The following is a 263821-nucleotide window of genomic DNA, read 5'->3' on the forward strand; positions in this document are numbered from 1 at the left end:
TCTTCATAAAATTTCATTTTCCATGGAACGTTCTATAGCCAGTCAATTCACCAACCAACTGAAGGGGTTATATAAAGACATTTTTCTTTTCATTTATTTATTTGGTCTTTTTGAGACAGTCTTTATTACGTAGCTCTAGCTGTTCTGGAATTTGCTATATAGACCAGGCTGGCTCCAACTCACAGAGATCTACCTGCCTCTGCCTTCTGAGTGCTGGGACTAAAGGCATGCACCACCACACCTCACACAAAAAGGCATTTTTCTTGACTCTTAATACTTTGTCTCCAAAAGTTGGGAGTGGTGACATGAATCTGTAATCCCAGTCGTTGGGAAGCTGAGGCAGGAGAACAGCAGAGTTCAAGGTGAACCCTGGTTATATAGCCAGACCTTGTCTCAATCCCACTCCAAACACACACCATACACACACACACCATACACACACACACCATACACACACACACCATACACACACACACCATACACACACACACACCATACACACACACACACCATACACACACACACCATACACACACACACACCATACACACACACACCATACACACACACACCATACACACACACACACACCATACACACACACACCATACACACACACACACCATACACACACACACCATACACACACACACCATACACACACACACCATACACACACACACCATACACACACACCATACACACACACACACCATACACACACACACCATACACACACACACCATACACACACACACCATACACACACACACCATACACACACACCCACACACCCTTACCACTTCCATCACCAACTTGGGTCTTTTTTTTTTTGTATCTCTCTCTCTCTCTCTCTCTCTCTCTCTCTCTCTCTCTCTCTCTCTTATGTACCCCAGGAAAGCCAAGGAATTAGTCAAACACAGAACCTTAAGGGAGTACCCTTCACAGAGGACGTTGGTAAATGGAGGCCCAGTGGTGACACTTGTGCAGCAAGGCTGGAGTGACAGCTAAACCGAGGCGAGCAGGCTGGGGGCACCTGGGATGCAGCAGGTCTCCAAGAACACAAGGAGGGAGAAGAGGGAAATGGGTGGAGAGCTTGGAAAAAAGCTTGACACTATACAGATTTAAATTGTGTAATAAAAGCGACCAGCAACTGTCGAAGAAAACCAAATCAGAAGCAAACGTAGTCCTGGAGCAGATGGCTCCCTACACTGAAACAAAAACAAACAGCAAAAAGCCAACACTTGCAGCAGCCCAACAAGGAATGCATTCTTCAGTGAAATTTGAGACATCCTGCAGAGGAAGGGCAGGTGACTCTCCTGTGGTCACAGAACAGCCTTAGGGTGCTGTGGTGGAGTCTGTGACGCACGTTCAGGTGTGAAAGAGCGGGTACCCTCAGGTGTTGAAAGTCCTCTAAGCCTGAGGTTCCCTAGGGAACGGCAGAAAGATCCCTGGTGTGAAACTCTGCTGTTATTTCTGCCCAGTCCTGCTCCTTTCCATCCTGGGCCAGCAACAAACTCACTTTCTGGTCTGTGTTCGGGTCTGCTTCTGGCAGCACCTGCCTCTTGTGCTTGAGTTTTGACATGGGCTCCTCAACACGGAAATAGTTGGGATTTAAGAGCTGGACTATTAGCCTCCTGTACCCTATCTGAATTGTCCTAGGGCAAGCTAACAGTGCAATGTTAAATACCTTCACAGTATTTAACTTAAGTGGTAGTTGGAATGGAAATGGGTTAGCTGAGATGGAGCAGATGTTAGAGGTGCAAAAAAAAAAAAAAAAAAAAAATGGTGACCACAAGACTATTGCCAAGCTTGATAGCACTTTGAGAAAGGATAACAAAGCTAAGTGACCCACCAGCAACTGTAGATAAATATGGAAGCCAAGAGCCCTGCACAGCAGAGATTGCTACAAATAGGAGGATTAGGTAAATAAGGAACTCCATAGATAATAAAAACCAGACTTCTCACTGTTGAGAATAAATTTATAAATATAAAAAAGGATGTATCAGTCAGGGCTGTCTAGAGACCCAAAACCAAGACATTTGCATAGATACAAAAGAAATTTATTACATGCCTTGCCTCATGCAGACAGGAAGCCAAGAAACACCTCAACATGTGGTCTGGAAAATGAGTTTAGTCTGTGTCTGAAAGTCGGTGAATCAGAGAAGCTGGCGGTCTGTTTCCTAGTCCAAGATCAAAGGCAGGAGAGAGAAATAGGAGATAAAGAGGTAGGGGCGGTACAGGTAGGTCTACGACCTAGAACCAGGAGTCCAATGTCTGAGGGTAGAAATAAATGTCACTGCTCAAGGAAAGTGAGAGAAAGTTCTCTTTGTCGCTGCTGCTCTTTTTTTCCCACTTGAAACTGGGATGAACTGGATGGTGCCCACCCATGTTTCTTAGGGCAGATCTTCTTTACTAATCTGAAAAATACCCCAGACTCACCTACAAATGTTTCTGCCAGCATTCTGGGCATCGCTTATGCAAGTTGTCACGTAAATAAATGACACAAAATCCATCCTTATAAGTAGAGGAAAAAACCTCTGGAGTGCTGGATTGGAACCAGAGACATTGCTGTAAGCTTGAATTTTATTTCTTAAAAAACGATTTATGTGTATGCATATATGTCTGCTGATCTTATATGTATATGTGCAGGAACCCAAAGAGGGTGCTGGATCTTCTAGAATTGGAGCTATAGGCAGCTGTGAGCTGCTATATGGATGTGGAGAACTGAACCTGGGTCCTCTGAAAGAGCAGCAAGTGCTCTTAATTGTTGAGGCGTTTTATTTCTTCTTAGTAGTCTATATTAATATAGAAAAACATGGATTTCATCAATCATATTCACCTCCTTCTTTCCCAATCCTCTGAATTCCAATGAAAATTTGTGTTTTAAATGAACCTAAAAGTATAAAATATAAACATGTATTTATATGTGTGTATGGGTTTTATGCATAATTTCCTAGATCCTTTTCTTTGTAGGCTCTAGAAGCAATGATATTTCAGTAGCAATGAGCACACAATAGGCTTTGGATTTTGGTTTCAAAATCCACTCAGCCCTTGGGAGGTAAAGTCAGGATGATCAACATTATTTTCAGCTACATAGTCTGAGGCCAGTCTGTGTTGCAGGAAATCTATGTTGAGAGGAAGGGAGGGAGGAAAAGAAGAAGAAAGAGAAGACATGACCTCAGGATCCCTAAGGTGGTATAAAAACTGATACTTGGTAGTGTGGATATAGAACCCCAGTGCAGTGGAGGTGGAGACAGGAAAATCCTCAGGACTTGTAGTTGTTTTGTTTTTTTTTTAAATCTCTATTGCTCTTTGGAGGGCCTGCCATCCAGCTCCCAAATAAATCACACAATGAGACATCTGAATCACATGTATTTGGTACATGACATGCAAGTGAAGAAAGCACTTGTACACACACATACAACAAATCTGAAAAAAGTGTGGAGTAATAGGGGAAGACTCCTGAAGCCAACCTTTGGTCTGCACTTGCAGATGCACGCTTATACATCTATGCACAGTGCATGCTCAAACGATTACACTGAGTGAAACGCATACATACATATATTTTTGAAACATTGAATATAGTTATCTTTCTCAGTAGTTGGGGAATCAGCTGTGAACATGTTGTGATACAGATATTTAGAAGGATGGTAAACAGTTTACTATGCGACAGATAATTAAGGAACTCTGAGTGTCCTCCCCAAGGCCTGAGGCGCCAAAGCAATTCTGGGAAGATGCTTAGCTAAGTGGGGTGCGGACACTGGCATCAGTGAGCTAAGGTCCTAAGCCTCTTGCTTGCATTGTGGAGTAAAAGGTGACGGCGACAGCAACGCTAAGGAATCTCAAAGAGAGCCGGTGGCAGGCACATACACAGCCAGCCCCGCCGCCGACCTCCCGCCACAGGTGTCGCTGTGCGCTCGTGCGCAAGCCGGGGGAGCTGCGTTGCCCGGGAGCCGGCGCTCGAGCCCAGCGGGGGGGGTTTCAGTTTCTGGCGCGAACTTCCGCCGCTCCGAATTTGCAAGGCAAATTGGCGCGATGTCTGGAGATGGCAGTGGCCGCCGGTCCGAGGGTCGGGGTCGGGGCCGCGACCCGCACCGGGATCGCACCCGCTCCCGTTCCCGCTCGCGGTCTCCGCTGGTCCGCCGCGGCTCCGCGCCCGAGCGCAGGGAGGCAGCGGAGCGCCCGAGCTTGGAGGACACCGAACCGTCTGATTCCGGGGACGAGCTGATGGACCCGGCCTGTTTGGAGGCCGAGTACGATCAGGGCCTATGCCGCCAGATCCGCCATCAGTACCGCGCTCTCATCAACTCCGTCCAACGTAAGGTGGCGCTTTGGGGCTGCGCGGGCCGGCGGCGTTCGTGACTGGGGAGGGTGGCGGGAGAGGCGGGGGCAGGCGAGTGGCGCGGGCTGCTGGCTTCGTTTGTTTACTCAGGGCACCCTACGCGACCTTGGCGGCGGGCGCGCAGGTGGAAAAGCGGGAGGTCAGATCTGGTGGTGACTTAACTTGCTTGAACTCAGCCAGCCAGTAGGGAAGACAAACAAAATAATAAGCACCGGGTGCTTTTTGTTGAATCCAGCGTGGCCGCCTGAGTACAGAGTCCCTCGGGATTGTTAAAATACGCTTTACTTTTTCCATCTCGGATGCACTGCATCAGAAATGCTGGGTAGGCCCATGCGTTTGTTGCGTGGCTCTCCATGTAACCCTGTTGCTTGCTAAATTTGACAACCGCTTCTTAATCTTAGCCTCAGTTGAATTAAGGGCACAGGGAGCGAGTCTTTCCTGTTCAGGTTGCAGGGGCTGAGGATATGGCTGAGTGCTTCTCTTGCAAGGGTGATGACCTGGGTTAGATCCCCAGAACCCACCAAAAAAATGTCGAACTAGTGGTGCACATTAGTGCCCCGGGGAAGCAGAGTCTCTGGGTCCCCCCACAGGTTAGCCCGCCCAGCTTCATTGGCTGGTTCCAGGTTAGTGAGACCTGGTCTAAAAGTTCTGATGAGATGAGGGAAAGACACCTAAGGCTATGTGCCCTGGCCTTGTGAACACACAAAAATTCAAGCGGCTTGAAACAGTAGCATTGCCTCTTTCTGTACAACTTGTTTAAAAAGATAAGACATTGGGGGCTGGAGAGATGGCTCAGTGGTTAAGAGCACTTACTGCTCTTCCAGAAGTCCTGAGTTCAATTCCCGGCAACCACATGGTGGCTCACAGCCATCTATAATGAGACCTGGTGCCCCCTTCTGGCTTGCGGGCACACATGAAAGGAATGCTGTACACATAATAAATTAAAAAAAAAAAAAAGATAAGACATTTCAAATAATTCCCCAGGAAGTGGGAGTGGGACTTGCCGGCAGTGCTGTTAAGTGACAACTGGCAGTTACTTATTAGTGAAGGATGAGCACAATGCCCTAAGTTTGTATTCTCTTACATAGAAAACCGGGAGGACATACTGAATGCTGGTGACAAATTAACAGAGGTCCTTGAAGAGGCCAACACTCTGTTTAGTGAAGGTAATTGATGATTTTTAAAATATGTTGTCATACTGTATACTCACCGAATTACTTTCATACAAACAAATCGTCATTCCACAATTCCCCTTTACTAGGGCACTTACCAGGCCCAGAACCCTTTCCTTGTTAACAACATTACTTTCGCTGTGTGCTTACTACCATTTGGCTCAGCATTTACTTAAGGGTTCTTTATAAGTTTCTGGGAGATGGGGAGGGTCCAGCACTCAGGAGGCAGAGTCAGCTGGATCTCTGAGTTCAAGGCCAGCATGATCTGCAGAGTCAGTTCCAGGACAGCCAGGGCTACACAGAGAAACCCTGCCTCAAAAAACAAAAACAAAAATAAAAAGGTTTCTTCCTGTGAACCTTTTGGTGGTCTGAACTTGAGAGCTTTATGTGTGTGTTTCATTTACTGAATAGATCAGTTAGAGAAGAATGCAGCTAGCCTCAGACATCCTGTTCCTTTTCCTGTCTTTCTCATCTCCTCTCTCTTAGCTGTCCGTCCACCTATAACCCAGTGGAGGTGGCCATGTCTACAAGTGTACTGTCTGTCCATGGTGGGAGGTACTGGAGGAAAGGCATACACTTTAGGGCGTTGCAGTCTGGCTCCTGGGAGTTCTTCAGGTTTTGTTTTAAATTACATGTGTTTGTGCCTCCCGTGCACATGAGTGCAGTGTCTATGGTGGCCAGAGAGGGTAACAGATTCTCTCCCTGCTGGAGCTGGAGTTACAAAGGGGTTTGTGGGGTTGTGAGTTACCTGACACCCGTGTTGGGTATCAAGCTCAGGGCCTCTGGAAGAGCAGTAACTCCGTGTTAGCTGCTGAACCTCCTCTCCAGTCCCATGATGATAGAGTTTTAAACCACAGTCTTGCTTTCAATTAAAAGCAGCAGTGGTGATGGAGGTGGGGGTACTCCCTGATGTGAGCCCCAGGACAACCACACAAACCATGCCCTCTTCAGGCCCCTTGCACTGCTATGGAAACAGAGCGGGGTAACTGCAGTGATAATGATTGTTTTGTTCCCTGCTAACCACAATTCATGTTTTTGAGGACTAGTCACATCTAGTTGACTAGTGTGCTTGTTTTTGTAGAGTTGACTCAGTGCTCCGTGTCTTCTTGCTCTGGCCATGACCTTCGTACAGTCTCCTTTCTTGGTCGAGCATATACACTAAATCACCTCCAGAAGCTGAGGACCTGGGCTTCCTCTTCTGCCTGGAACAGATCCTTTCTCCACTATCAAGCTTCTTCCATCCCTTGCCTTGACTCAGTTCCCCCATTTTAATTGCTTATTTGCTCCCCCACTGTCTACTGTACTTCTTACTGACTTCATCCACATGCGACCTCCCTCAGCTACTGCCCATGTTTAAAGCAGAAGACAAAACCATTCACTCAACTGGGCCTCAAGAGTTTCTCTGCTTGGCATCCATAGTTGTTACACCTGTTGTAATTCTTCAGAGAACTTTCCCTCATCCAGACAGGATATTAGCACTTTTCTTGTGGTGGCCAATGGAGGTGTTGGGCAAGGGCGGTAGAGACTAGAGCCTAGCAGCCAGCATCTGCTTCCTCTTTCCTCACTGTCACTTCTGCTATGACTATTTATTTTTGCTTTTTCAATACCAAGTTTCACAGTGTAGCCCTAGCTATCCTGGGACTTGCTCTGTAGAACCAGGCTGGTCTCGAACTCACAGAGATCCACCTGTCTGTCCCCTGAGAGCTGGGATTAAAGGCCTGCACCACCGCTGCCTGGCTTAAAGCTGCCTGGCTTTGTAGTGACTCTTGATATGATTAGACTCTTTCCTTCTGTGAAGAAAAGTGATGGATAAGAACAGAAGCCAGAGTCAACAAGCTCCCTGACTGTATGTTTGCTACTTGTGTGAGGATTATTCAGGAGCTCAGTGTCTCAAATGAAAGTGACCCTGAGGGGCATGCTGGGCTCGGGCATTCCTGTTTGAATCTGCCAGGGTTGGTTTGTCTTGTTTTATATTAGTTTTCCTGGACTACTATTCCAAATTCTCTGGGACCCATTAGGGGCTGTTAAACCCAGCTCCCTTAGCTCTGCTATGTTCTTCAGTTGAATGATTGTTCTCCTCCGTAGATTTCGTAACATCTCTCCTTACCTGTAGTGGACATTCCATTTGAGTTACATCAAGTCAGGTGAGGATGGTGATTAGAATATGTGAATCGCCATGGTGGTAGTGCGTGCCTTTAATTCCAGCAAAGCTAGGGGATCTCTGAGTCTGAGGCCAGCTTGGGCTGCAGTTCCAGTATAGCCAGGGATATGCAGAGAAACCCTGTCTCACCACACACACACACACACACACACACACACACACACACCCCAAAGGAAGGAAGGAAGGAAGAGTTAGTCAGAGAGAGGTGTTATGCACCACACAAGTTTTTGTTATATTGGAGTTACGAAGAGATGATGGTTCAGTGGGGGCTGGAGAGATGGCTCAGCGGTCAAAAGCACTTACTGCTTTTGCGGAAGACCTGGATGTGATGCCCAGCACCCATGTGTCGGCTCATAACTATCTGTAACTCCAGTTCCAGGGGATAGGTTGACCACTTATGATTTCCATGGGCATCAGGCTCACATAGGCTGCAAATTCAAACATGCAGGCAAAACATTCACACACAAAATAAATCTAGAAGAAAAAAATTAAGAAATTCTGGGGTTGGGCTGGAGAGATGGCTCAGTGGTTAAGAGCACTGCCTGCTCTTCCAAAGGTCCTGAGTTCAATTCCCACATGGTGGCTCACAACCATTTGTAATGAGGTCTGGTGTCCTCTTCTGGCCTGCAGACATACACACAGACAGAATATTCTATACATAATAAAGAAAGAAAGAAAGAAAGAAAGAAATTCTGGGGTTTACCAGGTGTGGCGGCACAGGCCTTTAATCCTAGCACTCTGGAGACAGAGGCAGATGGATCTCTGTGAGTTCGAGGCCAGCCTGGTCTACAGAGTGAGTCCCAGGAGGGCCAGGGGTACACAAAGAAATTCTGGTTTGGTAACGAGGAATCTGAAAAAGAGAGAGTAAGCAAGCTTTAAGGAAGACTGATCAGCTGTGGTTGAGATTTTAGTGAAACGGGGAGGGAACCAGTTTTTAGATGTCCGTGGGTCCATTTCCAGCCTACCGAGGCTTCTTTTGCCCCAGTGGAAAGATACTAATAGGTACTTGGGAATTTGGGAAAATGTCTGTGATTTGTGCATGTTTGTTAACATGTATTTCTTGCTCTACAGTATCAAGAGCAAGAGAAGCAGTTCTAGATGCCCAGTTTCTCGTTCTGGCTTCAGACTTGGGCAAAGAGAAAGCTAAACAGCTGCGCTCTGACCTAAGCTCATTCGACATGTTAAGATACGTTGAAATGCTAGTAAGTTCAGAGTTACAGAATTTTAATTAAATGCCTCTTATAACGTCGTATTATGCGGTTATCTTCTTGCTTGTATCAGTTTGCAGACAGTGTTGACTTTGTTTCCTATTGTTCTGTTTTTTGATCTCTGAGTCCTCCAAGGAGATTTTAGGAAATTAACAGATTAAAGTTGAGCTGTGTGTGGGGTTTGGGGTGGGACTTTGGGCGGTTTGAAACCTCTTAGCTAGCTCTCTCTTCTAAGACTCCAGATGCCCTGGTTGTTTATTAGTGACCATTTCCTCAGGTACTTCATAAGTGTTCCAGGTCATCCGTCCTAGGCTGGACCAGAGCTCACACCACAGAGGTAGGGGTGGGGCGAACTCAGGGTAGATGTAGGCTGGGGATGAGTTAAGCGCTGTTGTATGGTCATTCTGTCTTGGAAAAGATTTTAGAACCATACCAATATGGTGGTTTTGTATTTAATATAGTTTTTAATTCACCTGCCTTTACCTATTAACTAGTTTGACTAGTCAGTACCTTTTCTGATGGATGCGTCCAAAAAAAAAAAAAATTAGAGTTACTATTTTGTTTTGTTTTGAGACAGAGTCTCAGTGTAGTCCTGGCTGTCCTGGAACTCACTATGTAGACCAGACAGACCTGGAATTCACAGAGATCTTCCTGCTTCTGCCTTCGGAGTGCTGGAATTAAAGGCATGTGCTACTACACCCAGCTAAACACCGAATTTTTAACAGTGCTTTTATGCTTAAATGATTATTAGAGTGGGTTAAGCTGTGTGTACTAGGACACACCTGTGATCCTATCTACCTGAGATTACTACCTGCAGGAGGATTGCAGTCTGGAGTCATAGAGAGCCCCTCTTAAAAATTGCAGAAAAAGGGGCGTGGAGGTTCAGTAGTAGAGCACTTGCCTAGCGTGCATAAGACCTTGGTTTAATATCCAATATTAAATCTTAATGTTTTCTTAGAATATTATGAAGTACGGTGTATTTTGAAAATGCTGACTAGTATGCACATGGTATTTTTTTAAAATATTTATTTATTATTTATTATGTATACAATAGTCTATCTGTGTGTAGGCCGAAGGCCAGAAGAGGGCACCAGACCTTATTACAGATGGTTGTGAGCCACCATGTGGTTGCTGGGAATTGAACTCAGGACCTTTGGAAGAGCAGGCAATGCTCTTAACCACTGAGCCATCTCTCCAGCCCTGCACATGGTATTTTTAAAATAAAAATTAGGTTAAGCTTTAACCTTTTCATAACGTCTGGTTAGGGAAGCCTTTGCAAGTGTAACATCACAAGTAAGGCTCTAAGGAAAAGGCTGGGTGTGGTGGTGGTCCATGTCTTAAATTCCAGCACGCCAGTGCCAGAGGCAGGGGGATCTCTGATCTAGTTCCAGGCCAGTCAGGACAGCACAGTAAGGCCCTTTGGAGTGGCTGGCCAAAGAGTGGAGGAGAAGCAATTGCTTCCTCTGACCAGGCCCGGCTGCTTTTTTTTCCTTCACAGTCTGGCTGCTTTGAGGGCTTTCTAATTATTGTTTATAGCCTACTACTACTTTAACTTGAAAACTTGAGCATATTTCAGCCTGCTGTCATGAACGTGCTCTTTCCTGAGAAACAAATTATCTGATACCCACTACGCCTGGCTGTAATACTCCACTTCAGTAAACTAAGAAACAAGAGAATTGCTTGACTCATTGCTAAGTCTCCTCAGGAAGGAAGACTGTTAGAAGTCTCTTCTTGCGCATCCCTGCTCTCTAGATATACCGAGACCCCTTCTAGGAAGTTGGCCGGTCGCTGGGATCTGAGAGCCAGCTAAACTTCCAGTTCCATACTGGAGTGCTTCATTTGGGGGATCTTCAGTTGCCCTGCTAGTTTGCTCCCCATGGAGCTGCCTGTGCTCCAGGAAGCCCCTATGTGCTAATGCCTGCAATTCTCAAGCCACTTAGGCGGGGTGAAAAGGAACAGGGTTTCTTGGCCTCAGCACAAATGACGTTTGGGCTGGGTGTATCTCTGTACTGAATGCTTCTAATGTGCACTATAGGACAGCTTCCCTGGCTTCTGCCCACGAGGTGCCAGAGCATGTCAGCTGTTGACTGTCAAAATGTTTTGTATTGCCAAAAGACCCCTTAGGGGCAAATCACCGGTTGAGAACTGTTAAGCTAAATTGTCTCACTGTCTTCAATATTTCTTCACAAAATAAAAGGGACTTTTGAATGGGAATTTATATGTAGAGTTATCTTTGCAATAAGAAGTTGAGCTAGTCTGAAGAGGCTCTCCCTCTAGCCTCTTTATTGAATTTGGTGAATGGTTGTAGTTTAACTGTTTTTTTTTCCCTTCATTTTTTTCTGTAGCTGACGCATATGGGTGTAAATCCGCTAGAAGCTGAAGAAGTCATCCGTGATGAAGACAGAACTGACATTGAATTAATTGTCTATGACTCCTGGAAAATATCAGGCAAAACAGCAGAAAACACCTTTAATAAAACCCATACATTCCACTTTCTGTAAGATTATTTTCAAAGTCCAACAGACCAGCCATTTGTAAACCTTAAAGTTTTTTTTTTTTTTTTTTTATTGTCGGGACAAAGCTTGTTAAGTAGTAAAGAGGTCACTGTCCTGAGGCCGTTGTTCAGAGACCACCCAAACTTGAACATTCTTCCCTAAATGTAAACATACCCGGAGGCAATGGATCTCTTTCTTCCCTTAGCAGGGAGGATGTGGCCAGGACCCCCCCCAAGAAGCCCTCTCTGCTTCTTTGCTTCCCACCTCAGGGACTTGGGGTCTGTAGCAGGTTTCTGATTCTGTTAGACCCCTGCAGGCTCCCTACTGAGAGTATTTTGAGATTATGGCCGTTTGGGTCTGGGGCTGTTTATTACAGCATCCTTTACATGATCACTTACGGGGTGGCTCATGCTGCTTCTTTGGAGACAGCCTTTAATTGTCCAGCCCTTCTTCCCCAGTAGGTGCTTTCCCTGGGGCAGCTGTCCAAAGTGTTCCCCATCCTTTCTTCCCATAGCTCCAGGCTACTGGTCTCAGATCCCTTTAAGCCTGAGATTGGTAGAGTCTATGCTAGAATGCTTTGGAGCTTGGGTTGTAGCAGGGCTGTGTCCTGGCCCAGCGTCTTTAACATGCCTTCTGGCAACTCAGATGCCCAGAATGATCATAGAAACTGTAAAGACCACTCTTAATTATGTGATAAAATCCAAGTCTGTTTTTGATTCAGTGTTAATCTCTAAGTCATTGTCCAGCTCAGTTTCTAGACACAGGGAGTTTTCACAACTCTCTCCCCATACTTGTGTTTCCCTCTCCCTCTGACGTCCTTTCCCTCATCTTTCTGGTGAGCTTTACTTACCCACTGCTCCCAACCTGGAGGCCTCTAGTAACTTTTCCAGAGGGAATACCAGTAAATGATCAGCTTTCGCAACCAGATCTCGTCTGCGTTTGGGTAGATATTTCTGCCCAAAGGCTCTCATAACAGTATACTGTAGGAGCCATCACATTGAGATGATGTGCACATTAAGCTTGCTCCATCTATATTATATGCTCTATACTGTATCTATCCTACATCTATACTATATCTCAAGTATAACAAGAAAATGGAACTAGATTCCAGGGGCCTTGAGCTCTTCATGATACACTTATTACTGCTGCTTAAGGCTGGATTAGGGTTAGTTTTGTTTTTAGTTGCAGTTTTTTGTTTTTGTTTTTGAGAATAGAGCCTTAAAAGCAAAGACTCCTGTCATGATGGGTGTGTTCAGTAGTCCTTAGCTGTGAACTGCTACCCTGACATACCTAGGCCCACGTGCTCATCTTTCTAACCTTAAAAGTTGCCTTTGAGTGACAGGTAAGAGGCTAGGTGAAAGATTCTGCAGGTGCATTCAGGGGCTTACGGCAGTCCAAGTGGGAGAGAAGGTATCTGACTGACAAAGCTCAAGGCGTTCTGGTAAGAATACAGACGGATATGAGACGTCACAGCCCGCATCTCATCTGATGCCTGGTTTGAATTTGACTGAACTTACACCAACTGCTGTTAGTCCGTGGCATGGGTTCTTTTTTAAAGGAAACAGTGAGGACATGAAAGCATATTTTTCATTAGGTTGGGTTCAATACATGGAGACTTTCCTGTGCCAAAGCCACGAAGTGATCGTCCAAGACAGCCTCGCATGATAGAAGAGCAGCGGGCAATGCCTGCTCAGGTTTGTTTTCCAAACACTGCCTTTTTTTTTTTTTTTTTTTTTTTTTTTTCTCGAGACAGGGTTTCTCTGTAGCTTTGGAGCCTGTCCTGGAACTCCCTTTGTAGACCAGGCTGGCCTCGAACTCACAGAGATCCTCCTGCCTCTGCCTCCCAAGTGCTGGGACCAAACACTGCCTTTGAGACTAACCTATACCTAATATACATGCAGTTGGGTGTGGTGGTATAGAGCTTTAAGGCAGGGGGGGCTCTGGGAGGTGGAGGACTTCCACAGCAAGTTCTAGGCCAGGCTAGCCGGAGCTACATAGTAACACCCTGACTCCATAAAAAAAAGTCATAAATATCTAAGTGTTAGGGTCTAGAGTCAGGTTCTGGTCATTTAAATATTTAAAATGTCTCAAACATTTTGTGGATTGATCATTTTAACTCATTTTCTATGTTTTTAATAAGTTCTCCTAAACCAGAGTTTCTCACCCTAAGTGCCCTCAGCATTTAGGGCTGTAATTCTTACCGTGAGGGGATTGTCCTGGGCACTGTAAGATGTTTAGACTTCATATCTCCAATATTGGCAAGTGACCCCTGTGGGGGCCCCGCTGGGGCAAGATCGGGTCCAGTCAAGAACTACTGTCCTAAACTATCTATTGTGACTTTATGTTTCATCTAAAGACAGGATATAGCGGTTTGGTAACATCCTTCTACTAATAAGAATATAAGAATGGGGGGCTGGAGAGATGGCTCAGAGGTTAAGGACACTGACCGCTCTTCCAGAGGTCCTGAGTTCAATTCCCAGCTACCACATGGTGGCTCACAACCATCTACAATGAGATCTGGTGCCCTCTTCTGACATGGAGGCAGAACACTGTATTGTATATGTAATAAATAAAATCTTAAAAAAAAAAAGAATATAAGAATGTTACTGAGGTGAGAAGACTTTGAACTAAATTTTAAGGCCTGTAAAAAAGCTGGCAAGCCTAAGCGAAGCCTGGAAGCTCGGGTATGCAAACCGAGAAGGGAAGGTCGGTGACACGTGAGGGTGAGCCGGGTTGATGATGCCTTTCTTTTCCAGTTGAAGTGCATGGAGGAATCTCATCAAGAAGCAACTGAGAAAGAAGTAGAAAGGATCTTGGGGTTGTTGCAGACCTACTTCAGAGAAGACCGTAAGTATGGCACCGAGTTAAAGGGTGCGGCCGTTTGTGTTGATCGGGTGTGTACTTTCTGCAAGGTTATTTTGGCTAAAAGGCATTTCAGTTTTATATACTTGATATTATGATTCCCCCACTCCCCCTTCTCTTCTAAGTAGTCTGTTGCCCAGGCTGGCTTCCAACTCATGGTAATCTCCCTGCCTTAGAGTCCTGAGTGCTGGAATTGCAGGTTTACGAAACAACGCCTGTCTCATTTTGATTCTTTTTTCTGTCATATGTATTTATTGAATCTTTTCCCCCCTTAATACCTCACATGAGGATGTTGATAAAATTACTTATTTTAAGTCGACCGATGGTGGCGCACGCCTTTAATCCCAGCACTCAGGAGGCAGAGGCAGGCGGATCTCTGTGAGTTCGAGACCAGCCTGGTCTACAGAGCTGGCTCCAAAGCCACAGAGAAACCCTGTCTCGAAAAACCAAAAAAAAAAAAAAAAAATTACTTATTTTAAAAAAATCATTTTTTTTTAAAAAGATTATTTTATGTGTACTGGTGTTTTGCCTGCTTATGTGCTTTTATTCAACATACATGACTGGTGCCTATGGAGGCCAGAGAGGGTATTGGATCTTCTGGAACCAGAGTTATAGGTAGTTGTGAGCAGCCATGTGGGATGCTGAGAGTCCAACCCTGGTCCTCTGGAAATGCAATAAGGAATGACTTTTAACTGCTAAGCCATCTTTCTAGTTCCTAAATTTTTTTAGACAGGCTTATGTATTTGAGTGTCTGCTGGCATGTATGTATGTGTACCAGGTTCATGCAGTGCCCTAAAAGGCCAGAAGAGGGTGTCAGATCCTTTGGAACTGGAAACTGCCTCTTATGGGTGCTAGGACCAAACTCTGGTTCCTCTGCAAGAGCAGCCAGTGTTCTTAACCTTTGAGCCATGTCTCCAGCCCCGATAAAATCAAAGTATCATCTGCCTTCCTCTTGTTTCCCATGAGGGTCCCTTGTCAAATACAAGATGCCTGTTTTTATAGTGTTTTCTGCTGGTTTTGGGGGTTACTTTCATTTTCCTTTTCTTTTCTTTTTTCTTTTTTTGGTTTTTCGAGACAGGGTTTCTCTGTGGTTTTGGAGCCTGTTCTGGAACTAGCTCTTGTAGACCAGGCTGGTCTCGAACTCACAGAGATCCGCCTGCCTCTGCCTCCCAAGTGCTGGGATTAAAGGCGTGCGCCACCACCCACCACCCGGCTCCTTTTCATTTTTCCAAGCTAATCATGATACACGCTTTCTGCACTGTGACCTTTTCCTATAGAACTTCTCTATCATACAACTTTTCCTGATTTTCAGGGATTCCCATGGTTTGGCTCAATCATAGTGTTAATAATCCTTATCACTAGGGGCTGGAGAGATGGCTCAGAGGTTAAGAGCATTGCCTGCTCTTCCAAAGATCCTGAGTTCAATTCCCAGCAACCACATGGTGGCTCACAAACATCTGTAATGAGGTCTGGTGGCCTCTTCTGGCCTGCACAGGCATACACACAGACAGAATATTGTATACATAATAAACAAAAAAAATAATCCTTATCACTAGAAAGACTCTTTGTTGCATTTTACTATTGTACTAACTGCTGAGGTGAAAATCTTTGTGTAACTTGGTATGTCTGGGCCCTTATTCTTTTTTTTGTGTTTTGATGATTATTATTTCTTTTTCTATAGCTGATACGCCAATGTCCTTTTTTGATTTTGTGGTTGATCCACATTCTTTCCCCCGCACAGTGGAAAACATCTTTCATGTTTCCTTCATTATACGGGTAAGCTTTTAGAGTTTTCTAATATCGTTTTAAATTAAAAAAAAAACCTTCTATTTACCAAAGTACTTTCTTAAACAAGGGCATGTTTGCCAGTGGTCCCAATGATAGACTTATGTGTAATAAAATGTGGGCGGTATATGACAGACTATGAATAAATGGGTTAAGAACAAGGCAGTTGTTCCTAAGAGTCTCTCGGGATTGAGGGCTGATGCGCTGGCACAGCGGGTAAGAGCTCTTGCCAGTTCTGACCTGAGTTTGATCCCCAGGACCTACAAGGTGGAACCAACATTTACGAGTTGTTCTCTGACTTCCACGGGTGCACCATAGTGCCACTCCAGTCCCCCAAAGAATAAATGGAGGAATAGTAATAAAGTCAGTATGGAGTCTCGTAGTGATGAGGGGGCCGGCTTGTTGGGGTTTCTGCCCTGCCCTGTTCCCCACAGCCGGCAAGCCCCAAAGAAAATCACACAGTCTCTACATTAGGTTATAAACTGATTGGCCCATTAGCTCAGGCTACTTATTAGCTCTTGTAACTTATATTAACCCATTATTCTGATCTATGTTAGCCATGTGGCTCAGTACCTTTTCACAGCAGGGGCAGATCACATGTTGCTTTTTCAGAGGGCAGGAGTGGAAGGAATGGGCTTCCTCCTTTCCAGAATTCTCCTGTTCTTATCGCCCGCCTCTACTTCCTATCTGGTGACCCGCCTATACTTCCTGCCTGGCCAATCAGCATTTTATTAAAAATACATGATTGACAGAATACAGATAATTCTCCCACACCAGAATCTGTGTCCAGTAAAAGTTCATTCGGAACCTGAGCAGTAATCTTTTGTGAAGAAAGATGTGAGAAAAGTCTTGTCTGGAAGTTAGGATTCATTGTGGCTGTCTGAAGTATAGATTTTCTGACTGATGAAGCTTTTTCATGCAGTAGATTTTGGTGTTTGTTTCAAACCATGTTTTTATTTTAGGATGGTTTTGCGAGAATAAGACTTGACCAAGACCGACTACCAATAATAGGTAAACTATACTATGTTCATAGAAGTTAGTTTTAGAAAATATTAAGAGTTTATGAGATGTATTTTATATTTTATTTGACTAAATGTAAGGTTTTCATTTGTTTTTGTTTGTGTGTGTGTGTGTGTGTGTGTGTGTCAGTGTGAAATGATCATACTCCATGGCTCAGGCTAGTCTGGAATTTGTTATGTAGTCCAGGCTTGCGTTTGAACTCCCAGTCCTCCTGCCCCAATCAATCATGGTGCTGGAATTACAAGCTTCTGTTTTTTTTTTTTTATTATTATTTTCTTTTTTTGAGACAGGCTCTCTCAGTATAGCTCTGGCTGTCTAGGAACTTGATTTGTAAACCACACTGACCTCGAACTCACAGAAATCTACCTGCCCCTACCTTCCGAGTTTGGGGATTAAAGACTTATGCCACCATGCCTGCTTTTATTATTTTAAACCGCAGAAGTTGTGTGGCTGAGACAGTCTCACCATATAACCCTGGCACCTGGAACTCTCTATGTAGAACATGATGGCTTTGAATTTAGAGAGCCACCCGTCTCTGTCTCCTAGGTACTGGGATTAAAAGCATGTGCTACCATGCCTAATAACTTCCCATTTTATTTTTGGTTGTTAGCCTAGCCTTTTATGGCTGAGCCATCTCTCCAGCCCAAGTTCCCATTTTAAATAAGATTTATACAAACAAAAATTCAGTCTATCCCTCCTGGTTGACTGAAAATATAAGCATGGTTTAAAACTGATGGATTCATCGGTATCATTAATTCACTATCTGATGTAAAGATTGATAACGTGATAAATGCCCCTACATTTCAGTAGTGTTTGTAGTGACAATCATTTGTGTGGCTTCCTTCTTTCTGACCAGCGCTCTCCATTGAGGTTCTGTGCCGTTTCATTCTTACCTACACACGACCTCTCTCTTACTCATGCCCTTGTGAAGTCTTGTGGAGCATGAAGGACTTTGATGGCAGTTACTTATCACATGTTCTCAGTTTCCTGTTGGGCTGAGTTTTAACTGAGTGGAACAGTTGTGCATGGGATTCTAGGAAAGACATACAAGTCTCTTTTCAGTAGAAACTTCACACCTATTATCAGTTGCTCTTCAACTTACCTGTTCCGATTGATGGTGTTGGAAACTGTCTTTCAAACAGAGCCAGTGATTAATGAAGAAAATGAGGGAATTGAACAGAACACGCAAATGAGGAGCCAAGGAATTATAGCCCTGAGTTACCATGACTGGGAGGTAAGGCCTTGCAGGCTGCCCAGTGCAATTCTGTGACTTCGTCTGCTGTAAACCCACTGCCTGAATGTTCCTGTTTCCGACCAGGAGATTGTGAAGACCTTTGAGATTTCTGAGCCTGTGATCTCTATGAGTCAGAGCCAGCAGCGCCTAAGTGCCTGATGCCAGCTGAAGGTAACATTTCCTACACCATAGTCACACAGTTGTGTTAAAATTTTATTAGGCAGCTCAAACCATAGTGTTTTCTCATTCCCATGAAATTTGGGGTTTGCCTCCCTCTAGTGTTATTCCTAGAACTGTGCACCTAGGAAGGAAGGCAGGAGGCAGGAGGCCAATGGCTGTCCCTCAGGATTCCTTACTTTGGTGTGCTTAAAAGATCTGTAGATGAAAGAGCAGGACAACTCTTAATTGGTTTGTTTTCACCTAACGGTGGACGAGTGCTCTGGACGCCTCCCCAGTGTAGCTGACTGTTCTGTTCCGTATATTTAATAGACATAAAGCAGAGATGAGTATAGAATTGTCTTGGAGCAATGCGAGTAAATGGACATTTCTTTTTTTTTTAATTTATTTATTATGTATATAGTGTTCTGGGCACCAGATCTAATTATAGATGGGTGTGAGCCATCATGTGGTTGCTGGGAATTGAACTCAGGACCTTCAGAACAGCAGTCAGTTCTTTTAACCTCTGAGCCATCTCTCCAGCCCAAATGGACATTTCTAAAATGAGTTATGCTATGCAAAATTTGATTTATACAAAGGGAAAGAGCTCTGGAAGGAAACTGTAACAATGATATGGTGATATTCTGTATTGAAGACAGCAGCGGGTGGAAAGGACCAAGTACTGTGTATAAACTCAGTATGTGTTTCTATCAATGGAACTTATTTTGTTTCAAGATAGCTTACCTCTGTCAGACTCTTGAGGGAAAGGGAACTCCATGAGGAGTAGAGTGGCTTACCTGGCCCTGCACTGACAAGGGGCTAGTCACTAGATGTATGTGTGTGTATAACATGTCAACGTGTCAGCTATTAACCAGCTATCTTCCTTTCATTTTTTTTTCTTTTTTTTTTTAGGACTGGAGGCAATAGTGAGATCCTGAAAAGAAAGAAGCATATACTGTATATATGTATGATTAAATGTTTTTTAAAGATGAAGATTGTTTTTTGTAAAATGTAGCTTTTGATAGTTAATAGATTTGTCCTGGTTGTCTTTAATTAAAAGGAAATTCACTGCCATATTCACAAATGATTGTTTTTATTGTCTCTTGGGATATGGTCCCCCTTTTTTCTAGTCCAAAAAAGTTTTAATTAGGTTGTCAGTGTGTAATTATTATAGTTTTTAAAAAATGTTTCTTTAGTTGTAAAATTAGCTGGCCAAGCTAACAGACCGCTTGTGCCAAATGAAACTGGTTTTTTGTAGATTAAAAACAATCAAATAAAGCCGTACGGTGGTGGTGCATACCTTTAATCTCAGCAATCCGGAGGCAGAGGCAGGCAGATCTCTGTGAGTTCGAGGCCAGCCTGGTCTACAAGAGTTAGTCCCAGGAGAGGCTCCAAAGCTATAGAGAAACCGTCTCAAAAAAAAACAAAAAAAACAAAAAAAACAAAAAACCGATCAAATATTTTTTATTTTTTATTTTTTTGGATTTTCGAGACAGGGTTTCTCCGTAGCTTTTTGGTTCCTGTCCTGGAACTAGCTCTTTTTTTTTTTTTTTTTTTTTTTTTGGTTTTTAGAGACAGGGTTTCTCTGTGGCTTTGGAGCCTATCCTAGAACTAGCTCTGTAGACCAGGCTGGTCTCGAACTCACAGAGATCCGCCTGCCTCTGCCTCCCGAGTGCTGGGATTAAAGGCGTGCGCCACCACTGCCCGGCTGGAACTAGCTCTTGTAGTCCAGGCTGGCCTCAAACTCCTTTGTTTTATACTATAATGCATTTAAATATTGAGAATAGTCTCAAAACTTGGGTGCTTACACTTAAAAAGACTAGATCTATGTTAAGTCATTGGTCATTTAAAAACACAATAAAATTATTTCTCAGGTCTTAAAATATCTGTAGCAATATTTTTTTTAACCATATTTCACAGGAAATTTCATTCTGGAAACCCCTCCCCTTCCTCCATCGTTAACCAGTCACTACCTTTTTTTATAGTCTTTCTGTCCGTCTTGCTCAGGCTGCTGCCCAGACACATGTACTAGCTATTATTTTGTCTGCTCAAACCACTTGCTGTTTCCTAGTGATTATCGCTGCCTTCAAGATTTTATTTACGTTTGTGTATGTGTGTATATGATGCATGTGTGTATACACATGCATGTTTGTGTTAAGAGCACGTATGTGCCACAGTGCACATCTGGTGGTTAGAAGGTGGTCTTTGGTCCCGGTCCTCTCCTGCCACCTGTTTAAGGCAGTGTCTTTTTTGTTAGCTGATGCACTGTGTGCTACTTACTGTCTCTGTGTTTCTGGGGACTTTGTTTCCACCTTCCATCTTGCTATAAGAGTACTGGGATTACAGACATGTGCACCCATGTCTGGCTTTACATGAGTTCTGGGGATCTGAACTCAGGTCAACAGGCTTGTGTAACTGCTGAGTCCTCTCCCCTGCCCTGCCTTCAGGCCTTTAAAAGTGTAAACCTTCTAGTGATGTTCAGAACCTTGCAGGACATTCAGCCCTTTGTCTCCATTTTCAGGATTACTTCTGAACACTAGCAACCCTTCCTTTTTGTCGGAACAGCTTTGCCGAGAGTTCACCCACAATCCAGCTCATCCAATTAGGGTATGATTCAGTGCCTTAAAATCAATGGGGCATGCAATCATGACCAAAAAATACTATAGAGCACCCCTTCCCCCATCCTATGCCATCAGGCGCCATTCTGTCCTCATTTAACTTTTCTACTCCTTAGCCCTAACCTCAACACCGTGATTTTTCAAGTACGTATGTCTAGAGCTTCTGTTTTCCCCTTTGATGTCTGTTTTCTATGACCTTATTGTACTAATTACTATAAATTATGCCAATTAGAAAGAAATACAATAATCAAGGAAATAACTTAAGCTTTTTTTTCCTTGCTAGTTGACTTTTCAAAAACGGTGGCACACTCAAGAGCTCTCTTTGGCATGGTTTTTGCACTTTATCCACTTTCGACTTTTCCATCAGAATAGTCACCTCGATAAGTTTTTCCTTGGAAGGCTGGATGATGGGGTATGCTGTGACCTTTTCAAGCTCTTTCTCTTCCTCCTCCTTCACTTGGGGTTTTAAGAGTGGACGGATGCGGCTGATGAATTTTTGAGTCTTTCTTTGCTCGTTCTTCTGCTCTGTGAGTTCCCTTGCCTGCATCATGCGGTCTTTATGTCGCTTCATCTGTTCCTTTGCCCATGCAACTTTGGGCTTTTTGGGTATAGTTTTATGTGTTTTCTGGATAGTTTTATTCTTTTCATCTTCTGGTATTAGTGGTTTTGGGGAAAGGGTTTCACTTGGAATTCTCTGAGGTAGTAGTCTGTATTTGTTGTCCCTGAGGCCTCTTGCCCGTTCGGCTCTCTTTATGTGTTTTTCTATATGATTCATTTCCCTCTTAGACACTAGATAATCCCATTTTTTAGTGTTGTCTGGTATTTTGCTTCTTGACTTCTTCTCTTCCTCTGGGTTAATGACCCATTCTGAATCTGGTATATAATTCCATGCCTCTTTGATCATTTCCTTATGTTGCTGATAGTAGTAGGAATCTGCCTTAGCAAACCGGAAGTCAAAAGACCTGGTCTTAAGTTTATCAACTGTTTCACTCTCCTGTTGGAACTCCTGGACTAACAGTTTTCTCACTCGTGAAGAATGGGTGCCACCTAAACTCTTGTCAGAGGGAGCAATCAGAACTTTTAAGTTGGATGTCCTTTATTCTAGTTCCATAGTAGAGCCCTCAGTGGGCTATTAACCCTGTCTGGCACACCTATACCACACCCAGTTTAGATCTAAGATTCTCCCCCTTTAAGCCTCCTACACTCCTCCCCCAGACCATGATCTGTCCTAGGACTCCCTTGAGAAAATGGAAGCACCCAATAGACACCCCCCACCATCACCACCAGAGCCACCACCCATCTATCCCAGACTCTACCTTCCTGCTTTTATCTTATCAAAACCTAATTCTTCACCTGTGCTTGTTGAACTTCAAGGATTTCACTTCTCTATCATCAAAGCTGCCTGCCGGTTCACTTAAATAGGCATAAAGTACACCTCAGCACAAATGATCTTCAAACAAAAGAGACTCTTCCTTACTTCAGGTCCATGGCTTTTACGCCTCTGCAATCTCATTTGCTGAATACCCCTAGGATTCTCCCCCCCCCCACGCACACACCGTATGGCTACCCTTATATCTGCCATACTAGTCTGTCCTTAAGATACAGAGTGCTCATACTGAGCCCTTCTTATATGGATGCTCATTCAACAGGGTCCTCTTCCTTGGGTTGGTCCATCACTGATGTAGGCTGAACAGGATCTATAAGCCACAGTGATGATGGGCATCAAAGAACCTCCATATGGAGTACTTCCCTGCTCTCACCTCTCAACTTCAGTCCTGGTTTAATTCATTTATTTACTGTTTTTCTTTTCCAAAACAGGGTAGCCCTGGCTGTCCTTGAATAAGGCTGGCCTTAGCTCAAATATCCACTTGCCTCTGCCTCCCAAGTGCTGGGATTAAAGGTGTGCACCACCACTGCCTGGGAGACTTGGTTTACTTGATATCTCTGCTTGCTTCTTTCTCCAGTTTTTACCTTTTCAGTCCTATCACTTCCAGCTTTAGTCATGTTTTCCTTTAATTCTCTTGTCTCTACCACAAGGTGTTCGCCCAGTTATCTCCGTCTACACTGTTGTCCTGTCTTCCCAAGCCCGTCAAACTAATCACTGTAGGCAGAGTTACCTTTGTATTACATAAATCTGAGCATGCCATTTCATAAACCTTCCTGCATAAACCTTGGGAAGGAAGCTCCTACATTTAGGAGAGAATCTCACATTCCAGTATAGTGTGCACAGCCTCTTATTAATCCTCAAACCATGTTTTCCGTTCACTGTATATTCACTAAGCTTCAGCCACACTGAATTCTGTTCCCTAAGACAGTATTCTCTGTCCCATGTGAATACACCTCCCAAATACACATCAGTAACTCTGATAAACATTTTTACAGACTTTAAAATCTTGGCTGGCATACCACTTCCTTCAGCCTTCTCAGAGAAAACCCAGTCCTTTAGTGACATCACAGTTTGTGGGAACTATTTCTGTGTTGTCTCTTACTTGAACAAGTACTGTGAGTACAAGTAGCTGTCTGTTCAATGCTGTCCAGCCAGCACTGCTGAGAACCAAATTCAGAACTAAGCACGGGTCAGGACATTCTCCCCTAAAATGCTGGGGCCCTCTTACCTCCAATAAACTTTATGACCTTATTACAGAATCCAAAGTTCATGGCAAATGCATTTCCTCACCTTAATTTTCTTTTCTAGTGGGGAATAGGAACCTACTGCAATCCGAGGGTCTTGAGAACTCCTAGCCCAGGCCAATCTAGGAGAGAAGAGAAATTACACTGGGACCGGAGAAGGATGTCAGGGAACGAGCTCTGGAATGAACTGCAGAAGGGAGTTGATTGGGGACCTGCTTTTCATAGGTAGCAGAAGGCCCTTCTCTCTGCCAACAGGTGGAACTCTGTGTATGTTTAGCTTCTGTCTTCACCAAAATGAAGGCATGTTTGTACTTTTGATTAAAGTCTACACAAGGAGCCATATTTTGTTGGGGGTTGTAACTGTCAGAAACAACCTTAACGCTGGAAAGACTGAGTTGCTGTTGCTGTTTCAATTACCACAAAGCACTGTACATATATTAAGTGGAAAAAATGTTTTGATATGAAAAATTTCAAATATAACTTTATTTTAATTGAAGCTGTATGTAAATATATAATAGATTTCCCACAATAGTTACCTAACTATAATATTTCGTGATTCTTACCATTTAAAAATAAATTATTTATTTTGGTTGTGAATCTTGCCTTTAATGGCTGAGCCATCTCTCTAGCCCATCTTTCTCTCTGCCTGCCTCCCTCCCTTTCTGCTCTCTTTCTCTCTCTCTCTCTCTCTCTCTCTCTCTCTCTTTCTGTCCCTCCCTCCCTTTTTTCCCTCCCCCCCCCCCCCCCCCCCCCCGTTCCTTCAGACAGGTTTGTAAAGAAATGGCTCCTTTAGAGGCAACTTTCTGGCTTAGTCCTAGTGGCAAACACAGGCACGGGCAGCTCTTTTAAGAGGCCTTGCTACTCAACACTTGAATGGGGTTCATGAGCAATGGGTGGTTTGCTACTTGGTGGCAGTGTGAACCCAACAACTTCTGCTAGCTTGGCGGTAAACATGGCTCCCGTGGTTGATACCTCCATAAGGCTAAGCAAGGTGGGAGGAGCCAGGCCAACCACCACGTGCACCGCCATACACTAAGTTGAGCAGTGCCAGTGACTAACATACCAGTTTAACATTCATTCGTCTCATGCCATCCAAAACCAACACGGATGCTCAGTAAAGATAGATCCCTCTAACTGGGTTACAGTGTGATTAAAAATGTACACAGGCTTGGGAGAGAAAAGAGAAATGGTGTAGACAGTCACAGAAAAAAATAGTTTAAAAATAACAAAGTGTTTAAAGAAAGAATAAAGTAATATAACTTAAAAAAGCCACATAAGGGCTGGAGAGATGGCTCAGAGGTTAAGAGCGTTGCCTGCTCTTCCAAAGGTCCTGAGTTCAATTCCCGGAAACCACATGGTGGCTCACAACCATCTGTAATGGAGTCTTCTGGCTTGCAGGCATACACACAAAGAGAATATTGTATACATAATAAATAATAAAATATTTGGAAAAAAAAGTTTAAAAAAAAGCCACATAAAGATGGAAAATATATGGGGAGTCTGAATCCTGTATGTTCTTGTGTTGTCTTAGGATTTTCTGTTTGCTGATAAAGGAACAATAGCTGCTAAGATACAATGGACTATGAAAACTGTTGGATTAAATCAGTTTATTTCTTTTAAAAATATCTTGACTTCAAAGTGGAAGTCAAATGTGGGTTGCTTTGGGGGAACGTTTATGCTTTTATTTCCACAGAAAACAAAAGACTATGTATTCATTCAAGGTTAAAGATGATCAGGCTTGATCAAGGAAGTTTCCCCCACTGAAAATCCTGACTACAGACATAAAGATATAGAAGAACTACAAGATATGTGATGTATATTTTACCTGCTCAAACAAAATGAAAATCATTTTTGGCTAACTTGTGTACAACACACAGTCTATACCTGTATTAATGCAGACATGTATGTTACCTGTAAAAGTTTATCTATTTTCAGAACAAGGGGACCAGGTACCAGTGAAAATGAATGGCCCAGGTGATTCAGCATCTTGAAATACTTCTGTTACAGTTTCCTCAGAATCCAAAACAGCTTCAAGGCTGCTGGCTGATATGGTCCAGCCTCACAGCCTTCTCCAACCAAGACTTAGTCATTATCCTGATTTTCTCAAGGTTCCCCCAAAGATGCCGGCACCCCCAAACAACAGGAAGCAATCTAGAAAAAACTATGTCCACATTCCCAAAAGATGGATTATGGATGTTTGTTATCATTTAAGGGGGTTGGTTTCAAGTTGTTATTGGTCATAGGAAAAAAAAAACTAGACAAAGAGGTTAAATTCAAAGATCTCTTTCTAAAGGAAAAAAAGGGGGATATGCTATAGGAATGACAGGAAAAGGTAGATTATTGAATCTAATCCAAAAAGGAGCTATTAATTTATTTTACACTGGTATGGATTTTGATTTATTGATACACATTTAAAATTAATTTTGTTATACTATATGTTTCTACTCTTATTTGGGGTATTATGCGCAGATAGATAGTCATTTATAATAGTCAAACTTAATAGTCATGTTAGGTATGTTTTCAAGGTCATACACAGATATGGCAGTGAGACATATCTGCTTCTGACAGCACCTTCAAAAAAAAAAGATGATGGCATCAAAGAACCTCCATATGAGTTTAATTTCTTTATGGCAAAAGCTAGCCATTTGGGCAAAGAAACCGCCCTTGCCTCAAGTGCTGATAGTAAACTGTCAAAACTGGACCAGCAGGATGCAAAAGAAGTGACTGCCAAATTTTGCTATGACAAAATTCTCTGCTTCTCAGAAATGTCTGTGAGATATACTAGGCCTGTTGGCCAAAGTTGGATGCCTCAATGTTATAGAAGAACTTTGGGTGACTGTCCCAGTCATTAGGTAACATTACACCCTTCTGGGATCTTTTGAGGGAATTAGAGACTAAATAAAGTTTTCCTTAATTATGATAAAAAGCAAATTAGGTATAAAACTTTAGACTCACAAAGATAGATAATAGAGTGTTTTCTCTAATTTTGTCATATACAAACAGACTGGATAGTGTAACTAATTCTTACTTGAGAATTGTTTTTGTTATATATAATTTTACTGTGTTAAAGTTAAAACCTTCCTTTTTATTTAGACAAAAAGGGGGAAATTGGCCAATAGCTAGGCAGGGTTTTCAGGGCAGAGAGAATTCTGGGAAGAAGGGCAGAGTCTGAAGAGTCACGAGCCAGACACAGAAGAAACAACATGGAAAAGATGATTCGAAATGGGTTAATTTAACTTGTAAGAGCTGCCTGGAGACAAGCCTAAGCTATCAGTCAGCTTTTTATTAACAATGAGAGGAACGTATTTTCATAGTGTACAGAAGGGGTATTCCACAGCACAGGTTCTCACTAGGTAGTCCTGTAACTCAGAGAGCTGCCTACTTCTGCCTCTACTATGCCTATTAATTTTTAAATAGATTATAAAACAATTGGAAGACAAATTTTAAAACTTAATGAAGGAAAATATAGCAGGAAAAATTGTTCTTTAGGATGGAGTAAAGTCACACTAACCTGATGGGTAAGCAAATTAGTGCTATGTTTGTCAATTTACACATAAATACTGTTGTTTATTAGAGACAGAAAGTTTTTTTTAATTAATTTATTTATTTATGTATACAATATTCTGTCTGTATGCCTGAAGGCCAGAAGAGGCACCAGACCTCTTTACAGATGGTTGTGAGCCACCATGTGGTTGCTGGGAATTGAACTCAGGACCTTGGGAAGAGCAGGCAATGCTCTTAACCACTGAGCCATCTCTCCAGCCCCGACAGAAAGTTTTTATAACAGAATTGTACAAAACCTTCGTATCTGTCTTTAATTTCATTTCCACTACTTCTTTCAGAGTTTGTTTCCATAGCAACATTCCTTGAATTTACACTAGGTATTGTTATAGAAGCCTACATGGAGTTATTTAATCTTCCAAACAATCTTAAGAGATTAGTATTCATTATTCACTGCATGTGGCAAGGAGAATGGAAGCCATGAAAGTTGGTGACTCCTTAGTGGTCCTCGTGTTAGTTTCTTAGGCCTGTGAGTCCCATGGGGCTCCATTTGTAACCATACATAGACATATATTCTTTTGCCTATATCCCAAATGGAGGAAACACTTACTGTTCCTCTGCGCTCATACCGAACCACTCTGAGTCTGTCACCATGGGTGGCTGTGAGGTGACAGCCCTCAGTGCTTCTCCGTTCTGCTGTAGGAGTCTTGTACTGCATGTTCTCCACGAAGCCCTTGTGTTCCCTTGTGCTGACTCTGTGGTTTGGTGCGCTTTCTCTGCAGCGTTCTTGGCTTCAGCCATTGCCCTGCTCTTTGCTAGCTTCATGAACAGCATCTTTGCTCTCCACCTCGCCTCTTACCCTCTTGTCCCCCGAGCTCTTAATTTCTCATTCTCTAGTCTACAAAGAACTGCTTTCTAGCCACTGACTTTCTGCCCTCAGTTCAGATTTTCAGCTGCCCCCTGTTGATCATGGAGGATGCCTTGGGTTGATTTCTAAGGCAACGCAAAGCAATCACAGGTTTCTGTGTCATCACTAACCCAGAAGGAGCCCACTATGAGGTGGTGTATGACAGTATAGTCTGTAGGCAGGAAATGGACCATCCTTTGGGTGAGCTGGTCAGCAACCAGAAGGAACCATTCCTTAAGACAGGGACTCAACTACAGAATATGTGGTCAAAACCAGTCTCTAATAGCACTGAAGGCATCTTTTCACTTTTTGTGCTTTAGAACATAAACCGTACACACTCCATGTGAATGGATCATACCTATCTGTGCTGTTGAAGGCTAGATATGTACGCTGATTGTGCAGTCATGTGGTCTCTTTAGCAGTTATATTACTCAGCTAAATACTGCTTTGATAGTTTGATAGAGTTTTTTTTTTGTTTTAGTTTTATTTTTTGGTTTTTTAAAGATAGGGTTTCTCTGTAGCTTTGGTGCCTGTCCTGGAACTAGCTCTTGTAGACCAGGCTGGCCCTGAACTCACAGAGATCCGCCTGCCTCTGCCTCCCCCGTGTTGGCACTAAAGGTGTGCACCACCACCCCCTGGCTCACAGTATTTAATTTATACTCATAACTGACCAGCTATGAAACCTTGAGAACAATGTATTCACTCTGCTCTCATTGGACGGATAATTTATAGGTGTCAATTAAGTCCAATTGATTGATTATAACATTCAATCCGAGTACATCTTTACTGATTTTCTTCTACCTATTCTCTTCTGGATCTGTCAGCCACTGAGAGGCAAATACATCTCCCACAGAAAAGTGGATTCACGTGTTTCTCCTTGCAGTTCTGTCAGTATATACTTCATGTACTTGGGCATTCCTTTGTTGTGTGCACACACGTTTAAGACTGTTATGCCTTCTTGAAGAATTGGTTATTTTATCATTCTGTAATATTTCTCTTTATCCCTAATTTGTATTACTATTGAGCTTGGTCTATGAAACTGATTTGGTTTAAAGTTTCTCAGAGCAAGATGTTTTTACTCATCGTTTCTATCCACCTATTTTTGTTCGGAGTGAGTCACCTGTGGAGAACATTTGTTATTATTTTGACAAGGTCTCACTATGTAGACCAGACAGGCCTCTTAGCTTGATTTCCTCCTGCTTCCACTTTCCAACGGATGGGATTCCTCGTATGTATCACACCCAGTACTGGGTTTATTTTTGGCGGGGGTGAGTAGTATATCCAGAATCGAATTTAGAGCCTCTTGTACCCTAGATAAGAACTGTCATGAAGCTGTGTCTGCTCAGGGACAGTTTATTTTTTCAATTGGTGTACTGAGGTCACTGACATCTAAAGTAATTATTGGTTGGATTGGTGTCATATTTATTTGTTTTCTATAAGCTTTTTTATTTTTTTAAAGCTAGTTTTTTTCTTATGTAGCACTGACAGGCTTTGACCTCTCAGTGTGGGTCAGGCAGGCCTTGAGCTCACAAACAATGTCTGGACTTCCTGACTACTGGGATTAAAGGCATAAGCCACCATAGAAATATATGTTTATCATCTTTCTTTTCCTGCATTTTTAAGTTTTATTTTATTACTTAATAATTTCATTTTCTTCTTAGCATATCGACTACACTTATTTTTTTAAATAGTTACCCTTGAATTTATAGTATATGTCTACAATTAATACAAGTTCTCTTTCCAATTCAATATACTACTTTGCAGGTTATACAGTACCTCATGATGGAGAATCTGCAGTTCCTGTCTCTCATCCCCATAACCCTACTGCCATTCATTTCCAAAGCTGTAATTATCAGATTACTTATCCATAAACTATAATTACTGAATACAAGTTGCTATTATTTCAAATCAGCCATTGTGTCTGAGCAATTAAGATTTAAAAACAAATTATTTTACATCCATTTTTCTTTGTCTAGGGTTTTTTCTTTCTTTAGAACATCTGAATTACTTGTTTTCCTTTTCCTGAAGAATTTACATTTGATGCAAAACAGGCAGACTAGAAACACACTTCTTTATGGGAAAGTCTCGATTTTTCTTCCAGTTTTGAAGGGTAAATTCTCTGGACAGAATTCTAGGTTTTGTTTTTCTTAGAATACTTAGAATATGTCATTCTTGTTTCCATGGTTTTTGAAGAGAATTTAGATATATAGGATATAGTTTTCTTTTTTCACTTTCTCTCTGTATTATTCCATTATTTTCAGGGATTTTCTGCAGTTTGAGTATGAAAAACCTCTGGGTTGCTTTGAAAACAAATATTTTATGTGTGCTTGTGTACACAAGAGGGTACATTTTTTTTAACCACTGTGCAAGTGTGGAGACCAGGGGATTACTAGTGGGAGTCAGTTCTCTCCTTCTACCATGTGTGTCCAGGGATGGATCTGTGGAAGATGAGACTTTGCAGTAAATGCCTGCCCCTTCTGAGTCATCTCACCAACCCTATGTGTAGCTTTTTGTTTGGCATTTCCCTGCTTGGTATTTGATAACTCTCTTTGGAAAATTCAGGTTTAAATAAAACTAAAAATTTTGTTCCTCAGTGATATAAGCTCTATTTTAGGTGGTCAGTAGCCTCATGTAGCTAGTTAGTACATGCCAGCCTGAAGAGCCAGGTCTTGACAAGATGGAGTTCAGTCTAGGTCTCCTGCGAGTGGTGCACCGAGGAAAGCGTCTTCCAGGAGTCTACTGCTACCAGCCCTCTTCCCTTTCCCACCTTGTTGAGTCCACTTCCCCTGGAGAATGCTTTCCTTCTCCACCCTCAAGTTAGCTGTTTCTGTCTCTGGCTTCCCTTAGGTCGCTTCTACTCACAGAATCATCTAGGGGTCAAGGAGAATGCTTCACTTATGTCCCTTTAATTGCACTGTGGGCCTGCTACTACCATGCAAAAATCCTTCACTGTATCTGCGCAGCGCTTCACAGACCAGATGCCACACCTGTGTGCTGAGCTACTGAAACTGAGAGGCGCAACTTGACTGCTGTGTCCTGTCAAGAAAGAAAGTTAAAAGCAAAGACAACTCTTCCTTACTCCTTTAATAGAGGGAACAAATTGAGCTTTGCTTTTCCCTCCCCTCATTTGGGCCTAGAATAGAAAACAACAACGAAACTGCCTTTGGCTTTTTAGCAAAATATAGCCATCCAGAAACCACTGATTCACACAGGTCTACCTTAGGACCTATTGGGTTTTTTTTTTTTTTGCTTTTTTTTGTTTTGTTTTGTTTTTCTTGATAGCATCTCATTGTGTAACCCTGACTGGCTGGAATTCCTTATGTAGATCAGGCCTCAAATTCAAAACAATCCATCCTGCCTCTGTCTCCTCACTGCTAAGATTAAAGGCATTCACTCTATATGGGGCTTACTGGTTTCTTTTCATTACTGTTACCCCTCTTGTGTGCCCCTTACTAGTTGTATACATTCAGCGAGTTATTCAGCCTCTCTGGCTGCTGTCATTCATCTGGTGATATTGCTGTAATCAAGGTGAATTAACATACACGCCCAGGATTTTGGACATTCTCATTATTATTGCTCAAGGTTGGAATATTCTAGAGCACACTGGCTAAGGCTGAGGCGAAGTGACAGAAGAGTTTAGTAGTTTCCTCTTATCTGCTGTTATATCTATATTTTCATTAACTCAAGACTCCCAGTAGGTATTGGGAACTGTAGATGACAGTAGTTGAAGGGACTCTACCAGCTCGAGCTTGGCAAACATGGCTTTGGCAGGCCTTGCCCTTCTCCCTGGCTCCATCTGCCTTGCTAAAAACTGTTAGATCACACTCCTAAAACTACTCCCTGCCGTCTATTCCCTGTTTGCCCACCCCCTCCTCTTGAGGCTGACTGCTCAGATCCAGCTGTCAAAAGTATTGAAGTCCACTATTTAAAAGTCCTGTCTTGGCTCACCTAATTAACGCGTCCAATTAAAATTAAACACCTCACCCTAATTTCCCCTTTTACCATTATAAACTACCATTTTCCTATAGGCTATGTTTGTCTCCTCTCCATCCAGAGGCAGTTCTTTGTCATGTCCCAGGCCCTCCCCTCGGACAAATAACCCCCCCTTCCTTAAGTCACCAGGTCATGAACTTTCAACCTTAACTAGACACACCGCCAGCACGAACAACCTTAGGTCCTAAGGTCAAAAATATTAAAATTTACTTGTTTATATATCTAATATACATTTAACTGCAGGTGCAGGGGTGCACACCTGCACAGTGGTCCCTGGGGCAGGAGTGTCCAGGGTTCTAGGCCATCTTAGGCCATCTTGAGCTCCATTAACAGTCTAAAAATAGTTTATTCACGGGCAGGAGAGATAGGGCTCAGTGGCAGAAGGCGCAGGGCTTGGCTCCCAGCAGCACTTATGGTAGCTCAGGACAGTCCGCCAGTAGGGTTTCAGCGGGCCCAATGCCTTCTGGCCTCCTCTGCCATGGGATGAAGGGGGGACATATCTCTGCTATTTGCAAACAGGACAGGCGCAAACAATTTTTCAGAGATGTTTCATGATTTTATTTTCTCGACACTGCACAAAGGTATTATTAACGTTATGGTTGCCTAAAGGTATTATTAACGTTATAGTTGCCTATGGAAATTACGGTGCCACGGACTAAAAAAACTGTTGCATCCAGAGGGAAAGGCTCAGGCGCATTCCCTTGGCAGATGTTATCACGCTCTCATTCCCTAAAACATGCTCTTTAAAACTGGTCGCAAATTGGAGACCCATGGGATAAGTTCAGCCTATATAAGTGTTTGGCTTTTTATAGAGTTAGACTCCCTTTCTCAGTGATATTTAAAGATTTTGCGCATAAACCACCACCTGGGTTTCTACCTTCCCTCTAAAAAACAGGTGGCACTTCATCATTAGCCAATTAGCTCCCTCGCTGCCCGGGATGTTGCCCTCTTCTACTTCTACCATTTAAGCCAGCTCGTTTGGAAAAGACTCCGGCGGCTCATGACTTACAGGCGGCCTGGCGCAGCCGTCGTGAGAGGGTAACTGACTTCCAACCGGAGTCCTGCGGGAAGAGGCTGGGTCAATCACAGCCTGGAGCCTCAGTTTCCCTAGCCGTAAAGCCGGCCGGTAACTCAGCGTAAGAGATCAGGAATGTTGATTGAGCAATCAAACGGCTGGGCACGAACACGGGGCCCCGAGGCACACTCCTGCGACGGAGGCCGGCGTCCGGAGGCCCCTCCTGGCATCCGGCGGGGAGTCCCGAACCCGGCACCCGCCGCGGTCTCGGCCCTCCCGTCGGGGGCCCCCACGCCCCGCCGAGGTTGGCCCCTGCCTGGCGCAGAGAGGCGTGGCCGGCCCTCGAGCCCGCGGCGGCGGCCATGGCCTCGGTGGTGGAATACAAGGGCCTGAAGGCCGGCTACCACTGCGGCTACTGCGCGTCCAGGGAGGGCAAGACGTCGTGTGGTGAGTGTCCCGCCGTCCGGGTGGCCGTAACCGCCTCCCGACAGGCCCTCGCCATGTCCGGGCGGGTCCCTGGCGGGGGGTTAAGGCCGTTGGTCACCCGACTCCAGCTTCCCGGGCTCATTCGTCTCTGCCCAGCCTGCCCCCTCCTTCCCGGCTGGGTCTTCCCGCTTCACCCTCACCGTTGATAGCCGCCCCTCACAGAGGAGGAACGGAAATAGCGGAAGGCTGCCCTCAGTCAATATGGCGCGGGCGGCGTCAGTCACGCAGGTTGCCAGGTCTTTCCGGCCCGCGAGCTCCCGAGTGGCTTCGCGCGGTCTTCGGAGGCGCGCGCGCTGCATTGTGGGGTGGTGGAGGCGGCGACGGCGGCGGCTGCGGCGGGCTGGGTGGCGCTGAACCGGCGGGGGCCGTAGCGATGGCTTCCTGGAGCGCGCCTACTTTCAGCCTCGTAGAGTATTTTGAGAGCCAGACCGTGTTCCAGTGCGGCTATTGCAAGAATGTGGCGTGCAGTGTCTCCAACGGTGAGCGAGCCGGGCCGGCGGGCGTGGGAAGCCGGCAGCCGCGGCTTTGGGGTGGGGTGGGGGGTCTGGGTGGTGACGCTTGAGGAACTTGGGCGCCCACTGCCTGTGGAGCAGCGGGAAGAACCCCGGGGGTGCTCCGCCCGCCCTAGCTGCAGTCCACCAACAGCTGCTGGTCTGTGCGAGAGGGAAAGGAGGAAGGAGATTGGGGGCACCTAAGAGCTGACCGCGGTGGGTGCTGGACAGCCGGGGACCCCCGCTGCCGGTGTGGAGGGGCGTGTGCGTGAACACCTGCGCACTGTCAACCTTGAATAAGAGTGTCTGGGAGAACATCCTAGAAAACAGGGTCTCTAGACTGATTGTCCCCATCTGCTTGGTATTCTTTTATCTGGGGTTCGTACCATGCCATTCTGTCAACCCACCTCTAGGACCACAACAAAATCAACACACGGTATTCTGTGTTCTGTCAGGATTCAGGTTTCCTTCCTTCCCTGTTTCCTCTCCCTCCTTCCCTTCGTTTTTCGAGACAGGGTTTCTCTGTGTAGCCCTGGCTGTCCTGGAACTCACTCTGTAGACCAGGCTGGCATCTGCCTCTCAAGTGCTGGGATTAAAGGCATGAGCCACCACCGCTTGGCTAGGATTCAGATATCTTAAGATTTGTTTGTTAACTGAACATCGTACTGTCTGATGTGTCATTGACAAATCCAACAGGTGGGAAACAAGATAACTGTGAAAATATAAATTTAGGTTAGACGTTTGTGCAGTTTCAAAGATTGTTAGTGATTTGGCCGAGTATGATTGTACTGGTTTACAGATTTTCATTAAATGTGTTTGTTAGGTAGCCGGGCATGGTGGCACTTGCCTTTAGTCCTAGCACTTGGGAGGCAGAAGCAGGTGTATCTAAGGCCATCCTGGTCTACAAAGCAAGTTCCAGGACAGCCAGGGCCACACAGAAAAACCCTGTCTTGAAAAACAAACAAAAAAAGTGTTTATTAGGCGAGCTGTGGTCTTAAGTAGACAGTTACACAATCATTAAAAGTACCATTGTGAAGAACCGTTAAGTGGAAAAATGCTTACAGCATAGAGTTAAATAAAATAAACAGGATGCAGATGTTCTATTCCTCCCAGTGACAGCTGGGAGGAATAAGGCCCAAAGAGAAGTATATCAGATAGTGACAGTGGGTGCCTTTGAGTGACAGAGAATTGGATAAGAGAAAATTGCCCACTATAAATGTTTTGTGTTTAAAGATTTGTGGAAGAACAGTCGTTTCATGTAGAGAAATAACTATGAGTTTTTAATGTTTCGGTTTTAATATTCACTGTAGGGCACCCTTCTGTTGGGTGACTGATATTCTACTGCAGGTCTGAGTGGCCACAAACTCAGAGGATTCTTGTGAGCTTCAGATGATTAGCTTGTTGGTATTAGCGAGTGACTACCATTTGAAAGTTGCTGTTCGTTTGTCTTCTATTGCTGTGATGAACACCGCGACCAAATGCAGGTTGGGGAGGACAGGGTTCATTTCTTCTTCCAGTGTACAGTCCCTCATGAAGGGAGGTCAGGACAGGAAGTGGAGGCAGATGCCTCGAGGCAGGAACTTGGGGGCAGGAAGTGGAGGCAGGTACCTTGAGGCAGGAACTTGGGGGCAGGAAGTGGAGGCAGGTACCTTGAGGCAGGAACTTGGGGGCAGGAAGTGGAGGCAGGTACCTTGAGGCAGGAACTTGGGGGCAGGAACTGGAGCAAGGAAGAACTGGTTTCCTCACAATACTATTGAACTCTGACATACAGGGGATCGTGGGGAAGAGCACATACAGTGGGACGTGCCTAAAGGCAGAGCTGGCCGGTGGTGAGGGGCTAACCCTGTCAACTTCAGTATTTGGAGTTCAAATGCCTGTGAGTTTGCTTCAGAGAGGCTACAACAGAAAAATCAGACTCATTCACAGGGCTTGGGGTAAAAGAAAAAAAAAAGAGAGTGAGAAAGAAAGAAAACTAGTCCTTAGGCGATGACTTTGGCCATGTGCAGCTCTGGTCTGTACTGGTGGCTACAAAGCCACGGGCAAGCAGCTTTTTCATGAATTTGTGCCCCAGAGTTAGATGCCAGATGAAGTGCGATCCTAATTAGTCTTAATAATAAAAACCCAGAGTCAGATATTGGGATAAAGCTGAAAGACAGAGAAGTAAAGGACCAGACACAGTCACTTCTTACCTCTCTGACTCAGAGCAGAAAGGGTTGTGATCACGTCTACACCCTGCCTTAATCATTTCCTCTCTCCCCCAGCCATTCCTGTCTGCTGTCTGTACAGACCTCCAGACCTCTATGGTTAGCTAGTGGCTAGGTCCACCCGCTTATCTCCAGGCAAGTTTTATTTGTCAGCACAAATAAAATATCACAACAGTTTTATTGTTGAAGCCTGTGCTGTACATATTATGCATATCAATGATTAGAATTGTTAGTTTTGTAGAATTGTTAGTTTTGTAGAGTTGTTAGTTTTGTCAGCTTGACATATGCTAGAGTCGTCTGGGAAGAAGAAACCTCAACTGAGAAAATGCCTCCATCAGATTGGCCTGTGGGCAAGTGCGTTGTAGCATTTTCTTGATTAGTGATTGATGTAGGAGGGCCAAGCTCTCTGTGGCTGATGCCACTTCTGGGCAGGTGGTACTAGGGTTTACAAGAAAGCAGTCTAAGCAAGCTGTGGAAAGCAAGCCAGTAAGCAGAGTTCTTCCATGCTCTCTGCTTCAGTTCCTGCCTCCAGATTCCTACCTCGAGTTATCTGCCTGTAGGTTCCTGCCTTGAGGTACTGCCTCTGGTTTCCTTCCTCCAGTTCCTGCCAGACCTCCCTTCAGGAGTGTTCTAAACTGTAAGGTGAATAAACCCTTTCTGCCCCAAACTGCATTTGGTCATGGTATTTATCACAGTAACAGAAAGAAAACAAATGGCAACTCTCAAATAGATGAGACCAGTGTGTTCCTCATTGGAGATATTAATGAAAGTTTGTGTCATAATTGTCCAATCCCAATGAAAATCTAGATTTTTGTCATAGATACTATTTATTAATCTTGAATTAGATTTGAATCACTTTTGATGTATTTGATTCTTTAGTTCGAGAAGATTTTGTTGGTTTATTTTGAGACAAGGTTACTCTTATGTATCCCTGGCTAGCCAGGTCATCACCATGTAACCAAGGCTGGCCTTGAACTCAGAGAGATCTCACTGCCTCTGCCTCTTTGAGTGCTGGGTCAAAGACATTGTGCCACTACACCTGACTTGACTTTTTTTGGACAAAAGGTCTTATGTTACCCAGACTCTCTTCAAATTTATTATATAGTTGAGGCTAGTCTCTCTCTTCTCCACCTGCCTTTACTCACTAAGTTCTGGGATTACAGGTTTGTGTCACTACTCTTATCTTAGAATAATATATCTTATTTTCATTTGTGTTGTCTGTATTATGTTCAGAATGAAGTACGTATAAACTTTATTATTCCAGTATGAATGTTTTAGAATTTTAGTCTAAATTTGCCACTTTCATTTTTATTAATTTTTTACATAGGGCCTGGCTGGCTTGGAATGCACAGAGATCCCTCTGCCTCTGGAGTACTGGAATTAAAGGTGTGCATTAGCGCACACCTGGCCTAATTTACCTTTTTTTTTTTTTTTTTTTGAGCACTTAGAATTTTAAAAAGAAGACAATAGGACAATGCAGAGTTCTGGAATTAACGTGTTACTTACTTTTTCAGGCATGTGGGCACACTCTTTGACAGTACAGGATTATCAGGATCTCATAGACCGAGGATGGAGAAGGTAAAGCTCTTTAGCACAGATTCTTTTTGCTATTGTTCAGTTGTGTCTTTTAACTGCACAATGAAATCACCTTCAGAATACCTGAGGTTGTAAGAAAGTTTAAGAAAATGTTTATTATATATTTTTTGTGTACTTTGTTCTCAGAAATTTATTTGGAAAGGTAAAAATGATGCATAAAGCCAAATACATTATAACCAACCTTGTGTGCTTATTAGTAACCTTTGACAGTTACTGGAATTGTTCTAGTCTTTCACTAATTCTCTATGCTGTCTGTCCTCTGCAAAATATTTGACAGCAAATTACATGCTAATTATTGTAGAAAGCATATTGGTAAAGCTAAGGTAAGGAGAAATGGTTTTCCTTTTAACTTATCTACCATACCTTTATCATCTTACAAAATTAATACTAATTTTTCTGCTGAGTGTGGTATGTCATGCCTGTAATTCCAGCACTGGGAAGCAGAGGTAGGTGAATATCTGTAAGTTTGCGACTAGCCTGGTCTACGTAGTGAGCTCTAGGCCAGCCAGGGCTACATGGTGAGACCCTGTTTCAAAGAAATAAAACCAAAACCAAAAATTAATATAATTTTTTGATGGTACTTGGCACTCATTTAAAAAATTGTTTTCAACAGATCTTATTACTTTGTGTGTATGTGTGTGTGTGTGTGTGTGTGTGTGTGAGAGAGAGAGAGAGAGAGAGAGAGAGAGAGAGAGAGAGAATATGCAAAAGCTCGTGAGCTTGTGCGTGGTTGGCAGCAAGAGCCTTTACCTGATGACCTGTTTTGCTGGCTTCTTCCTAAGTTTTGATTGTTTTCTGTTTCTGTGTGTTGTATGGGTGTATCTGTGTAGAGGCTGGACTGAGACATTCCCCTTGATTGCTCATCACCTTATATACTGTAGCAGGGTCTCTCTTTAACTCCAGAGTTAGTGCCATTTTGACTAGTTGGGCTAGCCAGCCTTGTTCCAGGGATTCCCTGTCTGTGCTTCCTGCAAGCCAAGTATTATAGATAGCTGCCTGGTTTGGGGGATCTGTACTCCAACCTTATGCTCACACAGCTAGGGCTTTTATTACTGAGCCATCTTTCCTAGATTGCCTTTTAAAAAAATTCATTTTTTTAAAACATTTACTTGTGTTTGGGTATTGGCTTCTGTGTGCTGCAGTGTCTATGGAGGTCAGAGGACAAGCTGTGGGAGGTTGATCTTTCCTTCTGTGTGGGCTCTGGGGAGCAGAGTAGGTCTTCAGTCTAGGCAGCAAATGCCTTCGTCCACAAAGCTATCTCGCTGACCCAAGATTGACACACACATGCACACAGATACACGTTCACACACATATACACACATGCAGTTGATCAATTGATTCTGTAATTGTTCATACGTTGTGTTTTCTTGGTAGTTTTTGTTGTTTTTTGAGATAGTCTTTGCTATGTACCCCTGACTGGTCTGGAACTCTTTATGTAGGTCTGGGTCTGCTTCTTGAGTACTGGTGTTAAAGGTGACGGGATAACTATTTCTAAGTAACTTTTAGGAAAGTTTCTTATGTAAATGTAAGCAACATGAAGCATTAAGTACTAAATGCCAGTATTTTCTAAAGCGGAAATTGAGCATGCCAATTAAAATGTTAACACCTATTAAATTTAATGAGTCTCAAAATGAAGATGCAAGTCAGATGTATGGTTTTAGATGATGTCATAAGGATCCCCGTTACAGGGGTTTTATATGAGAGCAATGTGAGGAAATTGTTTTAGAAAGGTTCATTTATAAGTCAAAGAGGTATTTGAGAGGGCACTCCTGGAGGCAGGAAGGAGAGGACAAATGTAAGATATATTTAACAAGTAGAAATCTTTCTGGTAGGTTGTGGAGGTGAGTTTGAGACATGATGTCCTCAGTATACAATAAGGTAATATTAGTCTAAACGGACTCTCAGGTTCCTGACCTGAGAAATGAATCCGTGGTTCTACCAATAGGTCTACAGTGCCTATAAATGAGGCTTGTTAAGTGGTACTTTAAGCTCGTATGTGTGTGACCGTGAGGAAAGTCCGTCTGTCCAACAACATCATGGGCATTTTTTTAATGTTAAAAAGAATTTTATTGTTTTTAAAATTATGTGTATGCATATGTGCCTGTATGGTGCCATGTACATGAGTACTGGGGCTTCTGGAGCTGAAGGAATGGGGTTTTGAGTGCTGGGAACTGAACTCAGGTCCCCAGGAAAAGCAGTGCATGCCCATAGCCACTGAGCCAATGCTCCAGCCTCGTCACACACAGGTTTATCACTGTCTCTCGTGCTGATATAGTAGCAGATGGAGACACTGAAGGAGTGGAAGGTACTGATGAGAATGTGGTGCATCTGTTGAGGTTTAGGAAAGGAAAAGTTGGTTTTTTATGCTATTGATTAGATTTTACCCTTAGAGTTTTTCTAATCTATTTTGGTACATGTGAAAGTATATAAGAAACTAACAAACTGTTTTTATAATTTTAGAAGTGGGAAATATCTGTATAAACCTGTCATGAATAAAACATGCTGTCCTCAGTACACAATAAGGTAAGGATCTACAGTACAAAGATTGTGTGTATTTAAAGTAGAATCTTAGGATTTTAAAATACTGTTTCTACTTTAGACAGACATTATAAGGAAAGTAAATAAAATGTCTTTTCTATGTATTGATTTGAAATCCACATATTGATAAGTGGATTCTTATATTGTTTAGTTAGTCCTGGTATAAAAATGATATGAAAGATACTTTGTTAGCTAGTGGAAATTACTTTTTTTTTTTCAAGACAGGATTTCTCTGTGTAGCCCTGGCTATCCTGGAACTGGACTAGGCTGGCCTCAGGATTTGCCTGCCTCTGCCTCCCAAGTGCTGGGTTTAAAGATGCGCACCACCACTGTCTGGCAGAGTCTAGATCTTCTCCCCACCCAAGACAGGGTCCTCTGTAACTTTAAAACTTGTTCCAGAACTCTCGTAGACTAGGCTGGCCTCAAACTTGTAGAGATCCTCCTGTCTCTGCCTCCCCAGTGTGTGCCACCACTGCCTGGCTAGCTTTTTTGTTTGTTTTGTTTTTTAATGAAAAAAGTAAACTAATTTTTTTCTTTGAAAGTAGATGTCAGTTGCACATAGCTTCTTGGTTAGGGGTGGGAGTTCATGTCCACTTTTCCTTCTGGGTGCTGGGACCCTGTTTTAGTAAGTGTTTCTATTGCTACAATGAAAGACCATGACCAAAAGCAAGCTGGGGATAACAGGGTTTATTTGGTTTATACTTACAGATCATAGTTTGTCAGTGGAGGAAGTCAGGACAGGAAATGAAGCAGTGATGGGACCCAGAGGCAGGAGCTGATGCAGAGGTCATGGAGGGGTGCTGCTTATTGGCTTGCTCCTCATGGCTTGTCCAGCCTGCTTTCTTACAGAAACCAGGACTACCAGCCCAGGGATGGTGCCACCTACAATAGGTTGACTCCTCCTCTGTAGTGAGCCGGACAGGATCGCCATTACAAGATGGCGCCGACATCCTGTCTTGTTGGAAATAAACAACTCCATATTTGGCTATGCCTTTGAGAGCTGCATGTCACCCCCTTCCCGCATGTGCGGTGGATGAGGATCCTTGAGCCTATCCCGATGCGGTCTGGTGTCAGCTGTTGGTGGCAGCCAATCACAGGGCGACCCGTGTGCCAATTCCCTATTTAAGCAGCTGCCTGAGAGCCCTTCACCCCTTCGCTTCATGCTGTCTCTCCCCTTAGCTCCCTGCCCCTTCGCTCCCTGTCCCTTCGCTTCATGCTCTCCCTGCCCTTCCCTTCCTGCCCCTCGTTTCCTGCCCCCTCCTTTCCTGCTCCCCATCAATCAAGGGCACTCCAGTAAAGCGTGTTCTGAGTAGAATCCTGATGTGGTGGTTATTCTTTCTCGCCGGTCGAGAGGTCCGCCACACTCCTCCATCAATCACTAATTAAGGCAATGCCCTACAGCTGGATCTAATGGAAGCTTTTTCTCAGTTGAGGCTCTCTCCGTTCAGACAACTCTAGCTTGTGTCAAGTTTACGTAAGACTGCCCGGCACAAGTGATGCCTTGACAGCATGACACACAAACACATTACTGTTAAGCCACAACCTTTCTTTCTTATTCATCCCAAGATTATACATTAAAATCCAAATTCTCTGTAAATACCTGAGGTCTCTCTCTCTCTCTGTCTCTCTCTCTCTCTTTTTTTTTAAGAAAAAAAGTTTAGTCTCTCAACTGTGGGCTCTTGTAAAATAAAAAAAAATAAAGTCCATTCTTTTTTTTTTTTTTTTTTGGTTTTTCAAGTCAGGGTTTCTCTGTGGCTTTGGAGCCTGTCCTGGAACTAGCTCTTGTAGACCAGGCTGGTCTCGAACTCACAGAGATCCGCCTGCCTCTGCCTCCCGAGTGCTGGGATTAAAGGCGTGCGCCACCATCGCCCGGCCTAAGTCCATTCTTGAAGAGGGAAAAACCAGTGCACAGTCACTATCTGAACCAGTCTCCAAGAGTGTAAATGACTCAGTGAGCAGTATCTGTGATTCGCTCACAGCCTTGTGGGCTCCTCTAAAGGGCTTGGGTCACTTTCCAGGGTCTGCTCTCTATAGTACACACGACCTGTCTTCTAGGCTCTGGCTGGCTCTACTCCACTGCTGCTGCTGTTCTTGGTGGTCTTCATGGTACTGGCTTCTCCAAAATGCTGGCGTCTTCTGCTGCAACTAGCCTGCACTTTCTCTAATAGCTTCTGCTAAGCTCTCTTCATGGTGCCAGGCCTCAGCTTTTCTGCATGACCCCTTCAGTCCTGGGTCTTCAGCGGACTCTGAGGCTGTTCCTTCACCCCTTCTGGCCTTTCACGGTGCCAAGCCTCAGCTGTTCTTCATGACCTTTTTGTGCCTTCAACACCAGTACCACTTGGATGACTTTACACTACCAAGTTTGGCTCAGTGTGAGGTACAACCTTGGCTGCCTCTGTAACACAGCTTGTGCATTGACTCCCACGGAACACTTCGGATTTCACCTCAGTCAGTCATCTCTAATATCTCGGCACTGCTGAGCAGCACTGGCTGACCAGCAGAGCAAAGGTTTTACTTTAGCCGTTCTGGTGTCTTGTTAATCACAGCTGATTCTTCAGCCTCAGCGAACCAGAACCACAGAATTTTTTCTCTTCCTCCCTCCTCTTTCTTTGAGACAGGGTTTCTTTGTATAGTCCTGGTTCTGGAGCTTGCTTTGTAGATCAGGCTGGCCTCAAACTCACAGAGATCTGCCTCTCTCTGCCTTCTGAGTGCTGGGACTATAGGCGTGCGATAACTCCGACTGGCAAGAACCACAGAATCTTAATTCAGAATAACAAATGGCCCTGACAGAATCTTTAAACTTCCCTCTGGAACGTCACAAGTCAGGCTTCCATCTTCTGCATTGCCTTCAACATTATTACCTTCCAGGCTCCTACAGAGCAGCTCACCAAGCATTGAACACTCAGTGACTTTCCTTGACCACAGTTCCAAAATTACATGGTCAGGCCTGTCACAGCAATACCCCCACAGACTTTGTGTGGCCTGAACCTGTGCAGGCCTGGCGGGTGCTGCCACAGTCTGTGAATTCATATGTGTATTAGTTCTGTTATATTTAGAAGACACTGTTTCCTTGAAATCATACTTCCCCTTTGACTCTTAAGATTCTTTCTGCCTCCTTTTTGGCATAGTTCCTGAGCCCTCAGGGGAGGGGTTTAATAAAGACTTCCTATTTAGGACTAAGTGTCCCCAAATCCCTCAGTCTCTGCACATTGTCCAGTTGTGGGTTTTATAGAGTGGCCTTCAGGTCACAGTGACTGGAAGTGAGATGCAGAGTTGGTGAGAAAAGCACACCGACTGCTTTCCTGAGGGAGGAAAGCTTCTTGTTTCTTTGTTTTTCACACAGTGTTCTTATATTCCCCACATCAAGTCCATTTCAAAGAGTAGGATTTTTCCCATAATTACAAGTTTCACAGTTACTAATAATCACAGCCAAAACATTTTTCTGGAACAAGTTCACCCTAATACATTTGTTTGTTTGTCTTTTTGATACAGGGTTTCTCTGTGTATCTCTGGCTGTCCTGAAACTCATGCTGTAGACTAGGCTGGCCTTGAACTTGAAGAGATTGACTTGTCTCTGCCTCTCTGAGTGCTGGGATTAAAGGCGTGTGTCACCATCACCCGGCTCCCACTATATTTCTTAATCATATCTTTATACATTTTCTGAGAAACTCCTTTTACACTTCTCACAGACCAGGCAGGACCTTTCCGCCATAACCGTTCATATAGGCAGTAGTTTTATAATTGCCAGGAAAACAGGTTACTTGTTTCATTTTTTATATTTTAGAGTTCTGCCCAATTATCTTAACTAACCATCCAATTCTTTGTTTTCCAGTTACATGAAGTCAATTGTTTAAAGCTTTGTTTCAGCTGTTATGTACACTGAAACCTGTGAACACATTTCCCAACATCAAAAAGAACTTGAGCTAGCCTAATTCTTGAGACTCAGTTGTTTTCCTTAATCATTAACCTAACCCATAGTCTATATAGCTTCTCAAGTGAAACACAGAAGTCCTAGCCCTGTGATACTTCCTTGTTCCTGTTTTCTATCCTCTCCAGTCCCTGCTTTCTACCTTTGCTTATATTAATTTTCCCACTAAACTAATCTCTATCATAATCCCTTACTATATTTGTTAGAAGTTCTTAATTGTTAAAATTCTGATAGAGAGGAAATTGAATACCTTACTGGGTTTTTCATTGTTGAGTTAGTATTCAGTTTTGGTTACCTCAGTCAGTTAACTATTTATAAATCTGTTCCCTACCTTCCAATATTTTTGCCTTCTCTTTTTCCTCTGGTTTATGTGTTTTTCTCTTCCTCATCTTCTTTCTTCTTTTTCTTAAAATCTCTTAACTATAACTGTACTTACAGTGAATTTTAGAGTTTTGGAGTAGGATTAAAGGCTGCTTTAAATCACATCTTACAAAAAAACCCCAGACATGAAATTTGCTGCAGTCTACAATGTACTATCCTAAACTGACCTCATTAAAAGCTTTTAAAATATTTGCTTGCTTTTCTAGGTGTCGCCCTTTACAGTTTCAACCATCAAAATCTCACAAGAAAGTTTTGAAAAAAATGCTGAAGTTTCTGGCTAAAGGGGAAATTTCGAAAGGCAGTTGTGAGGGTAAGAAAAGATCTGGTCTGGAAAGTATTTTCTCTAATGTTTCTCTCCAAGGCTCCCATTTTCACATGCCTCACTCAGGTCAGGTGGGGAAGGAGACTGGTATAACGTAATCCTATAAAGCTAATGACACTGGTGACACTAGCATTTGTCTCACTGGACCCTTCAAATGTAGGAAGTACAGACTAGGAGAGTCTGTCTTTGCGAGAAAATTGAGGATCCATTGGAAAGATGTTGTGACTTTTTAAACTGAAATATTTGTTATTCAGATGCTTTGACAACACATCTGACTTGCTTCTAGTGATGTCCTTGTGACAGATGTAGCATGAATTCTGATTGGTCTTAATAGTAATAAAAATTCAGAGTCAACTATTGGGTGAAAACTGAAGGATCAGAGGAGCAGAGCAGCCAACCACTAGAGAATTCTTACCTCTACCAGTGCTCAGTCTGAAGGGCGATCCTGCCTCTACGAATCCTCAGACTGAATTTTCAGACTGCATCTGTTTCCACAAAACCTCAGAGTGCACTGAGCTCCTGTCTCCTCCTGCCTTATATTTCTCTCTCTGCTCAGCCATATCATTCCTGTCTCTACTTCCCTAGTGCTGGGATCACCTTTGTGTGAGCTGTTTCTCTTTTACACCTCGTATAGCCCAGGGTGGACTTGAATTCCTAGAGGTCTGCCTGCCTCTGTCTCCTGAGTGCTGGGATTAAAGGTGTGTGTGCCCTCACTACCTGGCCTTTATGGCTAACTAGTGGCTTAGGTTTGTACTCTTCAAGCTTTATTTGTTAGAAACCAAACAAAATGTCACTAGAGAAGCTTCTAATCCTGGGAATCTTAGCTATTCATTCATTCTTAGCTTATTCATTCATTCCACAAGTAGGGTTTTTTTTTTAATTTATTTATTATGTATATAGTGTTCTGGGCACTAGATCTCATTATAGATGGGTATGAGCCATCATGTGGTTGCTGGGAATTGAACTCAGTACCTCTGGAACAGCAGTCAGTTCTCTTCACCTCTGAGCCTTCTCTCCAGCCCCACAAGTAGGTTTTGAATGTGTCATGGTCATGATTTTAATCACTGGAGAGACGATGGTTGGCCTAGCAGGTAAATTCTTTGGCGTCATGCATTGTCCTGATTAGACAATTTAGAGTAGAATTGGCTTAGCTGGGGTCAACAAAGAGGCTAGAAGGCTTGGTTTTAGAGGTTAAGAGCTGATTAGAGCCTTGGAAATAGTTTTGGTATATCTCTGGTGGAATATTATGTACATTATTATAAGCAATGTTTTGAAGTTTTTTGGTGTCTAGAAATTACAGTCCATATGTAAATTGATGGTTGCCTATGTTTTCATGTGACCTATACATTTGGCTCTTTGTTTAACTTGTTATGTGCTTCTGACTTGTATCTAAAACTGATTTCATAGGAGGTGACATAATCACCAGGCCAAGGGGAAAGGGTTGAAATTTTAGGTCATAATTTTCTTAAAGACAAAATTAGGTAGCCCAGTTGGATATCCAGCATTGGGAGCTTGACCACAGCTGGCACAATTCCTAGAGGTACATTCTTCTGCTAGAGTAGTTTGTCTCAGGTGTAGCTCCCTTGCTTTGGAAGGCACGACACACTGCAGCAACCCAGTTACTTAACAGTTATACTAATCTAAAATGTGTCAAATATTGTAGCCGATGATGGACTTTGATTTTTTCTCCTTTGTAGATGAACCCATGGATTCTACAACGGAGGATGCTGTTGCTGGTGACTTTGCATTAGTAAACAAGTTGGATATAAAGTGTGATCTTAAAACACTCAGCAGTGACCTCAAAGGAGGCATAGAGAGTGAAGAGAAAAAGAAGGAAAATAGTTTAAAGAAGGAAGGATCTAAGGAATTAATTCATCCACAAGCTATAGAGGAGAAGTTGGGTTCTGGTGAACCATCGCATTCAATCAAAGTTCATATTGGTCCTAAGCCAGGTAGTGTATATTTTGTATAAGTTGGTAGTTATGCCTAGAGACCGATTAGGTTTTCTTATGTTGTTTTGGGGGAGTTGGGCAGGGATTACTTGATCTGGCAGTATATAAGAGTAGTCCTATGAATCTATTAGTGTGAAGATGACATATATGGTCATTCATAAAAACCTGAAAAGAAATACAAAACCCTAAAAATTGGTTTCAGCTTATTCTCTTTTCTTGTTTTTATTCTTTGAGGATTTTTTTACACTGCATTTTGATCATACTCACTCCTCCCCTCCTCTTCCTCAACTCACTCAACTGTGCCTCCCCTCTTTTAAACCCACCCAATCCAATTTGTGCTGCCTATATATTCTTGGATGTGTGCCTTTCACTGGAGGTGATCAACCCAACAGATGCACATACCTTAAAAGCGACTTTCCCACTCCCAGCAGCTATCAGTTGCCAATAGCTCCTTAGCTTAGGATGAGACTTTGTGTCCACCTCCCTTCCCTATGTGGAAATTCTCGTGTGGCCTAAGCTTGGATCGGTCCTGCACATGTTGTCTCATCTGCTGTGCATTCCCCTGTGTAACTGCCCTGCTGTGTCTGGAAAACAGTTTTCTTGTAGTCATCCACAGCCACTGGCTTTTTAATGTTTCCAGCCTCTTCCCAAGGATTTGTGGGCCTTAGGAGAAGAGGGTGTGCTATGGAATTCTCCTTTATGGATCAGCATTCCACTGTCTTTTATTATACCTTGATAGTAGTGGGTTCTTCCTCTACCCCTTTTCAGACATGGTCTGACCATGTAGTCCTGGTTAGAACCTGCCATGAAGAAGGGGCTGGCCTGGAACTAACATATCCACCATGTCAGCCTCCCAGGTGCTGGACTTAAAGGGGTGAACTATACCCAGATAGTTTTAAAGAGCTATCAGTTAATTACATGTTCTTTTAATTAGAACAAAATTCATTAACCTGAACTTGTGAGCACTATTTGGAGTTACAAATATGTTACAATGAGCAAGGACTCTTCTTAATTAAAAGAAACAACATGCCCATCACTCGCCAGAATTTGTTCTAGATTAAAAAATGTCCCTAGAAATGTCCCTGCGAGGCAGAAGATCCTTCACGTAGTGATACCTATTGCAGCAGCAGAAAAATGGGCAGATACTTAAAATATGAAAATAGATGGAGGAGTGAATGAACAAATGCCTTTACTAACAGAGCTGCACTGAGAAGTTTGTAGACTGTTCGCCCTTTTTGACTGCCCCAGTCTCTAGGGTAAAGTTTTAATGATCCTGGGAAACTTCAGTGTGAACTCTGGACCGTGTAGTCTATAAGATGTGAAAAAACATTTCTAGGGTCAAGTGTATTGCCCTAATATTTTGGCATTCTTTTTAGGTAAAGGGGCTGATTTGAGTAAGCCTCCGTGCAGAAAAGCAAAAGAAATGCGGAAAGAAAGGAAAAGGTTAAAACTCATGCAGCAAAACTCAGCTGGAGCCTTTGAGGGTTTCCAGGCTCAAGGTCAGCCAGCATCTTTGTTACCAAAGGCTAAATCCAATCAGCCCAAGTCACTTGAAGATTTAATTTTTGAATCTTTACCAGAGAATGCGTCACACAAGTTAGAGGTACTTGGAGGGGTTTGTGGCTGTTGTGTTGTGTTGAATATTTATTTTCTTTGTACTGATAGTTACCTGTTGAGATTTTATTATTTAGCATTTGTGTTACAGTAAATCAACTGCTATTTGAGAAAAATTCTTTAAGACCTTTAGAAAATATTTTGGGCAACTATTATTAAAATTGTTTAAAAAATTTCAGTTGTAGCATGTTATTAATCAGGGTACTCTGGTCTTTTGTGTTACTTGGTTGCAGTTAAGTAGTTTAAAAATACAAAAGCGTTTTAAAATTAATCTTATTTTAGAAGTTAAAATGGTAAAAGTTTCTATCATAATAAGTAAATGAATTTTATTATAATATTCCAACCTAGGTCTTGATCAAGGTAGCACCAGTGTCACCCCTGTAAACCTGAACCTACTGACACTGCTGTCTTAGTTAGGGTTTCCATTGCTGCGGCAAAACACCATGACCTAAGAGCAAGCTGGGGGGAAAGGGTTTGTGTGGCTTACCCTGTTCATAATCAAAGGAAGTCAAGATAAGAGCTCAAATAGGGCAGGAACCTGGAGGCAGGTGCTGACATGGAGGTAATGGAGGGGTGCGGCTACTGGCTTGCTCCCCATGGCTTACTCAGCCTGCTTTCTTATAGAACTCCAGGGAAGGCACAACCTGCAATGGGCTGTATCCTCCCTCATCAATCACTAATTAGGAAATGCCCTACAGCCACATCTTTAGAAGCATTTTTCTCAATTGGGGTTCCCTCCTTTCAGATAACTTATGTCAAGTTGACATAAAACTAGCCAACACAACTACCAGATCCTTTCTCATTAAGAAATCCCAGCCAGCCTGGCTATAAAGTGAGTTCCAGGACAGCTAGATCTGGTACACAGAGAAACCCTGTCTCAAAAAACCAAGCCAAACCAAACAAACAAAAATCCTAGCTTTAAAAATTTTTTATGCTGTACTCCCATTTTTCCCAGATTGTTTCATATTTCAACAACAAACTGGAACTTTTAATATTAATTATATATAATAGAATTATTTTCTAAGACATTAACCATGATATTAAAATATTATTATTAATATTTTAATTTAAAATACCCTTATACTTGATTGAATTTTTAGCTTAATGTTATCTAAGGATATTGCTAATCTTGATGGGCTGGAGAGATGGCTCAGTGGGGAAGAGTGAAGACCTGAGTTCGAATGTCTAGCACCCTTGTAAAACGCATGGCTGTGTATGCCTATGACCCCAGTTTTGCGGGGTTTAGGCAGGCAGAACCCCAGAGCTTGTTGGCTAGCCAACCTACCTAGCCAAAGTGATGAGCTTCTGGTTTAGTGAGAGGCATTAAGATGTACAGCAATGGAGCTGCATTTGGCCTGCCAAACATAGGCATGCACTGCACACGCACAGATACACAGAAATTTTAAACCGTTCACTGTAGATGTATTTCAGACAAATTTTAACAGCTTTGATTATTACAACTGCTTGCTACTTTGATATAGGTTTTGAATTTCCTCCTCCCTGAATTGTAGAGAATTGATTGTACTACTTAAAATACTTTAAGAAGAGGTTTTAATCATTTGATCATAAGTAGTTTATTCAGGGAGCCAACCACACCTCAAAAATAGTTCTGCAGGTATCAGTATATACATTTTTAACATGGTAGTACCCAGGGTGTGAGGAGTTTGTTATTTGCTGGGTATCACTCTTCCCTTTGCCAACATGAAGTGCCCAGTTATGCCCTTATTGTAGTACATTTAATTTCCTTTTGTTACTGTTTTATTAGTAACAAATTTTCCCAAATTTTGGTTAGTAATTAATAAGATAAATGTCAGCTAGTCTTGTGCACAGTTACCATTTTTAACTTATTTAAGGCCCAGAAAGTTTTGTTTTTGACATCATTACAGCGTAAAGGAAACCTAAGAGAGTCTACGTATACTAACTGTATAGTGAAGTACACACACTTTGTGAAAGTTGCCTCTCATAGTTATAGGGTTAGTTGTAGGTTTATAGTTTATAATGATGAATAAACTTGCCCAAAGGTCTAGTTACAGTTCTTAGTAATTCTGACTGATTGACTTTTATTAAGTTGTGGACAACTAAAATTAAAGAGTGCTTGTGTTGTCAGTGCTAGAAGGACCTGTCAGTTCACAGAAGAGATAGACATATGTAATTAGTCAGAGATGAGACTTAAATATACAGGATATCCCCTGTTGCTTCCTTTAAGTAGACTGGATATTGTAGCAATAACTTTTTCTTCATTTACTAACAGTTGATTTTTAATGTTAAAATATATGTTTATGCTTTAATATTTGTTGAAACATAGTTTTCTGATTGGGAGTTTCTGTTACTGCATATTCTGCAGAAGTGAATCAATGAATGAATTAATAAACATTGTTTTTCAACCCCTTCTGAAGGTGAGGGTGGTGAGATCTTCTCCACCAAGTCCTCAGTTCACAGCCACATTTCAGGAGTCTTACCAGGTCTATAAGCGTTACCAGATGGTTATTCACAAGGACCCACCTGATAAACCAACTGTGAGCCAGGTCAGCGGGCCAAGTGTGAGGTCTTGGTTTAATTATACTTTATTTCTGTTTTTATCCAGTTTGTAGCTCATCTGCACAAAGATAAGACTGAGTGAGTGGACATTCTGTAAATGTGAATTCGCTGTTGTCATGTTAAGTACCAGTTATACATAATTTCAAAGTGGAAAGTCACATGTGAGGTTGCTTTTATTCAAAGCTGCTGTGTATGAACACATTTATCTGTAAATAGTGGTGGAGTTTCAAGTTCAAGACGTAGGAGAAGAAGGTGTACTTGGCCTGGTGTGTTATTATGCTTCATCCATGTTAGAAAGTTCTAGAAAGAGTTCATAGCAGCTCAGTTATTCTTTATTAATGGAATACCTTACATAAAAGATGTGTAGGAAAAGGAAGACGGTAGAGATCTTTAGTAGAATCCTTGTCCACTTTTAATTTTATATAACAGATGATTAAAAAAAGTTTTGGGGATGAAAAAAGCCTAAAGCACTTCATTCAGAAGAGGTGGCAGAAGTACTGGCTAAGACCAGTTGGTAACAGTAGCGACTAATGTATGTGACAGCACAGCTGATTGGTAGAGGAAAACCAAAGCAGAAACAAATTGGCTCTTAGGAGTTTAAGGTTTTCCATGAATGTTGGTCGAAAGTTGGAACTCAGGCCTAGTTCCACTTAGCTCCATTCCTGCTATTTCATGGCAAATCCTGGGCTGAACTTTGGAGGTGGTTTGTGGAGATCTTCCTCTAGCCTCATCTTCAGAAGCGTGTCGACAGGTAGCGTTGGTTCAATAGCATTGGCTTCTATTTCCCTTGCTCTGAAGGTGAGGCTAGTACCCGCCTCCTTTGAGGATCCAGAGTTCAAGTCATCCTTCAACCAGTCCCATTCTTTATATATCAAGTACCAAGTGGCCATTCACAAGGAGACACCTGTTGAATGTGGAAAGTCTGAGGTACTGTCTCTTAACTATTTTCCTTGTATTGACAGATTGTAAAGAAATACAATGTATTTTAGCTGCCAAGTAGAGCTGATAACTCTTAAGTGTCTTTTACTGAGCTTTTGTGGAAAGGATTCAGACCTTGCATTTTAAATCCTTTATAAGAAAAATTGTAAATTCAAGAAGTTTTCTTACACAGTTTTCTCACTAGAAACCTGAAAACAGAGTTATTAGGGGTTTGTTCTCTAGTCTAAGTCAGCAGGCATTTACTGCTTATCCCTTCGAGATTATTGCAGATAGCATCATCTAACAAGCACTTGTGGAGAGAGGCTCCATTTCTCAGGCTGTGGGTATTAAATGAGAGAGAATCTACAGTTGTCACAGTGGAACAGTGACGTGTTGGAATAAAGGCACAAACAGGTGCAGAAGTGACATTGAACCAAGCTTCGGCAGATGAGTAGGAGTGTATCTGGACTGAGAGAGAGAAGGGTGTTCTTGGCAACAGTTCGAGCATGATCAATGGTGTGCAGGCTGAGCTACCAGTGTGCCTGAGGACCCACTACTTAGCTTAGTATGGTCAGAGCATTGGCTGTGTGTCAGGTGACAGAGAACGAATGAGCTGTGTAGATTTAGTTAGGAGCCAGACTTCTTTTAAAAGTTATTTTGGAAGCACTAAACACCCTAATGCCATTCTCCATTTCAGCGGTTCTCAGCGTGCTGCCATCTTTATTTTTGTCTCCCTTTCATGCCTTTGCTGTTTGTTTTGTTTTGGATTATTTTGCTCCAGATCTCAGCCATTGTGCCATTTTGTCTGTCAGTGCTTTACTATGTATGTGTCTTGACTTACTAAAAAGTTTGATAATGAGCTAAGACAATCTAGGAAGAATTAAAAATATGTATGGAGTAATTTAGCTACTTAGAAAAATCAGCTTGGTAGGCAACAGAAAACAAAGCCCAGAAGGCTTGATAGAGTTGACCTGCATTTTTCATCTTTTTCCATCTCCGTCATTTTGTTCCTCTAATTCATTACTGTTTTCTTTTGTAATGCATGATTATTTTCTTGTATAACATTTAATCTTTTTAAGATTTTCAACTTAAATTTCTGAGTCATAAAAATATCTTGAAAGTGCCTAATCTAGAACTTATTCTGTGGATTTTACTTTACAGGGTCTATTTCAGATTTATACTATCTTCGTTCCTTGTAGATACCAAAAAGTATTACCTCTGTGTATCTCTAGTTTCTCTTGTCTATTCCTTTTTTGTGCAGTTACGTTACTGTTAAAACATATTTTATGTATGTTATAAATCAGTCATATTTTATATGATTTTGTGTCTTGGGGCTGAAGGGATAGCTCAGTGGTTAGGAGTAAGTGGTCTTCCAGAGGACCTGAGTTCAGTTCCTAGCACCCATATAAGGTAGTTCAGATGGAGCTGTAGCTAGAGGATCCAATATTCTCTTCTGACCTCCTTAGACAAGCACATGCAGCAAACTTTCATGCAGATAATTACAAATAAGAATAATAAACCTTTAAAAATGTTTATGTCTTTTATAAGCTGAGAGAAAGGATAAGAGTAAATAAATATTGGGGCTTGAGAAATGGCTCAGCCATTAAAAGCCCTGGCTTCTTTTCCATAGGACCTAGGTTTGATTCCCAGCACCTGCATGGCAGTTCACAAACATCTTTACCTCTAGTAGAGGAATTTGATGCCCTCTTCTACTCTCTGTAGGCTCTGCATGCATCTGGTACACAGACACGCATGCAGGCAAAACACCTGTAGACATAAAAACAAATGTTTAAAAAAATAGCTATTTATAATTTGTCTTATTAAACGTACTTGCTTCTTCTGGCTTTTGTTTGTTCCTGCTGATTTATGATCACTTAGACTGGTATCACCTCCTGACTCTAGTACAGTTTTCCCTGTCCACTTCATTACAGCCTCACTGTCACTGCATTCATTTTCTATGCGTTACCGCCCCCCAAAAAAACAAGTATGCACTTGCTGTTTTTACAGTTGCTTTTTTTTTTTTTTTTTTTTGGTTTTTCGAGGCAGGGTTTCTCTGTAGCTTTGGTGCCTGTTCCGGAACTAGCTCTTGTAGACCAGACCAGGCTGGCCTCAAATTCCCAGAGATCTGCCTGCCTCTGCCTCCCGAGTGCTGGGATTAAAGGCGTGTGCCACCACCGCCTGGCTTTACAGTTGCTTTTTAAAATCAGTGGAGCAGGGCTGGAGAGATGGCTCAGTGGTTAAGGGCACTGGCTGCTCTTCCAGAGGTCCTGAGTTCAATTCCCAGCAACCGCATGGTGGCTCACAGCCACCTGTAATGAGATCTGGCGCCCTCCTCTGGCGGGTAGGCATATATGGAGGCAGAATATTGTATACATAATAAATAAATAAATCTTTAAAAAAAAAATCAGTGGAGCAGAGAAAGGCGAGTATGCCCTAGTAGTTGAGAAGCCTCTGTGCCATCTCTTTAGAGGCCCAGCCTTGGAGAATGTGTGTAGCCTCCACCATGATGCTGGCTTCAGTAGATTCTGTCTCTTCCCTCAATCTTCCCAAACGTTGGCTTCACGTGCAGCCTTCTGTGCTCTGCTGGTGGTTTGTTTTCAGCAGCACTTGGATGTTTGTTTCTCTGTAGTCAGATGTAATTAAATCTCGATTTCGTGGGGGGGGGCAGTTTTTGAGGGCAGTCATTGAGATTTGCTCTGATCTGAGAAGATTCTTTCTCCCTTTGTCTCCCTTTCTGCTTTTCTCTGGTACGTACCCTGGCCCACAGTCTAGCTGTTGCTCAGAAGGAACTTCTGTATCCTCTTAATTGCTTACCACCATACTCTCCGCCGTTGTCAAGAGAATTAGAATTCATGCTTGGACTCCCCCATAATTCGTTCCAAATATAGCCAGTTCTTTGGGCAAGTAAAGCATCTCCCTTCTTTTTTTCTCAACATTCATTTGAGTTGTTCTGGGGTTTTGTGTTTTTATTTTTTGTGACTTTCCTGCATAATTTATCCTAAGGGTGCTGTACATAGTTCAAACCTTTGATCTTCTTCTCCTAAGATAAATAAATTGGAACTCCTGACTCCCAGGACCTTCCCACTTACTCCATGATAGTTCTGTGTCAGGAGGTGGTTTCTGCTGTACGGGTGACCTTCGCCTGCTGCGCTCCCATCCTTGTCGTCCCCTGTCTGTGGGGCGTCTGCTCAGAGACAGGGACTTGGGCACGCTGCTTTGTTCTTCCCAGTTGTGAAGTGTGTTTTGTACGAGGGGGTGGGGATTAATTTTGATACGTACTTCAAGAGAAATTCCCCCTATATGATTTTCAGTTTTCTCCATGAAGAAATAGTGTTCCTATGCTTCATGAGACAAAACGAAAAGCCAAAGGTGTTGTTTTTTTGAAAAGCTTCTCTTGCCCTGACTTGGTTTTTGAGACTATAGTAGCACATTGTAGTGTGTACTTTTGTCAGTGTACAAAATTCATTTTGGCTATGTCATTAATCATAAAATAATCCTTTACATTCCTTAAGGTTTTTTTTTTTTGAGAAATTTGAAAAAAAGGATATGTATAGACGCCTTAGACATTCTTGATAGCAAGTCAGTATTTTTTTTTTCAGTAACATTTTGAGGAAATATCGTGTAGTTACACATAAAAAGAGTATATAGGATTTACAGAGTATTCCAGTATGTATTTCCAGTATGATTTTCATTCAGGCAGGTGTCAGATTTTTCAGAAAATATTTATAAATCAATAGGTGATTTGTGAGTTACTTCATGTATAATACAGTGTAAAGGCAACATTTAAAGAGTATTTGCTTTCTAAAAGTCAATAGTTTTATATAAATATAAATGTGATATTTTGCTGAAAATTTGATGTTGAATTCTAGAAAACTGCTATTGTTTAATAAAAATTATCACATGCCAGTTTCTTAAAATAATTGCAAGGACCCTTCTAGCTCTGAATTGTTTAACAAGCTATAGTTGTATCCCTGACAGCCTCAGATTTTGTGCTTGCTGATTGTTTTCAGATTTTGTTAGCATTATCTGACACAAAAGCTGAAAGAATGGTGGCCTCATACCTGTGTGTGCGTGCTCTAAGTTGAACCATGTTAGTTTTTTCCTTGCTTTATCTTTTCAGAGTGAAGCATTCTAACTTACACATCTGACATTGCACTCCTAAATTCTTCAGCATGCATTTTCAAAAAGGGAGATATGTTTCTTTCTTTTCTTTTTTTAAAATTTTATTTATTATATATATAGTGCTCTACCTGCATGACAGAAGAGGGCACCAGATCTCATTACTGATAATTGTGAGCCACCATGTGGGTGCTGGGAATTGAACTCAGGATCTCTGGAAGAGCAGCCAGTTGCTCTTAACCTCTGAGCCGTCTTGCTAGCCCGGGAGATATGTTTCTATGTAACACAATATTATTATAAACCTAAGAAAATTTACTTTCATTTTTAGGAGTCTAGGTGTATGCCTGTAATTCCAGTATTTGTGAGGCAGAGGCAGGAGGATTGTCTTGAGTTTGAGGTTAGTCTGGTCTAGAGCTCTTAACTGAGCCTCTTCATCCTCCTCCGTACTGCAATCTAGGAGACCAGTTCCCAGGTCTGCACCAGGTAGCATAAAGAATGTCTCAGAGCATGTGGGTTAGGAAAGTTTCTTCTTCTGAGGACTAGACTCTATCTGAGGATAAATAAACACATTGTTTCTTTTTTTTTTATAATTATTTATTTATTATGTATACAATATTCTGTCTGTGTGTATGCCTGCAGGCCAGAAGAGGGCACCAGACCCCATTACAGATGGCTGTGAGCCACCATGTGGTTGCTGGGAATTGAACTCAGGACCTTTGGAAGAGCAGGCAATGCTCTTAACCTCTGAGCCATCTCTCCAGCCTAAACACATTGTTTCTGATGGTAACTTAAGAAAAAGAAAAAGCACGCGCTTTCCTAATGGCAACCTTTTATTTTACTTTATCTTGAATAGTCTTCTTTCTTGATAATCTCTCTACACAGTTACATTTCTTTACATACAGTTACATATCTCTCTATGAACAAATCTCTCTCCTGCATAGCCATAACATGCTACATACAGTCACATCTCTGTTCCCAGCTACATCTACTTTTCAGGATACACAAAGTCCTTCTCTCACATTTCTCCCTCTTCTCCTCTTAAAGCAAAGCCTCTGGACAAATATGAATCACATTTTCAGGGTCACAGAGCTCTTCTTGAGTAAGCAGTAAGAAACAGAGCCAAACTGACCATACAGTTTCTCTCAGGCTGGGGGATGTCACACTGATCAGCCAGTGAGTAACGCTTGACCGTCCACATAGCTTTAAGTGGTCAGAGTTCCCAGACAGAAAGAGACATTGAAATTTAGGACTTAAACAAAAAAACAGTTAGTTGGCTGAACCTTGAGGTTGGGAGTATGTGCAGAAAGTCTGTTGCTGAGAAAGTTATGTCTACTCAAGTTGCTTCATGCCTGACCTTGAGTCAGCAATAAACACCTAGGAAATTGTTTTTGTGTATCCATCTCCAGCGGCAACCAGTTTGCTTTGAATTTATTCTGAAGTCTAAAATTAGCTATCTCTGTGACTGAGAATACTATTACTTTATTGTGTCAATCTGAGTAATGAAAAATATCCTAGTATTTCTATTCATCAGAATTATAGAGTGTAATCAGAAGTCATCTTCCTGACCATCCACAGCTGAATGTGTGCCCAGTGGTTGGAATTTATACATGAGATAAACAAGCGGGCAGTGGGGACAATACCATAGCTGTGGCTCATGAGAAAAATTATAGACAGAGACAAAATTATACATAGGCACTGGTCTCAGAAGTCTTGCTTCACAAAACTGTGCTCATCAGCTAGTTGCTTGTCTGCTGGGCTACCTTGTGTATATCAATTGTCATCTGCTGTATATTCTCGGTGGCCTCTGGTAAAGCCATTGGTACCAGCAGCTCTCAGCACCTCCATTATGTTGCTTTTTAAAAATTGTGGGTTTGATGACTTTGACATTTAAAAAAAAAAAACGGTCTGAGTATTAGCTGCTCTTGCAAAGGATCTGGGTTCGATTCCCAGCACCCACACAGTGGCTCACAACTGTCTGTAACTCCAATTCTAGGGGATCTAATGCCCTCTGCTGGCCTCCATAGGCACCAGGCACCCATGTTGTGCATTGACTTAGATGCAGGAAAAAAAAAAAGCTCAAACACATAAAAGTTTGAAAAGTGTCTAAGCCAATTGATCTTTTTTAGAGTTCTGTATTTAGGATTTATTTACGAGTAATTATAGTCTTAATATTAAATGTTCTTATGCATTAAACTGTCATTAGTGAATTTATTTAATTATTTAATTTAATTGAGAAAGGATATCATGTATCCCAGGCTGGCCACAACTTGTAGTGTAGCTAAGGCCAATCTTCAGTTTGTCATTTTCCTGCTGCTGTCTCCTGATTATAAGATTATAGGTGTTAACCCCCCCCCCCCATTCCTCATTTGTGTGGTTTTGGGACTTGAACTCAGAGCTTTGTACATTCTAGACAAGTCCTCTACCAACTGAGCTGCATCTCCAGCCCCTGTAGGTGTCTTGAAAATACTGAAGCATCATGTATATACAGAAAAGTACACATAAGTGCATACACATTGACCTCTTATGAAATTGGTTACTAGGTCTGGGTGTGGTGGCTCACGCCTTTAATCTGAGCACTTAGAGGCAGAGGCAGGCAGATCTCTGCGAGTTTAAGGCCAGCCTGGTCTATATAGTGAGTTCCAGGACATCCATGGCTATATATAGAGTTTCTTTCTCAAAAACATAAAAAAAACTAAACAAAAAACAAAAATATCAGCCAACCAACCAAACAAACAAGAAACTAAAAAGACATGGATTACTTCTGGCTCATCAGCAGCCCTTCTCCTTCCAGTACAGTACTTGTTTTCAGAGATTTGTTTTGTATTTAAGTTATGTGTGTGAAGGGGAGGGGATATGTACTGTAATTTCAGGTGCCTGCAGAGCACAGAGGTATTGGATCTCCCTGGAGCTGTTGTTATAGGCAGTTGTCAGCTGCTTGAAGTTTGTGCTGGGAACTGACTCTGTTCCTTTCTAAGGGCAGCAACAAGTACTCTTAACAATGGATGCTGAGCCATCTCTCCAGCCCTGTGGTGTTCTTTTCTATCATTGCAAGATAAGTTTGTTTTTGCATGAACATAAGCATGATTTTTATTTTGTGTATATAGGTATTTTGCCTACACATACCTACACAGATGTTTGCAATGCATACAGAGGTCAGAAGAGAGGGTATTGGATCCTTTGGAACTGAAGTTCAAACAGCATGAACCTCAATGTAGATGCTGGGAATTGAACCTGGGTTCTTTGGAAGACCCAGTGCTCCTAACTGCTGAGTCATCTCTCCAACCCCCAGGACAGTTTTATTTATTCAGCTACAGATGCATAATTATAATAATTCTTTTTTTTTTTTTTTGGTTTTTCAAGACAGGGTTTCTCTGTGGCTTTGGAGCCTGTCCTGGAACTAGCTCTGTAGACCAGGCTGGTCTCGAACTCCCAGAGATCCGCCTGCCTCTGCCTCCCGAGTGCTGGGATTAAAGGCGTGCGCCACCATCGCCCGGCCAATAATTCTTATTGTTTTTTTTCCCTTCAAAAATTTTGAGACAGTGTCTTCAGTATATAGTCCTGGTTGTCCTGGAACTAGCTTTGAAGTCCAGGCCAGTCTCGAACTCACAGAGATCCACTTGCCTGAGATTAACAGAGTGTTCCACCAACACCTGGTAATTAAGGCATTTTTTTATGTTAAAAATTTATATGTTTTGATGGGAAACCTGAGCATTGAAATTATATCTCTGACTTTAAAAGGTAAATCCGAATAAATGATTTTCACTTCACTTTTTACATCTCTGAAGCCTTCACAGGTGTGTGGTGAATTGCTGCTTACCCAGGGCTATGCTCTGGCACTGTCAGTCTTGGAGTTCCATTTCTTTTGCCACCATTTAAAAACTTGGGTACCTGAAAAGAAGCCCTTGTGTTATGATTCTTGTAAATGTATTTTTGCTGTTGATTCATGAAGCGATCTTGTACAAATGTGAAATTTGTAGTGATGGGGTTATAGGCTGGTATGCTTTTACTAAAAGCTCATTTTAAAAATTAACTTGTAGACCTCCCTATGACAGCCTGAACTAGAAGGACCCCCACTTCTGGGAATACTTTCTTTTTTTGTCTCTCTTTTTTTTCTTTCTCTTTATTATTATTATTATTATTACAAATTTTCACCTCCTCCCCTCCCATTTCTCTCCCCCTTCTCCCATTCCCCCCCCCCCCCCCTCCAGTCCAAAGAGCAGTCAGGGTTCCCTGCCCTGTGGGAAGTAAAGGTCCTCCCTCCTCCATCCAGGTCTAGGAAGGTGAGCATCCAAACAGACTAGGCTCCCACAAAGCCAGTACATGCAGTAGAATCAAAACCCAGTGCCCTTGTCCTTGGCTTCTTAGTCAGCCCTCACTGTCAGTCAGCCACGTTCAGAGAGTCCTGTTTGATCACATGCTCCATCAGTCCCAGTCCAGCTGGCCTTGGTGAGTTCCCATTAGATCAGCCCCACTGTCACAGTGGGTGGGCGCACCCCCACTGTCCTGACTTCCTTGCTCATGTTCTCCCTCCTCTGCTCCTCATTTGGACCTTGGGAGCTCAGTCCAGTGCTCCAGTGTGGGTCTCTGTCTCTATCTCCATCCATCGCCAAATGAAGGTTCTATGGTGTGGGAATACTTTCTTAAGGAAAAGTTATTTATATTCAAGTACACGTGATTGGGCAGCCAGTGTGCTAAAGGGGATCAGTCCCTCTGGTCCCTTTCTAACCATCAGAGACGCTGATGGAGCTGCAAAAGGGCTGGCTGGTGGAGTGTTGATTTGCTGCCTGACTCCGCCACCAGGTGGTGGTCTAGGTCTGAGTCACGTTTGCTCTTCCCTTTGTGCTCAGTGCTCTTTCTGTGTGATGTGCAGCTTGATGTTTGCAGCCCAAGAAGTATGGAAAATGCTGTTCGTGTTTGTTAGAGTTAGACATACTTGCTTTGATTAAAGTGCAAGCACAAGTGGTTCATCACGTGTGAATGATTTAAATGTCTTGATGTTATTTAACTCAGAAGCTTTCAGCTTCCTTTTCTCCTGGTAGTTCTACTTTATCATATTTAGAAAATTACCCAAGGTATCAAAGTAATGCAGAGACAGTCACATGGAGTCACATATTACATTATAGAGACTGTGCTCTACCTTATAATTAGCTGAATTTGAATGATGGAGGATCTGAGAGTTCTGAATTTGGGGGAGGTATTGGGATTGAACCCAGGGTCTGATGCTATGCATGTACCCTACCATTGAATTATACCCATGGCCTCTAGAAAAACACTTAAAACCTGAGTTAGCTTGAATACAGTAGAAGTCTTAGGTAATTTAATTAAACATTGCTTTTTATGAGCAATTTTAGAGTTAGGATTCAATGGTATATTATAGTCGATCATAAACTCTGTAAGAATTTAGAATTTGAAAGTTGTTAAATTGCCAAAGGGTTTAATTCATTTACTGAAATTCTTTAGTGCAAAGGTAGTGTTGAATTTCCATCTTAATGTTATTAGTTATTGGGGGGAGAAACGAGGAAGGGGAGTTCAGGCTAGTTCAGGGGAAATTTTTGCTTACAGTTTGTTTCTGTTGCTTAAAATTTCCTGAACATTGTCTCAGATTACAAGTCAGCATCACATATAACATTAGTGATAAGAGGATCTTTCTATGTAGCTTAACTTTCTCCTTCCTTCCTTCCTTCTTTCCTTCCTTCCTTCCTTCCTTCCTCCCCCCGCCCCCCTTTCTCTCTCTCTTTCCTTTTTTGTTTTTTGAGATAGAGTAACAGCCCTGGCTAGCTTGGAACTCTGTAGACCAGGCTGACCTGGGACTCACAGAGATCCACCTGTCTCTGCCTCCCGAGTGCTGGGAGTAAAGGTGTGCGCCATCACTGCTCAGCCAAACTTTTCTTATATAATAGAGAATTACAGAATTTGTCCAAAGAAACATAAGTGGTTAGTGCAGGGCAACATGTAGAAAAGTTAAGTACTTTTCATATCAGATCATGGGACTACCATATTGGAGGGCTGAAGTTGGCCTAAATAATTAATATAGAATAACTAACATCAGTGAAGGAAGTATTGAAATAAACAGATTTTTCAAAGAAATTTTTTCCACATTCTCAGAAAATTTAAAATGACAACCATTCCACAGTGTATTTTGTTAATGTCTATTCTCAAACAGAACTCTCGGCAGAACTTGTCTGTTGTACTGGCTTTTGTGTGTCCTCGGGAATATTATTTTGTTCTTGCTGTATTTCAGCATCCCCTGTCCTCACCATTGTCTTTCCCACAGAGTTGCTGGTCTCTGTCACCTCTCCTGTTTCTTATTTTTAGTACTTGTATTAGTTTGTCTAGTATTCAAATTTGTTCCCTTTTTAATTTTGTGGTTTATTTGTTAAGACACATAAGGTACTGTTTCAGAGGCCTTAGTACAGTTAGCAACCCAGTGAATAAATGAAAGATCCTTTGGTTTTGTGGAGCTTCCATTGGGGAAATAGGACTGGAAATGGCTAGAGGCAGTCATTAAATAGCAAGCATAATGGAGTAGTAGTTTGCAGGTTAGTAGGTGTTATTATAGAAAAGGCAGATAGAAAGGTGGTTTAGAAATATTGGTCATTACTGGAAAGCCAGGTTACCAGGTTTATTGTAGTAATTTAGAAAATGGAAAAAGACGCTTGAGAGATGCTTTGGTAAAATAATTTAAAATTTTTATTCTCTTTTAAATTATGTGTGTGTGTGCCTTTGTGTGGATATGTGAGCACAGTCCCAGCTGAGGCCAGAGGTTTCAGATCCCCTGGAGCTGGAGGTAGATTCATTTGTGAGCTGTGTAATGTGGGCTTTGAGAATTTGAATTCTGGTCTTCTTCAAGTGCAGTACATGCTCTTAAGCTATGAGCTGTTTCTCTAGCACCCAGGCACTTTTTGTTTCTCATGTTAACCATCATTGTTTTCTTCAGGGATTTTGATTGAGATCCTGAAGTTCTGGAATAGGTTTGTGCCTGAGTTCTATCTAGTTAGGTATAACTTACCTAAGTACAGTAACTATTGCAAGTAGTTGTACACGCTTCTGTTGTTTTCTGAAAGTTGAGGAAAGAAATGAAATGAAAGCTGTGAAATAGCTTGTTTGATAGATGATAATTCTGTTTTTCAAATTTATTACATTTATTCATTTATTAGAGGCAGATGGGAAAGAGGAGAGGATAGATTGTAGTGCATGAACTGTGATGTTTAAGTAGAGTTCAGGGGACAACTTGTGGGAGCCAGTTCTGTTTTCTTTTAGATTTGTTCATTTTATCTTATGTGAGTGTTTTGCAGGCCTGCATGTATGTGTGTGCGTAATTGGTGCTCATGAAGGTCAGAAGAGGGTATCAGATCCTCTGAATTGGAGTTATGCATGGTTGTGAACCACCATGTGGGTACTGGGAATTGAACCTGGGTCCTCTGCAAGAACCTTCCCAGCCCCTGATAGTAATTCTTTTTTTTTAAAAAAAAAAACTTCCTTCCTTCCTTCCTTCCTTCCTTCCTTCCTTCCTTCCTTCCTTTATTATGCCTGCAATATTCTGTCTGTGTGTATACCTGCAGGCCAGAAGAGGGCATCAGACCCCATTACAGATGGTTGTGAGCCACCATGTGGTTGCTGGGAATTGAACTCAGGACCTTTGGAAGAGCAGGCAATGCTCTTAACCTCTGAGCCATCTCTCCAGCCCCTGTTAGTAATTCTTGATGAACCATGTTGTCTGAGAGTAAATGTGTTCAGTGAAAACTTGTTTGGGTTGGTGGTATGAGGTGGTATCAGTTATAATTCCATGTGTTTGGGTTAGCATGTTGATGAGCTGAGGAACACCCAAGGGTAAGGTGTAAACTGCTCAGTTTTTTGACAACACTGACTAAACCATAGCCTCCACTCATTTCCCATGTGGCTCTAAGAGATTTCCCAATCCTTGAGCTGTGTTTACTTTAAGTTCCCTCCTTGTGCAGTGTGGAGGAGGGAGTTTATTGTGAGGGGTAAAATAAGATCATCCCTGTAAAGCTGTGGATGGATGATGACGTACATCTGTACTAGAAGGAGTCATCGGGATGTCACAAATATCAGGAACACTGTTTTCTCCCGGAGTGCTTTACAACTTGGCAACCACCGGTTTTTCCTCTCTCCAGTTGTTTCTTAAAAACGGTCTGCTCTGCTGCTTACTCATTTGACAGGAGCTCACTGGCCTTCTCAGTAAGGTCAGGAGCAAATAAATGAGGCTTCTGGTCAGTTCAGTCAGCATTGGCAAGTAGAATTAATTTCTTGTTGTTTTGTTTTTCCGTTTACATTAATGTATTCATTTGAATTGAAAGGTCACATGTTTTATTTTATTTGATTACTTATTTTGTTGTAGTGTTGAGAATTGAACCCAGGACCTCATGGAATTTAGCTAAACCCTCAGCCCTAGTTTTGAGTTTTAGTATTAATTTATTTGTTCTGGGGGGGGTATGATTCATCACAGGTAATTTTGATCTTTAATTTTTATGCTATTTTGACTCATCCTGTCACATGAAACATGTAAAGCACCATTTGTGAGCTTTATTTGTGTATTATTTTTCTTTCCTTGGTCTGGAGAAGGAGGAAGAATAGGCATCTCTGGGTGTCCACTAGTGGCTGAACCTGCTTAGACTTGTACTAGTTTTTTCCTTTTGATAAATTAGCTCTGTTAGGTTACTAAAGTCTGTCACATACTTTGTGTTTGTTATTCCAGTTTAGAAAATTGTTTTGCCAGTCTGAAGAAAGGCACAGTATTGAAGGCCAGGGAACTTTGGCCAATGAATGAGCCTCAGAGTTTACAGTTTTTAAGAAACACTGGAGAGAGAATTTAGTTGTCAAATTGTAAACTATTCAGGAAGAAAAAGGAAAATTTTAATGATGTCAAAAGCTCTTGACAGTTGTCTTCCTATAATAAATAAACTCTGCTTTTAATTTTCTGAGCCAGCATTACGATATTTACCTATAATGAGTTAAGCACATTTTAGCAAGTGCAAAACTCATGCAATAGGAATACTCACTCTTGTTGCAAGTACCAAAGATAAAATCTTCAGGCTTTCTGTTTAGATCACTTTTCTTATCACATCTGAGGAACTTATCAAGTGAACATTACTACCTACTGATTCCTAGTCTAAACAGGGAATGCTTGTGTTTTTGCTGTTCATTGTGTATGCCAAATAATTTTAGGCAAGTGCTTGCATGATTTATAGTAGTTGATTTTTTATAGTTTTTAATTAAAAAAGTAAAGAAATATCCAGAGAGTAATTTTGCCCTAAGTATGTCCAAATACAGAATATTTATGTTGGTTTATAAATATTTGTGCATATTTTCTGTACTCTTACATAACAGTTGTTCTAGAAACAGCTCAAAAATTTACAGTTAGGATAACTTCCATATTTCTTTTCCTGGCTTGTAGAAGAACGTGATTCCTTTATTTACCAAATCATAGGAACGTTTTAATTTCCTGTGTGTTTCTGTTCTTATGGTATAAGATGCTCAGTGAGTAAGGCAGAGTCTTGCACATTCTAGCTAGGAAATAAGAAAAATGAACTTTAAAATAGTGTTGCAGTAAATGCTGATACCTAAGTGTCTTTGCCATATGTTTCTTTGGAGTCCCTAACATAAATGTGATAGATGTATTTCTTGTGGGTTTGTTGTTGTTGTTTTTCACAGGCAGGGTTTCTCTGTGTAGCCCTGACTGTCCTGAAACTCACTCTGTAGATCAGGCTACCCTTGAACCTAGAGATCTGCCAGCCCCTGCCTCCCAAGTGCTAGGATTAAAGGCATGTGCCACCATGTGTGACTCTTTATTTCTAGTTTTTTTGAGAAATGTCCATACTAATTTCCACAGAAACTGGACTAGTTTTCATTTCTACCAGCATAGAAAGACCACTACAGCTTTAAAATGTTGGTGACAGAAACTGAAGAAGGTACTATGAATCAGAAAGGCCTCCTGTTCATTGGTTGGAAGAATTAAAATAGTGAAAGTATCTGTATTAACCAAAAGCAGCCTACAGATTCAGTGCAATCTCCATCAAAATTCCAGTGCCATTGTTCACAGATATAGGAAAATAAATCTTCAAATTCATTTGGAAGCATAATGATAGCCAAAGCAGTCCTAAGGAAAAAGAATACTGATGATTTCAAATTATATTACAGAGGCATAGTAAGTAAACAGCATGATACTGGCACAAAAATAGGTCAAGTTGATCTGTGGAACAGAACAAAAGGTCTACATACATCAGCACAAGCTCAAATCGTCTGATTTTTGACGAAGATCTGAAAATGCACATTGGAGAAATGATAGCTTTGTTAACAGTGTTGTTGGCAATTGGATATCCCTAATAGAAAAAAGAAATTAGTGTGTTACCTCTCACCCTTCACAACAGTCAACTTCAAATGTCAGAGACTTCAGTGTAAGACTTGGAACTCCAAAAGTGTTATAAGAAAATATAGAGAAAATACTTCCAGATAGAGGCAGAGGTAAGGACTTTCTGAACAGGATCCTAGTTGCCTTGGAAGTAAGGCCATCAATTGACAAATGGGACTTCATGATAAAAAGCTTCTGTACAGGAACGGAAGTAGTTAATTGAGTGAAGAGGCAGCTCATAGAGTTGGAGGAAGTCTTTGTCAGATATCCATCTGACAGAGAATTAATATCTAGAATATACAAAAAAGACCTCTAAACAATATGGAAACAAACAACCTAATCAAAACATGGGCTGAGGAGCTGACAATTTGTGAAAAAAGAAATACAAATGGCCAGTTAACATGAAAAAAATGTTCCAACCTCACTATCCATCAGAGAAATGTAAATAAAAACTATATTGAGATTTCTTACTCCAGTCAGACTGTCAGTCATTAAGAAAATAAATAATAACAAATGCTAATTTTGATTTGTAGGTTTTGTGGTATTTTCTGTTTTTCCTCAATTTATTTTATTCTGATTTTTGGAAGGTATCTCATTTTTCAAGGTTAATTTGAATTTTGTGTGTGATTGTACATGTGTGTAGAGGAGCAGTTGGTGTAGGGCATCCTCATTCACACCAGCAGGTGGTTTGAATTCTCTCTCTGTGTACATGTGTGTTACATGTGTGTGGAGGAGCAGTTGGTGTGTGGTCCTCACACTGCAGCAGGTGGTTTGAATTTGTGTGTGTGTTACATGTATGTGGAGGAGCAGTTGGTGTGGGGTCCTTACATTCCAGCAGGTGGTTCTGAGATAGGATCTCTCGTCTGTGGTTTTCATGATTTATTTGGAGCCTCTCTAGGAGGAATTTAGAAGTAATTTTCCTTGTAAAAATTAACATAAATCTGACAGATGTGGTTGCACAGATCTTTAATCCCAGCACTTAGGAGGCAGAGGCAGGTGGATTTTTGTGAGTCTGAGGCCAGCCTGGCCTAAAGAGTGAGTTCCAGAACAGCCAGGGACAAGACAGGGACAAGAAACCCTGTCTTGAAAAACAAACAAAAGAAACAAAAAAAGAACAAAAACAAAACATAAATTTGAGCTGTATAACATGCTCTGTGCAGTGTTGATAGGGCTTACATGAAATTTAAGCAAATACAAGTTCCTTAAGTAACTTTGCAAACACTATCTTAAATGAAAGTCAACTTTTTGTAAACGTGAGAGTCGGAAGAGTCCTTTGTCTGTACTCCTTGTAGTTCTGGTAAGGCAAAGGGGAGGTTAGGCGGCTGTAGCTTACAGCATTACTAAGCGTATTTGGACCTGAAATCACAGATGTAAGTGTCTTTAGGACTTGGCATTCATGAGGCACAGCTTGGGAAAGTAGTGGGCTGAAGTTGGTTTACAGATTAAAAAGAAAAGAGGCACAATGACTTAAGTGACTCATGAGTATGTAGAGTCAATGAGATCCCAGACTACTCAACTCCCAGCTGACTGAAGTGGAACAAGGCAACTAGCTTCACCTTCACACTGATGGAGAGGAAGCATTTTTGAAATCTTTTTCATGTCCTAGGAATAGTATGTATGTGTCTTGTGGTTTATTATTCAGTTTTTACTGCTTTAAGGTTGAAAACTTAACACATTTCATATTTTGGCAGTTTAACCATGATGAGCATTTCAGGTTTCTTATTTTGAAAACTGGGCATCACTAATGTTAACTGTACTTGTTACAAATACACATGCTAGGGTGTGTGTGTAAATTGTTGGGCCTCAAGAAGACATTAGCTTCCTTAAACAGCCTTTACATAGTTCTTGTTTGTTATTTAAACTGACTGCTATCTTGGTTGATGCATCAGTTGCTACTACACTTGGGTGGGGTTGCTTACAAATCGCCAAAATATGCATATAGCATAGTTCGTATGTACATATAGGAATAAAGAATAGAAACCTTATAATATCAGAGTTCTGTCTTAAAAATAAAAATTTGCTGTTCCCTGTTGCTCTCCATTATTAAAATGATCTAGTATCTCAACTGGCACTTTCTGCTTTGGGGAAGAGGTGTATTTATTTTCTTAGTCTGAGCTATTGCAAAAGACATCAAGACCATAAAATTTGCATTACTATAAAAATAATTGTGCCATACTAGCATTATGAAAACAGCATTTGGTATACCGTGTACTTTCAGAAGAGTTCTAACAATAGAATTGTTTGTTATTAAAGAAAAAACCTCATAGTTTCTGTATTTTAATGAATCTTGCCATCTAGAGCCTAGATTATACTAGTAGCTTTGACATGCCCAGTGTTATTTTAGGATTATATTTTATAGTTCAGGGAGGGTGTAGCTGATACTTTTTAAAAACTGTGTCAAGGGAAGTTTCTTTTAGAAAACTGAACACTGAGTGGTGCTAACCATGTATGAAGGAGTCCTCTGTCTTTATCTCTTACACTCATTGCTGTAATATGAAGTTTGTTTTATTTAATTCTGTTAGTTACCTCTACAGCTTCTTCCAATGATGTAGAAGGAAATCCCAGATATTATATAATTGGACTGATATTTCAGTCCCTTCCTCTCGCAGTTTTGGGGCTCAAACCCGAGACCTCCTCCAGGATGGTCAAGTGTTCTTACTAAATTCCTAGCTCTTCCAGAGAGAATAGAAATGATTTGTATTCCCTGTGTTGATAGGGAGGTAGGAGAAAGGGATATGGGATGAAGAGAGATGATAGAGTATACAAGACAGAAGTGCCAAAATGTGGGGACGCCACTCTCTCTTCTGGGTCTTGAATTGTGCATTTTCACCTTTTCTTGGCGTTAACCAAGCCTTGGTCTACATTTAGGATCAGAAAGATTGTTGATTCCTTTCTTACTGGTTATTTTTGTTTGCTTTATGTTCAGAGGTTGTGAGATAAAACTTAAAAATGAAACCATTTTAGGACTAATTGTCCTGTATTTGCTTTGACACAGATATTTAGGGTTGTTTATGGAAACTAATTCAAATAGTTGAGTACTTTTTATGGACTGAGTTGAACTATCTGTGCTCTGGATGGGTTATACATTATGGAAAATATTACCTTTGTACAGACTTTGGCTTCAAATGCTCTTACTGGGAAATTGTATGATGTTTTTTCTTTTTGTGTTCTTTCTTATTGCCCCTTTCCTGGACGAAATTGATCCTGTTCATACTGGACTCTGCAGTTCACAAGATTCCTTGTTGACTCACCATTGGAGGTAAGAGACTGCTCTCAGATCTGCACGTTAGCATCGTCAGTAGAGTAGCTCTGCTTGGTCTTCCATCAGGCATTTATTTGATAATTTAGGAGTGATTTTCTAAAGCAATACATTTTTTCAGTAATAGTAATGGGATGAGCATAGCCATTTTTTTTGGTAAGAACTATTCACCTTTGTAACTAGTTACTGTCCCTTTAGGTACATTTTCTTTCTCAGTAAATAGAGAGGATTCAGCCCTAGATTCTATTTCTATGATCCCTGTGTTGCTTCATCCCTGCTTAAATCACTATCATGCTTCAGCAGAGGTGAGTATGCAAGAGCTGTCATCAAGGAGGCTTCACCTGGGTAAGAGACCAGAGGAGCAGAGGACCCTCCCTGGCACTGAGCACTCGTTTTGTTGCAGGCATTGTTCTTGGTGCTTTGGAACTCAGACAGGGATAAATTGTGACATTAAAAAAAAAGTTACTAGATGTTCAGAGAACCAGAATCATGTGAGCTGTGGTTGCAAAAAAAGCTTGTAGATGATTGTGGAGACTTAGAAAAGGCAGAACAGAAAAAGCAGAGCACTGTGAGTTGAGGCTGGCCTTGAAGCCAAGCCAGTATTTACTATGTATCTTTACTTACTAGCCACACTATAATTAACAATCAACTTTCCAAAGCCATCCTTTCAGATAAGGCAACAGATTTCTGAAGAGAATTGTGCTGTTCAAATCCTGTAATATTTTTTAAATAGACTTTTCTTTTTGCTCCAATCTTAGTATTTTTTTTTTTTCTTTCTGGTCTTACGCTTGTCTTTCTCTTTGCTTCTGTTGTTTGTTTCACTTTAAGAGCCCCTTCTCAGGTCCCAGTCTCAGATCATACTCTTCCTTTTTTTCAGAGTTGAGCCACTGCCTTAATTTTTTGTTTGTTTGTTTGTTGTTTTTCTAGATAGAGTTTCTCTGTGTAACGCACTGACTGTCAGGGAACTCCCATTGTAGATTAGACCAGGCCGGCCTCGAACTCACAGAGATCCACCTGCCTCTGCCTCCTGAGTGCTGGGATTAAAGGTGTGGGCCATAGCCTTATATTCTTTATGAGACCATCTCTGATCTCCTTATACACTGAGAGTTGTTCTTTTTTTAATGGTTTTATAATAATGATTTCATTTAATTATTGAAATTATTCTTCTTAATGATGAGTGATGGCCTATGACTAGTTTGAATCATCACTAGGGGAAATGAACCAGACCAGAGAAGCCTGTGTTAACCTGGTTTGGCCACGTTTTCTAATCGCTCAGTCTTACAGTGGAAGGGTGCTGTGCTGTGAGTGAGAGGGACATGGGTGGCCCGCGGGCAAGTCATTTAATTCTGGGCTGCAACCGCCAAATCTGAAAATGGCGATAACACTTACAAGGTTATTATAATTAAATGAAGTGATTTGTGGCCAACACTGACAATAGTTCAGGAAATTTTAAATAATAAAGTAGAAATCAAAAATCAATAAGAAACTTAGAGACAATATTCATTTTTTTTATCTGCTGAAGTTGAGGAAGTACCCTTTGGTCATAGAAATGAGAAGTATGAGCCAGAAAAGGCTAGAAAATTTTGTTTGGCTATGTAAAGAGACATAGTTTTGTATATGAAAACGTAGTTAAAGGTAATTCAGGGCCTAGAGAGATAGCTTACTTGCTGCTCTTACAGACAACCTGGGTTTGTTTCCTAGCATTTGCACTGTGCTCCCAAACCTGTAACTCGAATTCCAGGGCATCAAATATCCTTTTCTGTCCTCTTTGGGCCACAGGCATGCATGAAGTACACATACATACATGCACACAAAAGACTCGTACACATAAAAATGAATAAATCTTTGAAAACTAAGGCAGTTTGGAGAAAGTAAAAGATTTATTTAAGAAAATCTCTTTGAATAGATAAACTATCTTTTCTATTTCTTTTGCACAAAATTGTGTTAAGTGCTGTAAGTAGTTGATAAAATAAGTGTAAGTGATACACGATAATGCAGTTGTGTATTAGTAATGTTAGAGATTCAGCTTAAAGCAGTAGCATTAGGTCGAGCTGCTTCCATGTGGAGTGTTAGTAAGGAAGATAGAGTTAGAGGTCCACATCACTAACCAAGTAGCATTTAGAGCAGTGGTTCTCAACCTTCCTAATGCTGTGACCCTTTCACACAGTTCCTCATGTTGTAGGGATCTTCAACCATAAAATTATTTCATTGATACTTTATATTTGCTACTGTTATGAATTGTAATGTAAATATTTGATATATAGGATATCTGATATGAGACCCCTGTGAAAGGGACGGTCAGCCCTCAAAAGGATCATGACCCACATGTTGAAAACCACTGATTTACGAGTAAATTTCTATTTAATTTAAGTTCAGTGAGAAGAGGACCTTATTTTCCTATGTTACTATTTTTAGTGCAATAAATTGTACATACATAGTAGGCACAACTTTAATAAATATTTTTTGGGTAGATGCGTTGGTGGGTGAATGGATGGAGAGATTACTAAATAAACTTGATGGGGCTGAGGTTAGGGGTAGAGGTCTTTTATTCATAATTTGACAGGGCTCAAGCGACAGGAAATAAAGCTTACTGTTTGTGTTTTAATGTGCTCAACAGTCTTCCTAGTTTGACCGAACCCACTTAAGATGGAAAGCTTTGTTTTTGCACCTTTGAATGCTATCAGTTGTAGAAATGGCTTAGAGTTTACTAACTACTCTGGTTTAAATATTGGGGCTGAGTGTATGGAATCTGTCATGTTTGGTGAAAAGTATAAAGGAAGAATATCATGATCAAAACTGAGTGATTGTTATTTTCTGTTAGTTTTTTTCACTCAGTGATTTGAAGTTGTGTTGTATCTTGGCCAACTTGATTTTTAAAACAATTTTATTATTAAGCTTATTGATATAAGGAGATAAAATAATTAAAGATGGTCACTACCCCTTTTTCTGGTAGGAAATACCAGGAGGGTTTCTGTTGATTTTCCTTTAGCTTGGAATACCACAAGTGCTGCCTGATGGTTTGCTGAATGGCAGCCATTCCCAAATCTCCTTCTGTAGGTCAGAGCTCAGCCAGTTTTATTTCACTACACACTGCCTGAGAGGCAAAGCAAAGCCAAGGCAGGAGGGTGCTGGAAGCATCTGCATGTTTAATTTTACTATGAAGCTTATGTTTTAGCCAGAGATAGGTATGTCACCTTCCAAATTTTAGGAACAGAAAAATAATTTTAGTAGAGACAGTAAGATATGGGAGACTTGCAGTTGACAAAGCTGAGTTTAAACTTCACTTTTCCCGTAATAAGTCCCATGAATGAGCCGGGTCCCTTTGTTGTAAGTTTTAGCCATTTAACTGCCACATGAATCTAATGAAATTGTCAGGTTATAGTAATTACGTCAGTAATCTGATATGTTGTCACTGAGTGGACCATGTGTGCAGAGTCGGTTACTTCTCTCTGTGGGGCTGACCCTTTTTCATTCCTGAAGACTAATAGCACTCATTAAGCTTTATGGGAAAAGAACTTTTATCACTTGTCAAGCCAGGCAGCGTATTTCTATTATATTTCTAATTTTGTGTGGCTCTGTGTAGCTGCTGATGTATATATACTTCCCTGCTAGGTTTAGTGCTACTTCTGCCTTAGAGACATTTTTATTGACATTTCTGAGTCTGAGTTACATTTTGTGTGGCACCACTTACAGATGTCTTCAATTAAATGCAGGTAAATAAACGGGATTATGTATCAGAGGTCAAAAGATTCCTGACATTCTCTTTAGAATCAAACTTTGCCAGCCAGTCCAGTAGGCTGTGGTCTCCTTGTCATGTTTGGAGAACAGAGGCAGCTGCAGCACAAGTTAATAGATATCAGATCATGTGTCAGTGTGGGGACTTGGGCTTCTCTTTAGGTGTGTCCTTCTGTGCCTTCATTTTAGATTAAGTCCTCTGTCTTAGGAGTTATAATAATTACCTACTGAGAAGCTAGCATCTCTAATATCCAGGGTTATGCTTATCCCACTTCCTGTATTAATTGTCACAGAATATCTACCTCCTACAATGAAAACTGAGCCCAGAGAGATAGATCTGACTAGGTAGATGCTGGGAACCATAGCCAACAATATGGGACAAGAAAAGCAAGGTAGGAAGGATGAGGTAGGATGGCACTGCTATGAGATGCTCACATTCGAGAATCTTACTTGAAGGAAGCTGGCAATCAGAGGTGGATTTAGTGAAGTTCAGAACGGGATTTATGAACCTTTGCATTGTGGGCATCTTGTGAGGATTGGCGCTAACCATAGTTGGAAGCTCAGCTGCATCTCTAGCCTCTGCCCACTAGATGCCAGTAGCACCCTCTTCACCAACATGGAAAAACAGAGCTTTAGATGAGACTTTGCCAAATGTCCCTAAGAGGCAAAATTGTTCACTCTTGAAAACCATTATGGGATGTGTATAGGGAGAGAAGCGTTAATGAGCCAATGGTGGAGATAAGATATAGTGGTAAAATGTTTTCAGTTCAGTAAAAATAAGAAAAGGTAGGAAAAGTGAAACAAAAAGGTTAACAGGACATATACATAATACTATAAGACCAATGGCAAGATGGGTTTCTTAAATCTTACTAATTATTGCATTAAATATAAAAGTCTAAATCAAACTTGCCTGCATGGGCATTTTTATCTTTGCAATGTTCCAAACTATCCAGTGACTATACATGGCCATGGTATTACATTTGAATTGTTCAGAGTTTTGTTTTCATTAAATACCAATAGCTACACTTGGGCAGTGTTTATACTGCTGTACACTGTAGGGCCACATATTCCTGTTAAAAATTAGAAATTGTCAGACTAGGTAAAAGAATACAAGCAACTTTACCCTTAATGTATGAAGATGTGGTTGACTTAGAGGTAAAAGACTACAGTAAGATGTTCCCATGAATATTTACTGTAAACACATTTGATAGGCTGTCTTTAAATCAGACAAAATAGTCTTCTGGATGGAAACTGAGGACAGAGGATGCTTCATAATGAGAAAAAATGTCAATTATATTCTAAAATGTGATCCACTCACAAATAAAAGCCTCAAAATAAAAACTAATAGAAGTGATGGGAGAAATAGTCAAATTCAGTAACAGTTGAAGATTTTAGAATAATTTCTCGATACTTTGAGAAAACATTTAGACAAAATTAGAAGTAGTCTGAAAGACTTATATGTTGTGGTCACAGTTTTATTTAATGGATGTCTATTGGTTTTATATCCTTCAGTGACAAAAAGTCATGTTTTGAAGTCAACCAAGACATAAACTAGATAGCATAGATAGCATGGTTCATTTGTAAAGCTTTCCCTGCTTTAGCTGGCTTCCCAGCTGCTCCTATTGTTTTTATTTTGCCCAGTACTGAGACTGGACCCAGGGCATGGAATAGCTTAGCCCAGTAGTCCATTACAGAGCTATAGCTCCTTGTTGCTCAGATTTAAAGTTTTAAGATAGCATACAAAGTGATGGGCTTCATTGTAACATTTTAAAATGGTTGTATTTTTCAAGTACATAAGGATATTCACCAAGCCAGAGCATATTTTGGATTATTTTACAAAGTTCACTAAATTGAAAAAGAGTTGAAATTATAATTAAATTGGTATTAAGAACCAGCAGCATGCTTATAGCACTTTAATAATAACAGGAGAGCTGAGTTAAAAGTGGGTAAGTGGCGCTTCTCCAGAGGAGATCTGTCTAGAAAACATAAGGGAAAATGACCATTGATACTCACTTTTGAAATGGAAATTAAAACCACAGTGAGAAATCATTTAATGAACTCATTTAATGGCTGCAGTGAAAAGATCGATGGAGATTGGCATGATGTGGAGAAATCAGAACTCTTTTACTTTGCTGGAGGGAAGGTGAAATGTAGAACCATGGTTTGGCTGTTTTTTCAAAACATTACAGTTACTATATGGACCAGAAACTCACTCTTTATGATTATGCCTAAGTGAAATCAAACTTTTTATCCTCATAAAGAACCATGCATGAATTAACACAGCAGAATTATTCATCATAGCCAGAAACTAGAAAAATTCAAACTCTGTCAGCTGGTGAATAAATACAATGGAATAGTAGTCAGCCATAAAAAGGGACATGGATGAATCTTAAGGAGATTTTAAAGGATGACATAAGTCAGACACAGACTATATTGTGTTCCCTTTATGTGACTTATACAAGGGAAATTATAGTCAGAAAGCAGGTCAGTGGTTGATATTGGTAACACGTGTGGAAGGCTGACTGCAGGTAGGCTTGGGAATTTTGCAGGGTTATAAAAAAGTACTAGGGTGCTGGAGAGAAGGCCCAATGAGGAAGCACTAACTTTAGTTCTCAAACCATTGTTCCAGCGTCAAGGGATACAACACCCTTTTCTGGCTTCTGTGCACAGCTGCCTTCATGTTCACATATCCACGCAGACAGACAGATACATAGACACACACACACACACACACACACACACACACACAATTTAAAAAACAAGTCTTAAAAAGTTCTAAAGTCAGATTATGGTTATTGTTTCAATTTCATAAATTTGCTGCAAGTTCATAGAATTTTGTACTTAAAGTGGCTAGTATGATACACAAAGGTATCAGTAGAAGTAGATGTATCATTTTTGAATTCTCAAAGTATTAAAGAAAGATCATGTCACATGACTGGGCATGGTGGCACACCCCTGTAATCCTAGCAAATTGCAAGTGGAGTTAAGAGGATCAGAAGAAGTTCAAAGTCATCCCCAGGTAAGTAGTGAGTTCAGGTTCAGCCTGAGCTACATGAAAACAGAGAAGAAGAGTAGATTTAACTCAGTTTTGTATCCTCCCTATTATATCCTTCAATGTGGAATGTTATTTACAGTTTTAGTGTTCTTTAATATAGTAGTATTGGCATCAAAATCAGGCACTAAGATAGTGTTTTCTGGCTCTACTATCAGCAAAGGCCTTCCCGGATCAAATAGTTTCATCATGGTTATTACCTAAATAAAAAATTAAAATATAACATAGTAAATACTACAGCTTTAATTTTTAAAGAAAAGAAACCTGTTTTGGAGAATGGTTAGTAGATAATGTCGTGAGGTGTAGTCTACACAGTGAGATTTAGGGGGCTTCAGACATGTATACTTCTTGTGAGGCATTGTACCACTTTTGGAATATGGCAGCTAGAGCACCATCGTCGGGCAAGGCCCATCTATCCTGCACTTCCATAGCTGTGAGCCACAGTAAGTCTTCTTAGAAAACACCTCGTCTGCTGAGCCAGAAACCTCTGTAGGAGCAGGTATGAGGGAGCGACCTCCAAGGGACCAGGACTGAATCAGCGACCTCTGTGGGACTGGACCTGAGCCAGGGACATCTGGTGGAGCTGGCCCAAGAGAGCAACTTCCGCTGCCTCAGACCCAAGCCAGTGACCTCTGCAGGAGCAGGCTCAAGCAAGCAAACCCTGTGGGAGCAGACCTGACTGGCCTCCAGGATTGCAGAGCGACCTCTGGGAGAGCCTAACAACCTCCAAAAACACTTGAGTGACCTTTGGCTTGAGTGGAACTATGGCCCCGACTGCATCACAAGGAACGACCATCTGAGCTTTGGATCCACTGGCACCTGGAAGAGTTATCACCAGAGACATAACCCCAGCTATGCCAATCAAAGGAAAAGATGAATAGACAAGTAAAGAATACACTCAGCACCACAAAGAATAACATGATACCATCAAAGACTAGTGACTCCAACAGCAAGACTTGAACACCTCAATACACATGACACAGAAGAAAATAACCTAAAAAATAACTTTAGGAGAATGTTTTAAGCCCTTAAAGAGGAAATGAAAACTTCTCTCAAAAAAAATGGAGGAAAAGACAAACAAAAAATTGGAAGAAATCAACAAACCCCTTAAAGAAAACCAAGAAAAAGCAAACAGGTGAAAGAAATGATTCAAGACTTGAAAACCAATATAGAAACAATTAAAAAAACCACAAACTGAAGGAATTCTGGAAACAGAAAGTACGGAAAAACAGGAACCACAAGTACAAGCATAAACAGCAAAATACAAGAGATTGAAGAGAGAATCTCAAGTGTTGAAGATACAATAGAGGAATTAGGCTCATCGGTCAGAGGAAATTAAATCTAACAGAAGTTTAATACAAAATATCCAGGAAATAGGGCTGGAGAGATGGCTCAGTGGTTAAGAGCATTGCCTACTCTTCCAAAGCTCCTGAGTTCAATTTCCGGCAACCACATGGTGGCTCACAACCATCTGTAATGAGGTCTGGTGCCCTCTTCTGGCCTGCAGGCATACACGCAGACAGAATATTGTATACATAATTAATAAATATTTAAAAAAATATCCAGGAAATATGGGACACCATGAAAAGACCAAACCTAAGGATAATAGAGATAGAAGAAAAAGAAGTCCAACCCAAAAGCACAGAAAATATATTCAATAAAATCATAGAAAAAGATTTTCCCAACCTAAAGATATGAATATGAAGATATAAGAAGCTTACAGAACACCAAATAAATTAAACCAAAAAAGTCCCCCTGCCACATAATAATCAAATACTAAACATACAGAATAAAGAAACAATATTAAGAGCTGCAAAGGAAAAAGACCAAGTAACATATAAAGGCAGACCTATCAGAATTATACCTGACTTCTCAATGGAGACAGTGAAAGCCGAAGGTCAATCAAATGAGCCTAAGAAACAAGTTGGTGTAGATATCTTAATATCTCATAAAATAGAATTCATACTAAATCAATCAAAAGAAACAAGGATATTTCATATTAGTGGAAAAATCCATGAAGAGGAAGTCTCAATACTGAGCATCTATCTATACCCCAAATAAAAAAGCACCCTCATTTGTGAAAGAAACAGTACTAAAGCTTAAATCACACATTAAACCCCACACACTAATAGTGGGGGACTTCAAAACCCCACTCTCATCACTGGACAGGTCTGCCAGACAGAAACTTAACAGAAATAAGAGAACTAACAGATGGTATGACTCAAATGGACATAACAGACATCTGTAGAATATTCCATCCAAACATAAAAGAATTTCCTTTCTTCTCAGGACCTCATAGAACCTTCTCAACAATTGATCACATACTAGATAACAAAGCAAACCTCAATAGATAAAAAAAGATTAGAATAACCCCATGCATCTTATTGGATCACCATGGCTTAAAACTAGAATTCAACAATACTAATTTCAGAAAGCCCACAAACACATGGAAATTAAACAGTGCTCCCCTGAATCACCAATGGGTCAAGGATGAAATAAAGGAAGAAATTAAAGACTTCCTAAACTTCAACGGAAATTACCATACAACATGCCCAAATTTATGGGAAACAATAAAAGCAGTGTTAAGAGGAAAGTTCATAGCACTACATATGCCTACATAAAGCTGAAAAAATTCCACACTAATGCGTTGACAGAACACCTGAAAAGTCTAGAACAAAAAGAAGCAAACTCATCCAGGAGGACTAGAAGACAGGAAATAATCAAATTGAAAGCTGGTAGCAACAAAATAGGAACAAATAAAATGATACAAAGAATCAGTGAGACAAAGAGTTGGTTCTTTAAAAATGATACAAAGAATCAGTGAGACAAAGAGTTGGTTCTTTGAGACAATCAACAAAATAGACAAACCTTAATCTAAACTAATCAAAAGGCAGAGAGAGGATATCCAAATTAACAAAATCAGAAATGAAAAGGGTGACATCACAACAAACATGGAAGAAATCCAGAGTATCATGAAGTCATACTTCAAAAACCTGTACTCCGCAATATTGGAAAGCTTAAAGGAAATGGACAATTTCCTGGAAAAGTACCATTTGCCAAAATTAAATCAAGACCAGATAAGCAGATTAAATAGACCTAAACTGAATAGAAACTGTTTTCAAACATCTCCCAACCAAAAAAAAGCCCAGGACCAGATGGTTTTAGCAGAATTATACAAGATTTTCAATGAAGAACTAATACCAATACTTCTCAAATTGTTACACTCATTAGAAACAGAAGAAACATTTCCAAACTCTCTTTATGAGGCTACAATTACCCTGATACCCAAACCACACAAAGACATTACTAAGAAAGAGAATTATAGACCAATCTCGCTCATGAACATTGATGCAGAAGTACTCTATAAAATACTGGCAAACTGAATCCAAGAATACATCAGAAAAATCATTCACTATGACCAAGTAGGTAGGCTTCATCCCAGAGATGCAGGAATGATTCAACATACGAACATCTGTCAATGTAATTCACTACATAAACAAACTAAAAAGAGAAACCCATGTGATCATCTCATTAGATGCTGGAAAAGCCTTCAACAAAATACAACATCCATTCATGATAAAGGTCGTGGGGAGAATAGGGATACAGGGAACATACCTAAGCACAATAAAGGTAATATACAGCAAGCTAGCATCAAACTAATTGGAGAGAAACTCAAAGTGATCCCACTGAAATCAGGAACAAGACAAGGTTGTCCACTCTCTCCATATCTATTCAATATTGTACTTGAAGTTCTAGCTAGAGATATAAAACAACAAAAGGAGATCAAGGGGATACAAATGGAAGTTGAATGTTATTGCTCAAAGGCGCCAACTAGAAACCTGGAACAAAATCATCAGGATTGTCATTTATCTACTCTCCCCTTCCCGTGGTTCTAAGGGCTGTTGGACAGTTGTGGCTCAGGCAGAGCTTCTATCAAGGCCAAACGGTTGAACTGAAGGCATCGTTTCTTTTCTTGAGTTCATTTTGCTGAGTACAATGTAAGCAAGTTGCATATGTAGCCAGACAGTACTCCCCAAACTCATTAGTCAGGACAGGAGTATACTTCAGTTAGGTTTCCAACATCACATGATTATTGAGACAGTGTAAATTGAAAATGTGTATTTATAAGTGTAATGACAACTACCGAAGGTCTTAGTCTGGAAAGAACCTCAGGAGACTAAAATGTAAAGGTTGATTGTGAGATTAAAGGAAGCATGGTTTAATGTAGAAATTTAAACACTAAGTAGAAAAATGCCACAAATTTGACTTGTTCAAGTTTTTTTCTGCACAAACTTGAGTTAGTTTAAGGATATTAAATATTCAGGATATTTTCTTGCTGGGCTAGCTAGCTTTCCTTCAGAAGTAAAGTATTCATCATTACTCCCAAGACCTTTTTAAACTGTGTTCAAAATCAGGGTCATCTTCCCTGACAGTTTTCATTGCCCATTAGTTGTGCATGAATGCTTCAGAAAAGCCTTGAATAGTAAATCCTGGGGTGGATTAGTTTCCATGGGGACATCAGTCTTGTTTGATCTTGGCATTCATTGAGTTCTCAGTCTGATGTCACCATGGAATATATTTTCCTGTAAGAAGGACTGGGGAAGCAAGATACCAGTTGTACAGCTTTAACCAAAGTTTACCGTGCAGTCCAAGGTGTGCTGTAGAGCTCAGTAAATACTGTCGAGATAGTCAGGCTTCAGGATCCTGTTACTTTTTGTAAGCCCTTTGGAAGGTGCCTTATTTTGTAAAATCTTTTTATTGGGAAAGTTAGGATTTAATACACAAGAATCAGATTAAGGCAAAGTATTTAGTATTAACAATTTAATTTTTAAAACCTATAAATTCTGTGGTAAAAATGCTTAAGTTTTTCTATCACTTCTGAACACTTACTAAAACCATTTATGGTAAGTCCTTCATCATTTACTAAGCTTTGTACAGTTCAGTTAATTTATGTCTATTGATGTGTTTGATTTTAAGTTGTGGATAAGTAAACCTTTTTTGCTTTTTTTTTTTTTTGGAGCATTTAAATTCCTAAGAAATATATTTGTTTGCTCATCCGTTGGTTTTGCAAATTGCTAAGGTGTCTTAGCTCTTTGTATTACACAGCACACCTGGAGTCTGTTGTGACTTTAGCATGGTGTACCGCAGGAGCTGTGTCCACTCAGAAATACTGACCTGATATGCAAGTCGAGACTTTTGTTCCTTCCCAACTTGTCCCTAAGTTGGCTTAGTGACCTTGGGCAAATCTCTTAGCACCTTGTTTTCCTTAGCCTTGTAAGAGTGTCCAGAGGAACATCTCTCAAGACTGAGCAGGTTAAGCAGTGTTTTAGCAGATCTTATTGCTTGTTTTCAGGCTTGGGCATTATAAACATACATGTAAAGTCCACTCCCTTCTACAGCCTGCTATTCTCCATGCTCAGCTCCATGTTCTGTCTTCTTCACTATTCTTTTATGATCTGGCACAAGTTGCTACTTTACTTTAAACCTACTCAGTTTTTTTCCTACAAAACATGTTATTCCATCTTGCATATTCAGATGTATATATCTTATTTTTAAATATGGCTTTTTTATCTTATATTGATAAGTAACCTTTTTGGGTGAAGTAATTTCTCTTTCATAAAGAGAAATGGGCAGTCAGAAATCTTGAGAACTATTTGTTACATACAGGCAGTGTGGCCAATGGGAGAGTACATAAATACAAATGCCATCACTTCCTTGGACATCCTTTACATTTGTTGAAACGGCAATGATGAACATGCTGGTGTGACCCAATGATGCAAGAATTTTGTAGAGAGTATCAGTAAAAAGGAAAGGAATGTTACATGCTTGCTTGCTTGTTTATTTATTTATTTATTCATTAATTCATTCATTCATTTATTTATTTATTTTACTTGGAGACTATGGATATCTAATGAGGGATCATTATATTTCTTTATCTATATTTAAAATTATTAAAGGGTTTTAGATTTGTTTAAGCTGAAACAAAGTATAACACACAAAATGTCAGTTATTTAACACCAGTAATCATTAGAGAATTGTCTGTCAAAACCACAAAGTATCACTTGGTACCCAGTGGGTTAACTTTGAACAAAAATGGAGAAATAGTGTTACTCTGGCTGTGGAGAAATTGCAGCTTTTGTGTGTATTGGAAGGAATATAAAATGTTGTTGTTACAGGGGAGGAACGTTCCTTTAAAAACTATATTAAGCTCGGTGGGTGGTGTACATTTTTGGTCTCAGCACTCTGGGGGCAAGGGCAGCTATATCTCTTTGAGTTGGGGGCCAGCCTAGTTTTCAGAACAGTCAGGGCCAAATAGTGAGAGGTTATTTTTAAAAATAAACAACAAACCCAAACCAAAAAAAAAAATAGAGAATTGCCTATGATGCAACAGTTATACAGAAAAGAAGGGAACGTGAGCAGTTTAGCAGTGATTGTAGCAGTGATTGTAGCAGCGTGTTCATGGCAGGCAAAAGGGAGATCAGCCCAGGTATTTGTTGATACATGGTGACCAGTAAAGTGTTACAATGACCTGCAGAATACTGTTCACCCTTCAAGAAGAGAGAAATTATTCACATTCGATTGAACTTGAAAACACACAAATCACAAGAGGACAAACACTGTAATGTTCTCCTTCATGAGGCACACATCGTAGCTCACCAGGACATCACTTTACTTAGTTTTCTACTCAATGCATTGAAAGTGGTACACTTTATGTATATTTTACCACAGCTAAAACAATAGTTCAAAACATTTAAACATGCTAAAATGTTCAGTGTAGTTGAATACAAAGTTATGCTTACAAATTGTAAGCATTCTGCATGATTAATGTTAATATATGAGTGTGTGTGCACATGTGTGTATGAATTTATGAAGCTCAGAGGACAACCTCTCAAGTGTTGTTCCTTACGAGCCATCCACCTTACTTTTTGAGACAGTCTCTCATGTGTCCTAGAATGTACAGGTTAGGCTAGCTTGGCTAGCCAGTGAGCCCCAGGGCCTATCTCTATCCCCCAAAGCCTGGGACTATAAGCCTGGGCCACCATGCCTGACTTTTCTCTGTGGGCTCTGGGCATGTAACTCAGGTCCTATGCTTGCATAGCAAGCACTCTTTGTAGCTGCAATTGCTGCCACCCATTGCTAACTACTTTGATGTAAACGAAGGTGTAGTTTTAGAAGTTCAGTTAAATTGTTCTCACTGGGGGGCTGGAGAGATGGCTCAGTGGCTAAGAGCATTGCCTGCTCTTCTAAAGGTCCTGAGTTCAATTTGCAGCAACCACATGTGCTCACAACCATCTGTAATGAGCTTTGGTGCCCTCTTCTAACCTGCAAGGATAACATGCAGGCAGAACACTGAATACATAATAAATCTTTAAAAAAAAATTGTTCTCACTGGAAATACAGCCGTATATTATTTAAAATCTAGTGTCATTGCTTACAAATCTGAGAAGATACTGCTTTTTCCTTGAACTAAGAATTTCATGCTAGTAGATTTATCTAAAGAGTCACCTTAGTTATATATATCTGGATTCTTAAAATTTGTTTCTAAGCTGTTAGTTTCTATAAGGAGCTTTTTTTCCTGTGAATTTGAAGACTTTGATTTATGTACTTGCTTATCTCAGTAAATCAGTTCCACAGAGCTCATACTTGAGTGTAATTTAATATCACCTGTAAATGGAAACTATTTCACATAGAAATAGAAAAAAGAGCTTTTCTGATTATGGACAGACATGTAGAAAACTTTTAGTTCTATAACTAGCCATATGTCAAACACAGGGGTTTCAGGTCACAAGGAACTGTTTTATTGATTGATTGAATTTACAAGTACACAAATAAAACACATACAAAACCAGATTCTCCATTTTCAGTTCATCAACCATCCAATATGACATCAGGTCCAGCTCTTAGTACAGCAGTGGGGGTACAGTCCTGGTCCTGGAAATGGAAACACAGACGCAGGAAAGAAAGACGTGAGGCAAAGAATGGGCAGTGATAGCACTGCATTGGAACCACTTTGGGATGTAAGAACAAGTGCTTCTCATGTATCCTCCATCCAGTGAGGTCACTCGAGCTTCTTGGGGGATGACCTCTAGGCTCCTAACTGATCTTACCTGGACAGCGTAAATACAGGTCTGATTTAATCAACTTGTTATTTGATGCAAAACCAGTCAACATTAAAACTGTTTCAAAGAGCATTTGCAGATATAATTTAATAAAATATAAGATTGAGATTAGATTCCTACATAGATTAAAACAACTACTAATTATCATATAGGTGGTAGACTAACATTTGGGATTATTTGTTCCCTTTTTAAAAATTATTTTTTTACTTTTTAATTAATTTTTTTAAAAAAGAAAACAGACTATCCTATTTTCATTTTACATACCAATCCCAATTTCCACTCTCTCCCCTCCTCCCATTCCCTACACCTATCTCCCCTCCCCACCCACCATCCACTGCTCAGAGAGGGTAAGGCACATTGCTTTGGGGGAGGTCCAAGAGACTGAGCAAGGTATCCATTCGTGGGAGGAGTGAGAATATAGCAAAGAGGTCAAAACCATGATGGGGACACCCACTGAAACAGTTTACCTGAGCTAATGGGAGCTTACCAACTCCAGCTGGACAGGGAAGAAAACAGCATAGGTCCATACTAGTCCCTTTGAATGTGGGTGACAGTTGTATTCATTCCTTTCTAAGAACGCTACAGGTTAACGTCTGTTCCTACAGAGTTGTAAAATAAGGTACAAGAAAACTAACAAGATTTTTGTGTCCTAGAGGAAGCATTTGGGAGAGGTGGTTTGGGTGTTTGTAAGGGAGGGAGCACAGGCTCTGTTCTCTGCAGTCTTTCTCCTGCCCCATCCTTACCCTTTTCTGAAAATCCTCTCAAATGACTTCCTCTCTGCTAGTTACTCTCAGCCTAGCTGAGTTTGGGGCATCACTGAGGCACAGGAAGCCAGGTGGGTGAGGAGACAGGTGTACTTTGTTAGAATAAATAAGCACCCATTTGGGGAACAGTTTGGCTGGAAGTGAGAATTGGCCTATTAATATTCTTGTCATCTCTACATGGCGCTTTGGAAATGGATACTCACTGCATAGCTCATTAATCACCAATGGTAGGCCATCTTTCCCCTGAATTCAAGGTGAATTTTCTTTTGTATAGCAGAGAGGAGCTTTATTATTTTTTCCTTTTATCAGCTAAATCCTTGAAATGGAGGAATTTATGAAAATTTTCTGATTAATTCCTTTACACATCCTAAACTGCAAACTGCAGACTAAGAAAGAAATATTAAGTATTGCTAATCCCATCACTGACTGATTTATGAGGACCTAACTATGTAATTCTGTAAACACTGGCTTTGGGAATGTACCATTCATAGTGAAGAAAAACTGACCTAAGCTTGCTCACTGGTCTCCTTTTATTTGTATCTTATCTCTGTTCCTCACAACTTAGATGGAAAGCACTAGTATGAATCCTGTTATTTTTAATTTTGTTCCTTATAGTTTATAGGTGCCTCTTACTTTGACGATGCAGGATGTTTTCATAGTGCGGGGATGCCATTAGCCCTCCTGACTCTCACTCTCGTGAGCGTGCAGTCTGTTTCCCAGAGGCTCCATGATGGCAGGAGATTAGATGCAGAGGCTGACATGAGAATCAGGTGATCTTCTAATTAGATTTGTAAAAAAATCCACAACACTGCAATTTTCCGTTTGTATTGATTTTTGATTTGGAAAGTGCAGTGCTTTTTGTTTGTTTTTAATCACAGAATGAATGAAATTTATTTAATTTATTGTTATTTTTAAATGATTTATTAGATCTGCTTTTTAAATTTCACTGATTTCTAATTGGTAAGTATCTGTATGTATTCCATTAGACATGAACACTTGGGTGTTCTCTCTCCTTTTCTAAGTATAAAGGAGTTTGAGGCCATGAAGTTTCAGACCTGTCAATTTACATGATGTCTTTCTTTGGCTTTAAGGCAAATAGCCCTTTACTTTCTTTTTTCCCCCAAATAGTGTACTTTTCTACGTAATACACTGTGCTTGTGACAGTTGAGCATCGTTGACAGAAGACCTTAACTAATAAGGTTTAAGGCATGTAATAGCCACACATAAATTAAGTGAAATTCTCAAGTCAGTAAGCACTGGTGACTTGGGGATGCTTCTCAAGCAAGAGTTCCTGAGCTTCTAGGGGAAAAATAAAAGGGCTGTTCTAAGACTTAGCTCTTTCTGACCTAGTTGAAGTGATAGCAGAAGAGGAGAGTAATGTCTAACCTTTTGTTATTGTGACATGATGATGTCACCTATAGAGTTTACAGTAGAGAACCATGCAATTCAATTACCAATAAATAAATAAAAATAAAACCAAAAGAATAATATTCTGGGCCTGCTTTATGCACATCTATGTTCTCTTAACATCAGGGCAGAATACCTATGTAAATTTGATATTTTTCTGCACGGGAGATTTCCCTCTGTCTTTTTATTTTTTCAGTGATATATAGTAGTATGGGTGCATGGATTTTTATACTTGAGATTATAGATCACTGTTATTTTTTTGCTTAACGTGGTCTAATAATGAATTAGGTATTTCAGTTAGCTCCATGCCTCTTTGAGTGTGGACTGGTTCAGTACTACCTCTCTCACACTGAGATCTAGTAAGCTCATATTTCCTGCCCGGTCCTAACGTCAACCACATCTCCCAGCACTGCTTCCTTTGATTGCAGGAAATGTACCAAGATCTTGTCAGCAAGGTGTCTTTGGGTGTTTCTCTTGGGTGTTTCTTTCAGGCCCTCTCAGCTGACAGAAAAAGAAATGTGTGTGTATAGTAACTCACGAGTATGTACATACTTATAGTGTGCACATTTCTGTGTGGAACCATCTGTGTTTGCAGCACACCAAGAATGAGTTCTCACATTTTCAACTGTAATCCATCATCACTTGGATCACGCTAGTCACAGCAGTGAGAACCCCACCATATGCTCTCTGCTTGCTTGTTACACGTACCGCAGTGTCAGAATTGTTGACCTGGCCCCTGTGGGAAGCCACTTTATCAGAGTACAGTGCTTATGTGCACTCTCTTTTGTTTTCATCCGCAAAGACCCCTTTCATTTCTTTTCTTTTCTTTTCTTTCTTTTTTTTTTTTTTGTTTTTTTTCGAGACAGGATTTCTCTGTGGTTTTGGAGCCTGTCCTGGAACTAGCTCTTGTAGACCAGGCTGGTCTCAAACTCCCAGAGATCCGCCTGCCTCTGCCTCCCAAGTGCTGGGATTAAAGGCGTGCGCCACCACCACCCAGTGATCCCTTTCATTTACCCTTGCTTATTTCACCTTTTTTCTCTGTCCACCTCTGTTTTAAGAATGTTCCATACATTTGTGCTGCAGTCATATTTTATTGTTAAAAGTCTGTATATTGTCATAAGACCTAAAGGATTTGCAAAATTTTCATAATTAAGATTTACTTTTTTTGTTTAAAGTGCTGAATTTTAGCTGGGCAGTGGATGCTCACACCTTTAATCCCAGCACTTGGGAGGCAGAGGCAGGTGGATCTCTGTGAGTTTGAGGCTAGGCTGGTCTACAGAGCGAGTTCTAGGACAGCCAGGGCTACCCAGAGAAACCCTGTTTTGGAAAACCAAAATAAATAATAAAGTGCTGAGTTTTGATTAAAAGTCATATAGTATGGTGTCTTTGCTGTTATATAATGTCATAGAGAACAGTCTCAACTCTTAAAGGGCTGGTGTTTCATCTATTAATCCCTTGCCTAGACCTCTCAACCTCCTGATAACATGGAGTAAACTCTGCATACTTTTGCCTTTTACTTAATGTATTTGTAACTATATAGGACACAGAATTTCAGACTGGCATTTTACACTTAGCAATATGCATTTAAAGTGCTCTCTGTCTCTGTTTCTTTGTGTATGTGTGTGTGTGTGAGATAGAATTTTTTTATTAATTAATGATAATACCTTATATATAGGGATGAACCATAGTTTATCCATCTATGTATTGAAAAATGTCTGGGTTGTTCTGGTTTTGGTCCGTTAGGAATGAATGATATAAACAATATGTGAGGTTTTGTCTTTAGGTAAGTTTCCAAACCAAATGAATAAGTACAGAGTATGATTGCATTTTTTTAATGTTCAGAGTATGTTTAGTTTTGTGAGAAGTTCCTAAAGTGCCTGTAACTGTTTTACCTTCCCACCATCAGAGCAGGACTTCCTGTTTCCTTGCATCTCTCCTGGCATATGATGTCCAGCTTGTGGGGATCAATATTCCGATACATAGGACTGCTTCGTGTTGTGTGTGCCGATCTATAGTGATAGCATTGTTGCTATGGTTAGGTGCTGTCTTTCTGCTTTTTCAGTAAAGCTCATATTTAGATTTTTGGTCCATTTTTAATTTGGTTGTTTAGTGTCTTATGGTTGAATCTTAAAGCTTTACATGTTTCATTAAGTATGTCCTATATATATTATATATGTTCTCTGGCTTGACTTTGTTTTTTTTTTTTTTTTTTTTTTTTAGTTTTTTGAGACAGGGTTTCTCTGTGGTTTTGGAGCCTGTCCTGGAACTTGCTCTTGTAGACCAGACTGGCCTCGAACTCACAGAGATCTGCTTGCCTCTGCCTCCCCAGTGCTGGGATTAAAGGCCTGCGCCACCACCACCTGGCAAATATTTATTTATTATGTAAATATTCTGTTTGCGCGTATGCCTGCAGGCCAGAAGAGGGCACCAGACCTCATTACAGATGGCTGTGAGCCACCATGTGGTTGCTGGGAATTGAACTCAGGACCTGAGCCATCTCTCCAGCCCCTGACTTTGTTTTCTTAACAACATTTCTTGTAAAGCAGAAGTTTTAAATTAATTTAATAAGGTACAAACAAGTTTTTTCTTTCATGGATTTTGTTTTTGGTGATGTATCTGAAAACTCATTAACCAAGCCATGATCACCCAGATTTTCTCTTCCAAATGCCAAGTTCTGTAGTATTGATTTTGACATTTGGGTCTGTGATCCATTTTGAGCTCAGTATTATGAAAGGTGTCAGGTTTGTCTTGAGTTTTGGTTTACATGTGGTTGTCCAACTGTTGAGCACTTACCTTTTCCTATTGAATTGCCGTTTTTCTTTGTCAAAGGTTTTGTGTTTGTGTGGATTTGTTTCATCTGATTTGTCCATTTATTGTTCTGTCAAGACAACCACATTGTCTTCATTTCTTAGTAGGGTTAGGTGTCCTGAGCCTTTTGTCTCTCATGTCCAACTTCAGAATGAATTTGTCGATACTCATAAGACAGCTTGTTGCAGTTCTGATTAGGATTCTACTGTCTGTGCAGCAACTTGAAAAGAACTGGCATCGTAACAATTCTAGTCAAGAAAAATGTGGGTCTTCTTTGATTCCCTTCATAGATATGCTTTCCTATGTATCGATTGTATACATGTAAGCTTTAAACTTACCTTTTTTTCATTGTGTTTTAAATTTTTTATTCTAGTCATTATTATAAAGGAAAATCATTTCATATCTTAACCTTTCATTCTAGGCTTACTATAGTTAGAGTTTTTCTTGGTTCTTTTGGATTTCTACTGTGCCATCGATAAAGAAGATGCTGAGTTTTGTGTTCTTTACTCTGAACTAATTTCTCCTCCATCTCTTTTCTCCTCCTCTCCTTTCCTCCCCTTCTTCTTCCTCTCCTTTCTTCCTTCCCTTCTCCACCCCCTCTTCCTCAGGACTTGCGCATGCTAGGCAAGCACCCTATCACTGATCTACTCCCGTAGCTCCCCTTGTTCTGTTCCTCTGTCTTACTATATTAGCTGGGATTTCAAATCTGATACTAAGTAGAGTTGGCTGTGTTCATAATCCTGAGTGGGGAAGGAGAGGGGACCATCCAGTTTATTAATGTTAACTGTGCTTCTAACAATGGTTTTTGTATATGTTACTAATCTGCTCAAGAAGTCTCTCTCTTCCCTGTCACTTGGTAGAAGTGTTGGCCAGCTGTTTTAATGCGTCCTTTATTTCCTGAACTGATTAATATATCACAATGTGTTTTTTTTTGTTATGGATGAGGTGGATCATGTTATTTGCCTTCCTCTCTTGATTTTTCCCCTTCTTTCACTCTTTTCCTCTCCTTCCCTTTCTCTTCATTTTTCCTTTCTTTTCATCTCTTTCATTTCCGTCCTTCTCTTTTAAAAAAATTGAGTTTTTCATGCTAAAGCACTCATTATCTGGAAGGTGGTCACAATGAAGCAAAGTTTTAAAATGTAATAACATGAATAAAATAAGATTATTTAGATTAAGAGATTTTTAATATAAAGAAAATGACTCCCTGTTGATGTTTCTGTGCCTGCTTTTTCATAGGCAGAGTACCCTGCTAATGGACCGGAGTGTGGTTATGGCTCCTTTCACCAGCAGTACTGGCTCGATGGGAAGATTATTGCTGTTGGTGTGATCGACATCCTCCCATACTGTGTGTCTTCTGTGTATCTGTACTATGATCCTGACTACTCATTTCTGTCTTTGGGTGTCTATTCAGCATTAAGGTGAGACTGTAAGACTGCTTTGTACAGTTGCAATGAGTTCATGGAGGTTCAAGTAATTACTCATCTTGTGTATATTTCATTATGTAACAGTAGGAGTCTGTTTTATAGTATAATAATTTGCTGCTGCAGTAGTTCCCTTAGCTGTATATTAATATTTAAAAGTAACAGTTTTAGGAGGCTAGAGAGATGGCTCAGCAGTTAAAAGTACTTCCTGTCTTTTCAGAAGACAGGAATTCAGTTGACAGCACCCACATCTAGCTGCTGACAGCTCCAGGGAATTCTGCTGGTCCTCTTCTGGCTTCTATAGGAATTTGCATGTAACGTGTGCATACACACACACACACACACACACACACACACACACACACACGGTGGGGGGGCAGATAGTTGGGGGATAGAATAAAATAAACCCTTCTCTGTAGCGATATTTTAACAAATAAAACTTGCTCGAAGATGAGAGTATAAAGCTAGCCACACTAGTCAGCCATGCAGGCCAGGCTGTGGTGGCACATACCTTTAATCCCTGCAGCCACTAGTTAGCCATAGAGGTTGGGCAGTGGTGGCGGGCACCTTTAATCCCAGCACTAGAGAGGAATCTAAGGTGGGATGAGACAGGAACTCACTTCCTTTCAGTCTGAAAATTTTGTAGAGGTGTGAGCTCTCTAGTAGTTGTCTGTTTTGCTTCTCTGATCTTTCAGAGAAGATTTCTGTCTCTGAGTTTTTATTAGTCGTGCTACATCTCTCAAAAAAATAGCAGCTTTAGAAATGACACCATAGTTTGATGTTCATTTTCTAGCTTTTAATGTTTCTGTATCCTCTAGAGCGAATATGAGAAATCATTGTGGGCTTCTCTGAGATGGCTTAGGATGTAAAATGCTTTCCGGGTAAGCCCAATGTATGAAGTTTTATCTCCAGGACTCATATGAAGGTGTAGGATAGAAATGACTCTAAAAAGACCATAGTATGTCCATTACCTCCACTTCCACCATACACAAAATATTTTTCAAAAGGAAACCACATGTTTGGAGAAGTTTATTGTTTGATGTATTTATTTTCTAAGCTCCCCTGTCATTTATGCTCTATAAATGTAACATTATCTATATTGTTATCACTAGCATATATGTTCTCTCAGTGTTAAAGATGCAGCTAATGTGGTGTGAATGAATTAAAGGCATGTGCATCTGCTCAAAGAAAAAAAGACTTACACCACTTACATGGTTTTATGAACATATGGATTTGTATATATCCACAAACAAAGGAGGCATGGTATCATTAGGCAATCTTGTGGGACCACTTACATATTTGGTCTGCTACTGATTTGCAAAAGTGTCAAGAAACATGTGGTTATGTAGGCATGCAAATCAGCAATGGGGAGACCTGACTGTCTGCTGGTGACTGTGACCCTCCTCAGAAAATGATTTCCCGTTTGTGGCCATAGCTGCAGATACGTGTCACATAGCACGAATATCTTTAATGGTGAGAAGGTTTGGTTGGGAGTGTCTTCTCTGGAATATTTGTTTCTGTTCTATTTCCTACTTATATGTGTATACAGTACAAAAAAAGAAAGAGGTTTGGAAACTGTTTTGCCTTTGTTTTTCAAGTAGCATAAGTTTCTTTTCCATCTGTGCTTTTCTCATTGTGTTCCCTAGTATTTGTGTCTTTACTCACATTCTTACACCATTATGAAGTATATTGCCAGGTTATCATAGTTTACCTTGTATATTTAGTTTTTTCCTGAATTATCAAAGTAGAAAGAAGCATTGATAGTTTTCTTTAAATTATCAATTTGAGTTTTACAAATTAGGCTGATTTTTTTTTTTTTGCTTATGTCTCAGTGCCCATCTTGACATTTCCTGCCTGACTTTTCTCCTGACATTAATGTGTCAAAAACGAGTTTACAATTATACAGTATTTTTAACTGATCTCTGACAATCCTTTTTTTTGTGTATTGAATTGTACTTTATATAAACTAATTTAAAGACTAGAATATCTTAGATAGAGGTAGTGAGAGGTGGTCAAATTCAGGCTTCATTTTGAAGATAGAGTCCAGGAGCTTGTTGGAGCATTGGACATGAGTGTGGAGGAGTAGTTGAGACTGGCTCACGGACTTGAGTACGTGGTGGTGCGGTGATTCCAAATATGCAGGTCCAAAGTAAGAGGTGCCATCTAGACTAGCTGGGGTGCAGTCAAGAGTTATTGCGTATGGGTGGATGTTGAGGCTTTTGCATTTACTTGATTCTTTCCTCAGTTTGAATCTTTTTTTTTAAAGATTTATTTATTTATTTATTTATTTATATCTTATGTATACAACATTCTGCCTCCATGTATGCCCTCATGCCAGAAGAGGGCACCAGATCTCATTACAGATGGTGGTGAGCCACCATGTGGTTGCTGGGAATTGAACTTAACCACCGAGCCATCTCTTCAGCCCCTCAGTTTGAATCTTGAAAATAGATTAGTCCTAGGAATAGTAACATTTAGTCTGTTATAGAAACATTTTAAATAAGTTTTGGATAACTTTACAAAGATTTTAAATTTGTGCTGGAGAAATGAATAGAGTAGTTCTTTAAACCTGGACTTCCTTTACTGGACAAGGTGGCCTATGCCTGTCATCTCAGCACTCAGGAGGCTGAGATAGGAGTCTGAGGTCAGCATGGGCTATGCAGCAAGTTCTGGGGTAGGCTATACTGCATAAAGCAAGCCTCTCTAACAGAATAAACAGAACCTCTTGAATTTTATATATCCATTGCTGCTACTAAAAAAAAAAATAGAACAAGGAAACTCAAAAGACAAAACCACCATTCTTCTTGCTTTAGAAATTAAAATTTGTTGAAACTCTCATATACAGCCTGCTCATTTAGCTGGACAAGTAGGGGAAATTTTGTACCAAGATTTATCTTAATACAAATTAGAACCACTTTACACATAAGCATTTCATTGAAGATTGAACTTCTTTGTTTCAGCAGCCCTCATCCCTGCTAACAAGGCATGGAGCGAGAATGTGGTAATGTCCCTCTCATTTAGGGAAACGGTGTAGAAACTGTGCTTCTAGTTATACAATAAATTGTGAATCAAATACATTCGAAAGGGTTCTGTGTAAATGCATATATAATTTTTCCTGACATGTATCAGCTATTAAGTTTTTTTAAAAAAATTGTTGTGCTGTTAAAACAGTCTAAATTCCTTGGACATTCTAGAACATACTGAATAATATTATACATATCTTTATTTTCATCTTCTGTTGGTTGTAGATCGGCTCTTTTGCCCAGTAAAGTATAAAATCTGAATTTAGATGTATTTATTCAAAATAATTTTGAGATTTTGACGCTGATTGTTTAGTAATTATAATCTTGTATTTTAAAAATCATTTGTCTTCAAGATCTCCTGAGTAAACTGGGAACATGGGGACCATGGAAGAGGGTAGAAGGGGAGGGGAAAGAAAGCAGGGGAGAGGGGAGAAATATATAGTTCAATAAAAACAATTTAAAAAAAGCATTTGTCTTGCTGGGTGTGGTAGTGCACACACACCTTTGGTACCAGCACTTAGGAGGCAGAAGGAGGCCAGTCTCTGAGTTCAAAGCCGGCCTGGACTATCAAGCAAGTCCCAAGACAGGGCTGCACAGAGAAACCCTGTCTCAAACAAACACACAAAATCATTTTTATTTTAAGAGTTGGGTATTTTGATATTTTCCATTAGATTTTATTGCATAGATTTTTTTTTTTTAAATTGAAACCAGAATTAACTGTACGGTTCCCCCTTTTTTTTTGGCAGAGAAATTGCTTTTACTAAACAACTGCATGAGAGAGCATTGCAACTCAGCTACTACTATATGGGCTTCTACATTCATTCCTGTCCCAAGATGAGATACAAGGTAATGTCAGTTTCATATTACAGAAGATAAATTTTCACTAAGATTTGCATCTCGGGGCAGAGGATTTGAGGTGTGTAGCGGTGGGGATGGGTTATTAAGGAGGCCTTTTGCGCATTCATAAGGAGTTCTTTCTGAAGTGAGAATCCCAGCCTCCCTGTTCTCACAGAGATCTCTTACTAATGTTAGTATTAAGTATATTTTGTTACAATTTCCTTTTTAAAAAAGTTGTCAGAGTCTCTTTAGTGAAGGCCGTTGATTTTTCCTAAGTGCTTTATGGAACTGCAGAGGACCAGACTTCCCTGCCACTGTGACCACCACTTCTGTCTGTTTCACTGTATGGTGCTTAGCTCTGAGATGCGTGGAGATAGAGACAGATCTCCCTCTTAAGATATGTAATGCAAGTGATGCTGGGGGAATCTTAGCATAAAACTGAGTCATAAAGTGGTTGATAGATGGCCTACAAGGATGTGGGGTTTTCTTCCAGAGTGGAGGAGAAAGGAAGGAAGGGCTCAAATAAAGAGTAGATGTGATGGAGATACACAGAGTTCAGGGAGAAATGCTGGTAAGTTAGGGGTCAGAGTGCCAAACCCCTGAGGCTTTCATAGGAGAAAGAACAGACACTCCTGTAGAAGGAGCTGCAGACCGCTTCCCGCTGCCCGGCTCCCGGCCACTGGCAAGCTTTACCCAAAATAATTACACGGAAACTGTATTCATTTAAACACTGCTTGTCCCATTAGCTCTAGCCTCTTACTGGCTAACTCTCACATCTTGGTTAACCTATTTTTATTAATCTGTGTACCACTTACCAAGAAGATTCTAACCTGCGTCCATCTTGGAGAGGAGAGTTATGGCGTCTGCCTCACTGCCTTCTTCCTCCCAGCATTCTGTTCTGTCTTCCCCGCCTACCTATGTTCTGCCCTATCAGGCCAAGCAGTTTCCTTTATTAACTATCCAATGAAAGGAACAGATAGATAGAAGACCCACCTACATCACACTCCTGTCCTGGTTATAAGCAAGATTTATTTATTTATTTTAAAAACAATGTGAAACAGCTTAAAAAACATGCAAAAACAAAAAATGTCCCCCTGGACTCCCTGTGTGTCCTCTGCTCTGCAGTTGTTGACCTGCCTCCTCTTCCCTGTCCCCTGGACTCCCTGTGTGTCCTCTGCTCTGCACTTATTCACCTGTTTCTCTTACCGTGCTTTCACTCCACTCCCACCCTTATTTCCTTTAGAATTATTTTGGAACATAATGAGGATATCCAGTTTTTGGAAGACAGAGTCTAATACAGCCATAGCTGGCCTGGAATTTGATACGTAGACCAGGTTGGCCTCAAACTCTAATTGACCTGCTTCGGCCTCCCAGGTGCTGAGATTAAAGATTTGAGCTACCATGTCAGACAGCTATGATACCTTTTTAACTGAAGAATCCAGGACTGCTTTTTTTTTCTCCCTCTTGTATTTTGAGGTGCTGGGAATCAAACCCAAGAACTTGCAACTAACACTTCCTAGTTTTTATTGCATTTAAGAATATTGCTCTTGGACTTTATTATTTTTAAAAAACTATCCTAGTGGATGGAGATATAGCGGAGTGGTTAAGAGCACAGGCTGCTCTTCCAGAGGACCCAGGTTTGATTCTCAGCACCCACATGGAGGCTCACAACCATCTATAACTCTAGTACCGGAGGATTTAGTATTTTCTTTGTCCTTTCCAGGGACCAGGTGTGCACATGGTGCATGTGTATACATGTAGACAGAACATTTGTACACATGAAATAAAATAAGTCTTTAAAAACCCTTAAATTAATTCTTTCTTTCTTTCTTTCTTTCTTAAATTGAGCAAAGGTAACATTGAAGACTAGTATTTACATATGGGAATTTCTTCCTGGCCTTTTTGGTATGTTTTTGAAGTCATGAATCCTGAGGAAAGTCTTTTGAAAAGTTAGGAAATTGGGGAAAATATGTAATTCTTCCATAAAGTTAAAACTGAAAAATCTACATTAAAATGTTACTATTTTGTGAGTCAGGCATGGTGGTATACATCTTTAATCCTAGCACTCAGGATCTCTGTGAGTTCGAGGCCAGCCTGATATACAGAGTGAATTCCAGGACAATCAGGGATACACAGAGAAACTCTGTCTTGAAAAACCAAAAGAAAAAAAAAAAAAGGAAAAAGACGTTACTGGTTTGAGGTATCCTGTGTCAAATGGAAGGAAGATCTAGTAGAGACATGACTGAGGGAGCTTACAGCTGATATGACATTGGAGGAAGAAGGACAGGATTATGGTAGAGGAAGCTGTTGGGTCTAATCAAAGAGTCTTGCTTATTGTTGCTGCCATTAAAAGTAGGGCATGGAGCTATTTGTTGTTAACAGTGTAGATAGTGTTATAACTATAATAAGAATTTTAAAATGTATACAGTTAGGTATGATGGTGCCCAACTGTAATCCTAGCAACTTGGGAACAGAAGAATACTATCAGTTTGAGGCCAGTGTGGGCTACACATTGAATATGTCCCAGTCCATCTAGGGATAAATGGGAAGACAATGCCTTAAAAGACAAAATGAAAAGAAAAAAGAGGACCAGTGGGAGAGAGTTCAGCAGATAAAGACACTTAACTCTCTCATGCTGTCTTAGAGTTCAGTCCTTAGGACCCACATAGCAGAAGGAAAGAACTCCTGCAAGTAGTACTCTGACCTCTACATACACACACACACACACAGTAGATAAAATATTCTTCAAAAAAGAAAAGTATATATACTAAGTACCTGAGTAATGTTTCAAAAAGTAATAAGTTTTGGAAGCAAGTAACTTTATAAATTGGCAGTTTGAACTTACAGTTTTGTGTAATACTGCTGACCTACTACATTCCAAATGTTAGGTTATCGTAATAGTACCAAATAAGATTTACTGGCAGTTTCCATTATTTCAATACTTGTAAATAGTATTAAACTTAGTATTTCTTATGTGTTAACTGCTTTTAAAGGTATCTGTAATAGTGAGTGAAAATGTAACTTGAAATTCCAGGAATTTTCCATCTCCAGAACCTCCAAGTCAGTATCTTCAGAATTTGGAAACATCATCAAAACTGTAAAATAGAATAGATGACAAGAGAATGATTGGACGTCAAATACACCTTTAACTTTTTGTCCAGTTTATTTGTGTCCTCATTTTACCTTCTAGGGCATGATGTATCATTGACTAACGATACATGTTGTATCATTAGTGACTTTGTAGATCCTCTGTGATGATAATATTAATCTATTTTGTAAAGCCAGCATTTGCCTGGAATCACTGCATTTTAGCACTTGGGTTTTCAAGAACATATTGATTTTAATTTTATGTTGTTAGTTTATATTGTTTCCTAGGAGGGCTGGGGTGATTGCTCAGTGTGTAAAGTTCTTGCCACATGAGCATGAGGACCTGACTTTGGTACCCCAGCACCTATGTAAAGAGATAGGTGTGGTGGCACATGTCTAACCCAGTGCTGGAGCGTAGGGATAGGCAGATAGGGCTTGCTGGCTAACCAGTCTAGCCAGTCTAGCCAAACCAGTGAGCTCCAAATTCAAAGAGAGACTGCGTCTCAAAAAATAAGATAGAGATAGAGGAAAACATCTAAATTTAACCTCTGTCATACACTAAGGAAATTTTGTGCATAAAGCAGTACCAAGTGCCGTATGCTCAAAGATACATTAATGTTTCGTTTGGATTTTCTTGTATGGATTGGTTCAGATTAAGTTAGCAGTCTTTACTATATATATATTTGCTATATAAAATATATTACATGTACAAAAGTAGGTCTGATGTTGACAAAGCAGCTTATTTTACCTGTGTTGTGTTACTAAGAAACTGTTGTAAAGTCATGCTTAAATGATGATTCTTTTTTTTCCATGCAGAGATGACTAGAGGTTTTTATGATCACTGCCTTTCCTTGCCCATCAGAGCTGGTATCCACTTGCCTTTTCTAGGTGGGACTTTTCATGGCTAATGGATACTGTGTATATAACTGTTTAGGATTTCTGGGCTACAGTCTTATAGGACTGTTATTTTTCACTTCCATCTTTGGAGCCAGATGTAATGTAAAAGATTCAACTGTTCTACTGTAGAAAGAGGCCTGAAACCACCTTGAATATTTTAGTGCAGCTGCATGATTGAACCCAAGAGACCAGTGGCAAAACACCAACTGAATAGTCTGCCCAGAGTCCTGAACTACGAATTACTGTTTTAGGCTGCTGAGTGTTGGGATGGTTTGCAAATCAGCAGTGGATGAGGGATATAGAAGTCATACTTCATCCTGTGTTGATTGTGCAGGCTCATGTCTTAGAATAAGCTGATCTGGGCAGTTGTTACTGTGGTTCAAAGTAAGAGGTTTTGCAATGCCATTGAATTTCTCTGTGGTTGTACCAGAAATGCTGTGTGGTTTATGAGAGTTCATCTTACAAGGTTTTTGTTGAATGTTCTTATTTAGCTTGCAAGTTGTCTTCACATGTCACCAAGTTTAATTTTTTCTTGAGTTGCGAATGATGACCCACCACAAGATGAAATCATCTATGATTATCCTCATAGTTATATAAGCAGCATGTGTTACAGTAACTTCTCCTTTCTGCTTATGGTTTCTTCGTTTACAGCATTTAGTTTATCTAAAATGGTTTTGGTTAAAGATTGATGTGTATGGGTGTCTTACCTGTATTTATGCCTGTGCACCACTTGTGTACCTACTGCCTGAGGAGAGACTAGAAGAGGGCATTGGATCCCCTGGAACTGGAGTTACAGGCAGTTGTGAGTTGTCGTGTGGGTGCTGGGAATTGAACCTGGGTCTTCTGGAAGAGCAGCTAGTGCTCTTAACCACTGACCCATTTCTGTAGCCCTTATATTTTATTTTTAATAGTGCCATTGGTATAAATGTGTTCTGTGATCATCGGCTACCTTTGTAACTTCTAGTGATATGGAGTAAGCCTTTACTAAAACCATACCCTTTCAGCTTTTTTTTTTCAGATTTTTGCTTTGTGCATAGTGAACCTATTTTTTCTTTCTTTTTTTCTTTTCATTATTACATCTTTGGTGTGTTATTCTCTCAATTTTCTATATTAACTCACATCTCAATATTTAATCCTTATCAATCAATCAATACACTTTTTCTATATGTGATAAAAAGGATTTTTTACTTAAAATATTTTTTACTTACTTTGCTAAAGCTTAAAAAAGCATTTTTCCAATGCTTTCCAAATGCTCATCATTTACATATAAAGCTTACTTTATTTTCTTTTCACCTGCTTCGATATATTTAAAAACTGCTTGATTACTTTTGAAAGTGGAAGTTGGAGTATCCTGAAGTGTTGTTAGGCGTAATTTAGAATGCTGTGCTCTCTGTGTTATCTCTCAGTGCTGCTAAGAGGCTGTGTTATTCTGAAAGGGGTGTTTTGATGAAGTCCTTTAAGCAGACCTGTATGCAGGCCAGAGTAAACAGTGATTTCAAGCAGCCTGCTTTGGTGTCATGACATGGCCAGACATCAGTGGAAACATCAGGAAGGATTCTGAAATAGCAGAAAAGAAACAAAGACTAATTCATCTTTGAGCAGTCCCTATACTGAGTGCCTCAGCTGGACTGTGGGCAGACAGAACCCTGAAATTCTGTAGGACTTTGTCTACAAAAAGACTTTTGGCATTACTGGTACAAAAACACCTATAAAAATGTTAATTGGCATTAGTAGCGCTGTACTAGCAAAACTGTGTGCTACTGAAACCCCTGAGCTTCAAGGTTTCCTGACCAAACAAACTAGCAAATGTTATTTTTCTACAGTCTAATAGCCCGGGGTCTTGCATGTGGGTCCATATGGTAGTGACTTTACTATTGCTGGGCTGAAAGGAATACAGATGATCTCATCAGTTACTCACAGCACTGAACCAAATACTGAGTTCTTTTGATTCAGCATCTGTTTTTTTGATGTCAACTGTCCAGTGGATTAGACATAGTCAGTAAAACAAACCACCACAGAATAATTTTAGTAAGGGATTTTGATGCCTCCTAGAGGCAGGGGGAAGTAAAAGAATCTGCTACTCATCGCAAAAATCATGTTTCTAAAATTGTCTCAAGCAAAGACATGTGGTACATTGGAACCACAAATAATTTCCTTGAGGGTCATCTGTTCTAAGCTTCTCATTACAATGAGAAAAGTAACGTCAAGGTGGTTGACTTTCCCAGTGTTTGCATTAACTCACATTTACTTTTAGTAACATAAAGGAGCATCTAAACTAAGTAGTTAGAGTCAGGGACTTCAGAGCATTTGTTGCTCTTGTGGAGAATGTGAGTATAGTTCCCCAGTGTCCACACACAACCACCTGCAGCTTCTGGAAGGGATGGGTGCCCTTTCTGGCTTACTCAGCCAGACACACACACACACACACACACACACACACACATACTTACATACATACACACACAAAAATGCGTCATCTTTGAGGATCTATCGTAATTCATTTTTACAGGCCAACATCTAGGTGACTTCTAAAATAAGAAACAGCATGGCTAGTACATAAGGCTCCCACTGAGTACTATGCCACTTCCAGAGATTACCACTGCTTTCTGACCTTGTTCTAGTTTAGCCTGATTTTGTACTTTATGCAAATGGAATATGGAATATGGAATATTTTGAATGGCTTTTACCTAAACATTGTGTCTGTGAGATTTATCCATCTGGTTGTGTGTAATGTAGATTGTCTATTTAATGAATATATTGTATTTCATATTCCCATTCTATGGTGGATAGACTGCTTCTCTTTTTTTGACTAAAGCAAGTGCAGCTGCGAACATTGACTTGCACATTCACATTTCTATGTATTCTAGTGAATATAGACCTAGATTGCCAGATCACAGGATATATGTATATTTGTTTATTTCATACTGCTTTTTTTAAGAGGCTATACAAATTCACAGCCCTCTTCCCAATATCCTTTCAATATATTGACAAATATATAAGAAATGGTGATGTGTTGTCGTTTCATCTTCCATTTTGATTTGTATGATCAATGTTAAACACCTTGTCATAAGATTGTTGGCTTTTTGTCATGTGTCCAGGTTCTATGCCCACTTACCATTTGGGTGACTTGTCTTACTTATTTGTAGGTATTCTTTTTTAAAAATTCTTCTCTCATATAATACATCCTGACCTCAGTGTCCCCTTCTTCTACTGCTGCTCCATTTCCCTTCAGAAAAAAAGCAGGCGTCTTGGTGTTATCAACCAAACCAATATCTTACAGCACAAGATGCAATAAGACAAGGCATAAACCCTCATAACAAGACTGGACAAGGCAACCTAGTAGGGGTAGTCATTGGTTAAACACTCTCACAAGCTCTGATTGCCCCAGCACATCTTGCAGGCCGGACAGGCATGAGTCGAAAGTTTTGAGACTTTTTTGATATCCTAGTCCCACTACTAGGAGCCTTGCCAGATTATCAAAGATGGCCAGTTCAGGCTCTGTATTCTCTGTAGCACAAGTTTTTTTTTTTTTAATTTTTAAAATTTTTTAATTTTTTTTAGATTTATTTATTTATTTCCTTTAGTGTTCTGTCTGCATGTGTGCCTGCAGGCCAGAAGAGGGCGCCAGATTTCTTTACAGATGGTTGTGAGCCACCATGTGGTTGCTGGGAATTGAACTCAGGATCCCTGGAGAACAATCAGTATTCTTAACCTCTGAGCCATCTCTCCAGCCCTGTAGCACAAGTTCTAATGGGTTTTAATAATAAAAGCTTGGAGTCAGATATTGGGGAAAATGCTGAGAGATCAGAGAGATGAAGGAACAAAACCACAGCCACCTTACCTACTCAACTTCCCAGCTAAAAAGAAACTGAGCTCACGTCTCCTTCCACCTCATAATAAACATGACATAACTGTTTCAAATTTTCGTTTTAAAAATTAAAAATAAAATGTAAAACAAAACAAAAATTTAAAAAATACAAGTGTAGAAGGAGGCCACTTGTTCGTTCCGACTGCAAAGAACCAAAATAACCACACAGAAACTGCATTAATTAAATCACTGCTTTGGCCCATTAGCTCTAGCTTCTTATTGGCTAGAACTTATATTAATTTAACCCATTTCTATTAATCTGTATACCACCACAAGGTCATGGCTTACCAGCAACGTTATAACACTTCTATCTTCAGTGGCTCCATGGCTTCTTCCTGACTCTGCCCTCTTCCTCCTATCCTATAGGCCAAGTCAGTTCTTTATTCATTAACCAAAGCAACACATAGATAGAAGGATCTCCCACACCATTTCCCCTTTTCTGTGTGAACAAAAAGGAAGGCTTTAACTTTAACATAGTAAAATTACACATAACAGTTATCAAGCAAGAATTACAGTTACTTTATCTTTTATCATAACTAAGGAAAACTATAACTATAAATTCTTCAATCCATCAAAGACTCCAGGAGGATATAAAATTACCTAAGTAAACAGAAAATGCATTGTAAGTAACTTCCAAAACTCTAGAAATGACAGAGACATCTCGCTGCCTGGACAGTCACCCAAAGTTCTTTCGTACCATTGAGGCATCCATCTTCAGCCTACAGGCCCATGGTATCCAGCAGACTTTTCCATGAAGCAAGAATTTTCAAAGACAGTTCAGTCACTTTCTTCTGTATCCTGAAGAATGTCTTGCAGACTTTTTGATGAAGCAGGAACCCTGAAGGATCATCTCAACTTTAGGCAAGTTTAACAGTCATTTCTCTGTGGGTCCTTCCTGCATGTCCAGTTAAGCAGTTCAGGCAAGAGCAGTTTCTTGCCCAAATGGCTAACCAACTCCATAAGGAGCCTCTTTGATGCCCATCTTCCTCTGGAAGTAGCTTGGTGCTGCCAGGATGTCTCATCATCATGAAAAGTCTTAGGTTTTTAAACATTTTAAATGCTATATTCTGAAAGTCTCTGAAAGATTTGAAGAATACCTATCTAACTGAAATATATCTCTATACATCTAGAAAAATCTAACATGACTACAAACTTGACTATTATATGATTATCTATTAACCTATATTTCTTAATTATATATTACATTTTTAAATGAGCTACACAATCACGATACTTTAATCAAGAGCAGAAATATACATATAACAAGATTGACCTTAAATTTGTACCAATAAACCACAATCTATACCAATGCAAATCTATATAGCATATCCCCCTTTAAATGTAAGCAAACATTTATAAACAATATTTGAGAATATGGGCATAGTTTTTCCAAACTGCTTCCTGCTGTTTATTTGGGTGAAATATTTTCTTTGTGGGGGTGTTCACAGCAACCTTTTAGGGGGTCTTGTTCTATCAAACCATATTGGTCTAATAGCAATCCACAGGTTCTCATCTTCTATGAAATGAAAAGAACCTCTTTTCCAAAGCAAAATATCCTTAGACACAAATTTTGAAGTCAAGATACCTATAATATACATGTTGGTTTAGCTTAGCAGCCTATACAGTGAAATGTCTCTCTGTACCTAGCTCCTTCACAGTCAAAAATTTTAAGAAACACAATAATATACACATTTCAGGCTTTCTTTGTATTGTCCATCTTTACGTGGCTTATTTTTACTCTATTACTTTTTCTATAAGTTTTATTTAATTTATTTAATTTATTTATTTTAATATCTTTACTCTTTAATCTATGACTGTCTGTACTATATCTCTTTAAAGACTGTTTTTTTTAAACATTTACTTTTTTTTCCAACTCTCTTATTCTTTTCCCTCTCAAGCCTATGTACATTTATCCAACACTATGACTCATCTGGATTTGTCTTTATTGCATATCTGTAATTCTTTTTTTTTAAAGATTTATTTATTTATTATGTATACAGCATTCTGTCTGCATGGATATCTGCAGGTCAGAAGAGGGCACCAGATCTCATTACAGATGGTTGTGAGCCACCATGTGGTTGCTAGGAATTGAACTCAGGACCTTAGAAAGAGCAGCCAGTGCTCTTAACCTGTGAGCCATCTCTCCAGCCCCATATCTATAATTCTTTATTGTCCAGGATCACTTTTTAAAATGCTAAGTGCTTCTTAAAGCTTAAGTTGCGTCATTACTGTGGTATATATGGTACTTCCTGCTTGCCTACCCAGTCTGAAACTTAAGCTGCACCATTAGTATGATATATATGGGACTTCCTGCTTGCTCCGCACAGTCCAGCATGGTGGAGCTGTTAGCCGCCTCTGAGAGCCATGCCCACAGCCCCATTCTTAGGCACACAGCCCAGCCCATGCTGCCATTAAGCTAGCCGCAGCATGCTGCTCACAAATCCCATCCAAATGTTCTGTAGCTGGACCTCCTGCCTGAAAGAGTCATAGTTCACGCTGGCATCACAGCCTAGAAAGCCGGCATTTTAAAACTGTGCGGTTTTTCTGCTATTGCTGAGTAAGGAAAACCTCTCTTAAAGGAACTGCTGCATGCTGCCAGCAAACAGCAAGAAGCTGTGTTAAACTCTGTATTTTTGTGTCTAGAATTCCTTTTCAAGCTCTCTCACCTTTTTAAGTGGATTTTAGTTTACCCCACGTTGGGCTCCAATTTGTAGGAGGAGGCTGCTTGTTTGTCTCAGCTGCCAAGAACCAAAATAACCACACAGAAACTGTATTTATTAAATCACTGCTTGGTCCATTAGCTCTAGCTTCTTATTAGCTAACTCTTATATTAATTTAACCCATTTCTATTAATCTGTATATCACCACGAGGTTGTGGCCTACCAGCAAAGTTTCAGCACATCTATATCCAGTGGCTCCATGGCTTCTTCCTGTCTTCGCCCTCCTACCCACATGCTCTAGTCTAAGCCAGTTCTTTATTTCATTAACCAATAAAAGCAGCACATAGACAGAAGGACCTCTCATACCATACAAGTGATTTATTTCTTACATCCCTGGAGTCTGGGAAGTCTGAGATCCAGGCACTGGTAGTTTCTGTCTGGTGAGGGCTGTTCTCTCTGCTCTCAAGATGACACCCTGAACTCTGTCTCATATAGAAGGGACAGAAGTACATAGAGAACCAATGCTTTGCCTAAGGGAAAAACAAAAGGGAGTGAAAGTTTCCTTCCTTTAAAACACCACCACTCCGAGATTCATCAGGATGGAGTCCTTCTGACTCAGTCACTTCTTAAAACTCACCTCTAATGCCATCACCTTGAGGAATGAGTTTCAACATGAATTTTGGAGGGAGACATTTGGACCTCAGCAGCATCTAATTATGACTGTTTGTAAGTAAAACCCTTGAAATAATCAACTAGGATATAGCATAAAGTAACTTTTTGGGGAATATGATAATAAACTATGTATAATTGTATAATATAACCTTAAGTGTAATCATTTTATCAAAGTTGCATTAACTTGTTTCATGCTTTAAAATATTAAGTTAGGGAAGGACAATGAAGTGAACTAAACAGAGACTTACTCTGTATCCCTCTTCCTACTTGGAATAGTGCTTTTCTTTTGGGAGTGCCTTTAATGTCTACAGATATTATTGATGCCACAGCTGAGATGGTCTGAGAAGGCCGTGTACTACTGGCTTCTAATGAAGTGGAAGCCAGTGGTGCTGAGAAACGTTCTGCAGTGCACAGGATAGTCCAAATAACAGGGAATTACCTGACCCAAAATGTCAGAAGTACCAAGGTTGAAGGACCTTGTTTAAAATGTTACTGGCTTGCCATTGAGATCCCTAGGCTGGCCTTAAGCTTGTGATCCTCTCTTCTAGCCTTCCAAGTTGTAACACTAAAAGTTTGTACCCATCACATCTACATCTAACACATTCAAATGCCTTACTAGCAAACTTTGAGACACATCATCATCTTGGCTCTGCAGCAGAAAGTTAGCAGTGAAAGTGCTGAGGAACAAGGTTCCCATTGCTAGGAGGACCTTCACTGATTTCTACTAGTCTCCTGACTCTTGTCATTTGTGTGGGCCTGAGTCATGTGTTATCTAAAAATGTCTTATGTGGTATGTAGAAATCATTTTGCCAGAAATCTGTATTTCACCTGGTTCTCTTACATCTAAGTTTGTTTTCTTGGCCTTCTAGGGTTCTCTTCCAAATTCTTCACTGTTTGCCTTGAGGCATGGCATTGTCATGCAGGTGTGCTTCCTTCTACTCTTTTTCCAGCAGTGCATACAGTTAATCTGTGACCCATTTAATTTACTGTAATCTTTCAGTTTTTTAACCCTGTTTTATTCGCCCTTTCATTCAGATGTTTGCTATGTCCACATGTCTTGTCTGAGGAAAATGCTGCCTTTGACTCTGTACCAGCATATTTAGTGCTGTGTGACCCTGCCATCTTAGTGGGGTGCCTGACCTGAAGGCAACCAGCTCTTCTAGGGTAGATGAGTATGTAAGACTCAGCAGTAAAACTTTGTCTCCTGAAGCAAACCTATCAGATCCTTTTCTTTAAGGGTAAGGCTAGGATTAGACTGTGGAGAGGAGTCATAGTTACAGTGAAGACTTTCATAATAAGACACAGCAAGCAAAAAACAGATAAGGAGAGGCAGACGAATCTCTGTGAGTTTGAGGCCAGCCTGGTCTGCAGAGCTAATTCCAGGACAGCTAGAGCTGTTACACAGTGAAACCCTATCTCGATAAAACCAGAACCAAAACAAAACAAAAACAGATTAGGTTTTCTGACCATGGAGCAGCCAAGTTGGACATTGTAAAAATTTTTATTAGAAAACATATTATCTAGAGAGTAGAGGCCTGGAGTTTTTTTTTTTTATTATTATTTTTTTTAATCTGGTTTTCAAAGGGCTCAGTGGATCAAAAGATAACAAAATGAGAGAACCTGAGATGGCAGGGGAAGAAAAAGCTGAGAGTTAGTAACAGATGAAAACACAGATTGGAGCCTCCTACTGCTGAGGGGACATAAATAACTTCTTGCCAACTTTTGACTATGATCTAGGATCCATGAAGCTTTGTCTAACCTAGTTTCCTCTTGCTAGATAGCCTGGAACTTTCTAGGGGCCTGACTCTATGTAGCTGCCGCTGTCTCTATAAGTACCTATTTTTAATGTTGTGGACCGTTTCACTTCTTGTGAGGATCATGATTGAATTTATGTCCTCAAGCAGAAGGCCACTGTTACAACCTTGTCTACCAGCAGCATGTGTGCATTAAGGAGAATAGCAACTAAGGCAGGTTTCCCAGGATGCTACGTAGGTATTTGTGACCTATAGTCCCACTTAATCTGCCCAAGGTTGAGATGAATAGTGGGAGGAGAGAACTTGGTGAAGCAATGAAAATTCTAATTCCCTCTCCCAGCTACTACATTGCAAAATGGGTAGCACACAGCAAGCACTTCTGGTGTGTTCCAGAGGACAAACGCTGACCCAGGAAAGACATTCTTGGAGTTACACGGCACGCCAATAAAGGGCCCTTTAATTTGCATGCTTTATTTTATTTTGTTTTATTTTAACCAGAAACAGACTTTTTTTTTGACTATTCAGACTTGATTGTTTGATGGATGTTTTCTCAAAGTGAATGATAAGAGCTTGTTATTTCAAAGAGAACTGTTGCTTTTACTTTAATGGAGTAGGAAATGTCCATATCTATGACTGTAGAATATACCTTGTGAATACATTTTAAATAAATGGTAACTTGTGAAACTACTAGTAGAATGTCGGGTATTATCAGCGAAGGATGAATGCCTCTTTTCCAAGGTGGCAAGTAGGCCATGTCCACATCAGTCTTCTCCACACTGCTGCCTTCATTTCTCCTGTTCCACCTTTTTCCACAGCACATGAGCCATTTTACTGCTTTTTCTCTCCCATTCCTTCACCACACATTTGTTCATTATAATGACACCCACCTGCCTGAGCAAAAAGACATCAGGTGGGCCTGTGGTTGTCTTCCTGCCAGCCCAGGCCTTGAGGACCCAGGCTGACCTGTGGGATGACTAGCACCCGCCTGAGCCTAAAGGCATCAGGCAGGCCTTGCCTTTTTTTTAAATAACCTTCCAGACAATTTAAGATTACTAAAATTTTTAAGGATTGCATAGTATATTTTATTAGTATGAATAGTTGTTTGGAATCATTTAAATGCTTTAAAAATGTTTAATTCGACTAATTGTTTACTGCGGTGTGGTGAGTGAAGACCCTGGAATTGATGGCTTGGATATAGGCATTTTATCAGCATACTTTCGGAGAGGAGAAACAGTCAAAAAGTATCTTGCAAGGTCAAATATGTTGAGTTCTGGAAAGGACAGAAATAGGGAGAGAATTGAGGAGGGAAGGAAAGGAGGAGAGGAAGGGAAAACAAACACACCTAGGCAAGGTATAGGTCCAAAGGACACAACTTCCTTCATATAACTAGGTCTTACTTCTGAAAGTATGTATCATCTCCTAGTAATGCTATCAGGCTCTGAGCCCACCAATGGGTTAATCCATTGAGAGTCCTCGAAGTCCCGTCACCTCTCAATAATTGCATCTACTAGCTGGGGACCAAACTTTCAACATATGATCCTTTGTGGGGTATGCTTTATATCCAAACCATGGCAGAAGTTTAGTACTCTGAGAACACACATGCATGTTGGAGATAGAGTAGAAAGAAGTGTGTGTTTGAATTTGCCCCTGCCCATGATGAATCTTTCAGAGCTACAGGAAAGGTGAACACTGAACACATGGCACATGTGTTTTATGAAAGCGAGTTTGAAAGATTGTGTTTTACTCCAAGTACTTGAGCACGGATCACATAAACAAGCATACTTTTCTGTTAACTACAGCACCCACTATTACCCCTTTGAATGAATGTAATATGCTTAGAGTAATACGGGCTGGGCTAATAGCCCAGTCAGACTTCCCAATCGTCATGTTGTCTTTTATTTTTCTTCAATCCTGGATCCAGTCAAGATATGCAGATTTCTCTTCATTTTATGCCCCTCCCAGTGCTGGGGATTAATCTCAGGGCTGTGTATACTCTAGGCAACTAACTGTTCTACCACTGAGCTGCACCCCCAAATCCCTAGCCCATGTTTCATTGTAGCATGTGGGCCTGCAAGTTGGGGGTTTCTGTCCTGCCCAGTTCCCATAGCTGGTAAGCCCCAAAGAAAATCACACAGAGAGTCTACATAAGTTATAAACCGATTGGCCCACTAGTTCAGGCTTCGTATTAGCTCTTATAACGTATATTAGCCCATTATTCTAGTATATGTTAGTCATATGGCTCAGTACCTTTTTCAGCAGGATAGGTCCCATCCTGCTTCTTAAGTGTCTGGACAGGACTGCAGGATGAGCTTCCTTCTTCCCAGAATACTCCTGTTCTCATTGCCCTGCCTCTGCTTCCTGTCTGGTTGTCCCACCTATACCTCCTGCCTGGCTACTGGCCAGTCAGCATTTATTTAAAACATGATTGACAGAATACAGACAATTCTCCTGCACCATTTCATAGATCACTTAAATGGTGTTTTATATGGAATTGTAGCTTTGCTTTTATGTTTCACAGCTTTGGCATTTTTGTCTGTGTCCTGTACTTGAGTTAAATCTCACTTTTTCTGGTTAATCTTATAATGTAGATAGCTACATTTTCATGTAATTATAGACAACATTTTCTATTAAAAATACTTCAACATTTGTGTGCATGTGTATGCATGTTTGTGTGTTCGTGTCCAGGTGTAGGTGTGTGTGTGTGTGTGTGTGTGTGTGTGTGTGTGTGTGTAGCTGGGAATTGGACCAATCCCGATGTGTTCTGGCAAGTATTTAACACTGAACTGTATTCCCAGTCCAATAATCTTACTGAGATTAACCACCTTTGACAATGATTTACTCAAGTGATGCTTTGTCAGACCCAGGCCCTCACGTCTGGAGTCCTTTCCAGGCTGGCTGTTCCAGGATTGGTGATATTGAATTGGCTCTCTTGGTTAAAGTGGCACCTGCTAGAATCTCTACTGGAATGCTGTCTTTTCCCCAAGACACTTATTCATTTGTGGGATCATACTTTGAAACAAAATATTTCTTTACAACCTTTTACCCAGTGGTAAATCCTTTTTGGTTTCCAACCACTAGTCTATAATCCCTGTAATTTGTGGACATTTGACAGGTATTTACGTAGTCTTTTTTTTTTTTCTTTTCTTTTTTGGTTTTTCGAGAGAAGGTTTCTCTGTTGCTTTGGAGCCTGTCCCGGAACTAGCTCTTGTAGACCAGGCTGGCCTCAAACTCACAAAGATCCACCTGCCTCTGCTTCCCAAGTGCTGGGATTAAAGGTGTGCGCCACCACTGCCCAGCCTTTATTGCCATTGAATCTCTAATTTACATTCTTATAAAATTTAAGCATTTTAATTTACCAGAGATATTCAGAGTAAAGATGTAGTTCCCAAAGACATCTTTGTCTCAAGCTTTAGTTTCATGCCTTACTGTATGTACAGCCTTTCTGAGCTCTAGATGATACTTACAAATGAAGACAATAGCCACCTCTGTATAGAGAGTCATTGGGAAGATTAATGCGGTAGCATGTGGGTAGCAGGCTGTATACTGGTCAATTCATCGTAGCTAGTGCTAGTGGATAGTAGCTTTTTATTTTTACTAATATAAAATTAATTATATATGATCACCAAAATTTCATAACTGTTACAGAAAGAAAAATTAAACACTTCTTTATTTAGTGCTTTTGTATTCCATACTTGTACTCCATTGCCTCATTCTGGATTTTAGATTTTTGTTTTTATTTGTCTTCTCTTAAGGCTAGATATTCAGTAGAAGAGCTTTGGAAGGCTTTCTTGATTTTGTCTTGTGTGATTCTTTGTAGCTGTAGTGTAAGTGCTTCCTGCTGTTTCTGCAGAAAGTAGCGACTCCAGTGCTCATAGATCACTCTGTTGGCCAAGATTAAGTAGCTGGGTGCAAGCTTGGCTTATTTGGTGATAGATCTTCAGATCCATAGCTCACAAACACACAGTCAGATCTGAGGATTGCTAAGATGCTTTTAATAAATAGTCTCTGAAGATAAAAAGAAGTCAGCAAGCATGGAAGCTATCATAAACTACTAGGGCTATGTTGGAAACACTCACGAGACAGCTTAAATTGGCTCCCACTGGCCAGAATGTGTACAGATTGAGTATCAAAAAGGGGTAACTGCAGTTAATTCCAACACATTGAGCATCTTCAGATCTGTGAGTTCATGATGATACAAAAAGGGTTGCTGGAGTGTGCTTGGTACCACTTTGAATTACTTAGTTGCTGCATCACCAAAACCAGTAGATAGCAGCTGATGGGTCTTTGACCTGTATTATCAGCAGCTTCCAAACACCTTCAACATCCCAGACTTCTGAGTTCAAAACAGTAATCATCTTTCTGAAAAATAACATGGGTTCAGGCTCTGTAATAGTAACTTGTCAGGAGTACACTTTCTCACATCTGGAAGTTGTAGATTTCACATTCGATTGTGTCCATGCTTTCCCCACAAATTTCCAATGTGATAAAATGATAATTATGCTGTTTTTATTTCTGCAAACTGTCACTGGCTCTTTAAATTTTAGGAAAATGTTTTTGGTATGTGAAGTCCAAGGTGGGTATCATTATAGACAGGCAGTCATTGAAGTTTTACTTTTTTATGCATATATTTGAGATCTAAGCCCTAAATGATAGTTAGAAACCACATATGAAAATATTTAAAATAAAATTTAAAGATTTGTCTTCAATGTGTGTGTGATTCTTCAATGGATTAGTATAATAGATAGGTATAACTCTATCGTTTGTGGAGGTAGTGATTACTAACTCTGCTCTTAAGGGCTTCAAACACTGAATTCTATCTGTGTTGTCGGGTGCTAATTGAGTTTGGATGTATGGATACTAAGTTGTGTGTGTAACACAGTGTATACTGAAATTTACTAAAATCTAAGACTGAAGTTTGTGTCATAGTTCATGCTTTCATATTTATTTAACTAATATTCCATGAAAATGACTTGATTTGTTCATCTTATGAATAAAAGTGACTATAATTAATAGTTAATTGATCACTTGAAGGGTATCATCCATGAGGTATCTTTTGAATATGCTAAATACATTCTACAAAAGCTGTTGCTGTCCCAACCTCACAGAATACTGGTGTCATCCAAAGGGATAGAATGTTAGTGCTTGCTGCCGGGTCCCCTCTCACACCGCACAGTTGAGGGAAAGAAGGCTATCCCAAAACCTGAATTACTTCAGTCATTTGTGATGAATTTTCCCTCAGGTGGGGTTGGGGAATGATTAGCAAAGATCACACCCATGGGATGAATACAGGTTTATAGATAGCCTGCGTCTCGTTTTCCTCAGTTATGTAGTAAACAGACCTTTATAACTTAAGGGCCTATATTTTTATTTTCTGAAAAAATAACAATTACACTTAGAGAGTTGACTGACTTTATTAAAGCTATATATTTGTTGGGAACTTAAAATTTTTTTTTGCTTGACTTGCGACTTGGTGCTTTTTAAAAGAATGTGGAAAAGTAAAACCAGGAATCTGTTCTTATGAAACCAGCTCAGAAGTGTCACTAGCTGGCCAGTTTTCATAAGCACAGACGGCGGGCACTGCTGACATGGTGTAGGTGTTTGTACTTCCACTGGTGTTTCCTGGAGAAGCTGAGTAGAAAAAGAGCATGCTAAGTTTTTAAGTTTGGTTTCACTAATAACTTAATTTTTTTATTCCTACCTCTTCTTTTCCAAAATATTAAAAGGAAACAGAATACTAACTAGGAAGATGAGAGGCTCATTTCTTTTTAAGATTCTCTTTAAGAAATATAATTGGACACAATTTATCTTAATTCAAAAAGTGTTTCATATTTATTGAAAACTTAGTCCATAAAAGCTTTTTTAGGCACAAGAATTATAAAAACTGATATATATTTAGGAAATAGTACATTGGAGGTTGGGGGAGAAAGGGATGATGTTGTAGGCAAAACAGCTTGTAGACGGAGACTCCAACAGACTGTTGAGTTGTGCTACTTTGTAGAAATTCAGTTGATGTTCTCAGAACAGTGGCCCCCACCTTAGGCTTCCCTGTTGTTCTGCTATGGTTTTCCTGGGTAGCATTTACCATACTTCATTTTGTATGGTAATCAGCATCAATTTTGCCCTCCCTCTTGAATTGTAAGATCATTGAGACTCCAAACTGGCAGAGTTCATCATGGCATGCCCAAGGTCTTAGTGTGAAGTCTAGTAGCTGGTAGGCATTTAACAGTGACCCATTTAGTGCAAGAATGGCGAGGCAGAACGTGGTTCAGCTGGGGTTTGTACAGGACTGTCTGCAGAAGCAAACAGTTGCCATCTTGAGGAGTTCGGCTGTGCCTGTTCACAAAAAATAATACGCACTCAGCTTGTTGAGTGTTTACATCCCCTCATTGAAGGGCAGGGACGGTCATGAGACCCTGATCTGAGTGTCCTGCCAACTCTTGTGCACAACTCTGCCTTAATTGCATGTGGCCTCAAGGGGGGGTGTGCTAGGTTTTATGTGAACTTTAACACAAGCTAGAGTCATCTGAAAGGAATGAACCTCAATTGAGGAAGCGTTTTCATAAGTTGGGGAAAGTGTATTTGATATGTAAAATGGAAAGGAAACCTTATAAATAAAAAATTTTTATAACCCCCCCCAAAAAAAAAGAATCTGGCTGTAGGGTGTTATCTTTTCTTCTTTTTTTATCAACTCATTTATTTTTCACCCCACCCTCCTCTCCTCCCAGCCATCCCCCTTCCCACAGCACCTCTGTTCCTACCCCAGTTCACTCTTCCTCTGTTCCTGTTTAGGAAAGGGCATGAATATCAACAAAATACGGTATATCAAGTTGTTGTAAGACTAACCATCTCCCCATGTATTAAGGCTGGGAAGGACCCAGAATGAGGAGTAGGGTTCCAAAAGCCAGTAAAAGAGTTGGAGACAGCCCTTATTCCTGCTATTAGGAGTTCATTAAAGGACTAAGCTACATAACTGTAACATACATGCTTAGTGCCTAGGTCAGTCCCATGCAGGCTCCCTGGTTGTTGGTTCAGTCTCTGTGAGCTCTTATGAGCCCAGGTTAGTTGATTCTGTGAGTTTTCTTGTGATATCCTTGGCCACTCTGGCTCTTACAATTCACCCCCCAACCCCTCCCCCCCCACACACAACCAACAAAAACCACACACGTTTGCAGGATTCTCTGGATCTACCTAATGTTTGGCTGTGGGTCTGCATCTGTTTCCATCAGTTGGTGGATGACGCTACTATAATAATGACAGTTGGGCTAGGCACCAGCCTGGTCACAGGAGACAGTTCAGGCTACATATTGCATATTGTTAGGTGTCTTAGCTAGGGTCATCCTTGTAGATTTCCTTGTGCTAGGTTTTTACCTGTCCCTGAATGCTCCCCCTTTTCAGTAGTCTCTTTTAGTATTCTCTCCCTTTGCGCTGCCCAGCTTGGTTAGGTGTTTTCTTAATTAGTGAAGGATGAGGAGAGCCTTGCTTATGGTACGTGGTGCTCTCTCTGGGCTGGTGGTCCTAGGTTCCGTATGAAAGCAGGCTGAGCAAGCCATGATGACTAAATCAGTAAGCAGCACCCCTTCATGGCCTTTGTGTCAGCTCCTGCCTCCTGGTTCTTGCCTTGTTTGTGTCCTGCTCTAACTTCCTTCAGTGATGGACTGTGTTGTGGAAATATAAACCAGATAAACTCTTTCTTCTCATAACTTGCTTTTGGTCGTGGTGTTTCATTGCAGCAATATAAACCCTTAACTAGGGTAGAGAAGCTAGGGTAAATAAATGAGCAGGGAAAGGCTAGAGAAGACTGGTGGGAGAGCCCATCTGTGCGGATATGGGAAAGGCATCATCTTTACTGGGTAAGGACTTCGTGGTGCTCCCTTTGTGAGGTGGTAGGCTGTGTATGTGAATGAATACTTACTGGAGTATACAGATCCTCCTCACCTATATTCTGAAAGTAACTCAGGGGTTACCTGTAGCAAGCTTTCTTGTTAGACTTCCTTGAACCACTAGCCACCAAATAATGACACGGAGACATATTAATAATTTTGAAAACTTGGCTTTTTAGCTTAGACTTGTTTCCAACTAGTTCTTAAAACTTTTAACCCATTTATATTAATCTATATTCTGCCACATGGGTTTTTACCTCTCCTTCATTCTGTATGTCCAACTTCCTCAGTGTCTTGCTGGTGTCTCCTGTGCTTCTAGATTCCTCTCTAATTCCTCTCTCCCTAGGAAATTCCGCCTATTCTTTCCTGCCTAGCTATTGACCATTTTATTAAACTAATCACAGCTATACATATTCACACAGTGTACAAATATCCCACATTTCCCCTTTTTGTCTAAATGAGAAGAGTTTGACTCTAACACAATAAAACTATATAAAATAGGAACAATTATCAAGTAAGAATTCACAATGTCCAGTCCACTAGTATTTGGCAAATCAAAGAGAATACTCTATTATCTATTCTATCTTGATGAATCCAGTGTTTTTTTTATTTAAACCAGTTTCTATCATAACTTGTATTATTATCCTAAAGATTCTTTTAGACCTTAAAACATTCTTAGATAAACAACTTAAGCTTTTATATTTCTCAACTTTATAAACTTTACATCTCTTATATAAGTGTCCTTTCTGAATTTGGTAGCAAGGTAGACTGTAAAATTATAACTATATTTTTCAACTCCATCAGATACCTGAGAAGGATAAAATATTACCTGAGTAGACAGGAAGTGTAGAGCAAGCAACTTCCAAAAATAAAATGACAGAAACAGTTGACTGCCTAGACAGTCACCCAAGGTTTTTCTGTAACATTGGTGCTTCAATCTTTTGCCTACATATCTAGAATAGCTTACAAACTTTTCGGTGAAGCAGGAATTTTGAAGGACTGTCCTACCTTGTCTTGGCAAAGTTCGACAGTCAACTTCTTTTGCATCCTGCTTAGCCAATTTGGACAGCATACTGTCAGCACTTGAGGCAAGGAGAGTTTCTTCCCAGTGTTACCTTTGCCACGATAAAAGCAAAAACAAGCACAACCCATGTGGACATTCTTCAATGTCTCTTACCATTTTTTTGAAGTAAATTGGTGTTGCTGGTAGCGGATGTATTTCACTGTTATGGAAAGAAAGCCTTTTGTTATTAAAACATCTTAAATTCCATATTCTGTAGGTCTCTGAAATGTTTGAATACCTCTATCTAAAATATATCTCTATCCTTGAAAACACACTGATATAGCCACAAATTTGATTGTTATAGGTGACTAACTACTAACCTGCAGTTCTTCATTATCCTAAGCAATTTGTAATAATAGCTTTCAAGGATTACAACTTTATATTACAGTTTTAAATGAGCTACATAGGCACAATACCTTAAACAAGAGTAGAAATATACATACATACATATATATATATATATATGGTTTAACAAAAATAATCTTATCAGTATACAAAAATCCATTCCAATATAAAATATTTGAGATTAATAGTTGCCTTTTAGTTTAAAAGTAGATTCAATAATCTACCCTTTTATCATTTCTATATTCACCATTTTTGTATATTTTTAAAAAAAGATCCCTGAATCTAACCTTTTTTGCTTAGTTTCTTCCCTGACCATGACCATTAACAACTTGCAGCTCCCCCACCCCGCAAAACAACAACAACAACAACAACAAAAAACAGTGGCAAACATTCGTGACCCATGAAACAGCCAAAAGCCATCCACCTGTATCTCCTGGGAAAATGGCATTGTGTTCTCTAGACTGCTGTTTATTGTCTGGGGCAATGGCATCTTTAGGGGACCCTGAGAAAATTGAAATAATATTCAAGTTCTGGGAGAGCAAGCTGTATCATTTGTTGCCCAGTGTTTCTGTAATGGGAAAGTGCAGGGCTTATTTGAAGTCTTGGCTGATATAGTCTGTGAGGCTGGACCATCTCAGCTAGCTACTTTGAAGTTGTTCTGGATACACATTGTTGGGGAAATTGCAACAGAAGCATTCTGAGAGGTTGGATTACCTGGACTACCTACTTCTCTTCACTGATGTCCGCCCCCCCCCCCACCCCGAAAACACACAAACTTTAAAGGTAACATATCTGTAGTCACTCAAGTATGGAATGAGTGGTATGCAAAAATGAGCTCAAGATGGTTCTCTGCTCTGTGTTTGAGCAGGTTAAAAGGCATCTGTGTACTTTATAAGTCTGTTTAGACTGCATAACAGAACAGTAATGTAAACCTCCATTCATGCCATCTGAAAGGATGGCATGTAATTATCAGTCCTGTAGCTAACAAGGTCTACCATGTCTCATCCAGTCTCAGAGCTGTTCCCATAGTAGAGGGATCAGCATATACATCACCTGTTCGTAGTTTTTTCTTGATTTCTTCTTTCACATATGTATCCAAGATTTTCAAGAAGTCTTCCTCAGTCAAATCTGACCTTTATTAATTTTGAAGGAATTCATAGTTTTTTGTTTCCTGTGGAAACAAAAGTATAACCACTCTCCCAATGCAACACATTTTCTGACTTCCGTTCTAAAGTTAAGACATCTATAAAATATATAGGTTGGTTTGATTCAGTAGTTTTTTTCTACAATCCATTATCTCTTGGTTTTTTTCCTTCGCTCATCAGCATTCAGTCATTCCAAGTGAACAAAGCATCTACAGGATCCAGATGTGCTGTGCACTTCCCATCCTTATGTGGCTTATTCTTTTTATATTACTTTACTCTTTCTTTAAGGATTTTATTTTTAAACTATTCATTTTTTCTATAACTGTTTATACCTGATGGAGGAGGGTCATCTTTCTATCTGTTGTTTCATTGGTTAAGTAATAAAGAAACTGCTTGGCCTCTGATAGGATAGAAAATTAGGTAGGCGGAGTGGACAGAACAGAATGCTGGGAGAAAGAAGCTGAGTCAAGGAGTCGCCATGATTCTCCCACTCCAGACAGATGCAGATTAAGATCTTCCCTGGTAAGCCACCTCGTGGGCTACACAGAATATTAGAAATGGGTTAGATCAATATGTAAGAGCTAGCCAATAAGAGGCTGGAACTAGTGGGCCAGGTAGTGTTTAAAAGAATACAGTTTCCGTGTAATTATTTCGGGGCATAAGCTAGCTAAGCGGCCAGGTGCCGGGGACGCAGCCCCACCGCTCTTATTACAACATATACCCATTTTTTTTCTTTTTTATTGAGCACATTTTCAAGCATAGTATATCTGTTGAAAGGTTTTCTTGGTCTGGACCTGGCTTTCTGTATGTCTTCAGTGTTTGTCTGACTTCATGAGCCAGACCTGAAAACTGCTAGGTTACTGCCATGCTGCTAGCTTAGCACTTGGCGCTGGCGGTTGGCTCCACCCCCTTCCAGTCAGCAAGGTGCAGCAGAAACCATGCCTAACTGTCCCTCTGTGCCTAATCACCCCAGCTCTGGGAAGCTGCTGTGTCAGTGGTGCCTCTGCTGCAGGCAGTGTTTGTACTCAGTTCTATAGCCACTCCAGTGCTCAGGTGTACAGCAAGGCCTCTTAAAGGAGCCATGCCTCTGTACTGCACCAGTATTTGGCTCTGTGTTTAGAACTTTTTTTTAACTTCTCAGGGCCTATGTGGATTTATGTGCTGCACATTGGGCACCAACTGTAACAAACTTTCTTGGACCACTGTCCCCAAATAATGATACGGAGACTTAGTCTTAATTATAAAAGGTTGTCCTTTAGCTTAGGCTTGTTCCTAACTAGCTCTTATAACTTAATTAACCAGTTTCTATTAGTCTGTGTTCTGCCACATGGCCTTTTGGCCTCTCCTTCATTCTGTATGTTTGACTTCTCAGTGTCTTGCTTGGTGACGTCTATGAGCCTAGATTCTTCTCCAGTTCCTCTCCCCCCCCAGAAATCCTGCCTATTCTCTCTTGCCTATCTATTGATCATTCAGCTCTTTATTAAACGAATCACAGCAATACAGTTCAACAAATATCTCCCAACAGTTCCCTAGAGTGAACTGTGGCAGAATTGAACCTTGGTTTGTTGTTGGGACCTTAGGAAGAAGGGGGATAATCATTGTCTGTGTCTCTGCCATGGAAGGGATTTTAGTAACAGCAGCGAAAGGGGAGAATCCAAAGAAGTCTTAGTAAAGAAAAAGTAAGCAGTAGTTGGATTTGGTTTCAGAAGTATTGGCATTCATACTAACTGGGAAGGCACCAGATAACAGCTGATACCCAACTGTAAGTGCCCTGGGGCAGGTGTGTTCCAAGTGAGAGGCTAGTTGGAAACCTATCTCATGCTATGTACTCAGTTACATCTCTGATTTATGTGAGGAGCTCTGACTGGAGGTGTGGATCCGTATGCACCACATGGGTGGATGTAGATATGTTCCTTAGGGAGTATGTGTGAGTTCCTTAGGGAGCATGTGAATAGTACAAATCACTTTATAGACATCTAGGCAGATTGTGTTGAGACAAATAAAATTCAAGCTCTTAGTTTGTGGTGGGATTTCATATTGTACAATTTCTTACCAGCTTTAATTAAAATCACAGTTTTCACATAAACACCTTCAAATATTTAACTTTAAAAACAAATTGTTCCACTTTGCTTTGGATACTAGGGGAGCCAATAAAAGACTCTAGGCAAGGATTCCCATAACCTGGTCCTATTTGTTGCAATAGGAGAATGTGTCTCTTCACTACTGGCCATGTGACTGCTTTGAGATAGTGGAGACCAAGGGTCACTGAGTGCTATTTCTGAAGCCTCAAAAAGCAGATAAACACCTGAATGAACTCTATTCCTCAGCACGGTGAATAACCAACCCCCCCATGCACCTTTAAAAGAAATTAAAGCATTGAATTTTACTTTTTTCTCTGAATATTATTTGCTTTGTCCTGATTCATTAGTTCTTTCCCTTATCCTTTTCAACTTGTGACCCTTCAGTTGAAATTAAATTTGCACTGTAAGTTGATTCTCTGAATCTTTTCTTCACAAGCTTTCTTTGTGTTTTCCAGAAGAAAAAGGATTAACTCGGGGTTTCCAAAGTAAAAGCAAAGATTGTGATTAAAACTGAATTAAAATCTTTATTCTCTATTATTTGCCAATAGCAAAATAAATAGCCCACTCTTAAAGAAGCTTTAAAGTAAGTCCCGGAGCTTCTGAGAACCCTTGGATTTTAATTAAAGAAATACAGAATACCATTACTTTCTGTTTGTCAGTGGAAAAAAATATGTATTTTTAAAATTTCAAAGCTTAGCCTAGCAGCACATGGAGCCCATCTGTTGGTGTTCAGGATGGGTGCACAATGGGTTCAGATGTTCAGGCCTTTTGTCTTTACTGCCCGGCTCACCAGCTGAGTGTGGCACAGCCACAGTTCATGAAAACAGAGCGGCTCGAGTTACTTCTAAAGCACTCTCTTGGGGCCTGATAAGTCAATCTCTGTTTATGTAACGGAGTCAGGAGCAAGGGTCTGCTGCCGTGCTCTGGTGCTCTGCGGATGGGCTTCCCCTGGTGTTGTCTTTCAGGGAAGGGACTGGGTTTAATAAGCCTGAATTCTGACCTGAGTGGCGGGCTGTGCAGTACAGCCCACTCTGGTGCATCATTTTGAAATATTTTTGCTTAGGTAGTGTTAGAGCAATTGGTTTTAGTAAAATCAACAGGTTTATTGTGGAAAGCGGGTTACCGATACCAGTTTTACCTGATAACAGACTAGAATGTCTGAGCCTCCTTTGTGTGCCTTGCTTCTGTTACTCAGTCAGGGGCAGGGAGTGAGTGGTCTGTGCGTGTTTCAGTGATTTCATCTCTTTTTATATAACATTTCAATTTAACTTGAACTTTCAAGACAGACTCTGCTAGTTTAGCCTGTTCTCAAATACTCATGAAATCCTTCCCATTTTACAAAATATTTACAAAGTATTCTTGAAAGTAAAATCTCATAAAGGTCTTTGGTTTGGGACCAGAGTTCAAAGGAAAGTCCGTTTGGTTTTGATTTGAAAACTGTAAAAACAAAATACCCTCAAAATGGCAGGGTGTGAATTGGTAACTTCAATTTTATTACAATCTGCCAAGCCCATCCCCAAATGTTTCCAATTAAAAGCCAAGAATGTAACTTGGGTGAATATCATATGAAAGTATTTCTTTACTTTTCTCTGATTTTTTTTTAAAAAAAAATCAAAGTCTCAAATCCTTTAACTTTAGTTAAAGAAATAACTTTTCATTTAAATGTTTCAGAAAGAAAAATGCAATATTCAAAGAGGACTTTTACATTTCAGTTTTGCAAGCACTTGTGACCCCCAAATATAGAAGGGTTCACATACTTCATCTTCCAAAGGGCAAAAATAAAAATTTAAAAAGATGTTAAAGCCATTAGAAATTACAATCCTGTATTTCTAGATTTAGTCCAGAGAGTAGTTCTTTTAACACTGTAAATTGTTTAAAGAGTGGTGTTTACTCATTTTATTGCTTTTTTTCGGATTATTTAGGGCATTTCCCATTATAATGTAAAGACTACAACTTTCTTTTATTTTTGATCTATTGTGTATTCAGTTATAAGCAGTGCTTTGATGGGAATCTGGGAAGACAGGAGATGAAACAAGATGAAAGAAACCATAAGTCATCTTAAAGCCCCGAATTCCATGATATTTTCCCCAGATAATATCAGATTATATATGGATCCATTCATAGTTTTAAAACTTGCTTCAAATATGTCATTCTGTGTTAAGAGGAAAGATAGTGGCAAGGAAGTTGACTATATGGAAATTTTTATATTTTTCAGAGAGAAGATTGAGTTACTCTTTGTAACCAACTCAACGTTAACATTTTAAATGCAAAGCTAATAATCAATTTGTTTTTGAAGCTTGCTCAAACCACGAAGACACAGGATCGCATAACTAACTGTAAAGATGGAACAGTTGTTTCACTTTCCATCTCCTGTGTGGTGGAAGTTTGATGTACATAGATTTGGAGTGCCAGTGGGAGACAGTGATGTAGGTCTGTGATCTGTATTTGCTGTTGGTGAGGGCTTGCCACTCCACCTCTTCTTCCCAGGATGCTACTTAGCCTTTAAGACATCATTCTAGGGGCCTTTGCTGCTGCTCCAGAGAAAACTGGTTCTTTGGCCTTTGAGTTTCACCAGCAGCTTATGGATAGTCCTCATTCTTTTCAGTACTACTGTTGGGCCACTGTCCAGCAAGTCACCACACACAGCTGCCTCCTCTTCCTTTATAGGTAGTGAGCTTATGGGAAGGCATAACTTGTCTTCTCTTGTTGAATGCCAAGTGCATGTATTGAACTGGCTTAGAGTTTTAAGACCTCGAAGTTATTTTGTAAATATGGGGAAATTGTGAATAATTTTAGATTACGCTGTGGAATGACAGAGGAAATGTAGACTAGTTCATAGCTCATCACTGACATTGCATGATGTTGCTGTTTTATCTCTTCAGTAGAAATGTCTGGGATCTGGGAAGGTAGCTCAGGGGTAGAGTGTTTGTCTTAGCAGTACACAGGTCCTGGGTTTAGTCCCTTGTACCCTGCCTCCACCACCAAAAAGAATACCATTATCACTACTTTTAAATTGTCACAAGATTTCATTTAGATAATAGGAGGATTATGCTCTTTAAATTTTATTATATTATGTGTATAGGTGTTTGCCTGCATGTATATGTGTATGCACCATGTGTGTGCCTGGGGCCTTTGGAGGTCAGAAAAGGGTGTTGGATCCTCTGGAAATGGAGGTCTAGACCGTCATGAGCTTTCATGTATGTGCTGAGAATTGAACCTGGGTCCTCTGGAATTGCAGCAAGTGCTCTTAACCTATCTATTTAGCCTGAGGACTGTGTGTGCTCTTAAAAACACAGGGAGAGATATTACTATCTTTACCATCTTTACCAGCAAAAGTGAAGAGGCTCTTTCTCAAATTGCACTCTCCTCCCTCTGCTTTCTTCATTTAAGTGAAGCTTAGTAGGAAAAGCCGTGCTCTTCTTTGAAAAGAAAGTGCAAAGTTTTTAAAAATAAGTGCTTTGAGAGAAAAAGTGAAATTGACATAACTGGGCAATTTCTTACTTTGTTGAGTATGAAACCTCTTTAATTTCAGTGACGCTTGTAGACTCTGTCATGATGGTGAGCTTGGCCTTCCAGCATTTGTGCTTCCCCAAGGAGAAGAAGCTAGTTTTATACAATGCAGGAATAGTAGAGCTGCATCCAATATGAATTCAACAGACTGATTGACCCCTGCATGTCATATTAGTACATAAAGCAGGACACCACTGTGTTTATAAAAAAGAAGCAAAGGTAGAATGTGGTACTAGATTCATTTTGATTCATCTACCATTTGTTTACTTACTGAATATCAGTGACAAGCTCAGGCTGAAAATAAAATCTCTGACCCTGTATTACAACAAAAGTTTCAGATAGGTACAATTGACAAAAACAAACAAGGGTGTTGATATGACCTACAGGTGAAGAATAGTTGATGGGCTTCATTGAGAGTATGACATCAAGAAAAACTTAAAAGTAGGAAATAAGACTGGGCCTGGTGGTGAAGGCCTGTAATTCCAGCTGTTTAAGAGCATGAGACAGGAGGGTTCCAAGTTTAAGTCTTCTCAGGACAACTTAGTGAGACCCTCCCTGTTGCGTAATTTGAAAAGTTATTATAAAAATAAAGAAAAAAGGAGGCCAGGGATTTAATGTAGTCCCATGGTATAGGGTTTGTATAACATGCATAAAGGTCTTGGGTTCAGTCTGCTGTACTAGATACACACAGACAAAATACAGGCATAAGAATGACTTAGTCCAGTGTGCTCAGCTATGTTCATAGCAGTTTTGTTTGTCATAGCCAGAACCTGGAAACAACCTAAATGCCCCTCGGTCGAAGAATGGATAAGGAAAATGGTACATTTACACAATGGAGTACTACACAGCGGAAAAAATAACGACATCTTGAAATTTGCAGGCAAATGGATGGAGCTAGAAAACATTGTTTTGAGTGAGGTAACCCAGACCCAGAAAGACAATTTTTATATGTAATCACTCATAAGTGGTTTTTAAACATAAATCAAAGAAAACCAGCCTACAAATCACAATCTCTGTAGACCTAGACAACAATGAGGACTCTCAGAGAGATTTACATAATCTGCATGGGAAGTAGAAAAAGATAAGATCTCCTGAATAAATTGGGAGCATGGGGACCTGGGAGAGGGTAGAAGGGGAGGGAAAAGGCGGGGAGGGGAGCAGAGAAAAATGTAGAGCTCAATAAAAATCAATTAAAAAAAAAAAAGAATGACTCATTCCAGAGAGAGACATATCGAGAAGCACAGACCTGGCATGTTCCAGGGACTACAAAGAAACCTGTTAGCCAAATTGACATGATGGAAGAGGGGACAGTTGCAGAAAACCTGGATGAAAGGTAGTGGCTGAATCATCTAGGGCCTTGTAGGCTGTGCTGCAAATCAAGCATGCATGGAAGTCAAATATTGCCTAGCAGTATAAGGAAATACTACGCTATGTATTTTTTTTTCCTTTTTCTTTTTCTCTCTCTTGTCTATGAGGCTGCATTGTCTCCACCAGTTGCCTTGAATCTGTTTTGGATCGCCTGGGCCATTGTTTCCATTAGAGACTTTTGGGAGTGGGTCTTACTTGATCAAACTGTATTAGCCTGGAAGGAATCCACAGCTTCTGATCTTCTGTGGAAACAAAAGCAGAACCTCTTTTCCACAGCAACATATCCTTAGACCCAAATTTTGAAGTCAGGATACCTTTATATTGGTTTAGCTTAGCAGCCCCCACGATCAAATATTTCTCTGTAGTTAGCTAATTAACAGTCAAAAAAAATTTAAAGAAAACACAATAGTATACAAAATCTAGACTCTCTGTGTATTTTCCATCTTTACATGGCTTATTATAATTTTTACTACTCTATTTTCTATTGATATTTATTGAGCGCTACATTTTTCTCTGATCCCCTCCCTGCCTCTCCCCTCCTTCCTTCAATCTCCCCTCAAGGTCCCCATGCTCCCAATTTAATCAGGAGATCTTGTCTTTTTCTACTTTCTACTTCCCGTGTAGATTAGATCTATGTAAGTCTCTCTTAGGGTCCTCATTGTTCTCTAAGTTCTCTGGGATTGTGGTTTGTAGGGTGGCTTTCTTTGCTTTATGTTTAAAAACCACCTATGAGTGAGTAAATGTGATAATTGTCTCTCTGAGTCTGGGTTACCTCACTCAAAATAATGTTTTCTAGTTCCATCCATTTTCCTGCAAAATTCAAGCTGTCGTGTTTTTTTTTTCTGCTGTGTAGTACTCCATTGTGTAAATGTACCACATTTTCCTAATTCATTCTTTGATTGAGGGGCATTTAGGTTGTTTCCAGGTTCTAGCTATGACAAACAAAACTGCTATGAACATAGTTGAGCAAATGCCCTTGTGGCACAATTGAGCATCCTTTAGATATATACCCAAAAGTGGTATTATTGGGTCTTGAGGAAGGTTGTTTCCTAATTTTCTGAGAAATCGCCACACTGACATCCAAAGGGGTTGTACCAGCTTGCATTCCCACCAGCAATGCAGTAGTGTTCCCTTTTTCCCACAACCTCTCCAGCATAAGTTGTCATCAGTGTTTTTGATTTTGGCCATTCTTACAGGTCTAAGATGGGATCTCAGAGTTGTTTTGGTTTGCATTTCTCTGATGACTAAGGATATTGAACATTTCCTTAAGTGTCTTTCAGCCATTTTAGATTCCTCTGTTGAGAGTTCTCTGTTTCTGTACTCCATTTTTTTAATTGGATTATGTGATCTTTTGATGTCCAACTCCTTGAGTTCTTTGTATATTTTGGAGATCAGACTTCTGTCTGATGTGGGGCTAGTGAAGATCTTTTCCCATTCTGTAGGCTGTTTTGTCTTGTTGACCATGTCCTTTGCTTTACAGAAGCTTCTTAGTTTCAGGAGGTCGCATTTATTAATTGTTTCTCAGTGTCTGTGCTGCTGTGGCTATATTTAGGAAGTGGTTCCCTGTGCCTATGTGTTCAAGTGTACTTCCCACTTTCTCTTCTATAAGGTTCAGTGTGGCTGGTTTTATGTTGAGGTTTTGATCCATTTGGACTTGAGTTTTGTGCATGGTGATAGATATGGGTCTATTTTCATTCTTCTACATGTTGATATCCAGTTATGCCAGCACCAGTTGTTAAATATGCTTTCTTTTTTTTCCATTTGATATTTTTTGCCACTTTATCAAAGATCAGGTGTTCAAAGATGTGTGGATTGATATGCGGGTCTTCTGTTTGGTTCTATTGGTCCTCCTGTCTGTTCTTATGCCACTACCAGGCTTTTTTTTTCAGTGCTGTAGCTCTGTAGTAGAGTTTGAAGTCAGGGATTGTGATGCCTCCAGAAGTTCTTTTATTGTACAGGATTGTTTTGGCTATCCTGGGTTTTTGCTTTTCCATATGAAGTTGAGTACAGTTCTTTGGAGGTCTCTTAAGAATTTTGATGGGCATACACTATTTATTTTTAACTACACTTTTTTTTCAATAGTTTGGGCAGGGGCTGGTATGGGGCAGGATTCTTGTATATGCCGTAGCATGTGTGTAGAAATCAGAGAACAGTTTGTGAAAGTTGGTTGTCTCCTTCCACTATGTGGATTCTAGGGATGCACTAAGGCCACCAGGCTTGGTGGCAAGCTCCATTACCCACTTTTGGGCCTTCCATTTTTAAATGGATTGCCTATATACTATGAGAGGGTAAGGCTGTGAGGGCTCGTGAGTCTAGGTTTCTCTAGGACTTTATAGAAATGTACAGGGATAATGGTTATATAGCTTTGAACAAGCATGGAAACAGTAGGCCAGCCCTGTGCTAATGGGGAGATCTTGCTAGTTTGTGAATTCCATCATTAATAACATAATAAAACTGATGCTGAGAGCTTGCTAGAACCATTTCTTGTTGTGGCTTCATATTATCAGACACTGATTTTACCTTTGGAAATTTAGATTTGTAACTAGATGTGTCTTAGCTGGAGGAAAATGTCTAAGAGTTGTTTGCTTTGTTTCATTGGAAGCAATAAGGTATCCGTCTGTTTTAAAGTCTGCTATCATTGACAATTACTGCCGTACTCTATATACTCTTCATATGTATTGAGTACGATGTGATAGTGAGGTCATTTTTTTAAAATTATTGTGTGTTTGTGCCTGTGGAGGTCAGAGAGGGTGTTGGACCCCCTGGAACTAGAGTTGCAGATGGCTATGAGCCACCACATGGGTGCTGGAGATTGAACTCAGGTCCTCTGGAAGAGCAACAAGTGCTCTTAGCCACCGAACCAAGTCTCCAGCCACAGTGATGAGATATCTCAGCTTCTGGTTATCAAAAATAAATGTAGTTCTTAGGCTAAATTCTGATTATTTTGTTAGACTAATGTATTTTTTATATAACTTATTTGGCGGCTCTTTCATAGGTTGAAAAGTCAGATCAGTATGGTAAAGATCTTCAATTATGGCCAAAAGCAGGCAAGTGAGAAGAATGCCTTTGTCGGCATTGCCCAAAACCAAAGCAAACAGCCCCCTGCTGGACGACAGTCTTTTCTGATAGACCAGGAAATGTGTTTAGCTAGGGTTTGGAGGTTTGTCCTTGCACAGTGTTTTCGTTTTAACTGTAATATTTCCTAAACTCTTACTCTATGACAGCCTAGTAAAATCTGGCCATGTTGTAACCTCTCTCTTTTTTTCCTTGGTGGCTTTGGGTTTTACAAGTAGCCTTAAGCAGTTTTCATTAAGAAGATAATTACTGAGTATTACAGCTATATTTGGAGTAAAATAGTAACCCTTCTTTAGCACCGTGGACTCTAGCCGCTCCTCTTCTGAACTCTTCATCATTTTGAAAGAACTTCTCAAAAAGCTCTGTGGGATAAGCTGTCAAAGATGTTACATTTTCAAAATTCCGAGTACTCCAGAAATCTGTGGTAACTCATATTTCTCATTTACTCAAAGTCACCGTAGGAAAGAATTAATCTGCTTTTACTTCACTGTTCAATCTGAATGAGTATACTCAGAGGTTGATTAAATATTTTTTCTTTTGACCCTGGGAAAGTATGTCCAAATCCTTAAGTAATTACATTCTTAATACAAACATCTCTGGTTTTCCTACAATAGGGAACAGGCAGGGTAGCTTTCACCTCCCTGTGGTTTTTGTGTGCTGGTGACTCTGAGCTGAGCTCTAAGTACTTCAGTCACATAACTTAACCACTTAGCTTAGAAAGTACAGCATTTCACAGTGGTTTATTCCATAAAACCACATTCTTTGATGGCTTGGGAGAAAATCTGAAGTATTGAAAGAAGCCTATACTTTGGAGAAGGGTGTTTAATGTAATTGACAAATTTGATTTCAAGTGATATGAATAAGTCAAAATGTATTTCTGATCTTTTAATGAGGTGAATGTTTAAAGCATCAAAAGTAAGCGCCGAACCTCCCTGTGAGTGAATAGGACATTGAGAGAACTGTGAGGACTCGTGTTCCCACACATCATGTGCGCCTGAGCTTTGTGCAGCCTCCTCACTCCAGTGGGTTCAGTGCATTTTCTAAAAGCATGATTTTGTCCATCTTTGTTCCAGGACCTGCTGCCGCACTAAGTCTTTTTGTCAGTATTGTTGTTAGGTGTTTGTTCATGAATCTGTGTGAACTCATGGACTGTTCTGAAAGGGAAAGTCCATTATTTCAACTTTCAGACCTCAGAGATCACCCTCACTCCCAGTGTTTGCCTTGACTTTAACCTTAAGTTAGAAAATAGGAGCATTTGGACACTTGGGATTGTAGTTGTTATTAACACACTTTTCACACAGATATTCTTGGGGATCCTCAAATGTTCTGTCACTACATGAAAATATGCTCTTTATTTTGTACTAGTTTTTAAATTCACATTGGTCATATTTTTATACCAAATTGAGAACTCTAGGATAATAAAGCAAAATGGAAAAGATTCTGCAAATGGAGTGATGAGAGATTAGATTTGCCAAAGAGTAAAATATAACATAAAACTTTAATATTGAATACTATGTGGCACTGGCACATGACAAGCTAAGAACTCAGTCTATATAGGAATTTAACAGGGGATACTTTTACTCAGTAGGGGAAGTAAAGCGTTTTCAAAAAAGTTAGGTTGAAGCCATTAAGTAAATACAAGAGAAATTAGGTTGGATTGTTCCTTATATTGAAATAATTTCTTAAACTGGATTGTAAAAATTTTTTTAAATGACTGCACTAGATTTTAACCTGATATCAAATTTGAATTTTAATATTCAGAGATAAGACATTTAGAATTTTGAATAAATTCAAAGAATATAAAAGTTATGTTTTTTTTCTGAAAAAATTCACTAATGCTTTTTACAGTTTGTATTATTCTTTCTTAACTCTGTGTTCATATTCAGTAAATATTGTATAGTGTTGTACACTTGAAGTATGTAACTGATCTACACGTTTTTGTAAACTAGAACTTGTGAAGTTATAGTATCACAGGTTTTGTTAGAATTTCTATTTTTTAAGCTTTTTATTGTACATTTACTAGATTGTTATTAGATGTATATTAGTAGGATGCTACTTTTTAAAACATTAGCATGGACTGAATATTATCAGCCTTGAGTTAGACAGTGGTGGCGCACGCCTTTAATCCCAGCACTCGGGAGGCAGAGGCAGGCGGATCTCTGTGAGTTTGAGGCCACTACAGAGCTCGTTTCAGGACAGGTTCCAAAGCTACAGAGAAACCCTGTCTTAAAACAAAACAAAGGAGCTTAATCTTGAGTTTATAAACTAAAAAAATTAGTGATTGGGGACAGTAAAATTCTACTTTTGGAAACAAGTTTGCTTTATATGGCTTTGTATAGTTCTCTAATATATGCAAAGCAGCTTCTCTCTGTTCCTCACTAGCTCTTCAAAGACAACTGGATTTTTTCCAAAAGGGTAAACTCTCAAATTCGGAATCGGTATAGCCTGCTAAATGTTGATGTATCACTTTTAGAGAGCCTTGCATTATATATGTGTTCTCTAAATATGGCAAGGCTTTTTTGGTTGTCATTAAGCCTGTCACCAAACCTTTCCTTGACCCTTGGAGCCTCAGAACTCAGGAGTTAGCGTTTGTAATGCCTGTGCCTTTTGTCTTCACTTCTCTTTAGGGTCAGTATAGACCTTCTGATTTGCTGTGTCCTGAGACGTATGTCTGGGTACCCATTGAGCAGTGCCTGCCTTCTCTTGACAATTCCAAATACTGCCGTTTCAACCAGGACCCACAAGCAGGTATGTCTATTGCAGAACCCAGCTTGGCATCTTTATCCTTTTTGTGGCTCTTCATAGTTTTTCATACTTGTACACTGTGTCAAAAACCACACGTGTGTTTCTGTGATAGGGAAGACAAGACAGATAGACAATTAAGAAATGACGTTACTCTTGCTGCTTGCCGCCTGTGTTTTCCCTGTTGGAGTTTCACATGTTTTGAGGACTGAAACCTCTATTTTTATGTTTTAACAATTATCACAATATAAAAATTGTTTGCTTATTTTGCCAGTATAGAGGCAGAAATATTGAGCAATCGAACTGAGGTTGTGGAACAGTGCTATGTAGATAGTTATTTCACGAAGTTTTTGTGCTGGCACTTTTCGTCTGTCCCCGGTATGTCTCCTTTTCCATGTCCTTTTCGAGGTCCTGCCTAGAATAGCCTCCACCATATTTTGTTTATTATTATTCTCTTATAAGTGTATAGAGACACTAAAAGAATAGCCACAAGTTAAGATCCTGACTTCATGACAAATAGGTATCTGTGCTTTTAGGCAATTGAGAATCTTCCCTGCTTTCAGATTCCTTACTTACTATTAAGATAAAAATAAGTGTCAAGTGTGGTGGGATATGCCCAGAACCCTAGCAATTGTAAATTAGAGGCAGGAGAATCACCTATTTAGCGTCAGCCTCAGCTGTCTTGTCATGAGTTTGGGGTGAGTCTGAGCAACATGAGACCCTGTCTGAAACAAAAGAAAATAATAGGACGACCTCTGTGTTTGATTGAAGTATTGTATGTATGTATAAAAATGCCATAATGTATGTGTTAATAAAAATATAGTAAGACCTACCTTATTGAGTTATACCGAGAGGAAAATCAGACCCAGATATTAAGAATCGTCCCTATTGTTTTGGTTTTGTTGTTCAAGTTAGGTTAGGATGTTGCCTCAGATTTATGCCAGAGGCTTTTGTTGGCATTTATTCCCACTTGTTCTGCCCCTTCTCTCTGAGAGAAAAATAGTATGTCCTGTTTAGCTCCTTGGAGTCTAAGTGCCACTGAAAGCGTAAAACACCTCTTGGTCTACAGAGCGCGGGAGCAGGGCTTTGTTAAACTGGCACACGTTTGATGCTCTTGGATGGCTTACATTATGCCACTGTGTGTGGCTTCTCCGACTGAAGTCCACTGATGTTCCAAACTGTGCTTTGAGTCCTCACAGTCTACTACTGAGGTAATACCTGATTCATACCTCATTAGAATACGGAAGGGAGGAAATGCAAGCCCGGCAGAGGGCAATGGTCAGGTGAGAATGAGGGGTGAAGAAAGAAAAGAAACGCATGGACTTCTCAGTTCTGAAATGACCATTTTTTTTCTCACCAGCTTTTATTTGTTTTAGTTTTTCGAGACAGGGTTTCTCTGTGGTTTTGGAGTCTGTCCTGGAACTAGCCCTGTAGACCAGGCTGGCCTCAAACTCACAGAGATCCTCCTGCCTCTGCCTCCAGAGTGCTGGGATTAAAGGTGTGCGCCACCACTGCCTGGCCAGTTTGTGTGGGGGGGGGTTGTTTGTTTGTTTTTGAATGAAATTGGTTTATGTGATACATTTGTTACCCTGAAAAGCTGATATGAAATCATGAATGACACATCTTACCCATAGTAGTACCATAGAATCTGAAGAGTGACCACAGTGGGCCCAGCTATCCCATTTGCCAGACACTTTGGCATCACCCCAGGTTTTCTAGCCAGGACTTAAATCCCATACCTTAAGTTGCTAATCAGAATGGGATTGTTTCATTCTAAGTTATACTGTACTGACCAAACAGATAATGTTGCTTTAAAACACTGACTTTGTCAGTGGGCTTTGGCGTCAGGTCCATAGCCAAAGGCAGCCGTGTTCAAGAGGAAAGCTCATAATTACCCACTACCCGTGTCTTAGAAAACACTTCCGCTTTGCCTCCTCTGGGTCAGTAGCTTGTAATGAAAGCTGCGGGCCATCTTTTCGAGTTCTTTCCTTCATAGTACTGTGGTCTTCAGCTTGTTTCTGACTCTTACACGTGAACACAATTTTACTCTTTCTTAAATTAGTTTAAAGGTTTCTTGGAGATGCAAGAGACCATAAGTTCCCCATGTTTTGTGAAGCTGAAACATGACCTTCTCATTTCCATGCATGGAATGGGCATGCAAGTAAATACTCATTCAGTTTATTGATTTTAAAATTCCTTTCCAAAACAAGTGCTAATAAGCATATCATAGCAAAACCAGTTTAGTCTTGCATTGCCTACTGTTATCAAGAAGACAGTCTGTTCTGCTGAGTGATGAACACATAGCATGTTGTTTCCTGTATTCTGCTGGGTTCTCCTCAGGGCAGACACTGGCTGTTAACTATTCATCGTTTAGAATTCATTTACAGTCAGAGAATAGAGTTTCCAAGCACACGAAGATCATTTTCCATGTGTTGTGTCTTTGTAACTTTGAAGAGAATATTGTATAGTTTTATCAATATTGAATATCACAGTCCAGACACTATTTGAAATCACACTTATGTCCTGTGGTTTTAGGAAATTAAAATGCAGTTACATGCTGGAGTGTATTGAGCCTGCTGTGAAACACGGTCATTGGAGGTTTAAATGGCAAACTGTGAGAAACTCTCCTCCTCTCTGGGGCCAGTTTTACTTCTACATGACCCAAACTCTGACTCAGAGAAAACACGGAGCCTGATGTGAGGAGTATTGCTAGCTGGCCTGTTTTTCAATCACGAAGTCTTTGCTCTCCCAGATGTTCTGTGGTTCAAGGGCCTACAGAAGGTGCCTCAGCTGATCTCGTTATGCTCTGTAAAGTGGTTTCATTTTACAGAAAAATCTCATATCTCCGCACCCTAAGTTGCTATAAGACTCTGAAATACCCACTCCCATGCCCTTGCAATCTGCTCCCAGCACTCCCTCCTTGTCTTGTGTTTTATGAGTGTTTGTTTAACTCTTTAGCCTGGACAGCAAACCCTTTGTATTTACTGTGTTAAGGCACTATGTGGGCAAGAGGTGACTGACTTCTAACAACTGTAAAAGAAATTTACTTGTTGTAAATGGGTATTTTGTTTTCAGTTTAGAACTTCTGTCTATTCCATCAAAATGTGTTTAGAAATTTCTCAAATAACTTTGAAGGAAAATAATGTCCCATTGTTTTTAAAATTAGGAATTGGCTATATACAGACAGACTTAAAATAATCCAGTACCACATTTACACTTTACTTTCTTAAATATTTATATGTTATTGTTGTGTGTGTTGTATGTATGGGGTACAAGGACCATGGCATGTATGTAGAGGTCCGGGAGCAACTTCATGGAGTCAGTTCTCTGACTGTCACTAGAGAGGTCCAGGGAATGAGCACGGGGCAGGCTTTCATGGCAAGCCTGTACCAGCCAAGCCATCGCACTAGCCTTTATTTTACCTTTTTTCTTAAATTACTTCTTTAAAAGTATTTTCTGGGAGCCTTTGTAGAAATTTGGCTCAGATGTGGACTGAACATGTCATCCAGTGACAGAACGCTTGTCCCTCGTGCACAAGGCTCCGGAGTTAGTTAGGGAAGGGAGCTTGAGTGCAGTCAGGATGCACAGGTGTGCGGCAGCTGCAGCGACAGTGTCTCCTGTTCTCCACTGCTCTTCCCGTGAATGGAGCTGTGGATGCTTTGTGAAGCAGAACAGGGTTGCTTGTGTTACTTTACTTTTGGTTAGATAGAAATCACTTTTGGTAAGGTAAAAACTACTTGGTTGTTAATTTGACCATAAAGAAAACAAATACTACTCTTATAGGGCAGGCACTAACTTAACGTAGACAGTTCTTACACACACTTTGTTGAAACAGTAGCCGGTATTTTGGAGTTGATTTTTAAGCCTTGATAAACAGTGTTGAGCATATAATTTGGTATTACTCAAAGGTATTACAATCCTTGCTTTATTGTTTTCCAGAGTGAAGCTTTATTGAGTATACATTACTTCTCCAGCACCATCCTGTTTCCCCCGTGTTACTCATTTTATATTAACTGTACAATGTTCGTTGCAAAAATACAGCTAAAATTCGTTTTGTCAAAGGATGAAAATATATTTTTTCCAGTTTTTTCTATACTTTTAAAAGTACTTGTTTTTATTTTTAGATAATTTTTATTTCTGTTTTCACTTATAATTACAGTAATGCGTACCTTTTACCATAGAGTAGTCTAAAGTTGGTTTGGTTCTAAGCAGACTTTGAAATGTTGGTAAGAAATTTTCTCATTTGTCTCTACTGTGACCAAGCCATACACCATTGCTTTTGAACTAAATTTGCTATGAAAATAGTGACAATTAATTTGGATCAAGTGCTTTGTGCATTTTCCTGGGGTAGACTGTTTCTAGAACATCTTAACTCTTCCCAGAGTGGCTGGAAATCCTAAGCTAATTAAAGAAGCTTCATAGCAATGTGGTCCCCTGAAGCTTCATTTGTGTTATTTTATGTTATTTCAAAGGGAGCCTCTTTTCTTTTTACTCCATTCTTTTTCCTTCCTGGCATGGTTCCCTGACATTTTTTCCTATACTTCTGTAGTTCTCCAGCATGTGTCCATAGAACACCCAGCCTTACTCAGATCTTGAGTGTTTGTGGAGGAGCTGTCCCAGAAAGTCTCTGTCTTGTGTTCACTGATTTGTGTCTGTAGGCCTGGCATTGCTTCCTGAACACTATGTAGGCTCCTTCAGAAGGGCATATGAGCCAGCATGTTCTCTTAACCACTGAGACATCTCTTCAACCCATGCAAACATGTTCTCTTAATCTCTAGGAAACAATGCCTAGTAAGAAAGCAAACTTCCCAAAACTTCCTTAGGGCCCTCAGAATCCTCTGCAGTGATGATTCATGACAAAGAGAGGATTGTCCTAACAGGTGCAGGGCCAAGTTGCTGTTCTTTTAGCACTTCTGAAGATAAAATTGTGTTCTTTAGAATAGTAACTTTCTTCAAAAAACAACTTATTGTATGTACATGTAAATACATACACACATATATGTTTATATACACATACATATCACAGTATGTGCGTCTAGCTCACCTATCTTGTGTTCCAGGGATTGAATATAGCACCTTTCTCTACTCAGTGAGCTGCGTCAGTGGCTCCCAGATAGTTTTTAAAATTTTTTTATGTCAGTCTAACTATTCAAAGTTATAAACTGAGTAGTATTGCTTGAAGTCTAGTTAATAAATATTCTTATTATCAGTAATGATGATGATGATTAGCTATAGCCAGCTGGAGGGAGAACCAGGTGTACCAGACTACATGTTACAAAGGAGTTGGCATCCAAGCAAGAAAATAACCTGGACATTTGGTTCAAATAGTTGGTAAGTCTGGGGAAATTTGTATTGATATGGAAAAAATAGACTGTTGAAATATTGTGAACAAGCTTTGTTAGATAGATATACAGGTGAACATATTTTTGTCTTTTCACAACGTCAGAATTTATGAATGACAACTAATTCACAAGATTTCAGCGGCAGCATTGTTCCAGATTCTTCCACTTTCCTCAGTGACCATGGCCAAGGCAAACACAGGCTCTTTTAGTACAATCTTAATTACTAATATTAACTGACCACATATTACATACAACACAGTAGATTTGTCTGTCTGTCTACCCATTCACTCATCTGTCTAGCCAGCCAGCCAGCCAGCCATGAATGGCTGAAAAATGTTAAGAAACTGCAGTTCAAAATGTTTCAGAAGTCTGGGATACAGCATCTGAGGAGCAAAATAACCAAAAGAAGGTCTTTGGAGAGGCAGCTGTGGCTGCTGTTGTGGAGTCCAGCAGTAAGGCTGGAGCTGAGCTAGAGTTGAGTTCACCTGCAGAGGCGAAAGGATGAGACCAGGTCAGGAGCTGGGTGGTGATGGTGCATGCCTTTAATCTCTGTGAGTTTGAGGTCAGTCTGAACTACAAGAGCTAGTTCCAGGACAGGCTCCAAAACTACAGTGAAACTTTGTCTCAAAAAACAAAACAAAACAAAGCAAAATACCAGATCAGATGAGTGAATGGGTAGATGAAAATAGCAAGTCTCTATGTGCAAAGTGGATGATGGGCTGATGATAGCAATTCAAGTACATTGCATCAAGGAGAGGTAGTCCAGGCCTCCACAGCACCTCACCATCACTGCACTTTCTTCCTCTCCTCGCAGAAAGGTAGTTTGTTCTTATCTGAGGCTAATCTTCCCTCCTGTCCTCCATAGTTTTTCATGTTTCAGTACTTCTCAGACACCTTGATGTACTCTGACTTCATAAATTTAAGGAGAACAGAGGAAGCCCTGAGTAAAGTAAGTAAAGTCTGAGGCATGTATACTATAAACCTTTCTTGTTTATCTGTATGTCATAACTCCACTTCCTTGTTCAGCTATGTGTGATAACCCTATCTTTCTGTTCAACTCCATATACTAAATATTCTGAGCGTCTGGGATGCTGTGGTTTCTCTACCAGAGAGCCCAGGCCGTCTGAGTCCAGCTTTTCTGTTAATGTGCCCATCTGCCTGGCTTTTCTTCATTTCTCACCCCCCCCCCAGGTCTGTCCCCAGAACTCTGATGGATGCAGCACATAAAGAAAATAACCTTTACTTTCTTCAATTGTTTTTCTTCAGTATCTGGTCACATGGTTGAAAAAAGTCACATGGTCCCCTTCTGACACCAAGGAATAAGCTGCGTCAGTTTGCACTGGACACTGAGTTGCTGATTTGAGTTTAATAAACAAAAAAAAAACTAAATGAATTTTAGTTTATAAATGAGACATAATTTTCAGCACTTTTTGAAGTGACCCTAAACTTGCTTATGCATTTTGATATATATATGTATATGTATATGAAGCTTTTTTGCTAAGCATTGATAATTATAAAATCAAAGTATCCATCAGCTATGGAAAACATTGAAGATGTTTCATCAGATGTTTAGCCAAGATTGAATTCTTTATGTGAAAATAAGCAAGCACATCTGATTAGCATAGAAACTTCTTTTGCCTTTAATAAATGATAAAATTATATATTTAACAAAGAATGGTTCTAAAATAAGTTTCTTTATGATTTATTATTAACAATGTCTTGCTTGTGTACCTATTTTATATACCCATGTACCTGGGGCTATATGAACATTCTTAGGTGAAATAATGTTGTGAGTAGCCGCCTAGAATGGCATGGGCCTTGGTTTGGAAACTGCACTTCACTTCCTCAGACCAACTAAGGAAGAAATAACTTGACATAGACCATAACTGTTGCTTAAGTGTTGCAGCCAGTAAGTAAATGACTATTCTCTGTAGTGTTGAGGCAAGCAGGCCTGCTTTTTGTCCCACCCGGCTCCCGCACGGCTGGCTTAGCCCCAGAATAATTACACGGAAACTATATTCATTTAAACACTGCCTGACCCATTAGCTCTAGCCTCTTACTGGCTAACTCTCACATCTTGATTAATCCATTTCTATTAAAGTATATCGCCACTTGACTGTGGCTTACCAGCATGAGTCTAACCACCGTCCGTCCATCTTGGGTAGGAAAAGCATGGCATCTGCCTGACTCTGTTTTCTTTCTCCCAGCATTCTGTTCAGTCTACTCTGCCTACCTATGTTCTGACCTATCAGGCCAAGCAGTTTTCTTTATTAATTAACCAATGAAAGCAACAGATAGAAGACCCTCCTACATGAATTCTCTGTAGTTTGGAGTTCAGAATGAGTGTTTGAGATAGTAGATAGCTTACCACAAACTTTTACCTTGTTAGTTTTAGGCCAGGAAGGCACAGCTTACTGTATTTATTCCTCACTTGGCACATTCAACTTCCTCTCTGGTTCATTTCTTCTGAAATAGTACCGTTTGGAAGTTAAGGCTGCCTCCTTGAAAGTCTTGCCCTCTCTGGGCCTGTCCCTCCTCGTCTACCCCAGCACTTGCGTGTAAGTGTGCAGGAAGATTTCAACCTGAAACAGCGTCACTAGGTATCGCACACTGTGTCTTTGCTGCTGTTGGCCGATGAATTGATTTCACAGTCCACTACAAATCACGACTGTAGAAAGACTGAGTCAGAGTCTGCATTTTCAAGTTGGTGTGTGCACAGGTATTAAGCCTTAACTCATATTTTAAAGAATGACTTTAATTTATAGGAAAGTGGATTCAAAGGTTTCTTCTAGTTTAAAAATTAGTACTCAGTTCATTAATGTAAGTCTATTAAAGAAAGATTTGTCCTGTTTGTCAAATCTGAATGCAGATTACAAATCATATTTTCAATGTATAAGCCTTTAAAATTTTAGCAATTATTTAAAGAAAAAGGGACTTTTGAATAACATTTGATTGTATTTACAAGGCACTAATTCAATTTTTAACTTTTAAAATTTTTATAAATGTATTCAATTTCCCACTTAATTCAATTGTCTGACAAAGTATTCTTAGGAACTTAATTAGATTTGTGGACACAATGAACTAAATATTTACTTAGTTTGAAATCACAGTATAAATCAATTAGTTAATTAAGCATTTCCTGTTGAAGTAATAAATCATTGTTTACATAAAAAATCTTCAGGAGTCCTCTGTATAACTACTGGAACTAATAACTGAATTAAATAAGATTGTAGCTTATAAAGTTATTATACAGAAGTCAATTGTACTTTATATATTAGCAGCAAACAAAAAATGAATTGCAAAAGAATCCTCTTAGAATAACAAAAGAGTATTCATTATTTAGAATTACATGTATCAAAAGACACTCAAGACCACTACATTGAGAACTACCAATCACTGCTCAGAGAACTAAACCATGTTCTGAGTCTTGAAGACTCAATGTTGTTAACATGACAACTGAAGTCTTGAGAGTAGGACCTCTTACTGCTCTGATGGTCCAGTTCTATCTAATTGTATTAGTATACAGTAGTCTTCCGTTCGTTGACACCATCCTGTGTTTATTCTCGTCATCATTTCATAATGCTTTTACCAGGTTAAAGCCATTTACAGTGGCTTTCCATTGGTCCCCATATCCCGGAGGAGGTGGGTGATTGATTGTTTATGGCCAAGTGCTTCCCTGTTTAATTAGTGGACGAGCCCAGAGAAGCCTGCATTTGTTAAGCCCATGAGGTTATGTCTTGACCAGTGTTTACGTTTCTTTAGCACTTAAGATTGTTTATTCTCATCTAACTTTAAAGAGCTTTGAACCTGGTAGAATCCTGCATTGTACCAAACTCATAAAATTATTCAAATTTTAGCAATATTCAAATTGTTTGAATTTCAGGTTCCTCTCATTGCATTTTCCATTAATAACATCCAAACTCATTTTATTTGCATTCGCATTGCTTATTCCTAATACCTAACCGTTGTTCTGCAAGAACAGGTAACTGCTAGCTCATGGAGTCATGCTAATTTAGTGCTTCAGCTAGAAACCCAAAGACAAAGGGTCTTTAGACTTCACTAGATTTGACACTTTCCACAGTTCACTGACTACCAGGCTGTTTGATTATCAGTGAAATGAGAAACTCAAACTACATGATGTTCAGGTCCTACTGTGTTTTTGTAACCTTTGGATAGTTAAAAATTTGTTGAGGATCAAGCTGCTTTCAAACTTGGACATATTATACAAACGCAAGATGGGTGATTCTGAATTACATCAAATGTGTATGTCAAAGGGTGACATCAAGTCTTTTTCTCAGTCACTGTCCATCTTAGTTTTTGAGACAAGAGCTCTCTCTGAACCTGGAGTTCACCAGTTCAGTTAGACTGCCCTGTCAGCGATCCCCTAGCACTGCAACTGCAGACAGGCACGCTCTCTATACTTTGCCTTTTATGTGAGTACTGGGGGTCTGAACTCATATCCTGATATTTGCCTGGCAAGCATTTTGCCAGCTGAACTATCCTCAAGCTCTGCATCTAAGAAACATTTGTGTATCTAGTATGGCTTCCAGATAATGTTTTTATGAGCTTTTTAGGTGTGTGAACAAGTGGGTCTGTTTCTTGTGCCCTCTTTTTTTTTGTATACATATACACACACACACACATATATATATGTATATATGTGCTCTATCTGCATATACAACTTTATGCCAGAAGAGGGCAGCAGATCCCACTAGAGGTGGTTGTGAGCCACCGTCTGGGTTGCTGGGAATTGAATTCAGGTCCTCTGGAAAAACAGCCAGTGCTCTTAACTTCTGAGCCGTCTCTCCAACCCCTTCTTGTGCCTTCTATTGGACTTGTTTCTTTCTGTTTGTTTTGCACAATTCTGATATGTTAGTGTTTGTTTTATTTCATTTTACTGTTTAATAAAAAAAATTACTTAGTGACCATTATTTGAATGTGTTAGGGAAACTTTAAGTGAATTTTATGGGGGATTTGTTCACTTTTGGTTCACTTCACACATTCAGTAGTCTGAGCTTTGGTGTAGAGAGCTGTGAATTTGCAGTTCCAGCTTTTTTTCTTAGTAAAAAAAAAAAAAGCATATTCTGTGACTTCCAAAGTGTAAGTTGTGGGGTGCTGGCCACACAACTGTGATGTGTGTGCCAGCTCCTCAGGCTGCCTCGGCAGCGGTCTCCTCGGGCCGCCGCGGCAGCCGTCTCTTCGGGCCGCCGCGGCATCGGTCTCCTCGGCAGCCCTTAAGTTCCACAGTAAATTGTTGCTTACATGGGAGCTCTGATTTGCATTTTAAATTAATGTCACCTAATTCCCCAAACCTGAATTAAACCAATCTTTTTTCAGGTTACTGAATGCTTAATTATTTGCTCTTGACCTGTGTACCTTGGAAGCTAGGGGATATTAGGTGGCTGTTATGTGTGCACTAACTATAGACCTGTTTATTATTGGAACCCACTATTTTGCCATTTAAAGTGTGTGTTTTAAAAGTTTCACTCTGAACTGAAGTTTTAGCATTTCCTTGAAATACTTTGTTAACCCATTGTTGTGAATCTTTTGATTAAAAACAAAGGTTCTTGTGCAGCACACTTCATTTCTTAAATGTTTTCTTAAAGCATTCCAGCTGCACCCAGGAAAGCAATTTAAAGAAGGAGCCCTGTAGTGCATTGGTACTTTTTGAATGGGTCAGTGCTACTAGAGTTTGCTTTTGGGCATAGTTCTGGCTTTAAACTGCAAACTATAGGCATTTCTTTGATATAACTACATGCTTTCAAAGTATGTCTGAAAACAAATAGTGCTTTTGGAGAAGTCTTTTGGAGGAGGAAGGGGCACACAGGAAAAGCATTTGCTTTATAGCTGTGCTGTGCCACTACTTTTTTTTACTCTCCAAAGTCCGCTAAAGAATCTGCTTTTCTGCTTTCAGAAGTTTAACAGAAGCATCTTTGCTGTCTAGAAGGGCCCTCTGCTTTTGCAGAGTCCTCTTGCTGTTTGAGACTTACAAGGTTTTGCTAAGGGAAGAGTTCTGAAAGACTTGAATTTAGGAAGTCTTGACTTTGGAAGACTTGTGAGCCCTGTAGGAGCTGAGCTTTGTGAGCATACAGCTGCTTTTACCGCTCATGTTGGCCAACCCTGCTGACATGGCTGCTGCTTCGCTGTGTGTTTAAGAAGCTTACACGGCCTGTTGTACCTTCTCATAGTGAAAATCTTTTGCTTTGAAGCAGGTATTAAAAAGTGCAAAGTGTAAAGTAAAAATGAAAGCCAAGAGCAGTGGGTCATTTGGGGAGATGCCAGTTGAGACATGGCAAGTGGATGTTGGCATAAACAAAAGTAATTGCCAAGAGCACATATAACTCTGAAGTACACAGACCGTACCCCCGAACTGCTACACACAAGAACAGTGTGGAAGGGCATTATAAATATTAATGACCAGCCATCAAACCTACACAGCTCGAGACGTTTTTGAGAGAACATTTCTTCTCTGAGCAGAAAGGTATTTCACCAGGAACATAGCAAAACTTGTTCTCTGCAGAGCACTTCGTTTATCCCTTTGTGAATAGAAGTCGCTCTGTTGAGGCAGATTGTGAGTCCCAGCCTCATCTCCAGACGTAACAGAGTCACCACTCCTAGTTATGTGCACCGAATATGAGGTGATTGCCAGAAATGGAGAATTCACCACAGTTACATATGCTGGGGAAATCAAGGTCCTCTCTTGGGTTCTTCATTTTGTTAGTAAAAGAGTTTAAGAATAGACTCAAAAGGAAGCTCAAGGGCAGCTTTATTAGAGTTTAAAAGAAAAATGGAAGGGCAGCAAGCTGTGAGTCTCAGTAGCTGCCTGGAGGAGGAAGAGGTTGCAGAGAAAGAGGAAAGGCCTACCTTTTGAGTCAACTGTGTGGAATATCGTGTCTCGTTCTTTTGTCTGGCTTGATCTTGTGCAGCTCTTGTGTGGGCAGCTGTGGCTGCTGTGAGTCCGTCAGCGCAATAGCATTTTGTATACAGAAGAGAGTATTACACAGCACTTCATCTCATCCCCCGGCTCTTCATCTTCTTTCTGCCCCCTCTACCTCAGTGTCCCCGAGCTGTGATGAGGGTGGTCGTAGTGGTGATAAAGATGACCGTGACATTTTATTAAGGATACGGTCCAGCTACTTTGTAGACTATTCCTTACTTGGTGTTCATCATAGGTTTCTCTGTAATCAGTCAAGGTAAGAATATTAGAAATGGTGAATTCATATCAGGAGACCTGTATTGTCACTCACTGATAGCTGGTGACCTGATAAAGTGGTGTGTGTCACACACCCACACTACAGTCAGTATTTTGTATAGGTCAAGTGGTTGATAAATAAGATATCTTCAGATGATATATAAGTATCCTGTCACATCGAACTTAAAGCTCCTAGTTTTTACACCCTTTGGTAGGACGCTTAGGGTTGGAATACATGGAGTAGGAACTTGAGAGCATGATGACTGCGTGCTGTGCTCAGCTCCCTGTCTCCACGGACACAGTTGAGGAGCTCTCTCAGCCAGGGAATGATACCACTCACCTCAGTTAATAAGGTCAAGATAATCCCCCACAGGTATCCCACATACCCTTCTCCCAGTTGGTCCTAGATTCTGTCAGGGTGACCATTAACACGAATATCACATCCCCTGTTGGACATTTGCTCAGCATTTCAGCTCTTATATCAATTTATCTGCTGTGTATACGTCTGTATCCTTTAAAAACTATAAAACTTGTTTTCATTTTTATGTAATATTTCTGTAACAATATATTATAAAGATATGCTGATTTACTCTTGAATCATTTTTAGAAAAGCCTAGGGAAAAAAAGAAAGCCAGGTTGTGGGGGCAGCATGTCCCTTTGATTCCAACACTCAAGAAGCAGAAGCAAGTGGATCTCTGTGAGTTCGAGACCAGCCTGGTCTACAGAGAGAATTCCAGGACAGCCAGGGCTACACAGAGAAACCCTGTCCCTAAATACAAAACAAAAAAGGAAAGAAAGGCTTAGAAAAGCCTTAGGTCTCTGAGAACAACAAATAATTTACCTCCCCCCCCCCCCAGAGGTACAGCTGTGGCCTGTAGCTTCTCTTGCTTTGGAAGCACCTGTTAAACAGCTCAGCTCCCGTGAGGGAGCAGTTGTGGGGAGAGTGAGCAAGCAGCCCCCGCAGAGTTTTCCTTGATTAAAATGTCATGGAGCTGGCAGCGCATTTGAGTCATTAGTGACCAAATGCTCATCCCTAAGAACTCGCAAGACTCCTTGTGTTTTTATTTTATAAAGTTAAGCTGTGATGCAGCTTTGGGAAAGGAGAAGTAGAAGTTCTTGTATCTTAGTAGGCTGGCAGCTTTCTTTGGGTGCCATGGCAACCGTCTTCATATCAAAATAGCTTGTTCCTGGGTCTCTTCAAGGCCCATCAAGGGAAGGTCTTTGGGCCCGTTTAGCACTGTAGATTTGTCTGTGAGCATGGATGTCATGTTTATATCTATAAGACGATTCTAAATGGGTCTTGTAAGAATTTGAGCTACATTTTTCCTCCCTGCTAACTAAATCATAATTTTTAGTGTTTTAAGTATCTTACAGAATTTTGTTTATGTTTAAATTACTTTTAATCTTAACTGTGTGGGATGTACATGTCCCATCCTTGAGGATATGACAAGATGATCATAAGCTAGAGGCCATGCAGCCCAACCGATGGAACAGGCAGGCCTGGAGTCTGAGACGGATGGGCTCCCTCTCCTTCACATGCGTTTGGGCAGATAAATTGTATGCAGTACATTGGTGTTCCCTGTGTCTGGCATCTGAGGAATAGGAGGAATTCTGTTCTTTTCTCTCCTGAAATCTCCTGAGTTTGATTCTGCTTTAGAGCATCAACTTCTGAGAAAGAAGAAACTTTCGATGTTTGTGTCTTAGTTATAAACGCCATTCCTGGCCTTAGGTGGTAGATTACAGCCATGCGTACTTTGTCTAAGAAGTTCTGGGTCTGTATTTGGTGTGTAGAAAGCATGTGAGTTTCACACTTTGGCTTGGGTTCCTTTCCCAGCACTCTTTACAAGTATACAAATATTCCAGAATTTACTGTCTTGAAGCCCTTGTGTACGTTTTCTTTGGTTGGTGTGTGTGCGTGTGTGTGCTCGTGTACGTGTGCGCATGCATGTTGAAGTCTTGCTGTGTAGCCCAGTCTGGCTTAGACCTCTCTACAGCCAGGATGACCTTGAGCTTATGATCTTCCTGCCTCTATTTCCCAAGTGCCAGGACCACGGGCATACCCCTCCACCCCAGCTCATCCCAGGTATTTTATCCCCAGCATGATAGCTTATTCCATGAAGTCAGAGGCTGACCACCTTGAGTCTTGTCTTTTCACTAAACCAAAGGCATGCCTCTACCTTCCAGCTCCAAGGTAGAAGTTAGACTCTTGCCCTTATGTTGGTCTGTGTACAGGCTATTGCCTGAAGGAAGGCAGAGATAACTTGTTCTCTCGGAAGGGCTCTTGCAGTCCCATAAAGCGCTACTCATGCTGATCAGAACTGAGTCGCGAGACCACGCCCAGCTTCAGGGAAGGCAGGAGCACAGGTGTTCTTGATATAAGCCATGAGTTCTTGTATATGGGAACCAGGAAAGCCCAAAGGAAGCAACAGCACCTTGTACTCTATCTTCTTTTGAAGCTGTGAGAATCTGCCCTGCTGCCCTCCATAAAGAACAGGAGTATGCAAAGCCAGACCTCCTTATGCTGCTCTGTTGACAATAAGTCCGCATGCAGAGCCAGAGCCTCAGGCAGCATGTTAGCTGGAGAGGCACTAAGATTTAATACAGACTCTGGAAAGATTCTGGAACATTTATAGATGCCACTGTACCTCAGCAAATCAGAAGGTACAGTATAGCCAGTGGTTTTCAGTTGAGTGTGATTCTTTGACTCTACTTTGTTTTGGCTAGCAAACTAGGGAATGCTTCTTGCCTTTCACTAAGAAACTTCCTGTGTATTCTTAGGAGCATGCTCATGAACATACCACACAGTGAGGACCTGCGAGGCCATCACGTTTCAGATGATGTACTTTGGCCGCGCACATCTTTGATACGGCAGTCTTTGATCCGTATTTGTCTCTTTGCAGTGGATGAAGGCCGCAGTAAGGACCTTAACCGACTACGGGTACTGCACAGGCGATCCACCATGCCTTATGCTGTTTATAAGAACTACCAAGAAGACCCGAGTGAGGAGGAGGGTGTTCTGGAGTATGCCAACCTTGTGGGGCAGAAGTGCGCCGAGAGGATGCTGCTGTTCAGAAACTGACAGCCTGCTCCATAGCCCAGCACCAGCCTGGGTACCTGGTCACTGTCCTGCATATCTTGGCTTCTGTAGCCACTCACCAAGTACATTCTTAGAGCTTTTAAAAAATATTTTGTGGAATTGTATTTATGAGAATCTTGTGGTTAATATAAAGATTTTAAAATACACTATGATCTAGCCCCTTAATTGGGACTTGTCCTTTTGGAGTTTGCTTCTGGAACAAGGTATGCTAAATGTCTCCAGTAAATATTCTGGGGAGGAAAGTGAAGAAATGAGTCTAAAGAATTTCCTCACATTACTGTTTTTGTCCTGGAAAAAATGCTAACAGAAAAGATGGTTCTCAACCTGTGGGTCGCAACCCCTACAGGGGTTGTATATCAGATATTTACATTACGATTCATAACAGTAGTAAAATTCCAGTTGTGAAGTAACAACAAAATAATTTTGTGGTTGGGTCACCACAATATGAAGAACCATATTAAAGGGCAGCAGAATTAGGAAGGCTGAGAACCATTGACTTAGACTCATACAAGATGTTAGCTTATGCTGGGAAATTTAGGTGGGGTCAAAGGTGACAAACGCATTCCATCGCCAGGAAACATGTCTTCCCCACAAACCAAAGCTCTGTTACTCTGTTCAACATTAAATTCTGCCAGTTTTTCAGTGTGTCATTAATAAACGACCTGAAAAGGCCATGCAAACTTTGCAAAGATCAGGTGTTCCCATTGGGTGTGTGTCCAGGATGGTCCGGCTATGTCTGTTGTCTTGGCATAGTTATTTGCCTGGCAAATCTTAAGGACCTGAGTTCAGTTCTCAAGAACTCATGTAAAATGCTGGGTCTGGTAGTGAGTGTGCGCTTGAAATCCCAGCACTAGGGAGTCAGAGGAGCGTCCCTGGAGCACTGGCCAGCAGCCTAACCTACTGAGTAACCTCCAGCACCGAGAGACCCTGTCTGAAAGGAAGTGGACTGTAGTTCTGACACCTAGCCCCAGGCCTCCGTACACGCATTTTATAAAGATGTGTGCTTGTCTTTTGAGCTCCTGAGTTGAATGTGCACCGCAGCTAGTGTAGGGCAGTCAAGGCAAGTATCCCAACTTTGCATTTTGCAAAGTCTGTCTGAGATACCTGATTTTTTGTCAGTGGCTTTCATCTAAATAAAGACACATGGAGCTTCCAGAGACTGGTTTTCTTTTCTCCAGGCAGGAGCTATGCATGTTCCAGCTCCTTGCTTTAGTCCCTTCTGAGTTCAGGTAGTTTTACACCTCCCTCCATGACAGCACAGATGTCATTTTGGTTCTCGGTGTATTATCTTTGTTTAAATTATTTTCAGTTCTTAGAATTTTGTTATTTTTATTATAAATAATCTGAGCACTTTTTATATTCTAAGATAGAGGATATATTATCAGATAAATATATTCACTCAATTGAAATTATTTAGATAAGAGAAATTATTGTTTATGTTTTCTTTCAAGGAGTTTATCCTATTTTTATCCATTTGCAAATGCCGGTTTTGCGTGGTTTCTTATCATATCAAAATTATTATGTAAAAGAACCTTTCCAGCTTTCTGAACAGCAAATAGTTTGGTTTATAAATATTGTATTATTTCAGTATGAATAAAGGTGAGAGAATATGAACACTTACCCAGAATGATTCTACTGCGGCTGACTTAAAAGAAGGAAATGAAGTGGGAACTTGATATGTTTGAATTACAAGTTATTCAAATGTGTGTTCCTTTCCAAAGGAAACCAGTGGCTATAAGACAAAGTAACTTTGATTGCATTTGATAGTTTTGCTCTTCTAAAAAAGACCAAAATGAACAAAATAAAGCTGTTTTTACCTGCAGTGGTTCTTGTCATTTATTTCTTAAAACTATATAGGCCCAGCACCATCTATGCCTGTAATCCCAGCACTCAGTGAGGGCAGGAAGACTAGTCAAGGTCACCTACAACTACATAGCAAATCTGAGGCCGTCCTGGGATAATGAGACTGCCTCATAATGCATAGCCACTCCCACACACGCACATATACATTCTCGAATACATTACACTGTAGAAATTTGTAGAAAATGTTGACTATGTGAATTATAAGATTTGTCAATAACCAACTGTAGACCATTTGACTATGTCAATCAAAGTATGGGATGACTTCTCTGGAGAATAAAATAAATCTCTAAGCAAAATGTATATAATTTTCACATAGTAAATTAGGAGAGGATGAACTTTGGTTTTTTTGAGACAGGGTTTCTCTGTGTAGCCCTGACTATCCTGAAACTCACTGACCTTGAACTCAGATCCTCCCGCCCCTGCCTGGGATTAAAGGCGCGCGCCCAGCTACTGTGGCTATCTTAAAAGAGAATGGTCTTAATGCTTGCATAGTATCCCAGTGTGTACTTACGTTTGCACTAGAAGGCTTTTGGCCCTGAGCCCTCTTTATGCATAATGGGTATTACTAATAGCATTACCAGGTTTTTTGATACTACTTTGTTTCCTTTTTAAGGAAAATCTAGTTTTGATTTTAGAATGTAAAATAACTAGCATTATTCAAACAAGATAAATGATTACAAAAGGAACATTCTTTATCTTTGTAGTCCTGGGGGTCAAACCTTCTGACGCCGGCGAGCATTCTACCCCTGAGCTTCTACGAAGGGGAAGGCCACCTCTAGCCTGTTACGCGGTTATCAGCATGGATTTAGCGTCAGCATTGCAGTTCCTTCTCACTGCACCAAATGGCTTAAGTGAAATAAAAGCTATCTTAGGGGTTTCTGTTGCTGCCACGAAACACCACGGCCAAAAAGCAAGTTGAGGAAAGGGTGTATTTGGCGTACACTTCAGGACTGCTGTTTATCGCTGAAGGAAGTCAGGACAGGAACTCAAGACAGGGCAGGATCCTGGAGGCAGGAGCTGATGCAGAGGTTATGGAGGGGAGCTGTTTACTGGCTTGCTTTTTGTAGCTTTCTCTGCTTGCTCAGCCCACCTTCTTATGGAAACCAGGAGTAGCAACTCACGGGATGGCACCACCCACCATGGGCCCCTATTGATCACTAAATGAGAAAACACCTTCCAGCTGGATCTCATGGAGGCGTTTCCTCAACTGAGGCTCCTTTGATGACTCTAGCTTGTGTCAAGTTGACACACAAAACCACCCAGTACAACTGACCCCTTGTCAACTTGACACACAAATACATCACTATGAAGCCACAACCCTTCCTTTCTTATTCATCCCCAAGATCTTAAATAACTTAAGAAGTCCCACAGTCTTTACAGATTCAAACACATTAAAATTTTGATTCCTTTAAAATAGTCACTCTTTTAAATAAAAGTTCAAGTCTTTCATCTGTGGGCGCCTTTAAAACTCAAAATTAAATACCTTCTTCAAGAGGGAAAAAACACCTGGAGTCCAGTTGTAGAGAGGGGAGTGATAATACGAGCAGGAGGTCAAGACCATGATGGAGAAACCCACAGAAACAGCTGACCCGAGCTAGCAGGAGCTCACTGACTTTGGAGCCCATTCCCTATGGAAGGATACCATGCTCAGCCTAGATACAAGGGAGGAGGGCCTTGGTCCTGCCTCAAGTGATGTGACAGACTTTGTTGACTCCCTCATGGGAGGCCTCACCCTCTCTGAGAAATGGGGTGGGGGAGAGATAGGAGGAAGGGAGGAAAAGGGAACTGGGATTGGTATGTTTAAAAAAAAAGATTGTTTAAAAAATAAAAAAGTGTAATTAAAAAAGGAAAAATATATATAAATAAAATTTAAAAAATAAATGGGACCCAAATAAATATAAATTTTATCATTTAAAAGAAAAAAGAGGAAAGAACCAGGGCACCATCACAATTGAACCAAGCAAAACCAAAGTCCAACAGTATAAATATCTCAATGTCCAATTATCTGGGATCCACTCAGTTTTCTGAACTGCAAAGGGCTATGGTCACTTCTCTGACTCTGCCTGCTACAACACACACAGCTTGTCTTGTAGGCTCCGGCTGGCTGCTGCTGCTTTTGGTAATTATCCCATGGTACTGGCATCTCCAAAACTCTAGGGTCTTCTGCTGCAACTGGGGTGCACTTTCACCAGTAACCTCTTATAGGCTCTCTTCATGGTGCCAGGCCTCAACTTCTCTGTAAGACCCCTTCAGTCCTGGGCCTTCAACTGCCACAGAAACTGCACCTTCACCAATGGACTTTCCTGGCCTCTCAGTGTCAGGCCTCAGCTGCTCTCCATGACCCCTTCATGCCTTCAAACCTAGTACCACACGTTACCAAATCTGGAACACAACTTCTCGGTGTTCCCAGAAGATTTCACCTCAATGATGTTTGTCTCTTGTTAATCACTGCTAATTTCTTAGCTCTAGCCAACCAGCATCAAGTATCCCAGCAAAGCAAACTTGCTCTAGTAGTTCTGGTATCTTGTTAATAACAGCTGATTTTTCAGTCCCAGCGAACCTGAACCACAGGATCTTAATTCAAACAACAAACAGCCCTGGTAGTCTTTAATCTTCCCTCTGAAATTTCAGAAACCAGGTCTCCATCTTCTACACCGCTCTTAATATTCTTCTCAGTTCCACAGAATATCCTACTGAGCTCATAACACTCTTCTAGCCCAAAGTTCCAAAGTCTTTCCAGTTCTGTCACAGCAATCCCCCTCTATGCTGGTCCCAATATCTGCCTCAGGGTTTTCTGATACTGCGACAAAACACCATGACCAAAAAGCAAGTTAGGGAGGAAAGGGTTTATGTGGCTTACACTTCAGAACTGCTGTTCCTCACTGAAAGGAGTCAGGACAGGAGCTCAGACAAAGCAGGATTCTGGAGGCTGGAGCTGATGCAGAGGCTATGGAGGGAAGCTCCTTACTACTGGCTTGCTTCCCATGGCTTGCTCAGCTCACCTTATGGAAGCCAGGATCAGCAGCCCAGGGATGGCACCACTCACCATGGGCTGGGCCCTCCCCCATGATCACTAACTGAAAAAATGCCTTCCAGCTGGCTCTCCTGAAGGCATTTCCTCAACTGAGGCTCCTTCCTCTGATGTCTCTAGCTTGTGTCAAGTTGACACAAAACCAGCCAGTACAAAAGGCTTTAAAATATTTATCCATCGATGATTGTATATGAGTCTTAATGTGTTGTGTCTTTACCTCATTACCTTCCTTTTGCCACCCGACTTGGTATTTGGGTTTTAGACTGTTCATTCATATTTCTCTGGGAATTCTAGGCAGTATTGGAATCCATAGCTTCACTGTGCTGACTTAGAAGGTAAGGCCCATGGCAGGTCATCAGATCACAAAGGCTGAACTCTTGTAAGTTTGTTTAGTCCCCTTGTAAAGGCATATCCCTCCCGTCACGGAAAGATAGAGCAGGTCAGAGTCTGTGATTAGATAGTGTGTCCACATCAAACACCAAGTCTTCTAGTACCTTGATCTTGAACTTGGCAAGAAGTTCCTCCAGAACTCAGGACCGGATTCCTATTGTCTTAAGACACCAATCTGTGTATTGTTAGAGTAATCTCAACAGACTTCGGTTTGCATTATTTTCATCCCTGGTTCTCTGACTCTCATTGTTCTTTCTGCTAGCTATTTAAGTTTGTCCATCTCTAAAATGCCAACAAAATGCCTTAACTTAAAGGCTTTTGTTTATTTAAAATGTTAAGCTTCTGAACTACTGATTCCTTCAAAGGTCTCTAAACGGTGTTTACAGAGATGAGTGAGTAACCGTGCCACTATTACTGAGTTGAACTTTGTGCTTAGTTTATTGGCTGTGTGGAGGGCTTTTTGTATTTTTGATTTTTACGAGACAGTTTTTCTGTGTAACCCTGGCTGCCCTGGAACTCACTCCATAGACCAGGCTTGGCCTTACACTCAACAGAGATTCACCTGCCTCTGCCTCCCAAGTGCTGGGATTAGAGGTGTGTGCCACCACACCAGGCATGATTGTATTAAAACTTAACCTGAGTGAGTTTGTACTTTTCTATCCAGTCAGTTACTAGAATGTCTTCTCTCCTGTTCAGAAACTACTGTCTGTTAACCATCTCAACCAATAGCACTTCTCATTGAGAGGCGGCGTGTGAGAGGAAGCATGCACGGGAGAGTTGCACACACGTCATCAGTTGGGACGCAGGCGCCATGGTGTGGCAGTCAGAAGACAACTTTCAGGAGGCTAGTTCATCTTTCCACCTTGTTTGTGAGGCAGCATCTTTGTTTGCTTCTGCCCCATTGAGTAACTGAGAAAAGCTGGTACTCAAGCTCTTGAGCGAGCCCGCTACCTCTGCCTTCCATCTCTCCGTAGGAGTCCTGGAATTCCAGATGTGCACCTTCACACCTGCCTCTCTTTCATAGGTGCTGGGTTGAACTCGGGTCATCGGGCTGGCACAGCAAGCATTTCTACCCATCCAGCCATCTTGCTGCCCCGAGACTATTAGTTTCTTTCAAGCTTCCAAACAGCTTGGTTTTTGCAACACATCTCTCCAGTTGCAATATGATGAATCAATTCCAAATCAAAGTTTCTGGCATGGTCTAGCTAAGCCCACCGTGACAAGGCATCTGTGGGGACACTTGGGAGGGAGTGTAGATCCTTCACAGAGACAGGCATCCTTCACTCCTCTGGCATGCATAAAGCAGAGTCTTGGGGACTAGCACGAATGTTTTCTTGTTTAAGGATCAAAGGGCTATTAAAGTTTGATTAAATGCAGTATGAGAAAAATAGCTTTAAATTTTTATTTGAATGTTGCAGGCTTGAGGCATTCCCTGCAAGGGAAGGAATAAATGTACTCTTGTATAATTTGACTGTGCGGTTTGGGATTGAATTTTCTCTGAACTTTAATCATTTTGCTTGCCAGTCTGAGCCAGGGTCTTAAAATCATTTAATGTAGGCCCTTTAAAAAAATTAGCATTAAATGAGAACTCATGAATTCTTCATGAGGTCCAATTCATCACACTTTGTGAATTCACTACTCAGTGAGCCTGAACAGCACCTCTTGAGTAAGGAGCTTTTTGACCATGAAACAAGAAAAACATTTCAAGTCTGGATTCAGAGCATCAGCTCTTAGTTCAGCTGCGTATCCACGATTCCATGTGCCTGTCCACCATCTCTTCAGATATGGAGAGATGGCCAGACTGAAGAGTTATTTTACTAACTTCTGTGTGTGCTTGTGTGTGTACACACACGTGTGCGTGCATTGGCGGGGTGGGGGGAGCATATTCAGAGGCCGGAAGTGGATATGGAATGGGAGCATATTCAGAGGCCGGAAGTGGATATGGAATGGGAGCATATTCAGAGGCCGGAAGTGGATATGGAATGTGCTGTTTCATTGCCTTTTTCTTTGCTCCTTTTGAGTCAGGGTCTCTTGCTGAACCAGGGGCTGGGCAGTGTTGCAGCTACACTGAACGTGTAGTTTCCAGACACCATGAGGGGTTTCTGGACACCGCGGGATTGTCTCCGTTTCCTGACGTCACAGCTGGATCAGGATTTGCAGCGAAGCAGTAACAGAGCTGGCACTTCCTTAAAGAAGGGCTTGAATTGGTCCAAGTGTTCACCCAATTCTCCTACTGCATTTCCGCTTGAAAACATCGTATCTTGCTCAGTTTCCAGTACTCGCCACTTCTGGAACTCCAGCTCCAGGGATCCAGGGCACGTGTGCATACCCACACAGAGACAGCATGTGTTTACACATAATTTTAACTACTTAAATGAATATTTTGTCTTACAATTCCTTCCAGAGTTTTAGAGGTTCTAATTATGTGTTTATTTTAATCAAGTAGTCTTTGTAAACTTATCCATAGCTCTGTGATAATATATACCAATAAAAATATTTTTATGAGTCTCCCCAAAAATGTTTGCCCCAAATGTAGAGGCCTGATTTTGCAGAAGAGAAAGTGAGGAAAATCTTCATTAAACCCCTCTTCCCTAGGAGCTGTTTAATTTGCAGCTGCTAGGTTGCTCACCAGTCAGCCTGTCCACAAGGCAGGGTGGTCGGGGTGCAGCTCTGTCTTTGAAAAATATATTTATTTATTTTTAGTAGTTCTTTTGGTGTGCGTGTGTGTGTCTGGGGGGTGGAGGTTGTCCATCATGTCCCTGCTTTATTGCTCTGCTCCCCCATTCCCTTGAGACAGCGTCTCTCACTGAGCTGGAACTATGTTTGTGGCCAGCAAGTCTCAGTATTTATCCCCCACAATGCTGGCATTACAGGAGCATACAACCACACTGTACTTTTTACATGCATGCTGAGGATTTGAACTCAGGTCCCTTATGCATGCATACCAAGCACAGTATGCTGGCCTATCTTCCCAGTCTCCTCTTACTGATGACTAGTTTACCCCCCAGCATAGCTTGCTTCTAACCAAAAATTCACTGATATCCCCAACATACAGATCTTAGGGAATCTCAGTGGGAACATGCTATTCAGATAGAAGGATTGTGTTGATGTCATCAGAGTTGATCAGTGCTGTTGGTGGTGGGAAATTGCTAGGAGCAACCAGAGGTTGACCATGCAGTATAAGGGAAGCCATCTCCAGAAAGGAAGAGTGACTGCCTTAGTTAGGGTTTCTATTGCTGTGAAGAGACACCATGACCACAGCAACTCTTATGAAGGAAAACAATTAATTGGGATGGCTCGCTTACACTTCAGAGGTTTAGTCCATTATTGTCATGACAGGAAGCAGGCAGCATGCAAGCAAACGTGCTGGAGAAGGAGCTAGGAGTTCTTAAATCTTGACCCACAGAAAACAGGAAGTGGTCTGAGACACTGGGTGTGGCTTGAGCATATATGAGACCTCAAAGCCTACCTCCACAGTGGCATACTTCCAACAAGGCCACACCCACTCCAACAAAGCCACACCTCCTAATTGTGCCACTCATTTGGTGAGTGGCATTTTCTTTTAAGACACCACATTTCACTCCCTGGCCCCCAAAGGCTTGAAGCCATATATCATAATGCAAAAAATGTATTTGGTCCAACTTCAAAAGTCTCCATATTACAGTCTCAACAATGTTTAAAAGTTCAAAGCCTCTTCTGAGATTGATGTAATCTCTTAACTATAATCCCCTATAAAATCAAAAGCAGAACACATATCACATACTTCCTACATGTAATGGCACAGGATATATATTACTGTTCCAAAACATAGGGAAGGGAGCATGCTGAGGAAATACTGGACCAAAGCAAGAAGGAAAACCAGCTAGGCAAACTCCAAACGCTGCACCTCCATCTCTGATTTGGAAGTGCTCCTCAGATCTCCAACTCCATTCAGCTTTGTTGACTGCAATACCCTTCTTTCTCTTGGACTGGCTCCACCCCCTCTTAGCAGCTCTCCTCTGCAGGTATCCCAGGACTCTGGCCGCTCTAATATCTCGGGGTCTCCAAGGCAATCCAGGCTTCTTCACAGCTTCACACAGTGACCTTTTTGGGCCCCCGTTCAGGGACACTCCTGACACATGCCTCACCTCAGAGGCTTTCCTTGGTTACTGAGGAATATTCCAAAGCTTGTTTCTTCTGTCCTTAACTCTAAAGCCAGAACCACATGGCCGAAGCTGCCAAGTTCTGCTGCTGGCTGTGCCTGGAACATGGCTCCCTCCTTCAGTTACATCTTCACCAGTTTTCTGTTTCCCAAGGTTTCCTTCACTGCCTAAACTTAGCTGTCCTGAAACTGATCTGTAGACCAGGCTGGTCTCAAACTCAGAGATCTGCCAGTGCTGGGATTAAAGGCGTGCACCACCACATCCAGCTCTAAGTTTTTCTTTAATTCCTTTTCACAAGTGGGAAACTTCACTGAATGGGGCCTTGCCCAGAGGTCGCCACTCCCTTTTCTCCATTTCTTAATCTGTTTATCTCCTTGAACACAGGATTTAGCTACATTTCACTTCCTGGTACTCTTTTTCTCCTCAAATTTTATATTTTGTAATTTACCCTGATTTAGCTTGCCCCTTTTCATTATAAATCTTTATTAGAGTTACCACTAATAACTATATGACAGATTTTATACTAGGGTGTTTTGAGATTTCCTCTACCAGTGGAATTACCCCAAAACTCTTCACTTTAGCCTCAGGCAGACTCTACAAACAAGGGCAAAAGGCAGCCACTTTCTTCAACAAAATATCACAAGAATGCTCTCTAGACCACGTATTAATATTCTCCTCTGAAACCTCCTGAGCCAACCCCTGTGCCCCCCACACACAGTTCAGATAACTCAGCACCACTGTCTTCCATGCTCCTACTGGTATGGCCCATTAAGCAGCACTTACAGCATTCCACTGCTTTCCTAGCCCAAACTCCCATTATTATTCCATATTATTCCAAATGAAAACATGATCCAGCCTGTCACAATACTGCAGTTCCTTGTACCAACTTCTGCTTTAGAGTTTCTATTGCTGTAAAGAAACACCACGACCATGGAAGCTCTCATAGAGGGGATATTTTGTTTGTTTGTTTGTTTTTCGAGACAGAGTTTCTCTGTGTAGCTTTGGTGCCTGTCCTGGAGCTAACTCTGTAGACCAGGCTGGCCTCAAACTCACAGAGATCTGCCTGCTTCTGTCTCCCAAATGCTGGGATTAAAGGTGTGTACCACAACTGTCCAGTTTATACAGGAAAAATTTTAATTATAGTGGCTCACTTATGAGACCTCAATGCCCACCTTCACAATGACACACTTCCTCCAACATGGCCATACCCACTCCAACAAAATCACACCTTCTAATAGTGCACTCCCTTTTGGGGGCCATTTTCTTTCAAACCACCACAGGGGCCATCATTGGCTTGGTTTCCTATCTGTTCTTGAGAGCTACATGGTGGTGTCTTTCATCCAATTCTACCTATTATCTTAGCAAGAAGGCCAACAAAATAGCCGGAGTGTGGCTGAGACTAAGGCTTCTGCTTCTACAGCAGCTAGTGGCTCTGCTTGAAGTAATGCTTCTGATACCATACTTTAGATAAAGTTGGGACATAAAGGAGCCTGGTTTAGAGAGGAAGTCTGGAGAACAATTAGCTTTGGGGACTGAAACATCTCTGAAGGTCATGTGCCTAGTGGGCCAGTCCTTTTGGAGCTTACCCTGAGCTCACTAGCCCACTCCTCTTCTGGGGAGTGATTTCCTTTTCTAGTAAATAGTCTTTTATCCTGGCCCTTGGGGCACCTCATCCTTTCTCTGAAGCCCCCTCTTCTACCATCATCTCTACTGCTGGATGTGCCTGTTGTCTTGGGCCCTAACTCAAACAGGCATGGATTTCTTGTTCCATTCTCTTTTCCTGCACCTTGCTTATGCTACTGTCTTTCTTTCAGACTCTTAATAAAATGTCTTTAGGAAGACATGGTTGTGTTACTGGGACATTCAGGGTTTCCTTTTGTGGGTTCTTAGTCTCATTAATAAAAGTACTTAAGAACAGACTCAGAAGAGAACAACTTTTAGTAGTGAGTTCTCTCCTACTCTGTGAGTCCTGGGTTCACACTCACACCGTCAGACTTGGTGGCAAGTCCTGGGGTTCACACTCACACTGTCAGACTTGGTGGCAAGTGCTTTTTACTGAGCCATCTCACTCCTCCCAAAAGATTTATTTTTTTTTTATTTTTTATTTCATGTATATGGGTGTTTTGATGTGTGTGTGTGTGTGTGTGTGTGTGTGTGTGTGTGTGTGTGATGTGTATACCACATAAGTGCCTGGTTCCCCCTGAGGTCAGAAGTGGGCATTTGATTCCCCGGGACTGGAGTTACACAGTTGTAATTTGCCATGCAGGTGCTGGGAATCGAACCTGGGTCTTCTGCAAGAGCAGTAAGTGCCCTTAACTGATGAGTCATTACTCTAGTCCCCCCCCCACTTAACTTGTTTTTGAGGCTGTGTCTCTTGTAGCCCAGACTGACCTTGAACTTGTTATATGACCAAGAAGGATAGTCTGAGCTTTTGATTCTTCTGCTTTTACTTCCCCAGCGTTGGGGTCACACCTCATCTGCTTACACTTTGCTGGTGGTAAAAATCCAGGGCTTTGTGTGTGCCAGCTAAGCTCTCTACTGACTGAATTATGTCCCTTAAGCCCTAAATGAAGTCTTTTTAGATCTTGGGTTATTTTATGAGTATTTATATGGACATTAGTATCTATTTTCACCATGTGCATGCAGTGTCCATGGGAGCCAGTAGAGGGCATTGGATCTCCTGGAACTGGAGTTACAGGTGACTGGCTGTGAGCCACCAGATGTGAGTCCTGGGACGTGAACCCAGGTCCTGTGCAAAAGCATCATGAACTACTGACCCATTTCTCCAACTGTTCTATTAAAGAAAAATAGGAAAGACAAGAAAACGTGTAAAGCCTGTCATTATTTCAAACAGCCCCTGAGCACTGGGTCCTTTCAAGCTATTTCAAGCTAATCAGATAGTTAAAGGAAACGGTTAAAATGCATTCACTTTAACCTAAGAAACACCCAGTGCCATTTAAATGTGCCATTCAGAGTCATTTAAGAAATAAGAAGCTTCTGTTACTGGATAATTACAGTTATCTGCAAGTTCACAAGACTGAAACAGGTCTTGGAGACCATGTAATTAGGATCCATTTCAAATGGCCCTTCACAAAGAGCAGTCCAGTGTTAGGACGGTAAGAGCGTACTGATGGCTGCCTTTTCCTAATAGAACATGCATAAACAATTATTCATAGGAGCCCAGGCAGAGCCTTCCTCCCGGAGCACCCTGTTCTGGATCCCTGGGGCATAATGGGGCTGGGGGGAGAAAGAGCTCAAGGCCTCATACGGTTCTACATACTTTTGTTTGTTTTGTTGGGAACAAAATCAACCTACAGGCTGTCTGGAAAATCGGCCCCATTTCATGGGCTGTGGGATTGCCTTGCTCAGCAGGTTGCTGTATTCGAACAGAAAATGCCTGTGACTGTTTCCAGCTTGCTCCCCGCCCCCACCCCTGCTCCTGCCTTCTTTCTCCCTCTCTGTATTCCTCATCTGCATGCAGGCATGTTCTGGAGGAGGCGTTGCAGCTTAAAATTAGCGTTTCACTGAGCCACCCAGGTTAGCTGAGAGCTGTATTAAATAGGTCAGGAAATGAGACGCACTCTTGGGAATGGAGAAAGAGTGTTGTTGTGTAGTGCCATGGAACTGCGCAAAAGGGTGGCAGAGCGAGGTGCAGGACGATCCGGGCAACAGAGGGGTTTGTGACTGGTGTCCTCAAAGACTATTTCTGTATTGAAAACGCAGTTTGCCGTAGCCTCAGTCCATGTGAAGTCAGCTACGTGCTGAGCTAGGCGTCCAGCCTCTGGGGCAGTGGGCCATTGGCATAGGCACCGAGGTTCTGCTCACAGGGCACATGCTGGCCACCACTCCAACTCCCCCTGGGAACTGAGCTAGAGCCCCAGCAGCTGCCACTGTCCAGCTGAGAGGAGCAGTGTTTCCAGCTTCAACAGGATGAGCTGCTCTGGGGAGGAGGTTTCCAGCATCTTCATTGTTCAAACAGGTCCTGACTCAGCTAACTTTGGGTACAGAGTGGAGACTCTCTTTCTGCCCTTTTCCTTAACTTTTTCTAAAAACCACCAGGGGTCAAAAGAAACTCCCTCCGTCCCTCCCCTTCCCTCCCTCCCTCCCTTCCTTTTTTCTTTTCTTTTTTCCCCCCCTTTTTAGTTTGACTTCTGACTGTCCATGGAAACAAATGCCTTTCTTTAGTTCTCTCGAGCTGTGTTATTAATATCAGCTGTAATGTTCATGGCTTTTCCTTTCTTCAGACTTGAGTAGCTCTGGATGCATGCTTCCTTTGGTCACTCAGAATACTGCGAGGGGCAGTCTTCAGTGTAGTAGTTATTGCAGGCCCTGACTCGGCTGCCACCCCCAGTGGGATGCAGTGGCGTCTGTGGCAGTCTTCCTCTGGACCGCCAGCTCCCAAATAGCGACCAGGAGACTTCTTATTGATTATGAGAGCTCGGCCTTAGCTCAGACTTTTTTTCTCACTAGATCTTACAACTTAAATTAACCCACTCCTATTCACCTCTGTGCTACCACGTGGCTCATGGCTTTTTTTTTTAACCTCTCCTCCTTCATTTCCTGCTTCTTCTACTTCCAGCTGGCAGCTCTGCCTTTCTTCTTCCCCAAGTCCTCTCTGACCCCAGAAGACCCGCCTAATCTCTTCCTGCCTAGCTATTGGCCATTCAACTCTTTATTAAACCAATCATAACGACACGTCTTCAGATGGTGTAAAGGAATATTCTGCAACAGGCGTCCTCCTTTTCAGTGCCCTCTACACTTGCAGGCTTGCTGGGCCAGGGCAGCCTTATTCTCTGCCATATGGGTTTCGACACTCATCTTTCGGTCTCCCCAACCACATATAGGGATGCCACAAGGTTATCTGCTCAACATGTTCCCTGTACCTCAGGCAGTCCTTACCATCTCTCCAGTGATGATTAAGCCACCCATCTTGGCAGGCCTACTTTTTACTCTTGCATCCCACAATGTCCAGCCCCAGCTGTCTCTCTCCCCTTCATCTTTCTTGATCCTCACCGTAGTATGTCCGCAGCCACTAGGCCTACATCTCTTCCAGCTCCATGAGTTCAAGTCTCCAAGGTCTGTACCAGGCCTTGCAAGCACCTCATTGTCTTTCTTCCCTGGCCACTTCTCAAGAGTCTAGGAAGTCAACACCACAGCCACACCACTGTGGGAAGGGAGCCTGTGGATGTCTGTCAAGTGAGCATAAGATTGGACCCATCTGAGAGGGCCCGAGTGCCAGCATCCAGGACCCACACTGGGTTTGCTCTTCACTAACACCACACAGGCGAATGTCTAGGAAACATTCCCAAGAAGCGAGACCAAACTAGACCACACTGGATTTTATGGGCTCTTCACGGATTAAGAATATTGGAAACACCCAGAGAGGAAAGTTGTAAATTTAAGGCATATAAAAGAATTTTGTTTTGTAACCCTAGGGAAGTACCAATTTGTTTGCTTTCAGATGTGCAGTTACTAAGGATCATCTCCAAGGGGTGTGTCCTTTGTTCGGACTGCTCGTATGGTCACTTGAAGCCAGGAGACAGGTCGGTGAAGGCATGAGGTCCGTAGGTACACAGGCAGTGTGTGGGTATGTGTGCCAAGGAAGGGACCTTCATGTTCATCTGCTCATTTGGATGACAGCAAGAGAAGGGACTGAATATAAGATCCTACAAACAAAAGTGGGGTAAACCTTTAAGCAGGGAAGGGTGCATAGGGAGAGAGCTGTCTAGGGATAGTTGGCTGTTGCTAGAACAATTGCTTTGCGTAATGAATTCCTGACCTAATGAGTCTGTGGAAATTGGTACTTGTGAGTAGGCCTGTTTTGGGTTTGAACTTTACATACCGCCAGCACCAACCACAAAGCCCACTTAAAAGGGGTCAGCCTAACCTCCACTTAATTTGGAGTTTTCTTCGTAAGTTCATGTTCATGAACGGCAAGATTCTAGCGATGGCGTCAAAGTTATTGAAGCACTTTCTGACCACACTTCACCCTGGGAAAAGGCCACTGGCATCTACCAGAGATCTTGAGGGAGGGCCAACCTTGCTAGTCAGCCCCTGCAAATGCAGGAGAGAGCTTCAGCCCCGTTGAGTGGCATGAGCCATTGGGTTCCACTTTCCTTTGGAATTTCTCAGACCCTGGGATTCTTTAATTGTGTCTGGGGCAGGGTGCTGCTGAAATCCAGCTAAACAGTAACTGGTGATTACAATGCGTTGATTGACTTACCCTTAAGTTCTGTGGCCTCCTTGTAATTTTTGCAGGAATGTCACTTTTCTTTGATGTCACTGAGGCATTCAAGGGCAGTTTGAGCACAGAGGTGAGTACATATTGTCCAGTAGAGAGGCATGTCGTTAATAGCTGTCTGAAGATGGGGGTGGTCACATGCTAGACAGACAGCCCTAACACTAACCCAGCACATCTCTGTGATGCAGACTGACACCTCTCCTGGGAGCCTGGGCTCTCAACCTGCTTATTCTCTGTAAGCACTGTGCAAAAATCTAAGTACTCATACCTGACCCTTGACCCCTTCATCTGCTTCCTTTTCTTTCTTTTTCTTTCTTTCTTTCTTTCTTTTTTTAGAAAAGTTTATTGCATGTTTAATTGTTTATGTGGGGTCCCTCTTTTTGATGTGTGTAACTTTGTTTTTACTACTGTTTTGGAATGGAGTCTTGCCATGTGGCCCAGGCTTGCCTCAAGATTCAGAAGCTCAAGATATACTCCTGCCGTAGCCTCCCAAATAGCTGTTGGTGACAGTGTGTATCGCCACACCCTGCTCACATTCATTTCTTTATTGACACATTCATTCACCCAGCTCTCTGAGCAACTGTCCTGGCCACTGGGATAAGCAAAACAGATGAGTACTAAGTGCTAGGGGAACCCAAACCATTTACGGTGAAGGACTACATGGACAAGACAGCTGGATGGTGCTTGTCGCATGAGAGACATTTTGGATAGAGTGATCTGAAAGGACCTTGTTGATACAGTGACAATAAGCGTGCTGAGTGAATCCAATCATGAGTTCATCATGGAATCATGGAAGATACAAGGATATAGTGCTCACCATGTCTGCTCTTTAGAAGTTCCCAGTCTCCGAGAAAGGACTCAAGACCATGAGATGGAATGGAAATTACCCCATGATGCTTTGGAAAAGAGGTTCTTGTTTTGTTTCCATAGAAGATGAGAACCTGTGGATTTCTTCCAGACTGATGTGGTTTGATAGACTAAAATTCCCCAGAAAGGTAGCTGTGAATACCTTCCTAAAACTACTTCACCCAACAAAAAGCAGGAAGCAGTTTGGAGAGAACTATGCCCAAATTCCAAATATTGTTTATAAATGGTTGTTTACATTTAAAGGGGGATAAGCTATAGAGATTTGCATTGGTATGAATCTTGGTTTATTGATAAAAATTTAAGGTCAATTTTGTTATATGTATATTCCTTCTCTTGATTAAGGTATTGTGTTTGTGCAGCTCATTTAAAATTTTAATGTATAATTAAGAAATATAGATTAATAGATAATCATCTATAATAGTCAAGCTTCTAGTCATGTTAGGTAGACTTTCTAGATATAGAGAGATATATTTCAGTTAGATAGGTATTCTTCCAAATCTTTCAGAGACCTTCAGAATATGGCATTTAAAATGTTTTAAGACCTTAAGACTTTTCATGACAATGAGACATATCTGCTCCTGGCAGTAATAATTACTTCAAGAGGAAGATGGGCATCGAAGAGGCTCCTTATGGAGTTTGTTAGCCATTTGGGCAAGAAATTGCTCTTGCCTGGACTGTTTGATGTTATGCTGTGTGAACTGGATAGGCGGGGCCCACAGAGAAATGACTGCTGAACTTGTCTAAAGGTGTGACTGTTCATTGGGGTTCTTGCTTCATGAAAGAGTCTGACAGACATTCTGCAAGATACGGAAGAAAGTGACTGACAAACTGTTAATATAGGTGGAACTGTCTTTGAAATTTCCTGCTTCATGGAAAAGTCTGCCAGAAACTGTGGGCCGGTAAGCTGAAGATGGGTTCCCCCAGGATACAGAAGAACTTTGGGTGACTGTCTAGGCAGTGAGATTCTCTGTCAATTCTAGAATTTTGGAAGTTGCTTACAATGTACTTCTTGTTTACTTAGGTAATATTATATCCTTCTGGAGTCTTTGATGGAGTTGAAGAATAGATAGTTATAGTTTTCCTTAGTTATGATAAAGGTAAAGTAGATATAAATATTGTAACTGTAATTCTTGCTTGATACCTGCTTTATTATATGTAATTTTACTATGTTAAAGTTAAAACCTTTCTTTTTATTTAAACAGAAAAGGGGAAATGGTGTGGAAAGTCCTTCTGTCTATGTTTCGCTTTTATTGGTTAATGTTTTGGCCAATGGCTTAGCAGAACAGAGCTAGATGAGCAAACTAAACTGAATGCTGGGAGAAAGAAGGCAGAGTCAATAAGAAGCCATGGAGCTTCCAGAGGAGAAAGATGTGAGTTGACAGCCGGAACCTTGCCAGTAGGCCACGAGCCTCGTGGTAAAATATAAAATAATAGAAATGGGTTAATTTAAGATATAAGAGCTTGCTAGGAATACCCTAGAGTAATTGGACAAGCAGTGATTTAAATAATATAGTGTCTGTGTGATTATTTCCAGAGTCTGGGTGGCCAGGAAATAAACAAACAGGCTCTGACAACACAGAACTCTGATTAAGATATAAGAGCCTTTACTACTCTAAGCAGGCTCATTAATTCACTGGGGCTTAAGTACTGTGAAATTATAATATTCTGTTGTTATCACTTAGTGGCCACAAGGCTCCACTCTTGTCTCCTATTTGTGTATCCTTAGGTTCAGAGCATAAAGGGAATAAAAGATTCATATTTCCTTCCCTTTATGTACTAATTTTCGTGATGATAAACTTATTTCTCATTCTCTGGAAGTGACCAGTTAGGCACATATGCTCGTGCTTGCTCACACACGCTGACTCTACACTTACACATGCACACACACGTCTATATGTATATAATCTTGAACTCATGTATATTTAAACATATTTGATGAGTTTTAATTTGCTTTGGTGTGAGCCTAGCCTTTAACAGCTGAGCTATCTCCCTAGCCCAAGTTTTAATGCATTTTGATTATGAATATGATGTATGTGTGTGGTATGTGTGCCAAGACACATGTGGAAGTCAGAGTGAGTTTGAGTCTCACACCTTTATGTGGGTTCCAAGGATTGAACTTAGATTGCAGGCTTGCACAGCAAGTGCCTTGACCCACTGAATTACCTTACCTGCCCTTATTTTGTCCTTTGAGACTTGGTCTTACTGTCATAGTCCAGGCTAACCTGGAACTCACTATGTAAAGACCAGCGTGGCCCCAAACTCATGGGTATCTCCTTAGCTTAACCTCTTAAGTGCTGGTATTACAAACGTGAGCCACCATTCCATCCCAACTACTCTTCATATGGAAGCGCACGGTCTGCAGTGACATGAGGTCACTCAGCAAAAGACTTTCCCAGACCTTCTTGCAGCTAGATGTGGTCAGGTGATTAAAGTCTGGCCACTGGCAGGCAACATGAAGAGCCTTATGAAATGGCTGTTTCGCTCTTAAAGGAAAACCTGGCTTCCTATTCTTTTTTAAAACTTTATCTTATTGATGTGTCCATGTATATGTGTGTCCACTTGTGTGCAGGACCTAGCCGGAGTGTGTGTTAGAATGACATGATTCCAGTACATCTTTCCACCTAGCAAGCACCGAGGTGCAGCTGATGCTGTTGGTTCTTGGTTCCCACTCGAGTCCCACAATCCAGTGGTGCAGATGGCTCCTTCGAGAGTGTGCCTGCTTAGGGGGGTCCTTCAGGGCACTGCAGCCTTCACTGATCTGTCCTTGCAGAGAAGTTCCATCTTCACATTAACTACTCAGATAATCGGTCTGCATACTGAATGTAATTGAAAGACTCTTCACTTCACAGATTAATTTATTATTTAGAACTGGAAGTCTTCTCTTAGAGCTGAAAAGTTTGGATAGTAGTATTTCTAGCATAACGATAATGTGAATGAATTATTTTCTAAAAGAGAAAACAGATCATGTACAAATTTCTTGGCAATTATAAATATTTTGATTCATGGCCCTCATCCAGTTTTCTTCCAACACTTTTGAAAGTGTTAAAAATTATACTTCATGCCAGCATAAATAACATTTTAATTTTCTATAAAATCTAAGCATTTTAAATACTCTTAAGTACATTATCTTTTTCAGCTTCATTAATGAAAATAGAAGTGAGCATTCCTGGGAAGTTTGCCTGGCAGGCCTGGAGCAGCCATCCTTGCTCCTGGTACTGCTTTGAACCATGAGCTCCTGGGTGGATAGTCTCTCGGGGACTTTCAGCTCTTCTCATGCCCTAAGCATTCTGCTCATCAAGACTGAATTTTGGAGCTTGGATATCCTGGGGTCTCCTTTTCATATGTTTTTGTGTATGGTGTGCATGTGTGTTTGCATGTGTGGAGGCACCTGTGTGTTAGTATGAGCATGTGTGCACATGTGTGCCTGTGTAAACCGAGGCCCGAGATTGATGTCAGGAATTGGCCTCAGTCGCTCTACCGTTCTCTCATGCAAGCCTAGAGCTTGGCAGTAAGGCTAGTTCGCTTGTTCCAGGGAGCCTCTGTTCTGCTCTTGGAAGCTGGCATTATAGACAGGTTGCCACATCATCCCAGCATGTATGTGCTCTGAACCCCAGTCCTCTTGCTTGCTTGGCAAGCACTTAAAATGCTGAGTTAGTGCCCTAGCCTCTCTTGGTTTGTATTTATAGCCAGAAACACCTTTCCTGCTTGGCCTGGCAGTGCTGAGGGAAGGGAGCTTTGATCCCCACCCCTGTCCCACGCAGCATAACCAGAGCCATCAGAATTGCAGTGGTGTCCGTGTCCCCTTTTGGGTCCTAGAAGGCTATACAAATTTAACAGAGCACTATTCTGTGTGATAATAGCAATTACTGGTTTTGAGCAGTGTGTGTGTGTGTGTGTGTACCCATGTACATGTGGGGATATGCATTTCAATGTGCATACATGTATATATGGAAGCCAGAGGTTGGTGTCAGGTGTCTTCCTCAATCACTGTCTACTGAATCTGATGCTCGCTGATTCTGACAGCCTTCCTGGCCAATGGGCGTCAAGGATCCACCCATCTCGGAGCCCCTAACACAATGGGGTTACAGGCTCACGCCTCTACATTCAGCTTTTTATGTGAGTTCCAGGGATCTGAACTCAGGACTTCAGGTTTGTGTGGCAGACTCCTCAGCAGCTGAGCCATCTCCCCAGCCCATTGAAGACTTTTGCAAGCGCTTTTCTTAGTCCTTTCAACCACCAGAAGAGGCAGGCGCTGCTGTTTCAAATGGGAAACCAAACCTGGAGAGATTCAGTCACTAGATGGAAGACACTCAACTGAGTGGCTAGGGCAAGATTCAGACCCAAGTCTTCAGACTCCAGATCAGAAGTACACCAGAAGATTCTATGGTAGGCTCGGAACATAGTTCAGATGTGTGTGCAATCCTGAATCTAGATGTTGTGATCATACTCTATTTCAGTTTTTTGAGAGTCACAGCTGGCTACCCCCTGGCTTCCCTAGCGCTGGCATCGGAGATACGGCCTTGATCGGGTCTTCCTACGGGTGTAGCCCAGAGGAGCGGCCACACGTGCCCTGCACTCAGCACCGTGCTTGTGGATGGTTTTGCTTTACCTTGGTGGTGGTGGGGCTGCCCAGGAGCCACCTCCTGGAGAAGCCAGGATGCTGCCTCCTGTGTTTTATTCTAGCCATGTTACCTGGTAGAACTGTGATTTCCCACGGTTCATTTCCCTCCAACTTTGAAAACCACCCACTCTACATAGTGTTAGACATAAGGATGTTTGCAGATGGGAAGGGGCCCACCTGCTCTTCTCTGACTATCTAGGGGTGGAGGGGGGGCATTTTAAAAACTAGTTGAGGAAGCATGGCGCTTCTTTGGAGCTGATTATCAGAAGCAAGCTGCAAATATTGGGGAGTTACTCCCCCAACTCCCCTAAACAGGAGCAGAGCTTTCTCCTCTGTCCCTGGACCTCAGCTGGTCCAGCTCTGTCCCACTCCCCAACCCAGGGTCACATATCTGTGACCCGCCCCAGCTGGGAAGGAAAGAATAGGGCTTTAGGGAATGTGACCTGAGCAGTCAGCTTAGGCAAGCTGTGCACAATAAACTTCTTTCTGGACTGAATTGTTCTGTAAAGTGGCAGTCACTTCCCAGGCAGTCAGCTGCCATTCTGCTTGTACTAATCACCGTTGCTATGGAGAAAGCCACCATTTCATTAGTGAAAGCTCCATAATGCAATTAACACAGACCCCAGTTCCTCTCCATCCCTTTCGGGTCCAGAGATGAGGGGTTCTGGGGTGTTGCTTTCCCTGAAGCCCCTCTGAGACAGCAGGCTAGACAGGGCAGGAGGGGTCCCAGGATGCAAACGGTCCCGGTTCAGCACTGAGATAGGATGAAGGGATGGTAATGGAGGAAGGAACAGCAAACGTGGTCAGGGTGGGGTGGGGTGGTGGAGGCCTTCAAATAAAGCAAAACAAAATACTGAGAAACCTCTGCCCGGTGGGATTTGGCTTTGGAAGTATGATAAAATTCTCTTCCTCCTTCTCGTGAAATCAGTGCTTCTACTGACCCAGGAGCCTGAATGAGTGCCGACAGGGCCCACCAGACACCTCTGCGATCCGCTGAGCTAGCTTGCCCCTCTCTTGGACAGTTCCAAACCCATCACAAGCTCATTTGCAAACCCAAGAAGATAGTATTTGCTCCTGAGCCAGGTCATCCTAACAGCCCCAGGGGGCCTGCCTGGCTAGCCAAGAAGAAATGCTAAAGAAACAGTGAGTTTTGTTGGTTATGAACTGAGGGTCTGAGGACAAGGTTTCTAAAGTTTCTAACCTCTGGGCATCTCCCAGCAGGGGGCTGGAGCATCTTGCTTCCCTCTTTTCTCTGCCTGTGTGGAGGAAAAACTCAGGCAAGAATCCAATTCTCAGTTAACAGGGTATTTTTTTAAAAAAAGAAAAAGGAGCTATACTGATGCTCCCCCCCCCCCTTAAAGAATCCTTCTAGAAAGACAAGTTGGCCAACAAAATGGCCAAGCACCGCCCACCTCATTCCTAATTAGCTAATGTATGTCTTTCCGCCCTGCTCTTGGGGGAATTCTCAGGCTAGTCCCCTGCCGCTCCTGGAGACAGCAGAAAAGCAAATGACACCAAATTTTCCCCTCTTAATTAAAATGTTAAATAGGGTTAAGATGCCAAGCCACATCGGAGTGTTTGTTCCCCTGGTGAACTCGGAGCCCCGCCGAGGTCAGTTCAATGGGAGTTCTTTGAATCCAAACGTTATTAAGTTCCCAATGTAATCAACCCAGAGAGTTTAATGGAAACTTTCTCCTTTCTTTTAATAAGCATGTGGGGGAAAAAAAAAAGCACCCAGGTTAGGTGCATTGCCCTTCTATAACCAAATCACTATGGCAACAGGCAGCTGGTCTCCCGAAAGCCTGGTGACACAGGGAGGGGCCACCCGCAGGAGCCCAGCTCCCCAGTGCAGTCCCCCAGGTCAGGCATAAATCTCTTCAATGGGATTAGATTGTTTAAGGGGATATGGGCTGTGGGAAAACTTTTGTCTGCTGTCTTCATCGTCTCTGCTGTGAGTCTCAACATTTCCACTCAGGGCACAATGGGGTTAAAAGTAAGAGCAAATGTTTTGATGGGTTTATTTTGAATTATGAATACATGGGGCTGCATAATCGCCTGTCACCATGGCCCTGCCCCTGGCTGGGCCCTCTGAGGACCAGAGGGTGGGTGATGGGGAGGGCAGTGAGCATCAACACTGGGGAGTGACCGCAGCATAGAGAATGAATTACATGGGTGCGAGGGGACTGACATTCTGTATCCTAGAGACAGGTTGCATGCTCACAGCCCGGCTGTGGGGGTGCACGTAGTTCCAGGAGCAAGCCTTTCTGCTGACCGGTGGTTACCAGTCCTTCCAGAGGTGATGGCTGCCCACTGGGTTATTATGTTTCTTTCTTGTGGTCTGCACGCTCTGAGAAGCCTGATGCAATGTTGTGTTCATGGCTCTGCCAAGTGCTCCCTGTCATGAGATGGTTTGTGCCTTCCCTATCCCAATTCATGTGTTTAATTCTCAAGCCCAGCACCTTGTAACCTTACTGTAGACATAGTCAGGGGCTGTAGAAGGAGATGAGCGTGTTGAAATGAAACCTTCTGGCTAAGACCTAGCCAATGTGACTGACGTCTTTTTAGAGGAAGAAGCTTAGGCATACAAAGATACTAGGAGTGTGTTACGTGTGTGTGTGTGTGTGTGTTGAACACTATGTAAAAATTCTTCAGGAAGAGCCAAGCCCTAAGCCAAGGAGAAAGGCCTCAGAAGAGACCAATCCTGCTTAGGCCTCCGTCTGAGCCTTCCAGCCTCTAGAACAGGAAACAATTTATGTCAGTTACATGAGTCATGTGATGCATGGCACTTGCCTTTGGGGGCCCTGGAACAATGCTCCTACTCTGCCATCTTCCAGCTCTAGTGGTGCTGGCAACCAGTGTCTGAAGGAGTGGCAAGCAAGGCTCTGAGAAGACACATGGGCCCAGGCACACGCTACTGTTTTGTTTTTGTTTTTGTTTAAAAATCAAGGTACAGTTTAACCGAGGCTGCTGCCACCAAAACAAGGTTAGTGTGAGCATCTCTCAGCCCATCCCAGGGGCCCACACTGCCCACATTACCTCTGTATTAAATACCCTCTTCCAGGTTATACATTATTGGCGTGTTTAATGGAGGCCATTCTCTTTAGTTTTTAAATCTTCTGTATTAAACGTGAGCAAAATTTCTTTCTCAGCATTCTTTCTTTGGCAGTGTCCTGGGAGTTCCCAGGGGGCAATTCCAGACTGTGTCCACTCTGGGGCCCCTGTCCCGCACCATTAGTAAGGGAAATACATTCTTAAGGAGCTGAATTTGGGGATTGAGGGAGAGCAGGGAAGCACAGTCCAATTTTAAACAGACCTGATATATCCAACTTGGACTTGAAGACAGACAAACAGCAGGCTGATGGTTAATTTTATAGAAGTGATTATTAAAAGTTGGAGATATCTCACCAACAGAGCGCATGACTAGCAATGCTTGTGCATGGCATATAAGCATATTCAAAGGTTGCGTTAAAGGACAGTCCCTTCGTGTCCATTAGAGCTGGAGTCGATGTAAAAAAACCTGGAGCAAGAGAATGTCTTCCAAAGACTCTTGTATAAGGTTGCGGGTGCCTGCCTAGCATGCACAGAGCCTGGGCTTCAATGCCCAGCATTGCATAAACCGGGTGTGGTGCACACATCTGTATTGCCAGCACTTGGGCAGTGGAGGCAGGGTAATCAGAAGTTCAAGGTTTTTCTGGGCTATATAGCACGCTTGAACCTAACCAAGGCTACATGAAAATGTGTCTCACACAAACACTCTGGACATCTATGGGAGATGGATATGTATCTCCTCAGTTGAAATCTCCATTCAAGAATCGCTTCCTTTTTCTTTCAAATTTTCTTTAATTTTAAATTTTGAGACAGGGCCTCAGAGTAGCCTAGGTTGACCTAGGATTCCCTGTGTAGTTGAGAATAGTCTTCATCTCTGGACTTCCTGCCGCTCTCTGACTCCGGACTGCTGGAATCATAGGGGTACGCCACCATGTTCTTGCTTTAGGGGCTGGTAGGCCAACTGCTTAGAATACAAGGATGCCACGTGGTCTGTTCTGCTCCCAAGGAATCGACCATCTGTTACGGGAGAGCAATGGAAATAAGCAGGAGGAACACATATGTACGACTGTAGTACAACACGAGATAAGAGAGATCTGGCCGTCACACATTCCAGAGCTGCGATTCCAGGACCTCATACCTACCAATTGGGACATCCAGTCTCAGTGTGTCAAGGCCACCTGCCGTTCTGTTGCTAGTTTTAGGGAAGAAGAAGGGATGTAGCCGTATGGATACTAGAGATGAGAACTGAATGAAAAATATTGTAATTTTGTCTTGATGTTGTAATGTCAGTTTGCCTGACCTAATCTTAAAGAGAATCTAAAAGTCAAAAATGAGACAGCCTTTACAGCCTAAAGCCTCCGAAGTCTCCTGGTTTGGGAATTTGGGATCCCACTGTCCAAGCAGCTCCCTGAACCAAGTCTGTATGTCACTCAGCCATCTCCTCCCCACTCCCCAATTCGTTCTCTTTCCATGACCTTCCCTCTTGAAGGTCATCGGAAGCCGCAGTGGCCCTCTGTCGCGCACCATGGACCGTGGCCTAAGGTACAATTTCAGTCATATCCCTGCCCTGTCCCGAAGCTCTTAGCATCTGCTGGCTGCTGGAGGATGTGCACCTGGTGGCTAACAAAACAGTCCCAGCCCCTGGGCATCCAGAGGCTCTGTGGTCAGGCCCCCCGGGCCTTTCAGTGTCCAATCATCCAAGTGCTCTGTCCTTGATATGTCTGTCAGCCACACACCTTGTGCCCTCCTCTCCACTCATCTGTGAGTCTCTCCATACCCTGGAATGACTCACCATGAATGAGAAAGAAAGGTCACAAAGAAGTCATGAAAAAGAACAGGAATCATGTAATGAACAGTACATGGATAAAAAGCAGCAACTTTCCTTAGCGATGTATTTTTGAAAAAAATCCACCAAAGATTCTGAGTGGCAATTCAAACATTCTAAGTGGTCATTTCTAGGCACTGGGGTCATGTATGCACCTTCTTTTTAACCCCTCTCTGCTTTTTTCATGTTCCAGTTAATTTGTTTTTTTTTAAATGTTTTTTTTCTTGTGTGTGCTTGTGTGTGCACGTACCTGAGAACTCACACATATGCAGGTACCCACAGGGGTCAGAAGAGGGCAGCAGATCCCTTGGAGCTGAAGTCACGGTGTTTGTGAGTCCCCTAACATGGGTGCTGGAAACCAAACTCTGGTCCTCTAGAAGGGCAGCAAGTGGTTTTATCTGTTAAGCTATCTCTCCAACCTCCAGATTTCCCAGATTTTTAATACCAAAAACATTTTTGTTTTAATAAGAGTAAGAAAAAAAACCCAATAACTAATAAGGGGATTGACTAATAAAACTTGCATATGCTTCAAGACCTAACTCAGCTTGAGCTTTGGATGGTAGGGAAGGGGAATGAACGTGTACCAGAACGAACAAATTCAGGCCCAGTCTTTCCCTTGTCGTACTTTCAGCATTTCTCGGCCCTGCTCTGTGATTATGTGCATGGCCAAGAACTCCCTGACTGGATGGAGGATTTAAGAGCAGTGAGGCTGCCTTGCACAGCCCCTCTTCCCACAAGTGGTCCCCAACATGCCAATGGGAAGCTGGAGTAAGCGATCAACCTCTGTGCAGAACACAGATTTCACCAGAAGCGTCTCGACTCTAAGAGATAAGGGGGAAACAGATGCGACCAGAACAAGGAAACCAAACTTGAAGTCATGGCGGTGATAAACTTCTAAAGGCATAGCCATCAGAGAATTCGGGATTGTGACTCTGCTTCCCATGGTAACCCATTTACATATATGAACTGGAGACCGTAACTGTTAGCTCGGCAGTCAGTAACACACATTACAAGCAATTTGAGTGTCGGGGCTGTTGCCACAGCTCCAGAAGCCATGACCTCTAATTCCCTCATTTGCATACAAGTGTAATGGCATAGTCTGCATTAGTGGCTGGGTTGCTCTCAGATCTGAACTGAATCTATGATGGAAGCCCTGCTAATGGCCAAGGCCTTCAAGTTGCCCATGGTGTCTTGGGTGCTTTATCCACGATTCCCAGAATCTGCTTCAGAAAGGTATTGGTATAAATGAATGAAATACATTTTATAACTTTGATCAAAGGTGGTGACATTGGTTGTGTTGAAGGAGCTTGTTGTAAGGACTTAAACTTTGATAAGATTGGGATAGTACAGACAATAAATGTGTGCATATTTGACACGTCGCCCCATGTTTTGGGGACTCTATATCCTTCTTAAGGAAGCCACATGCCCAGGGGAGATGGCAAATGTGCCACCTAAGTTGACAGGTGAATGGGTTTTCCGTTGTTGTGGCTACGGCTGAAATGACCCACCACATCCTAGATAATCTCAAGGCCTGCACCATTCTGAGGTTGAATATGCTGGACCTATGGATCACCTCTGTCCCTTAACAGATGTACTCAGGGCTAAGAATATAACTCCATAGTAAAGCACTTGTCTCCCCTGTGCAAAACCCTGGGTTCAACTCTTTCCACAAATGCACACACACACACACACACACACACACACACACACACCCCACAGTACACAGTATGTGCCAAACCAGGGGGCCATTTTTAACATCTGCTCCTTGCCTGCTGATCTGGCTGTGAGACCACACTTCCTCCTCACCTTTCTTTCTGTTGGCTCAGAACCTCTTGCTGAGCCTGCCTCACCTTGAGGAGAATGGACACAGACTCATCTTTTCAGGAGCTCTGTAACCTAAAGGGCCTCTTTACGGCTGGTGGCACCATCTTCTCTAGCTTGGGGGGATATGGTGGACTTGAACTTTTCTTACTTGTGGGTCTCAGGGGCTCCAGATATCCCACTCTCCAGAGGGTAAACCCACCCTCACTGGGTGAGAAGAATATGCCTGAGATATCAGAGTGGCTGAAATTGGTCTGTTAAGAAAATGTGAGGAGAAGGCATGCTTAGATCTGGCCAAGGGTTAAAAAAAAAATAAAACCCTAAAGCAACAAGAGTTTTTATGGAGATTTATTTCCTTCTTCTATTATTGTCTAAGAACAGGCAGGCTGAGTTGAAATGACAGTTTATGATATTCTTTTTTTCTACTGTCAGTTTTAACTTGTACCTCAAAGTACAGAAGAGTCACTCAATCTGCACCCACTACATTTGCCTCTTAATCAGCAGAAAGCAAGAGACAAGGAAGATTCCCTTATATTCTACTGGGTAGAAGTTAGTTTGCAAGCTCCACCTCCTTTCAAAGGCATTGGAGAGATGTTTCTGTTTGGAGTAACTTTGTCCTGCTGGAAACGAAACAAAAAACCAAAAGTGCTGTTTGGCAGGGATGGAGGGTAGAACGGGGTGGGATGGGTGGTAGGAGGGAGTGGGATGGGTGCTTCGTAGTGGTGGTGATGGTGGTAGTCATAGTGTTCTTGGGATTGAACCTAAGAGCCCCCTGTTGATGTTAGGCAAACTTTTCATCTCTGAGCCATATTTGAAGCCCTGGAAGTGCTGCTTATAATAGAAGATAGTAGGTAGTCTAAAGGGCATTTGAAGGAGAGAAATATTTTGAGACTTGCCTGAAAAGTAGAGACATCAGGGAGACTTTCATTAAAATACCAGCCACACTAGAATTCATTCAATGGGAGTTAGATGTCAGTAACGATCAAGCTAGGCAGAGTGGTGACCCTCTATAGTCTCAACTATTTAGGAAACTGAAGAAGAAGGGTCCCCTGAGGCCGGGAACTGGAGACTAGCCTGGACAACATAGCAAGCCCCATTTCAAAAGCATAAAACCAGTTGGGCAGTGGTAGCGCACGCCTTTAATCCCAGCACTCAGGAGGCAGAGGCAGGTGGATCTCTGTGAATTTGAGGCCAGAGAAACCCTGTCTCAAAAAAGAAACAAACAAACAAAACAAAACAAATGAACAACAACAACAAAAACAAACATCATCAACAACAAAAAAGCATGAAAACAAAAAAGGGGGGGCTGTTGTAACTGAGGGTATAGCTCAGTGGTCACTCCAGTCCCTTCCAAAATATGATTCACCCAGAGGGAAGAAGCAGGGATTAGAAGCATCTTCAGTCCTCTGCCCTGCTTCCGCTTTCACAGATCTTCCTAAGGAAAGAGCAGAGGAAAGCAGACGCATGGCCAGGCTGCCTTCAGGCACTGGGGGCAATGTCCCCCGACCCCTGCCCTTGCCCCGTGGACTACCAAGAGCCTGAGAGAATCTACATCCTTGGTTATGCAGTGAGCAGCATGAGGCTGCACCAGAGAGTTCCCTAGGTGACAGACAGGGCCTGAACCAGAAGGTTCCCTAGGTGACAGACAGGGCCTGCACCAGAGGGTTCCCTAGGTGACAGACAGGGCCAGGGTTCCCTAGGGACAGACAGGGTCTGCACCAGAGGGTCCCTAGGTGACAGACAGGGCCAGGGTTCCCTAAGTGACAGACAGGGGGCTACACCAGAGGGTTCCCTAAGTGACAGAGAGGACCAGGATTCCCTAGGGACAGACAGGGCCTGCCTGCACCAGAGGGTTCCCTAGGTGACAGACAGGCCGCCTTCAGGCACTGGGGGCAATGTCCCCCGACCCCTGCCCTTGCCCCGTGGACTACCAAGAGCCTGAGAGAATCTACATCCTTGGTTATGCAGTGAGCAGCATGAGGCTGCACCAGAGGGTTCCCTAGGTGACAGACAGGGCCTGCACCAGAGAGTTCCCTAGGTGACAGACAGGGCCTGCACCAGAGGGTTTCCTAGGTTTCTCTCCCACCTGCCAATTCCCGAATAACCACTCTGAGGTTTATCATCAACTAGCTTTTATAAGTTAAATTAACCCATTTTTATTGTTCTATATCTTACCACGAGGGTGGCTTGTTACCTCACATCTTGCTTCTCTGGCCACTGCTGGTGTCTGCCTGACTCTGCCTTCTTTCTCCCTCTGTCTCTGTTTGGATTTCCACCTATTTATATTCTGTCGTGCCATAGGCCAAAGCAAATTCCTTATTAACCAATGGTAATAGAACACATTCACAGCATACAGAGGGGCATCCCACATCAGCTGGACCAGAGCCGGTTCCCTTAAGAGGCCCAGAGACAGCATCTCATGTCACAGTCAAACTCAAAGCAGCTCTTCCTCCTCCCCTGGCATCATCCAAGCTGCTGACTGGTCCACCTCATCCTTCTGAGTAGGATAGAAATTTGTGAAAGTTTTGATTTTTAAAACAAATTTTGGGGAAAAGTGGATTGAAAGAACCATTCTAAAGACTTGCTAATGTTAGCCCAGCAGAGAACTTCACTGAAAGCCGTGAGTCAGCTAGGTGACTTAGGGTCTGATCTTTCCTATCCTAGCAGAGCTTGTAGATAATGCCTGGCTCTCTGGTGCTGCTATCACTATTAGGGAGGCTTGGGACTCAGGACAGAGCATGGTCACACTCACCCAATGCCCTCCAGAGTGCTTGAAACAACACCTATGATACGAGCAGGACTGTGCAGTTTTCATTCTCTAGGAAACTGAAGGTCAGCCAACTGGGAGGCTTTGCTCTCCCAGGAGGCTGCCCTGCCAGGGAGTTTGTTTTTGCTCCCTTGTCATGGAATCCTGTGACTTACTCATCTATTGAAGACAATGCCCCACAATCCCTAGGGGACTTTGGCTTCCCTTACTTCTAGTCACTGGTGATCCGAGAGCAAGGAGTCTGTCACCCAGCACAATGCCTAGATCTCACTGTCCACAGCATTGAATGAAACATAGATACGACACCCAATTAAGACAAGAAGAGCCGGGAAGCTTCTACCAGAGTTGAGACTCCTCTGCAATGGTGCTAAATCTCCCCTCAACCCAGACCCTGTCCTTAGCAAGACAGCAAGAGTGTCCATAATGGGGCCGGGTCTCTTTGGATGCACTCACGCACACACTTGCACTTGCACACACACACACACACACACACACACACACACACACACACACACACACACAGAGGCATGGCACCCAGCCTTTGATAGCAGGACTATTCTCATGCTGGGAGCCCCATGGTCACATCCTCTTCTTCCTCTGGGCAATAACAACATAAGCAAGAGCTGAGATAGATGACAGCGCCTAGCGCTAATATGTCTGGTAGATGAGGGCTCAGGGTCTGAATCAGGTGGAGGGATGGTCTCCCACCTCCTGTCCTGCTTGGCAGCCTGGCTTGACCATTCTAAAAGGCAAATTCCTAAGTCTCTTCTAGTCTCAACATCCCTGTACTAAAATAATAGTACTTAGCCTGGGGAAACAACTCAGTCAGTAAAGTGCTTGCCACCCAAGTACGAAGACCTGAGTTTGGTCCTTAGAAGCCAAATAAAAAGCCAGGCATGGTGGTGGGAACATATGATCTCAGATCTGGGGAGGCAGGGATAGGTGGATCTCTGGGGCTTACTGAACAGTAACCCCCAGGCCAGTGAGAGACCCTGCATCAAAAAACCATGATGTATGGTACCTGAGGAGAAATGATATTCAAAGTCAGCCTCTGCCTGTCCCCACCCATGTGTACACACACCCATGCACATCTGCACACACCTGTACACATACATTCACAATTCAATAAATGAATACAGTAATATTGATAGTGCCATCCTATCTATCTGTCCGTCCGTCTATCTATCTATCTATCTATCTATCTATCTATCTATCTATCTATCTATTAGATTGAGTGTGATACTTGCCTCATAAATAGGTTTATTTAATGCCCATGATGTAAAGTTATCCTGAATACCAACAAGAAACCAGGTCTATGATGATCGGTTGGAGACATGTTGAACATCAAGGACACATTCCCTAGAAAGCCAGGCACCTCCTTCTTAAGGGTCAGAGGTGATGATTTATGAGAGACCATCATAGTACTGGGCCCGTGTGATGGAGCTAGACGAAGAACCAGACACCAGGCTCTTAGGTCTAAGTGACGGGCGCTTGTGTGGTTTTTCTTCTCCATCCACCCATCCACACACCTACTCACTCACACATGTTGATTAACTGCGTGTTAGGAGCTAAGCATTGCAGAGTCCGAGGGGTCCTGATAAACACGATCGTGTGCTTCTCTCCTAAATGAGGGGCTAACAGTGGGCAGGCCCAGCACAGCCAAGTTGACAGGAAGGCCCTAGACCGCAGACGTGGGGACAAGGTCATTTCTAATAGCATGTTGGCTATTGTTGGGTTGCATCAAACTGTCCTAACTCTAATGTGGCTTCTAACAACGACCACCATCTATTTGCTTCTGATTCTTCATTTTGGGAAGAGACGAGCTTGCTCCATGAGGCATCATCTAGAAAGATCAGCTTCCAAGAGTGCTGGCTTCCTTAGCTGGTCAGCTGCTGGGAGCCGGTAACTAGGCACTCAGCAGGAGCTGCTGCCAGGCCCTTGTTCTCCTCCACATGGCTGCTCCACACAGCTAGGGAAGATTTCTCGTGAAGAAGGCTGAGGCTGATAATCATTCCAAGAGAAGTATCAGGGCTTGGGCAGCACAGAAGAATGCCAGCAGAGGAGAGGGGGGTCTGACGGGCCATTGTAACCCTCTCTGTCCTGGTCACCCACAGAAAACTCTCTCTGTCCTGATTCTTCATTCTCAAATCGAGAAGCTGCCCTGGCTGTCTCTGGGCTCTCTTCTAGCTCAGCAGCTTTCCGACTGCAGTTTCTGCACGCGGGTCCCTTCTACTGTCATTCTGCAGCCAGGAAGCTGTGACATGAGGCAGAGGAAGGGCTTCCTGGATGTTTTTCAAGAAAAGGCATAAAACCCATTAGTGCAGGAGTGGTCCGTACCTGCCCCAGGCTGTGCTGTGAGCCTCGCTGTCAAGTACATCCTGCCAACAAATGGAATAGACGAGAAAGGTAGATTAAGTAAACCCTCTTTTGAGAAAGAAGAAAGAGTATCAGTCTTCAAGGAATCTAAGAGGGCTCAGTTCTTCAAGTCTAGGCAAGTCTGGCACCTAAGCCAAATTCCAGTGAGCCAGTGGACCCGAGGCTTGGTGGCCTGGGGGAGGGCATCAGGACAGAAATCTTCTCTGGAATTTAATTAGTTCAAGATGGGTGATACATTCTTTAAGGAGGGAGCTGAGTAGCTAAATTATACCGGTTATTCTTCCTTGGGTATCTGCTCAGGGAGCCATGAAGATGTGTGATAAGGAAGCTGCTTGTGCCATTTTAAGCTAGTTCCAACCAGCTAGGCTGCTCCCCGTTCTGAGCTGCTGGCGATTAGCTGTCATCCAGCCTGCACGGGAGAGGTGGGTAAGAAAGACATCACCTCCTTAGCATCTGCAGGAACAGGCAGGCGAGATGCCTATCATCAGCGCACAGCTCCCAGGCAGGCACAGGCTCCAGCATGAAGCCGCAGCTCCGATGGGCTTTTTTAATTTAAAATGACATTTTTTGGAAAGGTTAGAATCTAATCCTCTCCCAGGATAGAATTATTTCTGTTACCACTGATCCTTCTGATAAGTGAGACAGGGCTTCATTTCTTCCTCGCTACTGAGGTATCTAATTTTATACAAGCCTTCAACAGTGTTGTAATTTATTGTAGCAACAGAATGGCTACGTGTAGGTGCTTGCCTACTTTCTATTAATTTTCTAGATGAAGCTCTTCCCTTGCCTCAAGAAGTTGTGCATGCCTTTCTCTGTGGGTTTCATTAAGACTGTTTGAAGTCATGATTGTAAGATCATTATGATGTTTTCAGAAGATAAGTGGGTTTCAAAGGCTTGTACTTAAGAGACTTAAGACGGGCATCATCTTGATTCCCGTCCCTGGCTACTTTTCCAGAGCTGTGATCTGGGTGTGTAGTAATTGATACCATTTTCCTAATAGTTTTCCCCTCACGCCCATTGTTCATGCACTTCCTAGCCCTCTTCTGAAATGTATGTGGAAATAAGAAATTTCAAAGAAGAGTCTAGCATCTTGAAGGCATGCAGAGCTGGTGCACTGGCTGCATCTGCGCACACAACACAAAAGTAGAGTTAGTGTATATACATCCCTTAAGCTGTGGGGAGGGGGGCGACTGAGCCAGGGGATCTTTGATACTAGTTGACCAGTTTTTTTGTTAATGGGAGGTCTATGGGGTGCCTGTGTGTGTGTGTTCCTGCTTATGTGTATGTGAGTCTGCATGCAGAGGCCAGAGGAAGATGTCATGTGTCCTACCCTATCAATCTGTACTGTATTCCCTTGAGAGAAGGCCTCTCTTGAACCTGGAGCTAGGCTAGTGACCAGAAAACTCAGATAGTCCTCTTGTTTCTACTGCCCTTCCCTCTCTATTGCTGGAGTTGCAGGCATACATGGCCACAACTAGATTTTTTTAAATGTGTATATTATATATGTAATTTTTTAAAAAAATTTGTTTATTTATTATGTATACAATATTCTGTCTGTGTGTCTGTCTGCAGCCAGAAGAGGGCATCAGATCTCATTTCAGATGGTTGTGAGCCACCATGTGGTTGCTGGGAAGTGAACTCAGGACCTTTGGAAGAGCAGGCAATGCTCTTAACCGCTGAGCCATCTCTCCAGCCCTATATATGTAATTTTTGAGATTGCAATATAACTACATTTCTCCTTTCCCCTTCCACCCTCCAAATTCTCCCCTATGCCCCTCCCTGCTCTCTTTTAAGTTCATGGCCTCTTTTTTCACTTTTTTCATTCATATATATATGAATGCAATAACAATGTATATATATATATATATATATATACATGTATATTCCTAAGTAAAACCTATAATATTACTTGTATGACTGTTTTTTTTCAGGGCTGACCTTTTGGCACTGGACAGGCAATTGGTGTGCTCTTCCCCAGCTGTCCTCAGTTGCCTACAGTTCTTTGTCTAGGGCTGAGCTGTCCTCAGTTGCCTATGGTTCTTTGTGTAGGGCTGAGATGTCTATTTTGGCAGGTCCTCGGTCAGCTCATGTTTTGAGCAGTTTCCTGTTGGTGAGATTTTATGGGTGAAGCTTCTGACATTGTGAGGAGACACAGTCTCACAGCAAACTCCCTGATCCTCTCTGGCTCTGATAATCTTTCTGCCACCCCTCTTCTGAAATGTTCCCTAAGCCTTGGGTGTGGGAGTGTTTGTTGATGTGTGCCCTTGGGTCCAGGCTCCATTACTCTGCATATTGGATGTCTGTAGTGGTCTTGATCTTTTGCAAAGAGAAGTTTCCTTGATGTGGGGCGAGGACTACAACTATCTGTGAGTCTAAGGGCAAATATTTATAGATTATTAGTGATCTTGCTGTCTTAGTAAATTTCTGCCTCTAGGTTTACCTCCAAAAACTTCACCAGTGCTGAGCAGTTAGCTAGGTTTCCAGTACCAGGTATGGGCTCCCTCTTGTTGAGTAGATCTTAAGTCCGATTAGGGAGCTATTGGTTACAGCCAAGGTATGTGTGCCACTACTACACCTGTAGTGTCACCGTGTCATGACCCATCTTCCCTTTCTTTCTTTCTTTCTTTCTTTCTTTCTTTCTTTCTTAAATGTGAGTAATTTGGATTTGAACTCAGGTCCTCTTGTTTGTGCAGCAAACTCTCTTGCTCTTTGAATTACGCCATCACCCCAGTTCCTTTTTGTCTATATCTTTAATTAAGATAGCAATTTCTTGCAATTATGTTGTAGCCCTGATGGAGGGAGGGTTAGTATGGTCATCAATTAGAAGTCAGTAGATGATTAGCGAAATGCCAGGCAGTGTCCCCAGCCTCAGAGGATGAGATAGAGAGAAAGAAGGAAGAGAAAGTCTACCCGATCCTGAGGGCTGTGCTGGAGCTTTCTGGCTGGAAGAAGAAGAGGGAGGCAGATTGGAGTGGGGTGATCTTGGGAACAAAGAAATGATTCTCACAGATTCCTAAACTTGGCTGTAGTTTCAAAGGGAGTGTTTATATTTGCATTGTAACCCAGGCCTTCTCAAGTTGTGTGTGGAAGGGACCTTCTAAAAAGTCTCTGTTTTGCAGAGAAGTTTTAATTTGGGACTCAGATATGTCAATGAACTAGCTCTTCTAAGCTCAAAAAGAAGATCACAGGTTAGAATGAAAATCATTCTTCCCGGGCTTTTGAGTAGCTGACTCTGCCTGCCCAGGCTGCTGAAGGGAAGCAAAGGTAACAAGTCTGGCGTGAACCACAGAGGTTTCCTCTAGCTTATTGACCCCGCGTATTGGTCATTTCTAGGCATTTTACAGGAATACTTCACTGGTTAAGCTGATTCCGATCCTTACAGGTTCCTGCTTTGTTTTGTTTCATTTCAATGATTCCCCTACCTTTGTCTTTCAAGTTTGAGGATCCTTGGGAACGCTGTTATGCTAATCTCAGCTCTCAGGTCCATTCTGGTTTTTAAATTTCATTTTTAATTTGTCTGTGTATGTGAATGTGTGCGTGTGTGTGTGTGTGTGTGTGCGTGAATGTGTGATGTGTGTGCATGTGAGTGTGTGTGTCATGGCTCATGACTGGCAGGCAGAGGACAGTCTGAAGAAGTCACTCCTCTCCTTCCATTGTGTGGGTCTCTGGGATCACACTCGGGTCACCAGGCTTGGCAGCACATGAACCGCGGAGCCTCTCCCTGGCTTGCGTTCATTCTTTTATAGGTTTGTTAACAGAATAGATGCAGAACGTTCTGTAGCCCAGCTGTGTCTTACTTTAGTCCTGAAAGCAGGGAAAGGGTGGCAGTGTGGGGTACGGTATGATAGAGGAGCCTTGTAGCAAGGCGAAGCAACGGTTTTGACACAGAGTATAGACAAGTCAAAGACATGCTGAGAAATTTCCCTCCTCCTAATTGGACTTTTTCTTTTAACTGAAAGTGGAGATAATGGTAGTGATGTGTAGTTAACAGAAGCATCTTCATCATTTAAGCGAGAGTGGAGATAATGGTAGTGATGTGTAGTTGAGGAGCCTCTTCATCAGTAGAACCGATAAAGTGCTGTGTACCCTCTTTGGGTCCACAGTTTCCCGAGGCTGTTGTGTCTACTCATCTCAACCCAGTCAAGCTCAGTACCATTCTTTGAGAAGGGCCCCATGTGCGGAGTCACCGTTGGCAGCCCATGGTTAGGGCTCTGGATGCAATGGAATGGACTGGGAAGATGCTTGTAAGTTTAGTTGCTGTGCGCCTTGCCCTTTTGGAAGGGTAGAGGGCTCCGCTTCAAGAGTTTCCTACTTACAGTGGACTTGCTATCATCATAAACATGCTGGAAAGAATTTTTCACATGAGGGAAGGAAAAAGCTCTGTGTGGTCCATTGTTGCCTTCTTAGAATTCACAGGCTCAGACACACATGGTAGACAATTCTAGAAACACAACCAGATCACTTTTGTTAGGAGTTCTTCCTACCCAAAGAGGACCACTTGTTTATATCTGTATTAATGGATGGCAAAGTTGGTTCCCTGTGTGTTGGTGTGCAGCTGGGGTACCTGTATTGCAGATAGGGTCTCTTTATCCTGGTACTATGTTTACTTTTTCTCTCTTTTAAATTAAGTGTTTTTTAATTTAACTTTATTTTATGTGCATTGGTGTGAAGGTGTCAGATCCCATGGAATTAGATCTTCAGACAGTTGTGAGCTACCATGTGGGTGCTGGGAATTGAACCCGGGGTCCTCTGGAAGAGCAGTCAGTGCTCTTAACCGCTGAGCCATCTCTCCAGCCCTAAATTAAGTGTTTTTAATTTTATTATTTTTTCCTGGAGACAGGATTTCTCTAGGTAGTTCTGGCTAGCCTGGAACTCACTCTGTATACCAGGCTGTCCTCAAACTCAGAAATACACCTGCCTCTGCCACACAGGTGTGTGCTGTTTTCTCTCTCTCTCTCTCTCTCTCTCTCTCTCTCTCTCTCTCTCAAATTAAATACTTTAACTAAGATTTTAAAAAATATTTAAAAAGCAAAGAAGGTATTTTGAATAATGTCAGTGAACAAATGCTAGAAAATAGCATATGCTCTTTATAAATGCAAAGGCTTAAAATTGTTACATGATTGTGTGCTTCCAAATTCCTAAGTTGCAACCCTGGAGCCCAGAGGAGAAGTTCTGGGAGGGGAGATGAGACCTGCTAAAAAGAGGCAGAGGGACTGGACCATTGTGTCATGACTGCAGGAGTAGGTTCCACATAAAAACAAAAAGACACACCCGCTTCCTCTTGTCTGCCTCACACTCTCTACTATTCCAGTTTTACCCTCTGACGAGACACAAGAGACTACAGAATTTCAGGGTGACTCCCGCGTCATTCACTTCGTAGCCCCTAGAACTGCTTACCAATACAGCCCCTCTCCCCGTAAAAGACCCGCGAGTCTCCCCTTAGAGCAGCACACAGACACAGACACAGACAGAACTCTCCAGAATTTGAGGAAGGTGTGGAGTATTGGGAACACTGTCTTCTAGACCTAAAGTGGATGTTGAACACACACTCTCATGGCAGCTATGGTTACCTCAGCAGATAGGGACTACCGATACTCCCTCATGGATGAGGGAGACACTCCTGAGGGCATGTCCCACTGTGAGGAGCAGTTAATACTGACTGGGGAGGGAGAAAGATTTTCTGAGACTGTAGGTTGCTGGTACCCCTGTAAAACTCCCTCACCCACGCTCGTGTAAGCCACCCTGATTGCATTTATTGGATTCAAAAAAAAAAGAAAGAAAGAAAGAAAGAAAAAAACCCACCACCACCACCACACACAAAGAAGACTTAAAAGTAGCAGGGGTACTGGGGAAGAGGATTGGAGCAGTAGGAGTAGGATCAAAATACATTATACACATGTATAAAATGCCATTATGAAGCCCATTATTATATATAATTAATAGATGCTAATAAAAATTGAAATGGAAAGAAAATAAAAGGCCTTCATCTCCCCCAGATCCCTGGGCTGAAGAAAGCACTGAGGAGACTCTTTCTGAGGCCTTTGAAAGACCCAAAAGCCCCTTTAGTTTTGGAAGCCACAGCAGAAGCTGGGAGGAGCCAGGTAGGTCTGGAGGTGACCCCTCCCACACAACCTAGCCTCCTCCAGGAAGCCAGGGTGCCTGGCCCACTCGAGCCTGGCTCCGCTTCTACACTTGAGCTGTATCCTTTTACCCAGAAGGAACCAGGGAGGTGCAAGAGAAGACTTGCCCTTCTCAGAACTTAGCAGACACCAGTCCAGTTTATTAGGCGAAATGTCAGGGATCCAGCCCCGGGAGATGGGAAGGTTGATGAGCCAGTGCAAATGGTTCCTACTGGTGAGAAACATGCTTTAGTTTTTTCTGGGGTTGGGGAAGAAAACAATTGTTTTCAGTTCTTAGTGGGCATACAGGTGCATGCCTGTGGTCCCAGCATTTGGACGGCTGACCTGGGAGGATCTAGAGTTTGACAGCAGCCTTGGGCTGCAGAGTGAGACCCTGTCCTAAACAAATAAGCAAATGGACAAATGAATGCATGCGTTAGCATCTAGTCACCCCAGGATTAACTGAATATTGGTGGATCGCTCAACTGTCTTCACATAGAGTCTTCTTGGCAGCGATGGTGTCTCTAAAATCCTGTGGTGGTGCATATTCAGGGAGTAGTGCATCTGACACCAACAGGTCCCCAGCCTGCATCCATAACCAACAGGTCCCCAGCCTGCATCCATAACCAACAGGTCCCCAGCCTGCATCCATAACCAACAGGTCCCCAGCCTGCATGCACCACCAACAGGTCCCCAACCTGCATCCACCACCAACAGGTCCCCAGCCTGCATCCACCACCAACAGGTCCCCAGCCCGCATCCACACCACCAGGTCCCCAGCCTGCATCCATAACAAACAGGTCCCCAGCCTGCATCCATAACCAACAGGTCCCCAGCCTGCATCCACCACCAACAGCTCCCCAGCCTGCATCCACCACCAACAGGTCCCCAGCCTGCATGCACCACCAACAGGTCGCCAGCCTGCATCTACCACCTACAGGTCCCCAGCCTGCATCCACCACCAACAGGTCTCCAGCCTGCATCCACCACCAACAGGTCCCCTCCTGTATTTACCAACAACAGGTCCTCATCCTGTATCCACCACCAACAGGTCCCCAGCCTGCATGCACCACCAACAGGTCGCCAGCCTGCATCCACCACCTACAGGTCCCCAGCCTGCATCCACCACCACCAGGTCCCCAGCCTGCATCCACCACCAACAGGTCCCCATCCTGTATTTACCAACAACAGGTCCTCATCCTGTATCCACCACCAACAGGTCTCCAGCCTGCATCCACCACCAACAGGTCCCCTCCTGTATTTACCAACAACAGGTCCTCATCCTATATCCACCACCAACAGGTCCCCAGCCTGAATCCACCACCAACAGGTCCCCAGCCTACACACACCCCAACAGGTCCCCAGCCTGCATCCACCACCAACAGGTCCTCATCCTGTATCCACCACCAACAGTCCCCAGCCTGCACTTGGGGATAGATACCCTCAAAGAAGCAGCATTTTCTTTGGGTGCCTGCACCTGCAGAGCTCAGGTTTGCTGTTCACAGGATGCAGCAGCCCTCGGTGCTGCTCGGTTGTCTTTGTTAATGTCTTTGTTAATCAGAACATAAGGGCCAACTGCCCTCTCTTTGGACAAGCTGGTCCATGTTGGAGCTGTAAATGCAGGGCCATAAATCAGCTGTCCTACGATGGCAGAGTTCTTGAAAGCCCTTAAGCCCTATGTGCATGCCTCCTGGTTAATGAACAACGAGGGAGAGCCTCTGTTTGGCTCAGTGGAGGCCAAGTTAGAACCAGAAGATGGATATGTGAAAATCAGCTGCCCGGGGAAAACCGAAGCCATCCAAGGAGGCACAGCTGACTTCAAAGGCCTCCTCTCCACAATGCTTTGCTGGCCGAATAATTTGTATAAGAAAGCAGATGTGCCTGCCATGAACCCAGCTGGGTGAGCCTATTTTGCCCGTGTCCTAACCGAGAGGGGATTTTCTCTTAAAAATTATCTTCGCGACTTCTCCTTGAAGTGCAATGTGGATCCTGTGGCATAACAGGAAACTTTTCTAAAAGTCTAGAGGCCCTGGTGTCCTCTTGATATGGCTTTCTGTGGCTCCCAGGTGCATTCAGAGACCCCTTCTCTGCAGCCCATAGGGGGTAAGATCCCGTAGGCTTTCTTTTCTTCTTTGTCTTCATGGAAAAGAAGAGTTTATTTTGGCTTCGTGTTCTAGAGGAAGTAGAGTCCATCACGGTAGGGAAGCAGGCAGTAAGCTTTGGGCATGGTGGCAGAAGCCGAAAGCTGAGAGCTGGCATCTTCAAACGCAAGCATAGAGCAAAGAACAGAGAGTGGGGTGAGACTGTAAGCACGCATAACCCAAAGCCTACACCATTGATGTACAGTCTATAGCAAGGCTCCACCTCCCAAAGCTTCCACAAGTTCTCCAAGCAGCACCAATCCAGGGCTTTTGTGCAGCCCTGGCTGTCCTAGAACTCTCTCTGTAGACCAGGCTGGCCTGGACCTCACAGAGATCTGCCTGCCTCTGCCTTCCAAGCACTGTGCTTAAAAGTGTGTGCCACTACCTGTCTCCATAGGTGTTCTTAACAGGTGAATTAGAATAAATGTTTGCTGATGGCGGAGAACCTGTCAGAGTTTCTCTTTCTCCATGTGATGAGATGCCTTCAAGTCTCTGAAACAGAGGGCTAGGGGAATTCTCAGATATAGAGAAAGAGCAAGCACAACGGAGATGGCTCGGTCTTTAACATGCTCATCACACAACCACAAGAACCTGAATTTGAGCACCACAGCCCATGCGGAAGCCCGGGGTGGCAGCATTCTCTTGTAATCCCCGTGCTGGGGAGGCAGACACAGGAGATGCCTGAGGCTTGCTGGCCAGCTAGTCAAATTAGTGTGCTTTAGGTTCAAAAACTAAGGTGGAGAAAAACCGAGGAAGAGGCTGATGCCAGCCTCTTCTGACCTCCACACACATATACACACACAAACAAGCAAGCACACACCTATTTATTCTCTCTCTCTCTCTCTCTCTCTCTCTCTCTCTCTTTCTCTCTCTCTGTGTGTGTGTGTGTGTGTCTGTGTCTGTAACTTTGGTTCATTGGTCCTTTCACACGTATTTCCTAAATTAGATACAAATCTTCTAACTTTAAAGTCTAGAGTAAGCCCTTTTGTATTAGTTAATAGGCTGGGGGCATGACCCAACTGTTCCCTATACCATCAACCACACGGGGGTCTCATTAAATAATAGCTAAAGACCCATAGAGATTTTGTGACTATGCAAAGAAAAAGCACATATCGGATTTGAAAAAAAAATTATATTTCCCTAGGCTGGCATTGATTTAGCAATAAGAAGAAAATGTGTTCAATAGTTTTACCTTTTACAAAACGCATCGCTCACTTTCTTTCGGGTCAAAGACTTCTATTCATGCATGTGCTTCAAGGGAAAAGGAATGCAGTGAACATGTCCAGGTTGACGAGAAGTTCAGGCTTGCACACGTGTCCCACTTGTTGTTGTGAATGAGGATCTCCTGACAGGAGGGGCTAGGCCCCTCAGAGAAACACAGTAGTCTCTGCTTGCAGGAACCTGGGTGGCCCAGAAGTCCCCAGTGACCTAGGGGCTTCTCGGGTCCATTCTGGACCCAGGTAAGGTCTGAAGTCCGAAGTGAGAGGCCATGCTGCAGGTGGCATGGGAAAGGTGGGCTCCACATAGCTCTTCCCACGTCTTCCTGTCACTTAAGCGCTGTATTCTTCCCCAGTGCCAAGCGGAAAATGCTCTCATCGGTTCTGTGCCGCAGGCCATTGGCCAACAGAGCCTTAGTGTCTTTGCTTCCAAGCCATGATCCTGCTGACCAGCATGCGCTCACCGTGGAGCTAGCTGCTGCTGCTGGTGCAGAGCTTGGAACTCCAGAGCAAAGCTGAACGATAGCACTTCCGCTCTCAGTCCATGTGGAAAACCTCTCTTGAAATGAATCCTGCTTAGGTGTGGTGGTTACAGACCTGTAATCCTAGCACTGCAGAAGCAGAGGGATGGAGTGCTTGAGGGCCACTTGGTGCTGCAGTGAGACTCTAGGAAGATAGAAAGAAAGAAGGAAAGAGAGAGAGGGAAGGAGAGGGAGGGAGGGAGAAAGGGAGGGAGGGGGAAGTGGGGGAGGGTAATTCCAGTTTGGTTTACAGGGCTACTTCTTAGCTGGGGGCTCTTGGACCTCAGGAGCAATGAATAGGTATTAGGGTAACAAGCCTTGAGACCATTGCCATGGTTTATTTGAAAGCTCACAGTTCCCGGTAGATTCTCAAGGGGCTCTAGACTGGTCCAAAGGTCACTGCCATCACCTTAGCTGGGCTCCACCTACTCAGAGCCCATTTGTCATGCCTTGTGTTGAGCCTCAGCCAGCTTGGCTCCCTTTCTTCCGTGATAACAAACACTCTTGCTTCTACTGGCTCGCTAATCCTCCTTCCCTCCCTTTCTCTCCACACTCGTCACCCGTCCTATTACAGCCTCCCTTAGGTGCCACGCAGCATCCATGCCTGCCTCTTCCATTTGGTCCGCACACACCGATTTCCAGTTCCCTTAAAGGCAGACTTTCCCACTGAGTGCTTCTGGGAACCCGCAGCTCCATGTTTCCCCTGCCCCCCATGCTTGTGCCATTTCTGTATGCTCCCAAGCCTAGTCATAGACTCCTTGTTACTGTATTATTTATGTCATACAACACTCCCATGAACGTGCTTCACCATACATATTGGATTATGAGGACAAAGCTCTAGTTCTTTTGTCAACAGATATTTAAATAATGTCTTATTTAGGCCATACTGGCCTGATGCAAGATTTGGAACTAGACACACACACACACACACACACACACACACACACACACACAGAGAGAGAGAGAGAGAGAGAGAGAGAGAGAGAGAGAGAGAGAACACTGAATGAATGAATGAGTTTAGGTCAAGCCAGGCCACTCATCTTGGCGCCTGGGAACTTCTGAAGTGAGAAATACCCAGCCAAGATTTCCTTGATTTGGGGCAAAAAAAGGACATGCCACCATGGCAGTTTTTTTTTTTTTAAACATGTGACCTCCTGGAAGGGCTCTAGAAATCCCAAGTGACAATTCCTTCCACATCTTGGGAGTCTGGCTTTCTGCTGACTGCTCCATCCATGGCAGTTCCTGTCTTTGGGAGTTCTCATGTGACCCCTTAGCCATTCCTTTCCCAGAGACAGCTCAGAGGAAGGCCAGACCAAAGTCTACCCCCTCTACTGGGCTTGCCACCTTCAATGGAGAAAGAAAGAGAACACACACTGGCTTCCTCCCTCTCCCTCTCTCTCTCTCTCTCTCTCTCTCTCTCTCTCTCTCTCCCTCCCTCCCTCCCAAGCTTCCTCATAGTCTTGTCCCTTGGGGCCAGCAACTAAACTAATATTCCCACCAGACAGAATTCCTTTCTGAAGACACTAGGCTTTGGAAACAGCAATCAGAATATCACCTCTCTCAGCAGTGAGTAGAGCCCTTGTAGCCTTAGGTGGGCCCAGGAACTGTGCCCAGTCTACAAGGCTCTGCCCAGAGAGCTGCTTTGAAAGCCCTGAGCTGTTTGTCTTGGCAGATCTGTGGGCAGCTGAGCTCTGCCAGAGAGGCTGAGGCTGAGAGAGAGAGAGGCCAGGCCTCTGCGTGGTTTCCTGAGCCTGCATCTTGTTTGGGGATGGGTTCTGCTGTGCCGTGCTCTCTGCTCTCCAGGCTGAAGCTCCAGCTCGGTGAGCCACATCCTGAGGACTTCCAGCTTGGCACTATTGCCCAGCCCTCTCTTTTCCTCTTTGTTACAGCCCAGAGCAGCTATGCCCAGGAAGACCCCAAAGACTCAGTTATTCTTTCCCACCTCCTGCTCTCTCATGCCAGGAACAACAAGAGAGGGAAATGGCAGGGATGCTGGGCCTCTCGCCTGGCAGCTGGAGCAGAGTCTGTGTACCCTCTGAGAGCATCCTGTGGTGTGGCCTGCGGACTTACTCCTTAGGAATCTCTGCTCCTGGATTATTGGAGGCGAAATCTCCCACAGAAGTTCTGAGCAAAATATTTATTTGAATCTTAGCGTAGCACATTTAGGTGGGGTTGCCAACCATATTTTTCAGGGACTCATTATAAAAATGGGACAGTGTTTTTGTACATCGGCCACCATTTTTTTGTTCTGAGAAAACATACATAACATGCATTTGTCTTAGTTAGGGTTTCTATTGCTGTGAAGAGACACCATGACCACAACAACTCTTTCAAAGGAAATGAGGCTGGCTTACAGTTCAGAGATTTAGTCCATTATCGTCACGGCAGGAAACATAATGGCGCGCAGGCAGACATGGTATTGGAGAAGAAGTCAAGAGATCTACACCTGGCTCAGCAGGCAGCAGGAAGAGAGCATGACACTGGGCCTGGCTTGAACTTCTGAAAGTCCACCCCCAGTGACATCCTTTCTCGAACAAAACCACATCTCCAACATGGCCACACCTCCTAATAGTGCTACTCCCTATAAACCTGTGGGGACCATTTTAATTCAAACCACCCTAACATTCTCCCATGCCAGCCCCAGCTGTTTGGGGATGAACAATCCAGTGGTATTTGGTGCCTTCACAAGGTTGTGTGACCATCACCACATAAAGTATCTCTTTGACTCCTGAAGGAAACCCAGAGAAGGCTAACCAGTTAGTTATTGCTAGTCCTCTGGCTAACCAGTTAGTTATTGCTAGTCCTCTGGCTAGCCAGTTAGTTATCCTTAGTCCTCTGGCTAACCAGTTAGTTATCCCTAGTCCTCTGGCTATCCAGTTAGTTATCCCTAGTCCTCTGGCTATCCAGTTAGTTGTCCCTAGTCCTCTGGCTGTCCAGTTAGTTATCCCTAGTCCTATGGTTAACCAGTTAGTTATCCCTAGTCCTCTTGCTAACCAGCTAGTTATTCCTAGTCCTCTGGCTATCCAGTTAGTTATCCCTAGTCCTCTTGCTAACCACCTAATTATCCCTAGTCCTCTGGCTATCCAGTTAGTTATCCCTAGTCCTCTGGCTAACCAGTTAGTTATCACCAGTCCTTCTCTCCAAAGCTCCCTCATAACCACCATTGAACATTTTTTCTTTTTTCTTTATTTAATTAAATTAATTAATTAATTTATTTATTTATTTTTGGTTTTTTGAGACAGGGTTTCTCTGTGGCTTTGGAGCCTGTCCTGGAACTAGCTCTGTAGACCAGGCTGGTCTCGAACTCACAGAGATCTTCCTGCCTCTGCCTCCCGAGTGCTGGGATTAAAGGCGTATGCCACCATCGCCTGGCCTCTTTTTTAATTTTTTTTTCTTTTTGAGACAGGGTTTCTCTGTAGCTTTGGAGTCTGTCCTGGAAGGTGTTAAGTAGATCAGGCTGGCCTTGAACTCCAGAGATCCACCTGTCTCTGCCTCTTTTTTTTTCCATTTTGTTTTCTTGTTCTTCTTTTTTTTAATTAATTTATTTATTTATTAAAGATTTCTGTCTCTTCCCCGCCACCGCCTCCCATTTCCCTCCCTCTCCCCCAATCAAGTCCCCCTCCCTCGTCAGCCCAAAGAGCAATCAGGGTTCCCTGCCCTGTGAACATTTTTTTCTTCAGATTTTTTCTTTCTGTATATTTTATATAAACAACATCAGGCAGAACAGGCTTCCGTGACGGCTTCTTTCTCTTGGCACAGTGTTTTTGTTTTTTTTCTGAGACAGGGTTTCTCTGTAGCTTTGGAGCCTGTCCTAGAACTCCCTTTGTAGACCAGGCTGGCCTTGAACTCACAGAGATCTGCCTGCCTCTGCCTCCCAAGTGTGGCACAGTGTTTTCAATGTTTGGCCATGCTGTCACAGGTGGCCATATGTCATTTCTTTTTAGTTTTGTTATTTGTTTTATTTAATTTTATTTTGTTCTAATGGCCTCACTACGTAGCCTTGACTGGTCTGGAATTCTCTATGTAGACAAGGCTGTCCTTGAGCTCACAGAAATCCATTCATCTGTCTCTGCTTCCCCAGTGCTGGGTTTCTCTTTGTATCCAAATAGTTGCCTCAACTTTGGGATTTTTCTCTCTTTATACTTCTGTATCCATCCCCACTGTTACTCTGCTTCAAGACTTTCTAAAGTCCTGACCATCTGAAATGGATTCCTCCCACCCTGTCCCCTCCAATCTGTTCCCAAACCCGCCAGCCATACCTGAGAGCCACACACGTACCAGACTCTTTGAGAAGCTGGTTAAAACTGTAGCTTTAAGACTGGAAAGATGGCTCAGTCAGTGCAGAGCTTGCTGTGCAAGCATGAGGACCTGAGTCTACTTCTTCAGGTGATGTAAAAGGCCAGGAGTGGTGCATACACCTGTAACACACACACACACACACACACACACACACACACACACACACACACACACAGATCTTGCCTATGTCTTTTGCAGGCCTTGAAGAATCCCTAACAATAAGAGAGTGCGTATACTCCTTGACATACAAAAGCACTGCTTCTTGATGAATCCAGTGAAAGAACTAGCGTAAATCAAAAATGCACGTAATATCAGGCAGGTGTGGGGGCATTTAGGAAGAGGATCTGGGGTTCAAGGCCAACGTGGGCTACAAAGCACAACTCTATTTTTTAAAAAAGGCATGTAATCTATTGAACAACAAAACTCAGCTCACACTGCCTTGAATGTACAGAGAACACCTCCATCAGCCTGCAGCTTGGCAAATCCTCTCATATGAGGCCTGCGTTAAATGAATCCCACGCTGAAGATGGAAACCAGACTGGTTCTATGTATATGTATTTTTGTTTAATTGTAAAGTCAAAACATTGGAAGTTGAATCATTGTCATGTTGGGGCCCTTCAGTGATAGGTGTCTAGATCCAACCATAGACTTAGGGTGTGCCTGCATGTAGACTGGCACACGAGGTGCTACACACACACACACACACACACGTACACACATGCACACACACATGCATGCAAACCTGACTCACCAGCAATGCTGCGGAGGGGCTGGTGGTGGGTCTCAAAAACAACTGCTATTTAAAGCATGTGGTTAGAGTCTTCAATCAGCCTCAGTTATTTGCATATTAAATCAGTTTCACATGCAAAAGGCTTCCTTGTATAAATTAAATGCTCGATCAAAGACCCGGGTGCTTCCCCACAGCCTGTTCACTCCAGGCTATTTGGAAATGTCTTAGCTTGAGCTCTGCTCGCTTGAAATATCACTTATAGGTGTTTTGTTCTTATTATTAATTTATCAAATGCAGTAGATTCCCTATGCAGCGGGTATATTCCATGTTTTTTAAAACTATCAACTCACTAAATTCTCTTAACCAGGAGGAAACGGACTTTGTTAGCACCCCACTTTACAGATGATAAAACTGGGGTATACAACCCTCCAGCTGGGATGATGCAGTCTGAGGATGCTCCCTGAGGAAGAGGTTCAGCATCCTACCCTCCACCTTCCCCCTCAACAGTCTACCATCGGGAGGATCACATGGCCCCGTGTACGGCTGCGTTGGAGTCTACTCCTCTCTGAGTTGAGGGAAGAGGAACAGGCTATGGCCAGGAACAGACAGCACAGGGGAGAGCACCCCTACAACCACTGATACACATGGGTGCCAAAGTACTCCCAGGAATGGTGCAGACACCTGTCTCAGGAGACAACTGTAATGTCACCATTGGCATCTGAGGAAAGCCCGTGGTGTGTCCCAGTGTCAGAGCCCTGGTGTTAGCGTATTTCCGTGAGCATTCAGTATGATGCTAACCCTGGGGGCCAGGGGCGGTGGTTCACACCTGGAATCCCAGCACTTTGGGAGACAGATGGAGATGGAGGCAGGAAGATCTGGACTTCAAGACCATCGCTGGCTAGACAGTGAGACGGTGAGTTCAAGTCTAGCCTGGACTGCATGAGACTGATTCTGTCTTTAAATATAAATGTAACATTGAGGGAAAGAGTTCCTGGGCCTCTCCACATTGCTTTTGTTACTGTCTTTGAAGTTATAATTACTTTAAAATGAAGAGGGTTTTGAAACACCATTGTTTAAGAATCCAGGGAACCATCCATGCGTTTTCAGCCACATGATTGTGTTGCCCTAGGGAGCTTATGACAATGAGCGACTTCCGTAGAGGGAGCCTATGACCATCTCAGGCCATACCCACTATGGCAGAGGCTGAGCCCAGCATTTGTTTCTTACACTAGGGGCCGGCTCTTTCTGCCTCAGAGCTGGAACATTCGAAGCTGTCTGCTTAGAAGTCCTGTGTAATCACCCACAGATCAGCTGGGTTCTCAGAGCACCCAGCCTGCTGTCATCGCAGGTCCCAGTGGCCCTGACACATCCCTGTCTCCTCCAGGTCCCTCAACATCAAGGAGGGAGAAACGGAGATGTTCCAGGTTGAACTGCAGGGGTAACAGCACAGGGACGGGATGGGCTCAGCCGGCACAGGGGACAGACAGCTAGGAGCAGGTGGGAGCATGCCATGGAACTCACATCTCTTCCCATCCCCCTTCACCGGCCAGCATGCCGACATCCAGAGTCCTGTAGTGTACACAAGGAAATGAAAGTCTGGTGGCAGGAGACTCACTGTCATCCTGCTTTGTATTGTGAATACTTAGGGCTGTCATCTTCCACAGGCTCAGAGAAGCCGGCAAAAGCCTCCTCTCCTGGGGCCAGGGCACATGTAGGGTGTGTGATCTCTGCACCCAATGCCTTTGATCCTGACTGACTTCTAGTCCCAATTTTGTCGCCAGAGGGGCTGTGAGTTGATGGAATAGGACGACATTGATCATTAAATCGCTGCCCCTCAAGTGCCACTAGGCAGCCCTCGCGGGCGGGCGGGCGGGCAGCTGCAGCCCAGACATTCCATGTGGATTACATTCGCAGCAAGACCCTGGGGGTGCCGGCTGATTTGTCACAGTGTTTTTGGAGCGGGCTGGGGAGAAGCTCAGAGGATGAGCCCAGGAATTCCATAGCCTGCAGCCAGGGATTAGGAGGAACTGTTTCCTAGCTCTGGGGCAGGACCTATGTCTCGGGCACTCAGTTTGGCTTCAGTGCCTGGAGTTTGCCGTGGCTTCGAAATACAAACCCAACGTCGTTGTCCACTGACGCCCCGCCCTTCTCTCACCGGGTTGCTAACTGCTGCACGCGGACGCCAGCCTCACTTTCCCTTTCTTCCCGGAGCCTCTTCCATCCCGCCTTCTCTATGCGCGTGCCCTTTGATCAGTGGGTATAATGCGGCTCCTTCCTTCTCGCCACCCCCAGCTTGCTCGGGCTTTTATGATTTCTTTCCCACACATGGCTAGCGCCTTTTCTGAGGCCGGGTTTGTGCTCAGCGAGGTATGCCGGGATACCAGTCGGTTCGTCTGTCGGTTGGTTGTTCATTTCACTGGGAAAAGGCTGCCATTTGGGACGGATGGACGGCCTGCTGGAAGGTGCTGAGACCAGAGGCTTTCTCAGATAGGTCTCAGTCTCAAGCTCTCCCCCAGCGCTGGTGGACACAGGTCATTGCAACTCCACCTACATCCCTACACTGGGTCAGAGTGAGGGGGGCTCTTGGAAGTCCCCAGTAACGCTGTAGTCCTAGGAGCATGAGAAAAAGAGGGGTGCTGGGGAGTAGGGCTTTTCCCTAGTCACGTGTCATACTGTCCCAGCCTCTGCTCCCTGTATGCTGAGCTGGTGAGAGGCAACCTTGCAGCCACGTGGGAGTCATTTTGCTAAGCTCCTGTCTGGTGTCACACTCAGGAGTGACCGTAGTCAACATTTAGCACCAATGTCCATGCTGTTTCATTGTTTACCAAGTAGGAGCTCACGTTGTTCTCACAAACCCATTTTAAAGATGTGGAGAGTGAGGCACAGGTATATTTGACCCTATGCTATCGGACTCAGTGTTCTCCCTCTTGGTCACTAGGCAAGCAGCTAATCCTTTTATAGTAATAAAATCTTTGTTAAGTTCCTCTTGATTGCACTGGGCTTTGAATACATCAATGTAGTTTAAGTCTCTTGTTCTTCTGCAAGGAGGTGTTTTTACATTATTTGTAGGTACAGACACTGAGGTCTGGTGTTGTCCGCCCAGGGATTACCAATCTGGGCTTGGGCTTTTCTGCATTCTTCTCAGCTTCTTATTTTGGGGCAATCGGCACCTGGAAAGATTGGGGAAGATGTGAAATACAGTGCCAGTGCAGGAGAGGGGTTTGCTTTCGCCTCCTGAGCTCCCATACTATGGTGAGTGGGGCTACAAACTCACCCCTTCTTAGGCAGGGTTCAGTGCTTGTTAAGGCAGCTGCTTCTCACTGATGCTGGCCGAGAGTCTTCCCTTGTCTCTGCTAACATGGTAGGGCCTTACCATTGGAATCCAAGAGCCTGAATTTGGGGCCCCCATTTCCCACCTCCCACCTCTCTCCAGCCCCAGCAAACCTGCCCTCCCCCCAGCTGTCACACTTCCATCCATCCCACCACTCTCTTGGCCAGACTTATTGGATATGTCAATGCATGACTTTAATGCTAGCACCCAGGAGGCAGAAGCAGGAGGATCTCTGAGGCCGAGGCCAGTCAGGGCTAGATAGTGAGACCTGGTCTCAAACAAAAACAAAACCTCCAGGTCATTTTTTTTTTTTTTTTTTTTTTTTACTTCTTCCCCACCTGCTCTCAGTCCTAGGTTTCTAGAATAGGGGAAAGGGGAAAGGTCAGATATGGACCATGTGACCCAAAATACAAAGATGATTTGATAATCACCCCCTTCTATACACCACGGAAGGTAACCTGGGAGGGACCATGGTGGTGCTGAGGCAAACCCCATCTCTGTTCCTTGTGGATTTCGAGGAATTCATTGCTGGGAGACTTTTGTTTAAGTTTCCCTGAAAGACCTTTAGGCTGCGTTGGCTCCAGGGCTGTGGGTTTGGAATAAGTAAACTGAGGCCCAGTGGAAATGGAATTGGGTTTAGCCAATCAGAAACCTCCCCAGAACGTCCAGCTGGAGTCTTTCCACGGGAACAAAGTACACTTGGCAAATGCATGATTGTCAACAGTCAAGTCCTTTCCCGCCTGCTTCTGTAGCAGTCAGCAGACTGCGCCTGCGCGAGAGCCTCTGTGGCTTGGCGATCTGAACCTTCTGGAACACTTTCGTGCTCACACAAACACTGTCTCCTGCCTAAACTTTTCCTCTTGCAAGAAATTTAAATAATTGTCAAAGAAATTCTTTGACAATTTCATGCATGTTTATAATACATTCCGGTCACACTTATCCGCTGCTCCATTCTCTTACCTCCGCCAACCCCACCCTCCCCCACTAAGGCCTCTTCCCACTCTCACGGCTCCTTGTTTTTGCTTTGTGAACCCCTGGGCTTTTAACCAGAGCAGCCTACATGGGCATGGGATAAAGGTTTCCTCTTTATTTTTTAAAAAAATTTTTTTAAATTGATTACATTTATTCCCAGGTGTGTAGATGTTAGGCTGACTTGACAGCCTTTAGGGGGGTCTCTTCTTCTAAGGGGTCCATCCTGGGAACTGCACAGTCTTGGGGACTGCGCTCTGATCATCCGGCTTGGTGGCAAGTACCTTTACCTGCTGAACCTCTTAACAGGACCGTTCTGGAGTGGGGTTGTCCAGCTCTGGATCAGGAAGGGTGCCAGACCCCTGACCTGGAAGTCGCCCCTTGTGTCCCAGGCTTGGTTTAGTTACAGGCTGGGGCAGCTCCTGCAGCAAGGACTGGGGCCAGAGTTGGGGGTGTGGGGTTTTGTCCGACATGGGAGATCAAGCTAGCGATACACTTCACGATCACGTCAGAGTTTTTCACGACTTAGAGACTTGGAGACTCATGCCGGTGAGTCCTCACCGCTGGGGTCCGCAGAGCCCTGTGATGTCCCAGCAGGTTTGGTGACTGACCCCTGGGTGCTCTCCCTGCTCCAGTCCTGCTTCCATTTGGAAACTAACTGAGAGCTTATTTCATGTCTCCACCCAACTTGGTTCAGAAGCTGGCTTCATAACGACTGGGTGAGAGTTTAGCCTAGAACTTTCCATGTGGCCCCGAGGGAAGAGCTTCCATAGCTCCCCTGCCAAACTCTAGGCTGATTTCGATGTGTGCTAATAGGTGCTGGGTCATATTGAATTCGCTGGCTGAAGCCCCTTAGGATTTCGTAGTCTGAGCTCTGCCTCTGCTTGTTCTCCGATTCCAGTGCTGCACACAAACGCTTTCAGCTGCCCTCTATCCCGCCACCCAGCGCAACAGGGCAAGGACAGAATTTTCACCAAGGGGGACCGAGAGTGTGCACACACCTTGGGTGGAGCGCCCTCCCCAGAGGCGCAGATGCAGCTCTGATTTGGTGGGGGCACTCCAAAGACATTCTGTTCATACTCACCCATCCCCCCCACAACCCACCCCACCCCCAAACTCTTTTTCACAGCTGGGGGAATGAGTCCAAGGCCTTGTGCTTGCTGGGCCAGTTCAATACTGTTGAGCCACACCCCTTCTTTTTCACTTGGTTGGCACTCTGTCGTTGTGACTGTGTCACGTGACTTACGGAGACAATGCCTCTGTAGTGGCCTGCCTAGCCTATGTGACCAGTCTCCTCCTGCAACACCAACTAGTTCTTTTTTTTTTTTTTTTTTTTTTTTGATTTTTTGAGACAGGGTTTCTCCGTAGCTTTTGGTTCCTGTCCTGGAACTAGCTCTTGTAGACCAGGCTGGCCTCGAACTCACAGAGATCTGCCTGCCTCTGCCTCCTGAGTGCTGGGATTAAAGGCGTGCACCACCACCGCCCGGCTACACCAACTAGTTCTAAATGGACATTTCGGTTGTCATCAGTGTTTTGTCTTCCTCATCTGAGAGACTGAGGTGGCTTATCTAATAGGATTCAGGCAGCACTCTCTTCTCCTTCATGAGGAAGGCAGAGCATCTCTTCATTTGAGTGGCTAGTCGGACATTTCCACACGCCTGCAGGACGAGCCTGACTCTCATTAAAGAAGGTTCCAGAAATACACTGGTTGTCTACATTTTTTGACACTGATCACTGTAGATGCTTGAGGCTGTGCTTAGGGAAGGCTTTCTGGAGGCCTGAAGAATAGAGACACAGCCAGTCAGGACTGGGGAAGCAGGCCCTTGACACAAGAGTACAGCTAGCTGTCACCCGTAAGATGTTTTTCCGTCCGCTTGCCCGGCACCTCTCTTTGGTCTAACATGAGATTAACAAAAACTAGAACAAAACAAAACAAAACAAAACAACACACACACACACACACACACACACACACACACAAAAAAAAACCAGGGAACTTTTTTGAGGTTCTACTGTTTGGATGTGGTTGTCTTCCAAGGGCTCCCGTGTGGGAAGTTGGGTCCACCATGCAGTAGTGTTGAAGTGATGAACCTCCAGAAGTGAGTGAGGCTCAGCAGAGGTGGTTAGGTCATGAGGACGCACTGCTCTCTAAAGAGATTATGGAACCCTCGAGAGTGAGTAGTTATAAAGGAATAAGGCTGGCTCCTTCCCATACTCTCTCACCTCCTCTTTTGTCTCATGATGACTCCTCTTCTGTGCCCTCTCGCGGTAAGGCAACCCGCCAGTTAAAGGGGCCCTCGCCAGGGCTGAACAGATGTCAAGACCTTGCTCCCGAATGCCTAGAACTGCCAACGGTGCTGGAGTTCAAACCCAGGACACTGTGCATGCCGGGCAAGAGCTCTCTCACTGAGCATCCTTCCCAGCCTTGGTATTTGACAGTCAGAGTAGAAACTGGACTCATGTGGGCAGGCAGACTGGCATGGCGTCCTGTGAGGTCAGTATGATTGTTGATCTTGTTTTACAGATGAGGCAATCAAGACACAGAGAGATCCAGCAAGTGGTCCAGAGTCACCCAGCAGCAGTTGGGATTTGAACCCAGGCTACAATTTTTGTGTTGTATAGACTCTCATGTGGGTAAACACGTGCCTTCCAGGCTGATGAACATAAAAGTAGCCATGACTCCAGAATATGGTTAGTTTGGAAAACCCAGCCAGAAATGACATCAGGGTTCTCCTTAGTCACTGGCACCCTTGCCAAAAATGTTCTTTGAAGGGTCACTTCATTACAAAGTAAACTGGTATGCTGGCATCCCAGAAGCCCTTTCCTTAGGGCTCAGATTCCCCTCTCTTCCCTTCATCCTTTTGCTGTGTGAACGGCATGTATCTCTGGATGTGTTGGCTTATCTAAAGTGTCAACTTGATGAGGTCTGAACCCCCCTGGAAGATGAGCCTTCGAGCATCCCTATATCTGATAGAGGATTACCTTGACTGGGTTAACCAAGGACCAAAGACCTGCCTACTGTGGGTGCTACCATTCCCTAGGCTGGGATCCCAGCCCACACAAACAGAGAAAGGAAGACCAGTGAGCACAAAGCATTCATTTATCTCTGCTTTCTGACTATGGACACAATGTGACCAGCTCCCCCAAGTTCCTGCCACCATGGCCTTCCTGAGGCTTTCACCACCAGGCCTGGCTAACTGATCACCCGTTGGATCTCACGCCCTGGGATAATTTGGTTGGTTTTATCCATCTTAGGTTGGTAAAAGGAAAATATGGATTCAGCCCATAGATGATCCCTGTCTCAGGCCCCTTAATTTATGCGGTATCATTTATTTCCCTCCTAATCTTTTTTTAATTGAAATTTTTTGCATACAACATATTCTGATTTCAATTTTCCCCTTCCCCAGCTCCTCCCCACTTCCCCACCCACCCAACTCCATGTCCTCTCCCTTTCTCTATTCTCTCTCTCTCTAACAAACAAAAACCAGCATGCAAACAATAACAACAAAAGAAACACCACACACACACACACACACACACACACACCCTGATAAAAACAGAAACCAAAATAGACAAGCAAAAAACAATTAAAAAAATTGAAACAAAACAACTTGAAACAGAAAGTCTACAAAATATCCTTGTGTTTGCTCTGTAGCTCAGCTTCCTTCTTAATCCCAACACTCTTAACTGTGGCCTAAATGGAATTCCTCTAGTCCTTGCCATTCTCGGTGTGTGCTACAAAGGCAGGGAGAAAAAGAAAGGCCAGAAGCCTGGTTACGGAAGCCCAGAGGGACAGGCAGTTTCAGTTCCCGACCTCCAGGACCCGTCTTCAGATCACATCACTGGTGGCCCAGGACGTCATTTCATGAACTGGTTTCTCAGGCACTGGAGTCCCAGAGGAAGCAAAACCTATGGACAACAGAGATGGGCATTTAGGGGCAGAGAAATCCAGGTGTGGCCATCAGAACCCCGCCATGCCAGCAATGACAACACTTTCGGGGCAGACACCCACTTCGACCGGGAGTGGGACTTTCTGCAGAGCCGGTGTTGGTAGATGTTTCTTTGAGGCAAACTCACGGGTTATAGGACCATGCTGCCACTCAGAACCACAAGGAGCTTGCTATTGGCGACTTCCTCATTTGGCCTGGATCAGAGGGGTCAGGCCGTTGGACCCAGAGGTGGCCCTAGAAACCACTGTTACCTGCACGGAAGTGATGGCAGCGTCCAGGGAGACTGGGAGAGGCCATGTAAAGAACATTACGGTGTTCTGACAAGTTGAAACGGAGAGAGAGAGCTTCCTTCACCTGCTTCGTGCTGTGACTGTCACAAAAGTTAGGCACAAAAGCTAGGGAAGGGCTCCTCACGGCAGAATGAGATGTTACTGTATGGCAGTAAATGAGGACACACAAGCTAGGGAAGTGAGGGTTGGGTGGGTCCATGCTTGTCGCCTGTGGTAACAACAGCAAGGCCTTGGGAACTGAAGCACCTGCTCCCATGGGGTCAAAGCCAGCAAGTAGGCACCAAACCACCAGGGCAAAGATACCATGGAGCCAGTAGAGACAGAGGCGGAGGCTGCTCGGTCAAGCACCGTGGACTTACAGTAGGAACAGCAGCACCTTAGGGCATAAAGGTAGGAGGTAAAGGACTATGATCTTTGGGCAAACTTGGGGTGTCATGCAGACTCCAGACACAGGCCTGGTGGCTCAGAATGGCTGAGACTTCTGTTGCCTGCCCCCCACACTTGGAGAGTCAGGCCAGGGTTGGCTTAGCAGGTCCCTGCTGCACTTCAGGGGGCAGACTCTGCATGTCCACTTCTCTATGCCCTCTTCTCTAAATTGGTCTCTTCACAAAGCCCAGATCTCTGGCAGATCTGGGTCACTAGGCCTCTCACCCAGAGCCCAGTTCTGAATCCTGTCTTTTAAAGCCCACAGAGGAGCTTCCCAATAACCTTGTCAGCATTATCCCTCCGTCCACCTGAACTTTTCCTGGTCTCCTGTGCTGGATTAAGCACACCTTGTCTTCCGACTTGCTTCTCACCCTTGGACCTCAAACCCAGCCCATACCTCATCCGACTGCAGCCCAAATGTTTCCCAAGTCAATGCAATATCCAAGCCTTACTTTTTCTCAACTCCTAAATGAATCCGTTCCCTCTCACTACCACCCCTACAGCGCTTTGTTTACTGGAGTCCATTGCTTTGCCTTAAGGTGCTTCCCTTCCAGCAGCCCCGGAAGTAGAGCCTCCGAAGGGTGTGGCCTCATGCTAAGTTTCTGCTTCACCAGTATTCCTCCCTAGCTTCAAAAGAGGCTGGGGCCAGAATCCCCTTTGCCTGCTCAGGATGCTACAGAAAGTTTGACATGAGAAGCTGGGGCAATAGCTTGATTGGTTAAATGCTTGCTGGACAAGTATGAGGAGCTGACCTCAATCCCCTGCAAGCCAGGTGCAGTGACACCCACCTGTCATGCTAGCACTGGGGAGGCAGGGGGTAAGAGGCTTGCTGGCCAGCTGGTCTATCTGAGCCAAACTTCAGATTCAGTGGCTCTGTCTCAAAAAATAAGATGGAGGGGATGAAGGGGATAGTGGGACGGCTCTGTGGTTAAATTTCTTTGCTGCTCTTCCAGAGGACCAGAGTTCATTTTCCAGCATCCGTGTCCATCCGCTCACAATTGTCTGTAATTCCAGCTCCAGCGGATCTGATGCCTTCTTTCCATCTCACCAGGCACTGCAGACACGTGACACACATACACCACACACGTGGCGTACACACACACACACACACACGTTCACACATGTGGTACACACACACATACATACACACATACATATATACATACACACATACACACGTGGAACACACACACATATGTACACAGAGAAAGAGTGAGGAAGACACCCTATATTTTCCTCTAACCCCCATATGCACGTGCACGCATGTACACAGGCACACAAACACACAGCTTGACAGGAGGCTGACTCGTGGCAATGTTTTGAGAGCCCTTTGTCATTTTAAGGATGTCCTGAAACTTGGACTCTCACGGAATCAGATGGTATCTTGGAGACTTGGAGGCAAAGACGTTAAATTAGATTATGAACCAGGGCTGCCAACAGGACTGTAGTGAGCTCCACATAAGTAATTTTTAGCTTTTCATCACCACATGGAGGAAAATACAAAGAGATGATGGAATGGATTTTTTTTTTGTATCTTTGATTTAATCCACATATGCAAATATTGTCGCTTCAATATGTAATTGTCACGATGGTTACTGATGAGAATCCGTGTGCTCCCTTTATCCTTTCCCGGCTCTGGGAAACCCACTGTGCTTTATATGCGCAGTCGGTCTTGAACTAGACGAGCCACATGTCAAGTGTCCAGTAGCTGCGTGTGGCTCCCCGCTGCCGAACTGGCCAGGCTGTGACAGACCACAGGTCTGTTGATGGAGTCCTGGCGTCCCTGGACTGTTGGCCTGGAAGGTGCATCGGTGCCATGTCCCGCTGCCGGCTGGCTGAGGAAACAGAGGCATCTTTGGCAGCTGAGCTGAGGGAAGTTCCACACTTTCAGCGCAGGACGGGCCCCTCCTTTCTAGCTAAATCAGAGTATCTTCTTATCTTCCCCCACCCCCAATCTGGGTCCCACATCCAAAATAAATTTCCTCTGACTCCAGGCCTCCTGGGGCTCAGCTCTGCACCCAGCTGCGAACCTGCTGCGGCTTCCTGTCCTATTTGCTTTTGGAGAGCTGGCTGCCAGGCCCGGCAGAAGAGCAGGGCGGGACCTGGCTCAGAGATCCGAGAGGGCTGGAAGAAGGCTGGGAGCGCATTCGTTGCCTTTAGCTTTCTCTTGTTCTGTCTCTATGCCAGCATCCTGACCACCTTCTTGTCCCCAGGCCCATGGGTTCTCCCCGGCAGCTAAAAAGCCCTGTAAGCACAATAGCTCTACCGTGAGAGTCCCTGGCCGTGTGCCAGCCTCCCCAGGGCAGTCCTTGGTGGGGTCATTTTGATGCTCAAATGCGCAAAGGCAGCAAGAACGGGACTATTATTAGACCTTCCCCAGCATCCCGGTTACTGGCCACATGATCCAGCACTTTGATGTCACAGCAAGAGCTTCATCTCAGCTCTCCGTAACACAAATGTGGCATTTCTGAAAACCTTTTCCCACTGGCGCACACGATCACGGTACTCCGATTATCTTTAATTTCCATAGGCAATTAATCTTCTTTGTCTTTCTTCTTCTTTTTCTTTCTCCTTTTTTTAATTTATTGCATGTGGCCAGTTCCCATCCTTTCTTGCTGTTTGGAGTCTGTGAACCGTTTGGGCACATGTGGACGGCTGGCTTTTATGCCCTGAGTTTTTGCTGAAAGCTGGGACAGCAAGGATAGCTAATGAGGAGTTCCCCCCCCCCCTTTTTTTCTTTTTTGGTACTGTAATTCTTAGGCACATGGTAAGAGGTTTCGCTAGGAAACTTGGAGAGATAACTTGCTGGTGACCCAGTTTCAGAGCATCTCAGAGTGCTGCTACCTGGCTGATTTTGCATCTAGAAGCATCTGTTCCCAGGTCTGAGGGCAGGTTCCAGGACACGTGTGACAGGCATGAGCTCCCCAAACCCTGCCAAGCTGAAGACATGAGTCCCAGTGTACAGGTGACAGGGGACATGGGTGAGAAACTGTGTATGCTAAGCCAAGGACAGGGGACAACAGTGAGTGGACCGTGTATGCTAAGACAAGGACACTGTCAACTCTTGCCATTGCCCTTCCCTGGTTCTGCTGTTCAGGAAGGGTAAGAACGGCCATCCACCCACCATCTCCCTATCCAACCTTCCATCGGTCCACCCATCCAGCCACCACTTACCCATCCCATAAATGCATACACTGATATACTGTACTGATTCCTTTTCTCGTTGCTATGGCAAAAACAACTTAAGGGAGGAATGAAGTCTCCTTTGTCTCACAGTTTGGGGGGGATACAGTCAGTCATGGTGGGCAGCCATGGCAGCAAGAGTGTGAGGCAGCTGGTCACACTGTAGCTACAATTAGGAAGCAGTAAAAGATGAATTCTAGTGTTCAGTTCATTTTCTACTATTCAGTCGGTCAAGGACCCCACTTTGCCATGGGGTGGGGGCTTCCCATCTTACTTAACCCGATCTAGAAGCTAGACACTCTCTTAGAGACATTTGCCTCCTAGGTGACTGTCATGCTGTCAGTTGGTATAAACCACCGCATAACCTGCCTGTCCAGTGTACTGACAAATCTAGCTGACTAGCCATCCACTCCTTTAGCCTCTCTGCTCTCGTCCACTCCTCCAGCCTCTCCTCTGCTCTCATCCACTCCTCCAGCCTCTCCTCTGCTCTCGTCCACTCCTCCAGCCTCTCCTCTGCTCTCTGCTCTCATCCACTCCTCCAGCCTCTCCTCTGCTCTCACCCACTCCCCCAGCCTCTCCTCTGCTCTCACCCACTCCTCCAGCCTCTCCTCTGCTCTCACCCACTCCTCCAGCCTCTCCTCTGCTCTCACCCACTCCTCCAGCCTCTCCTCTGCTCTCGTCCACTCCTCCAGCCTCTCCTCTGCTCTCGTCCACTCCTCCAGCCTCTCCTCTGCTCTCACCCACTCCCCCAGCCTCTCCTCTGCTCTCATCCACTCCTCCAGCCTCTCCTCTGCTCTCACCCACTCCCCCAGCCTCTCCTCTGCTCTAGTCCACTCCTCCAGCCTCTCCTCTGCTCTCACCCACTCCTCCAGCCTCTTCTCTGCTCTCGTCCACTCCCCCAGCCTCTCCTCTGCTCTCATCCACTCCTCCAGCCTCTCCTCTGCTCTCGTCCACTCCTCCAGCCTCTCCTCTGCTCTCGTCCACTCCTCCAGCCTCTCTGCTGTCACCCACTCCTCCAGGAAATAAGCCAAGCACTTGTCCACTCTTTGACTACTCTTTTTCTGGTGATCTACTCAGATAGACTATCAGTCTAAGTGCTAAGACATGCAGAGACAAAAGGCCTGAATCCTGATATTCAGGCATGTTTGAGTGGTCAAGGATACACACACAACTATTCCTAGTAAAGTAACCTAGGGCATCGTCTTTAGAAGGCAAAGGACTCTGAGGTCAGAGGAAGGATGCGGCTCTTCTGAGAATGTGGTAATACTATGACGTCACTCAAAACCTAAGCACTGGGCTCATGGAGGATAGCTGTTTCTGTATTCTTCATTAGCCTGAGGCCCTTGAAAAATAGGGAGTCTCAAGACCCAGTCAGAAAGACCCCTGTTCTGACCCAAGTATAACAATCTTCCTTTAGTCCCTTCTAACTGCACCCTAGTCCTTGGGGCATAGACAGGGAGACTGAGGCCATGCCCACCACGAACCCTCCTGCTTTTCCAGGTCCTACTACAAAGACATAGCAACCAGCATTTTTAGCCTTAGAGGATCCATTCCTAGGGCCTCTGCAGTTCCTTCCATGTGTTAGTAACTTCTGAGATCTCTGAAGTGTCTGCTCCACTTAATCCCTTGGTGCCAATCCTGATGCCATATCATGCCAGTACTGTAGGCACCTCAGAGCCCACACTGAGGGCCATGCCATCAGAGGTCAGTGGATGGCCCTTGGGAATGCATCGTGCTAAGAGCTCTGAATTAGCCTTGGTGGCAGGCAGGGGAGTGTGGGCACCATGACTCTCCACGTCGAGCAACTGGGGATACTGCAGTCCAGAGGAGTGACCTGCACTGCCAGGCCTGCAGGACCCAGCAGCTGAGGCAGGGTTTGCACGCTTGGTGCTTGAGCTTTGCTACTCTACTGTCATTAGCCAGATTCGAGTATTCGGTGTGGTCGGTTAGCCAACCATTTTAGAGCGATCGTAGTGATCAACTTCATTAATCCTCGAAGCCCCTCACAGGCAGGAAATAATATGAGAGACGGGAAGAGGGACCCGGAACCTACGGCATGTCTTTTAGAGCCCTGGCCTCTGCGGGACGGTTTCTAGTAAACTAGTTAGAATCAAAGACTAGAAAGGGAATTTGGGTGGCAGATTTAGAGGATGCCAGTAGCTGGGTCTGCATAGATAGGAGGGTACAATGGAAAAGCTGGAATGGCCCGTTAGATCCCTAGGTGGTGGTCTGTTATCAAGGATGGTGATCCAAGGACGCAGCATTCTAAGCATGTTCCTAGGAACTCCCCCATGATGGCTATGTCCCACTCACGTCCACACAGCCTGTAGGGCGTGTGTGTATGAAAGGCAGGGTGACTTACAGTTGGGAGAAGGAGGAGCAGAGAAATTGGGCTCCGCTGAAGGGTTTGAGCAGCCTGGATGGCCAGTCTATAGGAGAGGAGGGCAGTTTTAGGGCAGTGACCCAGGGGACCAAGAAGACTATGGGATATGGCAGTGGGATTGACACTGAGGGATTAAGTGGACAGACACTTCAGAGGTGACAGAAAAGATCTGTTGGTGAATGAGGAGCACAGAGTGGCCAGCCAGCAGCTCCCAATCCCAGCAGAGAACCTGACGATGCTCATTTGAATATACTTCTGCCTCTTGTGTGAGAAGTGGGGTAAATCCTTGGAGCACAAAAGAATTCAGTGTGGGGCTGATCCCAGCAAAGGTAGAGCAAGATGCAGGCCAGATGTCAGGTAGGGATGCTGGGTAGACACAGCTTCATCTGCAGGGCAGCCTCATGGTCTCTGGTGAAGCTTGTCCCACAGGCAGGTCGATTTTGGAGCCTAGAACCTGGGGCTCTGGCCAATCGTACTTGCTCAGTTCTGAGATACAGATTTCAGAGTACCTACCTTATTCAATACACCCTGTCTTCTCCCCTGTGCCCCCGACTGTCCTCTCCTCTCTGGCTCCACTTTGGTCCCCTGCAGCAGCTTCCCTTTTGTAATACACTATGTAACTTACTTACACTACAATATATTTAGTTTCTATCCTCCCAAATGCAGCCCCAGCTAAAGATCTGCAGAGGCAGGAAAGTTCGCTGGTATATCTCCAAGGCTCAGAACAGTACAGACAAAGATAGATGCTTGTTAATCCACTGATTAGAACCAGCAGAGCTGAGGAACCAGTAAGAGACATGAGTTTTGGAAGAAATCTTGGGAGTTTGGTTTTCTGGAACCAAGAATCTGCGTATGTGGATGGACTCCTGATGTCAGATGCCTTCTCCTGCACATGAGGACCTGAGCTTGCTTGTCCATCGCTGGAAGGACAATAGAAGGTGTAGACTTCAAATTACCTACCACGACGGTGCATTTTCAATAGAATCCTCCAGCCCAGCAATGGTGACACATACCTTTAATCCCAGCACTTGGGAGGCAGAGACAGGTGGGTCTCTGTGAGTTCACGATCAGCCTGATACAGAGTGAGTTCCAGGACAGCCATGGCTGTTACACAGAGAAACCCTCAATAAAAAAAAGAAAGAAAGGAAAAGAAAGAAAGAAAGAAAGAAAGGAAGGAAGGAAGAAAGAAAGAAAGAATGAAAGAGACTCCACCAATGTCGATGGTTCAGTATTCCTTGAGGACAAGTTTCCCAGGGAACAATCCACAAAGGAGCAGCGGTACCTGTGTGCCTGACACTTGGTAACTCTCCTGAAGTAGCACACTGGAAAGTGCTGGAGCCCCGTCCCCACATGCAAAGCTGCTTCCCAGTGGGCTCATTAGAAACTGCATCCCATGTACTGCCCCAAGACCCCAGTGGTACTTTCCGGATATTACTTTCCCCTGGTGTCGCTGACCCATGGCCAGGTCTCCGGGGCCAGGTGTTGACTCCAGGGCTCCACTGGGTCACTCTGTCAGTGCTGTACCTGGCCCCATGTGACCCAGCTGCCCAGAGGGCTGGAAGAAGTGCCCGAAAGTCGCTTCCACACTTGGCTTTTCTCCTCGGAAAATTCTGGGCTGCTCCCTACCACCAAGTAGGCTGGCTGCCTGCTCGGCCTCCCAGCATCTTCCTGCCTGAGGGGGCCCCTCCCTCCTGGGGCCAGTCCTCTGCTGGAGTGGGCATCCACGCTTCTCTTCAAATCTCATAAACCTGGCTTTGACATGAGAACCCTTTCGCAGAGTGAAGGCGAGCACCCTCTAAGAGGCTGCTCTGTAAACCGGCTCTTCCCTAGTGGTGAGATGAGTTGAGGTCAGGCTAAGCAAACAGGGCTTCTAAAGCTTTGGACAGGATCCTGTTGTAAAAACAGAGAACTCTTTGCTTGGTACGCTAAGCCCTTCCATAAGCTGTTATCCCTGGCCTTGTATCCCTGTGTCCCCTCATGCAGAACCCCCACCACATCTGGGCACCCCGCAGCATGGAGGCACCGTTCCCATGAGAATGACTTTTGGTCCTATAAAACCCATTCCCAGACTCCATGCTAAGTTCTTTGTCCCCTGGAGCTGTTCCCTGCTCTGAAACACAGCAGCAAATGTCTGAACCTCTGGGCTGCCATGTTGCACATGCTAATTCTCATCCATTATTTCCAACCAACATGTACTAGGCTCGTAATTACCACAAGAACTGCCCTTCAGTAAGTCCCCACAATATGCTGACTGGGCTGGCTAACTTCATGTGTCAACTTGGCTGAGGATGGTGGCCTGAGATGGGGCCAAACATTATGCAGAATGTTTCTCTGAGGGAGGTTTTCACATGAGGCCAGCATTCTTAAACTCAATATTTTTCGAGAAAAGCAGGGTGCTCTTCATAGTGTGGGTGGGCCCTGTCCCAATCAGCTGAGGGCCTGAATGGAAGAAGAGAATGACCTTCTCCAGACAGAGGGTATTCTTTCAGTAGATATCTTAGTCTTGAACTTCACAACCAGACCCTTCTCTGGGTCTCCGGCTGCCAGACCACCCTGCACACTAGACTTGCCAACCTCTTTAATTGTATGACCATTTTTCCAGAAAGCCCAGACTAATACAGTGAGGGAGCCAGGGCAGTCAAGGGAAATGTGACGATGTGGAGAGGGAGGAACGAAGTGTCCTCAGGGTACAGAGGACCCTCTCACCCAGTGCCACAGTTAGAGGAGTTCTTTGCCATCTCGCTTACGTAAGAACTGCTCAAAGCCAGGGGTTTCTTGGATCCCTCAGGGTCACTGTATGGATGTACATGATCATATTTAATAATAATTCGTCACTTTGGTGTGTACTATACAACTGTGTGTGTGTGTGTGTGTGTGTGTGTGTGTGCAATGTGTGTCAGGCCAGAGGTCAACCTTGAATCTACTTCCTCAGGTACTATTGGCCTTGTTCTTAGAGGCAGGGTCTCCTACTGGGCTGGAACTCAACAAGAGACCTAGGCTGCCCGGCTAGTGAACCCTAAGGATTTACTTGCCTCTGCCTCCCCAGCACTAGGGTTACAAGCATGTGGTACCACCACTCCAAGATTTTTTATGTGAGTTCTTGGGGACCGAAATCAGGCTGTCACGTTTGCAAGGTAAGCACTTGGGTGCCCAATCTATCTTCCTGGCCCAGCAACTGATCACTTTCGCAGCCAAATCATCTTGTCCCTGTGATTTTCTGCCCACAGGAAACAACCAGTCTGCTTTGTGGTTGACATTTGACTCCACCAGGCATGTGTGAAACACAGAGCTGGCTGTCTTGACTGCAGCGAGGGGGGTCAGCGGTGGCTTTGTGAGCTCTCATGGGCCTTCTCAGTCAGCAGCCTCGGTGGGAGACTAAACCCCACTCTTGTGCAATATGTCCCTCCTTCCTCCTTCCTGTCCACAGCCTGTCATGAGCCTTTACCAGATCACTTTGTTTCTCTCTGACCTGAATCAGGCTTCAGTGGCATCACCAAATGACTCAGGCCTTGGTTTGACCCAACGCAAGAGCTGACCCTGATTCGCACACAGATTCGAATTTCAGCTCGTGGTAATCCTGCTTGCCCACTCAACCTTCCTAAGTCAGTTAGACTCCGTGGCTTGCGCCAAGCAATCTCATTGACATTTCCTTGTGAGCAGAGACATGAGTACCGTGAGAATAGGAAGGGGAAGAGGGAGAGGCCCTTTATGTCCATCAAGTAGCACCCTTGTGTCCACTGAGTACTCCGCCGTGCCTGGTGAGGAACTAAGTTGTGTATTTCATAGATCCCAGCGTATAAATTTCTCCAACGAATGCATGGTTCACCCCGGCTGCCAGTGACACAGCTGGGGCGGACTTTACTGCTTCCTGCTTCCGTGTGATATCAACGCTTCTAGGGTGAACCACCTTACCCAAAATGCCAGAGGTAATAGAACAGCACTCTTCTAAGAAAAAAATCTCTCTCCTTTCTTTCTTTCTTTCTTTCTTTCTTTCTTCCTCTCTCTCTCTCTCTCTCTCTCTCTCTCTCTCAAAATGAGGCTCTTAAGAAATGGTCTTCTTCAACAGACATCAAGAGCAGCGTCTGAGAGAAAGCATGAGTGTGCCAGCTCTGTCAAAGGGTGAGGCAGAAGAGGCTTGTGAAGAAGACGCAGACTTGGGGGCAGACTGGCCAGCTGAATGCCCTTGAAGCTCTCATTTCATCCAGAAGGGATGGGTCATCTAGAAAAACCTATGTCCAAGAAATCTAAAGAGTTCTCTCAGGACGGAGCAGGTATTCTAGGCTGACTCCAAGAAGCCTAAAGACTTCTCTTTGGACAGAACAGACCTTCTAAGTCAAGGGTTGGTGAATGTTTTCTGTAAAGGGCCAGAGAGCAAGCTTTGCAGGCACTGCCGGCTGTGGAGTCTGGGCTGACAACTCAGCTGCAGGGCACTGAGACAGCATGAGAAAGTTCGCTTACAATCTACATTGGGAGGCACTGACATTTTAATTTCATGTAATTTCCATGTTTCAAAAAATACTACAGTTGGGCTTTTTGGAGGGGTGCCAGCTCACAAAAAATGACAGGGAGACTTGTTAATTATGAAAGCTCGGCCTTAGCTTAGGCTTGTTCCTAACTAGCTCTTTTAACTTACATTAACCCATACTTTGTAATCTACTTTTGTTGTTGTTGTTGCTGCTTTTCAAAACAGGGTTTCTCTGTAGATTTGGAGTCTGTCCTGGAACTAGCTCTTTTAGACCAGGCTGGCCTTGAACTCACAGAGATCCGCCTGCCTCTGCCTCTGCCTCCCGAGTGCTGGGATTAAAGGTGTGTGCCACCACTGCCTGGCTAATCTATGTTCTTTTATTTGGCTCAGTTACCTTTACTCTGTACTCCCAATATTGCTTCCTCTCCATCTTGCTGGTGACTCTGCCCTTTCTTCTTCCTAGTGCTTTCTCTGTCCAGACAGAAATCTCGCCTATACCTCTGGCCTAGCTATTGGCCATCCAGCACTTTATTATTCAATCACAGTGATACATCTTCACACAGTATAAAGGAATATTTCACATTTCCCCTTTTTGTCTAAATAAAAAAGAAAGGTTTTAACTCTAACACAGTAAAATCTATATACAATAAGAACAATTATCAGCTAAGAATTACATTTACAATGTCCAGTCCATTTGTATTTAACAAATTCAGAGAAAATATTCCATTTTCTATCCTTAATTTTATGTTATTAAAACATTTTAGATGTCATATTCTGTAGGTTTTTGAAGTGTTTGAAGATCAACTATCTATCTAAAATATATCTCTGTGTAACCTTGAAAGCATACTTAACATGACTATAAGTTTGATAGCTATAGATAACTATTAACCTGTATTTCTTTATTATCCTAAATAGCTTTTAAGGACCAAAACTTTACATTACATTTTTAAATGAGATGTACAGAAACAATACCTTAAACAAGAATAAAAACATATATACAGTATAACAAAGATAATTTTAAATTTGTATCAATATACAAAAACCCATACTAATGTAAAATATTTGAGATTAGTGGTGAGTCAAAAGTAGACTCAACAATCCCTTTTTTTATCCCATCATTTCTGTATTATATCCCTTTTTTTTTCTCTTCAGAAAGAGATTCCTGAATCTAATCTCCTTTGTTTAGCTGTTTTCCTGACCGTGACTAATAACAACTTGTAACCAACACCCCTAAACAATGACAATCATCTATAACCCAATGAATAACCAAAAACCATCCTCCCCACCTTTGGGAATGTGGGCAGCATGTTCTCTGGCTGCTTCCTGTTGTTTAAGTGTGACAATATCTTTAGGGAACCCTGAGAAGATTAAGATTAATGTCCTGGGAGAGCTAGCCATTGTCTAGTCTTGGTGTGATGGGGAAATGTAGGGCTTATATGAAGTCTAGTCTGTGAGGCTGAACCATATCAACCAGCAGCCTTGAAGCTGTTCTGGATGTAGAATTCTGAGGAAACGTCAACAGAGGCACTCTAAGAGGCTGGATCACCTAGGCCACCCATTTTTATTGATGTTTGTTCCCCTTGTTCTGAAAACACACAAACTTTCAAAGGTAGCATACATATCTGTATTAACACAAGTATGAACTGTGTGTTGTACACAAGCCAGCCAAAGATGATTTTTTTGTTTTATGTTTGAGTAGGTAAAATATGTGTCACCTGCCTTGTAGCTTTTCTAGATTTATTTCTTTATTTCTGTAGCCAGGATTTCAGAGGGTTTCCCTCAATCAAACTAGACCTCTTTAACCTTGAAAGAATCCATAGTCTTTTGTCTTCTGTGGAAACAAAAGCATAGCCTTGTCCCCAAAGCAATATATGTTTTGACTTCTATTTTTAAAAATAAAGGCATTTCTAAAGTAGCTAGGCTGATTTAATTAAGCAGTTTCTCCCACAAACTAATATCTCTCAGCAGCTGTTCTCTGTTCATTAGCTTTTAAAAAAATTAAAGTCAATAAAGCGTCATAGAGGATCCAGATGCCCTGTGTATTTTCATCTTTACATGGCTTTTAAAATATTATTTTCTTTTTAATGACTTTATTATTTTTAAACTATTTATTTTTTCTGTGACTGTATTTTCTTTTCTTTCTTCAGCATCTACACACATTTGTTTCTTTCTTCATTTAAGTACTTTCTTTTCTTTTATTTCTTCAGCATTTAAGTACATCTTTAATCATGTTGTACCTTTTTAGGGGTTTTCTGTGTCTGGTCCTGGCTTTACCAAGTATCTTCAGTGTTTTCTGATCACATGAGACAAATCTTAAGCTACTAAGCTCAGCTTAGTGCCTGGCACTGATGCATGGTGTTGGCGGCTACCCACAGCCTATAGGCAGCAGCTGGGAGCTGTGCCTGGGTGTGCTGCTGAGCTCCAGCCTACCTGAGAGACTTCAGGACTAGGAAACTACATCCAGCTCCTTGCCCAGAACTTTTTTTCTTTCTCAGGCCCCATGTTTGGATATTTATGGTCCACATTGGGTGCCATATGTATTGGGCTTTTTTAAAGGTCACCAGCTCTCAAAAAAAACAACATGGAGATTTATTATTAATTATGAAAGCTCAACCTTAGCTTAGACTTGTTCTTAATTAGTTCATAAAACTTAAATTAACCCATATTTTTCTTTTCCTATTAAGTTTTTTCATTTATTTTGCATAGTAATCACATTTTCCCCGCCTCTCCTCTCATTCCCTCCCTTACCTCTCTTCTATTCCCCCCCCCCCATCCACTCTTCCTCTGTATCCATTCAGGAAGGGGCAGGCCTCCCATGAGAGTCAACAAAGCATGGTACCTTGGGGCAGGATCAAGCCCCTCTCCCTACATCAAGTTTGGGTGAGTCAACCTAGCATGGGGATTGGGTTCCCAAAAGCCAGCTCAATCACCAGGGACAGGTCCCAATCCTACTGATAGGAGTCCCACAAACAGACTAAACTACACACCTCTCTCTCTCTCTCTCTCTCTCTCTCTCTCTCTCTCTCACACACACACACACACACACACACACACACACACATGTTGGTCCCATGCAGGCTTCCTAGTTGTCAGCCCAGAGTGGGTGAGCTCCCACAAGCACAGGTCAGCTGTCTCTGTGTAACCCATATTTGTTAACCTATAAATAAAATGTTCTTTCATGTGGCTTGGTTACTTTTACTCTGCACTCCCCATCTTGCTTCCTCTCCATCTTGCTGACAACTCTGCCCTTTCTTCTTCCTAGAGTTCTCTCTGTCCAGAAGTCCCGCCTATACTTCCTGCCTAGCTATTGGCCATTCAACTCTTTATTAAACCAGTCACAGTGACACATCTTCACACAGTGTAAAGGAATATTCCACAACAAAATACTAGTGAGTTTTTGAGCCATTTGCAAGTATCAAAGCCATCCATAACTCACAGGCCACATAAAAGTACATTATATGGGAATTATTTGCCAGTTTCCTCTTCTAGGTGAGACAGGAGCCTTATAACATGGTCTCAGAAGTGGTGTTACTTCCTCTTTATTTCAAAACAAGGCGTGCAGCAATCCTGCTAAGTGGGTAAAATTCCCATATGGGGGTACCAAGTTGGGAAGGTTTGGTTACTTAGAATCAGTAAGTAGGTCAAGTTAAGGTTCATCCTAGATTTCCTTGGCTCGCTACAAGAGGCAAAGATGCTTCTTCCAAACTGACATGACTGTAGTGAATTCTAGGCTGGCCTGACAGTCTGGACTATAGAGGGAGACTCTGTCTTTAAAAAATAATATAATAAAGAATTGCATCAGGATCATTGTGCACGCCACCATATAAACATTAAGAAACACACATTTAAGCAGAAAGGAAATATGGGTAGGAAGAGTGGAGTCAGGTGTCCTCTCTCACGGGAGTCTTCTTGGTCTGTCCATGCGTTCACCGTTTTTGAAACAGAAGCAGAGAATTGCTGCCTGCTAGGGTTCCCCAGGGAACCAAAGGTGTAGAATGAGCCCTGCAGTCGACGAGGAGGGCCTGGCACAGCCCCGTGGTCCCAGAGCCGCGGAAGGAATTAACGAGTGTTCTGCTTCATTCTTCCAGGCGCCGCGCTGTGGGCTGACCTCCTGGAAGATCCCTTAGATGACTTGTGCAAACCGTCTTCCAAAATCAATAGACTGCAAAAATCCATCTGGCTTGTGAAATCTTCCTTGGTCCCCTTCACATCCATTAATCGTCCCTCCCCAACCTCCATCCCCGCATTCAAGATTCCCTTCAGGCTGGGCCGTTTGGCGGGAGCATTGCAGGTCTGGGGGCTGGCGGATCAGTTCATTGCTGCAGTGAATAGATATGAGAGGTGAGTTGTAAAAAACAAAAATAGAAACAGAACCAAGGCAGCTATTTGGGAATCCTAGGCCTGTGTTTATAGCAGTGTGAGCCGTCTATGGAGAGCTAGCTGCTTCCTCTGCTTTGTTGTGGCCATGGAGGGTTGCACAGGTTACCGCGTGGGTCTTGCTCCACGATGTCAACAGATGTCATTTATAGAGCAAATGTTTCGTGCCGGGCATGGACCTCCAGACCTCAGAATCAGTACCAGCCCTGAAAGCATTGGCCCTGCTTTACAAATGACAGTACTGAGGCTCAGAGGAGTAACAGATTTGCCCAAGTCAATCACTGCCCCGGGGCTTAGCTAGGAATCCAGTCCTTTGCTGTCTTCCTCCACACTGTGGGGCGAGTTCCTATTCCAGGAGCGCTCCATGAAAACCAGGGTGATAGGCTAGGATCCCCGGCATCAGACCTCATGCCCAGGCTCTCCCTGATGCCCTTTATCCATCAGGGAAGTTGGCAGGGTCTCTGTCTCTGTGGCTTTAGGAGGCAGGTGGCAATGAATTTTTCCCATCAAGGAGGATGAGCCTTGAGTGTCTGCAGCTGCCCCACTTCCATTCCTGCCTCTATGGTCAGGGTGTAATAAGTACTGAATCTGGATTTGGTTTGAATGAGAAATAACCCCCAGGAGCTTGGTTATTGAACACTTGCCCCCTGCCCCCGTTAGCGGTGCTGTTTGGGGAGGGTGAAGCCGCACAGCATTTCCAGAAGGGGCAGGCTTTGAGCTTATATAGCCTCACCCTATTTCCAGTTCCCTCTGTGCTCTGTGCTGCTTTTGAAGAGGTGAACTCTCAGCTTGCTGTTCCTGGGGCCACGCCTGTCGTGTGCGGCTCTGCTTCCCTTCTGTGGTGGACTCTTATCTCTTTGGAATTATTAGCCAAATTAAACTCTTCTTTCTTTCTTTCTTTCTTTCTTTCTTTCTTTTTCTTTATTAAAGATTTCTGTCTCTTCCCCGCCATCGCCTCCCATATCCCCCCCTCCCCCAATCAACTCCTCCTCCTCATCAGCCTGAAGAGCAGACCGGGTTCCCTGCCCTGTGGGAAGTCCAAGGACCTCCCACCTCCTTCCAGGTCTAGTAAGGTGAACATCCAAACAGCCTAGGCTCCCACAAAGCCTTCCTTGAGTTTTCTTGGCCACAGTGTGTGACCACAGCAGCAGGGGAGTGGGTTGCTGCAATGACGAGTCTTCTCTGCCAGCCTGTCACTCCAGGCAAGTCCAGGTCCCCAGGCAACAGCACCCATAGCATTCTTACCTTGAATCCAGGAAAGCAGCTCCTCCTCCATGTTGGGTCTGTGCACCCAGCCAGCTCTGGCAGGCAATCGAAAATGCTCATGCTAAGAACGAGAAGCATGCGGCAGTGTTTATGGAAAGCGAGAAGCACTTGTGATTAAAGGTTGCCGTGCAGGGAGAACCGATTCGTGGGATGTGCATGAGAAGAGACGCCAGAACTAGAGTCTGGTGACCTGGGTACCCATGCAGCCTTCACCTCCCTAACAGGAAGCTGCATGAAGTAGTATAGCTTTCACAGGGCACCTCGGTTTGGTTCTCTCTGTGACTTGAAGGTTAGTGAAGAAGCAGTAACCAAGCTGGGCTTTGGTTTTATGTCTAAATCTAGAATGTCCTTAGCAGAATTTCAGGTCTTCATAATAACTTTGGAGGAGGGCTAGGGCTGGGACCCATGGCCTCATTCACGTCAAGCCCTTCCAGACACCTTTAAACGTTGCATTTCATGATAACTGCCATTTAAAAATGAACCATTGACGTTGGGAGCCGCCAAGTAAAAGATTTCAGAAACCGATAGATAACACTGTTGGCAGTCCCAAGGATACACGGAGAGACTGGGTGTGAATGGCATCTAGGATGAATGCAGGGTAGTTCTGGAGTGGGTCCCATGTTCACCTGGGGCAGGAGCGTGTAATGTGTGATAATTTGTCTTGGTTATCAACTTGACAAGGTCTAAAGTCAACTAGGAGAAAGTCTAGGCATGTCTGTGAGAGGTTATCTAGAGTGGGTTAATTGAGATGAAGAGACTCATCCTAAAGGAGGCCATTAATATCCCAGGGGCTGGGGTCCTGAACTGAATAAAAAGCATCTCTACTTCCTGATCGCAGGCACCATGTGGGCTGCCTCTTGCTCTTCCTACCCTGATAAACTGTGCTCCAGAGCTGTGAGCTAAAATACCCCCACTCCTTCAAGTCCCTCGTGCCAGGCACGTTGTGACAGCAGTAACAAAGTGTGACCAATACACATGGCCACCGAAGAGCATGTGCTCCTGCCCCCAAAGGACCAGTGCCACCCCGAAGATGACAGAGTGCCAGACAGGTGGCCTGCAGGCCTGGTAGAATGTGAAACACAGGATGCCAACACGGAGGAGGAGGGCGTATGCTGGGGTTGAAGGATGATGGGTTTGGGGCAGACAGAAGGGAGAGTGAGTCACTGGTTACTCAGATGCAACTCAGACTATAGACCCAGTTGGCTGGGCCAGGCTCGCCCTAGGGGGCAGAGCAGGTAGAGGTCTGGGCTGGGCAGAACGTGGGACTTAGTGTCAGGCAACAGAAGTTTGGCTTTTGATCCTGTGCCCTCAGGGACAGAGTTCCTTCTTGACTCATTCCACTTCACGGTCCTCAGCTACCCATCATGCTATTCAGGCCACTAGTAGAGCCAGCTTGATTCGTCTTTAGTCTGCTTCCTCCTGCTCACCCCCTTCAGGCTAGCAGGTTCTGTCTGCTCCATTTTCAAACATCCCACCCACCACCTTCTGCTGCCCAGTGTTCATCCTGGCTGAAGATGCCGATGTTTCTTCTCTGTAGAGGCCTCCTTGGTTGCCCCTAGAAACTAATGCGGCTTTTGAACTCTAACTTAGAGTGAGCGATCTCCGAAAATGCTCTAGTAGCTTCCCTCTGTCCTAGTGATGAAACCCAGCTCCTGACCCAGCTTTGACACCACGGGCTAGTTAGTACGTTTGTTTCTATCCCCCCACGGCCCTCTAGGCACAGCAGATGCTCAGCCCAGGTTTACCGCCAGGACTTGGCTTTGCCATCACCTCCCCAACTCTTCATTGAGCTCACTCCTTATCATCTGGGTCTCTTTCCTGTCTCCCCAGGGCTCCCCCTCCCCCTGCTGATGAAAGTAGTCCGGCCCCAAACCTGTTCCTGCTCCTATCAGCCTGGGTCATTGTCTGTCTGTCCTTCATGGCAGTTGTCATAGTAAGTACTACCGGTTATTTGTGCATATGTTTATTCTGAGCCACCCACTCGGACTCAGCTCTTAAAGTTAAAGGCTTGATCTGATTCCTAGTTGAAACTCAGAAAGCGCTAGGCCCTAGGGTTGGGAATCCATTGGCCATCAGGTGAAGTCCCTGGACCCCTTCTCAGAATATTGTTTTTAAATGCCTAAAATAAAACCCCAAGGACTGGGAAGGAAACCAAGCATAGTAAACATAGCAGAAATGGCTACTAAAATATAAAAATATGTGATATAAATATATGTATTATATTAGCAAATACAAGATTTGAATAACTGATAATATCAGTGTGGGGAGGAAAGTTCATGATATTTTATACCTGCTGCAATTACAAAGAGATGGGAATGTCCTGTGACTTCTATTAGTGAGGAGCCACGAGTCCTGCCCACACTACTGTGGTTTGGTGTCTGCCATGGTAGCTTTGTCAACTTGCTATTGAATCACCTGTGAAGAGGGTCTTAATGAAGGATTGTCTAGGTTAGGTTGCCCCGTGTGCATGTCTGTGAGGGGCTGTCTTTTTATTTGTATTTTTAAACATTTATTTATTTGTTTGTTTGTTTTCGAGAAAGGGTTTCTCTTTAGCTTTGGAGCCTGACCCGGAACTAGCTCTTGTAGGCTAGGCTGGTCGCAAACTCATAGAGATCCACCTGCCTTTGCCTCTGACTCCTGAGTGCTGGAATTAAGGGTGTTTGCCGCCACCGCCCAGATTGTCTTTATTATCTTAATGAACATGGCAGGACTCAGACTAGCGTGGTAGTGCTAGACTCTGAGGGTCTACAAAAGGGCCCGAACACAAGTGTGCATACATTTATTCCCTCCGTGTCCTTGGCTGTGGATGCGACCAACTGCCTCTTGCCTTCCATCCCGACAGTGATGGCATAGACCCTGGAATTGTGAGCCAAATGCCCACCCCCTCCAGTTGGTTTTGTCTAGGTGTTTCATTACAGTCACACAAATAAAACTGAGTCAGAGTCAGTGTTCATGGTGGGAGTGTAGACTCATTGTAGGTTAGTAAAATTAAACGTATAATTTGTTTCCATCCAACTTCACAGATTCCTTTAGTTTGCTGAGCCTGGCTTGAGAAACTGTTGTAAATGTTTCATTGTTATAATTTGGATTAAATGAATGAGAGGAGGAAGCTTTGGAGTAGACCAGGTGTGAAATCTATGTTTAGTTGAGACTCGGGTGAGTTTAGAGCCAGATTCTGTGCTGGGTGCAGGAGATGGGACATTCCCGTCCTTGAGGAGTTCCCAGTCTGGTTTGACCAATATAGTCACAGATACAAGGTAATCTCAATGAGATGATGGCCTGTGGTCCTGTGCTTAGCCCACTCAACAGCATAGAACAAGCATCTGCAGGGGAATTCCTTGGAGCCGAATGCTAGAGAATATGTCTGTTCTGATAGAGCAGGGCTAGAAGCATACTCTAGATTTGGGGAGCAGTGTGGGCAGGACTAGAGTTCTGGGAAGTTTTAAAATGTAGGAAGGGACCAAATACAGTGGGGCAACTAGGAAGGGATTCCTTTATTCCTTCCACGATGTCTACTGAGAATCTACTAAGAATTGGATCCTGCTCTAGGGATGAGTGATTCTGTATCATAAAAGTCAGACAGACCTGTGCCCCCAGGAAACCGTGTTTCAGTCAAGGATGCAAGACAGCAAACAAATAAGAATACATTATTGGTAATATTACGATAAGGTCTGAGAAAACCAGCATACTGGCTAGGGGAGCTGGTTCAGTGGGCGAGCTCTTACTTCATAAGTCTGAGGACCTGAACTCTATGTCTAGGATCTTCACAGAAGCCAGGCACAGTGGTGCACACTCGTAAGCCCAGTGATGATGTCATAGGAGGTGGGACATGCAGATTCTTGAAGCTCACTGACCAGTTAGTCCAGCCTACTTGGCAAAGTTGTAGGTCAGTGAGAGACCCTGTCTGTCTCCAACAAAAGACCAGAAGCTTCCTAAGGAATGCCGTGTGAAATTGTAACCTTCGCAAATGTGCGCATATGTACACACACACAAAAGGTTGGGGTGACCATGAGGGTTATAGTATGGAGAAGCCCTGTAGAACATGCTAGTAAGGCTAGGGAAGGACTCGGGCTACTACTGATGCTGTTGGGGATGGTTAAGACTGGATTGTATCCCCTCCAAATCTGTCTACTTGAGCCCTAATCCCTGAAAGGCCTGTGTTTGTATACTGGGATTTTAGAAAGGTCATTAAAGTTAGATGAGGTTTCTGTCATCATCCAATAGGACTGGTGTCTTGACAGGAAGGAGGAGAGACATGATATGTGGTGGGGCTTTGGCATCAGGCCGGATGAGGACACCTGCAGCCTGAGAATGGCCATTGGCAAGTCAAGGAGGGACTGAGCCTGCTGACAGATGGCAGCTTGGAGGGGATATCCATATCAGGCAGGGTTCCATGGAAACCAGGAGTATATTGGTGTATCGGCATTCCTCGGGTCCCAGGTAGATGTGGCTTATTCCTGCAAGTGTAGGTTAAGAGCCATGGACACCTTGCAAGTAGGAACATGGTCACCAGACTCAGAGTCCAGGACACTGGGATTTCTCCCACCCCTTCATTTCCATGCCAACTAGGAAGTGGGGGTGGGTGGGGGTGGTCATTGTCCTACAGCTTCCTTTTTCTGGGGGCTGGGCTCTTTGGGGCCCATTGTTCCCTTGCACAAAGGGGCAGTGATAAGCCGGTTGTTTGTGGCTTCTGGTGCCAGCAGGAGAAGCTGCCTCCCAGTTTTTCACTCCACCCGGAGGCAGCAGATGCTGCTAGGCCTCTGGACACAACAGGGCCTACAGAGGAAAGAATTGAGATTGTACCTGAGCCACAAAGGGGGTATTGATGGGTTGTGGGCAGGCTCGGGAGGCCAAGGACAATGCCAGGATAGCCCTGGGCTGGCACGGGCTGTCTAAACTGTGAACAGTATGGCTGCACCACTGTGTTCAATCCCATCTTCCTTTGCTCCCTCCTACTCTTCATCCCTACCCCGCTTCCTTTGTACCCTTGCAGCCTACGCAGCGGCTACCTGCCAGTCGAAGTCTCTAGCCCTTCTGCTGCCTGCCTTCTCTCTGGGTTGCTTCCTACCCCAGTCCCTTATGCTTCTGTTCAGATGAGGCGTCACCTGCCTTCCCTGCACACTTATCTGGAGCCCCAGGGTCCATAGGAACCTGAAAGAATGGCTGAGTCTCTGCAATGAGCTGGTGACTGAACACAGCTGTCTGGTAGATCTGATCTCACTTGGATCCAGGCAGCCAGTGGAACCTGGATCCCAGCGTCTCATCTTCTGTCATCTGGACACCCTCTGGGGTTTGCTTTATCTGGATCCTGAGAACGAGGGTGTGGAAACAGGCTTCCGATGCCGTCACTGGAAGTGAGGACTTCCGTGTCCTCACTGGGTCAAGTTCCCAGGGCTTTCCTCAGGACCCAGACCTTCTGCCTCCTTGAGCCCAGCCCAGTTGGCTTAGAACAGGCACCTCTCTATTCTATTCCCAGACCTTCTGCTCTGGGTCAGCACCTCTCTCTCTCTCAGGTTGACCAGCAGTCTGGCATATGGGCTCCCATCAAGGCTATGGAATCTAGCATTTTAAATGACAGTCCAAAGGGAGAGTGCCGGTCTCAAAAGAGCAGCATTTTGGCCTGTTTGGTAGGCGGCTTGAGACACCTGCTCCCTGCCCCCTGACTCAGATACATCAGTGCTGGTCCACATCATCAATGCCCTGAGCTGCCCACCATGGGGCTCCGTCTCATTTCATCATTGCGGAGTGACCTACTGTTGAATATTTGCCAAATGGAGGAAGAGCACACACTCCCCGAGGTCGGGAGTCTGCCCATGTTGTTCCATTTATGCAGGGCTTACGAGATAGCTTGGCCTCAACCACAGCCCTCTTTGGACATGTGAATGCTTCAGAGTCCCCTAGCCTGGCTTTTCAGGTCCGCTCAGAAGGCTGAGAGCTGGAGCTAATAGCCCTTCAGGGCTTGGGGCTCTCCACTGCATTGGGCTCTACCTTGGGTAGGTTTTCTTTGTAACAGTTAGGATGACTTCTCCTGTGTTCTCTGTGATGACTCTACTAGCATAGGTAATTCCAGATGACATTGGGATGCTTTCCACAGCTCTGTCATTACTATTACCCCTCCTGCTTCCAATAGAGGAGAGGCCAAGGCTTAGAGATGCTTAACATTTTGCTCAAGGGCACACAAGCTGAGGACGAGTATAGATCCCAGCTGGGGACACTCTCCCCTGCTTGCCTGCCTGCCTACGCGTCTCCTTCCCCTCTTCTTTCCTTTAGGCCTGTGGTGGGTAGAGTACCGTCCTGGCTTACTAGTGAGCCTTGAGAGTTTCCCAAGCTAAAGTAGGGACATCTTTCTGCCCGAGGGGACAGATGTCCTCGTCTAAATCTGGGCCCTCTGAGGACCCCCCACTCTAGCTTTTTAGAATTTGAGATTAAAGGAATAAAATTAACCATGTAGGGGCTGAGTATGTAGCTCAGTCCGTGGAGTGCTTGCCGGGCATGCACAAAGTCCTGGATGCTAATGCCAGCATCCCATAAACCAGGCATGATGGTGCTACCCGTACCTGATGCTTAGGAGGCAGATGCAGGAGGACCAGGAGCTCAAGGTCATTCTTGGCTATAAAAAAGTGAGTTCAAAGTCAGGTTGGGTTATGTGAGTACCTGTCCAAAGAACAAACTAGTGAAAATTTCCCTTATACAATTATTTTCCAGCGGCATTGGCACACTCACTGTGTCATTCCCTGTCACAACCATAGGGCATTCTGAGCTGTTTTCCTCATCGCTAAAGAACTGTCCCTCCACCCCCACAGCATCGGTGGTCCTCACTCAGCCAGGGACAGCCATTACTGTCGCCAGCTACTTTCAGCATCTGTGAAATGGAATGTTCTCCACATTTTGTACACAGAGGGCTACGCAGAACGTGGCCTCTGGTGTCTGGCTTCTCCCATCCAGCAGAGCGGCTTCAAGTGTGTGGCATCATCCGTCACCACACTTTATCCCTTTGTGTAGACAAACAACATTCTTTTGTGTGGCTGAACCCATACTTTGTTTGTCCAAGCTAGTGACACTTCAGAAAGGTCCTGAGGATGTTGTGTTCTGCAGAGTGACTCTGAGGAGTAGCCCGGCATCTCAGTTCAGGTGGTGGACTCTCCTCTGCCTAAAGGAGTTCGTGACATGGCCATGGCCTTGAGGACACCGAGACATCCCCAAGAAGGGGCAGAGAAGGTCGGAAGAAAAGACAAACCGGGTTCTGGGGTATACACTTGTCATGCAGAAGGTGGAGGCGGGAAGACTATGGGATCAAGGGCATCCTGGGTTACATATACAGCAAAGAAACTGAGCCAATACATAAATAAGTAAAAATGTGGAGAAAGGGGCTGGGAGATGGTTGAGTCGAGAAAGCACTTGTGCAAGTGTGGCTATCTGAGTTCAGATCCTCAGCCTTCATCTTCAGCTTAGCACGGCCGAGTGTGTCTGGAATCAGGGCTTAGGAAGTAGAGGCAGCCAGATCCTCAGAGCTTGCTAGCCAGCCAGTCTAAATAGACTGGCAAACTTAAGGTTCAGTGAGAGACACCAGAGATGAAGACAGACAATAGTAGATGAAGATCACTGACATTGACCTCTGACCATCATGTATGTGTGCACACACATGCACAAGTGCACACACCTACACACACATGACTGGGGTTGGCCCTTGACCTCTGACCATCACGTATGTGTGTACACACCTACATAAGCACCACTGGGGTTGGGACTAGCCCTGGCCTGGAGTTGCTGGCAACTTGGGTGTGAAGCCCTCTGCAGCTCTCAGGACAGGAAATTAGGTCACAGGCAGGGCCCTGTTACTCAGTCCCGGCCCTTTCTTGTCCTTAGTGCTTCCTTAAACCCAGCAATTTAGATGCAAGGTTGTGCTTCCCCTCTGCCTTCAGGGTGTAGCTTTCCTAGGTTCACAAGAACCCTCCTCAGGGCACAGATCCCTAAACTGTAACACGAGACCGCGTGGCCCACCTCGGAGCACCAGCCATAGCAACAGCAAGCACAGTCAAGTGGGTGGTGGGTGAGGAGATGGGAGACTTTAGGTCTCAAATGTGCTCTCCGCAGCTAGGTTGGGAGCCCCTGAGGGTTTTCTGGAGGTTAAGAGAAGCAAGCGGATAGCAAGCAGAGCCTAAAAGCTTGGTCCTGAAAACGAAGCAGGGGCTGGCTCAGGCTTCCCCTTGGCTTGGCTACACAGGTCCTGCTAAGTGTTCAGGATATAGAGCTTTAATTCTGTGACACCATCCAGAGCTGGAAACTCATGCCCGCCACCCCAGAACTCAAGAGACCGAGGCAGGAGGATTTCTACAAGTTTGATGTCAGCCAGGGCTACAGAGTAAACCACACCCCCCTCCACACCAAATATTTATACCACTAATAGCAATAATTATTAATATTATAATTGAACAGTTTTAAAAAGCTGTGCAAAACCCATGTATGTGTGTGGCTGATTTACTTTTGTCATGGGCTATTTCTAGCTCCCCAGCGGGGAGTGGATGAGAAGGCAAGGGTCCTGTCTTAATGAACCTGGGCACTACTGCCCGGCATCTGTGACTACCTGGCTATGAACCACAATGTCTCCAAACACATTCAGTGTCGTGGAGAACAGATGGGTCCCTGCCTGCCAGGCTGTGGCTCATATCTAACCAGACTGGAGCCAGACATGTCTATTCTTGGGCTCTCCCTCCCTGCATCCTTTTCCTACTGGCTTTGAGAACAGATCCAATTTCTCCATATATTAAAAATGTTTATAAAAATACTTTAAAATTACAATTATGTTTGTGTTCGTGCACATGTGTGCCACAGTGTGCGTGGGGAGGTCAGAGGACAGCTCGTGGGAGTCGGGTCTTTCCTTCCATGGTGTAGGCCCTGGGGGTTGAACTGAGGTTGTCAAATAAAGATCAAAAGACAACTTGGAGGAGCTGGTCCTCCGGTTCTACCATGTAGGTTCTGGGTGTCAAACTCAGGTCCTCAGCCTCAGCAGCAAGCACTTTACTCACTGAGCCATCTTGCTGGGTCCCAGATTCTCCTTCACTGCTAATCTGGCTGCTGCTGATAGCCACATTGTATCATTTGGTTGATGCAATAAACTTCTCAGCACTTCCAGCGTCTTGAACTCCTGAACCATGCTTGCCAGTCAGCTGGCCATTACGGCAGAATGCAGCTGCCAATTCAGTGGTCTGGGCTGGGTCACCGTGGTAATCTGAATGAAAATGGTCCCTATAGGCTGAAGCACAAATAATAAAAACTCAAAGATAGATATTGGGGTTCAACCTGAAGTTCCAAAAAGCAAAGCAGCCAGCCACTGGCTCTTACCTCGACCTCAGTCTGAAAATGGTGATCCTGCCTCCAGGAATCTCAGAATGAGACTGTGAATGAGAACCGTCTCTTCCCATTTATTATTATTATTATTATTATTATTATTTTGGTTTTTCGAGACAGGGTTTCTCTGTGGCTTTGGAGCCTGTCCTGGAACTAGCTCTTTAGACCAGGCTGGTCTCGAACTCACAGAGATCCGCCTGCCTCTGCCTCCCGAGTGCTGGGATTAAAGGCGTGCCCCACCACCGCCCAGCTCTCCTTCCATTTTATAATTCTCTTTAGGGCTGGGATAAAAGGCGTGCACTACTGGGATTAAAGGTAAATATCGCCTGGTTTCTATAGCAACTAGTGTGGCTACTGGGATTAAAGGTGTGTTTACCACTGGCTAGTCTGTAAGACTGACCAGAGGGTCTGTTTTACTCTCTGATCTTCAGGCAATTAAAATACAAATGAATTGCCACTACACTAGACTCATAGGGAGTGGCATTATTTGAAAGAATTAGGACACGAGGCCTTGTGGAGGAAGTGTGTCATCGGGGGTGGGCTTTAAGGTTTCAGAAGCTCAAGCCAGGCCCAGTGGTTCATGCTCTCTTCCTGCTGCCTGCTGATCCAGCACCATGCCTGCCTGATGCTACCATGCTTCCCACCAGGACTGTAACAGACTAAACCTCTGAACTGGAAAGCAAGCTCCCCATCTCAGTTAAATGTTTTCCTCTATATGAGTTGCTGTGGTCATGGTGTCTCTTCAGCAACAGAAACTCTAACTAAGACAGGCACCCAGGTGAGCCCAAAGCTTTTGAGCTCTGTCCATCCTGGGCTTCACGAGACCCTACTCATCACCCTTGTGCCTGGGCTGTATATTTGCTGACTCGGCTTTCATGGGGCGTTGTAGCAGGGCTTCTTCTCAGTCTCCAGGGTACTAAGGCAGGGCTCCTTCATGGCTGTAAGTTTCCTGGCAGCTGTGACAAGCTTGGCTAACAGGAGGTGAGCCATGGTTTTGCTGTGCTAATGGTCAGGGGCTCATAGCTCAAGGTGCCCCTGTGACACCAAACACACTCTTCTGAGCTGGTGGATGCCACTCTTTCCCCTATGGCAGAGCCCAGCATGTGGAGACTCCACTCTTCTGCATGGGGACTGCCCTGTGGTGTTTGTGTGGGAAGGATGGGAAGTTTGGGCCTCTCTCCCTGGCTGCAGTCTCTGTTCTCAGTCATATGTAAACTGTTAGCGTGGCTTTGGGTGTCATGTTACTGCCACATGGGCTGTTCTGTGATGCAGGGGACAGGAAGGGGGACTAATTCCTCTCCTGGGGCTGCCTTGGCCGGTTTCTGAGTCAGCATCTCCAGGAGGGGCTCGGTGTACATGGGAGAGTGGGCTCTGTGTAGAGACTGTGAATGTAGTCAGGCATCTGGAGTCTTCTGAAACCAGAAGGGAACACACACCCTAATCCCAAGAGAATGTGGAGAATGAGTAAGGCTGCTTCAGGCTGGCCTGGCAGAGCCTGAAGCCCACTCTGTCTTCCTGAACTTGGCATGGTCGACAGGGTCTCAGCTTCAGTGTTTGAGGGACTTCAGTGTTTTCCTGGTAATTTGTGGGGCAACCGTTTCCTCTAGGACTAGGGGGGAGCAGCAGAAGGCCTCAATTGGATTCTGTCCCTTTCCTCAAGGCGAGAGGGACAGGGGTTAATGTGTGTCCCTGTTTGGATGGCCAGAGTTTAGGCACACTTTGTGGGGGTGGGAATGAGGTGAGAATGATGAGAGAGAGAGAGAGAGAGAGAGAGAGAGAGAGAGAGAGAGAGAGATTAAATCTTGTGTGGGGGTGACATGGGGATCGGGAGGAGCTGAAGTAACCAGTTTGGAGCATTTTTTAAAGTTGCCATGGTTCAAACCCAGGGCTGAGGAGCCAGACTCAAAACAGGAGTGACGTCAGGATGGGGAAAGGGGTTGCTTCAGTACTTAGGGCATAAAGTTCCGGAAGCCAGCTCAGCAGGGGCGTCAAGGCCTCATGGAGCAGTTGCTTGTCTCTGCCTGGTGATACTGAGAAGTGGGGGTCATGTGAAGGGGGTGGAAACAAGCGAGGGGCTGCTTTTTGGAACAGAGTGCTGGAGAGGAAGAGGGGTGCCAGCCGACATCTCCGGGAAGAGCAGGCTAACTCAAGAACTTCCTCAAGCTTTGTGTGTACGTTCATCCTGTCTTGGTGCCCTTTGTATAGGTGCAGGGTTGAGGCTCATTGGCGGACGTTACTGAATACAGAGGTGGAACCCAGAATTGGAACACGGCTATGAGCAAACTGTATTTGCCAAACCCCACCGGGTGACTCTGAGCCACGCTGGCTGGGGCTTGTGTGTTGGAGACCATTCTTCAGAGAGGACGATTTTGGTGTTAAAAGCAGAGACAACTCCTTTGGGTGCTTCACGGGGAAGAACAAGCAGTAATAGGTGACCTAGAAGCATCCTGTGAACTTGTTCAGGAGACAACTTTCTGGGCGGTAGCTAAGGCCGGACAGGTTTTTGAACTCCACAAAGTCTTCGTGTTGCTCACAGCTGCTGACCAATGCCTGCTGTTTTCAGGAAGGACGGGAGCTGGGGGTGGAGGGCAGGCCGACGATGTCTGTGGTTGTGTCTAGTCCACAAGGTAAGACTTTCGCTTTGAAGGTTTTCATGAAGTCAGGGTATTTGGAGAGGGCTAACCTCCATCTGTTGCTGTGTCTAACCTGAGCTGGATAGCCTCTGAGCTGGTTTATAAATACCGACGGGATGACAAGTGTTTACTGCGTGTTTACTGCGTGTTTACTATGTGCTGGAGTGTTGTTTATGTGCTTTATGTGTGCCTTGTGTGGGTGATCTGACAAGCCTACTCACTTCATCTGTAAATAGAGGCAATGAGCCCAGAGATGTGCAGTAAACCAATGTTAGGGTCATGATGTAATTTTGGACAGTTATTTTTAAAGTGTGTGTGCGTGTTTGTGTGTGTGTGTGTGTGTATGTGTGTGTGTGCATGCGTGCGTGTGAAGATGACTCAGTGGGTAAAGGCATTTGCTGTGAAGCCTGGCTTCCTGAGTTTGATCTCACGTGGTAGAAGAGAACAGACTCCACGACGCTGTCTTCTGACTTCTGTATGTGCATCATACACACATACCACACACACAATAAACAAACACGTGAGTATGGGACTGGCGAGTGATTAGGAGCCCTTATTGTTCTTCTAGAGGATCAGCGTTCTCAGCACCCACATGGAGCAGCTCACAACTGTCTGTAACTCCAGCTCCAGGGAGTCCAACTCCCTATTCTGGCCTCTGTGGGTACCCCTACACACACTGCATCCTCTCAAGTAGAAACAAACATACATGTAAATACAAACAAAATATTTAAAAAATACATGAAGAGGTAAAGCAAAACTATTAAGAAAAACTATAAACCATATAAAAATAAAATTGTATAATAAACCTGCACATATACCTATCACCTGCTTTGAATGACTGCTATAAACTCTTGGCATTCTTATTTTATTTTCTTTTTTTTGTTGTTGTTTTCTAGAATGTAGGCAGAAGTTTCTGTTCTACCTTCTCCCGCAGCCATTCAGTCCCAATGAAACACACAGAGGTTTATATTAATTGTAAACCATTTGGCCTATTAGCTCAGGCTTATTATTAACTAGCTCTTTCAACTTAAATTAACCCATAATTCTTGTCTATGTTTAGCCATGTGACTTGGTATTTTTTCTCAGTTGGGCATTCTCATCTTGCTTCCTCTGTGTCTGGCTGGTGACTGATTCTCTGCCTTTCCTCTTCCCAGAATTCTCTCAGTCTGGTTGCCTGCCTATACTTCCTGCCTGGCTATGGTCAATCAGCAGTTTATTAAACTAATGTGAGTGACATATCTTTACATTGTACACTAGCATTATCCCACAGCACTAGAATTTTAATCCGGGTACCACCCCACCTCGTCTGTAAACACTTAGTAAGTCTATGTAATGCATAAGGACCTTTCCTCTTCTCAGTGTGACCACAACACTGTTATCACATTCCCCAAAGTCATCCCTTCATATCCTTTGATGAGTGGAGTGTGTCCAGTTTTCTGGCTGCCTCATAAATGACCTTTTATAGCCAGTGTGTTTAAATCAGGGAACAACCATCCATTTCTGAAGTTAGCTAATGATTTTTAGTCTTCTAGAATAGTCTCTTGGTTTCTTTTGCTGAGTCAATTATTTGTAAAAAAAAAAAAAAGATTCACTTCCCGAAGATTTGGTTTTCATCTTTGTGGTGTCATTTCACACGTTCCTCAGCTCCTTGTGTTTCCTTTATGTGTTTATGGATGTTGGCATGGATCTATGCATTTATTTCTGTTTTTTTTTAAGGTAAAGTCTTACTATGAAACCTAAGACTAGCCTTGAACTCAAGATCCTTCTGCTTCCACCTCCTGTGTGCTGAGACCACAGCCGTAGGCTTTCACATTCAGCTGTCACATTTCAGGTTAGGTTTAGAAAGGGTCCTCCATCGCTGCCACCCATCCTGCCCATTGCTCCTGCCTGGTGACTCCATGTCTAACGATGTTGCAGGTGGCTCCTTGGGCAGCCCCCCTTTCTGTACTTCACCTGCCTCTGTAGCTTTCCCAGGGTGGTCCAGGTCCATCACACATCACCGTCTAACCACGCCTGCTTGTGTTTATTAGCGGATATCCATGAAGACTTCCCTAAGTTCTTGCTGGTCCAGCCAGGCGCACTGTGCACTTAACTCTCTAAGCCTGCTCTTCTCACTCTCCGATGCACATCTACATCACCCTGGGATCCTGCTGAAGTAGATTCCAACTCCAGAGCTCTGGAGTGACAAGCTCCTAGAGGTGCCAAGGCTGCTGCGTGTTCAGCTCTGCAGGACCCTGCCCTCCTCAGCTAGCAATGCCAGCCTCAATGGAGACTTTACAGTGTGATGATGCATTGAAGGCTTCTGAGGAGGACACCTGGGTGACAGAAAAACCACGGAAGCTTGGCTCCTTTCTCCACTTTCCTAGTTGTATGAGAAGTACATTTTTCTCTACAGGGGAGAGAGCCGTGCAGTTTTATAGGTCTTTTATGGGATAGGAGAAGGAGCAAGATACTCCCAAAACTCAGGATCATGGGCTTCTGGCTACCCTACCTTCTACAGCAACTGCATCCACATCTATACCTCAGCTAGACCTGAGAGACAACAACAGTGATCTCCAGGAGGCCTCTGGATTATCAGAAAAACTGTGTTCTTTGTGGTCTGCTTAAGAGAGAAGGGAGAAATAGGTAGTGATGGCACACTCCTATATCTCAGCACTCAGGAGGCAAAGGCAGATGGATCTCAGCTGGAGGCCAGCCTGGTCTACATAGTGCATTCCAGGACAGGGAAGGAGGGGCTGGAGAGGTTGCTCAGTGGTTAAGCTCACATACTGCTCTTGAAGAGGACCTGAGTTTGGTTCCCAGCACCCACATGGGGCAACTCACAACTATCTGTAATCCTAGCCTCAGGGGATCCAATGCTTCTGGTCTCCAAAGGCATCTGCGCTCACATGCACATAATCACACAGAGATACACACACATCCACATCATTGAAAGTAATAAAAAATAAATATTGAAAAACCAAATCACAGGAATTTGTAGGTTTTCACATTTGAGGCAGGATAAATATTTATAGGTAGAGAAAAGAACTTGTTATTTTTTTAATTGTATTTTAGTTAATTGGAAAATTATACCTTCTTATTTATTGATTTTGTAGTTGTTTTACTATTTATAATGCTAAACAATTTTCAGTGTCTTTAAAATTTTTTATTTATTATTGGTGTGTGTGTATGGTGTGTGTGTATGGTGTGTGTGTATGGTGTGTGTGTATGGTGTGTGTGTATGGTGTGTGTGTATGGTGTGTGTGTGTGTGTGTGTGTTTGGGGAACATGTCAAGCTGCGTGTGTGCAGTTCAGAAGACGACTTTGAGAAATGGAATCAGTTCTCTCTTTCTATCTTTAGGGATGCAGAGATCAAAACAATCAGCACCTTTACCTTCTAAACCTTGGTGACTTTGATTTTCCATGTCTTTGTGGGAGTATAGTCATCTTTCTTGCAATGTTCTTTTACAAATTTTTCTATTTCATCTACATTTTCTATTTTGGCTAATTTTAGCATGTTTCTTCTTTACTGTGTTATTTTTCAATCTTAATGATGCATGTATTTTTATTATTAAAATCATATTTTCCCTTTGTTTAAAAAACACAAGATTGTCTCAGAAATTGCAGGTAATATAAGTAAATAGAAGGTGTGCATGTGTGTGTGCGCTCATGCATGCATTTGTGTGTGTGTGTGTGTGTGAATGTGAATGAAAATACATGTGTTCACATACAATTCCACCTATTCAGGAACAGCTTCCATTAACACCTTGGAGTCCAAAATCCAGATGCTTCTTTATGTCAATACCAGTTGGAATTTTTTTTTCTTTTTACAAAAAGTCACCAAATTGCCCCGTTTTGCAATATGCTTTTCCTCACTGAATTTGCTGTGAACATCTTTCGATGTCATTAAACGTTTTTAGAACTGTCATGTTTGCGTCCTGTTGTATTGTTTGACTCTTTATTTTTAGTGACTTCATGGCTGGCTATTCTGCCTGTTTCCTGTCTTTCACTATTATAATCCATAAGGAAGTCAATGTGCTTTAGAAAACAAATTTTTGTATGCATTCATTCTTCCTTTCCTAGGACAAATTCTGAGCATCATCCTGGTAGGACAAAAAAAAAAAAAAAAACAAAAACAAAAAAAACCCAACAAAACAAACAAACAAAAAAAACCCAACAACCCACACACATTTCCAAAACATGTTTGACATCTGTTAAAAGTCTTTTTCTCAGAAGAGTTGCCCGAACTTCAGTCTCACTGAAGTGCAGGAGAGTGTTTGTTATTTGTCTTTGCCAGCGGCTAACAGCGCATCTCTCCTGTTCTTAGACTTTCTCACAGGTAGAACACTGCATCTGAAAGTTGCTCCAGTATGAGGTCATTTGATAGTAAGGCCTGATTACACTTTACACATTCCAGAAAAAGTGGTTTCTATCTTAACAATCACTGCTCCGTTTTCTTTCCATGACCTAAAAAAGATATTTCTCTTGTTTTAGAAAATGTATTGAGTAGATGCCTTCACTGTTTATCATATATTTTTATACATCATTTTCTTGGTCTGGCATTTAGTTTGGACTATAACTTATGCAGAAGTTTGGTTTTTTTTCCTTTTATTTACTTGTGTCCTAATTAACTACCAACTTGACGCAGTCCAGGGTCACCTGAGATGGGAGTCTAAATTGAGGGCACGGACAGCTCACGTTGACCTGTGGGCCTGTCTGTGAGAGACTGTCTTGTTGATTGGTACAGGAGGGCCTAGCCCGGTGTGGGAGGCACCATTCCATAGTCAGGTGGCTCTAACCAGTTTAGGAAAACTAGTTAAACAAGAAGTGGAAAGTATTGCTCCTCCATGGCTTCTGCTTCAAGTCCTGCTTGAGTTCCTGCTGTGATGAACTATAACCTGGAACTTGCTTTTAGCCAGAGTTTTTTTTTTTTAATCCTACAAGAACATATGAAAACTAGAACAGTGTGTGTGTGTGTGTGTGTGTGTGTGTGTGTGTGTGTACGCACGTGTGCGCACACACAGACATGCCATGGTGCATAAATGAAGGTCGAAGGACAATTTGTGAGAGTTAGTTCGCTCCTAATGGAGTGGGATTGAACTCAGGTCATCTGGCTTGGTGGCAAGCTTGGTGGCTGCTGAGCCATCTGAAAGGTCCTTGAGTTTGACTCCTTTCCCTGCTGTCAGATTGAGGGAAATCCTCCTGAGGAGCACTGGGGAAACACAGTACAGTGGATAAAAGTTTTTTCTTTCACTGCAGCAGAAAAAATGAAGCCCAAGCATGGGCCCTCCTTCCCATCGAGCCCTAAAGTTGACCACAGCCATCAACCTACCCTGAGGCAGGTTTGGGTCACCTGGTGCCACAGCAGTCGGTTCTCATCTCAGCCCAGGGCAGCTGGGCCCAGCCATGATCCATTCTACCTGTGTAGGGCACCTTTAATCCACCACAACCTGTGTGTGGATAGAAACCAGACAGCCATGGCCTGGCCTTTGGAGCCCCAGGTTGAGATCAGGCTAACAGAATTGCCTCTTGATGCTTACACAGGTCCTCCTCAGATGGGTGGTCCATTTGAGAGGCAGGAGTCCTGCACTTCTATGGACATCATACAGTCTGGGTCTAGCCTCCTCTCTGGAAGCCCAAGGATATGAGATGATGCTTGCCATCTGCAGGACCTGGGCATCAGCTGTGAGCCCTAGTCAAGCCCCTGAGCTGGGACCTTGCTGATAGCAGTGGAAATTAAGGAGCTTGACCAGCAGAAACAGCTGCATCTAGAAACCAGTGGGTATCCGAGTGCAGCCACCTGCCAGAACAGGGCCTTGAGTGTCAAAAATGAAGGCATTGGTCGCCTTGGATTCTCTTTGCCCTTCGCTTACCCCCACCCCAGCTGCCCAAAGACTCGGTTCTCAAGCCTTTAGCACTTATCTGTCCGTCATTGGATTGGCGTTGGGTTACAGGTCCTCATCAGTAGATCTCTTCCCTCTTCCTGACCATGGACCTCTGAAGGCCAGTCCCTCTTTATGGCCCCCTAGAACACCATTGATACTTAGTGTTCCCAACTCCACAAAGGGGGCCCTTTCTGAACTGTGTTCTGGGTACTGGATTAGCAACCGGAGCTGTGTTTGCCCCATGTCTCCTTTTGATTATAGTCAAGTTGCCGTCATTATTATTCATTCCTATGGAGCTGGTTTTATTGATCAGGCCGTCCATCTCATCTGGAAATTACAATGAACCTGACTTACTGAAGACAGGGTTCCCCTTGTCAGACATCTTCAACTCCCCAACCCCCTGCAACATTTTGTCCTCTAATGGTTAAAAACTGAGCCATTATTTCATCTTGCGCGGGCTTCTGCAGGGAGAGCATGGGCTACCTCAAGCATTGGAGCCATACCTTATTTCGTGTGTGCACTGTGTGCACCGTGTATTGTCCACCAGAGAAGGCTGGAACCAGGGCTCACTGTTCAGAAATTCAACTTCCAGGATCCTGGGGGGAGGGGCTGTGAAAAGGAAGTGATGAGTTCACCCAAAGGATCCCATAAAAGACACACAGCCTCTCTCTTTCCTGCTTTTGAAAGACAGCTGTTAAAAAAAAAATATCTCTGCCTGCCCTTGATATGTATAGCATCTGCTAGTGCAGGATCCAGGCTGCTGAATTCCAGCATCCAGCAGTAGCGTGGTCCACATTGCTGAGCCAGCTGAGTGAGGCTCCTTTGGGTCCACTGTCCCATCCCTGCTTTCACTGCCAACATGCAGAAAAACCCAAGTGTATGAGTTCCGACTTCCTGGGAGAAAAGAACAGATAGAATCTGGCAGGGTGTTTGCTGCTAGCCTGGGGCTGCAAACTCAAGATACCCCTGGCCACCTCATCCGAGCAGAACAGTGCTCAGTGCTCTTCAAAACACATCTTTTACACATCTGGAGAGTCGCCGTGTATAGAAATAACATATGTGAAGCTGACTCTTCACTGCCGGGCCTGGTTTGTTTGACTTGAATGATAGAGGACAAGTATATACTTGACATCTCTCCCTGTCACTCAGCAGTGTTCCTGGCACCACCAGGCTCCCATCTCCAGGCTGGAAGATTGAGAGACCTCTTCTGCATGCTTGCCAGAGGGAATGGTAACTTCCAGCTGTGTCACTCAGCATAGAACAATGTTCATGAACAAATGTGGGGACATTTATGTCCTGTTTCTGGTTTGCTTATGGCCACAGTGTGACTGCGTTGTATTGCAGTAGATAATAAACTCCTCTCTCTCTCTCTCTCTCTCTCTCTCTCTCTCTCTCTCTCTCTCTCTCTCTCTGAGATAGGGTTTCTCTATGTAACCCTGGCTGTTCTGGAACACAATTTGTAGACCAGGCTGGTCTTGAACTCACAGAGATTTGCCTGCCTTTGCCACCGGAGTGCTGGGATTAAAGTCGTGTGCCACCACTGCCTGGCCAATAGATAACTCTCTTGATCGCTCTGTGCCTCATTTGAAGTGTTTATCAAAGGGCAGGTGATCAGATTTGCCCCTGTGAAAACCTTTAGAACAGCGGTAGGTTGACAAATTATGGCCTTGGACCAAAAGGAGCCACTACCAGTTTTCGTATAGCCTGTGTGGGTAAGAAGGTTCTTGTTTTGTTTTGTTTTTTTGTTGGTTTTTCGAGACAGGGTTTCTCTGTGGCTTTGGAGCCTGTCCTGGAACTAGCTCTGTAGACCAGGCTGGTCTCGAACTCACAGAGATCCGCCTGCCTCTGCCTCCCGAGTGCTGGGATTAAAGGCGTGCACCACCATCGCCCGGCTTAAGAAGGTTTTTAAATTAAGAAAAAGAACAACAATAACAACAACAACAAAACAAAGACATATAAAAATGATATGGGAAATCACAGTATGCTGAATCTAACAAAGCAGGTCCTACAGGATGAGCACACTGCAGTCCCACCAAGATGGCGTCCTAGAGGGGTCAGATCATAGAGACAGGACATAGGAGGGTGCCAAGGAGGAAGTGCAAATGGAGAGCCAGGCAGTGGTGGTGCACGCCTTTAATCACAGCACTCAGGGAGGAAGAGGCAGGCGGATCTCTTAAGATCTCTGTGAATTCGAGGCCAGCTGGGTCTACAAGAGTAGTTCCATGTTAGGCTCAAAAAAGAAGAAGAAGAAGAAGAAGAAGAAGAAGAAGAGGAGGAGGAGGAGGAGGAGGAGGAGGAGGAGGAGGAGAAGAAGAAGAGGAAGAAGAAGAGGAAGAAGAGGAGGGGGAGAAGAGGAGGAGGAGGAGGAGGAGGAGGAGGAGGAGGAGGAGGAGGAGAAGAAGAAGAAGAAGAAGAAGAAGAAGAAGAAGAAGAAGAAGAAGAAGAAGAAAAGGGCAAATGAGACAGAGTTTCCATGTGGAAACTGAGGAAGTTCTAGAGATGGATGGCAATGACAGTGGCACAACCCTGAACGTACTGGATGCTGTCTGGACGCACACACATATGGTACCCGAGATGAGAAAGTCTAGACTACATCATCTATTTTGCTGTAAGAACTGTACTTGGCATACAGCAAGCACTCAACAAATGCAAGCTGCCTGCATCATATAGAACTGGAAGTAGGTAGGGATTAAGGTCAATGGTGATGCTCATAACCGGAGTGACTGTGGGCTCTGTGGGTCCCTAATCATCAGACACACAACAGTGATGGAAGCAGTCTGAGCTGCCCACTGGTACATTTGACTTTTGCTCTAGGCCTAGCAGTGGGGGCCAGGTAAGCAATGGGATTTCCTTCCCCGAAGGACGCCACCAACTGAAGGGACTTGCTTGAAGTTTTCCTACTTGATGCTACTCAAGCAGTCAAAACTAAGGCTGCCAGCTTCCCTAGTGGCCCCACTTCCCAGTCAGTCCCTCACCATCCTAAGCATCCTGCCAGTGAACAGCAAGCTGCCCCCTACAGAGGGAATCCAGGAGAGGGGGCAACTGCCCAGGTCCAACTTGCCTTTTTCTGGTACGCAGGCAGGGTTCGTTAGAATCGCACAAATCACCTCTTCCACCTCAGCAACTGACTAATTTGCAGCAAGAAACCCCTCCCCCCCAGTCTCTTTGTTTTGTTTCCAAAATATTTGAGTTACAGCTAAACTAATCAGGCGTAGTCGTGCCACGACACTCTGAGACGCCCATAGTCTGGTGGAAACGCACCCCACGTGCGTGCGTGCGTGCGTGCGTGCGTGAGAACGGGCAGGAGGGCAGGAAGGCAACAGTGATCTAGGGAACTGAAGCTCAAGATCTTTGAGCTTTCAAGCCATCCTCAAGGAATGTGATCGGGGAGAGCCAGTGGAGGGCCTCACTTTGGGGTATCTGCTATCAGGGAATTCTGATGGGCGGAGACCACAGGAGGGCGCGCAAGTGGGAAGGTGGGCAAGCGGCTTTTCAGGCTGGAGGACACACAGGAGGGCTCCGGAGCTTGGACGGCGGCCTTTGAGTTACCACAGTCAGTGGCTGCCCGCGTGCTGTCTGGCTGGAACTGAACTGTGTACAGCAGCATTCCTCGTTGGTTTTCAAGGGGGGCTGGGGGGCGGGGCAGGGTGCCTTTGCTGTGTCTTTTCTTGGCAGCCTGGCTTGGAAGTGGCGAGTGCTTTTTGCCCTAGTCAGAGCTGTAAAGACTAAATGGAGACAGGAGAAACTTTAGCCTGTTTAAAAGAAACTCAGTCCATATGTGGGTGCCTGACAAGACCCAGGGCGTGCTGGAGATTAAAAAAATATGGTGATCACACTTTGTTTGGGACATGGGGTGGGGGGGGCAAGAGAACTGGGTAATTCTTTTAGCGAGTAAAGGCATGTGCGAGGCAGAGATCTGAAGGACACTGTAAACACATTTTTACAAGCCGTGTTCAGGACTGACTGGTTTGTAGGGAAAGAGGGTTGGTTGACCAAGGTTCTGATGTAGGTAACCCTTATCTTACAATGGGGCATACGGATTGCCTGTTATTGCCGGGGCCAAGCAGAACACGTGAGAAGTGTGTGTGTGTGGGGGGGGGGGGTGGCTCTGCTGAAAAAGCATGAGGTGGAAGAGACCCTGAAAGCAGAGAACAGCATCGGGGCACACCCAAACAGCAGGGTGAGGGGAAGGAAGTTTGGAGCCCACGGTGAATGTTTAACGACTGGTTCTCAAGAAAGACCGGAAAGGGCCCTAATTTGAGGCATTTTCCAAGGGCCGTGGTATGACTCCCTCTACCAGGGCCAGTTGGAAGCTTTCCCTCTGACTTCCTGAACAGTTCTTGTGAAGGAATGGACTGCACTGGTTCCCGGAACCTGAGTGCCCAGGATCCAGCACACAAGAAATCGGCATCCTCCTGACTAGAGATAGAAATGGGAAGGCAGTTTAGGACACAGCCCTGGAGGAGTAGGCAAGAGGGAGCTCAGCTCTGAAGTAGTGGGCCACATTCTCCTCTTCCTGGAGAGTTCACTCATCAGCCATGGGCTGGGTTCCTGTGGAGAGTTTCTGGGACTTGTGAGGGAAATGTGGGTTCTTTAGGAATGTCAGCAATATGAGAGGTTTCTGGAATATTACCATTCAGCCAAAGGGTATTTGTGAGCCATGGTACCACCTATAGTGCCAGGCACGTTCTTTCTCTCTCTCTCTCTCTCTCTCTCTCTCTTTCTCTCTTTCTGGAATCAGAACCTGGAAGCAATTAAAAAAGCAGGTAATCTCTCTCTCTCTCTCTCTCACACACACACACACAGAGAGAGAGAGAGAGAGAGAGAGAGAGAGAGTAATAAACTAAACGCTGTACCTTGTGTTTCTGTATAGGAAAGCTCAGGCTTCAAGGGGTCTTGCCTTGCCAGCTCCAGCAACTCCATCTGCATGATGTGGCCTTGGGTGAGTTGAATTTCTTGAAAGTTCACTACCGTTCTTTGTAAATAAGGCCCCTGCATAGCCATAGTGAGGGCTAGTGACCACCTTCTAGTTTCTCTCAGATGTTTTTGTGGAAACATCAGCTAGGAGATTTACATCCACAAAATAAGCCTGACCCTGGGGTCAAATGGGAGGGACCTGCAACCTATGTTCTGCTAAGAACAGGCAATGTGACTTCATGCCATGTAAAACCTGTTTTGGACTCAGTAGGTTCGGTTCATGTGTCCAATCAATAGGTTGAGCTGGTGATTTCTAAGGCTCTCCTGTAGTAAGTAAGTCAGAACAGCAGAAGTGACTACATAGCTCTCTCTCTCTGTCTCTCTGTCTGTCTCTCTCTCTCTGTCTGTCTCTGTCTCTGTCTCTGTCTCTCTCTCTCTCTCTAACACACACACACACACACACACACACACACACACAGTCCTGTGTGATGCCTGCGATTCTGGTACAGTTACAATGCCCTTTCGCTATCAAAAATTTCCCTGTTGGACAACAGCATGTGTATGTCACCTTTAACTGCTGTTTGCTTTTTAGCTTTGTGTATGTTGCATGCACTGGAACATGCAGCTGTCTGGGCCCACGCATGCACACACAGAGGGCAGGGCTTCGAATGTCTTTAGCAATCTTGACTTCATTACCTTGCTACAGGGTCTTTCATTGAACTGGAAACTCTGACTCACCAGTGAGCTCTTTGCATGTGCCTGTCTCCCCCCAACCTCCACCCCATGTCACAGGCATACCCAGTCATACATGGCATTTTTAAAAAGTCGTCGGGATTCAAATTTAGGTCCCCGGTCTTGTAGAGCAGGCACGCTTACCCATTAAGCCATCTCCCAAGCTCCCAGCTAACATTTTTTTTTTTTTTTTGGTTTTTCGAGACAGGGTTTCTCTGTGGCTTTGGAGCCTGTCCTAGAACTAGCTCTGTTGACCAGGCTGGTCTCGAACTCACAGAGATCCACCTGCCTCTGCCTCCCGAGTGCTGGGATTAAAGGTATGCGCCACCATCGCCCAGTTCCAGCTAACATTTTTTAAATGCACTTTATAAATAGAACATCATATCATTGTTTCAGCCATGAAAAGGTTAGACCAGACACCCTCAGGCCACACTGCCAGTGTAGACACTAGGACCCAATCCTAGCTGCATAACTCTGACATCTCCCCCCAATCCCTTAGCTTCTGCTTCCACTGCTCTTCTGTTCTAGTCTTGTGGCTCAGGAGAGGTTTCTAGAAACAAGTTCGAAAAGCTTGGCATACGAACTTGGTCATTGCTAATAAGCTAAGAGCATTAGGCTGGTGCCCAGGCTTCCCACCGGCAGGCCTGCATGCCAGTGTGCACAGGAGGATGCAGTGTGCACAGGAGGATGCAGTGTGCACAGGAGGATGCAGTGTGCACAGGAGGATGCAGTATGCAAGGAGGATGCAGTGTGCACAGGAGGATGCAGTGTGCACAGGAGGATGCAGTGTGCACAGGAGGATGCAGTGTGCACAGGAGGATGCAGTATGCACAGGAGGATGCAGTGTGCACAGGAGGATGCCAGTATGCAAGGAGGATGCAGTGTGCACAGGAGGATGTCAGTATGCAAGGAGGATGCAGTGTGCACAGGAGGATGCAGTGTGCACAGGAGGATGCAGTGTGCACAGGAGGATGCAGTGTGCACAGGAGGATGCAGTGTGCACAGGAGGATGCAGTGTGCACAGGAGGATGCAGTATGCAAGGAGGATGCAGTGTGCACAGGAGCATGCAGTGTGCAAGGAGGATGCAGTGTGCACAGGAGGATGCAGTGTGGACAGGAGGAAGGAAGCAGTATGCAAGGAGGATGCAGTGTGCACAGGAGCATGCAGTGTGCAAGGAGGATGCAGTGTGCACAGGAGGATGCAGTGTGCACAGGAGGATGCAGTGTGCACAGGAGCATGCAGTGTGCACAGGAGCATGCAGTGTGCACAGGAGGATGCAGTGTACACAGGAGGATGCAGTGTGCACAGGAGCATACAGTGTGCACAGGAGGATGCAGTGTGCACAGGAGGATGCAGTGTGCACAGGAGGATGCAGTGTGCACAGGAGGATGCAGTGTGCACAGGAGGATGCAGTGTGCACAGGAGGATGCCAGTGTGCACAGGAGGCATCAGGCATCGAAGAAGGCATTCAGCAAATGTGCTTTCCCTTCGGCTTGGCGCTCTGGGGAGGCCCACATCATCCGAAACATTAGCTTAAGCAAAGCACCAATTAAGTAGGTGTGCTGAGTAGGGGCATGTTTCAGCTTGATAATTGTTCTTTATCCTGGGCAGATGTGGGTCAGATTCCCAGAGATGCCCCACCCTGATGCCAAAGAAAGCTGGGCAGATCTAAGAGGGCCTTAAAGAGACAATATTGCTTTCCCAAGTGTGGCTCCTTGGCTTGAAACAGGGTCTGAGATAGGGAAACAAGTAAAGGCTTAGGTGGTCAAAGAGAGGTGGGAAGTGTGGTTGTCCTGTTTCCCACATTTGTCTGAGGGGGTCTCTAGATCCTCTAAGTGTGTGCACGCCTGTACCTGCTTGTATGTGTGTGTGTGTGTGTGTGTGTGTGTGTACATGGAGGCCACAGGCCAATCCTCAGTATTATTCCTCAGGTACCATTTACCGTGTTCTTGAAGCAGGGTCTCTCACTGACTTGTAATATGTCAGTTTGTTGAGGATGGCTGGCCAGAGAGCCTAAGATTTTAACCTGTCTGATAGTGGATTCACAAGTAGGAATAGCCATGCCATACATGGATTTTAAATATATTTGTTTTTACTATTTGTAAATTGTGTGTGTGTGTGTGTGTGTGTGTGTGTGAATGTAGGTATGTACATATGAAGGCAGGTGCCTGTGCCGGGAGGTCAGAGCATTAGATTCCCCTGGACCTGGAGTCTTAGGAAATTGTGAGTTGGTGCTGGAAACCAAACTCAGGTCCATGTTCTTAACCATCTCTGCAGCCCTGACACCCAGATATTTTATGTGAGTTCTGAGGGCGCAAACACAGGTCCTCATGCCTTCAAGGCAAGAACTTACTGACTGACCCCTCCCCCTAGCCCTCTAGACTGCAATTTCAAGTGGTTCTTCTAAATGTTTCTTTTTCTGTGGCTTTTGATTATTTTCTTGATGATTTTTCTGTCTTGCATTAAATCTACTAGAACTTCCTGGCTTGGCAGCTCCCATTCAGTTTTCCTCAAACTTCAGCTAAGGGTCCTGGTCTGTCTGTTTATCTTGGGGATGGGTGCCCTTTTCCAGGCTTCCTGATCAGAACTAAAGCTGTCTGTCTCCGCTGCTTTTTACCTGGAGCAAGGCGAATGAGGCAGGTGGCATTGGCCCCGAGGATGAGTGGGGACCTTGGAGCTGGGAGCGTGAGTACTTGGTGGGAATGAAACTTGGCTTGAGTGTCACTGGGTTTCAAGGTATGCACTTCCCTTAGCCCTTGGGGGATGTCAGACTGGGGGCAGCTTTCAGGGTCTTTGCATGAAGAGGCAGGTTCTAAGTGGATTTCCTACTCTGAGTGGTTGTAGCCATGGTCAGGTGTGGAGCTGTATCTCATATCCTCAGGTCAAATTCACCTCAAACTCAACTGCTATAGAGACTAGAACTGGTGTATGTATGTGTGTGTGTGTGTCACACACACTGGAAGATAACTATTTTAATGGTGGAGGCAGATTTACTTGCTACAGTTTCCTGGCAGCCCCTGGCTGCTGGACCAATTATCTTGTAGCCCTGCTGCAGCTCCCATGTGAGTCAGGGCGTGTGGGTTAGGTCGACCCATCTGCTCTTGGGCTAGGTTCTACAATCCCTGCAACTCTGCAAGCCCTTCAGGCCCTGTCCTTAGCTTCCCTTAGGTGTCTTTAATGTAGAAAGAAACCAGTGGGGCTCAGCAAGGAACACTGAGTTCTCTGGCTAGGGTACATGCGGTCCCTAGTCTCTTAGTGGCTGTAGATTTCTACAAGGTTTCCATGTGCCCAGTGTATGTGTGACTCTTCAGGTAGACACTTGCCTTAGGACATGGCTACCAACCTACTGAGAGTTAGCAGCCAAGGCCCAGAAGACAAAGCACACCTCCACCAGCTTCCTTTCTCTTCTGACTTTTTTGTGTAGTTGGATTTTTTTACTCTTGGGGGACCCATCACCCAGCTCCCAAATAAATACATGGAGGCCTATTCTTATTTATGAATACCCAACATTAGATTGCTTGTTTCTAGACAACTTTCATAACTTAAGGTATCCCATATCCCTTTAACCATGTTTTGCCTCTGGGCTTTTTAACCTCTCTTTCCTTCTATATAGCTTCCTTTTCTTCTTCCTCTGGGGCTGACCTTGTGGCTAGGTGGCAGGTCCCTGGTGTCCTCCTCCCCTTCTCCTTTTCTTACTCCTCCCTCTTTGCTCTTCACTCAAGCCTAGATTTCTCCTCCTATTTATTCTCTCGGCATGTCAGCCCCACCTTTCTCTGTCCATCTGTTGGCCATTCAGCTCTTTATTAGACCAATCAGGTGCTTTTGATGGGCAAAGTAGCACAGCTTCACAGGGTTAAACAAATGCAACATAAAAGAATGCGACACATCTTTGCGTCATTAAACAAATATTCGACAGCACAAACGAATGTCGCACATCTTAAACTAATGTTCCACAACCATTATGGGCTTTGATAGTCTTTTTATCTACTTGTGTGTGATCTGTTTCTCCTGGAATGCAAACTTCACGGGCACCAGATAATGTTTTATTCAGAAGCGGGATCCCTAGCTCCTCACCTCCCACAGTGATGATAGTCATGGAAAGGTGCCCATTTGGGTGTGAAGTTGCTGGAAGGAACCTGACTCCTGATGGCTGCAGTTATCACATGAGAAGTCTTACGCAATGACTTAACTGGGATGGCTTGCGCAGCCAGAGCGTTCAGTGCCCCGAAATTCCAGATCAAAGGGAACCAACGTGCCCAGCTGAGGGAAGGCTCTTCCTCGGGGCCACTCTGAAGCTAGCTCCGAGGACCCCTTGATCTGTACCTTCTATTTGGATTCTTGTGTGTGTCGCCAGAACAGCAAAGGATTTGTACACACACACACACACACACACACACACACACACACGCTCATCTCCTCTCTTTTCACAGGTTCAGAATAGGGCTTGATGGTTCATCAAGGTGAGGCCAAGGTCACTCAAGACCCTCACAGGATAGGCCTTCAGCAATGGGGAGCAGCAGTTTGAAATCGGCAACCTTACCAAGCCCACATAAGGCGATTTGCTATTATTATGAGCATTTATTTTTTTTTATCATCTTTGTGTGTGTTCATGGGTAAGTAGGGGTACACACATGCTATAGGATGCATGTGAAGGTCAGAAGACAACCTCAGTTGCCAGTCCTTGCCTTCCACCTTGTTTAAGACAGGGGCTCTTGGTTTGTTGCCATGTGTATCAGCCTTGTTGGACAACAAGCTTTCAGGAAGTCTCCTATTTCTGCTCCTCATCTCACCAGAAGTACGCTAGGGTGACAGATGTGCGCTACCACACATCTGGCTTTAAGTGCTTTCTGGGGGTCTGAACTCAGGTCCTCCTCTTTGAGCAGCAAGTGCTTTGCCTAGTGAGCCATCTCCCTAGTCCTAATGTGAACTTCTCATCATGCAAAATAGATACAGGGGAAGGGCGCCTAGAACAGAGGTTGAGGGACCAGCACTGAGTCCCTAAACAAGCCAACCAACCAACTCACCAACCAACCAACCAACCAACCAACCAACCAACCAACCAACACCAAACCTGAAAGAAGTTAAGTGCTGGTGTTTGCCTAGGGGAGGTAGCTTGCTTTCCACTGAGGTCATGTTTATTTATTGAGAGTTCTCCAGTGGTGTGACATTTAGACACAGCTGTGTATGATATGTAGTCACTAGCTCCCTGCCCTAAGTGTGGGACAGGGGATAGCCGACATGCTGAGGCAGGGAGTGCAGGTCATTAATCATTTGTTCAAGGTTTGTTACATTTTCGGATAAGACTCTGGCTAACAGTTTTGGGACTGAAATGCACAGAAGGATACTTCCATTCATTACAAAAATATCACATTTGTTTATTGTGTGTGCAGGGCGCGGGGTGGAGCTTGTGTGTCACAGTGCACGTGAGGGGTCAAGGCGCTACCTCACTGGAGTTACTTCTCTCCTGTCCGTGAGTGCTGGGGACTGAAATCATCAGACTTGGTGGCAGGTTCTTCCCCACCGGAGCCACCTGCCAGCCAGTGATTCACTTTATTATTTTATTACTTCTTTTATTTTTTGAGATTCTAATATAATTATGTCATTTCCTCTTCCAGTCCTTCTTCCAAACCCTCCCATATAACCTTTCTTGCCATCTTTCAAATTCGTGGCCTCTTTCTTAATTAATTGTTGTTATATCCATGTATGAATGTATGTAAGTATGTGTGCATGTATATATGCATGCATGTATGTATGTATGTATGCATGCATGCATGTATCCACAGATAAGGGGGCTCCCCTGCAAGCAGTTCTGTTTCCTCTCACAATTGTCTGTTCGGCACCAGCATCCCCACCTCACTGCACACTCTCAGCCACAGAGGCGTCTTGCTCTTGCTTGCTGTTAGGTGACAGTTGAATGAATAAATAAACCAGTGATTCAGTGAAACGTGTCTAGAATTTCTTGGTTATTTATTGTAGGTTTGTCTATATAACATTTTTAAAGTGTATTTTCATTTTATTTTTATGCATTTGAGGGTTTTACCTACATGTATGTGTTTAATCATGTGTGTGCCGGGTACCCAAGCAGGCTAGAAGACACTGAATCTCCTGGAACTGGAATTACAGGTGCTTGTTGCTGTCATGTGGATGCTGGGAACTGAACTGGGGTCCTCTGGTGAAACAGCCAGTGCTCTTAACCCCTGAGCTATCTTTCCAGCCCCTATAATCTTCCCAGTGCCTTTGATCCCAGCACTCAGAAGGCAGAGGCAGATGGATCTCTGTGAGTTCAAGGCCAGCCTGGTCTACAGAGAGAGTTCCAGAACAGCCAGGGCTACACAGAGAAACCCTGTCTCGAACTAACAAACAACCTCTCTCCTCCCCCAAAATCCAAATCTAGTCATGCTTTGGTGTAGGGACCAACTATCTTGTTTGTTTCAGGCATTTGATTTTAAATTTGTCTTGAGGAAACCTTACAAAAGGAGGTAGACAGCCATGTAGCAGACTGGCAAGATGGCTCAGCGGGCAAAGGCGCCAGCCACCAAATCTGTTAAACCAAGTTCCATCAACAGGACTCGCCCAGTGGAAGAAGAGAGAACCAGCTTCCACCAAGTTGCACTTTGATTTCCACACATGTATAGTGTGGTACATGGGTGTGCATGTTTGTGTGTTCGCGCACACACACACATGGTGGGGGAGGATAAATGTAACTTTTTAAACAATGACAAGTATGTGACAACTGTTTATAGGCTGCATGCTGTTTAGGGCAGCGGGGACAGAGATGTCTGAGGGAAGTGGCCAGCCCTGTGCAGGCCGCTGAGCTGCAGGGGATGGTGTTCCCTTCCTGTGCTCTGGAATTGCCTTGGGGGTGAGAGATTCTGGAGATCCGCTGTGCTTTCTGTGTTACTCTCTGGAGAGGCATTTACGGTGATTTAAAGTGATTTCTGACACCTCCTCTCCAACTTGCCCCGGAATGAATAGAGCTGGCCTTCTGGACATGCAGGGGGTCCTGCGGGCCCAGCTGGGCTGAGGATGTAACATCTGTGGTGTGGATAAGTGTGTCAGGCAGGGCCGGGGAAATGAGCTAAAACACAGGTGTGAGGGGGGACCTTTCTGTCCCGTGTGTGCTGTGTCTGTGGAGCCGTGACTTCCCACATACGAAAGAAGGCTCTAGAGTCATGGCCATTTTGGTTAGTGCCCAGCGTTGCCGCCGGTGAAAGGCTTGTGTCGAGAAGAGTGTTTGGAGTTTGGGTGCAGTGGGGAAGTAGCTTCCCTTGTCTGATGTTGCCCATGGACCTGACGTGGGTGTTTATGACCAACAAAGACTTCCTGTTGGCATCTATAACCTGCTAACTCTAGTGGAGAGAAGACACTACAGCCAGTGGTGCTTCAGCACCCAGTCCCCACCCATCTCATATGTAGATGAGAAGGTGCGGTTGTTTCTGCTTCTAGGACTTCGCATCTCCGAACTGTGGGTCTCCTCACTGGTTGTGACTGATCACCCTTTCTGTCCTTTCCCTTGTAAGTCAGCTCATGAGCGAGGTCGTAAGGATGCACTCAAAACGTGTTCGCTATCCTCCCATAGTGACCTGTGGCGGGGCGAAGACTTCCAGTTTTTCGTCAGGCCTCCCCTCCGGGGAGAAGACAGCTTCTGACTTGCTGTGCTCAATGTGGAAAAGATTGCCCAGTAAGTTTCCTGAGTTGCTGTTAGAGAGTTGTAGCTTTTCATTCGCTTGGGATGCTCCTGAACCACACTGAGAAGCCCAGTCTGTGGAGAGGTGCAGGGAGGGAAACTGAGGTACTTTTGATGACAGCCAGCATGGACCACCATCTGTCTGCGGTTTAGGATAAAAGCAGCTCTTGGGACCACCACCTTAAAGCAGAAGAACCACCCTTCTGAGCTCATTCGACAGCAGAACTATGTGATAACCAATGGTGGTTGCATTTTGAATCATTTAATATACTGAGAAACTCAGAAATGGGTTTGCTAGTAAGATTTCTGAGGGTTGACAACACATTTTTCTCATTTCTTATGAAGTGTTATGGATGGTCAGGGTGTGAGTTTACAATTTACTCTGGGCCTGGTACATGACTTCTCCATCACCAGAGACACAGGAATCCTTGCAGACACCCCATTCACCTTTTGCTTCACAGGCAGACTCCCTCCTTGTCCCAGGATCATTTGGGCATCCCTGGCTTCCCCTAGCATGGGAGATTGGTCTTTTCCTGGGAGATCATCTCAAATTATTTTTACAATCTGGGTTGTAGGGTTGGGTGTGTAGCTCGTTGGAGAGTTCTTATCTAACAAGGGGAAGAATCTTGGTTCAGGATGGAGAGATAGCTTATTGGTTAAGAGTGTTTCCTGCACTTCCCGAGGACTCAAGTCTGGTTTCCAGCATCCGCACTGAGCGGCTCACAACCATCTATAATTCCAGTTCCAGGGAATCTGATACCCTGCTCTGGCCCCTGAAGGTACAAGTACTCACATGCACAAACCTAAACAACACACACACACACACACACACACACACACACACACACACACACACAATTTTAAGACCTTTGGTTCATTCCCTAACACCTCAGGGGAAAACCTTCTTACAGGTTGCATGTAAAGTCAGCACGTCTTTCCACCCCCATGTCTAGCCTGTCTGTAACTGTATGCTTTTTAAAGCTCAGTCTTGGTTTGCACAGTTGAAAAACACCCTGCTTTCTTCTAATCTTTGTTAGGAAGAAAAATGGAGAAATAGCCCCCAGGCTCTGGGTCTCCTCCTTTTGTTATCTAAGTCCTTGGACAAACTCCTAAGACGCATCTGGGCCTCCATCTCCTGATACTAGATTCTGTGCCCCTGGATTGTCTTGCTAATCACATTGTGACCAATGGGCACAAAAACGAGGGCCTTCTACCATGTGGGTTCTCTGTGAATGAATGAATGGCCTCATTCATTCATGGTGGGTAGAACCACCGTGGGAGAGTCCTGGGTGAGTGGAATACACCCCATTATGATAGCTTGGTTCAAGAGACTAAGGGGAAAGAATTTCTGGCACCCGATTCCAGCTTAGGTGAAGCCTAACCAGCCTCCCTCGTTTCTTCTCGCCCTGGTGGGTGCGGTCCACAGGAGACAAAAGGATGCCAATGGCAGGTGCCTAAATAAGATATCTCGAGACAGTGTCAGCTTGCCATCTCGGGAGCCTCCCCACCTCAGGCTGAGCCAAAGCTGGCAGCTGCAACTCCTGGGCCACCTCTTAGACCCCGTGAATGTCACCTGCCCAGAAGGATCCGGTGCTGTAACAGAAAGATTTTCCGCTTGTTTCCCCTTCTCCCTCCCTCTCCAGCCTACCAGGGGCCATTTCCTCAGAGCGGAACTGCTCCATGCGGGCCCGTAGGAGGGATCCATAAACCGAGTTTATTAAGCAACCGAAAGGCATGTAGCTGGGGCGCCAAGAAGATCCAGTCAAACATACCATAGTTGTTTATTTTTTTTAAGTTTCTGAGCGAATGTATATTTCTGCGTGTTTAGAGAGTGGCAGCCCTGGAAAATGAAGTTTATTTATCCGTCAGATGCACATCACATAAACAGCTGCAAGCGGTTTTGCATCCCATGCGCTGTGGCTCTCAGCTCTAACCCTCCGTGGCAGAGTGACGGTTCCATTTTTCTTGACCACGCTGCCCTCAGCCAGGCCTCAGGTGGCCTGCAAGAGGAGGGCAGTCTGCTTCTGGGCATGGCCTGGGTTTAAAAGGAAGCTTCTGTTTGCAGTGTGTGTCAGGGGTTGGGGGTGAGTGATTAGAGGTGCTTTAGAACCTTCTCCGGCATCCTAAAATAATTTTATTGATTTGTTCATCCAGCAAACCATAATTGTTCATTCTTGGGCAGTGTTAGACTCCGGTGATGCAAAAGCGGTAAAACCAGTCGCTGGGAAACCCTCCCTTCCAAGGAAGAACAATGGCCTGAGAGGCTTTGCCTGCTTGTTCCCGCCCCCCAGCAGCGACAGCTGTCCCTCATCTTCCTCCAGCTCTGTTCCCACGTGCGCCTGGGGAGTGAGCTTAAAGACACTTCCGGAAATGAGGAAGGTCAGGAAGCCGAAGTGTTTGGAAGTCATTCTCTGCTCTCCACAGAACTCCACTGTGGCTAGGGACTGCCCTGTGACTCCATGTGCTCTGATTTATTAAATGTGGATGTCTTGAAAATACGGAGTGAGATTCCCTGGACGGCTGAAGGGATGTATCAACTTTTCCCCCTCGACAGCTTAAGGCAGGCCAATGTGAGGTCAGCAATGAACGAGCGTGAGGCTTCACACCAGTCAGTACCAGCATCTTGTTTGTCATGAAGAATGCTGGTTGATGTGAGCTTGTCTCAATAAAAGAAGGGTAGGCTACCCTGGCCAAAAGTTTTGAAATTTGTTTTTTGTTTGTTTGTTTTTTTGTTTTGTTTTGTTTCTATGAAGGGAAGGTCATGATTGTAAGATGGATTATTGTGGGCACAGAACAGGCAGACTGGTCATCTAAACGGTAGCCCTCAGAGCAGAACGTCCTGAGTCTTTATCCCTTGGTGAGTGGCATTCACTGTGAGTTCCAAACAGCCTGGCTCTTTCTCTAGCCAGTGTGTAGCAGGATGGTGAAGATGCTGGCTCCTTACTCAGCCTGCCCTGCCACAGAGCATAGCACCCTGGGGTGGGGGTGAGGACGAGAAGTCAACAGCTTCCCAGAAAAGTGAGATCTTAGGAGTGCTCACGATAGGGACCTGGAGAGCCCAGAAGAGGTGAAAGGTCACTCCCAGGTAGGATCCAGGCCCAGTAAAGAGCAGAGGAGAAGTTGATTTTAATATGAGCCAGGATCAGATAGGCTGGAAGGCTAAAGGGAAGTATGACTTTGGACAGGCTCTCACTTGCCATTCTGGTTGGCACCCACAGTGACCCAGAGGGGACCTGCTCTGGGCACGGACAACTGCTACTGTTGGCCATGCCCAGCAGAGGTCAGCTGTTGTGGGAACTCAATCTGCCAGTAGCCTTGGGGTACCAGTCTTAGAGTACCAGTCAAGTCTGCAGATAAGAAGCCCCACCCTAAGGCTGGTACCCCAAGGCTATTGGTGGGATGAGTTCCCATAACAGTCAGCCCTGTGCTGAACGCTCTCCTAGTATCATCTTCGGGGCACCTAGGAATATATTCCTGTCTGACAATGGGGTCTCACCAGTGTCATTAAATTAGCATAGGTACCTTACGATTGGCTCTCATTGAGTAGGACAGATGTCCTTTTAAGAGGCAGATTAACCAAGGACACACAGGAGGAACACCAGGAATGTGACACTAGCAACTGAAGTGCTGAGGTACAAGTCATGGAGCCCCAAGAATGCTTGGGGTGGCCCAGGGTGCAGGCGACCTCTAGCAGCTAGGAAAGGGAAGGAAGGAGTCTTGGACAGGCTTTGGAAAGAGTCCAGTCCCACAGACACCTTTACCAGGGACTTGCAACCTCCAGCATGCGTGAGACAGTTTATGTTCCAGCCAGTTGATTTTTGTTACAGAAACTCCAGGAGAAGAATATTTATCTTTTTTTCTTTCTGTAGCAAGGGGTATTCTCTGTTTTCTCCCCTCAGGATGTTCTTGCTTGAATACCCCAAATCCAGTAAAGATGACTTTTCAGATGGGAGAGAATTAGAGTTTCCTTACACTGTGAAGTTATTTGAATGTGGCTTCTCTTCGAGCAGGTGAACAAAAGGGGCGATGTTTCCCACTGGGCAAAGATATGTGATGGCCTATCAGATCAGTGCTACATGGCACTGAGAGGCACTTGTATGTTCTGCTGACTTGGAAAATACAGAGAGGAGCTGAGACATGCTTCCTGCTGAATGCATGAGGAATCTGCCCTGAGATCCAGAATGCCAGAGCAGAATCCAGCTGACACCCTGTGCTAATGTAGAGGCTTGCCCAGATCCTCTGTGAGCAGCAGAGCCCACCCAGACTTCTGGTCCATGGGCCAGCAAGAACACCTTTATGTGGTTTTCTATTTATCTGTCTATCTGTCTATCTATCTATCTATCTATCTATCTATCTATATATCTATCTATCATTTATTTGGTTTTTTGAGACAGGGTTTCTCTTTGTAAACCTGCCTGTCTTGGAACTCAGAGAGGGTGGATCTGGGGATAAGACAGTTGGCAGAGAGGTAAAAATGATGAGGCAGGGGTGTGGCCAAGACTGGTGGGGTCACCAGAGACTGCTGTCAACAGTGAAAATATTCCAACACGAAGCATGTTCGGAGGACCAGAGCCCATAACAGGGCTGAGGGCTGAGAAATAAAGGAGCTGGAGGCAGGACATGTTTGGAGCAGGAATTCCTCTGGCTCTTTTGAGGACAAAGGCTCCGTTTGTACCCGAGCTCCCTATAGCTTTGTCATGATGGGGAGTAAGGGACATGGGGGCTTAGAGGAGTGCCACAATAGGCTGGTACCCATCCCTTCTAGGTCCCCAGATACTTAGCAAAACACCAGGGAACCAATGGTATATCATTCTTGGGGAACATGGTCCCTGCATGCTGAGGAATGGACAGTGGTCAGGCTTCCTTCCGAGAGTCATACAGAATCTCTTGTGACTCCTGGAGGAGCTGGTGTCCTAGGTGGGGGTTTCCATAGTGACCATCATGGTGGCAAGATCTGATGGACACGCTCTAAACACAGTTGACAACCAGCTATCCCAGCATTTCCAGTGGTTCAGGTTCAACCTCAGGGTGGTAGCTCAATGAACAGGAAGCTTGGATTTAAAAGTTGTGATTACAACTACGACCAAAGGTACGGAAAGCTCTATCAATGTGTACTTTAGGCACTGTGGAGCAAGCCCAGGTTGCTGCAGTGGCTCAGGAAACAGAACCCAAGTAAGACATTACGGAATTTTCTTCAGACCCACCCTTCCGTCCCCACAAGGCTCTTCTTGTGTAAACCCAGAATGGAAGGCTTCTAGTTGCCTGGCTCCCTTGGATTTGCTCCAGCCACTCTACCCATGTATCCTTCTTGGTTTTACTGTCCACTTGACTCAAACTAAAGTCACATAGGAAGATGGAACCTCGAATGGGGAATTGCCTACATCAGATCATCCTGTGGGCATATAGATGGGGCACTTTCTTAATTGATGCAGGAGAGCCCAGTCTGCTGTGGGTGGTACCATCCTTGGAAAGGTAGCTAAGTGTGTATCTGGGAACAAGCCAGTGAGTAGCGTTCCTCCATGGTCCCTGCTTTAGTTCTTGCCTCCAGGTTCCTTCCCTGAGCACCTGCCTTAATGCCCTTCCACAATGAACCACATATAATGTAAAAGGTGAAATAAGCCTTCCCCCAAGTTGCTTCTGGTTAGTGTTTCACCATAGCAGCAGAAAAGCGAGGTAGGACATCAATGACACAGACTCCTACCCAGCACAAGGAAGCTGCATTCGATACCAGATACTCAGTTAAATCAGAACTTCAGATAAACGGTGAATAATGCTTTGATATATGTATATGTGTATATATATCCCATGTGATATTTGTTCATATGATGCTATATGGGCAAATACAATAAAAAATAATTAGTTGCTGTTTACCTCAAATTCAGATATAATAAGGAATCCCATATATATATATATATATATATACATACATACACACACACATACACACACACACACACACACACACACACACACACATATATATATCAGATTTGGCAACCAGGTTCCTCAGAGTTCGGAAGTGGTGTCTCATTTGGAGGAAATGAGGCTAACAATGGTTTCTAAACCTCTTTTCAGCACACTGTGGAATTTTATAAAGAAAACAAATGGATCTTTTCCCCTCTTACAGAATGGCACAAATGGGAATATAAGTGATAAAGATGTCTCTTCCAGCTGTCAGAGAAACTAACAACAGGGTGGGTTTCTGGGCCATGTGGAGGGTCTGTTAGCAGAAATAGAGGGAGCACTCTGCCCTAGACAGTGTAAACCAAAGCCTACTGATAGTCTCAAAGCCAGTAATGTCTATGAGTCATAGTTCACAAATACGGATACAGGGGCTTGGGAGGACCACGTCATTTGCCTAACGTCAGCCTGCAGAGAGAACCAGCAGGAAGTGAGGCCAGGGTTAGAATAGGGCTCCAGCAAGGGTGGGCCAGAGGCTCTGGTATGGAAGTGATGCAAAGAACATGAGTCCATGTAACTGGAAGTTTCTCTCCTGCCCGCCAGCTCCCGAACAGCCACTCAGAAGCTTAATATTAATGGCAAACTGTTTGACCTATTAGTTCAGGCTTATTATTAACTAGCTCTCACAACTTAACCCATTTCTATTATTATAGGCTCGTGGCTTGTTAACTCACATCTTGCTTCCCCAGCAGCTGCTGGCATCTCTCTGACTCCGCCCTTTTTCTCCCTGTAATTGTTTGGATTTCCTGCCTGACTCTATTCTGCCTGACTATTGGCCAAATCAGCTTCTTTATTAACCAATGACAGCAGAACATATTCACAGCATACAGAGAGACATCCCACATCAGATCCATCGCTCACAGAGAGCAAAGCCCTTTACCTGTGCTTTCAGTCCCTACGGATTGTTAAGTAGATGTCAGTATTCCATGTGTCCTTTTCTGTCTGTGAGGGGCTGGCTCCATGGCCACCTACAGATTCTCAGATCTGTGCTTGCTCAACTCTTTTATGTATGATGCTATCGTATTTGCATATAAACTGCACATCTTCCAGTAAACTGTAAATAGCCTCTAAATTACTTGTGATACCTGAGACAATGTAAATGTAATGCAAAGAGTCGCTCTATTGCATGGTTTGGGGACAATGACACAGCACACAAAGTATGTGCACATTAAATAATAATATTTATTTTTGCCAAATTTCTCTCTCAGATAGTTAAATCTATGGACATAGAGCCAGGTGGTGGTGGTGCACACCTTTAATTCTAGTATCCTGGGAGGTAGAGGCAGGTAGATCTCTGTGAGTTCAAAGCCACCCTGGTCTACAAAGTGAGTTCCAGGACAGCCAGAGCCACACAGAGAGACTCTGCCTCTGGTGGGCAGGGAAGTACTTGAATCCATAGACACAGGACCTGGCGATCTGTGGAGTGACTTGTACCTCACTGTACACATGGATCTGTGGGAAGAAGGGTCAGACACAAGTCCATTATGGCTGGATCCTACATCCCAGGTTCATACAGCCACACCCTCTACAGTCAGCCAGGGATGCAGCCCCGGAAGCCACTATCAGCATCCACTTCCCCCGTCAGTGTTTCTGGCTGAGCTCCCAATGCCGTAGATTTTCTTATTATCAGGGATCACCTAGGGATACCTCACAGAGTTTGAAAACAGATAACGCCCAAAAGACCGTGGAGTTGACAGGACAGGAAACACCCAGTGAACATCTGCCGGAAAGCCCTCCTGTCCCATGCTAAGAACATGCTAAGTCATGATCCTGCAAAAGGGGACCCACCAAAACTCAGAGTGACCTCTTGGACAATGAAGGTAGTGGCCCCCACTTCTGGACGAGGTGACTGACGGAGAGAAAGCAGAACTGGCTGGGATCCTAAAGGCATCTGGAATGGTCAGTCAGCTTGACTACTAATTTGGTTGGGTTTAGAATCTCCATGGAAACAAGTGTCTGTGCATAGTTGTGAGGGAATATCTAATTTAGATTAACTGAGGAAGGGAGACACACCCTAAATGTGAGTGTCACCATTCTATGGGGGGTGGGGTGGGGTGGGGGTCCTGGACTGGGTAAACTGGAGATACCGAGCTCTCTTCTTCCTGACTGGAGCAAAAATGACCAGCTGTCTCCTGGCCCTGCTGCCATGACTCTTGACATGACAGATCCAAAGGAAACCTTTTCTTTCTTAAGTTACTTTTCTCAGGTAATTGATCATAGCAAGGAGATAGACAATACAGTTTGTCCCCAGATTGGAAGGACAGTTGAGTTTTCACCAGAACATAGCCCTGAGTAAGGGCACTTGGTGGAAGGGAGCTGGGGACCTCAGCCATCCTATGGACAGAGAAGAGGTAGTAACACCCTGGACTGCTGCTGCTCGTCTTTCAGGCTGGCTGCCAGCCCCAGACAGTCCGTCTCAGCTGGGACTGGCTGGGCAAGCCCTGGCTTCTTGCTGCAGAAACGCCTCCCACCAACCACGGCACCAGCTTCACAGCAGGAACCCCTGGAAGCCAGGAGCAGTGTGGGCATGACCAAGTTCCTTAAATCCTGGAAAGCCCTTCTCTTGCTAACCGCCTGGCCACCCATAGCCAGTGTGTTGGCTTCCCGCGTGACCTTTCTTCATCTGCCCGCAGGTACGCCCACGGCCACACGGGGGTGCTAGCGTCCGCTGTTCATTTACCTCCTTGTTCCTGAGGAACAAAGAGCCCCCAGACTCTGGCCTGAGGTCCAAAGTCTCTTTCACCTTGGACCACCTGCTTCCTGAGTCCCCGAATATCAGCTCAGAGAAGAGTTAACTTTTGCTCAACGCTGTTCTTAGAGGTCTGTGAAAGAAATCTCCCCCTCCTTGGGGGCTTTTTTCCCTAACTGGGGACAAAATACAAGAGCTCTGGGACCCTAAAAGGGTTGCAAGTCTTGTGGTTGCCTGCACCACCCTGCTCTGCATTCCCTGCCTCCTTCTCTGAGTTCAGCAGGATCCTGGCAGCAGCAGCTTCCTCCCTTTTGGTTTATTAAGGCAGCTTCTTTACACAGTTAGACAAAATAGGCACACACCCTTGAGAACCAGAATAACGAAAAAGCAGAAATCGGCAGAAAAGGAGGCCCGCACCGTGGAAACTGGGTCACCGCAAACAAAATGACACATAGCTAAGTCAGTCTTGCCCTAAAATGGCTTTTTCTCCCTAATTTCCAGGTAGACCTCACTGTGTAAAACCTCACGGAAATATGCTTCCCGGGCACCCCATGAAGAGATTGGAGGAGGCTATGTTTCAGTCCCCATCAATCAGCGAGAATCTATTTGCAGTCCCGGCAGCTACAAGCACAGCTCACCAAACTGCTCTGGCATGGCAGGCAGGCCAGGGCCCTGTGGACCAGGAGAGGCAGAGGCTGTGTCTTTCTAGCTGTGGTAGTCTGATTCTTCGCCACGCACCTCCTCTCTCCAGGACCAGTGTGCAAGGTGCGTCTCTGCCGCGCTTGCCCCGGGGCCAGGGCCATCTGGGTTCAGAGTGTTCTCACTGGGCACTCACAGCTGTGAATTCCCAAGGGCTGGAGGGAACAGTGAACTTCAGTGCAGGGAGCTGGAGGTCCATAGAAAGTCTCTCTGAGAGTAAGGGCTGATTTAGAGGGATCTCAGGGTGGGAAGGAAATGCAGGACACAGGTTCATGGGGTCAACAGTAAACACTGTATTTATTGAAAGAAACCTCTCCAGTGTTTCCCCCATGGCGGTTCCATGCTAAATAGTAGAGTGCATTCTTTTAAGCCAGTGAGTGATTCTCAACCTGTGGGCCGCGTGCCTCCCTTGGAGGTAGAAGAACATTTTCATAGGGGTTGTCTAAGAGCATCGGAAAAACACGGGTATTTACATTATGATTCATCACAGCAGCAAACTCAGGTATGAAGTAGCAATGAAATGATTTTATGGCGGGGGTCACCACAATGTGAGGAACTGTATTAAAGGGTCACAGCACTAGGAAGGGTGAGACCACCATCCTGAGTCCTATTGGCAATGCAAGACGCTCCTATCCAGGCCATGGGAGCAGTCTAGATGGGTTTGGGTAGGAAGGAACAACCCCTGAAGGCCTCCTGGAGGAGGAGGAAGTTAAGCAAGGGGCTTGGCCTGCACCATCCAGCACGGTGTCATGATAGCAATAGCTTCTTACATCTCTTGTTCACCACGGCAACCCTAGCTGCACATGGTTTGGAACTCTCAGAATGTGACTAGTGCTAGCAAATTGGAGCAGGGGGCTCCAGGCAGGGATGTGTGGCAGGTGGGAACCAAGGGTAGAATTGAACACGATAGTGAATCTCTTTCTGTTTGTTGGGCACTGGGGTACAAGCGTATGCCTAACTTCTGTGCAGTCTGCTGAGGGGGTGTGGGGTGGGCTGCTGTCGTGCTGAGGGTGGGGATGACGACGGAAGGGCCCGGAGGCTTGCAGCCATCCATTGCTCTTGAATAGCAACGGGCCAGGATTAGAGGAGTCTTCTGGTAGAGGCTCATGAATGGGCAGGGGTCAACAGCAGCGCTCACAGGTGGCTGTCAGTTCTTCCTCACAGAGTTCCTGAAATACAGCATGCCCTTGGGCGGCAGGTAAATGACAACCTCTCAGCTTCTTTGGACCTCAAGGTGTAGGCCAGAAGACCCTCAAGAGATCATCAGAAAGCTCTGTCCTTTAGGATAGAGGGGAGGCATGGACGCAGTGGGGGAGGGCGCCTCAATTATGCAAATAGTGATGACTACAGCCCTTTGACAAGAGTGGGGTGGAAACCAAACCTGGGGTGCCTGGACCTAGTGCTGTTTCTGCCACCCCATACTGCTTGTCCACCGCCAAGAGACTCACAGTGTCCTAGCTGACCAGGTGGCTGCTTGGCTGACTAGCTGGGTCCTCTCATAGCCAGGTGAGCAGATGGCAGGAACTCCTCCCTGCCCACTGGGCACAGGGCAGAAGGGGGCAGTGTTGAGATGAAAGCCCACACCATTCACCTGTGGAGTCTCCTCTAGTGCTTTGATTTTTTTTAAGTGAAATTATTCAAATATCCAGCAAAGGAGGAAGAATGACACCACTGTCGCGTGGACTCCAGAGAGAGGAGGCGCACGTTATTAGATTGGCTGGACCCGTGCATTTATGCCTTTTACCATCCCCCAGGAACTCCTGCATAGGAGCAGGAAGTACTGACCAGCACTGAGGTGCCTTACTCCCCTCCCTGCCTCCATGTTCTGAGCAACCAAGGACACCACCGTGCCAGGGCTGACCTCTCAAGTGGTCCTCCTTGGGCTGTTCTGCTGGGGTGAAAGGGCATGCCAGCAGGGGTGAGTCCAGAATCTATTAGTGGACGTCCTTACTAATTATTAGTAATAGTACAATAATGATAACGCAGCCACAGCAGGCTCCAAGCTCAGTCCCTTGATGGCCCTGGGACGGGGGATAGTAACCTGTGGGTGGGTTGGTGGTTATTGTAGAAGACACGTGGCCTCTCCCATGTACCAAAGTTTCTGGAAATCCCTGTGTCTGTCCCATCCTCATCCACTCATGTTCTTTGGAATTCACGAGGCAGCTGCATCATAAGAATCACTGCTTCCCTTCCTTTGCTACAGAGAAAACAGATGTCTCAGAGAACCGAAGGAATTGGCTCAGGCTCACACAGAGCTAACAATGAAGAGGAAGGCCTGCCACAAGGCCTCCCACTGTCAAAGGAGCGAATCCCCATGGCATCAAAGTGAGATAGTCCTGCTAAGGAGGCCATTCTTCAATTCTAGACACTGTCTCGGGTAGCCCAGGATGACCCCTAGCTCCCTACCTGAGGCTATCTTTGGATTGCTGGTTCTCTGTCTCTACCTGCCCTAGTACTGGGACATCACCATGTCTGGGTCCTAGAAGGACTCCATATCCCCAGGGAAGCAGGTCCATCAGTTTAGAAGCCTGGATGACATTCAGCGTCAGCAATATGGGAACAATGCCTTTTGCCTTAGTGAAATGCCACACACTGATGGGTGGGGCAGAGAGACTGGGTTCTTTTCTCATCCAAAGTTTCCAGGCTGTGGTCCTGGACTGTGAGCCTGCCTGTTCTCTGGTCTCTTTGGACTTTATAGAGACGTCACTTAAAGACTAAAACCCATCATTTTGCATGTCGCCTGGCCCACACTGGCAGGGCTGGAGAACCCTTCAATGTCACACAGCCTTTGTTCACCCAACATTTTCATAGGGTGAAGGAAACCCAACCCATTAGAAAACCCAACCCATTAGAATACAAATTATTAAAAGGAAACATCAGAATCTCAACAGAGAGAGGCCGAGCCTCCCCCCCCCCGCCCCCTTTCTCCTCTCACAGCGATGGGCTAACCGCACAATTTGTTTCTTGAAATGTATAGGATAGCTAAGTTCTGGAGCCCTCGTTTTTCTTTCATCCTATTGATGTATCATTACTAGAGTAGCGGGGGAGGGGGCGTCCTGAGCCCTTCTGGGGGAAAAAGAAAAGGGTGACTACTCAAGACATTTTGTAAAAGGGGAAAATTGGGAAGAAAGGAGGCCCCCGTAGGGGGTGGAGGGTGGAGAATGTGGCCTTGTCTAGGGTTTCTTTCAGCAGAAGCCTGCCGCCTCACCGCCTTCACTTCAAACTGTCACCTTCCGTTCTTGCTGGCTTTTCTGCCCTCACCCCCAGAACCTCAACAGATTGGGGCTTATTTACCTATTCACACTCGGCCGTGGAAACTCATTAATAGGCTTATTAGTAACAGCATTCACGGGAGACCATTGACAAAAGGGGTTCCAGCCACTTGAAGAAGGGAGAGGGGAGAAAACCCGCAAAGAGATTATTTTCTCATTCAGAAGCCGGGCTGGGGCAAAAGCTTCCCTGGACCCTTGAGGTCACTTGAAGTCTAAATATGATGCAAAATTGATTTCTTCCAAAAATTCCAGGCATACTTATTTTTTTTTAACTTAAGAATTTCCTATTGTGGATTTGTGGACTTTGCTCACTTGAGGAAAAAAAAATGAGTGTTCTTTGGTAATCAGGGACTTTGGATGGATGGCTACCTTTTCATCTCCGTAAAGAACAAATTCTGCACACTGCCTCTGACGTTAAAGAAGGTGTTTTTGTTTTCAGCGGAAGACTTCCCTCCCATTCAGCATCCATAAAGCTATGGATGAATGGGGGGACAGGGACAGCGGCTTCCTGGGCCATTAATTTATGTGAGAATGTGCTAACCTCATTTTCAATGGCTGGTGGACCCGCTGCAGTATGGGAAAGGGCTCTCTGTGTC

At 43.5% G+C, this 263821-nt stretch overlaps 2 protein-coding genes across 5 annotated transcripts; both read left to right on the forward strand.

The window, feature by feature from the left end:
- The first annotated feature begins 3940 nt into the window (after window positions 1–3940).
- On the forward strand, window positions 3941–19514 carry Nsmce4a (NSE4 homolog A, SMC5-SMC6 complex component). Its single transcript, XM_041666675.1, has 11 exons — window positions 3941–4321; window positions 5434–5511; window positions 8750–8880; window positions 11232–11383; window positions 12976–13075; window positions 14138–14228; window positions 15925–16019; window positions 16991–17039; window positions 18191–18282; window positions 18367–18453; window positions 19351–19514. Exons 1-10 carry the CDS (start codon window positions 4039–4041, stop codon window positions 18439–18441), a joined length of 1146 nt encoding a protein of 381 aa, XP_041522609.1. The 5' UTR covers window positions 3941–4038; the 3' UTR covers window positions 18442–18453; window positions 19351–19514.
- Window positions 19515–33015: 13501 nt separating this feature from the next.
- Ate1 (arginyltransferase 1) lies at window positions 33016–148585 on the forward strand. Of its 4 annotated transcripts, none has more exons than XM_041666461.1 (12): window positions 33016–33550; window positions 37799–37862; window positions 40341–40403; window positions 44934–45037; window positions 46747–47001; window positions 48378–48604; window positions 51012–51140; window positions 69786–69818; window positions 90941–91122; window positions 94895–94994; window positions 131018–131138; window positions 146567–148585. In XM_041666461.1, the coding sequence occupies exons 1-12, from the start codon at window positions 33466–33468 to the stop codon at window positions 146743–146745; spliced, it is 1542 nt and encodes a 513-aa protein (XP_041522395.1). In that variant the 5' UTR covers window positions 33016–33465; the 3' UTR covers window positions 146746–148585. The 4 variants fall into 4 exon arrangements, with proteins under 4 accessions (XP_041522395.1, XP_041522394.1, XP_041522392.1 ...); XM_041666460.1 differs by lacking the exon at window positions 51012–51140 and adding an exon at window positions 51952–52080 and having other exon boundaries at window positions 33018–33550; XM_041666458.1 differs by lacking the exon at window positions 33016–33550 and adding an exon at window positions 33906–34068.
- The last annotated feature ends 115236 nt before the right edge of the window (window positions 148586–263821 follow it).

The sequence above is a fragment of the Microtus oregoni genome, unplaced genomic scaffold, assembly GCF_018167655.1.
Source record: "Microtus oregoni isolate MIOR12 unplaced genomic scaffold, Mior012 000016F_ref0000370, whole genome shotgun sequence".
In the NCBI taxonomy this organism is placed as follows: domain Eukaryota; kingdom Metazoa; phylum Chordata; class Mammalia; order Rodentia; family Cricetidae; genus Microtus; species Microtus oregoni.

Bases quoted from the DNA above. Each gene is read 5' to 3' on its own strand.
- Nsmce4a (XM_041666675.1), top strand. From the start codon at position 4,039: ATGTCTGGAGATGGCAGTGGCCGCCGGTCCGAGGGTCGGGGTCGGGGC. The intron at 4,322-5,433 runs GTAAGGTGGCGC...TCTCTTACATAG, and splicing joins TCTCATCAACTCCGTCCAAC to AAAACCGGGAGGACATACTG. The intron at 8,881-11,231 runs GTAAGTTCAGAG...TTTTTTCTGTAG, and splicing joins TAAGATACGTTGAAATGCTA to CTGACGCATATGGGTGTAAA.
- Ate1 (XM_041666458.1), top strand. From the start codon at position 33,963: ATGGCTTCCTGGAGCGCGCCTACTTTCAGCCTCGTAGAGTATTTTGAG. The intron at 34,069-37,798 runs GTGAGCGAGCCG...TTACTTTTTCAG, and splicing joins GGCGTGCAGTGTCTCCAACG to GCATGTGGGCACACTCTTTG. The intron at 37,863-40,340 runs GTAAAGCTCTTT...TTATAATTTTAG, and splicing joins ATAGACCGAGGATGGAGAAG to AAGTGGGAAATATCTGTATA.